The sequence below is a fragment of the Tinamus guttatus genome, unplaced genomic scaffold (assembly GCF_059628265.1).
Source record: "Tinamus guttatus ecotype Peru unplaced genomic scaffold, ASM5962826v1 Tinamus_guttatus_pri_ptg000208l, whole genome shotgun sequence".
In the NCBI taxonomy this organism is placed as follows: Eukaryota; Metazoa; Chordata; class Aves; order Tinamiformes; family Tinamidae; genus Tinamus; species Tinamus guttatus.
Genome location: NW_028288742.1, coordinates 5,660,324 through 5,917,380, shown reverse-complemented (window position 1 = coordinate 5,917,380; position 257,057 = coordinate 5,660,324). Strand labels below are relative to the sequence as shown.

Below are 257,057 nucleotides of genomic sequence, written 5' to 3'. Positions count from 1 at the left end.
AGCAGTGAGTGCTCAAATCCGATCAGACTACAGGGAAAGATCTCCTTTCCCAGCAGTGGAATGGGTTAGAATCATTACCGCCTTTATGGTAAACCCTGGAAAGGCCAACTGCATTAATAATCATGTGCATTATTTAAAGTCAAAAAAACAATTTGCTAAAGTAGTAATTATTGATAGAGGTATTGCTGCATTAAAACTCTGCTGAGAAAAATACTGCATCCAGTACTTGCCAGGTCAATAAGTACACTGCAATAAAGTTCTACTCCCACAACATTTCATCTCCTCTCAGAGGGAAAAAAATGTAGTAAAAAGAAGGTATAAACAAAGCATTTAACCAACTACATAATATGCTTTAAAAGCAATAAATGGATAAACAGTGAGGAAATCTGCAAGTAAGAAAAAGAAACAGGCAGAGGCTTTAGGAAAAGCTAAGGGATGGCCAGGTTCTCATGTACTTTAAGCTTGTGGACAGTAGGCACAGGCACACAACCTACACAAAACACTGGACAAAAACGAAAAACCTAAACAACACAGACTTACTGCGCACCCACAAAACACGTACGCGGGAAACCACCTGAAAATTGAGGACTATTTTATCTCACTTTCTATTCTTCTAATTCTGACTCATCTGTCACTTTTATACCTTCTCAGGAGTCTCTTCTGATCTTTTTTTTTTTTACTTATATGGGCTCCATAATGCACATAAAGTGAAAGTTCTTCACTTAGCAAGGAAATCAAGGCCTTCCCAGTAGTCATTTTCACACTTCAAACAAAACAAACTCTGTTTTATGTGATGCTACTTCTACCCCTGAACACACTCACAGAACAGGACAACCGTAAAACCTCAGCGGAGAAGAGAAAGCACCGGGGAACTCCCTCACCCCTCCTTCTTCATTTGCCAGAGCAGTAAAATGCCAGCTCTCCTTCAGACCACCTCCAGCTCCCTCCAGCCACTGTGCTCTCCCCTGGGCATATGCACTAGTTTCACTCCGACTGCACAGGGGATTTACAAGTGGAACACTTGATCCCAGGAGAATAAAGATAAAACCATGAAAGTGGTAGTCCTGAAAGCTGGACACTCATTTGTCTTTCGGCACCTTGTGAACTTTACCCTTACACTTGAAAAAAAAAAAAAATCAGGAAATCCTCTTAGAGAGTTCTGCTCACTTCCCTTTTTATTTCCCATTTGACAGTTGGGGGTATTTGCACAAAACCCACATCTTTTAGTGCTTCCTTTGTACTTGATGTTTATCCCTGACCGAAATTCCCATTGGCTGCTCTGGCACGTTATCCCACCTTTAACTTCCACGTTTCAGGTATAAAGAAAGCAATTTTATCTCCACAAAGTCATATTTTACTACTTCTGCCTGGTTATACCTGTTCTCCTACCAAACAATATCTACTAACATTTACACTTGTAACATACAAGAAATCTGTTCATTAACTACAGTTCTCTTCAATTTTGATATAGGAACCCTAAGAATTCTACTATTATCTTATTTTTATCATATATGATATGATGTCTGACTACATTTACTTCCCCTCTGCAGTGTTCACAAAGTCAAAGCAGTAAATTTTTTTCAAGCTACATGAGCACTTTCTTCTGGACTGTTCTGAAAAATCAAGAAAGCAGGTTATTCCTCAACAGATGAGAAAGTCGAAGCTGTAAGCTATCCATAAACAAGCTTCCTTCCTCAGGACCAGGTAGGTTCAAAAGAAACTGAAGAAGATGGCTTAAGCTCTGAAACTCCTTACTGCAAAATACTCTGGTCACTTGTATATGGATTCCATAAACTGCAGACAAATTCCCAGAAGGAATATCTGTCCAGGGTTACCAAGACCACAACAAGCAGCTTTTGCTCAGGAATTCCCTGAACAACAACTTGCTGGAGGCAGTGGGAGTAGCGCAGAGAAGCCTCACTACGTGCCTGTCCTATTACTCTCTTTCCCCAGGCATTCCCTGTTGGTCCCACCAGAGACAGGACGCTGGGCTAACTCGACATCAGGTCTCACGCGCTCCAGCCGTTCCCAAGCTCTTACTGTGTCACGCTCAAATCCCCACGTGCAGAGGACCGTACCTGTCACTCAGGTTATCAATTGGTGAGCCCAGTCTATCAGGCAGTCTCCTCCGCTCTGCCGTGCCAACGCAATACCGGTCATTCCCAACAGTAATCCGCAAACTCTGTTCCAGGGAAGACTCAGAGCGGAGACTCGGTGAACGTCTCTGTAAATTGAAGAAAGAGTGCAAGCCCATCAATCACAGAGTTTGATCTCAGCTACAGAAAGGCAAGTGATCCTGCTTTGCTTCATGTATGAGACTTGGAGTGGTCACATCAATTAAATTAAATTAAATGAACAGAATAACATTTGTTCTAAATATCCCAATTGCCTATAGCTGCTGAAAAAAGGTGAGGGTACCGAGCGCTATAGATTTCTTATTCCAGCTGCCAGTAAAAAGCTCCATATTTACTTTAGCTAGAACGGAAATCTTAAACTCCAAAATGCCTTCAATAAACTACTGTTTTGGAGGGTGCAAGAACAGAGTTCAAAAAGTCCAAGAGTTGCTGCTGTGCTCCTTTCTTGGTAGGAGGAAAAGCAGCTAAACAAACACAGCATGAAAGAAAAACAGTGCCAGGAATTTCTTAATAAAAGTGTCTGAATTTCTATGGCTTTCCATAGAAATTCCATTTCCATTGTTCTAATAACAACATGAACCAAAGGATAAACCAGTGCAAACACAGAGTTTCCTCACACTGATGCCTCCAACAGTTTTCTTGTTGTCTCATGCCACTTTCAGTAGATAAACATGACATAATAACAAAAACACCAGCACCTGAAGGAATACCTTCTACAGTGCAATTCCCACCAGCTGGTAGCACCAAATCAGACTTAAGTAAAGTAGGCTGCCTTTGAAAAAGTTACAGCAGAGAAGACCTGAGCTAACTGCCACCCTACAGACCTCCCTTTGGAAACATGCTCAATATAGAAAATGTCATTACTGTTCGCATAACTGGTTACACTTCCAATCTTTCCGAGGACAGCACCAGAATTCAGGAATGGTTCAAGTCAGGGGAGCTTGGTAAGAAACAGATGAGGCTGTCTGAAGACTGAGGTACATTTAAAAAAAAAAAAAAAAAAACAGCAAGGTTCATGTTCCACTTAGCAAGAAGCAATGAAGCAGCCTGAGCTGTGCCAAGACAGACACACACTGCATATTGCTCTCACAGCTGAAATGGGAGCAGCAAGCTGCAGGGACATGGCCTTGTCTGCATCCATGCTGTCCACCTTGAGAAGATGTAGGAGACTCAGCTCGACCCTCCAGGCCACCAAAAAGAAGGAGCTACACAATGTTCCATGAGAAAGCAAAAGAACTCCCTCACGAATATGCCTGAACAAAATTTACTTGCAGTACAAGAAGCCATTGTGCACATAACCTTGTTCTGAGCTAACATGTTACTCATTTCTGTTGTGCACCACTAATTTGAATCCAAGCATTTATCAGAACTCAACTTACTTTCTAAGAGCTACCACACTGAACAGCACCACGCTGCTCTGGAAGAGTCTGCCTGAGCTGTAACACAGAAGACACATCTCATACACCCACACTTTGAAAGTTCAAACACACCCAGGTCAACACCGAACTTTGAGGGCTGCTTGCAAAAGTGAGGATTTTGAGGGGCATCTTATTGCCAGCAAGACTGCCGGCAAGCCGGGCACATGCATGACAGCCATCTCCAGAGAGGTGATGATGATATCTCAGAAGAAACTTCACAGCAATGGAGAAAAAAACACTTAGAAAGTTTGGGATGTTAAACATGGAGCAAGTCCAACATGAGAAACTCAAGCCTGCCTAAATCTCAGGTTTGTGCGAATGAACAGAAGGCACCAGACTTCGGTTTAGATCCTTCCAACCTGAAACCTCTGTGAGGCAAAGCAGTAAGTACATGATTCACAAGCACATCTCCCAGGGACAGCAGTTCAGGGGATTCCTACTTGAACTCTGCATTTTGTTTAGTTTGAAAAAAAAAGTAAGTTTTAACAACTTTTCCATTTGGGAGGTCAATCAACACTAACCTTAACCTCCCTGTTGCACGGCCGCTTTTTCCTTTCCTACCTGTAACTCCAAAACAGTAGTCACCTCTGCTATGTAAACACACAGGCTTCAACTAGCTCTTCATTTTATCCTTCTTTGCTGACCCCAAAATACCCCAGTCCTCTCATTTCAGCCAACTTGCTCACAAAGAAAGCAAAGGACCTAAGAGAAACTATAAAAAGAAGCAAGCATGCAGGTCAGTAGGGACAAGTGCAAGGAGCAAGAATGCGGCAGCCTTGTGAGAATGAAGTTCCCCAAAATTTCTCCGTGCATAGCTCCGACCTCCATCTTTTCCATTTCAGCTTTTGATACCTCCTCCCAGACCTGCGCTGTCACTTCATGCTCTTACATCTCACAGTTTTCCTCAGCTCCCAAGAAATGGACACCGCCAATATTTCCAGTGTCCAATGCACATCTCTTCTGGCCTTCAGCATCCCAGTTACACAGGAAAAATGAGCAACAACCCGCAGACACCCTGGGAATGTGCGCTCCCTATCTCAGAAATAGAGCTCTCAGAATCAAGAATAGGAAATAAGAAACCTCAAAGAGGTTTCCCGTACCCCTTCCATATTCCAGTTCATATAAAGTGAATGGACAGTATCTCAGAGTTTGTCTTTAAATCTTTTTAACTTTTCAGCCCCATGCCCTTTTCCCATCAGTGTCTCCATTCCACATCCTACATCCTCCAATTACCTTTATGCATATATGCCCCCTTTTTGTTGAGACCCTTTTCATCTCAGCCCTCTACCTCAATTCACATCCGTTCAGCGATAGCTCCAAGAGTTCTCTTACAGGTTTATGTAACCCTCCTCCTTTACTCACTTTATATCCTCAAACTTCCAGAGAGGGAGTCTTAATCCATCTAAGTCTAAAACCTTTATGAAAACTTTCCCGGGCCCAACATCACTGCCATTTGCTTTATTTTGTACACATTTAGTTCCACAATTTGGGAAACATCAGCCTAAGTGCAGCTTTTACCTTTTTCTAATTAATACTGTTTTGCTAAACAATACTTTTCCAACGTAAAAGTAATCTGTCTATATACTTTATGCTGAATAAAATCGCTTCAAATTAAGCAGTGCTAAAAGGATGAATATTTTTTGGTGGACAAAACCCCCATGCCAAAAGCATGCACAATATGCGGTCTCTAAGCGTTACTTTCATTAGGCTTTAGCGTAGCCCTGAGAGAACACAGTTAAGTTCAAGAGCTATATTAGATCATATCTCATTATTGTGACAGCTGTTTTCCTAAAGAAAGCTTTTTCTTAAGTATAGTAATAGCCTTGCTGTAAATAAAAAAGGAAAGAAAAAAAGCATTTAGCAACACCGTTCAGCACAAGCTAACTTGCTAAAGCCTAATTTCAAAGAGGAGCAATTTTCTATCCTTTTTCCGTGAAATGACAGCAGGCAAGAAAAAATATCAAGAATCTGGGACGATTTGCTGCGATGACTACAGCAGCCTGGGGCAAAAGGGTGCAAAATAACTTTGGGAAAAGAGCATTTGGGAAGAATAATATTTGTGCAAAATGTTAGCAGTTTTTCTCCACGGGGGCTAGATGGCTGCAAGCCAAAGACTCCCTCAAGCACTGAGAGCTTCACTTGCAGCCCGCACAGGCACCAGGCGCAGGGACCATACAGCCCGTCACAGGCACAGTTAGACAACAGACTGACTGATGGTGAAAAGCCTCTTGTAAAGTTGTGCTCCCGCTTCCCAAACTGGCAGCCCTTCAGGTTGGGCCACCGTGACTGTTCGTGAAGCTACAACAGGAACTCACATGATCCTGATTAAGAACAACCTCCTTTAAGAAAATGCATTCTTTTCAACACGGATCTGATTAGTCCTGGAATTTCCTGAGCCACCCCACGACAGCTGGCACGAGTGGGACAGTGCTGTAGCAGCCCAGCAAGCGACAGCCAGAGGCAAACCTCTCAGCCCAACATAACTGTAAAATCCAACATTATCTTCCCATACCTTCAGGGTAGCTCACCTTTAAATAACAAACAGCTTCAACAGCTGAGTGTTAACTCCACTACAATCACGTGTAATCTCTGCTGTGGCAACATCTCCAAGAAAACCCAGCAAGAACCTGCGCTGCCACCACAAGGGACCATCCCACTCTTTATTTCGGCGCCAGCGCGCAGTGGATCACACAGCCAAGGCATTTTTTGCTGGATTCACTTTCAGCCGTATCGGTTCCCCAGAGCGGTTCATCCCGCTTCAGGAACGCAAGCGGGTGCCCAGCGCAGGAGAGCAGAACAGGCTGCAGAGTGAGGGGAGAACAGCGAACGGGCTGATCCTTTTAACCGCGCACACGCTGGATTGAGTGGCCGCAGCTCCACAGTCTAAGATGTCACAGGGCAAAAGCCTCTTCTTCCAGCACACCGCAAGTATACAGCGCATTGACTCCACGCTGCCAACAGCAGCTACTGGACACGGCAATTCTGGTGTCAAGGAGTAACCACAGAAAGTGAATGGATCCGTCTGCTCAAAAACCCCTACAGCTCTACACTTTCACTTGGCATGAGGGTGTTTGCCCCCACAGTGTTATCACCTCAGAGGCAAAACCAGAGCTTCGGGTGCCCTGATCGCTCCTGCCTGGGCTGAGTATGAAGGCGGGAGCACCTTTTGCACTGTTCACCCTGGAGAGCAACGGGAGGGTTAGTGGAGGGTAACGCTCACAACATGACTCTGTAACAGCCTCTCCGCTGGAGGCCCAAGACAGCTGGGAGCATCCTGTGTAAAAAGCCACCATCCCACAAACTAAACCGGATCCGTATAGGAGCATCAAACCCTGTCAAGTGAAGGAAAGCAGCCACCTAGCCACGCTCTGCATTGCTAAAAGATAGCATCACCTCTGAGCCTTATCTAAAATGGCTCAGGGCGACAGAACAGACAAGACGCAGCAATAAACAGGCAAACTACACATCCAACACAGAGCCCAGTCTTCCCCCGCCACCCTCCTTCGGCTCCCTAAGGCGCGGGGGGCACCGCTCCTCCCCGCGCGCTCAGGGCAGCCCGGGCCGGCGCCGCCCGCGGCCTGTCCCTTACCCGGCGCTCCTTACCCGGCTGCCGCTGCTGTCGCCGTGCTCGCTGCCGCGGCGGCCGCGGGCGGCGCCGGGCCCCGGGCGAGCGGTGGCGGCGCGGCGGCCAAGCGGGGCGAGGCGGCCGCAGCGGAGGCCGAGGCGCCGGAGCGGGAGAAGGCGCCGCTCTCCTTCAGGCGGTGCGAGGAGGGCGCGGGGCCGGAGCGGTACATGGCGCGATGGCGGCGGCGCGGGGTCTCAGGGGCCTCTCCAAAGCCGCCGGCTCCGCCAGAGCTGCTCCCTATCCCTGCTACCCCTGCTGATTTGGCTTGTTTGAAAGATCTCCCGGAGGTGTATGAGACGGTGGTAACGGTTGTCACGCCTCCAAGAGCGGTTGGGGAGGCGGGGACACCAGAACGAGCATCTCCCCCTGGTGAAACAATCCATACTGGATTGGCTACTCCTACCCTGGAAGCCGTGGGAGTAGCGACCGAGGTTTCTACCCCGGGCCGTGGAGATGCCCCAGGACCATCCTGCATGCCCATGCTGTGGTGCCAGAGTAGGCAAAATGTCGGCTTTGCATGACCACCTGAGGAGGGCTCACGGTCGGAAAAGTCATTTACCAGTGTTCCCGTTGTGGGAAGCCTGGCGATAAATATCATAGTATTGCCTGCCACTTCCCAAAGTGCAGGGGGAAACCCACGGAGGTAGCGGTAGAGGGTCCCTCTGATGCACCCGAGTGGCGATGTGGGGAATGTGAGCGAGTGTTCAACACCAAAAGCGGCCTCTCTCAGCATGAGATCTATGCATCCATCTACTAGGAATGTGGAAAGGATCGAGGAAGCTCGTCCTAAGGGAAAGGGATTGAGAAATATGCATAAGAGTGCTTGGACAGAGGAGGAGACCACACAACTGACCGAATTGGAGAGGAAATATAAGAATGCGCGCTTTATTAACAAGCTGATCGCAGAGAATTTGCCAACGAAAACGTCAAAACAGATCAGTGACAAACGAAGGCGGTTGGCGGCTGCGACCGAGACATCGTCGCCCATCAAAGCGACTGCAGCGCGCGAGAGGGACGCCTCCCCCGAGATGGAAGAGGTGAGAAATATTGAGAGGGAATATAGAAAGACAGTTGGAGAATGGATTCGCACTGGTTCTCTATCTGCTCCGGATAGGTTCTGTGGGATTCTGGAAGGTGTGGAAGACGTCTCTGAGTGTGTCAGCTGCCCACTGAAGGACCTGGAAACCCTGGTGCAGGGGAAGCTCACTGTTAAGAGAGTCAAATACCAGCAGAGACATCCTGCCGAGGCCGGACCTGCGAAGAAGGAGAGAAGGTGGATGAAACTGGAAAAGAAAGCTGGAAAAAAAAGAAGCTGGAAAAGCTGGAAACCTTACAAGGTTCATTAAATAGCACATATTTACAAGTTGTTCTAGAACACACGCATCCTTTCCCTACACAAAGTAATGTGATTTTACTACTACGCTGTGGATTGATCCCATAATGGCATCCGCCCTCTTTGGTATCAAAAGGAAACATTGCTCACCTTAGGGGCTTCATCTTCAGGGGCGCGGGTAGAGCACAGATAGACCTCCTCGACGGTGACATCCGCCAGGGTCAGTACGTAGGTGATAACTGCACTGAGGACCTGGTCATGGGTGAAGTTCGCAGGCCTCCATCACGCTCAAAGCTGTCGCTCTTTCTCTGTGGTGCGTCCCACAGGATTTTTTCAGATCTCGGTGGGGAGGACTCCATTGTCTCCATGTGCAGGGGGGACTAGATGACCTCTAGAGGTCCCTTCCAACCTTAAGCATTCTATGATTCTATGAGTTAAGTTGGCTACAAGCCCAGCCGAGCAGCTGGCTTCAACAGCTTTCTGGGGGGGCTGCCTGTGAACTGGGCTGAGCAACTGCATCCCTGCTCCTTATCGCTAGTTGTTAGAAAAAGAGATGCTGCCACTAATTGTTTTCCTTTTTCGAGAAAGACAAAAGCAACAACGTTCCTGAATGGCGTGACAAGAGTCCAGAAAGAAGTGTGCAGTCACAGTTGAAGTTTCAAGGATTATTCTCTCTCTCCAAAGTTTATCAAAAGAATGGTTTGAATATAATTATAAAATAATTCAACATCTGTTCATTCATTCATCTCCATTCATTTGAAAGGAAAGTGGAAGGGGGCAGAAATTTCATCTAGGGGTACTGAGGAGCTGATTATGAACATCTGCCAACATGCCATGACTTTGTCAACTAACTGTATTCCTGGAAAGAATACGTGTTTTGACCCAACTATCCGTACACCTCGGCCAGGCCTGGAGAAGGTTCTGTCGGCCTCCCCTTGAGGCAATAACTAGGGAATAAGAAGCAACTACAAGTAGGGCCCAGCAGGACAGGGAACCCAAAAAAAAAAAAAAAAAAAAAAAAAGAAAAAAGTTCTATTGGCACAGCACCATACAAAACAGCAGAAGGCAAAACCACCATCATTTGTTAACTCTGCTTAGTCTACGCTCACCTTGGGGAAGAGCATACACATACATGCACGAAGTAAAAAAGGAGTAACGAGGGAATTAGGACTTACCTTTTGTCTGTAACCTCCAATGAAGAACCTGTGCCTCTGAACAAACTTTTATGTTAGAAAACATCAAAAATATAAAATTAATAAAACTAGCATTTACAATATCAACATAGCAATAAGAAATATTTATATCATAAAACTATCCTCCTAAAAATAAAAGACACACGAGTGCAGAAGTGGTACTCACTACTCAGCTTTATCTTTACATTTTTTATTTTGTTGATGGCTAACAACAGCAAAACAACAAAACAAAACAAACGAACAAAAACTTAAGCACAACATATGCAAAGCTAGGGGAAGACTTTAAAGGTTCCCTATTGTAGGAACAAGGAAAAGAAAAAAAGGTTAGCCAGGAATGAAAGTCATAATGCTCATTGCTTGATGGATAAAAGGATTTTCTGAGGCCAACCATGAGAGGTTAACAAGGAACACTTGTTGAGATGTAAGCAGCACCTAGGAAGGTGGTGGTAAACGTAGAGAGGTGAGTATATAAGGATCACCTGGGAAGACTGCTGCAAAAGATGAAGAAGGGAAAGCCCTGGATGGAAAACTGTCTTGTCCTTGCCCGTCCGTGTTCAGGAAGAGGGGAAATATGCAAAGCAGGCAGCAATAGTTTCACATCGGTTATGGTAGACTGGTGTTCTGTGATTCCCTTTCTGATGCCTTTTGTGTTTCATTTTCCAAATGTGTGTAGACAACATGGTGCGGATCAAAAAGTGATCAGTGACATCAGAAAGCTGCCAGTATTTCAGTCTAAATGGAAAGAAATCACATTCAGGAGAGCTAAGGAATGGCAAGCAAGCAGAATGCAGTCCATTAAAAAGGAGAACGCTAGAACACTGTGCCCGAAATGAAAAATTTTCTAAGCGATTAGATTGGGGAAGGGAAAGCCATTTTTCATCTCAGGATCTGAGAGCTTCTTTGGTGTTTTGCAAAGCCAGGGGAAGCTTTTCTATTTCAAATGGAAATAAGTTACCAAACCCAGCAAATCTGAAGGGTTCATTTATGTGCAATTCCATCCTCACATATTCCCCATTTGCTGTCTTGAGAATCTGCTTATATTATAGCATTTTTTTGAGGGGAAGCTCCCTGGAGTGGAAAGGACATCAAACAATATTATGTCTTCTACAGGAAAACATATTCAAGAAACCTTTGGAAGAAAGAGCAGACTGGCAAAATGAACATAGCATCCAGTATCAGGAGGTAGCTTAGATATGAAAAGGGAGCCTTTCCCCTCCAGCACACAGGTGGGGATTACATTCAGGACTGCGAGAAGTCAGAATCCTCAAAAACAGCAGTTAAACATGTGTATTGGTTTAGAGAACAGCTCTATGCAGGAGATTGAGCTAGATCAGAATAGTTTTTTTTTTCATATTAATATTTTATATGACAAAAACACTTCTCAGCAGAGTAAATATTTCCTTTTTGCTCCTCTTCAGAGCACAGTCTTCAGGCTGCTTGGGTCTCTGCCTATCTGAGAGAAGGGCTGTATCTCAGTTTTGGTTTTGGTCTCCACCTAACAGCTATTTTTGGAGTACGATGGGTATAGCCCAGATGACGAGGCACCGGAAGACTCTTGTAGAGAGGACAGAGAATACACAAAACAATATCAATTCTTTTCAATAGAAAAAAAAATCTTGCATGGCAAAAACAAGATGACAGAATAGCCAAGTGCAACATGCAAAGAGCTCCCACAATCCGGATGAGGATTAACTCTTATGCGATCCTTGTAGGGAAGCCAACTGCCAAGATGGGGCTTCTCATACTTTCTGCTTCACAGACCTGCGTGGAAAACCTTTGGTGGTGCCAGCTGCTTGTGCTGGGCCTTTCCCTGCTCCCGCTGCCTTCAAGGAAACCCTAATTTCCTAATCGTAGTTAGAGGGCACTGCGGCTCCCAGGCTCTTGACTGCACTATCGCTGTGTAACAGCCCGGGTGGGATCCGGCTGGATACGCTGCCCTGGTTTTGGTGTCTCCTCTGCCCCATCTCTTCGTAGCGAGGACCCCGCCGGGGCTCTGCCCCTCGCTCCACCGGAGCCACCGGGACCGAGGCTGCCGCCGCCATCTTCCCCCACAGCCGCCCCCGCCCGCCAAGAAGAGCGCGCCGGCTCCGCCCCCGCCGCAGGCCCCGCCCCCCGGGAGTACGGCGGGGGGCAGCGGCCAAAATTCGCCGTGCGCGGACGCGGCGGGGCGGAAGCGGGAATGGCCGCACGGGCGCCGCGGTCTGCGCCGGCCTCCTCGGTGCTCCCGGACCCGGGAATCCGGATCCCATAGGGCAGGTGCGGAGATGTTCGGTGCTGCAGAGCTTGCTGAGGGGCCGCGCTGGGGGAATAGGGGCAGAGCCGGACCCGCGCTCGATAGGCGATGGTTTAAACAACTTGCACTGTTTTACAGAGGGATATGTAGAAAGGCAAACGCTGCCTTATGTTAATATCCAAGGAAAGTTGAGCATGGGCAAATTTTAGACAGGAAATAAGCAGAATGTTTCGTATTCACAGAGCAAGTGAGATCTGAAAGTGCCTCTAGGAGACAAATAAGGTAACTATGTTAAGCTGGAGCTTGGTCGGTTCGTAAAGTGGATGATCCGATATGGAGTGTGCAATAGTAGGGCCTGCACTGTGTCACCCAGGAAGTCCTTTCTAGTCCTATGTTCATTTCTTATCGCACCCCACCCCTGCCTGGGCTGTAATTTTTTGTCCTCTGCCTCATGCTTTTTTTTTTTTCCCCCACCCAGGAGCCCCTAGGAATGTGCTTGCATTCAGCATTCGGCAAAGAATGGAGAATATCCTAGCCGGTTTGTGTGGAACCAGCCCGGAAGATCCGGTCCCCGTGTGGATTCGTGGCAGCGTTGGGCACTGCTTTAACCAGCTGGCATTAAACGTGGCTCCTCATGTCATCCTTGCGGTGGTCAGTGCTTGCTTCCTCGGCACTCCAAGGTACAGCCAACTTGGCCAGCTCTTGATTACGAGACGAGGCTGGAGGTGGGGATGGGATGGCTGAAAATTAGATCCCCTTCAGTGCCCTAGATATCTCACTAGAGAAGGATACAGTATTATAATGCTATTACATTTGTCAGTATCTCTTCTTATGCAGAGCGACAGCTCTGGTCACTCTATTGCAGAAGAGTCCAGAAAGAACAGAGAGGTTTAGTGAGAATAAAAACACAGAGTCACAGAAAAAATAATCTCTGTAGAGTAAATGCCACAAAGACAGGAAAGCAAGGATGAAGGATGTTGCACAGGAAACTTAATCATCTAGAATTAAAATAATAAATATATATTTTTGTTAATCCTTAAACATTGAAGTCTGTTTTGACCAAAAGATATCGCAGGTTATAGAGAAATTTCTTTACAAAAAGGCTATATTTTGGTGTGATTTATTGCATCCTTGGCACTGATCTGATAGTGGGATGTATTGGCTTGATCTAGTTTAACAGCGTCTAAAAATGTTTCAAACCCAGGGAACTGAATCCAAGGAAGCTAAGTGAGAGCAAACGGATAATGGGGGGATGAGGGAAGAAAGAAAGGATATGTCAGTGGGAGGTGGTGGGTTTTCTACTCTAAAGCATTTCTTTTCTCTTTCCTCCTCTAGATACGGTGCCGGTGTTCCTCCCAAGCGAGACTGGAGGTGCAGAATTGCTGCCTCTTTCATCCTTGCTGGCCTTCTCCTCGCTGATATCGTGCCAGTGACCATCTCTCAGCAGGAGCTGGGCCCTGTGTACCTGGAGGTGCTGACAAGCAGCATTGCTGCAGTGACATGGCTCACTCACGGCTCAGCTCTTCTCATGCTCTGCAGGTCAATTCACGGCTCTACGCGGGGGCCCGCAGCCCTGGCTCTCCTCACTGTCCTACCTGTACCTTCCCTCGTCATCACGCTGCTGTGGTACTGCCAGGAGGGGGCAGCTTGGTCCCCCGGCCACCCTGCGGTGTCCTCCAGGTTCTCCATCCTCTGTCTGCAGCTGGCCTGTCTCCTCCTCTATGTGATTAACTACCTCTTCCCAGCTGCCAACAGACAAGAATTTCTCTCTGTCAATGCCTCCTGGCAGCAAGAGCCGCTCGTCTCGGAGGCGGCGATCCCCGCGCCGCCGTGCCAGGCAGTGGCGGAGGACGGGGAGAGTTGGCTCTCGCGCCTCTCCTACGCCTGGATGAGCCCGCTGATGAAACGCGGATACCGCCGGATGTTGAACCAGCCCCAGGATGTCTATGTGCTTCCTCACCGGCTCCGGGCTGCGCGCGTCTGTGAGCGCTTCTACTCCCGCTGGCAGGGGACGGCAGCTCCGCGCCAAGCGGAGGAGGAGACGGTGTCCCTGAGCAGCCCCCTCGTTGCTGGAGGGGATGGCGGCAGCGCTGCCCTGGGCAGCTCACGGCAGGCCGTGCGGCTCCTCCCAGCGCTTCATTCCGTCTTCGGGCTCCGCTTCTACTTGCTTGGACTCCTCAAGCTGGCTGGCAGCCTGCTGGGTTTCTCAGGCCCGCTGCTTCTGAACTTGCTGGTGAACTTCATGGAGTCCCGGCAGGAGCCCCTGAGCCACGGGGTCCTCTATGCCCTTGGGCTCTTCGCTGGCTCCTTCCTGGGCGCTCTCTTGAGGAACCAGTTCAGCTACGAGGTGTACAAGGTGATGCTGATGGTGCGGGCCGCCGTCATCTCTGCCATCTACCGCAAGGCTCTGCGTGTCAGCAGCACCAGCCTCGCTCGCTTCACGGTGGGGGAAATTGTCAACTTCATGAGCACAGACACTGATAGGTTGGTCAACTTCTGCCTCAGCTTCCACGAGGTGTGGAGCTTGCCCTTCCAGTTTGCCATTACCCTGTACCTCCTCTACCAGCAGGTGGGGGTAGCCTTTCTGGGAGGCCTGGCCTTGGCATTGCTGCTTGTGCCCATAAACAAGGTCATAGCCAACCGCATCATGAAGAGCAACAAGGAGATGCTGAAGCACAAGGACACACGGGTCAAGGTGAGGGGCAGCTGGTGGCTCTCTGGACTCACGGCTATTTGTTGTGCTTGTTTGTCTCTAGAACACTAGCTTTTTGGCCACTTGTGAATCTCAAGTGGATTGATTGAGTTGCACTTACTGAGAAAAGTGCCAGAGAGGGACACACACACAGATAAGTGCCTCAAGGTGATGCAGTTTCACTACCCACAAAGTAGTGAACTCTGATGTTTGCCTCACCTCATCTCTGGGGCAAATTCAGGCTCCTTTGGAGTACTTTTTGTTTGGAAAACAGTCAAAGTATGATCCCAATTTCTTTTTTCAGAGGTGCTTCTATCCTGTTACTCCAATAATGTTTTCAATCATGAGGTGCTTTGCAGTATGGACAAAGGCAGTGGTCATGGACCTAATGGTTTATATTGCTCCACTTTGACACCCTCAGTCATCTTTTCCACTCCTTTCAGCTCCGTGACAGAGCCATTTGGTGCTTTTAACAGAAGCTGCATCTAGTTGTCTGGGGTATCACTGGTTTGCTGTCACTGGCCTCAGCTTTCTTTCATGTCAGGCACAGACACATCTCAGCTGTCTCTGCATGTGTTAACCTGAGAACAGGAATGAGAGGGGACCATGCTGCAGGGCTACCTGCAGACCAGCTGCATCGTGGCAGCCCTGGGCCCGAGAGTTGGGGCTTATGGTCCCACAGAATGTCAGGCTAGCAGGGGTAAATAGCGTCCTGACTGGAGCTACGAAGTCCACAGGTCCCTGCACTTCTGTTGCGTATATTTCAGTTGGGAAGCAGTGTAAAATTTTGCCTCCTGTGCAGCACAGGTAGCTGAGCAAGCTGGTGCAATGAGGGAGAGCAAAGTTCCCAGCAGCTGCTGCTTGAATTGATATCCTTGTTACCAAGAAATGTTTCCTGGAATCTGTAGCTGGGCCCTTAGCAGGAGGGACCTGCAAGCATGACCCTAGCAGAGATGTTTAGGTGGTGTCTGGTGTGTTAGGGGGGTGGCAGCTGCGCTCTCTGATTTCCCTCTTCTCCTGCAGCTGATGACTGAGTTCCTGTGTGGCATTCGTGTGGTCAAGTTCTACGCTTGGGAGCAGCACTTTGGCACCCGGATAGATGCCTGCCGCGCTAAAGAGCTGCAGCAGTTGAGAATCATCAAGTACTTGGATGCCGTGTGCGTGTATCTGTGGGCAGCGCTGCCCGTTGTTGTCTCCATTGTCATCTTCATCACGTACGTCCTGCTGGGCCACCAGCTCACTGCCACCAAGGTGAGTGAACAGGGCGATCCCAGGTGACAGCAGTGCTCACTGTGGGCAGCAAAGAGGGCTCCAGAGCAGCATGAGCCTGCAGTGGGGCTGCAGGTTGAGGGGTGTTCTCTGGGAAACTAATTCAGTCTGCGTGTCCCGCAGCCCCTTCGAGGTGCTACTGGTGAAGCTGTTTGGAGGGTGCAGGGTGCAAGGGAGGTGCTGCTTGCAGTTCACTGTTGCTTCCATACCCACACAGGTATTCACAGCATTGGCCCTCGTAGGGATGCTCATTCTCCCCCTCAACAGCTTCCCATGGGTGCTGAATGGGACCTTGGATGCCAAAGTTTCCCTGGATCGAATCCAGCGCTTCCTTGAACTCGCAGACCAGGACCTGGAGGCTTATTATGCTCTAGGTAAAGCAGGAGGATGCTGCTGGGATTTGCAGCTTGGGCAGGGAGGATTCAGAGCCGGGAGCAGTGGTGTAGGGCACAGGGACAACACCAGCAGCTGTCTGTCACCTCATACTTCAGGACATCCAGTGTTGGAGCGAGAGTGAAGGCGCTCAGTTTCTATGGAAAGCAGGAGGAGAGACTAGAGCATTGCTGTTGCTTGTCCCCATTGAGCCCTGCCACCCGCGTCCCCTTAGAAGAGACCGTTCCGGCCTCTTTCCAAAGCTCCTCTGACAATGAAGCTATGGAGAACCTGAGTTTAGTCTGGCAGAAAGGCTCAGATGGGTGCCCCTCTCCTGGGCCATCACTGCTGCCTTTCTCTCTGCCTTTACCTGTTGCCATTCGTTCATGTTCAGCAGTAATAAAAGCAGGTTGTCCTCACAGTGCCTCCCCGAGAGCCAGCAGGTCACCGTGTGTGGCCAGTGGGTGTTGGAGATAGGTGAGTTAGGGAGGGAAGGAAAAGTTTAAGGACAAACCCATGGGTGGCTGCCTTAGCCTGTGGGTCCAGGGCATCGTGTCTGTGCACTGTGCATGTCTCCTCCATTCAGGAATGAAGCTGACAGCACTTGTGATGCCAGCCCCTTGTCACTCTCTGACCTTGCCAGGGTGGTACAATATGCTGCTTGTCCTTGCAGGCAGTCCTTCAGGTCCTGCTTCCGCTGTGGAAATGCAGGGAGCAGCCTTCTCCTGGGCACCAGTGAAGGAGGAAGGCACCAAGCAGTCCTCATCTGCAGGCTCACTGCAGCTGCATGTTGAGAACCTGGCAGTGAGAAAGGTGAGTCATGAGTGAGGGGAGTCATGAGGGAAGGTGGCCCCAGAGGAGCCAAATAATGGAGAGGGACAGCCTATTTCCCTTGTCTTTTGAGCCGTGTGCCCAAGTCTTCTCTTGGCCAAGATGAATGGGGCTTGTGTCACATCTCTCAGAGCTGCAGGGTGCTGGAGAAGATCCTGGCATGGATCCTCCCTCTGCTTCCCACCCCAGCTGCAGGAGAGGGACTGAGGACATAGCTGGGCTCCAGGGTGACTCAGTGGTTGTTATTACTCCTTGAAGGCTTGTGTCCTGCCGTATCAGGGATCTGGTTTACTCAGCAACCGTGCCTGGCTCTGCTGCTGCACCTTTGAGATGGTCCTAGTTCAGGACAGCAGTCAACTTCCTTAAAGGCTTTATGGGACTGAAGCAACCTGGGCAGGCTGCCCTGCTCAGAGCAACAGGTTGCTTCTTTTGACTTCCTTCTGCAGGGGATGCTCCTGGGGGTTGTTGGGAAGGTCGGCTCTGGCAAGAGCTCTCTTCTTGCTGCCATTACTGGGGAGCTCATTAAGTAAGTAGCCAAAAAACTCCTCCTGCCTGCTCCCTGCACCCCATGACAGGCAGGGACTGTCCAGTGCCACCCCATTTTGGTCTACCAGCAGTTCTCCACTGTTCCCTTTTCTCCTCACCTTTGGTGCAATTGCAGGCAAGGGGGACAAGTGTACGTCTGTGACCTGGAACAAGGATTTGGGCTGGCCACACAGGAGCCTTGGATCCAGTTTACCAGTGTGCGTGAGAACATCCTCTTTGGGAAGGAGTATGATGCCAGGCTGTATGAGAAGGTGGTGGAAGCCTGTGCCCTCTCTGAGGATCTGAATGTGAGTACCTGGATCCTGGCAGCTGGTGCTCTTTGGGGTGTCAGGATCTGGAGAGGCTAAGTCTGTGCTCCTCCCATCAGTCAGGCACATACTGCACGTTTCTCTGTGTTAGCCAGTGAACTTGCTATTACACCTAGTAGGAAGCCAGACCTCCTCTTCTAATGCATAACCCGGGGTCTGGTTTTCTGAAATGCCAAGCACAAGGAGCCCATGTTTGCTTCAGCAGGAGTTATGAGTATTCTGTAAAGACATTTATTTGAGAATTTGTAGACTGTATATCTACTAGTAAATTGAGAGGAAAATGTTTACAGATACTTGCATTCAGTTGTCTGTAATGTTAAACTGAATGGTCCCTGACATGGTTTTCATCCCACACAGCTATTGCTCTCCCCTCAAAACTTCCAGGCACAATTTAGTACTCAGACCAGAAGTTATTTCCAACAGGCAGTTCAAGTCTGGCCATCCTGTTCTGGAGGGTAAGAGAGTTGAGTGGCATAAATATGGCCCAGCTTTCCAGTCGTGCACAGAACCAGAGTATGGATCATTACAATTGAGTTTATTGGTAAGATATCACCCTGAAGAATTATTGCCAGAGGCAGGAGAGGGACCCAGAGTTTTGATTTTGAGTCTCCTGTAGCATCCTGTCCTGTTTTAAATGGATTTTTTTTTGATGTTTCAGATCTTACCAGCAGGTGACCAGACAGAGGTTGGCGAGAACGGTGTGACACTCAGTGGGGGCCAGAAGGCTCGAATAGCCCTTGCCAGAGCTGTTTACCAGGTAAAAAGGGCAATGGCTGGGCTGTGGCAGATAGCACCCAATGTCAAGTTGGATGTAAAGAAACTGGAAGCACCCAGCTGTGCACTGTGCTCCAGCAGCCTGTGTGGCCCCCCTCATGCTGGACCAAGATGCTGGTGATGTGCCATGCCGAGGTACTTGCCCCTTTCTCTCCAGCACTGTCTGGAAGTGTATCCTTGTCTCGTCTTTCCCCTCAGGAGAAAGAGCTTTACCTCCTTGACGATCCCCTGGCAGCTGTAGATGCCAATGTAGCCAACCATCTTATGGAGAAATGTGTTATGGGAGTCCTCAAGCACAAGACAAGAATTCTTTGCACCCACAGGACGGAGTTTTTGAAGAAGGCTGATGCCTTGTTGTTGGTGGACAACGGCAGGGTAGTCAGGACAGGTATAGTGGCCATCTCCCGAGACTTCTGCATATGCCTGTTTGCCAGTCCTGGAGTGGCATGAGCAGGGATGGCTATAAGGGAATGGGATTAACTGGGGGATCCAGGAAAGGAAAAAGAGTTTGAGGACACTACAAGTAGGTAGAGAAGACTGGGTGGATGCAGATGTACACATAAAGCAAGGCGGCCCTAGAGAGGGTGAGTTGATAAGGCATGATGCCATGGCAGGACATGTGAAGCAGAGCCTTTAAAGGGTGCAAGTGCCATGAGAGAAAATAGGAAAGGTAGTGAGAGAAAGTAGGTGATGTAAGGAGAGAAAAAAATGAACCATTTCATAGAAAAAGACTATTAGAAGCTGGCATCTGTTTCTCAGATCCTGAAGCATTTGCATTTTTCTCTTTGCAGGAACACCAGCTGAGATCCTGCCACTTGTGGAAGCTTTCCCCAAGTTCAAGGACATGGACAAGAGGCAGGATAAAGGTCAGTATCCGTCGAGCTTGGGGACAACGGGGCAGTGCAGCTCAAGTTAAATACCCAGAAAAAGTCTGTCACTCTTATTCAGTCTCTGAACAAAATTTGAGGGCAGTTGTGTTGAGAGGTGCTTAAGGAGGAGAGGAAGTAATGGCTGTGAGAGAAAGGATGGAGATGAGTAGGCTAAAGATGCTGGCCCTGAATCTGTGATAATCCAGCTGACTGCATGCCATTTTGCTTCATTCCCACTTGCACCCTCTTGCTGTCTGCTTCTTTTTGTTTTGTCTTTTTGTCAGAAACAGCCCGCAAGAAACAATTCCAGAGAGAGCATGAGTGCATCTCCCAGTCCTGTGGACTTTGCAGGAGTCACATAGAAAGATGGTATCTGGCCTCAGAACAGAGCTCCCACCACCCTGCTCTGCTGTGACAGTGCTGGTCCTTGGGTGGTGTGTGCACAGAGAGAGAGAAAGTCCAAGTATTGGGTCCTGGCCAGGATCAGTGTTTGATTCTTCTCTGCTAGCTCAGATCCAGTCCAGATCTGGATGAAAGTCTGCCAGGGCTGGCATGCCTGGCCTGAAGAGGAAGGGAGGAGGGAAGAAAAGCCTTCCCCATAGCCTGTGCTTGCTCTATTTGCAGTGAGGAGCATCTGCAGAAGGAATTCATGTTGCACTGACCTTGCTTTTTCCTCCATACCCACAGCCCCTGAAGAGCAGGGCCAAGAGGATGCCATAAAGACAGAGGCAGAAGAATTGACCCCAAACAATCCCCTTCTCCGCCAGGAGGAGGAGAAGAAAGAAGGAGCAGTAGCTTTTAAGGTGTACAAGGCATATTGGCTGGCAGTGGGCAGCTGCTTGGCATCGTCCATCCTCTTTTCCCTGCTCCTGATGCAAGGTGAGGCAGTGACCCAGTACTGCATCTCTGTGGACCTTCCTTTCTTGCTCCTTGGCTATGTGCAGAGCCTGTGGAAAAAAAAAAGCTGGGGTTTAGTTGCTCTCACTGCAGCAGGAAGACTCCTTCCTTCCTATTCCCTAGGCTGAATAGCGTAGGTGGGAAGGGGACAGGTGTTGGCCTCATTTTGCTGCTGCACTTTTACAACCATGTGGGTTCCTCCAGCAGTGCCCAGTCACTGCTGCAGCTCATGGCAGTTCCCTTGCGCTTGCTGCTGTGCCAATGGAGAGCAAGGGCAGACTGAGAATATTACAAAAATTCCATTCCTTCTTTTCAGCTTCCCATTTACTGATTCAAGGTTGAATTCCCCCATATGCATTCTGTCTCTCTCTGCAGCATCGAGAAATATCTCAGATTGGTGGCTGTCACACTGGATCTCCAGCATGCCTCAGACAGCAAAAACCTCTGTGATGCTCTCTTCAGCTCCTCTCCCTTCTCCACAGCTGCTGCTCTTCTTTGCTGGGCTTGTGTAAGTGATCGCTGGCCAGGGGATGCCAAAGGGAGTGAGAAACACTCCCCAGCTTTGTCCTTTGTTCTTTGACCGCCCTGCTGCATGGGGTCTGCCTAGAGAAAGAAAGATAAATGAAGTCCCTGGCCTGAGAGGGAACTGCTGAGGGGCCTGTGGGGCGCATGATCTGGGGCTGATGGAAAGCCCTTGGCTGCCTCCTGATGAAGGAATGTGTTTGTCCCAGCTTGTCAAGGAGATGGCCTCCCACAGGAGTGTCAGGCTGAGACTTGAGTCTGCTCCTGAATTCTGACACGCCATCTGTGAGCTTGCTGTCTCAGGGGCCCTGGCAGATCCGTGGTCTTCCTCCTTCTGTATTCCAGGTTCCCCGTTCAAGCTCTGGACGCAGCCACAGTCACTTCCAATGGTTCCCTAGATGTGACTTTCTACCTAACAGTTTATGGGAGCGTTGCAGGAGCCAACTCCCTCTTCACTGTTCTGCGGGCCTTCCTCTTCGCGTTTGGCACCATCCGTGCTGCCACCGTCGTCCACAGCCGGCTGCTGCAGCGGGTTGTAAAGGTAACGGCCAGAAAAGTCAGGACTGGCTGGGACCCTTGCAAGTCTCCTCCCTGACATTATTCTCCTAGTTGGAATTAAGAGTTTGAGATGGGAATTAGCGTTTCCCCTGGTGTTAGCTGATGAGTTTAAGGATATAGTGTTAAGGCTTAAAGTGTAATCCTTCCAGCACCCATTCTAGCGATGGGTTGCAAAATTCTGTTAGAGTTCTAAATTTTGTCTAGGAATTCCCAGCTCCGGACAGAAAACACCATGATACCAGTACCAAGTTCTGTGCTGAGACTCTGGCTCACTTCAGGCTGATAAACTGTGGTCCATTGTGAACTCAAGAAGTATCAAGGTTTGGGGTCAATGTGCCATGGACATTGGGCTGTAAGACTGATGTTGTGCAAAGTGTACTTTGCTCTGAGAGCCCTTTGCTCTAGGTTGTATGGAGAGTCTGGGCTGCCTGAAGCCAGTAAGTTAAGGTCCAGAAAATACCTCCCAGACTGGCACATAGTGAATTGGCTGTGTGAAGCGTGTAGGTTAGCAGAGTCCCTTGGGCTCTGGTTGTTATTGGGGTAAAGGATGAAGGAAGTTTTTGGAGCACAAGGGGCCAATAAACCAAGAGTCAGAATGGGCCCAGTAGAACTTGCTTCATTCCATGTCGAGCTGGTTTATATCTGTTCACTGTTAGGCTTAGAGATACAGCTCAGGTGAGGGCCTGTTTGATCTGTTGCAGGATCACAGACTCAGATCCCCATGAGATTGGAAGGAGTCATCAGGCAAGATTTAGGGCTAGTGCTGGCATATGCCAGACAACTTTCCTTAGGACTGGGACTTGTAAGGTGCTCAGGCTAGGGTTAGGATTAGAGAATCAAGATTATCAGATAATATTAGAGAATTAGAGGCTAGGATTAGAGGATCATCTCACTGGCTACCAGTGTGCCAATATGGGATCCAGATGCATCATCAGATTAGTTTTTGGGTCAGCATAGTAGTGTGACACTCCCTATATTAGCTCTAAGCCTGACCTAGAGAGGTACCTTTGGTCTTGGGGATGGGATTTAGGTTGAAATTTAAGGGTATGGACTAGATTGGCAGTATCACAACTTTGTGGCTGGCACCTTGGTACCCGTCAGCCATTCTGCACTGAAAGGCTCCTTCCTTTTACCACGAGAGCTGCCGGGGTTGTTTAGCCAGAGGGTGGTGGCTCCGGGGCTTTTTGTCCCAGCAGAGGCAGCAGTGGGGCTGAGGTGGCCTTGGCACTGTGGGCCTGCCTTGCTCTGCTCAGCTCTGCATCTCCAGGGCCCTGCTATGCGGCTGAGCACCGCTGCAGCCCCCCGTGACTCTTGTTTTCTTGCTCCCTTGCTGCCAGGGCACAGTGACCTTCTTTGACACCACGCCAGTAGGCCGGATCCTGAACCGCTTCTCTTCAGACCTTTACTGCGTGGATGACAGCTTGCCTTTTATCCTCAACATCTGCCTGGCCAACACGTATGGGCTCCTGGGCGTGCTGGTGATGATCACCTACGGCCTCCCTTGGATCGCTCTGGTCTTGCTCCCCCTGGCTGCCCTCTACTTCTCCATCCAGCGCTACTACCGGCGCACCTCCCGCGAGCTCAAGCGCCTTTACAGTCTCACCCTCTCACCCATCTACACTCACTTCTCCGAGACCCTCTCAGGGCTGAGCAGCATCAGAGCCATGCGGGCAACACACAGGTGAGGGCAGGGAACCAGCGCTCGGCCTGAGCTGCGTCTCTGTTGGTGGATCAGAGCCATGGGGCAGGTTGTAGCGTCGGGAGCATCCCCGGCCTGGGGCAGCGTGGGCAGTGCTGGGCTGTGCGGCCCAGCGTGGACCTCTGTTATGTCCCCGCCAGGTTTGAGGTGGAGAATCAGCTGCGCCTGGAGCTAAACCAGCGCTGCCTCTTGGCCAGCAACGCAGCGATGCAGTGGCTGGACATCCGCTTGCAGATGATCGGGGTTGCTGTGGTTACTGCTATTGCAGGAATTGCCATTATCCAGCACCAGAAGCAACTAGGAAATCCAGGTGGGCTGCCAGGTTGTGCTCTGGGCCCACCCCATGGCTGTGGCCCAAGGGCACCTTCCCTCCTGTTGGAGAGCTTCACCATCTCCCTATGCTGGGGGTAGGCAAAGTGTTTGCTCACTGTCTGCCTGCAACTCATCCCCAAAATTGTGCTTCAGCTCCTGCTCCTCCTCTTGCATGTCCCCATCCCAGAATGGGATCCCACGCTCCAGAATGGTGACACCTTCCTTGTCTCTTTGTCCTGCCACCAAGATCCCAGATCCTTCCCTCGCGGTAACATGCCTGTTTATGCTTTTGTCATCTCAGGACTTGTGGGCCTGGCACTCTCATATGCCTTGTCTGTCACAAACCTGCTCTCAGGCCTCATTTCCAGCTTCACTATGACAGAAACCATGATGGTGAGCATGGAGCGGACAGAGGAGTATACAACAGACATCCCCATAGAGCCCCAGGATAAGCTGATCCAGGTAAAGCCTAAAATACGTTCTCAGATGCTGGCCTGTTTCTCATCCTCTGGCTCTGTGCCCTGCACTTGCCTCCTGGCAGAGGTCACAGGGTTCCAGGGAATAGGTGGAGGGCCATCACCTACAGCACCTCCCTTGATAATTCATCTTTTGCCAGTACATCCCTCAGGGGGATGAATCTCAGGAAGGAGATGTGAAGCCTGAAACGAGGTGAAAGGGGTGCTGTGGCTGAGCTGTCAGAGAAAAGCAAGCCTAGAAAGGGCTGGGGATGGAGGTGGGCTGAGAGTGGGGTCTGCTCAAGGGCCAAGAAACCAGCCAGAGGGGTGGACGGGGCTTGGCTGGGGGCAGTGGGTCACAGTCACAGTCTCTCTTGCGCTGGTCCCCATCAGGTTGCTGCTGACTGGCCAAGCCAGGGGCATGTGGAGTTCCAAGAGGTGGTTCTGGCGTACCGAGCAGGCCTGCCCAACGCGCTCGATGGAGTGAGCTTCGCTCTGTATCCCGGGGAGAAGGTGGGGATTGTGGGTCGCACAGGATCCGGAAAATCTACCCTTTTCTTGGCGCTCTTCCGCATGCTGGAGCTGAAAGCAGGGCGGATTCTCCTGGATGGTGTCGACAGCCGGCTGGTGGGCTTGAAAGACCTGAGGTACAGAGGGCTGAGCAGACTGGGGGCACTGGGGGAGACATGGGGAAAAAGAGCTGCCAGATGCTGGATGCTGAGGGACAGAGTGAGGGGTAAATCAGTTTTCCTGCCTGGGCACCCTCTTGTCAGGTTGTGGCTGCTTCTTAGGAACTGCTCTGTTATTTCTGAACAATTATGCTGAGGATCCGAGACTGAATATATGACCTATGCTTTGTCTCTGTGCATCTAAGCCATGCAGCAAGCCAAGACACCTCACCCCAGAGAAACAGGCCTCTGTTTTCCTTTGCTTTCCACTGAACCCACCCCATGCCCTCGGTTCTCCCATGCTTGCAGGTCCAGGCTGGCCATCATCCCCCAGGATCCATTTCTGTTTAGCGGCTCAATTCGAGAGAACCTGGACCCGCAGGGCCAGCACACAGACTCTGAGCTGTACCAGGTGCTAGAGCAGTGCCACCTGCGGGACGTGGTCCTTCACATGGGTGAGTCTGAGCCCGCCACGGACACTCTTGTGTGCAGAAAGGGGAGGTGGCTTCAGCTTCTCCAGCAGCTAGGGAGAAGGGCCAGACAGATGCAGAAGGGAATTGGTAGGTGAGGCCCCACTAGGACCATGGCGAAACAGGTCAGTGAGACCCACAGGATGCTCCCTAAGATTTCACAGCAAGAGGTTGGCAAGCGATTGGTCAGATGGGCAGGGCCTGGCAAGATCTTGCTGATGAGACCAGACTCCAGCAAATGCTGGAGCAGAGCCTGAGGAACCAGCAGCACTCTGGTTCTAGCAGAGCGTTGCATCTCGGTGCCAGGCATTGCTTGCATCTCAGTGACTGGGGTTTTCAGTGTGACTGGAAAAACTTCAGACTAGAGGAGTTGCTTGGGGCCTGGCACACAGCGTAGCGGGTGACTGCCGAGTGTGTATTCCTGCAGGTGGATTGGACAGCGAGCTGGGAGAGAGAGGGAAGAGTCTGTCTGTGGGACAGAGGCAGCTGGTGTGTCTGGCCAGAGCCCTCCTGACACAGGCCAAGGTGAGTGCCCTGTCTTTGCCAGTGTAAGGGAGCGGGTGGCCACTGGTGGTGCTGCTGGCACAGTAGGGCCAAGTACTCCTGACTTTGGGAGCTTTGGGGATGAGTGACCAGTGTTACCTCGTCAGGTTGTCCCTAAGCTGGGACTGGGATCTTCCCTATCATGTTTGGAAGCTTCTTCTCCTTCTGTCCCTTGCAGGTGTTGTGCATTGATGAGGCCACAGCCAGCGTGGATCAGAAGACAGACCAGGTGTTGCAGCAGACCATCCGCCAGCGCTTCGCTGACAGAACGGTTTTGACAATTGCTCACAGGTACGGAGGGCTGAGCGTGCCGTGCTGGACCGTCCCCAGCGCAGCACTGCCGCCTCGCTGCGCTGCCCCTGCTGTGCCTGCACCTCGAGCTGAGCAGGGGATATCTGGGATGAGGCTTTCTTTTCAGGTGCAAGAGGGTGGAACTTGTCTGGTTTACATCTCTGGGGTTTACCTGCAGCTCCGGGCGCTGGAATGACTGTATGTGAAAATGTTGTACCCAGAAGCTGGGGGCAGCAAGGAGCTAAGTCAATATACCCCATCCTGTGGTAGATGGCTCGCAGGGCACTGCCTTCTGGGGCTAGTAGGTGCATCAGCTCTCATGGCTCTGCCAAAAGGGCAAGGAGCAGTGCAGAAATATCCTGCAGAAGGGAGCAGAGGATGCCCGAGTGGAGCAGGGTCTCTGCCTCAGTAGAGGGCACTGCAGGACAGCTCGAGAAGAGCTGCAGCCAGCTCCGAGCGGATGAATTAATAATGCTGTTTTCCAGCTCCCTGCGCTTCGTTTCTGGCTGGCACCCTGCGCTAGCAGGCTAAACATTGCCCAGACAGGACAGGCCGGCACTGCTGCCCCAGAGCTGATGGCTTAAATTTAGGAATAGGGGCACTAGATGGTTATAGACAGATGGTTATAGACAGGGAGGTTACAGACAGACATGGAGACTGTGGCTACTGGGAAGGGCTGCATTAGGCACTCTCCTGCCCCGAGTGCTCTCACTGTTGGCTGTTGAGTGAGAGTTCGGAGGGGTATGAGAGTTTGGAGGGGTAATGCAGTGGTATGGAGGGTGCTTCTGAGGGAGTTAGTTGCTTCCCAGCACAAAGGGCACCACAAAAAAAAAATTTCAAACAAGCAGATAGTGGGGGCTGGTGTCCTGCTGTGCAGAGGTGGGAGTGACAGATGATGAGCAGGGTGGACTGGGCCTTGCAAGTAAAATGAGTGGCTTTTCCTTGGTAGAATAGATAGCAGGTAACTAGGAGAGATGAGAAGGGACAGGAACGTGGCTCATGCACTAGAGAGATTAGAGTGCAAAAATGAGTGTAAAGGAAGGTAAGTGCTCTGTGGGAAGGGCTGTGGTAGGGAGGATGGGTCTTTGATGGAGGAGCTATTAGGAGAACCAGAAAAGGAAGGAATAGCAGGCAGCCAGGCAGCATGGTCCCAGACCCAAGAGAGACCAGGAAGGGAGGAAAGGTGGTGACAGGGTTGGTTTGTGCCTGAGCATCTCCCAGGCTGTTGGGCTTCACATGAGCCTGGATGCAGGCCTGCAAGTGACCCAGTACTGGTGCTGTGCCCCTCCAGGTCACTGTCCGTGCCGCAGGCTGGCACTGTTGAGGGGACAGAGTAACCAGAGAGCTGAGCCCCGGGGCTGTCACTTGCTCAAAGCCTGTGCCATGCGCTCCCCCTGATCTGCAGGTTCTTAGGGCTGTTTTTGCTCCCTGAACAGCACGCCACTGCCCAAAGATTTTACTGCTGCCATGGAAGAGGACAGGGAGGAAGGGGAGGGAAGGTGGAGGGGGTGGCAGAAGCGGGTGCCTCTGTGCATGCTGCGGGTGCTGCAGTTGTGCCTGGCGTTCTGCAGACCCGCTGGCGGGAGCAGCATGAGGGAAGTGGCCAGCAAAGAGGCTGGGCACATCACCGCGCGCCGGGCGTCTCGCTCCGCAGGCTCAACACCGTTCTGGACTCGGACCGCGTGCTGGTGATGCAGGCCGGGAGGGTGGCAGAGCTGGACTCCCCGGCCCGCCTGCGTAGGAAGGAGGGATCCTTGTTCCAGCAACTCCTGCGCAGCGGACAGCAGTGAGGCCCGGAGCTCAGCCTGACCCTGGCCCTGCTGCTGGCTTTCTTCTTGCCGCGACCCCCTCTTTGCAGGCCAGGAGCTGCTGAGATGAGAAGGGTTTGTTCCCATTAGTAGGGAAAATGGGGACTGGTGTTTAGGGACATGCTAGCTTGGCTGGTGGGGTGCTGCTCCACACCAAGGCTCCCTTTTGAGATTACTGAGGGTTTATCTTCTGCGCGGTAGGGAAGCAACAACTCCTAGTTTGAGACCTTGTCTCACAGGTGCAGTTTAAAATAAAGTGGCAATGCCCTAGCAATGTGCTATTCAGCTGTCATCTTTGGCTCCCAGACCTCAGCTTCCTCGTGAGTTCCAGCAGTGGTGCCCTCCCTGCGCAGGGATACCCCTTCCTGCATCCTGGTGCTTTCAGGGTGCACCAAGCACTCCTGGAAGGCTGCACCAAGGGACCCTGCTCCTCTCCCTCCACCTCCCCATGGACGCCTTCCTCTACTACAGGTCATTACATTACAGGTATCTAGGCTGATTTATGACAAGACCTCTCTTTTCAAGGATTCTTATTCCTCCTCCTTATCTTCCCTTCCTCCCAGCTTGTCAGTTTTAGGATCAGCTTGCTGTTCCTATGAGAGCCCACGGCTTCACTCTGAGCCTTTTTCTTTTCTCCCCGAGACGCCAAAGCTGTTCCAGGCAGGAACGCACCCTTGCTCTGTTCTCCTAGCACATGTCCCTTTTCTGCCCTCAGCCTGCAGGAGCCACCTCTCCTCCCTGAAGCCATGTCCTTCTTTGCTTAGTGACTAATAACTTGCTTCTCCATCCAAAGGGCCTTACCCTCCTTTCTCAGAGGCTCTAAAGGCCTCTGGCACTCTCCCAGTAGCACCGCTCCAGGGCAGGGAAACACAGGGCTTCCAAATAGCTAAAGGTTTGTGGTGGGCCAGAACATGGGGTGGAACAACCACTGCGTGGAAACACTCAAAACTCAACAAGCAGTTGAGGCACCTGATCTAATTGGATATGCTGAGAATGCCAGGTTGAACTAGATGACTTCCAGAGGTCCCTTCCAGCCTAAATTAATTTATAATTCTATGATGCACTTGCTCTGGACTTGTATTTGTTTTATTTGATAAAGGTACATCATCCATCCACATATTAAAAAAATAATCTTTCTGATGAAGCCCCAAGTCTTCCTCCTGGCTGGGTGCTAATTCCTCTGCTCAGTCTCTTTGCACACCATCTTGGACCCTGCACAGCAACCCTACAGGCCAGTAGCTGTTTTTGTGTTGGTTGGTTGGTTGGGGTTTTTTTGTTTGTTTTGAGATCTCCTGCTTAGCCCTCTGTGTCCATGAGAAGGCCCTGAAAATCCTGGGCCTGGCAGGACTCTGCTGCACACTGGACCAGAACAAGCAGCAGCTGACCCAGTGTAAAGGGTGACCTGGTCATCTACTGCTGTGGTAATAGCAGAGAAGTTGGTGCCACATCTGCTTCCCAGGCTCTGTAGCCCATCCTTGCATCCACTGCAGTGAGCTTAGCCTTTGCTACGCTGGCTGAATTGAAGTTGATCCAGGCAGCACACCTTGAGATGCCTGGGAAGGGAAATGAGGTCCCGTGTTGCTCCTGACCCAACCCCCGGCACATCTCCAGCCTTGTCCATCTCCAGTTTCACCTGCGAGGACATGTGAGGAGGACCAGCTCAAGCCCTGAGGACCCCAGGGAGAAGGGGCCCCACAGTCCCCCATCAGCAAACGGTGAAGTGGAAGCACGTGCTGGAGTGGAGAGGGAGCTTTTGTCATTTGGAGATGGACCAGACAGGACAGCTCAGTAGGTAGGGGAGAAGACATGTAGATCATCAGGAGGAAGGTACAGAATGTGTTTGTAAGCCCAAATCCAACAGCAAGAGGAGAGGGCATCACACAGGCAGAAAAAGGGCATGAGAGGGTCTCAAGTAGCCACCAGAGCTGCTTCCAATGGGCTCATGGAACTGCAAAGCCACGGAGCGAGGGCGTTCGCTCCCTGCCTGGGCGCGTGGCATCCAAAATGCACAAGCTGCAGCCTCCAGGAGCAGCTGGGAGATGCCCTGCCGAGGAGGCCCATGCAGGCATAAAGAGCTCAAAGGCCCCAGAAGAAACATCCCCAAGCAACAGGGCAAAGCTGCTTCCAGCATCACAGAGACAAATTCAGAGGGCCTGGCAGACTTTGGGTTGGTGAAGAGGCCACCCCTTCTCCATCGCTCCCAGCCCCACTTCTGAGCACGCCTGGGGCAGCACCAGCCGCCACGGGGCTGGCCTGGCCTTCGCATCCCCGTGGCGCTGGCCGTGCCAGCGCGGGGCAGGCGGCTCAGCCCCAGCAGGGCCAGGACACCACACTCAACGCTGCAGGGCCTCGTCCATGTGTTCGCTGGCCTGGAGCCCTTCCTCGCTGCCCCGTTTGCAGCAGAGCAGCTCCCCGGGGTGCAGTTCGAGGGGGCTGCCGGCACGATGGCCAGCCAGGGCCTGGCTCTGAGAGTCCTCACAGCTCAGTCGTTTTTCTGGGCTCGATCAGCACTGTGTTTAACATGCCCACCTGGCACTCCTGGTCTTGGAGCTTCCTCGCAGCCTGCGAAGGGCTTTGGCACCAGTTTGACCTCTGACGCCCCCTATGCCAGTTCCTCAAAATTAAGAGGACGGTGATGAGGACCAGCACTGCCGTGAGTATCCCAAACACCAGCACCGTCACCAGCTGGGCCTCGCTCAGCCCGGAGTCCCGCTGGGTCACCACCTCTTTCACAGAGATTTTCAACAGCCCTCCCCCTGGCACTTTCTCGCTGTGGTTGGCCACACGTCGCCCCGTGACCACAGTCCTGACAGGCTCCAGCTGAGTTACCCCTGGCATCTCGCTCGTGGTGCTTCTCATGACGATGATGACGCTCTCGTGGTTCGCTGGGTGGTAGGGGGGAGCCCAGGTGGGCTCGGGGATGGGGATCTCGCAGGTTTTGCCCGTAAAACGGTCAGGACACAAGCAGTCGTAGTCGTTGATGCGGTCATAACACTTTGCCCCATTTTTGCACGGCTGGCTGGCACAGTCGTTGATGTTGATGGTGCAGAAACGCCCTTCGAAGCCCACCTGGCACTGGCAAGAGAAGCGGTTGATCCCGTCATGGCAGGTGGCACCATTGGCACAGGGACGCATGAGGCAGTCGTCCACATCGGTCTCGCAGAGAGCGCCCACGAAGCCAGCGAGGCACCGGCAGGTGAAGTTGCTGGCGAAGCCGTTCTCGTCTTGACACTGCCCTCCGTTCTTGCACGGAGACCTGTGCAGAGAGAGCAAGGATGGGTTGCAGGCCTGGAGAGCACGCAGCATTCCCTGCCCTGCGGAGGCAAATACAGCTGCTCCGGCTGTGTGTGGGCAGGACAGCCCTTCCTACAGAGAAGCATGGGCAGGAGGTGGCATCTCCCCATGTGAGCTGGTCCCCCAAAGGACCTCGCCATGCACAGGCCTGCTGACCGCCAGGAAGAGGCTTAAGGCAAACAGTATGAAGAGGAAACGGGCCCTGCTGCTGATCCCTGAATGCGTGACTGATACCAAGTCACTACGTTAGCAGTGACAAGGGATGGGCATCTGTTCAGATCACAGCACGGTCCCTGCCCCAGTAGGACTGTACAGGGCAGCAGGCCGAGCCTTAACTCCATTAATGCAGGAAATCCACCGGTACTGAGCCAAGCTGGGGCACTGCTTGCTTGGCAGCACCTGGCCTGGCACTACGGCTGCCTTAATCTCGCTGCCTGCCCTGCCCTGCCCCTGCTGCTGTGTCTCACCCTGCCTTCTCACATGGCCCTGTCTTCATCTCGCAGTCCTTCCCATGGAAGCCTTCTGGACACAGGCAGGAATACTCCCCGTCTCGGTCATAAATGCACTGAGCCCCGTTCTGGCATGGGGACTGGTGCTCGCAGATGTGTATGTCTGAGGGGAAAGAAAAAGACAGGGTTAGTAAGAAAAAGAGGGCGATGTGGCCAATTCACTACTGACACAGCCCATCAAACTCAGGGGGATTGAGAAATGGCAGCAGTTTCTCTCCTTTCCCCTCTCCTCTAACACACACTGCAGCAGCAGAAATGCTGTGCGTACATGGCACTTCCCAGCTAGTTTGCAAATGTTTCAGCATTGCTGGGTACGGCACAGACTCGGGGTTGCATAGGGAGCGAGGCCTCCCCTGTCACCCTGCAAGCCTGCATGACGCGAGGAGCTGCAGGCTGCGCCACGCGCGCCGCGTGGGGCCGGCACAGAACCGCTGCGGGCACGCGCGGAAGCTACGCGGGGACATTGCCTCCCGGCCACGCAAGGGGACCTCGCTGGCCACCTGCTGAAGGCAGGAAGCCCCGGGGGAAGCGGGAGGTGCTGCCTGGAGCCCAAGCGTGGCGTGGGAAAAGCAATGAGTTCATTCGCTCCATTTCCTGAGGCTGGTCGGAGCTACGGCACCTCTTGCCACGGAGCCAGGGAGCAGGTCCTGGCAGCCTGGCCTCTTTTGCAGAAGGGAAAAGGGATGGTCCCAGCTGACTCGGGGGACACCTCGTCTCCCTGGCAGCCGGCATCACTGGTGTTGCTTCCGGCTGTGTCCGTCCCCACCATCCACGCGAGTGCAGTGGCTTCTGCCCTCAGCCCCGCAGAGAGGAAGGCAGCACCTCAGCGAATGGGCTCCGGTGAAACCCGCCCCTTGTCACCCCTCTGCCTCCTGCGCAGTGTCCCGGCCACCTGTGCCCCGTCCCAAGCCCGGCCCGGGACTCACCTTTGTCACAGAACTTGCCGGCCCAGCCGCTGTGACAGATGCACTGCCAGGGCTGGTGGCACGTGCCGTGGAGGCAGCCTGGCATGCGCACGCACTCCTCGCAGTACTCACCCTCCCAGCCTGGATCGCACCTGCAGGAGGACAGGACAGGGCAGCCTGACGCAGCCTCGCCACGGGCTGGCTCGCTGTGCCAGACGCTGGGAAATACTCCCAGGGAGCCCCACGAACCTGCTGGCCCCCTCCTCCCAAGGAGGTTCTTACTGACATCTCCCTAAGGGAAAGCAGGAACATGCCCCCAAGGACTGTATGTTTCATACTGGCTGCTTTCATTATAATTTGTCCACATGATTTTTCCTGTAAAGTGCGTGGTAATCCAGCTGCGGAGCCCTGCTTGATGTCACTGACATACTGATATCCTCATCTACAAACTCGCTGGGGAAGTGTGATGGGAAAAGCAATCCCGGCCGCACACGATGGTTGGACCCCGACCCAGGCGAGTGGTTCAGTGACAACGACTGGAAGTAAAGCAAAGCTGCTGCTCCACTGGTCTCCCTGCCCTTAGACCTGCCAGCTCCAACGGGGAAAGGAAGTGATAATGAGGTGAGAAAAAAAGGGCACCTCCATGGAAGCAGAGCTGAGTGGAGATGCATTTGGCACCACATGGAACAAAGGCTAGACTCCAAACAGGGAAAAATTAAACCTAACAAGGACAATGTGGTCCTCATAGTAAGCAACGGGCTGTATTTTCCTGGCTAGGGCTCATTTTAGCAAGATGCACAGGTGATTGCAGCGTTGCCAGGCTGCTCAGAGGCTGCACTTCAGCAGCTGGGACTGGCTATTGTAACAGTAGCTTGTTCTCAAGAGATGGGGAGAATGGTAAGAAGAAAAAAAAAAGAAAAACAAACAAACAAACAAAAAACAGACTCTTCTCAAGAGATGGGGAGAATGGTAAGAAGAAAAAAAAAGAAAAACAAACAAACAAACAAAAAACAGACTCTTTGACAGGAATGGAAGAGATACAGATAGAATCGGGCAAAATACATTGGTATTTCAGATCTGAGAGACAGCTCTACCTTAAGGTGCCCGTATACTGCAGCAGGGGAACAGGAGACCTGGGCTCCCCTTTTCGAGGGAGAAGAACCAACCCTACAAGCTGAAGGGAGGGGGCCAGGTTAGCAGAGAAGGCTCCTGTTGGGGGATGGTTTCAATGAGTTGCTGCTGAAAGACTCAGGACGTGCTCTGGAGGCCTGAAATCTGGAGCAGCAACTTGCACGCTCATCTCCACCAGAATAACCAGCAACCAGGCCACCCACCCCTTCAAACGGAGCAGCATCTTGCCTTGGGCTTTGCACCCCCTCCTGCAGCCACAGCTGGGACTGAGGAGGAGCCAGCCCCCAGCAGCTGCAGCCAGGAGGCCAGCAGGAACAGAGATGGGCTCTGAGGGGTGGCCGGTGCAGCCAGGGCCACGTGCTGTGCAGATGTCCTGGCCCGAGCTCCCCAGCTGGCACTGCAAAGCCACATCTGTTCCTTTGGGCGAGAACAAACGAGCCAGGAATGGTGCTGCCAGGCCCCGCTGTGAGAGGAGCTGAGCATGCCCCAGGGAGGAGAACAACGGCGTGTAAGCAAGCAGCCTGCCCAGCTCCTTGCTGCGGGGCAGAGGCACCCGGGCCAGGCTGCTGCTTTCAGGGCTGCCCTGCGGGATCAGGCTCTGGGCAGCAGCATCTAGCAGCCTGCACAGGACCAAGGGACAGAGGCCTCCTGGGCAGCACTGTTGTGTCACTGGCTGCAGCAAGGGACAGGCTCTGAGCTTGGTCTCATGGGATCTGGATCCCATGATCTGGTCCCCGCTGGAGCTGGGAGGCCAGGGATCACCCACACACTCTTGCTCAGGGACAGAGCTGGGTTGTGGGGGCACATGGGCTGCTCTTTGGCAGGCCAGCAAGGCCCGCCAACCTCCTGGCATAGCCTTCATAAAAATATCTGGAGATCCCCATCTGTTGTCTCTAAGAGTCACTCTTCAGGCTGCTGATGCCCTCAGACATTTCCTTGTATGCTGGCAGCTCTTCCGTCCCATGCTCCCAGGGAGAGCATCTCATCTCAAACAGTGAGGAGGCCAAAGGCCGGGTCTCGTCTAAACCTGCTCTGTTGTCTGATGTCCTTTCCCAACCCATGTGAGCCTCAAGTTTCCCTCCCATGACGGATGTGCAGCAGTGCTGTCTACACTCCTGCGCAGACTGCCAGGACTGAGTGGGTCTGGCAGAACGATGTCAATTGCTGTAGTGGTGAGGAGACCCTGGGAGCACTGAAGTCCATCACCAAGGGACGGAGGGACCAAAATTTCCTATCCCATTAGCCCCTGGCATAAGGCCAAAGACAGCAGAGCCAGTGGCTCTCTGAGGTGTGGGTGTGCAGAGCAGGAGGTACCTAAGCTGAGAGAGAAGGGGTGTAGGAACTGGGAAGGCAGTGTCTAAGGAGAACAGTTCCCGCCGGGAGCACCAAGAGTGGGGTCCAAGGACGAGCCATACCTGCACTTGCCATCTTGGTCACAGCAGCCGTGGGCAAGATTACAGCGCTCACTGCAGTCATCACCTGCAAGGCAGGGGATAGGGGAAGTCACGTTAATCAGGGGCAGTACATGATGCCAGCTCTGCTCGTGCCCCTGCTGGCCCATAGCCACCAGGACCTGAATGCTGTAATACCTTTTGTTTCCTAATTTAAGCAGTCAATCTGCCCTTCCACCAGTACTACTATGCCAAGGACCTCGTTTTTAATTGCTGTGTACCACATGAGAGAGGAAGATTTTGCAGTTACGTGAGCAGCAACAACAGGACAGCGTTCCAAACTGTCCGGTCTCTGATGATCCCCCATCACCTATTTGCTGCCTCCCTCAGCCTTCAGGCCCTCCTGGTCAGAGCTGCGGATTGTGCCCTGTGTAACAAGGCCTAACCCTGCCTGGGACGTTTGTCCCACTGTCCTTCAGCTGAGATCCTTCCAGAGATGAGAGGTGTTGGGGCAAGGACGGGTTAGTGGCCTCTTTCTCTCCCAGGATGTGCCCATTGCCAGCTATCTGAACAAGGCTGACAAGTAAGTGCTCCTATTTTCTGGCACGACCAAGCTGCAAGCGCTCGCTCTGCATCGCAGAGAGCAAAACAGGAACAGAACATAACAACAGGCCAGGTATCTAGTTCTGTTTATTTATTTAAAAGCCACAGAAGGTGTAACTGAGCCGTGGCCTGGCCCTGCCGCATCTCATCCGCTGCTCGGCTGGCCTGCTTTCTCCAGCCAGGTGTCTGCTTTCATCCCCACCGTCCCCTCTCCCCAGGCCCCTGCTCCTGTCTCAGCCCCGCACAGAGCTGTCTCCATCCAGCTGCCCTGGGGCTCACTCTGGGCCCCCAGAAGAAGGTGCAGGTGCCTCAGCCACCCTCCTGGGTCTTGTCATTCTGGCAAGAATACGAAGACGGGAGCATTCCTTGTGCTGGGAAGCCTTGCTGGGAAACCATCAGACAACGTGGGCAGTAGTGTTGGAGAAAACCAGGAAATAAGGGGTTTTCATTGGAGCCCAGCATGATCCCAGACCAGTCCCAGGAAACGAAAGGTCTTGCATGGTTTGGCTCCTCCATCCTCGACTGGAGCAGGTTGGAGTCACCACACCACGGGGAGCACTCAGGCCTTGCCCAAGCAATGCTGCACGCTGGATTGGCAGCAGGGCAGGAACACCCTAATGTGCCTGCTAGAGCCTTAGCAGGACCGAGGCGATGCGCTCTACCTGCTCAGGACAGGAGCCTGCTGAAACAGGTCACCACAAATCAGGAGCAGCATCTTGGGACTGCTCAACCCAAGCCTGCATATCACTCTCTTTCCTATTTGTAACTATTTTTCTCCTTGTGACAGCTTTGGGAAATCAACACTCATCTTTGGGAAGAGATTTTGCCTCACAAGATCCAGATTAGCTGATTAGTTTTGGGACCTTCTTACCCCTCTTCCCAGTCTCTCCAAACAAGCCCATCCATTCAGGGATGTTTGCTGTAGCTGAGGGAGAGAGCAGCAGAACTTCTCTCAGTACCGCTCTGCTCAGGTGCTGTGAGCCCTATGGGCACGAGAGCAGGGGCTCTCCAGTTGTCACCAGTTACTCCTTAGGTGCCAGATGACCAAGTAACATTTTCTGGTCTTGCAGATCTGCCAGCTCTGTTTTGCATGGTGATCTGAGGAGACTTCAGCAATGCCCAGGGCAGGCTTAGAACGGTGCACACAGGCCAGAGGGATGTGTTTCTATAGAGACGCACCTTGTGCAAGCTGGTGATGGGCCAAGAGAATCCAAACCAAGGACATGAGCTGGAGACAGAAGCTCCTGAGCATGGTCAGCGAGGCCCCACCGAGATGAACACCTGCAGGGTTAAAAACAGCAAGCTCAGAAAAATCTCCTGGCTCATGCAGCAGCTTCTCTTGACGTGTCCCCTTCCTTCGCACAACCTGGGAGTGATTTGAAACATCCAGTTTTGCAGGGACTTATCACTGTTCTCCTTTCTTTGTCTTTCCACGCTCCTTCCTCTAAGGCAACACTAGAGCATTAAGTACCAAAAAGCCTTTCAAAATTGTACACAGGAGAATTACAGTCCTGGGTGTACAGAAACCCTAGCTGTCACAGCACAGCTTGGAGAACCCACCCCTGCTAGCTTGTCCACAGAGCACAAGCCCTTGGAAACACCAGCCCAGCTGTGGGGACCTTTATTTCCCTTCCCAGATCAGTGGGACCTCAGCTTCATTCTAAGCAAAGCCCCCACCTCCTACTGCTCCTCCAGTGCATGTTCAAGTGCATATAGACAGCCCAGGCTACTTTCCAAGCAGCGCTGCAAGCTGCTCTCTGCTCCACCGCCGGTGACTTGAGTCATGTCCTGCTCACTTGACATTGGGCTGCAGCTGGCAACCCCAATGAGACGACAGCTAAGTAGGGAAGCTCCTTGGCTCTCACTTAGACTCAGGGAGGCATTGGGCAGAGTAGATCCAGCAGACTGGCAAGCAGCAAAAAGCAGTGCGCAAAGTGGCATTTCCAAAGGCAGGGAGTGAAGCAGGAGGCACTGGAGCCCACGGCAGCGGGGGCAAGCACGCACCTCTCGCCGGGTGCAGTCCTCTTCCCCAGCTGCCCTGCAGAGCATCCCATGAGCTCAGGCTTCCTGCAGCCGGTTATTTTCCGGCCATCTCCTGCTCCCCCGAAGTAACATCAAACACTCTCTAGAAACGCTTCACTCCCTCTCAGCCCCCTGGGCTTGTTAAGGGCAGGATCCTCTAGGGTGGTATCATAAGGATATTACTGTAATGAGATGGGAGGGGTTAAGCAGCTCTGCGAGGAGAGTGGTGAGGGTAGGGAGCAGACTCCATCCAGCTGCGTGGGTGTGATGGACAGGGGCCATTCCACTTTCGGCTTGACTCTTAAGCTACAGAAGGTTGTGTTGGGCCAACACCTACATGAAAGACTTCTAAGATTTTGGAAAGACGCCTCCCCACACACACACAGTTATTACTGGAAGGGGCGTAGGGATCCCTGCTACGGGCTTGACCTGCCTGGGCCAGCCCGAATCGCCCGCTGAATTTGAAGTGACGACGTTACTAGAAGCATCTTTCCACTGAGCAACCCATCACCTACAAAGGACGTGGCGTTTTCAGGGGGGGCTCCGGGATGTTATTGTCACCACCCTGGCCAGATGCCAGCACAGACCATCGCATCCTCCCTGCACACGATCCCTTTGTAACTGCACTGCTAGGATCGTCCTTCGCTTCCTGTCCTAAAGTGCTGGGCAGTGCCGAACAGCTGCTGCATTTCAGGGGCGGGCGAAGTGATTCCTACGAAACTTATAAAATAATTTAGGGCTTAGGCTGAACAGTTGGCATCCTGCTGGGGCCGTTAGCGGCTCACCCTTGGGCTGTGTGTCATTGGAAAGGTCGTTTCCCCTGAGGTTCCCTATAGCCCCCACCCCGTTTGCGGACTCCTATGGTTCCCAGAGCAGCCAGCACTGGTCCCTGGCAAGGTGCTGGGGCATCTCGGGGGCGCCCCGAACACAGGAGGCATCGCGGCCGCCTCGCAGGGCTGCAAATAGCGCCTGGATGCGGCGCTGGCAACGTGAGCAAGCTCCCGCCTTCCCCATCCTCTGCAGCCTGGCTGGGCTCTGGGATACCAGGGACACTGGAGCCTACTAGGGATATGCCTAGAGTAGCCCTCGTGAGGCCTGGGGCTACCAGGGACAGCACTCGGCTAGGGGGGTACTAAGGACATGGGGAGGGGCTCTCAGGGACCCTTCCACTTGGAGGCTGTTAAAGGACCCCTGCTTGGGGGCTATTAGGGACTCCCTAGCTGGGGGCTGTGAGGAAACATCCCAGCTATCGGCTCCTAAAGCCGCTCCCCGGCTCTGGCGGCTGTTCAAGGCCCTCCGCAGCCTGCGGGCTACCACGGGCCCCCGCGGGCTGGCCGCTAGCAGGGACCCCCGGCCGGCGGCTCCCGGGCGCGCGCAGGATGCGCCCGGGCGGCAGCGCGGGGGATGCCACGTGCCGAGGGAAGCCGCCCGGGGCCCCGCCGCGCCCGGGCCCCCCGCCCCGCGCAGCCCCGAGGCCGCCGCTCTTCCCCCCGCCCGGCGGAGCCGCAGCGCGGCGGCGGCGCAGGGGGCCGGTGCCGCCTCCCCCCCGCTCCCGGCGCGGCGCGGAGCCGCCGCGGGCGCTGCTCTCACCTCGGCGACGGCGGCGGGTCGGGCGGCTACCGCGGCGCGCGGCGGCGGCGGGGGGCGGCCATGGCCGGGGCTCGCCAGGCGCCGCGCTGCGCACGGAGCTGCCGCGTGTCCGCCCCGCGCCGCTCCGCCCGCCGCGGCCGCCCGCCAGCGGCGGCGTGTGCCGGCTCATCCCGGTGCCGCCCGGCCCGCCCCGCCGCCCCCCCGGCCCGCCCGCGGCCCCGGCCCCGGCCCCGCGGCGGCACCTGCGGCGCTGCCCCGCGGGCCTCCTCGCTGCGCTCGCGCGGAGGCAGCGCGGCCGCGGCGGGGCTGCCCCGCGCTCCCGAGGCGCCTCCCGCCGCTCCGGGCAGGCCGCGGGCGCCGGTGCCTGCGAGCGGCGCGGCAGGGCGGCCGGGGCAGGAACAGCTGCCGCCCGCCCGCCCGCCTCACCTTGCACGGCCTTTCTGCCGCTTCGCAGGACCCCGTCGCTCTGGCACCTTCAGCGGTCCGAGCAGCCCTGAACTGGCTTGCAAGTTCACCTCAAGCGGCCGTTTTCCCTCCCCTTTCCTGCGCCCCCTGCTCCCAAGTTTGCTGTTTTCGACATCCACCATTGCTCACCAACACAAACCTCCTGGGCTGTAGCATCAGCAGCTCTGGCTGGAGGAGCTGCCTCCTTCCTGTGTCTGTCCTGCTCTCCAGTCTGCTGGGAACGCTATTCCGTTCTTCACCTGTCACCTCCTGTCCAGGCCACCCCATCAGGTGCCACCTGAGACTAGATGGGCCCAAACCTGCTGCTGCTCGGGCTGTTTGGTCACCTCCTTGGCTATTTATGGGGCAGACATGCCCCAGGTCTATTCTGAGATGCTTTCCCTGCTTCCGCATCAACTCTTCTGCTCTGGTCCCTCAGATCCAGCTCAGCCTACTTCCAAACTCCCGTTTAGGATGATACCCGGGGCTTACAGCAAAAGGAGGAGGGGGAGGCTGAGGGAAAAGCACTGCTCCTCCAAATCTCTTAAAAAGCAAGAAGCCTCCCTCAGCTCCTGCTGCTGCAGAACATGCAAAAACGCACCCAATTTCTCCTCTGACCCCCGCGATATCCTGCCTTGCCCCCTTTGCTCTGCCAGTCACGACTGGAGGCCACGTTCCCACTACCAGCCCTGCAATAAGTGTGTAGGCTGTTCAGCCTCACCCTCACCTCCTCCTTAAAATGCTACTGCCAGCACCAACCACTTCACCAGACACGACACCACCTCCGCCAGCATCCTCAAGTGCTCTCACACTCCTCTGCCGGGATCCAACCAGGTACTGACAACTCTATGTTGCAGCCACTGCATGCGACTTATTAAAGCTTGCTCGGTTAAATGTGTGTAAGAAAACCCTTGGGACGCTGCACTTGCATTTAAATGAGCAGATAGGAGCGCGCCTGCAGAGATGCCCGCGTGTCAGTACCCACAGATAAGTGTATCCACAACACGAGCGCTGCAGCAGAGGGAGCGGGGACTAGATTGCGGTGAACGGAGCAGGACACGTGGCTTTCCCCATGGCTTTCCCCAGGCTGGTGTTCCTGGAGGGGAACCTCGGGCCATGGAGTGAGAGCTGGCTTGGATGAAGAGGTAAAATTGAGTGCCAGGGGTCCGAATGCCAAGGGAGGGGAGTGGGGAGTGGAAACGGTGGTGGGACTTCAGAGGGGGTGAAAGGGGTGAAATGGGGATATTGAGGAAATGGACTCTGGGCATGGTTTGTTCCTGGCAATGCTTTGCTTTTGAGATGTATGGACAGGGAGAGGTGGGAGGTAGGGAGAGGTCCCCAGGCTGCCCAGGCTGATTGCTGCAGAGCAGCTCTATTTACAGACCCAAGATATGGGCGTCGAGGAGGGGATTCCTGCGCCAGGCTTAGACCTTGCTCTACTATGCTCTGATCCCTGCCATGCCATCCCTAGAGGCGTCTCGGGTGGAACAGCTGCTGGGTCAGAATTAGGAAGGATTTTTTCCTAGCCATAAGAATCCCTGCAGAGCTTTTCCCTCTGCTGAAGGAAATCCCACAAAGTGGAAACCTGGAGCGGCAATGAGAATGACCTGTCACCGCCATGCACTCGTGCGGCTCCCCGCTGCCACCGCGTGCCAGCGGCAGCCTCCGTCCGGCGCCGTCTCCCAGCTCGCCATCCTCCCTGCTCACCGTCCTCCCTGCTCACCGTCCTCCCTGCTCACCGCCACCACTCCCGAGACAGAGGCTTTACCTGTCAAAACCAGCTGGAGCTGCTTCCCTTTCTTCCAGCGTCTGGGACCTGCACCTTGGAGACAGCTGGACATCAGGGGCAGGGGGCAGATGCCGGGCTGCGGCAACAGGTGATGTTGCCTCTCCTCCACCCAGGCACCTTCCCCGGAGCCAGGCGAGAGAGAAACCCTTTCCTGTGCGGAAGCCCATGGAAACTCACCCCTTCCTGCCCACTCTAATCCCTCGAGAGAGGCCGAGGAGCGGCACAAACCAGCTGGAGAGAGACTGCAAAGAGCTCCGAGCTGCCAGCTCGGATTATCGTCGCGTCGTGCGGCTCTTGCACCGGGTCGCCCGCTCTGCCTTGCCCCCGCAGGCGCTGCCCGGGGGCTCTGCAATAAAACAAATGTTCCTCCCCATGCCACCCCCGCCTTGCTTGTCCCATTCCACCCCAGCCCACAACAAACACGGGCAGCGCGCGGCCCTGCAGCCGTGTAACCCAACCCTGGCCATTGTCCCCCCTTCCCCAAGGTCTATATTTGACTCTGCGGCAGCACCATGCCCGTGTGCTCCTGTGTGTGTGTCCACCGCACGCGCACGCTCAATATTTGTTCAGAGCCTCATTCCCCAGATGCCCGGGATTGCTTAGGAATAGCTTCCATGGGCAGTAGGTGTTTGTGCCTGCGGTGGAGAAGTGGAGGGGGTAGGCGAAAGGGAGGCGGGGAGAGAGGGTGAAGGTCGAAGGTGGAAAAGCTCCTGGCTCTTCCCTGGCAATTTTCACCATTTCAAGGATCTGTCGCCCTGCAGAGAGTGACTGGGGTGAAATACATCTATGCACATGCTCAGTGGCAGAGCGGGACTGGGCAAGACATGGGGAAGGATGGGGAGAAGGTGAAACCTGAAAAAGTCTTGGTGAAACCATCCTGTTTCACCCAGTCCGGCCTTTGAAAGCCCTTTCAAACCTTCCTATGTGTGACGGCTGTGACCACCAGAAATGGCAAAGGGAAGAGAGACGCCAATTCCCTTAACCCTGGTGGCTTTGCAAGAGGTGCCTCCACATGCAGGAACGCCCCGGGATTCACCCTCCTCCATTTCAGTACTGCATTAAGGGTAGCCACCCTGGGCTACCCCGGGCTGTATTTTGTGTTTTCCCAAAGCCTCCAGGAATGTCGCCGAAGCCCAGTGTCACATTCCCTGTGACCCTGAAGTCCCTGGGAACACTGCCTGGACTCAGCGTGGGTCTATTTTATTTGCATCCTTTGCAGTCAGCCAGGCACTCAGCAAAATGGAAAATAAGTACAATCAAAACTAATGACAGGAAGGATCTCCTTTATTCTAAGCCCCAACGTCCTGGGGAGCTTATTGCCCCTGGATAACAGGGAAAGTTAGGCTTTCAGTAGGCTTTACAGAAATGACTGGACATTTATAAGGCAGCGAGCATAAGCAGTGATGGTTTTGAAGAGAGCTTCAGAGAGGTGTGAACACTCCCGCTCCAGGGCACTGAAGTTGAGCTCTAGGCTTGAGGGTAGGAGAAGGTTTTCACAAGAGCAGTTTCTTTGGTGATTTTGCATGGGGCAATTCTTGTACCTTCTCCCAGACTGGGATCCCAGCCTGCCTTTTCTCCACTTGCACTGGGAGGCTTTTTTTGTATGCTGGACCCCATGTAGTCGCTCTGTTGGCCTCGTGGGCTCCACAGGTAAAATCCGTCTATCTGCCGGGTCACTCCAGTAAAACAGATCCTACAAGTCTAGGAGAGAGCACATGCCAACTGTAATCAGCTTGAGCTCAATACTTGGCAGCCTTCAAACCTGTTGTGAGGGGCTGGAAAAACAAGCTTAAGTCACACATTATTTTGAGATACACATTACCCACACTCTGAGTACTTCTTTCCAAGATAGGACAGAGCTGCCAGAAGGGAAAAAAAAGAAAAACACCGACAACAAAAGATGAAATGCTGGAGGCAAAAGGAATTAGGCTCAAAGAGGAAAGCGGAGGGATGGACATTGGTGCATGGAGGGTGGCTGGAGAAAAGATGTGTTGCTATCAGTCCCTCCGTGGTTCAAAAAAATCGCATCACCGTCCTTCCAAATACCCAAATGAATTCTTTTAAAAGGCAGAGGCTCTTGGTTTGCCCTTGGTTTTTGGCTCCTCTTGGCCTGTGTGTGACAGTTAGACACCGCTCTGATGGTCTTAGACATCAGGCGGGCATCACTTCTCCCCCACCTGCCTCCCACTGCCGGGAGGAGGCCGGGCAGGATCTGGATGGGAAGGAGAAGCTGGCAGGGGAAGCTTGCCAGGCCTCTCCTTCACCGGCACCTTCGGGTGCCTCTAAGCCACCTCCAGCTATACCCTGTCCCTCTGCCTTTCCAGCTGGCAGCTCTAGCAACGCAACCTCCTGATTTCTCATTTACTGGGCGCCTCTTGATCCAAGTGTTTTGAGCGGCCTCAGGGCTCGTCTCTGAGCTCGCTCCTGGGTGTTTACGGAGCTCGGTGCGCCTTGCTCTTCGCAGTGAAACCTGGCACAAGAGTCTGTTGCAGTGGATTTCAAGGTCGTCTCAACTGCAGCCCATGCTTAGCAAGGCTTGAACCCCGGGTGCGAGGAGGGGAGGCCGTAATTGCCAGCCCCAGGCAATGGGGACGGGGCTGGGGGAGAGGAGGGAGGGTAACTGCAGACTGACTGTCTCCTTGGCCTTCAGCAGCTCCCGTGGAGCAGGGAAGCGGTGTGCTCAGCCAAGCACCAACCGTGTCCTAGGGAAAGGTAATTCCTCCCCGGCCTGCCTGGGCCCGTCCCTATAAACAAGGAGAGCGGCGCGGCGAAAGGCGCGCGGCAGGATTTCACAAGCGGGGTCCCTCCAAGCTGCGGGAGCAAGCTGGGCCTGCCGAGGGGCTCCACGGGGCTCAGCGCAGCCACATGCCCCCGTGCGACAGTGCCCTTGCGCTCCCGTTGCGCTCGCAGGGCCTGGGAGGGATGCGCCGCCCGTGCAGCGCCGCCGCCACCAGCCCGTGTGCCCTGGCCTGCCCTTCCCGCGTGTCCCCCAGCCGGGGGAGCCCCGGGTGTCCGTGCAAGCAAGACCCGGCCTCCTGCCCGACCCCTCCAACGCCTCCGCGCGCAGGCTCCAGCGAGACAGCTCCCTTCCTCCGCGCATACTTCTGATGCAGTTTGTTTCAAACGCCGCATTAGCATGACACGCTAAACAAGTTTTGACAAGGGGGAGTGGATCCGCAGCCCCTGGAGTCTTCCCTGCTCCCCCAGCCTTTGCGTCCGGCCTCGCGCTCGGTTTTGTCTCGTGCTCCCACAGCTGCTCTGCCCCTCAGGGACGCGTGCCCTTTCTCTCCTCTTCCTCACTGGGCCGCATTGCCAGCATGGGAGGATATCTTTTTTTTTTTTTTTTTTTTTTTTTTGTCTGTTGTGCTTCAGCGTGTGTTTTCAGTGTCTTGTGTCACTCGGGGGGTGGCACAGCCAATGTCCTGAAGCCACGAGGGCCCCTTTTCTGTGGCCTGCCCTGCTGGCAGAGATGCACGCCAGTGTCAAGCACGTGCAGAGCAGACAAACCGCAGCGGCCATCAGGGTTTTGGGGCTTCCCCGCCACAAAAGACAGCGTGACGCACAGGGAGAAAGGCCGAAGTGAGCAGTTGCCACATTTGATTTTATGGCTAGCTATAAATGACCAGTAGAGGTCACTGATATCTGTTTATTTTATTTTATTTTATTTTATTTTATTTTATTTTATTTTATTTTATTTTATTTTATTTTATTTTATTTTATTTTATTTTAATACAAATGTATATGTTTATAAATATATGCAATGTGAATAGGCAGCAATTGCAGCGGGGAATACTGATATGCAATCACCAGATATACAGGTTAGGACAAAGTGCCCTATGCACGTTTGAAATAGCAGTAAGCCATGCATCGCGCTCTGCCACAGCTCTGTAATGCTGTGAAACCGCTGAGCCAGGCCCAGAGACATGTCTCAGAGCACGGTGGCAGTGTTTTTCTCTCATTGCTCCCCAGTTGTGCCTTCATCCTCCATTCCATGTTCTCAAGGACACGTTGCTCACCCAGCCAGGGGCAGGATATAAGGCTTGTCCTGCTGTGCAGTGCTCAGCACCATCATACCCTGATGGTGCTGGGTGCCTGTAGGCAGTCCCCTAAGACAGCCACGTTTTGGGTTGGGATGGGTCAGCATAGAATCATAGAATCATGGAACCGCTAAGGTTGGAAGGGACCTCTAGAGGTCATCTAGTCCAACCCCCCTGTACACACAGGGTCCCCTAGAGCACGTGGCACAGGACTGCGTCAAGCTCTGTTCTCATAGCTGTGTTCTCCAGCTGCTGCTGCTGGGGATCCTGCCAGCAAAGCGACTGCCTGTAAGCAGGAGGCCAGGTCCTTCCTGAGGGCTTCACCCTCATGCTAGCGCTGGGCCCAGCCATGGCTCTCAGGCACGGGGAGGGACTGAGGTGTGTGCATGGGTGTTGCTAGCAGCTCTCCCTCCGCTGGGCTGTGCTTACCTGCCAGGCGCGCGCTCCGGGCACGCCAGCAGGATATGCTTGGCTGTCCAACTCTCCATCCACAGACATGTTTGGCTGTCCCAGGCTGGCTAGGCTGGGCTCTTATCATTCCTGAGGCACTATTGTGTTTGGGAGCTGGGCTCCTGTTGCAGGGACATATTCCAGAGTGCAGGCTCTGCTCACATACGTGTTGGGTTTTCTTTTGGTCTTGGTGAGCTTAACTGATCCATGTAGCCTCTTCTCCCTCTGAGAGCTTGCTAAGAGTCCCCTCATGACCGCAGCATCATCGCAGGAGGGAAGGGGACTTGGTGCAGCTCCCAGGCCTCTGAGCAGGTCTGGCAAGAGTGGCACGTCACTTCTCTCACCCCAGCTGTCTGGGAACGGAGAGGACCAAGCCTGCACTGCCTTCTTCTGGTGGGGAGACATTACTCCTGGTGTCTGCTCCATCGCCAGCCAAGGTTGTCGGCGCCTTACTAAATAGAGGGATTTGTCCCTCCATGGGGTGGCACCTGCCCCTCCAGGGGTTCCTTTTATACAGTTACAGGGGTCTATATAAAGTGCTGCCGGTTGGAAAGTATTTTGAAGAGATTCATTCCTCCCTGCTCTTCACTAAGGGTCATAAATTCAGCTGGTATTTGAGAGAATCTCAAATGTACTTCCAGGACTGTTTGCAGAGGGCTTTAGCATCCGCCAGAGGCCCCTTAAAATAAAGGGATTATTTGGGAGTCAAGTGTTAGATTACCTGGTGTTTGTTAATTGAACTTCAGAGGCTTCAGTGAGCAACTGGCTCTAGGAGAGCGCCGTGCTTTGGTATTAATGGTGTTGTATAAATGAACGTCGTGTAATGTAACGTCATGGCTCTGCACCATGTCACCTCTCTGGGCTCTAGGCAGTGGGGAGCACAGCTCGCAAGCACTGCAGGAACAGTAAAGAGCAGGATGGATGGGCATGAAGAGAGAGGGAAAGAGGAACCTGGAGTCGAGGCCTCCTGGGCCTGAGGACAGCTTTTCAATGCTCAGAGCAGGTGACTGGTGCTCAGGCAACTCGAGTTCAGTTTCTGCTGCTCTTTCCCTATTTGACCTTGGGATCTGGGAAGCGATGACTTTAATAGACGCTGTAAATGCTGAGACCATCTAAAAGTTGGGCTCTCTCCTTTTCACGGAGCTCAGTTCACCAAGACTAGGAAAATGCTTGAATATCCTGCCCAGACAGGTCACGAGAAGGAAGCAAGGGAGGACTCTAATCGTTGCTGCCACCAGTGCGTACCCACGGAAACCTGAACAGAGCACAACTGTGAAGACTTCAAGGCAGCAAGGCCCTGTGGAAACGAGAAACCTCATCAGCTATGAAAATTTCATCAGCTGGCGCTAGGGAAGCAAGAATCTGGAAGTGCCGAGCAGATGGGCAGCCTGGATTCTTGGAGCCATTGTCCTCCTGCTTGTCACCCGACTCCAGCACAGGGAGGATTTGGAGAATTTATGGGGGCACAAGTATCGAAGGCTTTCTTGAAATATCCCTGGCTGGTGCGTGGCATGGTGCAGAAAGGCACTTGCTGGGCGCCCGGCAGTCGTTTTTGCACAATATTCCCAAGGTCATGGAAGCAGGGTCCTGCTCAGCACCTGTCTTTCATTGTGTAAGAGAGGCAATTGTTTGGGCAGTCAGCAGCACTGTGAGCCTTCAGCTACCTGGGTGCAACTCTGAAGGCTTCATAAGTGTAGGAAGTTTGGAAATATCATCCAAATATTACCAGGGTTTTTTCCAGCTGTGGAAAATTTCCCCTTGACTTGACTCAATTACTTACCATGCAGATGAGATGCTAGTGAAAGAATAATAATAGGGAAGAGGGGCAGAGGGTGAGTAAGGCTATGGAATGCCTAGGAGAGGCAATGCACAAAGCACGTGTGTGAGCTTTGAGCAGAATAAATGTGGGGCAGCTTGGGTCAAAACTGAAAGGCACTGACTAGCCGAAATTCCAAGGCTGGAACAACAGGCTGATTTCCAGACAAGGACCAAAGGGCATTACCAGAAGCAGGATGCTGGGGGAGGTGGTGTTATATCCAGTAGAAATGTTGGTGTAGGCATTACCAAAGTCGTGTGGTGTCCAGGTGTGACTAGCTTTTGCTTACCTTTGGCCGGTATGCACCACCCTTGGCTCCGCTTCCTTCAGAAGCAGGCAGCTCTTTGTGGGCCTTTAAGGTGGATTTCTCCACTTATCCCCTCCCTCCTTCTTCACCTGGCCCCACACAAGTAGTTATATGTCCATGAAGACTTCCTGAGTGACAAACCGCGATGTGCCCAAGGACTGACTCTACTGCGCAACCTTCTCGAGGCGGCTGGCAGGCTGTTTCTGAGGGAATGAGCCATATAACAAGGAAAAGGAGCTGCGATCCAGGATGCTGCCTCCTGGTGAACTGTCCTGGCTGTTGTGGGTCTGACGAGAGCAGTTCACACACAGCTACCATGGGCCCGCTCCAGGGCCCTGGGCCCCGGCGCGCTCTAGTTGCCCCGAGCAGCTGACAGACGTTTTGCTCTGCCGTCCTCCTCTGCGGCCCCTTCTCTGCTCCTCACTAGGGCTTGGCTTACAGCCCGCTCCGGTACGGGACAACCTGGCCCGTATAGCCTGGGGTCCTACTGGGTACCCAGGGCTGCTCCCTCGGAGAACAAGCAACAGGAGAAGGGGAAGGAGCAAAAGTAGGCACTAAATCCCTGCCAGGCTGGGCTAGAATCTCCTTGGTGGAATCTCACAGTGAAAGGAGGTGCAACAGCCTGTCTGCCTGTCTCCCGTCCTTAAATACATGTGAAGGCATTTCTCCTTAAACATGTACAAAGGCATTTTGGCGCTGCCGGTTCCCTGCCTGAGGGCACGTGTGTTCCGGCTGGCTGGAATATCTCCGTGTCGTGTCTGCTGTGCTTCCCCTTGAGCCGCCTGCCTAGCCGGAGGGATGCAAAGGGGTAGCGGGAGGGATGCACAGGGGTAGCGGGAGTGACGCCTGCATGGGCAGCGCCGCGGGGCGGCTGCGAGGGGCTCGCTGTGACCCCAGCTGCCCAGGGCGTGAGGAGCGGGGCGCAGATGTCCCATATGGGCAGACCCCCGACCCAGCGGCCATGCCAGGGACCTCGCCGCTCCCAGGGACGCTGCGGTGGCGCCTCGGAGCCTTTTGGGGTCACCTGGCCCCATGCCCGGCCGGGCCTCGGGCATCCCCCCCCCCGCGGGGACACTTGGTTTCGCTCATCCCCCCCCTCCCCGCGCGGCCTCGTTGGTTCCGTCCCTGGCCCCTCTCCCCCCTCGCCCGCCTCGTTGCCGTGGCGACCGGCGCCGCCGCGCGCGGCCCCGCCCCCGCGATGACGCAGCGGCGCCGCGGCGTGGGGATTCCGCCGGATTACCCGGCGTGCCCCGCGGCAAAATGGCGGCCTGAGGCGAGCGCGCGGGGCCGGGCCGGGCCGAGCGGGGCTAAAGTTTGGGGCGGGCGCGCGGCGGCGCCGAGCGGGGCCGAAGCGGCCGCAAAGTCCCCGCGAGCCCTCGCCGAGCCGCGACCCGGCGGGTCAGAGCCGCGCCGGGGGCCACGGGCGGGCGGCGGGCAGCGCCGCCGGCTGGGGAGCGAGTCCGGGCCCGGGCGCGGCCCTGGCGGCGCTCCCGGGCGCAGCGGAGCGGGGCTGCCCCAGTCCCGCCTGCGGCCCGCGGTGCCGGAGCTCCCCGAGGCTGTCGGGCCGGGTGGCTGAAGGGGCCCGGGGCGGGAGGGTGGTAGAGCCCCGGCCGGCCCGGGGAGCCGTGGGGAGCTGCCCCCCGGGGTGTGTGTGTGTGGGGCGGGGTAGAGGCTGCGGGAGGGCCGCGCCGGGGGGCGGCCTCGCGGGGGCTGCGGGAGCCAGAGCTGCGGGAGGGAGGAGGGCCGGGCCCGTGTGTAGTGAGGAAGCAGAGTGCCGCTGGGCGGGTGGGAGCAGCCCTCCCTTGGTGCTGGGGGGAGATTCCCTGCAGCCTCTCTGCCCTCTCCAGGGTGATGGATGCTCCCTCCTGCACAGGTAGTGGGCAGCCCCTGGGAGCAAGGGGAGGCATTAAAGAAGAGCAGGTAAACTGCAGATACTGGGCTGCCTCTGGCTCTGGGCTGGAGTGCACAGCGTGGAGTGCAATAAAAGATGAAGTGCCAATAAATAGGTTTCTCCATGAGCAGAAGGTTGGCGTTGGTAGGCCAGGAGGTGTGCAAGTGATGCGCACATCTGGCAGCCCTGAGAGGTACCCTGTGGGCGCTGTCCACTGAGACGTGGACATCCGTTGTGGATAGCTCCATGCTAGAGAAGGTTTTTCAGAGGTGTGCATCTGTGTCTTACAGAATCAGAGGCAGAACTGAGGGGGAATGGGACTGCATAAGAGGAAGCAATGAATCCTTTTTGAAGCATCAGGCAGCAGGTAAGAAAGCCAGGAAGGAGCTGGTGCTGAGTTGCTTTTGTCCCAGTGCTTGAGTTTTTGAGAAAATGTCAAGCACATATGTGGCACACTGTCCCTCTCGGGGTGTTGTTGAGAACTCAGAGAAGCAAAAGAAGTAGAAGCAACTCCGAAAAAACTCAGTAAGAGTCACTGGGAAGAAAAGCTGAGCCAAAGAGCTGAGCTAGTGCTCTTCGTGCACTATTGTTATGCACCTACCAAAGAAACCACCTAAAGTCTGTTCTTTCAGTGCTGAACTAGCTATGTTCACTGTGTAATTTAAGCGGTCATGGTGAAGTCCTTGCTGAAGATCTGACTCTTGTGATTATTGCAAGTCAGGTAATTCTAGTGATTCTCTGTTCTGTTAGGTTATTTCTTCCACTGCATTGTTTTTTTTCCAGCCATGTTTTAATTGATGCCCTGAAGGATGTTTTGGGTGCAGCACCGCTCTTTCTGTGTTCTCCTGAACCCACTGTTGAGATCCAGTTTAGAGGAGCAATTATTTGATACTTAAGAATTGGTCCTTTGAAATCTGGTTGGCCCTTTGGCTTATTTGTCAAGTCGCTTTTAGTGCAACTCCTTTGTCTTCTCTTTGCTTGTTACTGTGCTGCTGCAGAAGCCTGTGCATCCCAGTGGTGTGGTGCAGGCACCATACTTCAGCCTCTGGATGTCAGCTCAGTGTTTAAGCTGGCAGACCCTAGCTGTGATGTCAGCGGTGTCTGGCTTTCAACTCCTTCCCAGGAATTGTGGGAATACGTTTCACAAGGGCGAGCAAAGTAGCAAAGTGCAGCCCTTGGGTCTCTTCATCTTTAATATTAACAAGGTACGTAGGTCAGGAGGAGTTGTTACATGTGAAGGCCTGTTGCCTCTTGAACCAAAGATGACCTTGCATTCTTTTCCAATCCTTTTCTGGTAGTTCTTGGCCACTGATAAGTCACTTGTTTGGAAGCTCTCAAACCTTGATTTCTTATCTTCTCCGTCTGCTTTTAGTGCAACCATGGGGCTTTATGTTTTGGGGAGGTAGTTTAGGAAAGACACACAGTTGCTTGCTTATCTGTCCCTTTTTGTTGCAGAGCAGGATACACAAAGCTGGATGGGACAGTGGGTGTGGTTTTTGGTGAACGTGCTGTTGTGGAGTGTGCCAAGTCATCCTGGAGAAAGGGCTTGTGGTATTTCTTGTGGCCTATAAAATGCTCTTAAAAAGGCAAAGAAAGGTAAACTTTTAAAAAAGTTATTAGAACTCTGTAAATTGTGACTATATTTCTCAATATTAGTTTGAAGTGGACTTTATGCTTCTGAGTCAGGGAGGCTGACAACCTTTAATTCCTGAAGAAGTGCTGCCTTAGTATCAAAAAGCGAGCTCCCTAACCTGCCAAAATGTCTGCTGTGCTTAAAGGGAGATGCACTGAAAACTGTCATGAGACTTCCATGTGCCACCACCTCTATCCAAGGAATATTTCTGGAAGGTAGGTTGTAATGTATTAACCATATTGTGTCCTTGTGAGCAAGACCTTGGACTTCACAGCGTAGAAGGGCAAAAATAATACAGTAAGGTCCCTTCCCCTCATCCTTTCATGTTTGTAGAAGTGCTATGTGAGAAAGTCTCAAAGGATTCCTCCACTCTGGAATGGAGGTCCTGTTTGATACCTTTCCAGCTCATCTGACTTGGTTGTTTTTTTGGAGGTATATTTAAGTCCTAAAGTTAGATGTTCATGTCCTTGCTTGAAAGCTTTGCTCAGCAAAATATTTTCCTTCTTGAATGACACCTTGGACAGAGTGTGTGTTTGTGGCAATTTTTAGCTAGCTGGTGCTAAGAATGTGTATTTTTGTCACTAATAGCTGAATAAATATGCTGCTTCTCTACAGTTCATTTTATACAGGACTGCAAAGGAGCTATGCAAAGGAGCAAACTAGGCCAACTCTTTAGGGATAAAATTGTCCATTCTGTTTCCATGGCAGTTCCTCTACCTAAGGGCTTCTCTCTTGTTCCATATTGGCTGTATCTATCTGTAACTGATATAGGGAGAATGTTACAATTATAAATTGAGCTGATTAGAGGGGAAGGGTGACCTCTGTGGTCAGAATTTTGATCTGGAATGTAAGATATGTAATTTCCGCCACAGGTTTATTGTGTGAACATGTTCAGATCATTGCTGTTTCTTGGTCTTCATTCTTTGGTTGCAAAATATGATGAACACACATGTTATTGAGGATTTCGGGAAGATTCCATAAGTGACTCTAAGTCCCTGGAAACTGTCGTGATAAATACTGCAGTCAAATTTGGTGGAGAAGAAGTGGAAAGAATATGCTAAGCTATGACTTCAAAATGAAGCAGATCCTTGTGTGGTCCACTGTCTCCCATATTCTGGAGCATGGTGAAATTGTTGAGGAGTGCAAGCTGGGCCCCGCCTTGTTTAAAGGAAGGAGCACTTGGAGACCCCTGCTTTTTGTCCCTTTCCAGGGTCTGTGCACTTGTTTCCATGACTCATAAGGCTTTGCCTGGCTGTATCTGTGTCTCAGATTCATCTTTTCACTTTTCTGCCTCCTGGCTTACTCTAGACTCAGAAATGATCTTCTCTCTTGCCAGCATGTTAATGCAGAATCTTATTGCTAATATGTGCAGGCATAGGTGCCCAGGAGCAGCGGCTCACGGGCTGTCTCGTGTTTGGAATGACAGGAGCCACCCTCTCTGGGGTGTCCTCCTGGGAGCTGTGCTTGGAAGGGAAGCTGTGTGGAGGGCTCTGCGATGGCTGGAATGCAGGGCGAGCATCGCTTGGGTGGGCTCAGTTTCCCTCTGCTTTCTTCAGCAATGCTGAATGCCAAGCTTGAGGAAGACTGCTGCAGAGAGGGGAAGGAGCTGGAATGTGCTCGCAGTTGAGGTGAATGTAGTTCAGTAAAACTGATAGGCATCAAACTGAATAATGATTTTGAACTATTTTCACATGATGTCTAATCTGTGGAAATTCACCACCACATAATAGCACTGAGGCTAAGCTGAGCAGGATTCAGAGAAGATCAAGCGCTTATATGAATGGAAATGTTCAGACTTGCTTCAGCTCAAGTACTTGGTCTAGAAGGCATATTTTTCAGACATAACCCCATCTCCTACATGTAAAGGTTAGGAGAAAGGGCAGTTCATTCCGTAATTGTCCACCGGGGCTTCTTGCTCCTGTTTCTAATGCATTGGCTTGTGTCAGAGAGAAAGTATTGAATTGCACTTATTTGCTATGTTACATTGCCTGCCAGTCTTCCCTTTTGTGATAGCTACATTTAAGAAAACAACAACAAACTGATCTGAGTAGCCTTAATAGTCGAGTATTATCAGCTGTGGAAAAGAGGGGTGCTTGTAAGGATAGCACAGCCCATAGGTAAGAGTTGTGTCTTATTCCTGAATGCCAAGGCATAACGAATTGTCTCTTTATTCCATATGGTCAGGTAAGGAGCTATTTATGCTTCTTGCCCCTGCTTCTGAGAGGGCAAAGATGTGTGGAGTTTGGCCTCTGCACATTGCGGTCTTGTAGTGGACTTTAGTCAGAAAGCAGCTGGAGGAGCGGGCTCTCTAAGGCTTCTCTAGTGAGATCCAGTATGTTCTGGCACGAACCTCATCTTCCCTGTATTTGAGAAGACACATTCTCTGTCCTGCATCTTGCTCCAGCTGTGTTGAAAATCAAGAGCATCATGAGTGCTGCTTGGTCACATAGACATTAAATGGATTTCATGGTAAAGGTAAGTGGCAGTGGAATGGAGATGTGTTCAAGAGGATGTTTGTTTGTAATGTCTCTCTTCGTGCCAAGGGAACTCCTGAAGTTCACAGCAGAGGGGAAGGATTTTCAGAGCTTGGAGCAGGTCATGCAGACCTTGAGATCTGTGTATGGCTGTCCTCCCTATGGGCTCTTCTGGCAACAACACGAGTGCTGTAGGGCAGCACTTACCCCGTTTGTGGTAAGCATAACTGCTGTAAATGGGTGAAGGGCTTCTGACTTTCACAAAAATTGTTTGTGTGATGCTGAGGGAATACAGGTAAAACATGAAATGGGTGAGGATTGGAATGTATGATTTCCTGTAGGGGGCTAGGCTATTATTTTAGGGACTTTTGCACAGGGCATCTGACTTCCTGCTAGAGGCAAGAGAGTACAGTTTTAAATTTCTAATTTTTAAGGGTCGGCAAATTAACAACTGAGTCCCACAGTGACTACTCTGTCTTGTCTGAATTCCACATTTGTATTTTGTGCTTGCAGTAAAGTTGACTTTGGCAATGTTGTAGAAATCCTAACTGAATTTTCTTGCTCTTGTGTTTAAAGTCTCAGCTGTCCATCTGCATTACTGTAACGCTTATGCATGGGTGGCTCGGAAATGCGAAGGACTAGATGAGATGGTTTCTCTTAGCTCTTGTGGGATTACACTTAGGCTCATAAAAAGCCTTAGGCAAGTTTTACTTTATAGTATTTGTTTCAAATGAATATAAGATATTTCCCCAAGATAATTAGATAATCGTTGTGGCAGTAAGGGTTTTTTTTGACCATTATTTTAGCACATGCTACACAGAGTAACTATGCTCAGACCTTGGTATGTGTTGCTGCCCATGCTCTATGCAGTTTCCAAAGATGCCTTGCTTTGTTGTCTCCTAAACCCAATTTCATTCTGCAACATTGCTGTTCCTTAGTGAGGGCTCTGTTGTTGCCCTGTGGGAAGGTTAAAAAATTCTAGGGAGGTGACTTGAAATCTAGCTGATCTCAAATGAGTAAAAAGTGATTGCGGTTTCTTTTGTTCTGGACGTTCTTGTGTGTTTTTATTTGTACATATATATATATATATATGTATATATATATATATATCCTTTTTAAGAACTCTTCCCCCTTCATTTTTACCCGTGTGTAGGGGAATTCATATTTTAATTTATGCACAGCCCTGTCAGACAAGGGAAAGGATGATTATAGAATTCAGCAGGATACTTCTTTAGATTTGTTTAAAGACCCCCTCCTTAAGAAGGGTCTTTTTCAGGTTCACTAGGTAGTTTTTTTTTCTTTTTTTTTCTTTTTTTTTTCCTTTTTTCCTTTTTTTTTTTTCTGAACAGAAAGCAGCTTCTCATGAAGTAGAGCTTGCAAAAAAATTTTTTTTTGAGTTTGAAAATTAACATTTCCCAGCATTGTTCATGCCCTGACTATGTAAGTGCTAGGAAATCCAACTGTGCTCAGAAGGCTTTTCTCAGCTAACTGTTTTGCTAGCAACGTGCTTTGCTAGCGGGAGATGTCTGAGCTGGGTAATCACTGCAGTTCCTTCTGGGGCTAGGAAGGAGTGTCAATTTTTGGGAAGCTTCTCATGCCAGGTGGGGTTCATTCCTGGAAGCAAATCTCTCTTGCTCAACTGCAGATTTTTTGCAGAGTCCACTCAGAAGTGTATCTGTTTTTCCTTGATTTGTTGATGGTCTTTTTTTTTTTTTTTTGTAACAGATTTGCAGGTGTGTTTGAAAGGGCTGCAACAGAGTTCAGTGTAGCGAAGGCTACAGCTGGGTGGGTAGAGTGAGCTCTAGTACTATGTAGCTCCAGAGATGATTTACTGCCCGACTGACAACTTGCAATATAAACATTAGTCCAAGCATGATCTTGTCCGAAAACCCCGCCTACGCAGGGAGCCAGGAGCCTTCCTGCCACGCGCCGTAAATCGTTTCGGGTTTGCTCATGCTCGTGCTTTTGCAGAGCAGCTGTGTCTCGGGGATTAGCAGTTTGCAGAAGGCCCGTGCGGGGCTAAATTTGGGTCCCTTGCCCTGGTGGCCAGTGCTGGTAACAGGAGAGCAGGGGTGCTTCTCTGCAGTGGAAAGCGCTTTGCTCTGGGGCGGGGATGGCTGCAGGGCTTACCTTACGGGTGGCAACCAGGGGAAAGGGGTAGGTTTGCCATGCTCAAGGATTGTAGAGGGTTTTATCTTTTTGTGTTGCTTTGTACAGGGTAGTTTTCCCTGGACTAGCCCATGATAGCAGAGTCGGAGTGCGTGCAAGGCCATCTGGGGATTCACAGCTTTTAGGAAAGACTTCACGTTGCTTCTTGGATTTATTATGGCATTGCAACTTCTGCTCCCAAAGTTAAACTATTTTTGTGCTGTCTGGGATAATTGAAGTCCCAGAGTTGTTTAAAGTAACTGTTCTTGAGAAGGATCATCTTCAGGTCCAGCGGGTGCCTTCAGGTCTTTCTACAATAAAGCAAATATGCAGATTTTTCTGTACAAATGAAACTGGAAAGTTTGGATACCTCATTTGTGCTGGATGCTTCATCCAGCTGCTGAGTAATGCAGATAGAAGCAGATCATTTTTAGCGGGGTTGGTGTCTCCAGCAGCAGATCCTTTCTTGGGTGGGTTGGGTAAGAATCTGGGTGGAATGTTTCAGCCAGGCCCTCCCATCACCAAGTGAGCACAGGGGCCTCCTGACTGCACTGTAGGCAGCCACGGGCCACAGGCAAAGCAAGTGGGCTCTGGGTGCAGCAGAGCACTTATGCCACGATTAGAAAAGTTCTGTTTTGCTGAAGCTGCTATGTGGGTGCCCCACTGTGAAGCAGGAAAGTTTTCCTGGAGCTTTCCATTTATTGTTGTCTGTAGCTGGTTTGGGGAGAGTAGCTGGAAGGGCTGATCCTGGGCTTGTGTGAGCCTCCATTTTTTCTTCTTTTGTTGAAAGCTCACTCTTTTTTTTTTTCCCATGTGTTGAGATGGAGGCCAGATAGAGCCAAATATGTTTGTAGCCATTTGAGTGGGCATTAGAGATTTGGAAGACACCTTATAATGGGCTGTGGGTCATTTCATGTCAGATTGGCTACGCTTCCATCGGGTTCCATATTGCTGCAATGTGCATGGGAGTGTGTGTGTTTGGGGATCCCAGTTGTCTGTACCAGAGGGAGCGGGTCGTCGTCCTGTTTGCTGTCTTCTTTATCCCCTAAAGAAAAAAACACCCGATTCTGGGGAGTTGTTAGCGTAGAGACCAAATTGGATGTTTTGTTCTCACACTCAGGTGTATGCTGAGTGTGAGATGGGGCGTGTGAGTATGTGATTAGAGTTTGATCCTTCTTTCCTCTTGCTGTTCTTGATGCTACTGTGGGAATTCAGCTTTCCCTTTTTCTGCAAGCTGCTGTCCAGGAGTTGCTGCCGCCCCGCGCAAAGCTCAGCGTGCTCTCCTTGAGGCCCCAGCCCGCCAGGTTGGGACTTTGCCCGCCTGCCATGGCAGCAGCTCCTTTATGAGCTCGCACTACGTGGGTCTTCTGGGCTAGGTCTGAAGGAACTAACTCAAGGCGGTGAAAATTGCAGCTCGGAGCCTCTGGAGCAGGGGAGGGAAGGAAGGAGCAGGGAGAGCGGTGAAGTTAACTCTTCCCCCCGCACATGCTTCTCCTCTCCCTCTGCTTCCTCGCCTGCCCAGCTGTGTAGCAGGTTAGCAGTACGTGTCTGTTCTTATTCTTATGAAAGTAGACTTTGTTCTCTGAAGACTGCTAATCATGCCCCATGGGGGTGTAATCAGTTATAAGGTATTTAATACGGTGCAGGCGGGAACAGGCTGCCTGGCCGGGCTGGCAGATTGCAACACTGCAATTATGAAGGGCCCCTTTCCCCCACTCACCCGCCCACCGGTGGCAGGATGAGGGTTGTACCTTGAAACAGTTTTAAGTGTGTGGAAAATAAAGGTGTAGTGGAGGAGGGGAGGGGAGAGGCAGAAGAGGCAGCTACTATTCCGGGAAGCAGCTCTGAGTGCTGCGAGAGCTGCAGCCGTTGCAGGCTGCCCTGTTGAGGCTTGTGGGGATTTGGGGGCAGCCACCGTCACAGTGGGTCATGCAGGGATGGCCTTTGGCAGCCTGTTGAGCAGCAGGGGCTTCCATCCTCTCTGAATTAGATTTCCTTGTGGTGGCTGGGGTTGGAGAGGTATGGTGTGGTTGGAACCAGAGAAGCCCTTTCTCCTGCTTGTGGTGATTTAGACACCTAATCTGTTTGGTTGCTTTTGTATGTCCTGCCAGGCTTCTATTTATATCTTTGGATATGAATGTATTGGTAAATGTGGCCTTTCATGCTCTTCCATCCAGGCGCTGGAACTAGTGGAGCAGCTTCCCTTATAGTCTTGGAAGGAACTAGGTAGCTGTAGACCTTGAATTTTAATGGACATGGGAAATCAGGTGCTGATCTGGTCTGCTCTTATTGCCTCACACCAGATCCTTCCCCTCCATGGGGCCTTGAACTGCACACATGGGGTGTGGGGCAGCCGGGCTGCAGGCTTGCGCGCGCCGTCCCCACACTGGCGGCTTGCTAGCGTGTCCCTGTGTCTGGGGGGCTCGTGGCCCTGCTGACCTCTGCCCTTCCAGGCTCCCCAGAGATGAGAGCGTTTCAGCCCTTCACTGGGGCTGCTGGAATTTGCTGAGGCTGTTTTGGGCAGTGACAGCATGGGGCTCTGTGTGTGTGTGAGCACAGCCCTCTGCGTCTTGGAGGGCAAAAGGGAATATCCCTTCTGCCATATCAGCTTGGCCTGTAGAGCTTCTCTGGCTTGTGCCTTAGGAAATCCTGCTCCTTCCTGACATCCCTTTGATGAAGTTTGGAACCTGCTGGTGCAGACTGCTCTTTGGAGACCTTGAGCTTCCCTGTCCTGCACTGAGGGAACACAGTTAAGTTTCACAACTGGCCCTCTGCACCGAGCAATGCTTTTTGAGTGGGTTGTTGGCTAACTGTATTACACAAAGTAAATGTAGATTCCCAAAAGAGGCTTCAGAACACAGCCTTTCTTTACGTTGGCTTGAACACATGAGTAACTTGCGCCTCCTCATCTCTGATGCATCCTCATCTCTCGTTTGGAGTAGCTTCCTGTTTGGGGAAAGTGGCTTCTTTGGAAAGCTTTGGAGTTTGAAGCAGTGCCATGTGGAAGTGGTGCAGTGTTTTTCTGGCTAGAGCATAGGGTCTGCTTGTAAATCTGAAACAGTGAAGTCCTGAGAGAAGAGGAATGTCATGAATTTCCATACACTGAGTTTTTCTTCTCAGATCATGTGAGAGACCAAGTGTTGGTGCTGGTGGGGGGAGAATCACGTACACGCAGGTCAAAGAGCGTCTGCAGGAGGATATTGTGATAAGGAGGAAGTGATTGTATCTCAGAGAAGCTGATTGACTTTAGGTGGAATGCTTTCTTAAGGGAGAAAAAGGGTCAGGATCCTTCCAAGCACTCCAGATGCCTGAAGTGACCCCCCCCCCCCCCATTCAGCTCTGTCCTCCAGCTCCGCAAGACTCGTGTTGTCTTTGCCCCTTGCCTCACAGGAAACCTCTGGGAAGTTCGCTTCCCAGGCTCCTGCGTGGAGCTCCGCTCGTGCCCAGGGATGTGCTTGCTCCCCAGCCCTGATGGCTGCTCTTCTCCCCCGCACAGCCTGGCAGCTCTCCTGCCATGCTGCCTTCCTCTTGCCCCGTCGACAAAGACCCGTCGTGCAGCCAAGCTGGGCTGGGCGGCCGGGCCGGCCTGCGTGGGGCACGGCGGGTGTGTGGGCCGCCCGCTTGTTTTCCTCCCTGCCTGGTGAGGAATGCAGCGTGTTTGCCTTCCCGGCCCGTGGCTGCCGCAGCATTCCTGTGCTGGGAGGCAGCGCGGCGGCCGCGTGCTGTTCGTGCCCCTGGGCTGCGTGCTTTCAGCTCCACATCAAAGGTGTGTTTGGTGTGGAGCTTGTGCCATTCCTGGCCACACCTGGTGGCCTGCAGGCACGCGGGAGGTGGAGTCTGGCAGTGCTCCACGATGGCATTCAGGGTTCAGACTGCTTCTTGCCTGTGGAAAGGCTGGAGCTGAGTCCATGCTAAACAACCCCAGGAATGCAGCGGGAGAGCCGAGCGGCACAGTCACTCCAGGGGCATGTCCTAGCAGCAATGTTTCCTTTATAACTGCAGCAAAATAACTCGTGCCTGCTCCTCCAAAGAAGCTGGCTGTTTGCTCGGGTGTGTTGTGGGGCTTAATTTACAGTGATGAGGCCAATTAAGGTTGGCTTGCCCCCTCCTGCAGCCGTGCGCGCAAAGCAGCAGTGAGTGGTGCCACCAAGCTGTTCCCAGGCAAACTGTGTTGCACGGCTGTGCACCCGGAGATGGAGCAGGCCCAGGATTTGACCCCAGGCGGGAGCAGTTCCCCCAGCTGATGGGGTAGAGGTACCTACATATCTGCCACAGCTGAACTCTTCCAGCTTGTTCTGGAAAAGTCTCCCTCTTCCGGCGGGCACACCGAGAGCTGGCAGTTGAGTCCTGGGAGTTTGGTGAGGAAGTTCTGGTGAGCTGGGTATCAGGAGCAGATGCTTTATTTTGAGATCCTTGCTTTAATATCTGGGCGAAACAGACGCTCATTTTGCAGTCCTATCATGCACGCCATCCCTGCTGTCTTTAATATGCTTGGCGCAGGGGAAGATCATCTCTTTTGGCAATGCCATGGTGAGTGTAGGGAGGCTCTGGGCAAGGCTTGTGGATGCAATGGCCAAGCATCCCCCGTGTCCTGCGTAAGCCCTAGCCTGTTCTGCTCATTAAACAGCTTATTCGATCTTTGGCACTTGCAGTTTTCCTTCTGGCAATTCTCAGCAACCTCAAATTCTGTGACCAACCAGTTGCTTCCATAGTGAGGTTTGTCTTCATGCTGCTGTCCTTGGCTTTGACTTTATAGCATAGTTGTTGCTTTCTGGTTATTGCTGCAGTTGCTGGGTCTACTGCTGCTGAACTGCTCGACCAGACCATGCCACTCTTTCTGGGCAAGGATGTGTCACTTCTTGAAGCAGGATCTCCACTATAAGTGGTTAGGGGAATGTTACTTGTTGCCAAAGACTCTTTTGATTGTGAAAAGATTGGAAATTTGGTTCTCTTCTCCCCTGACTTCATGTGAACTGTACATTTTGTTTCAAATTAGTTGCCTCTGATTACCCTCAACTTTCAAAACCTTCATGTATTGCAAAGCAAACTGTGTGTTGCCTGGATCTGCCTTCTCCTTCCTCTGTGGTACAGTGCCAAACTGAAAAACATGCCCTGTGGCAACACGAAGTGCAACAAAAATATGAGAGTGCTTAAAACTGGATTACGTGGAAAGTTATTCATTGAATCTTTAAGCGTATATAATCTTTGTGCATTTGTCATGGAGGCGTTTCAGCTTTGTCATGAGACACAGGCTGCTGCTGCTGTGAAATCTTGTTTAGGATTAAAGATTTGCTCCCACCACCACTTTCCGGTTGATGGGAAGGGAGCTGGAGCGAAATGGGTGGGATGTTGGCTGAGGAGGAGCTGGCCCCTGTCCCGTCCCTTGCTTCCCCATGAGTGAATGTTAACGCAGTTCCTCGGTGTGCTTTCCCTGCTGGCCCCGGGCAGGTGAAGGGATCGTGGTCTCTGTGCATGGGGGTCCCCGGACACTGAGCTGCCCCAGGCAGTGTGCCTCACGAGCAGCTAGGGCTCCTCCTGGAGGGACAGGGAGCAGAAAGCAGCCCCGCAGCCAGGAGCAGCGCGAGGAGAGGGGACTGCTTGTGGGGCAGGAGCAGATGGGGGGTGCTCCTGCGGCTAAGACATTCCTCAGGTTGTGGTCACGGCCGCTTTAGGCGCTGGCTCATGCAACTGCACGAAGCTGAAGGCATGAGCCACCAGCTCGCTCACGGTGCTGGACACGCACCTCTTTGCAGCTTCTGCCCGTGATGCGTGGCTTCCTCCTGCCACTCTGCCCTTACACGGGGGCAGCTGCAAGCTGCTGGCCTCCTGAGTGGTTTAATTCAATATATTCAACAAAGAAAGATACTCAGAACATGGTAGCTTGCCTTTTTTAGGATGTCTGGGGCTGGGCATCCTCTAGCCTCTGCCAGAGCCCCTTTGGCTTCAGAGGACAAGCTGGGAAAGAGAGATAGTGAAGCTGAGCATTGAGGTGTGTGCAGAGCTCCCTTGCAGGGGGGTCTGGAGGGAGAAATTGTGTGCAGGAGAAAAGCCTGTCTTTGCTGCTCAAAAGGAGATGGGTTTTCCTAAACCTCAAAATAATTGACAGGTTTGTGCTGTCCTAAAGGATCAGAGCAGCAAAGAGCAGGCACTGCAGCTCCACAGAGCAACACCAGGCAGGGGATGTAGCGCTGGCCTGGGCAAGGTGGCCTTGTGGTAACACTGCAGTGCCTGGCTTCACCGCAGCTATCCCCTGGGACAGTTATTATTATGCTGGTTATTAGCAGTTCGGAGCATCAGTGGCCGTGACAGCAAGCGTGGATGGGGACAGCTGCTGGAGGCTGTTGGCAGTAGGTGGAAGCAGCCCTGTCTGGTCTGCAGTGAGGGGGCTGTGGCCATGGTCCTGATGGAGAAAGCCGAGCACAGGGAGCACAGCACGGTGTATGGAGAAGGAGCGGGGTCACCTGTGACTGCTGGTGGTGGGTGGGCAGCCCCTTCTATTGGTCTGTAGGGCTGGGAGTGGAGGTGCTTTTGAGTAGGATCCTAACGTTAAAAGGACTAATGGGAGCCCAGATGGATGGGGAAGGAAGAGCCAGAGCCATCGCGTGCTCCATACAGGTCAGCAATGAAAGATGGGTTTGTGGATCTGTTTGTTTTTTGTATTTCAATGGCTGAACTCTCAGAATAAAATCTCTCAGCAGTTCAGTGGTGCTGGAGGCCAAGGGAATCATTTAAAAAAAAAAAAAAAAAAGGAATCCTGCAGACAGACTGAGGGCAGACGAGCTACAGGGCCATACCATGGAAAGGGGGCCGGTGCCACCACGTTGCGCTGTGCCTGGGGGACTGAACTGTGCTGCTGGTGACAACACTGGGACAAGCTCTGTGCCCGTCTGCCCTTGGCTCACACTCTGACTCTGCTAGGCCCGGAGCATGGTTTTGAGGCGGCCTCCTTTCCTTGTCCTTGCTTTGTGGCCTCTGCAGACTGCTGCTGGTGGTGGTGGGTAGGTGTGGGGGCTCTGGCACAAATGCTGGCTGGGTACAGAGGCTGCATGCAAGGCTGGGGAATGTTTGATGCAGTCTCCAGAGAAGAGATGGCTCGGGCTTGGATTAAGAGGGAGATGCGTGGGGGGAGGTGCTCTTTGCAAGGCAGTGAGGAGCAGTGTCACTTTTAGCTTGTGGGAAGATAAAGTGACAGGGCTTGGTCAACCTTGGGAGAAAGCTCTGAATACTTTCTGTTCCTTTCTTGCCTTGTGGATGAGTGTGTTAGCACCTCCTCTGTTTCAGCGCTAAGTGGCTCTTCACTGCTAGCTCATAAGGAGCTGTTGCATGTGAAGGAAGGATGAGGCTGGCTGGCTTCAGAACAACCCAGCTATCCTCACGCAACACCAGCGTGCCTAATTTTACTTCAGTATGCTGACTGTTGTCTGTATTCAGCGCTGCAGAGATCATAAAATATTTCTGTGCTGGAAGGTCCTCTCTGATGGGTAGCACAGGGGATGGCTTGAGTTTCCATGGCAATGCTTATGAATGTGCTTCTGTGTGAGCAAAGAAAAGAGGGACTCAGGGCTGACCGAGACTTGCGGGTCCCCTCTGACAAAGGGGCTGAGGGTGAGGCTGCGCCTTAGCTGTCTGCCTGCCTCCGGGTGACGTGCCCCACGGTGGCACGTAGTCTGGAGAAGGAGGAAGGGCACATTTGGCTAATGCCGGAGGTGGGCTGTGTCGTGCAGACTACAGCTGGACTCCTGGACATGCTTAACTGTTCAGCTACAGATGCAGCTGCACCATCACACAACAGTTAAGCCGATACCATTCTCTGCCTCTCCCATCCCACCATCTGCTAGGGAAAAGCTAATTAAACCACAACGATTCCTACTAGGATTAAGCCCTAGCAGCAGAGGGAATCGAGTATAGTGCAAATATTGTTCTCCTGCTAATGGGTCAGGGTAGCTGCTTTATTTGTATTTGTAAAGAATCCTCCAGCTATTCAGCTCCTTGTTGTCAGGTGAGTGCTTAGTTCGTACTCACACACTTTCCTTCTCTTTGTCCCTGTCATTTCTAGTTTAGGTGCAAAGAGTATGTCTGTGTCTTGCTGAATTTTCCTACAGTGCATTTTTCCAAACAGCTGAGACTGTTTCCCTCCTACACAAAGTTTCCTGCAAATACAGTGCACAAAGCTGTTTTCTTTCCTGGTGGCTCAGTTTCTTTGCTTATGTAATGGAAACTGTTCCTGCCCTCCTCAGTGCACAGTGAATCCTAGTGTTGGTGTGGGGCCATGTAACCTCGTAACTGTAGAGTGAATCCTAGGTGCAAGACCAAGCAGCTCTCTGCTAAATCGCCCCTGCAGCCCTTTACGAAAGGTGAATTTTGAATCTTGTAAAATAGCAAATGTGGAAGTATGGTTCCCCTAGCAACTGAACTCTTGTGTATACCTGCAGTCCCTGTTGCCATGTGATCCAGAACAGCTCTTCCAAAATAATAATAAATAAATAAAATGGATTTAAACCAGGGTTGGTTCCACAGTTGGCACTGTTCCTGGTGCTCAGCAGGGGTAGGTGTTCACCAGATTTTTCGGATTTCTAGAGGCCAGTGAGGAATTTGGTTATCTGTGAGGGACTCCAAAGAGAATCTTCCCCACTGTCTTTCTCTCTAGCAGCCGGAGTCAGTGATCCTGCCCCCGTGCTTTCCTGCTGGCATTTGCTGTGCTGGGAGCTGACCATGGAAATCTTGTTGCACTGGAGGGGAAAGTCGTTCTGCATGTGGTAGCTGAGAGATGGCCCTAGAAGAAGGCAGGGATGAGATGATGAAGGTTGGCATGAGCTGGACAAGACTGCTTTGGAGAACTGGGTAGAGATGAAAGAGAGAGCACAAAACAAGTAAAGATAAGAAATTAGGTTTCAATACTCAGGAGAAACAGTTCAGATGGTATTAAATGAGGAACTGTGGAGGGGGAAGAAAAAAAAAATCTAATGATTTGGGAATTCCTGAAATTTATTTTTGGCAGTATGTTTCAGCGGGAGATGCTGTAGGAACTGTGGAGTTGAGAAGTGCCTTTGGGGTAAGGATTTGCAGCACGTTAGGTCTGTGACCCCAGACAAGCTTTGCATATAGGGCTACCCCCCAGTTAGCAAGAGAACTGTATATTTTGGTGGAAGGGGGGCAATAGAGATACCCAGCCCAGGGAAGTTAGCGAGCGTGCTCCAACCCCACACGCTAGTTTGCTCGGATAAGCTCTCGGTGAGCCCTAGCCCTGGGGAGGAGTGTGCGGAACATCCCGTCCTGGGGTCTGGCGTGCTGCAGTGCACTGACGTGGGCAGGTAAAAGGTAGGGGTGTGTGTATATGTGTGTGCAGGAAGCAGGGCACAGCACATGTAGCATCCTTCGTTAGCATCCTTCTCTTGCTTGGGAAGGATAGAGAAAATGGAAAGCCGTGTGAGGTTTAGCATTGCGGTGAGGTCTAGTTGGCACAGGAGTAGTAATATTCTGAAGTCATATAAAGACCAATAGCTTTAATGCCTTAGTATATTTTGTGTGGCATAGTTGGCTTATATTGATTCTGCAAAAGAGATTCTACTCTGCATTTATTTTATTTTTTTTTGAGCAGAAAAGGGCAATAAAGTGGTTACGTTAAATATTGTTAAAGATCTTGCCTTTGCAGGAGAGTTGTACTGATTTACCTTAATCGGATTAGAAATGGTTCTGATTAAATTAGTGCAGCATTCTTGTATAGGCATCCTTAATTTAGTTTGTGCGTTGTGTCTATCTACTTAACTTAAGTTGATTCAACACAAAGTGCTCTTAAATTGAATTAAGAACATTTACCCAAGAGGGTTATACTGCTTTACGTTATTTCCTAAGTCAATTTAATTTTGTACAGCGTAGATATAGACAAGACCTTGGGGAAAGGGCTGATTCTTTTTATTATTTGCTGAGCTGTATGTCATGTTTGGCTGTAGCCATGTGATTGTGTAATGAAAGGGCCTGTTGTGGTGCATGTTGAGGGAGGATGGGCAAAATGACCGTTGCAAACCTTTATGCAATTTGGTCACTCTCAGCCATAATTTTAGATCAAAGCAGATTGTTTCTCCCCATAAATCTGGCTTTTGCTGTCTCCTACTGGTGTGAGATCCCTGGGATGTTGCCTTAGGGTTCCCCATCAGCCTGCAACTAAAATACCTACAGACCTTGCAGTATATGTAGCAAAATTAACATCTTAAAAGTTTTTCAGATGTTTAATATTTCTGAGGATTCGGATGTCTGAGCAGGTTTGTACTGGACTTTTCTGCAGAGCTAGAGATAAATTTCACCTAGTTTGATGCTATTTCCCAATCGTGTCTCCCCAGTATGCACCTCAGTACAAATGTACAAAACTCATGGCCAAGGAAGAAGGTGCCACCTAATTACTGCAGGTGCCACTTTTATTTCTTGTTGAATGCACTGAAACTAGTCAATACATCTTGCATGTTCTGCTTGTGGACGAATGCTCCACAGGAATAAAACTGGCCTATGAATTATTCTGCAAGATCAGCTGGAGTGGTAGCATTTCAGAATAAAGCTGGCAGCTGCAATCAGCCATTCCATTTCTTGCTATTTGCTCTTGCCAGCACCTACAAGCATCAGGACGAGATCTGAAGCATCCTCAACCCTGAAAATGCTCTGTGGGCTGGGTAGCTGCAACAAACCTGCTCACGTCTCCTCTTGGTGCTGGGGGAAGGAAGCTCCTCTGTCAGGCTTCAGAGATGTGCGGTCTCTTAGCTGTCTCTGCATTACTGCCACTCAACAGGAATTCCTGTGTGCTTATTTCCTTCAGAAATGTTCACCTACTCTTTCCTCCACTGCTTTCCAAATGTTTGCTTGCTACAGCTGCTCCCGAGCTTGTGGTTGTGAGGAAAAAAAATAGGGCCATAGTTCCTTGGTTTCACTCCTGTGAGCTACCAGCTTGTCACATGTATCTGTTGGAGCTTCAGGGTTTGCTTTTGTTAGCAGAGACTCTACAGTTGTTTTGAGAAACCTCTTGGAGTACTCCTTGATTCCACGGGCTCTTGTCTTGTCTGCACCTCTGAATATCTAAAAAACTTGTCCAAGAAGTCCTTTTCATTGCCTTGATAGTGTTGCTTCTTCTACACGTGGTCTATCAGTGATTACTTGGTTCTGTCTGTAGAGAAGATGTCTTAAAAGAGCAGAGGTAAGAAGGCATACAGAGTGGGGAAGGACAAGAAATCCAAGACATAAAGGTAAAGAGGCACTGGAATTTTAGAGCCTACACCGCCTTGTGAGAGCTGGAAGGATCACTGAGCAAACTAGGGAGATCAAACTGCAGGGATCACTAAGCAAACTCGATGGGCTTCCTGTGTGTCAGCATTTCTGGACAAGGAGCTATCATTAGCCCTCTCAGTAGCTGGCAGTGCTAAAGGTAACTTAGTAGGGGACCTTTTGCTGAGCTGGCTCTTGAGCAGTTTCAGGGGCAGCCATTAAAGGTGCTTCTATGCTTTTATATGTATTAGAAAGCTAGGGCTCGTTTCCTGGTCAAAATCTCTCTTGGGTATTTTTATTCTCCATTAACATTCCTCTGGGGAATTGGACTCGGCTTCCTGTGCCAGTGGCGTTGCGACGTCCGTCAGCTGTTGTGCTCTATTCCCGATCCCGTTCCATGCGAGCGCCGCTGGAGCGGGGCTGCCCGCGCAGTGCGGAGCTGCTCCCGCCCGCCCTTACGAGGGGCTGGGGGACGTGAAGCTGCTTGTCACGCACTGGAGATGGTAGATCATAAAACACAGGCTCAAGCACGTGGAGTGTGACTGAAATAAGGGGATCGCTGCACTGTGGAAAGAGGGACCGTGAGGAAAGTGATTCCCATAAATTTAAGGGACTTGCGCAGGGTGCATGGGTATAACAGACACATGATATGTCCGGTGGTATTTATATTCAACAAGAACTATGTAGGACTGCAGAGTCGACTGATTTCATTTACTTTGGAAATATATTAGGTGTTAAGCAGGGCTTATTACATGGCCTATTGTTCAACAGCTAGCCTGATCCCTTTTTCTTGATGTCTCTTGGAGTCATTCCCATGCAGGGAAAAGAGCTTTCTACCTAACGATTAAGGTTAATTGGGATGAAAAAGCAGGAATGAGCAATAATCCTCCTGAAACTCAATTTTAATCTGAGAGTCACTGTAATGCTATTACTCAAACGTGAATTTTAACATTCACATATCTGATGCAACAGAATGGGATGCAAGTTTCTTCCCTGAGAGTAGTCATCCTTTTTTTTTTTTTTTTTTTTTTTTTTTTTTTTTTTAAGTAGAGCCTCAAAGTAGCCAACAACAGAAAGGATCGAAACATATTTCTAACTGGGATTCCTACTTTGAATGAAAAGATGATCTCTCATTAAATGTTAAAGGGTCCTTTAATAGCTTTGCAGTCCTTTTCCATCATATTTGGCACCAGTAGGCTAGAGGGGCTGCTTTTCACTTCAGACAGACTCATTTCTCCTGAACAGGGCCTCTTGGTGCAGCACTTCCATCATCCATCTTGCTCATTAGTTGTCTTGAGCATCCTGCTGCAACAGCTTCCCAAGAAATCCGTCTGGAGACACGTGGAGGCTGCGGCTGGCAGTATTGCATAAGCAGCGGGAGGCAAGTGGAGCAGTCTCCCTTGCTTTTGCATTCAGGGGTGATAGTGTTACCTCCCAGAGCCATGTGTGCCAGTCTTCTCCACTCGGTATGCATTCAGAACACAGGTTCCCAAACAGTGGGAATTCTGGACGAACTATAGTGTTTAGATACGTCATACCGAACACTAGCAGCATTTTTTAAACACACAAGATTTGGGATCAGAGTCTTTTAGGGTACTTTTGACTTTGTGATGGCTAAGGAATGTTTCTGTAGTGTTGCACTAAAAAACATAGTTCAGATTGTGTTATGAAATGCGTTTTTCTCTTATTGAAGTTTATCTTATTGAATGAGAAGTAATTTTAAAGTGCTGTGTTCCAGTGAACGCTGGAAAGATGAAGCAAAGGCTGAAACAAGGAACATTCTCTGCGACCTAGTCGCAAGCAAGGAAGACTGCTGAGCCTGAACAGTGGTAGACAGGATTCTTTATAGGGGCATAAAAGGCAACACAAGAAAAAGTGGTGATGGGAAGTCCTTCTCTGCCTCCTGCGTTCTGCAGGGAATGGTCAACTGCTTGAACAGCAAGTTGGCCAAAACTGGGTATCTCCTACTCAGAGAACCAAAGCCTAAATATCGTAGAATCGTAGAATGCTTAAGGTTGGAAGGGACCTCTAGAGGTCATCTAGTCCAACCCCCCTGCACACGCAGGGTCACCTAGAGCACGTGGCACAGGACTGCGTCCAAGCGGGTTTTGAAGATCTCCAGAGAAGGAGACTCCACAACCTTTCTGGGCAGCCTGTTCCAGTGCTCTGTTGCCCTCACTGTTAAGAAATTTTTCCTTAAGTTCCTGTGGACTTACCCAGGGCCTTGAGGGACTTGCAAAGTGTGAGGAAGACACTAGGAGTCTGGAAATGTCACTCTTGTCAGTTCTCTCTGCTTTTGTCTAAAGGGACTTCTTTTTTTTCGGTCCCCCTTTGAATGTGTTGTGCAGAGCAGGAGGTCTATGGAGACTGAGTGAGCAGGTGGGTGGTGGTGTGCTTTTTGCATGAGTGTCAAGGGCCCTTAGTTCTGTGGATCCTGTACGGAATCGTCCAGGCAATTCTGTCATCCTGTGTCACGTGTTCCTGGTGTGTGATAAATATTTTGACTTTCCCGTAACCCTCAGATCGTGTAGCCATTCTGCAAGGGAAGAGGGTGAATTTTGCTGTGAAGGATGATGCTCTGTGATAGAAACAACTACAGGCAAGTTTGTGTGCTCAGAAGGCGAACTGCACTATGTCACTGTGAAGGGAAACGAGGTTTTAGGTTTTATGTTTTCCCTCTTTTAAGAGGATGTGGAGGATTCCTCGGCTTTTTGCATTAATGAAGCAAGGTGTTCATTTCTTCTGGAGTCTTCTGACATGCTGTATATCTGTCTGCTTGGAAGACACGACCACTGCTGGCTGATCAGTGTGAGCCCAAGTCCTGCACAAGCCATCCCAGAAAAGCTGCATCCTCCATAAGCTCAGAAGCAACACTGGAACTACTCTGGGCTATAAGTAGCTATAAGAAGATAGAATTGGAGGAGGCCAGGAGGAGGCCTGTGAATGTGCAGGAGCATTGCTTGCTGATGAGAGATGGAAAGTGCAGATAAAAGGCACCAAGAGGTTAAGTTTCCTATTGAATTACAGAGCTAATTAGAATGGTTAAAGACTTGATGGAGGAGCTGTCTCCTGTTGTAGCTTCAGGCTAAAGCTGAGCTGTTCTGGAGTAGTCAAAGTGTGGACTTGACTGCAAGCTCCTTCTGAGAGAGCTTGTGAATAGCTTGGTGATTGTAGAGCAGGATTCGTGCATGTTTTTATTACTAGGTATTATCTATATGCTTTTCTGCCTCGGAGCGAAAGGTGCATCCGCTCCGTGGAGAGTGTGTGCCCGTCTCTGAAAGGAGGGCTGGGGAACTGAGCCGCCTTTGGCTTCTCTCTCTCCCCCTGATCTGTGGTGGCAGAGAAAGCCAAGGTGTCGCAGACAGAAAGGGTTTAACTGTGCTGGCTGGTGGAGGGACTTCAGAGATGGAAATGAGCCGAGTGCAGCAGGGTGCTTGGGGCAGTGACAGATGCTGGATTCCTGATGCTGGATGAGAACACAAGTGGGGAAGCAATGACCCCTGGAGCCTTCTTGGAAAAACTGCTGCCTTTCTGAGGCCTGTTAGCAGCCTGGCTCCGGGTAGCCCTAGGCATCCTGCTCGCTGGAGGGCTAGTTAAAAGAGCTTTCCTTTCTGGGGCACAGTGGAGACTGGGAGCTCTTTTCACTGAGTCCTACCATCAGAGAGCAGACTGATGGTGCTGCATGTTGTTGCATTTTGCTGCTGACTCCTGCCCTGGCACCTGGCAGTAGGTAGCTCTGCGCATGGCTCTTTCTATGTGTTGTGCTCATAAGTGACTGACACCAAGTTTCCCTTCTCATGTTTCAGGAGCCGTTGGCCAGACACCTCTGAACACGGACAGCGGAAAGCTGACTTGGAGACGAGCAGCCCGAGATGTTTGAACACGTCGTCCCTTTGGATCTGTAAGTCCTTAGCTAAGGGGAAATACCTGGAGAGGACTGTGAGTATTTAAGTGTCTCTGGAAATTCTCTGATTATGGGGCCAGATTACAAATCTGGGCGTCTCGGGCAGGTAGGTGGAGATGAGATGGCAAGTAGAAGAGCCGCCAGGTACTGGGCAGGAAGCAGGACAGTCCTGCTGGAGCTTGAGGAGCTGCCTGCTGAGAGACAGCGAGGCCTTTGGTGTGTTTGTTCAGAGCATGTCTGTGATGGGAGCGTGCGTGGGCCTGTGAGGGCAGCTGTTCCTGGAAGCCTCTGCTCATCTGCCAACCTGTGGCTGGTGGTGCTGCCTTGATCATGAACCTGGGAGCTGGTGGAAAAGCAGATTCAAACTACACTGACCTGGTCCCTGCTGGAGTTGCACGTTCTCCCTCTCCCTGAATTTAGAGGTTAGCCCCGCGGAACAGCTGGGGGACTGTGGAGCTGTTTTCCCTGTGCTAGTGGAGACGCGAGTGTAGCGCCGTAGTGAGGAAAGGGAGCAGGCAGCTTGTTGGGGCACGGCCAGGGCTGGGACGCCCCTTCAGCTTGTGTTGGCAGGACCTGGGTGCGCGTGGTCCCGCTTGCCTGCCCGCTCTGGTCGCCTCCTGTGTGTGTCTCCCTGTGTGTGCAACTGCTCCGCACCTTGCCCACCGTCTCGCTCCCAGGGCTCCCTGCCACAGACTGGAAAAAAAGCAGCAGCAGCAGCAGTTGTGCTGGGGAAGGCAGGGCCCAGCTGCAGGTCTCTTGTGCCAGCAGCAGAGATATGGCCATGGCACGAGGCTCTTACAGCCAGCTCCCAGTTTTCTGGGAAGCAGTTTCCTTCTTGTAGGGATGGGGACCCTGGGCTTTGAACAGAGAGGAAATTTGTTTCTGAATTTGTGTCACTAGCTGCCTGGGCATCACTTTCCAGCAGCCTCATAGCAGCAAGGTAGAGCATGGCAAGCGGCTTGGTGTGGGCTATCAAAGCTGCAGGCACAAGGAGCGACCTTTTGGCTCAGGTGAGAGCCTGGTGAGTGCCAGTTCGTCTGTAGATACAATGTTAGCAGAAGCACTGGCTTACAAGGACAAGTGCGGTAACCATTAGTATTACCAAGCTCTGGATCTACAGCTCTGCACTTAGCATCCCTATGGAGCAACCGGAGTAGTTTAGCTGTAAGGACCTCATCTGGCAGGAGGTTTGTTTAGGCCTGCTTGTGGCAAGCAGGGTTTCCTTCGAGCTGTTGCTTCCTTGATTTTGGAGCAGGGTTCTGGTGTGCTTTGCACATGGCTACACCAAGAGTCTTTCCAGCTCTTGCTGGCTCCAACTTCCCAAAGCTGATTTCCTTTATGTTCAGGAGGTCTATGGTAAACTGGGAGTGGGATGAGCATTTGGTTGCTATAAATATTTCCTGTTCCTTACGTAATTATGAGATGAGCTTTCAAACCTGGCTTTTTGATGGGTGCTAAGCTTTTTGTATTTCCCTTCTTCAGGGCATCCGAGTGAGTGTCCTTGCTTCATGACGCTTCAGATTTGAACCCTGGCTGGTAAGTGCTTAGGTTCTTGTGGGCTATAAAAATTACAGTGTTTGAGCTTGGGATATCTGCATGGGCACATCCAGTCCTTAGTGTAGCAGGAGTTGACAGAATAATCCCTCAGACCACCTGGTGAGCAGTATGGTGCTGATAAACCTACTTCTAGACAGGATTTCAGCATTCCTTTTTTAATAAGAGAAATGCCTTCCTAAAAGGCAGACTTAGCTGCTTTCTTTGGGAATACAGTGGGAAGTATGGTATACTGGATGGGGTTAAAATATTAGAGATCCCTTCACCTGCCTCGGTGTTTTTAGCAGAAGAGCCCTTGAGGGAATGACTGTGGCAAAGGTGAGTTTTACAGAGTTTTCATGGAGAAGCTTTACAGGATAGTTCCAAGAAGTTGCATATGTCTGTGGAAAGGGAGTAAGAAGTTTTTGTGAAGCTGTGTTTTTCAGCAGAGTGGAAGACAGCTTGCGAGTGTTCCTGGGGCATGAAAGCCTCTTATGGCTTGGAGCCACTCTGTGCTATGTGCAGATTTGTAATATGTACCGGTTGTCTCAGAGGGCTCAGTCTAGGTTGAGAAGAGATAGGTAGGCAAGAATATATAAAACCTGGAGAGGGCTCTTGGAGCTCCCTGACTTCTAAAACTCCACTGCCAAAATACAAGCAGGTGAAACTGCCAGGTCAGTGACCTGGTGTTACCCACTGGTCCATAGAGAGGTTCACAACTGCGTGGAGGGTAAGTGAGAATCAAATGGCCCTGCCTGTAGACGAGGGCAGGGGGTGATGTGAGCTGAAGCAAGTCCTGCAGTTCAGGCATTGCAGACTCTAGAGGCACCAGCCTATGATCACTGTTAGGATCCACCAAGGCAAAGGGGTATAAAAAGTAGACACTTATCCAGTATATAGGGTGGGCCATGAATAAAGCATATGTTGTCATCAGGAGAGATCTATTATGAGGCTCTGCACAGAGTGTGTTGTGCCTACTGGGATGACTCAAATCTTGGCTGCCTGAGGAAGTTTCCATGCCTTTCACTACGGTCTTGAGGTGGTAGAAGGAAGATTTTTCCGTGTGTACAGATCCCTGCTTCCCTTCTACCCAGTCTGTGCTCCTTTAATACTAGTGCTCCTGCCTATAAGGAATCCTCCTGCCCCACACAGCTGGGATGAAGGAGCAGCAACTAATCTGGTCTTATAGTGGCACTGCTGCATATTGCAACAGCTGACCTTGGATCCCAACATTCATGGCATTGTTCCTTCATTTCATGCCATCTGTGCCCTTGGTATCTTCTCTGGGTTTCCTGACAGAACGAGCAAGGTGTAGTAGCTGCTTCTGACGAGCCTCCCGGGGCCTGCCCCAGTGCAAGGGTTCAAGTGCAACCACCAGCTTGTGGGTTTGGGCTGTTTAATGGCTGGAGTCTCCTCCCACGTAGTCGCTGCTGACAGTGACAGCACAGGATCAATAACTCCTGCCCCAGCCGTCACTGCTGCCCATGAGGCTTGCAGTTTCCATATTGGAAAAGGCCTTTCCTAAAGAGCCTGATCAATATGCTGCTCTGAGGCCTGTTCTCGTTTGCTATATATAATCTGGACACACACAAACTACGTGAGTGAGCGTGTGCGGAGGGGGGAGAGGATGTGCCAACCCTCTGCTCTTGCCGGCCGGGAGAAGGACACGGCTGCCTTGTACTCCTCTCCTTTCTCCTGCAGCCGCTCAAGGCCTGGGGCTGCCTCCTTCCCGTGCTCTGTTAGTAACCCGCATGGGGAGCTGCTCTGGGACTTCGAGGGAGCTCAGTTCCTGCTGGGTGGCTTCTAGGGTTCCATGGAGCGGCAGCGACCCTCTTCTCTGTGCCCTTCCCGCTGTTGGTAGGTAACGCGCTGCCGGAGCCGCGTCGGTGGGAGGATGTCGAGCACAGCTCCGTCCAAGAAGCCGTACCGCAAGGCGCCCCCGCAGCACCGTGAGATCCGCCACGACGTGCCCATCCTTCGTGACGACCATGATGGCGTGATCTTGGCAGAGCAGAGTCAGGTAACGGATTGCCGGGTGGCAAAGGGCTTAGCACCATTGCACCAGCAAGCGGGGGTTGGTTACGCCAAGGCAGGCCGGCTCCAGCAGTCAGAGGGGTTTGAGGTTTGCGACCTGAACTTCTCCTCATTGTGGTCCCTGGAGTCAAGCAATGAGAAGGAAGTGACAGGTTGCAGAGCAGAGCTGAATATCAAGAGCCGGACTTTCTCGCCAGCGCTGCTGCGCGCTGGAAAGATGGGGCAGCGAAGCGGGAAGCGGTGCCCGAACCGCAGCCGCGGGCACCTCAGCAAGTTTGTGAGCCGCAGCATGGAGACGGTGGTGATGTCTGGAGATGAAAGACACCCTGCCACTTGCTCCTTCAAGAGCAGAAGCCTGGAGCGCTCACTTATGTTCAAAGAGCCTCCTGAAGTCCTGACGCCGAGGAAGTCTCGTGCATGCTCGAGCCAGCTGCCTCTCAAGGGGATCCTGAAGCCGAGCGGCGCGCCGGGCCCGCGCGCCGAGAGCCTGCGCAAGGCGCGCTCCGTGGAGACGCTGGCGCGCGGCCGCGGCGCCCGCAAGTACAGCGACCCGCAGCTCTGCCTCGGCCGTGGCGAGCGCAGCAGCAACGCGGCCGCTCGCCCCGGCCGGCGCAGGGAGAGGATCGCGGAGGAGAAGCTGCAGTTCTCCAAATTCCTGGATGAGATTACCCACCGGGTGCTGAGTCCCCTTCGCTTGCGCTCACTGGGGGAGGCCAGAGGGGCAGAGCGAGGCCAGGACTCTTCCTCGTTTCCCAGAGGTCCTGTGCCAGAAGGCCAGGGGGAAGGTCACCTGGAAGAGGTCAAAACGAGTCATGCGATGGAAAGATCCCCCTGTCCGAGCAGAAGAAAAACAGAGATGAAGTGTGAGAGGCTGGGGATAACTTCCTCCCAAAGGAAACGTGCTGAAGAAGCTGAGGCAGTTTCCAGACTGAGAAAGAAACCTGTCCTGGGGAGAAAGGACAGTAAGGAGAAACTCCTTTCCCTGGAGAGGAGGGTAGTAGATCTGTGTCGGTATGATCTGCAGCAGCAAGCAGAGCTGAGGCTGGCAGGGACATCACCAAGGCAGCAGCAGCAGCACTCGCTGTCTTCATGGAAAAGCAGTGCAGAGGGCAGAAGAGACAAGACCAGCCCCAGTTCACGGCTGCTGCAGCCACAGAATCTGTATGCTAACCTTGGCCAGAAGCGTGTGGTGGAGTTGAACTACCCAGAGAAAAGATCCTGCTCCCCTCCAACGTGCTGCAGTCGGGGGGAGGGCCCTTCCCCATCTAGATCCTCCCCTTCCTTCAGCGTCACACTAAACAAGGTAGGTGCCAGGGCCACCGGCCCATGGAGAGAGGTTGTCCCAGCCTGGATATCAGCTTGGTCTTTAAAGTCAGCATGGGGAGCGAGAGCATGTCCCGAGACACTCGTGCTGTTCCCATCTTCAGGCGGCTGCCGGATTTTGGCATCTTGCTCGGGGGAAACGCAGCCAAAGCTTTCATGTGCCTGAGGATCAAGGTCTTGACCTGGGGTCCGCCAGATCACCTTGCTTCCTGTAGGAAACTTTCAAATGAGCTAGGGGTGAGGAGAGAATTTGCAAGAGCAGACTCCCCTCTCGTGTCCCTTGGTGGGTTTTGAGGCGGCATCAGGTGGCAGGGGGTGTGCGCGGAGGTGCGAATGCTGATGCCGCTGGGCAGTCTGGCTGGGTGCTCAGTCCACAGGAGCTTCTCCCTTGTGCTGGCGCTCACGGCCGTGCTTCAGGTTGGGTCTGTCTCCCAGGAGGCAGCAGCTTTCCCCTTGGCTCCAAGAGTCAGGAAAGCAGGGGCGGCTGCTGCTCTGCCCCTCTCCCCTGTACTATGCTTTTAAAATACAAATGAATGAGGGGAACAGCTCCATGATGTCTTAGGACCAAAACCAGGTTGATTTCTCCTCTCTTGCAGCTTAACCCCCATCCGTAGCTGTCTCTCTGTTGCAGCTTCTCAGCTTGGAGCTGGCTGTGACACTTAATGGAGGGATCCAAAGCACTTTGGGCTTGTGCAGAGCTGCTGTTACTCCAGGCTTCCGGAATATCCCATGGACAGCCTGACCTTTTACCTGTGGTTTTTAGTGTTAGTAAAATCTCTCCTGCCATGCTGGCAGGCAGCAGCCATCTCATGGGTTAGCACAGAGGGAGTGAGAGTAACTGTACGAGCCAAGTTTGAACCCCTCTTGTAGATTTTCCCCCAGAGCTTTAGCTATCGCTGTGCTGTGTCTCCTTGTTCTGGAGGTCCCTGCTCCGAGCATCCCTGGAGATCTCGCCCCAAGTATTAGTTTCTGTCATGGGCTTTTCTGGCCTTTGCTTCTTGGGTTACTCCAGACTAATTACAGTGGCTGGTCGCAAGTCTGCAGAAATAAACCCCTTTCACTGCACAGTCTGGCGGAACTAAATGGCAGGCTGTTTTTTTCAGCTCCCGAATGATTTTCACTAATATTGCTGTGTGCCCTCTCCAGTGTTGACTGTGGTGGTGACATTTTCATTCTGTGTATGCTGACCTGTGAGGACAGCACAGGGAAAGTGCAGGGGGCTGAAGCACCAGCTAAGCTAACAGTGTTGTAGGAGATGCTGAGATTTCATTGCTGAGAGAGAAAAGTTGCCCAGCTTGGGTGGTTTTTGCTCTAGCAGAGTTGTTCAGAACCAAAGCAGATTGTCCTTGCATCAGCCAGCTGAGCGGTGTGTGCAGCGCCCAGCTTCCCCAGCATGGCTAGTTTGTCTAGCATGGCTCCTCAGAGCAGATGAGGGAGAGTCCCAGGTGGAGCCCAGCAATCAAAATCTTGCCCTTTAGGATGGTATGTGCGACCCACTCTCCCTCAGTAAGAATCTTACAACTGTTTTCTTCCCTGTGCAGGATCCCTTGACGGATGCAGAAAGGATGAAGTAAGTGTCCTGTTGTCCCTTTATGCCTATTGTGCTGCAGCTCTGTGGTACTGATTCCTCACATGCTGCTTGTACCAACTGCACATCTAAGCTCCCTGGTCCTGTGGGTTCCCCTCAGAGCTTGAAGCCTCTAGGGGCCCTATGGGAAGAGCTTCAGTCTGCATCTCGCCAACATCTGCCTTGTATTTCTGCCTTCCCTGGAGGGAGTGCAGGTGCAGAGGAGTTGGTGGATGTGGAAGAAAATAGGAGGTGAAGCCTTAATAAAGATGTAAGCAGCAGAGCCTTTCTTAACTTTTCTTGTTGCCACTGCTCTGGTGTGAGGCACGAGGGGCAGCTCCTGGTGGCGTGGGGACAGACAGCTGCTCACATGGTGCTCCAGACCCTTGTGATGAGAGAGTTTGCACTGCTGAGAGAAGCTGTATTGCTGAGTTTCCCTGAGCACTGGGGAATGAAAAGCAGCAGGAAATGCTTCTGCCCACCAGGCAGGTCCTCGCTGGAGAGGAACAGAGCAGTTAATGTTGGAATGAGGTTGTCTGGCAGCTGTGATCACATCTCACTTTGCACCCCATCACCTCCGCACCTGGGCTCAGGCTGTGTGGGGGTGCTCTTTCTAGCATGTGTTGACAGCATAAAGGTTTCTCAAGAGCCCAGGGGGAGCAGAAAGGGCTTTCAGTCTTTTGCCTTCAGCTCCTGTGACCTGGGCTGGGATTAATTATTGAGTGGGTTTCATTCACCGTCGAGGGACACCGGAGCCGGCTGCTCTGGCTGGCTGGTGGGCTTTGTCCCGGCACTGTAACATGAGAGGGGGCTCCTAGCCCGGCTGCCTGCCCGGCCAGTGCTGCTCTGCCCCTGCTCCTCCAGGCCTGGAGAGACATGACCGCAGCTCCCAGCAGTGACTCACCTCTCCCTGTGTGGGCTGGAGCCTCCCACCAACTCAGTACCCAGCTTCCCTAAGATCCTGAGTGGCACCTGGGCCCTAGAGCAGGGCGGGAGGGGAGCTGTGGCTTAGAGACCCCTCGTGCCCTCAGTGGCAACCTGTTCCTCTGCGCCACAGGCTGCTGCAGCATGAGAACGAGGAGCTGCGCCGGCGGCTCACCTACGTGACCGGCAAAATGGAGGCAATGGAGCGGGAGCTGGAGTCGGGGCAGGACTACCTGGAGATGGAGCTGGGCCAGAACCGTGAGGAGCTGGAGAAATTCAAAGACAAATTCCGTAGGTATGGAAAAGAAAACAAGATAGGAATAGAACTAGAGATAACTCCCATCAAAGACTTGCTCAGATGGCTCGAGTAGGCTGTTCCCTGTTGTGTTGATCAAAGACATGCTGCATCCGTAGAGAAGTACTCCCTCACACTGTAAGGACTCTCCAGTCTTTTCTTCGTGCAGCTTCATCCAGGGTATGGGACAGGAGCTGGGTGCGACTTGAGGAGTTGACTGCGACAGAATTCTTCATCTGTTGGGTGTAAGGCAGGATCTGACTTGTACAGTTGACTGACATGCAGAGAGCCACTGATGCTGTGGCAAGTAATTCCATCATGACTTAGAAGAAATTGCTTTGTGACTTACCTAGAAGATAGTGTGTCAGCTAGGGATCGCTGTCCATCACGTGTTTATACACAGCACATCTCAGAGGAGTTCCCAAAGTCACTTACATCCTTCACTGGAAGTGTGTGGGAGGTCACTGGGCCAGACTTGCCTCTACCCTAGTCACTTGAGGCCTGAAGGCTATAACAAGGTAGAAGTGAGGCCTAATGTGCTTTGCTGTTTCAGTAGTGCAAGTGTCGGTGGTTTGGGAGCCATGGGACTGGTGGTTTGCATGGCAGCTGGGAAGGGGGCTTCACCAGCTGCCTGGGAACCGTTCCCATGTGGGCACTCCTATTTGTGTAGGTTGCAGAACAGCTACACTGCTTCCCAGAGAACCAACCAGGACCTGGAGGAGAAGCTGCATGCCCTGGTAAGTGCCTGTCAAGTCTCTTCAGAGAGGAGGTGGATGAGGCCTGGATGTTAGGAGCTAATGGGGGAAGGGACCTTGGCTTTACTGATCTGGCAGTGGGTGACACTAAGATTCTGCCCATGGCCATCTAGTTCCCCCCTCAAACAAACAAAAAACCCAAACCCAAATCCCAGCCTTGTGTCATGAAGTGGCTGCTCGATTTGCTCCTCCCCGCCATGGTCCCGCACGTGAGCTTGGTTCCCCATTACATAACTGCATGGTCCTTCGTCATGTTGCTTCGGTCCGGTCCCTGTGGCAGCACCGGGGATGTGTCAGCCCGTGCGGGGGGTGGTCCTGGGCGGGCAGCGGGGTGGTCGCAGCGAAGCCGATGTGCGTGTGTCTGTGCATTCATAACACTCATGGCTGTTTCTTTTCTCTCCCTCCCCTTCCCCTCCTCTCTCTTTCTCTCTCTCCCTCTCTCCCTCTCTCCCCCCTCCCCATGCTGCCGCTGGCACTCGCTGGGCGCACTCGCCTCTCAGGCCTCTCTCAGCCAAAGCTGGATTTTTGCAGTTGCGTCTTTTCGTTTGTGTGTTTTTTCTTTCTCCTCCCTTCGTGTCTCAGCCTCTTAGTCTCATTGTCGGTCCCGCACGCACCATCCAGACGGAGGGGCCCCGGCCCTGGTCCAGCCAAGGGCTCCACGGGTGCCCGGTGGCCGCAGCAGGTCCTGTCGTGCAGTGCTGCTCTCGGGAGCACTCGCTGCGGGCAGCTGTAGCCATGCGTGGCCCGTGCACCACAGGGAGGGCCTTGGGCCTCCTTTGCTCCCTTTCCTGCCCCTTCTGGGCTGCGAGCAGGCAAGTCGAACAGCTGAGATGCTGTTCGCCTCCGTGGGCCCCTGGTGCCTCTCTGGTTCTAGCACTTGAGCTTCCTGTGTTAATATTCCTTAACGCTGGTGCCCAAAGTGGGCATGCACATTTGGGAAGCATCCTCCTTCTCTTGCCCCCCCATCTGCCTTGTACCCAAGGTCATAGGGAGTTAGAGGAGACATTCCCTGCTGTGGGGAGGGCACTAACTGAGCTCTGGATGAAGCTCCACAGGTTTTCTTTCTTACCAGAGCAAATTTTGAGCTCTTCCAAGATGGTGCCCTCTCCCTGCCCAGCAATCCTATTCAGTATCGCCTGTACTGGGCAATATTCTCCTCTTTGGGTTTTTTTTTTCCCAGAGCAGAGGGGCAGTTATAACGAGCTCAGGCACCTTTGCTGCTGGAGGCAGTGTGGGATCAACCGCTCCAAACCCGCTATGCTTCTCTAGAGAAGCATCAGAGCCAGCTCTGCACGGGGCAGCGAGGAAGGGGCAGCGAGAAGAGGTGCCGCGTTCAAGGCTGAGATTCAATCGTTGCCTCTGGGACTAGCAGAGTGGCTGGCTCCACTTGCCCTGGGAGTCCGTATCTGGATGAAGAGGCAGGATGTTCCCCCTTGTCCGTCTGTCCAGAAACCTTTGTATCGCAGCCGAACTGTACGGCGCTCGGGGTGGGTGGGCTGTGAAGCCAGGCTCTTCTGTGCTGGTGAGACTCATGCACGGTCTTCTTGCATCCCAGATTAAGAAGGCGGAGATGGACCGCAAGACACTGGACTGGGAGATTGTGGAGCTCACTAATAAGCTGCTTGATGCCAAAACCACCATCAATAAGCTGGAGGAGCTCAATGTAAGTGTTAGTCTGCAAATGTGCTGGAGGTGCCTGAGGTGTGGGGTTCTCCTCTCATCCCAAGTCGTTAATGAGAGTGTAAAGAAGCATGTGAGCGACTTTGGCGTGTATGAGAGTGGAAGTTGCACGCAGCAGCAGGCACAAGCAAACACAAAAAGGGCCTTGGGGGGCAAGCAGGGAAGAGCTGATCTTCAAGTTTGATGTGTGTGTTCTATTGCTCTTTGAATGTTAGGTTTGACCTGAATTCCTGAATTCAGGCTGTACCACTTGAGATGTCAGAGTGGGAAGAGGGTTTTTTATCATTTTATCATATTTTTATCATTAGTGATATGGCTTTTCCATATAATTAATTTAGCAATTCTTGGATCTGGTGCTTGTTCGCTGCTCTCAACTCCTTCCAGCCTGGCTGCAAGGTGCTGGAAAACAGGCAGGGTCTACAGGGATGCCTGTGAGCTCTGGAATGGGATAGTAGATCTGCTTGGCCTTTGGAGGTTGTGAATTCCTCAGAGGTGGGTTTGGTGCACTGACAGTGTTTGTCTGTGCCTGGAGCCAAGGGATTGGAACTGAAAGGGGTGCCCTGGCCAAACTGTAAGGAAATGCACTGGAGTTTGAAGCACCTTGGGGTGAGGTATGGAGAGGAGTGAATGGTGGCTGCTGTTACTGGTGATTCACCAGCTGTCCCCTTAGGCTTCTGTTCAAGCAGCATCTGGCAGGTGATGCCTTTTAGTTGATGAGCCCAGGGCGGGCTGACAGTGTCTGCGTCCTGTGTGCCCTCTCTTGCAGGAGCGGTATCGGCAGGACTGTAACCTCGCAGTGCAGCTGCTCAAGTGTAACAAGTCCCACTTCAGGAACCACAAGTTTGCTGATGTGAGTAGCAGCCCCGCTGAGGCGGGGAGGAGGGCTCGCAGCCTCTGCTGGCCCTTCGGTTTGCTCCGGGTTTCTCTGTGGGGCAGTTGGCCTCTCCTCCCTCGGCGGAGGAGTGCGGGGGCTCCTGCTGCCCTGGAGAAGGCAGCTCAGAGCTCCTGTCAGCTCCTCTTTCACACCAGCTCCATTTCACGGCTTGGCCTGGGGCTGTTATAAAAAGCGCAATAACCTTGAATTTGATCGCCTGCCGGGTGCCTGATAGGAGCTGTCAGGAGAACAGACTTCTCTCTTCCCTTGTTCTGTCCTCTTTTCCTTCTCACCTGGCCACATGGCTTGGCCATGCTGCCTGCTTAAGAGTGGTGGCCTGCTTAGGCTGGCCCTGTGTGACTTGTTTTTCAGAGCAGCAATTAGGGGAGCAGCCTTTGGAGTGGGCTTTGGGCCTTCAGAATGGAAGAAGTTCGCACCGAGTCATTCTTTCCCCATGGCCTCTGTCCAGCCTTGTCCAAGCCTCATCATGAGCAAAGACAGGGGTCAGGCCTTTCGCATTAGTAACATCACTTCTTGGGCTGGGAACAGCCTCTCTCTTTGCCTGTACCCCCAGTCTCCAGCCTCCCAGCCAACTTCTGCACTTGTCTTTTGTGACTTAGCAGGTGACCAGTACGTCACCCTCCCCCTCTGCCAACGTGTCTCAAATTAGCACTCTTGAGGCCAGCGTATCGGTTACCGCTGGGGCAACCTTGGCCTCTGCCAGCTGTCTCCCCTCCGTGGGGCTCTGGTTCTGCCCGGAGGGGCCGGCGCCCCGCAGCAGCCGTGCGCGCAGCGTGCCCCGCGCCCTCCTGCCCCGAGCAGCGGGGCCTCGCGGCGCTGCCGAGCGGGCCGGGTCCCCCGTGCTGCCCTCCCACAACTGTGGTGACTGCGGGGAGGGCTGGATGAGGAGCGGTGCTTTCCCCTCGCTGAGACCCTGGTCCTGAGGGTGTGATCACAGATTTACGTGTTTGCCCATCTGAGAGAGAGGGTGAGAAAGTGAGATGAGATGGGGTGGCCAATGGGACTGAGGGAAGGCATTGATTCTGTCCTCAGGCAGGCTGCCAGGGTGGCAAGGCAGTAATTACTGCGTCCGGGGAGCACTGCACATCTCGCACTGGGGACTGTTCAGTCACTTCAGTGCAACTGCCGGTTGATTTTCCACAGATCAATAGACTCCTCCCTAGGAGGCCAGCTAGGCCTTGTCTCTGCCCACGGTGAGGGGGCCTGAGGCCTGTGTGCCACCTTGTCCTGTTCTCTTTCCAAAACAGGGTCTGTGAAGGCTGGCCTGGGCCCCTAACACTGTGTTACAGCTAGAATCTTAGCTAAAACTAAAGTTAGTTCATGCAGGACAGGTTTGCTTTGGAGAAAGATGCCTCCTTCAAGGCAAGGTTGGCAAAAGTGCCAGCATCAGGATAAGAGCATAGAGCAGAGCACCCATGAAGGCTGCCACATGAAGGCAGACTATTGCAACCTAATGGTTTGCCTGGCAGTCCCCTTTTAATGCCATTTTCCTTCTCCATAGCTTCCCTATGAGCTGCAGGACATGGTCAATAAGCATTTGCACAGCTCTCAGGAGTCTGCAGGCCCTGCACAAGAGGCCACCCACACCTTGGCCCCGTCTGACGTTGTGCCCACCTCAGTCATTGCCAGAGTCCTGGAGAAACCAGAATCTCTCATTCTGAACTCAGCCAAGTCGAGCAGCGGCAGCTGTCCCATGGCCGAGGACGTCTTTGTGCACGTCGACATGAGCGGGGCTGCTCCCGATGCCTGCAACAGCACAGGGCAGCTGGGGAAGGAGGGAGGAAGTGCGGGGAACCAGCAGAACGGTGGCTGCAAGCCCCAGAGCAGCGTGGAGAGCGCGTCGGAGGAGGCGCCAGCCTTTGAGAAGCTGAGTCCGTACCCTACGCCCTCCCCTCCCCATCCTATGTACCCGGGCCGCAAAGTGATTGAGTTCTCTGAGGACAAAGTCAGGATCCCGAAGAACAGCCCCCTGCCCAACTGCACGTACGCGACGCGCCAGGCCATCTCCCTGAGCCTGGTGCAGAGCGAGGACGAGGGCGGCGAGAGGCAGCGCGCGCTGCCCGGCAGCCCGGCCTCCGAGGGGCGCCGCTCGGCCTCCAGCTGCTCCTGCCAGCAGTCGCCCAGAGCGGCGCGCGCTCACGGCTCCTCGCAGAGCAGCCCGTTCAGCAGCCCGCCCCAAATCCCCAGCGCCTTTGCCAGCTCCGCCAGCTCTGAGGAGGACCTGCTGGCCAACTGGCAGCGCATGTTTGTGGACAAGGCGCCCCCCACCTCGGAGCAGGTGCTGCTGAACCGCACGGCCTTCGGCCGGGACACGGCCCCCGAGCTCCAGAAGAGGTTCAGCCGCTCCATGCAGGAGCTGGGCAGGGCAGCCTCGGCCTACTCGGATGGCGAGGAGTCGGCGCAGAGCTGCAGCTGGACCGTGAGCAGGGACTCGAGTGTGGACACGGACAGCACCGAGTCCAGGGCCCGCAGGAGCCATTTCTCCTCAGACTACGGCACTGATTTCTCCCAGGATGAAGCCCAGAAGTTGCTGCAGGGAAACGGTGGAGTCGCTGCCGAGCCTGGGAGCCCCCCGCCAGAGAAGCACAAGGACTACGTGGACCTCGGCCTGCCAGAGAGCCCTGCTGAGGAGAGGGAGATACTGCTGCAGGGAAGCAAGGAGAGCACTCCAGCGTGTATCCAAGAGGAGAGTGGAGAAGGCCGGGTCAAGCCTCCCTCCAGCCGGCCGCATCGCAGCCCCAAGAGGATGGGGGTCCATCACTTGCATCGCAAGGACAGTCTGACACAAGCGCAGGAGCAGGGGAACCTTCTCAGCTGAGGCAGGGGAAGAAGCAGCCGTGTTGTGCAGAGCTGTGGGTTGATGCCATCTGCCCACCTCCCGAAGGAGCAACCTCCCGCAACGCCCTCCAGCCGAGGGGAGCTCAGGGCTCTGCTCTGAAATTTTTATTTATACTTTTTCTGACGTGGAAGAGCTGGGACCCTCCTTGCCCAGCCCGCAGACCCGCAGTACTAGCACACGCGGCGTGCAAACGCACGCCCGCTGCCCTGGCACACTCACTGCTCTGCTCACAGCCTCACACTGGTGCCTGTACCCAACCTCGCTCTCGGTACCCCCTCGTCCTGGTGCCTCTGCCTCCTTATGCTCTGATCTTTCCTCCCTCCCTGCCCACTCAGGTACCTGAGGCCCTGGACTCTCTCTCTCGCTGCTGCCCGCAGCTGCTCTGCGCTCTCTCAACTCGTGCCAACAGAGCAGAGCGCTCATGTGGTGGTGTCTGATTCCCTGGGAGCCCCCAGGGCCGCGAGCGGGACACGAGGACCCTCCCACAGGATGGCTTGGGCGCTGGGGACAGGCTGCTCTTGATGGTGTCTTATTCTCCTGCTGGGCTTCGTTTTCCTGGCCGATGCTGAAGGGGGATTCTGCCCCAGGAGCTGCCTCTGCAGGTCCCTCTGCCCGGCTCTGTGCCAGGCTCCACAGCTGGCCCCACAGGAGCAGTGTCCGGATCCCCGTGCTGCAGTGCTGGGCGCCAGTGCCTCCCTCGCTGGGGCGGTTTGGGGAGGCCTGTGCCCTTCCTGGGGTCGCGGCGTCGCCTGTCGGGGGCTGAGGTTTGTGTTTGCGTGTCTCCTCCCTCGCGCCCCTTCCCCCACTCTCTGTGCTGTTGTTTTGTTTGAACGGTGCTGATCCTTTGCTCCTGGGTGGGCTTCTTTCTTCTTTCCGAGCCTTTGGTTTTGGGGTGTATTTTTGGTTTTGTTTTGTTTTCCCCCGCCCTGCATAAACAGGCGCAGCGGTTGGCAGCCCCGCTGCTGCCCGCGTTACGGGTACGCTGAGGAGGCTCTGCTCTGAGCTGCGCCCCTCTGATCCCGCCTCCCATCCTGCCGCAAATCCCCCCACGCTCAGGAACAAGATCTCGCCCCAGGTGAGCAAGGGGGGAAGGACACGGCTGGGTTTTTGGGCAGGGCTCCCTGCGGGGCCCGCGAAGGCAGCGTGCAGAGGAGCTGCTCCCTGCAGACGCGCTACCTCACGGCTCAGGAGCAGCCCTCTGCCTGCCTCCCTTTACGCGTCCCCGTCTACGGGGGGTCCCAGGCTGGCTCTGGCTCCTCTCCGGGGCCCCCTGTCTGTGTAGGGCCTCTCCGCATGTTTTTTTCCTAGTGTAGTGTGATTTTTTGCGTGACTTCTCTTCAGTCTCATGTGCTCAGTGTCTTAATGGCGGGGGGTGGGAAGGGGAAAGGTTTGTAGACGTAGGCATTTTCTGGGGGGCTTGCAAAGCCCAGTGTCCTGTTTATAACCTCCTCCCGTGCCCTTGTCCAGCTGGTGTCTCCTCCATCCCTCAGGGGCGTGAGGCAGGCGTTGGCCTCGCTCCCCGGCCGTGCGCCCCTTGCACCCTGCCATCCTGCTGTCTGTTGAGTAGGGCTCGATTTGTCTTCCCGCCGCTCGCTCGGCACAGCCCCCTGATCGGGAGGGAGCTCTCGCTGGGACGCGGCAGCAAGGAGGAGCTGCGAGCTACCCTGGGCCTGGCTCCCCTCCCGTGAATCCCGTCCCTCCGCAAGGCCTGAGGGCTGCAGCGAGGGCCTCACCTAGGGGCTGCAGGCGGCTCGCGCGGTGCTGTTGGCTGCTCTAGTACCTTGGTTGTAGCTGCTGCCTGCACGCTCGCCTTGTTCCCCACCTCGGGCAGCTGTGCGCGGGCTGCGTGCTCAGGAGCAGAGGTGGGCCTCGGTGTTTCACTACAGTATTTCACTACAGTGTTTGTTTCACTTGATTCCTGGGCTAACGGGCTGCTGCTGAGAGCAGAAGCCGCCTCTTACCTTGCAGGGTCCTGTCCAACACGTGGGATCCTCGTGCCTGCTCTCCCCATCCGCTCTCCTCCTACGTTCTTCTGCAGCATTAGAGGGGGCTTTAACATGTGGTGGCCACCAGCTTGTGGCTGCTGGGTGTCACCTTGGCTCGTGTGTTCCCTGCGCCCCTGGCTGCTGGCATGCCAGCTTGGGGGACTAAACCCACCAGCTGGTGCCCATGGCAGAGGTGGCCTCCTCTGCAGACTGAAACCGCCACGAGGCGCTGCAGGGCTGCAAGGAGCGCCCGCAGCCTGCGCAGGCCCCTCGGCCCTGCGGTGCCCGGCTGCCCGCGGGGCTCTGAGGGGAAGGCCGGAGCGGAGCAGCAGCCCTCGGCGCATGGCGGCGCCTCCGCGCCGTGAGCAGGCCCCACTGCCAGTGTCCCGACTCCAGACTGTTAATCTGTAACTAATGTGGGTTTTTGTTTTTTTGTTTTTCTGAAATTTTCAAACTGATGTATATTTTAAGACCAGAAATAAACTATTTTAAAAGTAAGTGCTGATGACTCTCGTGCTTTCTCAACTAGATAAGAGTCTACACCAGACAGATCCTGAGCACGTTGAGGAGGCAGAGCTTTTCCAGGTGCCCTCTCCCAGCTCTGCTGAAGTGTGTGCGCCACCCACCAGCTTTCTGGTGTGTTGGTAGCTGTCCCACTTAGGCCTGGCTCTGTTGGTATTTGTGCAAATCACGCCTGCTATGGTAGGAGTGAGGCAAGGAGCTCCTTGGATAAGGAGTCACGTGCGGGGAAGAGCAATGTTTTACTTGGGTGAACGCTGGGGCGTGATCACACTCGAAGCACCTTCTGGCCCTGCATGCATTGGACAGCTCACAAGTCAGAATCCTTCACTTCTAGCAGTGCTCAGGTCACTTTTGACTTGAAAGCTGCCGATGACTTTTATTTTTTTTAAATAGCCCTTTTTCTGTGTTTCACAGAGTTGTCTGGTGAAGTAACGTGGGCAGTTTTCACATTATTTAAAGGCTGTGCTGTAAGAGGCAGTCTCTGCGTCAGAATCTCTTTGCAGCAAGCCCTGCTCTGCTATAACTGGGCTCAGTGTTGCACCGGAAAATTCTGCCTGCCCTACTTCAAGTGTTGCTCTCTGTCCATCCGACGGGTGATTTCCTGCCTCCAGAATAGGATGAAGCGCGGCTAATTCTTTTGATATTTGCTGCTTTCCTTGCAGCCCCAGCTCTCGAAAATATGCGAGTACTCTTTTCTAAAAGTGAGTTATGTGGGCACAGGAGGCAGGCTAAGACACCCTTGAGTTTCTCAAAATTGAATAACTCACGTGGCAGTCCTTCGTGCAGTCCTTTTGCAGAGGGCGTGGGGTAGCACTTTTCTAACGTTCTGGGGGCTGCTGCTAGGGATGCTTGGCCAACTTCCTTTTGGTTACCTGTTGAACTGCACGGCAGGAGGAGGAGGGCTGTGATGAGTTCTCCTCCTCCCCAGGTGCTGGTGCAGCACTTCGTGCTCCTCTTCCCTCGAAAGCTGGGGAGACCCATGGCACCTTCTGGCACAGGAGGCAGGGGAGTGTTTCCTGCTCCTTGTCCTTAATGATTTTGTTCTGTGCTGCTTCCAGCAGCAGCTGCTGCCACTGCTTAATCCTCCAGCCTTGAAACACTAATGTCTCCCAGGTGCAAGGGGCACCAGGCTGAGCTCCTGAGCCTCGGCGCCAGCACGGGTGGCTGGTGTCAGGCGCCCTCCGTGGGCTCCAGCGTCCTGTGGCAGTAGGGAGACCTCATGCAGAGGAAACCAGGTACTGTCCAGCCTCATGCCTGGCCAAGCAAGGGGCAGGAGAGGCTGCCAGCATTGCCCCTGGAGAAAGCCCCTGCTCCCTGCGTGGGGCAGTCCATGGTGGAGGAATCCAGTGCTTGTTGGATGGAGCCAGCGTTGGGCTCTCTCAGAAGACAGACAGAGCCTGAACCTGGGTTCCTTTCACTTCCATCTAGGAGGAAAGCTCTGGCCTGCTACCACGAGCATTTTGCTTGCCAAGGATGAAGTGCATGGGTGGGAATCCAGCCACCCCACAGCTGCTCCCATGGGCGCTCATGGCTGCCAGGCTACTCACCACATGTAGCAGAGAGTGGCACACGGGTGCGCTGGGTTCTCCTCCCGCTCACCCCAACGTTCACACACAAGGGACCCTGAGGGCAGCCCATGCTCCACAGCGAGCCTATGCCCAGCGCAGCCCGTCTGGAGGGAACTGAGGCATCCCAGCTGCAGCTTCAGCAGCAGGGAGCGACTGCATGGTCCAGGGGTCTACAGGGGCACCTGGGTGCCTGCCCTGCCCTCCGTCGCAGCTGAGCACATGGGGCAGGTTTGGGTCCCGGCCTATTTGCACACCATTGCGCTGCACATCAGGGCATCTGCTTTGCAGAAGCCGAAACTGCTGCTCACCAACACCTTGGCACTGAGTACCCGGGCCCTGCGTGCGACCCACAGAGGCGGGGGATGCAGGCAGCCCCCTAGGGAGCACCTCTGGCAGAGGAGCCTGTCCCTGCCACCTCGCAGGGCCCCCTGCCTGGTGCCCTTAGTCCCCCACCTTGGCTGCACGGGAGGCCGTGCGTGTTTGCCCCCCATACCAACTCTGGACACCTCCCCGCCACGGCAGCGCCGCACGGAGCGGCCGCTGCACAGGGGCAATGAGCCAGTCTCCGGCAGCCACGAGCGGTGGTGCCACATCCGTGACCTTTATAAAACTCTCGCCGCGAGAGCAGGGCAAGCCCTAGGAGGAACATCTGCTATACACATCTGAATAAATAGCGGCTGCAGGCCGGCAGGGCACGGCCAGGCGCGGGGACGAGGCAGGGCGGCGCGATCGACGCATGCAGCGAGCGGACAAGCACAAGTGGCTCACGGGGCGTGCGACGACACAGGGAGGCGCATGGAGAGTCACTGCACTCCCAAGCTCCGGTGCATGGGGCCTGGGGAGGCGTCAACGGGACGTGAGGTGCGTGAGGAGACACTCGGGGCAGGCCCGCGGGAGCCCGTGGATGCGGCCATGTGTGCGCAGGGGCAAACGTGGTCCCTCCGTGTGGGTGACAAACAGGGGCCACCCCTGTGCTGATCTTCGGGGCAGAAGCAGGCAGGGCAGCCCAGCTACATTTCTGTTTCTGCTAAGAGGCTGTCACCAAGGCCCGATGTCATCAAGACCATCTGGGAGCTGGAGTCTGTGGCAAAAAAAGAAGAAAACAGTGAGCTGCAGGAGAGGCTGGAGCTGCACTCCAGCCCAAGGTGGGGATGAGGAGTTAGAACACCGGTGGCTTCCCCCCTTCCCTCCTTCTCTAGGGGCCTGCAAATCCTCACTTTCCATGCTGCATGAATGGAGGGTTTGTGTAGCCCTCCCTTTCCCGGTGTCAAGAAGGTGAGGGCAGCTCTCTGGCTCTGCGACTGCACGGCGAGCCAGCCAGAAGCGCTGCCTGCGCCAAGTGAATCAGCCGCGAGGAGGATGGGCACGCGCAGCAAGCACGGCACTCAACAGGGCACCCGATTCCCATGCAGGAGACTTCCAACAGCAGTGACTTTATTTTTTTTTTTTTTAACCCTGAACGTGAGGAGGGAGATCTTGGAGGCCCCTCCCCATACTTCTGGCTGAGACTCCTGAACACTCAAAATTGTCGTGTGCAATCTCTGTTTTGGGGATCAGGATCCAAAATTTTGCTGGAGCTGCAAGTGCAGCAGTTTTATGGCTTTGATAAATAGTTATCCAGATGTTTTGAGGCCCTAGGAGTGGCTGTGCTTGTCTGTTAAATCTGATATGAGAATTGGGAGGGAGAAAGGGCAATAAAGAAGCCAGGTTTAAAAGGAGATTTAAAAAGAAAAAAAAAAAAACAGCAGAATCACCATGTGGCTTTGGCAATATACAGTACTGCACAGAGCAGGTACCTATTGGTACCTCTGTTTCTGTTACAAGCCCCTGCCAGACGGGCTGTGGCACCTGGCTAACCCCTTGCAAGCTCAGGCCGCAGAGCAAGGAGCTGTTCCTCTGCAGACTGCAGGGGGATTCTGGAAGCAGTGAGGAATGACATGAGTTTTGGCTAGGATGTCTTGGCAAAGGCTCGGGAGATCTTTAACGCCTACCCTCGATGTTAAGACTTTGTACAAAGACGTTCAGTTCCTGCAGCATCAGCGAAAACACTTCTGAGGCAGCTTCCACTCTTTGCTGCAGCCGCATTGTCCTTGGAAACAATTTCCAAGGACTCCTTGGAAATCCCTTTCTAAGCACTGCTCAGCCCAGCAGTGTTTAACGTGAAGGTCATGTCTGGAGGTGGGCTGCACTGCAGCTCTCCAGGAGAAGGGACAGGCCCCATTTCCCAGTCCCATCACGAGACCAGCAGCATTAGGGAACACTCCAGCCCCAGGGCCCCAGAGCTCTCACTGTTCTGGCAGATCCAGGGGTTCTTCTCCCTGGCTGTGACTTCGCGAGCCTCGCTCTCCTCCTCTTCCTCGCCCTCGGAGAGCAGGTCGGAAATCTGCTGCTGCAGCTCAGGACTGATGTTGTTCTCTGCCAGGATGAGCGTCCGCAGGGCCGTGGGGTAATTCTCTACCATGTCCAGCAAGGTCTGAGCAGAAATGGAGGAAAGCAGCACAAATAGCAGCTAGGTCAAACAGGAAGGGTTTCCAAGCTCTGTTCTCCTGTCGGTTCCAGCCCTTCTCTCCCTTCCCTTGGTTTTGACCTCCCTTCTCCAGGCTTTTTGAGAGACTGAGGACTTCTCATCTGTCTCTGGGAAGGACTGAGACAGGATTTCCTACCTGCATCAAAGAAGAGGCCCTGTTTCTCCCATGCCCTCCCGAAGCATGTCCTACATTCTGAGTCAGGCAAGTCCCCTCTTACCACCAGGAGCTGGGGCTCCGAAGGGACAGCCTGCATTACCAAGCCTTGGCCACAAAGCTTTAGGCCTGATCCGCAACCATAAATCCAACCATTTATTTCTTAAACATACAAAAACCCTACAAACTACAAGTATCTCCCTGCATTTCTCCCTGCTGACGTGAGGCAAGGCTGGAGAGCACTCAGTCAGGAGCTGTGACCTACTAGCTCCTCCTGTTGCTGAATGTGATGGGCCAGGGAAAAGCAACAGCTCCTCTGGGAACTGAGAGGAAGGAGGATGGATATGGACTCTGGCAGAGCAAAAGCAACAGGCCCCTGGTCCAAAGGCCTCTACCGGTGCCCTTGGAGCTTTAGTGATGCACTATGAGCACCAGCGTCTCCTTACCTGGGCTGACTGGTTGGTAAGTCCGGTTCCCTCCAAGTCCAAAACTTCCAGAGTTCGACTGGAGGCCACAGCAACAGCGAGCATCCCTGCTACCTGGTCTCCTGCGGGAGAAGCAAACAACGGAGCTGTCAGCACTGCCTGCCTTCACTCCTGCAACACCACGTGCCTTCCTGGGGCTAGGGCTGGCATGGGTGCACTCGGGCTAGAGCTGGCATGGGCACGCTCTCTAGGAGCATCTGCACCCAACAGCCTTCAAGTCCCAGGTACCTTGCGGAAAGAAGAAAAAGCTGCTGTTACGATAATGAAAAAAAAAAAGAAAAAAAAAAAGAAAAAAAAAAAGAAGAGGCAAGGGGGCACCCTTTGCAGCTGATGGGAGTGCTCCCTGGGAGCGCTCGGGTACCGCACACGGCGACACCTCCCCACGGGGCTGCGCCGCACGTGACAGGACGCCCCGGCCCGGCCTGCTCTGCTCCTCACCACCTTGCAGCAGCGCTGAGAAGGAGAGTTGGTTTCTATGGCAACCTGTGCCAGGCTCTCCTCCTCCTCCTCCTGGCAGCTCCCTGCAGAAGATGAAGGGGGAGCGGGATTATTTCACCCGCCGAAGCAGCCTCGTCACCAGAGGTGGGGGAAGCGGAGGGGCAGGCATGGATGGAAGCACGAGGGCAGGCGCAGCCTCCTCTCTGCAGCCTTCTGGAATAGACAGCTGCACATCCCCTAGCAGGGCACACGCAAGGCTGAGAGGGCCTCAGGGAGGGAATCTGCTGCTGGGCACCAGGGGGGACCGTGGGACCTACCTGCCCCACTAGTGAAGAGCTGCTGCTCTTCTAGAGCTCGTCCTTGGCCTCCACCCTCGCAAACTCCTCAAGCCCTATGAGGGCAGGCGTGCAGCCCGCCCTGCACCTCTTCCCCAGCCCACTGCTCACCCAGGGGGTTGTAGTCCAGGTTCAGCACTCGGAGTTGGGAGCTGTGAGCCACTGCAATGGCCAGGCGTCCCCAGCCCTTGCTTGTGACACCCGGATTGGCGCTTAACGTCAGCTCTTTAAGACCTGGAGAAGAGAGAAGCCAAACTATAGTCTAAGGATCACCAAAGCTGTCAGAGGGGAAATACTTCAGCTAAACAGAAGAGCTTTCAGTCATGTCCCCTTTACTCTGGCTGGTTTAAGGGTTTGATTTGCATGGGCAGCCATCATCACTTATTTCACTGTTGCCTTCATTTACCCTGTGTCTGTCAGGGTTTCTCTGCTCTCTCTGCCCGAGTCTTGCTTACTCTAAATAGCACATACAGTGTAGACAAGTAAGGAGTGTGTGAGGTGACTGTCTGGAAGGAGGTGGCGAGACGAGAGAGGTGAGAAACAGGGTAGGAGGGACGGTAGCCTCTGAAGCTGCTACCTGTGAGGGGTGACCAGCTGAGATAACAGCATCCGTGTCCCTGCGTGGATGCCGAGGAGAAGGTGCTGGGAGAGGAGGTGGAAGCACTCTGAATGTCAGAGGGGAGGGACAACCTTACCTCCATCTTACCTCTGGTTTTAACCAGCGCCGTGGCCTCAGACCACTAGCGGTCATACCCTGCCAAGCTTTGGGCTGTGGTCCCCGGCTGTGACTGCCAAAGCGCACACCCAGAGCGCGCCCACAGCTGGGGCAGTTCCCAGCCACTGACGCTGAAGCCAAATGCTGAGGTGGGGGCACACTCTACATCTACCTACAGTCACTATCAAAGCACAAATGCAAAACAGCAAATTAAACATCCAAGCCACCCTCTCCTCCAAATTCAAGCGCTCCCATCATGAACCCAAACTCACCATCAGTTGGTCCCTGAGCTCAAACCATGATGGCAGGGCAGACCACAAGCTGAACGTCCCCCCCACTATAGAAGGGCTTTTCTGAGGTGAGTGGGGAAAACTCCTCAGGTGAAACAGAAACTACAGCAAGAGCCCCTCTCTGGCAGTGGAATCGCTGCTGGGTGCCAAGGGCTCTGCTCCATCCTGAGCCCCCCACGGTTTCTGCAGAGCCCCTGCTCGATGGCGCTTACCGGACTTGGCCCCATCGGGTGGCAGGAGGCCGCAGATGAGGTTGATGCCTTCGTCGCCCAGCATGCAGTCCCCCAGGTCCAGGGCCACCAGCGAGGGGTGGACGCCGAGCGCAGGGTTGAGGAGCGCCAAGCCCGCATCTGTCAGGGGGCTCCCGTGGAGGCTGCAGGGTGACAGGCACAGTCAGGACGGAGCCGTCACCCCGCGCCAGCCGGGACCGGCGCTGAGGGGCGCCGCAGGGCAACTCACAAGAGCGACTGGACGGAGCGGTTGGTCTTGAGCGCCTCGGCGAGCTGCTTGACGCGGTTGATGTTGGAGACGATGCCCAGGTTGAGGTTGAGCTGCGCCAGGGAGTGCGACTCGGCCACGCCGCGGCAGACGTGCCCGAAGTCGCGCTCGGAGAGGCGGCAGCCGCGCAGCGACAGCAGCCGCACCGAGTTCTCGCGCAGCCCTGCGCAGATGTCGCGCACCTCCGCGCTCGACAGCGTCTCCCCGGAGATCTGGATGGAGCCCGGCAGCATCTTCCGCGCGCGGCGGCGGCGGGGGGCTCGGCCGCGGCGCCCTGCGCGCCGCCTCAGCGCCCGCCGCGCATCGCGGGGCAGCCGCGCTCCGCTCTGCGGCCCGGGGCGGGCGCCGCCGCCGCCGCCGCCCCGGGGGCGTCACCGCGCAGCCCCGCCGGGCGCCGCCGGGCCGCCCCGCGCCGATCCGCGGCAGCCATGGGCGCCGCCGCGGAGCCTGCGCCGCTCCCGGCGCGGCGCCAGCGGGACCCGGCGCCGCCCGCCCGCACCTGCGGGGCCGGGCCCGGCCCGGGGCCGCCTCCGCGGCTCCTCCCGCCGGCAGGGCCGGGCGGGAAGGGTCTCGCCGCCATCTTGGCCCCGCTGCGCTGCTCGAGGCTCTTGGGGCGACGTATTGGCACCTGGGGCCGCGCGGCCGCTCCCGCTCTGAGGCAAGGCCGGGGGGAGAGCGAGCCTTGGGAGAAGCCTCTCCGCAGCTGGGTGTCTTGGTGCTGGCCCAGGGGTCTGTGCCACTGGGGGCCATGGTGCTTCCAGGGGCGTTTTGGGCTGAGAAACAGCAGCCCCTACAGCAACCTTGGCGGTGTTTTCATGTATAACTTGCTGAAACCTCCATGTTCAGTGGTTGTGTTGCCCCTCCTGGCCCTTGGCTGTCCGCAGCCGAGGCCGTGCTGCCTCAGGATGAGGCAGCCCAGAGGCACTGTGCCACCAATGTCCTGCTGTGTCCTCTGGTGAGCACAGCCACGAAGGGCGATGCCACGTTTGCTGCTGCTGCTATGACCCTGGCAGAGGGGCAGAGCGGGGCCGAGGAGCATGAGGAGCTCGAGGCAACGTGGCAGCTGCCCTTCTGGACCTGGCGCGGTGCAGCTGCAGCTCAACAGCAGCCGGCGGTGACAGCAACTCTTGGTGTGGGCAGCCTGGAACCTCCTTTGGTATCTTCTCCGAGAGACACCGGTGCTGGTCACAAGTCTGAGGTGGAGCTGGGAGAGCTGCAGACGGATGGCAGGTGCAGAGGGGGTCACCTGGAGCAGGTCTGGAGACCTGAGCACTGCAGTGTTATAGTCAAGGGTGCCATGTTCTCTTCCATAGCTCTGTAGATCTCTCACTGAGCAAGCAGAAGTACCTGAGCCAGCAAAGGATCAAGTAGTGTAGTTACAGTGTGAGAAGCTCCTTGTGGGTTAATCTGTTCTCTGAGAGGTATCTCTTAGCTGGAGGTATTTTGAGAGAAGTGGGGCAGCACGTGAAAGGGTTCTTGACCATGGTTGGGCATGCAAGAGAAGCAGAGGAAATAGGGTCATGTATTATCCTTCTGCTGTTTTTTTTTTTTTTTTTTTTTCCCTCACCAGGGAATAACACTGATGGGACCTGGCAGAACAAGGAAGCTGGGGACACAGACATTTCTTTGGGCAGCAGGGACATGCCTGATGCTCATGGTAAGGGAGAGAACTTGCCTGTGCTCACAACCCTTGCTCAGGGCAAGGAGGCAGCTCGTAGAAGATGGAAAGTGGTGCAGGCTTGCTTACCTCTGCAGCGCACAGCCTCTAACTCTCTACCTGCCTAGAAATGTCAGGGGTACAGCTGACCTCATTTTCATTCACAGAAACAGAGCAGGGGGGTTATCCTCCCCCCTTTGGTACTCCTGCACTTGGAGAGAAATGGGAAGCAGGGCCTCTGTGGTTTCAGCTCCACTGAGCTGAAAAAGGAAGCTAGCGATGTGGAAATTAGGTTAAACTACATAAGTAGGCAGCGTTCTGCACGTAACTAATCTGCTAAGGAGCAAGCTTGGCTGCTGTGTATAGCAACGCTCCAGTAAATTCCAGTCCAGTGGGTAACTAAGGCACAAACCCAGGCTCCTCTGCTTTGTTTGCGGGCCAGGGCAGGAGAGAAGAGATGGAAAGTGAGGTGGAAATAGGATCTGGAGGGGGAACGTTAATTCTTCTCCTTGGGAATGGAGGGAGCAGGTCACCTGAGCCAAGGGCTGTGCATTATGTCCTGATATGAGACCAAGGGGGAGCAGCTGATAGAAATATTGGCTTGGATGTCAACTTTAACCCTTTGGCTGCAGTGTCTGATTTACAACATAGATGTGACTGTGCTGTCTTAATAATCCACTGCTGCTCTCTAGAAACATCTACAGATCCCTCTTCCTCTGTCTTGCACAGGGATGCGCATGGGTTTCATATTGCACCTGCAAGCTAAACCATGAGTAGTCCCCAGGCCTGGCAACACATCTGTATCACGACATGGACAGCTTGTGCCTGTATCCAGCTGTGCACAGCTTGTACACGTGGTGGCTTTCAAGGAGCAGGCAAGTTGCATCAACTGGTCCAAGTGAGGGACAGGATCCTTTGTCCAGCGGAATAGGTTGAATGTTGGCGTGCCCGACAGGGGGATGACCAATAAATGCCAGCCACGGATCAGCACAGGTTGAGTGCAAAATTGCACTCAGTCTCACCTCATAATTACCTCCAGGCACTAAATGACCAATGCTTCATTAAACATGCTATTTTTGGCGAGGTGATTGCAGGAGAGACTGGGGAGATGTCTCCCTGCAGTTCCCTGCCCTGAAGCATTACTTGAGAGCATGGGGCTGCTTCTCAAGTTCATCTCTCCTGCCTGCTGCTTATAGCAGCAGTGCTCTGGGGAGACAAATCCCCTGCCTTGCTTTGTGCTCAGATACACGAGGGAAAAATGAGCAGGAGCTAAGGGGCCAAGGCTTTGGCTCACTAAACCTGCGCAGAGGAGGATGCAGGAGGAGCATTTTGTCAAGAGCTAGGCACTAGTGCCTTGTCATGTGTAGTTACCCAGCAGGTTTGAGGAAGGTAGTTTATTATTTACTCTGTGGGGCACCGGGAAGGAGAGTTGACTCTGCCCTGATGACATAAATCGTTAACACATAAATGGAGAATAAAAAGGTGGCCCATCAGCTAGAGCGAGACTAGGTACAGGAAGAAAAGCAAATGGGAGCTGCCTACTTGCAACCTGAAATGACGAGGTGACAGAGTATAACAAGCAAGGACTGTAAAAAGGGTTGCAATCCCACACTGTGCAGAGAGAGAGCAGCCACAGCATGCTTTTATATATTCACGTTTTATGACTTGTGTGTGTGTATATATATATATAACTTTTTAATCTAAACCTTATATATTTAGTTCATCTGAAAAATAAAAGGGGGCTCTCAATTCTCGTAGAGCTACCCCTCCTCAAAGGGAAAGGAGGGAGAATTTAGATTTGCTCCAACAACCATAGCAGGACTTAACAGCATTAAAGGCAGGGATGGAGTTGTAACTCTTGGGCTGGAGTCTGGCACGATGGAGTTATAACGCTCGGGCTGGTAGCTAGAAGACTGAAGTAGGCCCGAGCGGCACCGTCTTTCTCGCTTTCTTTGCACGTGCCTCCGGGCTGGATGCTGCTATGGCTGCGTCCTTTACCACCAACACAGGCACAGGGCCAAAGAGCGTGGTCCCGAGATGCCCTGTGCCACATGCTCATTTGTGGGAACACCAAAAGAGGGAAGGTCCTTGGCTTTCTTCAGTCTGCGTGTGAGGGAAAACTCTCAGGCTGGCTCCTCTCTCACAGTCATCCAGAACTACTGGAAGAGAGAAAAGCTGAAAACTCCGTATCAGCTAACAGCTTTCTACTTTTGGACCAGTACAAGTTAGACCAGTGAGGAAAAATTGCACCCAGATTGTGCAATGGTGAAGTTCAGGTAAGCCTAGCCTGGGTTGCTCCTTTTCCACATAGTTGTTGGTGTGTTCCTGCATCCGGATGCTGGAGCTGAATGTGCCAACTTCATTATTACCACTGTAGGCTCTCCTGCTTCTCACTTTATGGAAGCGCATTTAGTGGGGAGAATTTGTCAAGGACTCTCTCTTAAGGCTCAGGAATCCCTTCAAAAAATTAGGCCTAGGGCCTAGTGGAAGATCCAGAGCGTTCAACAGACCGTGTATGTGGAGGGTGCCTCTGTGTACCTGAGAGAGAAATGAGGTAAAACGTGCATCTGGGAGAGATGAGAGCAAGGTGCTTGAGGATGAACTAGCCTGGGCAACAGAAATAGCCACAGAAAGCGGTATGCACGCTGTGCTGCAGTCCCAGAGAGTGAAACAGGCAGAAGGGAGATGAGAACAAAAGGTGCTGTGGAAGCAGGACAGCGATGTAATTTTACATGTGCAAAGAAAAAAAGGCGACAGTGAAGTGAGGCACCAGCTTGGACCAAGTGAGTGGAGAGAGAAGGATCCAGCTGGAGCATGACAGGAAAGAGATGACAGGGTGCAGCATTGTGTTGTTTCAAAAAACCCCAGCAGGCTAAAAAGTTCATGTGCCTTTTGGCAGCTATTGAAAAGCTGTCCAAGAGAGGCCACGTAACATGGAATATTTGAAGTAGGACAGAAGTGCAAAGAAATCTGTTTTCAGTCTGGGAAGAGACAGACGAACAAGGACCCAGCACACTCTCCTGTTACACAACTCGGCTCAAAGGTAAGACATCATTCAGCACCAACAACAATTTAATTTTTCCCTCTCCAGTATGGGAACAGAGCGCATAGCCCTGGGTTTATAGGAGCAAGCACAAAAACGGGAGAAGGAACAAACTGAGCTGGGAATCCCAGCTAAGCGCGCAAGTAACAAGACTGCTCTACCCCAAACAGCCCAGACCTGGGCTGGAGAAGAGCCTGATTCTTCCAAGCCACTGAAGTGCTGTCCGTTCTGCTGCCCAAAACTGGCACCCAAAAGAGAAGTCCAGGAAAACAACATGAAATCAAGTCTCACTCCTGTTGTTCTGTCCTCTTTCTAGGAGACAGCAGGTAACACTGCCCTACACAGCCCCAAAAGTAGTGAAGGAAGCAAGTCCGGGTTTGTGAAACTACAGGGTCAATGCCGCAGCCTTGGCTGTTGTGTTCAGTAGAGCATTGGAAACAACTGGAATGTCTCTGGCAACTCTCTGAAAGGGTGGCACGTTGGGTCCTTCCAATGTGTCCAGGATACCTACAGGGAGTAGAAAAAAAGGTTAGAGTGGGAAGAATCAGATACAAACTTTATTTCTTGGTGGTCACTCTGGCCAGTGGCTGACCATGAAAGGGCCTAGAATGCAGGAAACATAGAAGGAAGCATCTAACCCAAAATGATGGACAGCCTTTGGCTTCAGATAAAGCAGTAAACACTTCCACCTAGACAGCGCTGTGTTCACATTGGAGCTTACCCCTGGGGCAGGGAAACTGTGTCCTCAGGAGAGCAGAGCTCAGGTCACCTTGAGAGTGCCAAATCCAACCCCTGCCTCCTGACCTGAATGCAGATGCTGCTGAGGGATGCTGCTTTGCCAAGGCAGCCTGGTAAAATCCTCTGCCCACCTCATCCCTCCCAGTACAGACCCTGGCCTCTCTTAGATCAACTGGATGCTTCCTTCCTGACATGCACGTGCAGACTTACATCAGGAGCAGCTGCAGCTGGGGATGCAATATGGAATTTGTGTTGCTGCAGTGTAAACATAGAACAGGTTTGGCAGCAAACACAGGTACTGATCCAAGTGCCATCCAGACTTTATCAGTTACCCTCTTGAGACTGATACTCAGTTCTGGAGATCATTTCAAAAAACTGCTTGGAATATATATTATCTCCTCAAGAGCCACGGAGTGGGGCTCCAAACCCTGGCCATGAGAATGTATCTGGGAAGGATCTGTTCTCAAAGAACTGTATTTACATTTAAAAGGATTTTAATGTCATGCTATAATCCCCAATTATTCAGTCTTCTGTGCAGTATCATGAACAGGACTGTTTGCCAAAACTCAAAAATGGACTAGAGAATGGCACATTTAGGAATCTGGAAACTCTCTAGTCATTAAAATCTAGTGCTGGCCACTCCTTGATAGGAGGTTGGCACAGATGGCCCCAAACCAGACATATTTTTTGAAGGAGAAAAGAGCTCTTCCCCCAGACCTAACAGGCACTGCCTTCCTCCTGCCCTTTCTTACCTTCTACCACCTTGTGATAAGCAAAGTGCAGGTAGAGGAGGAAGAGCATATGCAGAGCAGCAAGGGTCCCACACAGAATGAGCCTCTGAGTGTGTCCCACTGTGCGCGACACCAGCACAGCAACCTAGGAGAGAGGAGGAGATCAGGGACAGGGCACCTGCTGCCTTGGTGTTGCAGGCAGGAGCACGCAGGCAGATGGCTCAAGTGGGGAGAGCCAACAGAAACACTGCTCAGAGGCCCTTCAGCAGTTCACAGCACCACGTTCAAAGTAATCTGATTTTGTTTCATGTAGGGGAAGCTTGTCTAGCCCTGTCAGGAGTTCCAGATGCTCAGGCAGGCCTCTCCACTGCAGCAGGGGCCGTGAGGGAGCAAGGCTCCTGCAGCCAGTAGAGCTGGTGAGGATATTAGCCAGACACCAGCAGCCAAACAACCCTGGAGCACCAGGCTGTTCTTCATCGCAGCCCACCTGGCTGCCCAGCAGTAAGAACTACCTCCACAAGGAACAGAAAACAAGTGACATTTCCCTTTCCAATCCTCCCCAGAGCAGGAGGACAGCAGGCTCCCTGTCCCTTACCATTCGTAGTGTAGACAGTCCACCAACACCTAACCAGAATATGTAGAAGAGGGAGTGGAAGTGGATATTATAGGTGACAAAGAGGGTGATGCAATGCCCAAAGAGACCATAACCCTGAAAAAAAAAAACAAAAATATGCGTGTTATAAGTGGCAGTTGACATGAAGGGCCACTGGTCACAAGCATGAGTAACCTGCAGCATTGCAGTGAGGCAGAGCTTCACCTAACACTCATTCAAAGCCAGAGAGTCAACCAGCACACCAAATGTCTAAGCCAGCATGCCATGGGAGCAGCTCACTCCTGGCTTATCTGTCTGGAGGATTCACAGGGATGATGGAGATCATAGCGATCTGGGAAACAGAGAAAGTCAGCCTCTGTTTCCAGAGAAATTGGAACCTCCTGTTTTGAAGCCCCATGCTCTCAGTTGAGGAAGTGCAAAGCAGGAGATCTTCATGAAGCAACAGCCACTTTGCAGTTATCCTCGTGCCTGGGATGGGGCAGGTCACAAGAGCAACTTGGAATTTGAGGCTATCCCCACACAGTAGGACTCCAGTCATCTGGGACCACTGCTTTAAAAGATTTTCACACTTATGGGAAGATCCCACACACTGCCCTTCTGCTGAAGCACGGTGCCGCTAACCTGGGTCTTAGGGCAGCCCTATCCATACGTACCAAGAGTGACAGCATCTGCACCATCGTGATTTGGGCGTTGCACAGATATGCCAGGAAATAGATGAAGGAAGAGACGCCCAACCAGTAACCGAAGCAGGTGCCGATGGCTGTGCCCATGAGTGTGCCTTCCCGCTGCAGAGACAGTATCAGTGTGAGGAGAACGCCAAGAAGTGACCCGCTGGTACCCAAATTCCGCCTCCAGGAGTTCCCAGAGCCTCTGCTGAACAGCAGCATCCAGGATGCCACGTGACCCCTCCCAGCAACACAGCGTCGAGACTTCCCAGTGCTTTCTTCCTCCCACCCCTAAGCTAACAGGCTCTTCCTCCAGTCAGTCTGCTTCTCGGCAAGTCATGGAAGAGACTCCCTCTCCCTCTCTGGTGTCCTTAGGGCAATCCAGGTCTTGGCACAAACCCCAGCCTATCACCGGGACTCGCCGTACAATGATGGTGTCCGAAGTCTTCATCCCATGCAGGAGGATGGCCACCAGCGTGAAAACCAGCATGAGGGGCCCGTAGAGCTCGCCAGCAATTTTCTACAGAAGGAAACAGACCAGGGAAGGTTTGGTTAGTGCTCCTGAACACCAAGCTCCTCGTCTCAAGCCATGTAACAAATGCCTCGGGTAAAATTTATCACCTACCCACCAGCTACTGGTCTGAGAAGGACCATTCAGGCCACAGGAGATGGGGAAAATAATGTATACGAATAGGAGCCAAAGTGGTGTTAAACAGGTTGCGTAAATGCAGTAAGTGAAGTTTGGAGAAGTAGAGCTGTACCAGCACTGCAAGTTACAAAGGGACTTAAACTCTTCCCCAGGGTGCTTCTAACAGCAAACACTGAGGGAGATGAACACCTAACATACTCAGGACCCCATTAAGGTAACATGGGCTAATTAAAATCTCCAAGGGGCCAGTGGGACGTTTGCTTGAGCCACAGAGTCTGATTCAGCAAAAGGGAACTCACTTGCGGGAAATTCACCATCTTCACGGGGATCATGGACTCTAGCAGTCTGGTCACAGAAAAGCACATCGGAGCGACGTCAAAAGTGGGGAAAACAACAAGGTTAACAAAACCCCAAAGATACCATACACCAGTCACCAGTGTTTTCCTGTTGTGCTTCATGGGGCTTGCTGGACAGCAATCCCTTCTAGAGGGTCACAGAAGGGGACTGCAGAAAACAAACTTGCTGCCAACAGGTTAACTTTGCTGGGGGGATTAACGGAAACGTAGAGGGATCCACTGAGGGATGGGGAGCTCACTGCCAGGCCAGCAAGCCCTGCTAGTTTTTTGAGCGCCGCTGCTGCCCACCTGGCGCGCACTTGCGCAGGCTCCACGTCGAAGTACGGCCGGAGGATGTCGATGTTGGCGTAGAGGCTGAAGGCCTTGCTCGCCTGCCGCTTGCCCGCCTGCCACACCTGCCGAGGGAAGGCACGGGGAGCGGAGGGGAGCGAGGGGAACGTGCGGCTGCCGGGCCGAGCCCCGCGGCGGCCCTCGCACTCACCTGGTCGGCGACCTGCCGGCCCAGCTGCCCGCGCAGCCCCTTCATGCCCAGGAACTCGCTGTCCTCATCGTCTGCGGCACCAGCCTCGCCCTCCTCCTCCTCCTCCTCCTCCTTCATGCGCTGGTGCATCTCGCCCATGTCCTCGAAGCTCGAGCCCGACGTGTCGTCCATGTTCTCCATGTCGATCACGGCCGAGCCGCCGCCCTGCGCGGCGGGCAGCGGCGTCAGCGCCACCCGCGACCCTCCCGGCCCCGCTCCGAGCCCCGGCCCCGGCCGCACCTGCACGCTGTCCTCGAAGCCGCCCCACTCGGCTGCGCCGCTCCTGCCGCCGCCCGCCGCCGCGCCCGCCATGGCCGCCCGTTGCTGCCGCCGGCGCCGCGCCGGGCACCCGGATGTGACAGGCGGCCCCGCACCGGCGGACGTGGAGGTGCCGGCCGCGCTCTCGCGAGAGCGCGCGCTCGCGGGCGACCGGTACCGCCATCTTGGGAGTGGCAGAGGGAAGGGAGAAACGGGCGCAACGGGGAGGGGAGGCGCCGCGCCGCGCGTGGGCGGGGCCGGGCCCTGCACGTGACCGAGGGAGGTGTCGCGAGCCGCGCAGGCGCGGCGGTGGTGGTCATGGCGGCGCGGCGCGGCGTGGAGGAGATGCGCGAGCGCGTGGTGCTCGGCGAGTTCGGCGTCCGCAACGTGAGTCCGGGCGGCTGCCCCGCGCCCGGCCCGCGCCCGCCGCCCCGCTCACGGGCGCCCGCCCTTCTGCCTCCTCGCAGGTGCACACCACGGACTTCCCCGGCAACTACCCCGGCTACGACGACGCCTGGGACCAGCTGCGCTTCGAGGAGGTGAGCGCGGCCCGAGCGGCGGCCGTTGGGGCTGTCGGTTACCGGCCGCGGGCGGCCGTTGGCGGGGCTGAGGCGTTGGGGTGACGCGGCGCGTGTCCCGGGCAGGGCTTCCGCGTGGACGTGGTGCGTGAGGAGGAGGATACGCTGGAGTTCGACATGGTGGGCATCGACGCGGCCATCGCCAACGCCTTCCGCCGCATCCTGCTGGCCGAGGTACCGCTGTGGGGCCGTCCTGGGCTTGTCCTCCCCAGCCACCCCTCTCCTGACACTTGCTGCCTGCTGGGTTTCTGCAGCAGGGCCTGCGGACAAGGCCCTTGCCAGACAGCTAAGCTCTGCCTGCAAGACCCCACTTGTGTGTGTGTTCTGTGCTGTCTTAGTCCCACATTGTGTGTGTTTTAAAAGTGAAGTAAAAACTTTTTCTGTATGTGTGTCAGGGGCCCAGAGAGAGCTGGGGTCTGAGCTGCATGAGCTATAGCAGTTGTAGGTCTTCAAGAACACGTTACTCAACATCTTTGTAGTGACTGTAGGTTAGCCTGTCCATTACTCTTATTAATCTCTGGGAATAGAGGGAGATCTTGTTCGTATTTGTGCTAGGTAGGCTGATTTGACAGAAATACTAGTGAGAAGAGCCTATGGAGCAGCTATTTATGGGAGGGAAGGAGCAGTGAAAACAAGAGTGTTCTAGATGGATATTTTGGTCATTTATAGTTGGACTGTCATCTTGTACTGACTTGATCTGTTCTCCTGTCCTTGAGGTGCCAACGATGGCTGTAGAGAAAGTCTTTGTGTACAACAACACATCCATTGTGCAGGATGAGATTCTGGCTCATCGTTTGGGCCTTATTCCTATCCGAGCTGACCCTCGACTCTTTGAGTACAGAAACCAAGGTGAGAGCGTCCCTTCGATCAAATAGAAATATTGAAGATTGCCCCCAGAGTACGAATCTAGGGGTCAGATAAACCGAAGTGTGATTCTGCAGAGACTTGTGCAATTCTCCCTTTTCCAGGAGATGAAGAAGGGACAGAAATTGATACACTGCAGTTTCAGCTGAAAATAAAATGCAGCCGAAACCCTCAGGCAGCCAAGGAGTCATCTGACCCCAACGAGCTGTACATCAATCACAAAGGTAAGGTCTTTCCATGTCCTAAAAACACGTGCTGTTTTTCTCTTGGGAGACAGGAGTTGGTCTGTTCTCTGAATTCCATGAGCAGAGAGAGCCGATTCCCTTATTCTGCTAAACTTTTTGCCAGCTGCAGTCCTGCAGCAGCCAGCTTTCTGAGGCTGATGCTTGTGGCTCCCCTTCACAGTGTACAGCAAACACATGACATGGGTGCCCTTGGGGAACCAGCCAGACCTCTTCCCCGATGCCGACTTCCGACCGGTGCACGATGACATCCTCATCGCGCAGCTGCGGCCTGGCCAGGAGATAGATGTGCTCATGCACTGCGTCAAGGGCATTGGTGAGTCCTGGCTCCCAGGGCGAGGGGAGTGGGTGCCCGAGTGCTCGGGCTGGGACAGGGATGTGTGGAGGGAGTGGTGGCAGGCTGGCTCCCTCCTTGGTTGCGTTCTTGTTGTGCGGGGCCTCTCCTCACCCTTACCTCCCTGTGCAGGTAAAGATCATGCCAAGTTCTCTCCTGTGGCCACGGCGAGTTACCGGCTGCTTCCCGACATCACTCTCCTGCAGCCTATTGAGGATGAAGCAGCTGAGTTGTTGCAGAAGTGCTTCTCCCCTGGAGTCATTGAAGTCCAGAACATCAAGGGTACTTCATTAACTGCTTGAAAGTGCCTTGTTTCTTGCGAGTCTTAGCAGAGACTGATTGGAGACTAGAGCCAAGCCTTGTAGAAACAAAACCACATTGTGCTGTTATCTTGCTGGTCAGCAACTGAATCTGGTTTTGTGGATGAGGGGCTGTCATGTGCAAACGTGTTTGTGGGTGAGCTGGGGTTTCCCTCAAGTGCTGAGGTACCGTGTGTCTGGGTGCAGAGCCCTGTGGCTGCCTACTGCAGCTTCCAAGCAGTGTGTGTCAGGCTGGGCAGCGAGCAGCTGAGTGTGGGATGACCTGCACCCTGCCCAAGGCTACGTACAAGTTTTGGGTTTGTGCCAGAGTTGCCCATTTCTATCATGTCAGAGTTTTGTGTTGGGGATGTGCTCATTCTTTACATATGTGACTTCTCAGCCTTTGCTGGTGGGTGAGTCCGTGTTTGGGGTGCCGTTTGGTTGTGGGAAGCGAGTGTTCCTCTTTGCTGCTGGTGCCCAGCTGTTTTGTCTCCTTTGCTTTAGGAAAGAAAGTGGCAAGAGTAGCAAACGCCCGACTGGACACATTCAGCAGGGAGGTTTTCCGTCATGAGAGTCTGAAAAACCTTGTGCGCCTGGCAAGAGTGCGGAATCATTACATCTGTAAGTGAGCCCTTCTGCTCGGAGCAGGGAGCCTGGCTGCTGTGGCGCAGCTTGAGCAGAGGCCTGGCCAGCACGGCTCTCATCTGTTCTCCTTCCTCGATTATCAGCACTGGCGTATTTGATGCTAGTGGGTGGTTGCTGAGCCTGTGGTTTGGTGCTGTTTTGGAGATGTGTGTGCTGCTTGCTGGCTAATGCTGTAAGCTCTCTGGTTGTGGAGGTTTAGCCTGACAGGAGTGCTGTGTAAGGGAAGATGCGGGGGCAGAAAGGCTGCAGCTAGGTGTAGGCTGAAGCGTGTGGTGGTGCTGACTTGTGTCCCTGCAGTTTCAGTGGAATCCACGGGTATCCTGCCTCCTGACGTGCTGGTAAGCGAAGCCATCAAGATTCTGATGGGGAAGTGCCAGCGTTTCTTGAATGAGCTGGACTCTGTGCCTATGGAGTGAGCAGGCTGCGGCTGAGCAGAGCATCTCTCCACTGCTGCCTTGGGCTGCCTGCAGGGCTGGATCTTCCTCTGCAGGCAAGAGCTCTGGGAACTGTGTGTTAGATTCCCAGGACCATCTCTCTGTTTTCTGTTTGTAATGAGCCTCATTGAGGAGAAGCCCTTAAAGGCTTTATTTTTTAATAGTCATGTGCCTCTGTACTGTTAGCAGTTATAAACCCTAATATACAGAGAAGAAGGTGCCAGCAGGCCTAAAGAGGTGTGGGGCAGAAACAGCAGTGTCCTTGCAGGCAGCATTTGCTCCCAGTACCAGGCCTGTCCCCTGCTACTGTGCCGTGTTGCAGACTCGGGCTCTGCTTCCAGTTTTTTGTTCCTGGGGGACTGGTGGCTTCCCTGTCAAGGGAAGCGCAGCAGGTGCTTCACCCATGCTCTTGCACTGCCACATCTTTCTCTGCTGCAGAGCCTATCCTGCAGGACCTAATTTAATTCTTCTTACGCTTAAGAGCGTTGGAGTGAAACAGCCAGGCCCGCGTTGTGCAGCCCACACCTCCTGGCTTAAAGCTCCCGCCAGCCGCGGCGTCTCCCTCACGCTCTCGCTTGCTGGAGCCGAAGCCAGTCCCGTGCTGCAGAACACGGCTTGTGTGTGCGAGGAGCCACAGTGCCAGCACTGACCTCCAGAACTTCCTTCTGCTCAGGACTGAGGTTAGGTGTTCAGCGCCTTCATCCAGGTTTTACCATTCCTTTTCAAAAGGAGTAATTTGTAGCTGGATGGCTTCAGTTTAACCAAGCTGAAGCAGCTTCCCCCAGGGACTAATAGTGAAGGTGTTCAGGCCCAGCTCTTCGAGGACTTCTCCTTTATTTACTTGTAAGGGAGGATTTTCTTGCAAGAAACAAATCATCTTGGGTTATTGAAAGGGTAAGCTGAGAGAATTAAAGCTGAATAACTCAACTACAGCACTGCTGCCATCTGTTGTTCCTCACAGAAATAGCGAGGGTGGTGCCAATGCCTACAGCAGCAGCCTCGGCAGCTTTCTAGGGCTTTCTTTGGTTATTCCAGGGTATTTCCCATCCCCCAGCACTAAAGACCTTTAATTACGTAGAGTTTGATGTTTGGTACATATTGAATGGAATTTAGGGAAGAAGTGACCCTGAATGATCACTTACACATGTGGGAATGTCATTCATGCTGGAAGCGTTCAGAAAGCTTCCAACCACAGAGAACAAAAATTCACGTGAGAACATCAGGTTCTTCAAACAGACAACAAAATGTGGGATTGACCCAAGCCCTCCCTTCTTGGGACACAGTGAGGAAGCAAAGCAGCATCCTGGAGGCCAAGCTTGTCTCTCTGCCCTACTTCAGTCAACCTTATCCCAGTGGAAGAAAGAGAGGAGAAAGAACTCACTCCTTTACCGTGATGAGGGATGTTGCCACCTCCTACTGACTGATGCGCCTGCACTGACTGAGGTACTATAAACTCTTTATTAATGTGTCCTTACAAGCTCCTGCATTCAGTATAAGGCAAAAACCCTAGAACTTGCCCTTCCTTGGGGTTTCAAGGTGTGCTTTGTCTGCTGTAGCCATGTCCAAGGGTTCTTTGTAAACACGTACCTTTTCAGCTTTGACCTCACTAGCTGCAGTAGAAAAACCAGCTCTGACAGATCAATGAATATTTCTAAATATATCTTTTTCCTTGTCTTCTAATTTATTTAGCTAGGGTGGGAGGGTGCATCCCCATCCTGCTTATCAGCATGTGACAATTCCCCAATTACACTGACTCCTAGCAAAGGTGCCTCCGGTGTAGCAGATGGGACAAGGAATGAATGACCCTTAGAAAGGCTTCAGCTTTTATGGAAGCAAATTGAATAACACAAAATGACACCATGTGTATGAAACTGGAATAGCTTTACTGACATTCAGAGGTGTAACACAACCAGTTCAGAGACAGCTTCAGATTTAAACATTCCTACAAAAAAGGTTCTAAAAACCATTTAAAAAACCCCTTGTGTCTAGCATGAAGTCACAGAATGTTAAAAATGCCACAACACAATAAATACACCCAGCCTTTGCTAAAGCCAGGAGTTATGTTAGCTGAGGAGTTTAAAAAAGTGAGGCCAGGAGAAGTGTGGAAACTGCTGGAAGAGCAAGGTGAGTGGCGTTCCCAGGCCTGCTCTTCCTCTCAGCCCCCTCCATGCTTTTCAAAGCCCAGCTTTTCTGTCCAGTCCACCCTAGCAGAGACATGACCTTTGTCCCTCTCATAATTTTTCTTTCTCTGTCTCATGGAGGGCAGGACTGCCAGCTAGTGCTGGACAGAGCGTCGCAGCTCCTGTACCACTGTGCTAACGTTGTAGTAGATTGAGTGAATCAGTTATCGTGTAAGAATAGCCAGCTTTGGGGGCCTGGAGTGGTTTGTAGATTCCCACCTCCTCCAAAACCCAGTTTCTGGGCAGCCTTCCCCCTGTGAACTGTGTTATGAAACCTGCCTCCCTCCCTCCTGCCAGGCCCTGCACTCCTCCAGCAAGTACCATACCGGTTGAAAACAGAGGCTACTGTCACCTCCACAGCACCAGGGTGGCCTCAGCCCTTTGGGTGCAGGTGCGGCAGCTCCTGCTCCAGATTCTGTATACCTGCACACTTAGCACACCCAGCCACAAGGCATGGTAAAAAAATGCTCCTGTCCTGCTCCTGAGGGGTGCCTGAGAAAGGCTGGCATGAAGCAAGAGCCTTCCCTGTGGTGCAAGGCGGAGCAAGACCCATGGCACGTGAATGTACGTGAGGACAGTGCCCACCTCCCTGCAGAGAGGAGCTGCACCTTAACAAGACTGAACTCGGGGCGAGTCCAGAGCACGGTACGGCTGCCTGGTACCCAGCCCAGGCCCTCGGAGGCCACGGGTGGAACAGAGTCAGCAGCAGCCACGTCCACCAGGGACAAGTACCTACGGGCACAGCGGGAGTGTCTGACGTGTTCCCTGCCAAGCCTGGTTACCACTGCCCCAACTAGGACTAGGGTGGCCCCGCTGCAGACGGGCACTATTCTGCCTTTTGCATTACTCCTAAACGCCACAGGCTGAAGAGGAGTTAGAGACACCTGAGGTCAGAGCACGGCCAGGCTTTACCTAACAGAGTCTGTGGGCTCAGCTTCCCCCTTGCAGAGAAGCAGAGATCGAGAGTGACTAACACTCGGAGGGGAGGGGAAGGAATCAGAAAAGCTTAACGGACTGGATCCAATGGCACCCCAGCACCTTCCACATGTAGGGAGGGCAGGACCTGTAAGGGGTTTTATTCAGGTAAATGCTTCTGGAGATGACAGGTAGAATCTAATGTGCTTACTATGAGGAGAGACAGAAGGGGAAGAGATGGTGGCAGCGTCCCTGCATCAGGGCTCAAAGAGTGTAGTGAGGCCCTCTCCATCCTCATTTTCTAGCATGTCTGTCTCCAGTGATGGCTTCACCTTTTTGAAGAGAGAGGGCAGGTTCCGGATATGAACTTCCTTGCGGAACTGCTCCCCAAGGGACTTCTGCAGAGGATACAGAGGCGTTAGTCACTGCAGCCTTCACAGGCCCGCTCAGCCTCAGGGCCTCCCCCCTGCACTTGGGAGGCAGGCAGGCCCCAGAGTGTGAGCAAGCCCCAGCCCCACACTGCTGTGGGGCTTTTAGAAAACTCAGGTTTAGTCTTTCCAAAGCACCAGAGCATCTCAGTAAAGGCTACTGTGGACTGCTCTGCACTCCTGTGCTTCAACACCTCATACTCCAGCCTCACCAGAGGCCTGCAGCTCTCCAGCAGCTTTGCTCAAACATCCGAGCAGCTCCTTGGCCCCTGCAATCACTTTTGTGCCACGTACCCACTGCTTCTTGGAGAGAAGCTGCTGCTAGAGGTCTTTTCCATCTGGGTTACCATCCCCAACCCTCACTGCTGCTTGAAGAGACCCAGTAAGATATTCTCAGTATTCCTGAGACTGCACTGCGGCAACCTCCTGCTTGGAAAGGGACGTGCTGCCTACTGTCAGGCTGCCTTCCCAGGCATGGCTGAGGGCTATAAAAGGAAATGGGTTCATTTTGCTCTAGGATATCACCTACCCCAATGCAGCCTGCGATGAGGCGCTTGAAATGATCCTTCCGGCGCTTATCTGCCACTTTCTGCAACGTTGGGTTGAGAAGTTTTGACTCAAACTGCTCCAAAGATTCCCTCTGGATGTCTGGGATCTGCTCCATCACTACCTTGAGCTCAGTGTAGCGAGGACGCTGCAGGGAGAAGGCTGGTCAGGATGGCTCTGCCAAAGGAGCTGTCCGGTCCTCCCGAGGGACCGTCAGCTCCTCGGCTTCCCTGAGCTGAGCTGCTCCACTGGCCCCCGGCACCGCGAGGGAGAGCACAGCTCCTCACCAAGGCCTCGTAGATCTGGAAGGCCAAGTGGACCAGAGCGGCCATGCAGCCATCGTGCTGCCCATGCATCTGCAGTCCCCTGAGCACACTTGTGAAGAACCAGGACACGGCATCAGGTAGCAGGTTTCCTGCGAGCACCTGGGGAAGAGGCACTGTCAGCAGCGAAGCAGGATACTGACTCACGACTGCCTTTGCCCAGCAATTTACTCATCCCAAAGGAGAAAGTGCCGTGGGATGAAGCAGCCTCGTCTCTCCCTCACTCAGAGCTTCTTCTCTCAGCTGTGCAGAACTAGCCCTGCTCTCTCCCCGAGGTACCTGTTTGAGCAGCGGCCAGCAGAGCTGCGTGGTGGTTCTTTGGCACGACAGGGTGTCCTTCCAGGAGAGGGACGTGAAGGCAGTGATTAACATAGCAGTGCAAACATCCTGAAAAGGAGTCAGGAGGTGAAACAGGCACAAGAATGATTTCCCACCTTGAGGATTTGTGTCTGAAGGAAGCCAGGAGGCAGCCTGGGACTGAGGATGGGGACAGGATCAGGGAACACCCAGTGGGGCTGGATGCCCAGTGCCTGCCCACATAGGAGGCCACAGAGGGCAGGAAACACTGTAGTTGCATGTTATACTGAACCCCAAGCCTTGAATACTTTGTTGCTTCTGCAGCAACTGACAGGGCCCTTAAAAATAAGGATGCTCCTGCCAGAATGATTCTCCCACTGACTAGGTCCTTGTAGCAGTGTCTGGCTGCACTGCAGACAAGCGTGGCAAGGAGCACAGCAAAAGGATGGTAAAGTGAAGGGACAAGCCCTTACCTCCTGCTTCATCAGACACTTGCCCAGCTCGGTGAGCTCTGCGCTGGCTGGAGGAGTCACATCTGTAGCCATCACCTCGTCATCTGCAGAGCGGAGCAGAGGCAGCGAGTGTGGCACCCCCAGGGAACAGGCAAAACCAAAGTGTCCCCGCCAGGGATGGGACACACACAGGTACCCTGGTACCTCCCGCCAGAGCATCTGCCCCCCGGCAGGCAGCACCCAGCCACTACGAGGCAGGAAGAAATGACTCCAGCTAAGAAACGACCGTGCACGTGCCCTGTCTGCTCCAGGAGCAGGCTGGGCTCTCCCTGTTTAAGGGATGGGAAAAGTGTTGGCACGCACCAAGAGGGGAAGCGCAAAGGTGACCGTTTACTCACCATCTCCGTCTAGAGTGGCAGCTGTGTTTTGCTCGACGCCTTTCTTAGAAACACAGCAAACGGCTGCAAAAAACAACTGCAGGTCAGAGGGGCCAAAAGGGAAAGATGCTACTTCAGGACACGCAGAGATCATCCTGCACAATCTGCTGGGCTGACAACTCCTTCAAGCTCCCCCCAGCTCTCCCTACACCTTGTTCTTTACATAGTATCTGAAGAACCCAAAAGCACAGTCTAAAAGCCAAAAATTACCCTAACTGGACGTGTGAAACACTCTGCTCACATGATCCTTTCTGGTGGAACCTGCTGCAAGGTGGCTGCTTTGAACTACTAAGAACCAGGAATGTGCAAAAACCATTTGAAGCCTAGAACCTGAGGAAAGGAGCGTGTACAGCAACAGGGCTAACAGGAAGGCAGAAGCAAGGCTGTAAAGCTATGTGGAATTGATTTTTCCAGTCTCTGCTCAAAACCACACTGCAAAAACATGAGGCTAGAGAAAAGGAACACAAAAGAGATCTGCTTGTGGCGAGAAAGTCTTTCCTTGTGATTGCCTGGAGATGTGACAGATGCTGACAACAAAACTGCCCTTTGCTCAGATTGTCCACAAATCAGTGTCATGTTATCAGCCTCCAGGCCGCAGGAAGGAAGAACTCGGATCTCAAAGGAGGACTGGACTCCTATCGGGACAGTGCCAAAACCACGGAGCCCTAGAGGCCAACGACACAAAAGGAAGGCAATGCTTGCTCTCTCACAGGTTGTAAACTGAGCTCTTACTAGGTTTTAGTTAAGATTATCACAGGGTTAACTATCTCATATCTGGCTTCTGAGGATTATGTTAATCTCTTCCAGCTGTAAATTTAACTGCAAACTGAATATTCCTGTAGTCCTCTCCAGGGCAAACTTCCCAAACATCCCAGTGGGCCTAGCTTAGGTTCACTTACTGATGAGATCCATGACTTCGCGGGTCAGCAACCTGACCAGCTGCTCCTCAAGCATCTCCTGAGACTCAGGATTGTCGTCTGCAGCATCATCCTCACTGAGGAGAACAGGTTTTAGTGTGAGGGGAGCCAGAGCCTTAACGTATCACTTCTGCCCAAGCACAGGAGTGAGTCACCAGCAGGATAAACAGAGAGTGAGGCTGAGAACTGGCTCAGACCACCACTCCCCTGGCGAAGCAAGGCGGGGAATACTGAGGTGCAACTGCGGCCAGGAATAGGATGGGCTGAGCAAACTCCTCACCAGCAGTATCTGGCATTAGTAAGTCCAAAAGCAAAACCAGGGAGCTGCAGGCTAAGTCAACGTGCCAGAGGAATCAGTGTTTTTCAGTGCTCTGCTGGTGGGCCTGTTCCCACCCCCAGGGCAGGAGGGCCCCCGAAAGCCAAGAGCTCCAGCCCCCTCCCTGTTCCCCCCTGCAGCACTCACCAAGGGATGGCGCTTACCAAAACATGCCTCGCTGGTTGATCACTTGCCATTTCTGAGACAACCTCTGTTTAAGACCAAGACAAAAGGGAAGATTCAGTAACTTCCTCAGGAGCTATCCTGAATCCAGTGTAAAAAAGACCCAAGCACTACTCGCTAGGAAGCAGTAACAACTGCTGATAGAAACGCTTGCAGGAATTGCTAGCACTGCTCTCAGCCCGACTTTGAACAGGACAGAAATTGCTCGTTAGCTGCAGTGAAGAGCCAGAAAGCCGTTGTGGCTGTGCTGGCTCCAAGCTGTCAGGAAAATGAGGGGCCACAAGCACGATGACTCCTACAGAAATGCTCGTGCCCGAAGAGCTGACATCCTCCAGTTTGAATTGAGCACAAGGCGTGCAGCAGGACAGCCTCACGAGCGCCCTGAACAGTATCAGGGCCTCAGGCAGCAGGGCTGTGCCCTCGCCACGGCTGGCTCTGGAGCGGGAAGCACCTCCTAGCATTCCCACCGGGACAGGCAACAAACCAGCTCTCTTACCACATGCAGATATGTGAAGAGTGGTCCCAGCATGGGGCAGACAAGGGCTTCATAGTATTCTGGGGGACAGGAGAGTACCAAGGGCTTAACAAACACACCTGCACAGAGCAGTTAAGGAAAAGACCCAGCACATGTGGCTGGCCACAGCCCTGAATTAAGAGGGGACACATCTACCCAGGCGTGAGGTGCTCAACCTCCTCCCCTGACAATTCAGCTGAGGAAGCAGCTGTGGAGTGAATGTCCAAGTACTGGGAAGCGGACTGGGACGCCCAGGTCTCGCACGCAAGCACCGGCTCTAGTCAGACACCCCACTGCCAAACACCTCCTCTCTCCCAGCCCACTGGCCACCCAAAAGGCAATTTCCATCTCTGAGGGTGTATCAGGACAGCACAAACCCTTCGCTCGTATCCCAGAGCCAGGGCACTGCTGTTCCTGCTCATGCCCTGCTAGGCTGACACCTCTGCCATTCCATGTGTACCCCTGTTTGCCTGCCTTCCCAAACATCCTTCTTTAGCTCAGCTATACTGAAGCTGATGACAGAAAGCCTGAAGGTTTTAGCTTTACATGCTCAAAGCTCCCCTTGCTGCCCTGAATCAGTGACGTAAGGATACGGAGCATAGGACGCAGTCTGTAGTCAGGAATGTTGTTGAGGTTGACAAAAGCCGAGCTGAGGAGCTGCGTGGCGAGACCCTCCACGGTATAGAAATCCTGCTGCATGGAGGGGCCTGCATTTCCCAGGATGTGGAAACTACAATGCAAAAGCAAGTTACGCACAGCTGTGCTGGACAGCTGGGACACACCTGGCAAAGGCTGAAGGTGCTACCCTTTTGAGATTAGATGGTTCCCACATTCTTATACAAACATTAAAGAGAAATCTTGGCATAGGATCTCCCTTTTAGGGAGATACCTGCAGAAAGATAACGCTTTAAAACATACACTTAAAAGCATGTGTTTAAGATAAACAGTAACATACATTTCCAAGTGCTGATACTATATCCTAACACAGGATTAAAAGCAAGGAAACAAACTAGGTCAGGATACAGAAAGAGCATTCCAGCCCTGCTAGACACTGTTACAGTGTTACAGGCAGATCCACACTTTGAGGCACTTCTTCAGCAACCCTGGTCCACGTGTGTGTGGTGGAGTTAAGGAAAAGACCCAGCACATGTGGCTGGCCACAGCCCTGAATTAAGAGGGGACACATCTACCTGGGTGTGAGGTGCTCAACCTCCTCCCCTGAGGTTGAGCTAGGTTGAGGTAGGTTGCAGCTGTGAAGTGTAGTTCACCACTGCTCCTAGCACTTCAGAGATTATAGAATACAGCACACTTGAAAAGTGTAAGTCTAAAACAGGGCTGCACCCAGCGATGTCTTTCTGCACCAGCTGTGCAAAGCGAGATGGTACGTGGAAGCTGCATTGCTCTTACCAGTTGTCGTAGAGGGTACAGAAGAAGCCCTGCATCCTTTCCAAGACCGTTTTGTAAACGGGAGCATCATAAAGCTCCAGCAGAGGCTGAGGGAGACCTGTGGGAAAGAATAACCCCAGCGCTGTAGGCAAGAACAGCGCGCGGGAGCGGCTGCAGCCAGGCGGGCCGGGCGGCAGGGAGGGAAGGCAGACGGAGCCAGCAGTTGCACAGCTCCTGCAGCAGCCCAGCCCTGCATGCCTGTGCTCACCTCTGCTGGGCAGCACTGCTGCCCCACGCTGCTAGTACGTCTAGCAGAGATCAGGACTTTGCTGCTTTACGTGCAGTAGCTCACAAAGTCAGAGCTCACAGGCGACAGAAGAGGTAGAGGAAGTTAGTCTGCTTATTTTACTGATAGGGAACAGAGCTAAAGCAACTTCAGCATCTTTAACTCTCTGTTAGAGTCTGAAATGAAACCTTACAGCCCATACTTGGGCCACCTGGACCCATTTTTGCTCTTCTTGGGAGACCTCCTGGGCTCACAAACTCAAGTTTCTTTTTACAAAGGCTCCAAAAGCCTCATTTTAGTATCATGCCTAGAAAGAGAGAGCAGGGCTGAAGTGGAGGTCTCCATGACCTCTATGACAGGTCTCTGCATGAGCTCTCCAGGATGCCACACATTCCTCCTGAAGAGAAGCTCCTTACCTAGTATGGCATTCTTCTCCACTTCCAGCATGTCTAAGGCCTTTGCAAATGTTTCTCCCAGCTTAGCCACCATCTCTGGTGTGTAGAGATCATTGTGAGTCCTGTAACAGAAGAGCACTTGGTTTATACTGGTGTGGGTCAACCCCTTTTGCCCTTGAGAGTGGGATCCTTTCCTTCAGCTTGTGAACAGCTCCTCTGTGGCAGACGATGAGGAAGGTGAGACCAAGCACGTATGCATGGGATCCCCCTTCCCCACCTGCGAAAATATGGGGGAAGTTCACCCGACAGAGACGTGGAGTGACTCCACCTCATGTCCTGAAGCTCCTGACTGCCCCTTGCACTTCCTTCAGTTTCCCCCACCCACTGTGAGTGCTGGCAATAAACTCCCAGCAATTCTCCACGGATGCTGGCAATAGCATATGAGCTTGGCCAAAGGGATCAGAGGACGTATCTTAAGAACTGACAGACACAGATTGTGTAATCTCAAAAGATTTCCTGCACCTAAGGCCCCTGCAGAGGGAGAGGCTTTTCCAGCTCCAAAATACACACGCTGCCCCCAGGGATGGGTCACAGCCCCCAGAACGGCAGGCAGTACTGGAGGGACTCTAGGGAGAACGTTAGTCCAAGAGAGGTTACTCGTGGCAGACACACGTGCCCCCTGGAAAACGCATCTGACTGGGAATAGCTCCACGGAATCAGGAGGCAGCCATGGTCAGCCCTCCTTGGGGAGCACCAGTTCAGCCTCGGGTGGCTGGTTCTTGCCATCCGGGCCAAAACGGGTCCCCTCTTAGCCAGGGTACTGACTTGCTTTCATAGCTGGACTCAGCAGGGGGAGTCTCTCTCACCTACCTCTCTCCTTTGAGACCTCAGACCTCCACTGTGGGTGTCGCAGCTGCACACAGCACAAATCCTGCAGCCTCCTCCAAAACTGCATTGCCACTGTACCTGCTGCTAGAGGTGATCAAGGCCAACTCAGTATCTGCCCCTAGAGCAGCGGTTCCCAAAGCAGGGGGATGCGTGGGAATGGCTGCAGGGAGGGAGCGTGGACGGACCTCAGTGCCTTCTCCAGAGTCTCAGCTTGCACACACGGCTTAAGGATTTGGGGATTTTTTTTTTTTTTGGAAGGTCTCGGTTCACAATCCTGGCACCCCGATGCAGTGACATCTGCCTGGGTTTGCAGAGAGCCTGCGTTAGCTCCCAAAAGGCAACGATCCCATTTCTGTCAGCAAGTGCTAAATACTTCCCTGCTCACAGCACGTGAGGAAGACAAATATGTAAGTTTTGCTTAAAATAACTAGACAAATGACTTCTTAACCACTCATATCTCACTCTGGGCTGGATCTAACACCATGCAACAGCCCTCAAAGGGACAGAAGCTGGTTTTAATTTCTCAGCAGGAGCCAGGGAAAAGCCCAGGTTCCAGAAGTTTGGATAATGCTCATCCACTGAGTCTGAAAACTTGGTGTTTCTGCTTGATGCTCTCCTACAACCTAGCTCCAAAAATCATTTCCTCTTTCATGTCTCCTGCCTGCTCCCAGCCAAAGTTGGCTTCACCTTATACTGGTTAGAAAGATAATGTGGGAAAACCCAAGGACTGCAGAACTGTGGGGCAAACCTTGAAATCTGATTGCTCTAACCCCAGCAAAGGGGTCAGACAGTCACATCCTGATGCTGTACTCATGGTCCTTGGTGGATTCAGAATCCTTGAAGCATTTGCTCAAGTGTGACAGTTGGGAGAGCAGATGTTTGCTCACAGGCCAGTCTCCCTCATTCTGAACTACAGGAAGGTCCCAGTGGTGACAGAGAACATGGCTAATCAGTTGCTCCCCATAAGAGTCGAAAATCCCAAATCCCCTGTGCATGGAGAAGTTGTGGCCCCTAGGCATGGTCCAGCTGAGATTCTCAGCAGCGAGCAGCACTCCTGGGCATCCCTTACACAGGAGAACATGGAAAAACAAAATTCAAGAGACATTTATAATTCAGGTAAGACAAGAAAGGATATGACAGGGTGTCGGGAATGTATTCTCAGAGATGGGCACAGCTCTGCTGCAAAGGGTGTCTCTGCTGTCTAGAGACGTGGACTCATAGGCCTTAAGGCAGTCCAAGCCCACGCTTGAAGTCATCACCCATAGCTGGAGCCCTCTATGCTGGCTGAAGCCCTCACGGCACCCCCTGTGCACACAACCATTCTGCTCCAGTATTAAAGCCACCCCCACATCAGCATCTCCTCGAGAAAGGTTCCAAAGAAGCCTTTCTTTGTGCAAAGCATTCGTTGAGCCTGACTAGCCGGTCCACTTGCAACAAAACACAAGCACACCCCAGCACCACAAAGATTTGTTGCACAAACCAGTCTGTGCATCTGCTGACTGCAGAGAAAGGCAGAAACGGTATGGGTGGCTGGAGATGGATGTGATTCAGGAAAGAAAAAATTTTAAGCAAAATTAACGCAGAAGCTAGAAAACAGCTAGATAAAGAGGCACAACAAAGGACAGAAAAACTATCACTCAGAAAGCTGTAAGCAATGAGCAAAGCAGCCCCATGACCACTCAGCAAATTTGGCTGCCAGAGACACAAGCATGAACAGACACAGAAAGACACGCTGGCAAGGACAGCACCTCTCCGTCTCTGCCACTCAAAACTGCCCTGCTTCCCTCACTATTTGGACTCCCTCTCCTTCCCGTTGATGTCAGGCACGAGCAAACCCCTACCTCGGAGCAGCCCCTCTCTCCCTGCAGATGCAGCACAAGCACCACACGGCGCCCGGGGAGCGGTGCCCAGCGGGGCGGGCGCAGAGAGACCCCTTCTCTGTACGCTGGGGTCCGGCTTGGGGCGCTCGGGGCAGCTGCCGCCGCAGAGCCGCTGCCCCTGCCGCCACCAGCCCCTGCCAGGGGCTTCTCAGAGAAGCCGACCTCTCCAGCAGCAGCAGGGCCGCGCTCTGGGAAGCGGTTTGGTCCCGGCAGCATCCCGCCCAGCGCCGCGCTTCCTGACTCGGCACCGCTGCAGGCTGGCTCAGAATGGGCTCCTCAGAAGCAGTACGTGAAAAACGTCCTATGGAGCCTCCGGGGTGATTTTTGCTGTCCGAGTACAGGCACCAGCTTCTCCGGAAAGACATAAACGTCGTGAAGATTTTAAGCTGAAAAACTGTGAGCCTGTAGGTGTCACAGAGACCTCTGCAGCCAGCAGTAGCCCAGCAAAGTATCAAGTGGAGGATCCATTGCTCTCAATCCATCAGCTGTTTTGTCCTTCTTGGAGCATCCAGCCTTACGCACTTCCTTTGGGAAGGCCTGGATGCCTCCGAGCAAAGCGTAAGCTGCTCTTGTATGTTACCAATCATTCTGAAGCATCCCAAAGTGGAGATGTTGGCCTGCAGCAGAGAAGCTGGAACAACCCAGGCGCGCTAGCTCAAAGCACAGCAAGGGAGCCTCTTCCTTTGTGCTGATGGGGAAGCACTGGCAACAGATCACAGCTGGGGCTCGGTCCTGGAGGCGATACAAAGGCAGGCGCAGCACTTCTGCTTCTTTACAGGTAGTGCAGTAGGAGTTCGGCAGAGGAAGGTGTAATTTAGTTTCCTCAGCTTGTCATAACAAGGACCCCAAGCGTTTTTAACAATGGATGAGTTCTGGCAAGAACAGCAACTGCACTGGCACAAAGCCGCTCCGTTGCAACCCGCTCAAAACTTGGGCTCTCCCTACTCCACACAGTCTGCCTGAAGAGCTCATCCATCGGATCTCTGGCCTTCAGGAAAAAGGCAAACCACTTCCAAGCAGAGCTTCTCCGCACTACAGCCAGAAACAAGATGGTTCAGCCCTGTCCACAGGTCACGGTGCCACCCCCTGTGCAGCACAGGGCTCTGCAAGGAGGAACGACCGCCTCACCAGCGCTGGGGCCAGACCACACGCGCTTGTGCTACCAGCCCAGCACGCTGCTTCCCACCAGGAGGTGCAGCCCTGAACTCACCATGACACAAAGCACACCTGACTAGGCAGCGCTGGCAGTGGCAGAGCGCCCTGCTCACCAGCCTGGCAACTGAAAAACCTAAGTGGATCTGAAATGCTCCTTCCCAGCGGGCTCCTGCCAAGCACAGACAGATCCCCCACGTTCACAACACGCAGCGTTACCTCACAAACAGGCCCGTATTCTGGCAAAATCCCAGTGTCAGCTGTTCTACTGAGCTAGATTCCTCACTTATAAATACGTAGGAAACACGTTACTCAAGGTTGGCCTTCTCTGCTTCCTCTCAGCCCTTCCTCTGGCTGGCCTAGAGGTGCCCGACCTGAGGGACGTGCAAGGCACCGCGGGCAGCGGCAGCCCCAGAGGCCACAGCGCTGGCTGCGGGAGCTGGCAGCGCTTCGGGACGCCACCTTTGGTACCCAGCAAAGCCAGCTTAACTCAACACTGATGGGAGAACAAGGCAAACTGGATGCGATGAGAGCTGGGGCTGCCCTGGTAGTGACTGCAGAGGTGGCCTGGTGGGGGCTGAGGGCAGAGCAGAGATGTTAGTTGAGAAAAGAGTAAATGGACGGCAGATTTACAGCAGTGGAGGCGGGGGAGGCAACCCCATCCCCAGCCCCCATTGTCTTTGATGGACTCGTGTAGGCCAAGCCAAGGACGGCTCCAGCTGCCCAGTTCCATCCCCCACTGTGAACAGTGGGGAACAGGACCTGGGCACCTGCACCAGCCTGTGTTCCCGCTGGCTCCCCTGGGAGAACATGCTGTGAGCACTGCCATATTTATCACTGCTTGACTTTCAGCGGCTCTTAAATCAGCATAAATGATTTCAAGTCAACTAGACCCACCTTATGAGAGCAAGGAGGTTGTCGAGGAGTTTCAGGACCTGCTCAGTGCAGGGGTTGCGGTAGATGGGGCTGCCGCTGGGCATGTAGCCGACCAGGAATCCTCCGGCCTTGGCCTCCTCCATAGCCGCGGGCCAGCGGGCTCGTTTCACCACTCCCAGGATGGTGTACACGCAGAAGCTGATCTGCAACATGGGCAAGAGACACGCGGCAAGCGCCACGTCACCAGAGCGCAGCCCAAGTGAACGGGGCCCCAAAGAAACCTGCCACCCTTCCGTCCCGAGGGGAACGTGCCACAGAGAACCTAACACGGTGACAGGGACAAACACCGGTGGGTTTGTTGCCAAGAAAATGAAGCAATCTGCTATGACAAATTCCATCATTTTTAGGGAGGCTGGGCTATGGCAGGAGAGCCTAGGAACATATTACCAGACAAAGCATCAATGTGTAAGTCTGAGGAGTACGCAGACAACTTGTTCAGAGGGCAGGGCTGCCCTCTAAAAGGAAGTGCCAATGTCATTACTCCCTCATCTCCTCCTTGTGCTGGGAGGGATACAAACATCTGTCACCTCACAGCAATCAAACTGCACTGGCATCAGAGCAGAGCTCTATTGAATTATTGCAGTGTCTTCCACAGCCCTAAAGACAGCAACCCACCCACAGCCAGGCCATGAAGTAAAGGCAGTGGACTGCTGAACATCAATCAGAACATCAAACTCCTAGGAGGTATTTTAATTATATTCAATGCTGTAGTCTCAGCAGCACGTTTTCCACACTGCCTGGCTCAGGAAGCACAGCTCGCATCACCTGTTTCCAAAAATTGGGCTAACCAATTCCTTCCCACAAACCTAACTCTGCCACACCAACAGAAGGGAACAGAGCGCTTCACCCTGATGAATCAGCTGCTCTGGCATGACCTACATGCTCACAAAGGCTCAGAGAGGCAAATGTTGACCTGTCATTCTGCAGTGGGAAAAACTGATCTGCATCCTTAAAAGGTGAATGATCTGGAAAGATCTCGTGTGTGTAGCCACAACACAAATGAAGGCTCTAAGGATATGAGTTACCTCGCTCTAAGGATTAAGTCTCTCCCAGTAATGATACTCACTCGAGAACGGTTCAGGCCACTAGCATCTTCCAAGAGTGGATCAGTAATTTTGTTATCTGCACCCACATAGGCAATAAAGGCTTCAGGATCTGAGAGGATTCTGGCAAGAGAAAAAAGGCAGTGCTAGAGATTACTGTTTGTACCAGGGAGCTTTGCGCAGAGCCTTACACTGGCAATAAACTTCTTAACAGAACAAGCTAGAGTCACTGGCTAGCACTCACCACTGTTCATGGAAAATTGAGGAAAAGCAGCAGGGATCTGAGACTCTCCAAACACCCCCAGATCTCTTGGGCTGTGAGGACCCAAAGCCTCAGAAGCCCTTACAAAGCTGATACTTCTAAGAAAACTCTTGTACGTGCCCAGCAGTCCAGGGCTGCTGCCTGGAGCTGTGGGCCACCAACATCTGCTTTTAGGAAAGACAGCTCAGCTCCCTGGCACCGTGCAAAAATGTCTCTTTTCCCATTTTCAGCAACTGCTTTGAACATGCTGGGAAGTGCCCCTCTACCACCTCAAACAATTTGTAGGGAGCCATTTTCAACAGGCAGCTCAGACTCAGTTGGCAGCTTCTCAAGGAGAGCTATTAACACAAGCAACCAGCAAGTGCCCAGCACAGAGGTCACCAGGCACCCTACCACCTACCACCCAGTATTCCCCATCGAGGCGGTGCCACCTCTGCAACACATCCAGCTCAAGCTCTGCAGTGCCCCATACCTCTGCATCTCTGCGGAGAGCCATAAGTTGGCAACAGGAGCCATGAGCTCCTCCAGGAAAGCTTTCTGCCGCTCATAGTCCTTAAACTGGTTGCTGATGAGGACCAGGGCCTCCATAAGGGCACATTTCTCCATCTGTGTCAGAAGCAGCTCATTGGAGAGCAGCTGCTTCACGTGGTTGTACAACATATCGAAGTTTGGCTGGAAAAAACAACCCAAGCAAGACAGTGTCACATATTCGGTGTGGATGGGTGTCACTGCAGGAGGTAGGGGTACCCATCTCTAGGTAATCATTATCTGCCACAGCAGGGTCACATCTCAGAATAGTTCTGGTCCTTTTATTTGCTGTCCCAAAGTACCTTGCTCTCGTGTCTCTGAGGTGCCAGACCTCTTCACTCACTGCTAGTCTATTAAGTGCTCACATGGTTATCACCATGTCCACAGGAGTGGCCTAGCTTCCTCCCTACCCGCTCTAGTCACAACCATGTCTTCCTGGATCTCTGTACAAGCCTCGGGAATCATCTCCTTCAGCAAAGTCATCTAAAGATACTGTGGGGCAGCCCTGGGCCCTCAGCTCTTCCAGTGAGAATGGCTGGCTGCCTGGGAGGAAGGGGGAGTTCAGGGAGCAGTAGAATGGGACAAAGATAAAGCCACTAGTTCTTGGCAGGTGTTGCAAAAATGCAGACTGGAATCCCCAAATGACCTTAATTAGCATTCTCAAAAGATCTTCTGTTTTATTACAGCCTGCAGATTAACCTGTAGCCACAAATTGAGAGCCTCACAGAACTTCTTTGTTTAAACTAGCAGTGTGCTCCAGTGCTCCCCTACCTCTAGCGCTACGCAAACACAAACACAAAAAAAGAAAAGGCACTTCAGAGCCACTTGGTTCAGCAAAAATCAAACAAAACATTACTTGGTGGATTTTAAAAGTAAATAGTTTATGTCTGTATTTTCTAACTTCCTCAAGCTAAGCCAGAAGACAAACACTCTCTTTCTTCTCCTTCATTCTTTTAAGTAAGAAAAGAAGGTCTGCAGATCAGCCATTGCTAACATCTTTACCTAAGATGTTTCCTTTACCTAAGGAATCAGTTGCTATATATGACAAAACCAAAACTCAGCAAATGTATCCCTAAAACTGTCCCAGTGCTGCCTGTCTCCTCCCTTTCTCCTTTGGATTTAACTCATTTCAACACTTCCAGCAGGAAACCACTCAAACATGGGGGGTTGTCAGTGGGGGAAATAAATCATTTTGTTGCTGTTTATGCAGCAAAAGTATTTCCTTGAAGAAAAACAGGAATGTAGCCAAGAAATTAAAAATCTCACAAAATACAGCTGGAATTGAAGAAAGGCTCCTGAGGACCGACTTGGATTTACCTACCAGGACAAGCTGGGGGTAATCCCGGCACATCTTGATGATGGAGGAGCACGCGTGCCTCCTCACGTTCTTCACTGCTCGGGTTCGAGGAGCCTGGACAGACATAACACACTTCAGTGCAACAAAACAAAAGAGTTCAGACAAATGCAGAGCATCTTCAAGAGTCAAACCCATTACATGCCGGATTTTTTTTGCACTGCTGAGTGCAGATCAAAGCACCACCTCCACCCGCCTTGCTCTGCCCACAAGCCAGGACACGGCGGTGGCCAGTTCCCCGGGCAGCACGAGGCCCTCGTTTGGACAGGCTGTGCTCCAGCAGCGCGGGGCCGGGCGCCTCCCCGACTGCAGCAAGACTCTGAGCAGTCCCCAGGCAGCTGGCCCTTCACAGCAAACCAAGCACCGAGGAGCACGGCAGCTAACAACGAATTTCACTCTCAAGAGGGCCAGCACAGGGCTGGGTACTGAGCGCACTGGCCTCGGACACATGCGTGGGACTTTCTAAACTTGTCAGCCAAGCTCATGAGGCCATGCCCACGGAGAAGGGATCAGCTGTCTGTACTCCCCTGCCCCTTCCAGGAGCAGGACTAAAGACGAGAAGCTTGCGACAGTGGAGTCTGCAGACTATGAGCTTTAGAACACAATAAATTTGATCTAACCATTACAGCATATTAAGAGAGAATAATTCAGACCTACCTTACTTTCTTCTATAACTTCAAAGGTAACTGAAGCAAACAGCTGTGAGAAAAGGGAGGAAAAATCCAAAACCCCACGTCACTTGTTAACATCTAGTACTCACTTATATTTTGAGTTCAAGGAACAGATCAGAAGATACTGGTGCAATTTCTTTAAGTCAGTGAAAAACCCTTGACTAAGTTGAAAGGTGAATCATCAGCACAAAGAGGCCTTGAAATAAAACATGGTATTTATTGGCCATAGCTTAGCGTTATGACTTAGGACTGGGAATCATAATGTTTATGTTGACTGACTCTTGTTCAAGGAGAAACAATATCTCAATTTTCCTGTTTCTGATGCAAGGAACAGTCTTTGCTTCATAGGAAGCTCAAGAGCATTCACTAATATGTCTAGTACAAGGGTCTTACTCCACTCAAAGCCCACCTGATTTAGCAGGGCCTGCGGGTGCCTACCTTGGAAAGGACTTGCTGTAGGTATTCTGGGCGGTACGTGACGAACGGGAAGAGGGCAGAGATGTTGGTGAGCACACAGGAGAGGATGAGAGGATCCTTTGTTTCGTAACTGAGGACTAGCTGCAGGAGATCTATGCCGTCATTCACTGGGATTTCCTACAGGAGGTAGCAGAAAAAGAGAGAGAAGGAGGGAAAAAAAAAAAAAAAAAAGCAGGCAACGCTCAGCACTTCAGCCTGTAACACACATCTAGGTCTGCTAAAGCCAGGCCAAGAAGTTGTCACCATGATATTAGACCCCCTCAGTTGCAGTAGATTTTCTTAAAGCAGAAAGAAAAGCGGTGGAGACCTCAGTTTACCTATGTGCTGTATGTACTTGCTAGAGATAAAGGGTAGCAGCATTGCCATGATTGCTCAAGCAGTCTTAAAAGATGCCAGTCTGAAGTCCCTACTACTGTCTGCATCCTCAGGAAAGACAACTTTCCTCTCTCATTTTGTGTCCTGATTCTCCTTTTCACTCCAACAGATTTCACAATCAGCTAAATCAACCCTTAAAATTATTTTACAGTTATCCGAACAATGAACTAAAGTGCATGAGCAGCTTTATTCAATAAACACCAGTTTACAGGAGTTTAAGAAAAAATTTGCCTGCTGTTAACAAACAGAAGAGAGAAAATCTGTCTCATCTTCTGATCTCCTGCTCCTTCAGCATGAGTTTCACTCAATTAAGAATCCAAAAAAAAAAAAAAGTGAAATCAGGGTACAACTGACAAAATAACCTCAGTAAATTCCACCTAAGCTGCCCTCTTCTTGTCTAGCAAGGCCCTACGTAGAAGTGCCACCTCTGTGCCCTCCTGTGTTACAGGGAGTAACACCTAGAATCAGGATGTATCTGACAGAAAGCCAACATGGGGTTAGTCTCATCTACAGCATCACTGCTCCTCGGGATAATCATTCACCAAACAATCCAGGGTTTTGCATGGAGGTAAATGCTTACTACAAGATTTTCAAAGACAACACAGCTGAAAATCACCCATGTCAATGCAGAACAAGCCAGGAAAGCAGGCAAGAGCATTTGGTGCACGTACGTCTTTATCCAGCGTTCGAAACATCTGGCTGATGACGCTCTCCGAGAAGAAGGTCATGGCATCCCACTGAACAAAGGAGGGAGAGAAGATGGAGCAGACCCCTTCGCCCGTCTTGGCTGCAAGGAAAAGAACATGGGAGCTTTCATCGTGCTCCTCCCATCGCGCGCGGCACCAGCCCTGTCAGCTCTCACGATGCGACGTTTTAGCGCTCAGGAATTTCTGCCACGCTTTTCTCCCCGCACATCTGGCGGGGAAGCACTGGAAGCAATTAAGGCACTCCAGTATCATCTGCCTTACTTAGGCGAAGGGTCCTGAGCCAGAAGGCTGATCCTAAAGAGGGTGTAGCACCGACAAACCACAGAAGCAAAAAGAAAAGGAGGCACCACAAGCCCAGGTTCAGCACTGCAGGCAGGACAGCACTCACTGAGGCTTCTTGGGGAACCAAGTGGCCTTCAGGGGAGGAAAGCAAGGTGACTGATGGAAAGATTTGCCAGTCAGGCTGAACTCCCCTTGGCAAGAAATAATCAATTTGCTACAGTGATGATAAGGTTCAAATAATAATAATGCATCTGCTCTACAAGGAGAGTTTGGAGAGAGAAAGAAAGAGTTTCCCCGCCAGCCTGAGGCTCCACAGTAGTTTCCACTCTCAGCAGCGGAAGTAGGCTACAAATGGTTAACTCTTGGGTTTAGGGTTTTTTTTTTCGTTCTCTCTCTCTCTCTCACTTGCAAAGATCTTGAAGCCTTAAAAACGCAATCAAGATGTCTGTTTCCCCATCAAAAAGTGTGCTGTAGGAAAAAGGCAAAGAAGATTTTACTTGGCTTAAAAAGAAAGCTAAATTCCATGTGAGTGTGTGCATTTCTCTCCCCTCAGGTAACTTACAGTTCATGGATCCTGCATCAAAAGGAAGCGAGAGCTGGTACTTCAGCCACTCCCCAGCCATTTGGAAGCCGGTCCGGGGGTCCAGGCGACAGGCCATCCTCATCACCTCTCCTTGCTGGGCTCGAAAAGCTGCAGTGAAAATTGGACACATGTAACAACCCCAATAACAAATGCTCCCTCCCCAAAACTCACCCTGCAGCTTTCCAGACCTGGGAACATTGTGAATATAGATGGTAAACAGGGTGGACATTTTTTTTTTGAAGAGATATAAATGGATTTTAAAATGAGGAATTAACATAAACACAATTAAAATGTAAGCAGAACTATGAAAAAAACTATCCTTAGACTAGATTTGCTATAACTGGGCATCTATTTTTCATTTTGTATTTCTTCAAAATGTATGTATTTGCTGCTTTCAAAGCACCATGAAATGCTGAGATGCTAAATCAGCATTAGATAACCATGACTGCCTTTAGCTAAACAATTTCACCCCCCCCACAGAATATTTAACTTAATACCGATCACTGGCAGGTTCTAGAATACAAAGCTAATGACACCCTGGGTCAAAACAACAACCAACCAACCACCAACCAAAACCAAGAAATCTTGTTTTCATGTTCAAAGCTATGAACAAAAGTAAAGGACAAGAACAGGAATTTATTTGCTTGAAAATCTTCCAGCACAGCAGCACACACAAAAAAAAATCAGCTCAACTGGCTACAGATGAAACTTGCATTGCTTAAAAAAGATACTTATCCAATAAGTTAGTTTTGTATTTCCAAACAGTTTTATCTTTTTATGTACAAAACACCTTCAGCATCATTTAGCTCCCAAAAACCAATTCTGACTTTGTGCATTTAGCTGTCTTTTGAGTTCCACCCAAGTAGATTTAATACCACATATAAAATCCAACTAACTTAACAATACAAAAATGCCACACTCATTTTCAAACATAAATGTAAAATTTATGTTTAAACATTTTACATTAAATGTAAAAATTAAGAATTTAGTTTATTATACTGTGAGGCTATGGAACCTCCTCCTTTGGAGACGTTCAAAACCCCCCTGGATGCAACTGGGTGCCACGTGCTCCAGGTGTCCCTGCTGGAGCAGGGGGATTGGATCCCTAGAGGTCCCTTCCAACCTCAACCATTCTGTGATTCTGTGTGATTACAGCTCAACATATAATTCAATGAAGTATACAGTATATCCTCTCAGCTACCAAGTAAACACCGGACTATAGCAGCCAATGAGAACTAATCTCATTTTCCAGAAGTAAAACACAAAACAAAAATAAAATTAGAAAAGGGCTCCCTGTCTGCTGATTTAAGATAATGATTAAGACCACCTATTTTCAACTGATCAACCCCAACTACTGGGACTGAAGCAGAAGCTACTCAGCAGGGCAGAAACATCTACCTTTCAGCGATGACACTTAACAACTTGTGTAAGCTGCCTCCTTCCTAGTCACAGGACAGGACTCCAGGCTAATGCCTCCGGGCAGCCCAGAAACTCCTTTTTTTTTTTTTTGATACTAGGTAGTGATGGCTACTTGGCCATCCACCTAGACAACAAAGTAATAGCAAAGTGATACCAAAGAAGAACGTGAGTTGACCCAGGAAAAATCTCAAAATCCCCCAACTCCAAGATGCAGGCTGAAAGAGTCACAAGAGTATTGGCAGCTGCCAAGTCAACCTAGCAGGCTCCAAACTCAAGTCAGCAGATGAAAAGAAAAGGCACAAAAAACAGCATCCATACAGGGGCAAGGGCAACTTACAGTTGAAGAAGGCGTTGAAGTCCTCATCACTGTCAAAATCGAAACGAGAGTACTCACAACTGGGGCTATCCGATTTGGAGGGAAAGCCCACCTGGGGATAGAGAGGAGAAGGTCAAGGAGGAAGAGGAGCACCCATCACAGCTAATTCCAGCTTCAAGGAGACCAAGACTAAAGGCAGGCAGCAGACAGCGAAAGGCTGACATTAGCGCTGTTGCTCAGCAGCCTGGGGATTGTGACTCTGACAGCCACAGAATTAAAATTTCAGTTTCTCCCCTGTGCTCTGCAGGCCATGTTCATCTTGGCTCCTATTGACACTGACCTGGCCACAGTTCCCACCTACCTTCACCAAGTTGGTCATGGATGCACGAAGGTACTTGGGAATCGTAGCCAGCAACAAGGGGTCCCGAGACAGAACGTCGTGCCGGAAAAGGGCTCCCCAGGTGATCTGGGTGGAAGAGCGCAGGAACTGTGGGGGAGAGGGAGGAAAGGAAGGAGTCAGAGAAGGTTTGCAGTGCTATCTACTGCTGACATCCAAGTGTTGCAATCAGAAAGCAACAGTAAATCATTCTGTTGAGGGCAAGGCATGCTGCAGGCTCAACCCAAACATTCATGAAGACAAAAATCTCTCTAAAAAAGCGCTCACACTACTTCAAATCCTGCAAATCCTGCTCAGCACCTCTGCGCTAGCCACCATGCCTAATGGGACGGCAGAGCAGGAGAAAACACTTTGTGCTTCCTATCTTCAGCTGAAAGGGAAGAGCCATATCCAGCTGTCAAATATGCAGCACTTTAAGTTCTGCAGTCTTCTTATACATACATATACACACATACATGCGTGTATATACCTAAACTGCATTCATACATTCATATACAGATGCAGACACTACACTAAAAACCTTCGGTCCTTCACATACCTGGCTGGGATGGGTTGTGAAGGCTAAAAATGAGTCAAGGTATTTTCCAAAGTTGGTTGGTGTTTCCACCTCAGAATCTGAGCCCTGTTAGGAAGACAAACAATTTCAGACTAACCTCACGTCAGGCCAGGTCACAAGCGTATGTCTTCAAGTAAAGCAGGTGTGCTGTATCCAGTGACAGAGATCGCAAGGAAGGGGAAAAGAAACCACGACAGAAGAAATCCCCAGATCCCAACACATTGCTTCACTACAGACTAACAGCAAAGTCACCACTGCTGGAACTAACTAGGCATCCTTTGTTTGCCGTCCATTCTTGCTAGGATTATTGTGATACCCCTGTCCCTTCCCTCCCCCCAAACCCTAACGGGTCTTCTTTGTTTCTGTGAGGGTTGCTCTGCCCTACCACTTCTCATAGTCTGGCTGCCTCGGGCCCCCACACACAGCCCCTCTCCATGAGCCTCGCTCCCTTCCTGTGCCGATGCGGGCAGCACAGCACCCAAACCACTAGTGTAGATCTGCCTCTCAGCACTGACACAAAGGGCATCAGGAGGACAAACAGCAGGAAGACAAGATTTTTTCTTAGCTTGACAGAAGAACAAACAGACACACTCTTTTGAGGATATCTAGTGTGGAATTTTAAAAGGCTTCCCACACAGGAACAATTCTGTTAAGTAGCTCTCCTGCAGCAGTAGAGACAGCAACAAACCTAAACCATTCTCAATAATGCTTCATCGTTTCACAAAGGTAACACAAGATAACTCTTGGTGACAGCACAGGCCTGGAATCAGGGCACAACCCCTCCATTCCACATTCCTAAGACCTGGCAGGATTCAGTCACCCCACCATTAAGCAAACCAATTTTTGCCTCTTCCAACCACGTGGAGAGAGCCCTAGGGCTCTAGGGCCAACCACACTTAGAAGAGGGCTGCCTCGTTCCCAGCCCTGAAGAGCAGCCTTGCCAGGAATGCTGCTGGCATTAGTACTTACTGCTAGAACAGCAGACACTTACCAGCAGCGCACACAGCTGGCTGCCCAGCGCACACAACACTTGGCACAGTCGCTTCAAGAAAACATAGTGCTTCTCCACCAGGCCCTCCCCATCTGCTGTCCTGGGAACGAGGAGAATGGGAAATACAGGGTAGCAGTTACACAGGCTGCAAGAGACGGGCATGCTGCTATCTTGTAAAGAAAAAGAGCTCTGCAATGATTTAATTTTATCTCAGTGGAATTTCCTACTAATGACACAATACTTTAATTAATGTCTAAACCCTTTAGATTTGGCTCTCTCTCAAAATCCATCCTGATCAGCTGTAGGCCAAAAGAGAGAGCTGGGGAAACTTAGATGCTCACACCACTTTGTTCTTCAATTAGAGAATCTAGCAAAAATGCAGTTTTTCCAGTTTTACAAAAAGAGGGCTTTTGTTCTTTCCTAATCCAACCCCAGCTTGCTGTAGTTGAGCAGCAAGGTCTTTTGCAAATGGAAGGCCATTTGTAGACAATTTCGTGAGAAATTACAGCAGCAGGATGGTACTCACTGGGCAGCGGAGAGAATGTAGTGCATGGCAACGTCTCCAAACAGGACCATCAGGGGCTTCCGATCCTCCAGCTTCCCCTAGGCAGAAAGTAAGACAAACACCTCAGAACATGACTGTTTCTTCCCATCTGTAAGTGGAGATGAAGACTTCAGGTGTTCTTCCACCTGGGGACAGGGTGGTTTTCCATAGGTGATCTCAGTAAAAAGCACTACTAAAAAGTATCTAAGGCATTCCTGATTTCAAGCATTTTCCCCAGCTCCTAGCACCACAGGGGCTTCAGGCTGAAAAACTCATCCTCACACATGAGGTCCTCACTGCATCACTTTTATTCACTGCAGACTGGCTGGTTACTTAAAGGTAGCAGATGAACAATCAGCCTAGACATTAAAACTCTTGTAAACACAGAGGATCACAGCACCTTTTAAGTCCTGTTATCATTGCTTGAGGCACTAAGCTGCTAGGTGACACAGTTAGGTGACGATATTTTGCACCTCTCCCCAGTCATAGAAAGCACCACAGAAAAGAAGAAAAAAAAATCAGTGGGGATCCCCAAATTTCAAAGCTGTGAGGAGAGGCACGGACAGACATTGAAGAGGGTTCCAGCAGTTACTCTATGTATTGTACCGGTATGACATGCACTCTAAAAGCCATTAACATGAGCAGCCAAAAATAAGTAGAACTTTATTTCCTTAAACAAATAGGCAAAGACATCCTTGCTTAATCTGAATAAATACATGAGTGAAGGAGGAAAAAAAGTGTGTGAGGGGGTGTGGGGATAGCGTCAAAGAGGCAAGCAGAAAACTCACTTTTCTGCTGACAGCAATCAGGAGACACTCAGCTGCTCCTACTTGGAGCTCAGGTTCATTTAGGAGCAGACACAACATCTCGAGGAGCTTGCAGTTGTCTGCTGTGATGTGGCTCAGGGCCACCCAGTCAATGTAGCCCGCCAAGGTGTTGAGGGCTGCAATCCCCACACGGCAATTTGCCTGGGCCTGCAAACAGAGAGGAGCCAAGAGGTCAGAGCCAAAGAGAACATCCACTTCCCAGGAGAGCAACATCAAGAACTCCCCTGAGTCAGTAAAAAGGTCCACGTCCTCACGCTAAGGAAGCCGGGCAAGGCCTGGGCATTCCTCCCCTTGTGCACCTCTCACTTCACCACCAGAGTTTGTACTGCAGGTGGGTGGACAAGCCAGTAGCAGACTCCACAGTCTGGCAGAAGAGCATTTTGGAACAACCGTGTGAATGGCTACGGCACTGATCCTTACACAGCTGCACTCACCTTCGGCTCCTGACCCAGATCGGCCTTCTGGAAAAGAAAACAAGAGACGGTAGGTGAGCAGCTACGGCAGACACTGCCACCAGCCACTGCTGCACGGACTCATGCTTGAGAAAGCAGCTTCATGGAGCAGCTCCCTCGTGAAAGGGCTCCAATGCTGCCTGCAGCTCAGGACATCAACGCAGCCCGCACAACCACTTCCACAGCCCCATGGCACATAAGAAAACCAAACTTTCAATTGCAAGCTTGGCCACAATTTCCTTCTCATCCAAAAGATGACAATGCAGTCAGCAGTCACCAGGGGGGCACAGGGGACAAGAAGGAAAGGCACTTCAGTGTTTCCTGAAAACGTCCAGGGAAGACGCTTTTATCCTTTATTGATGTAAGAGCATCTTACATTGAGGAACCAGTCTCTGAAAGATGCAGGTGGCTTCTACCTCATGAGACTGATGCATGAAATGGAAATGATTTGGTCGGCAGTCAGGAAAGCAGCAGGTGAAAGCTGGGGCAAGAACTTAGGGCCTGACTTGCAGCTCCATACACCTAGCAGCAGCAATGCACTGCTTGAACCAGCTTTTTGCCTAACTGGTGCAAAGGCAGTTTGGCTGCCACGGACATTCAGGTTTGATCAGCTCCTCACAGTCAAAGACACCACAAGTGTATCTTCCTGCTGCAAGGGCTTGGTTTGGAAACTCTGTCCACCAACACATTCTGGGCAGTGATTTTAAGTCACTCTGTGCCTGAACCATTTAACACTGAGCCACAGGGGCAGAATTGCATTCTCAACCACAGATAAGGGTCTTGGAGAGCTGCACATGGCCTCCAGTAGCGTCAGTGTACAAACCTGCAATTGAACACCCAACCCTCATGATTTACCCTGTGCACAAACATCCCAAAGATCTGCTAACCTGTGGAGTGGTGAGAGCTTCTTGTTCCTGGGGTGCTCCAACCTTGCCAATCAGAAAGATTCCACCGTTAGCAGAAGCAGCCACACTTCAGAGCCTCAAGCACTGCAATTCAAACCTTACCTGGAAATGCATTTCAGCCAGACTACAAAACGCACCAGGGTTTCCCATCCACCACCATGAACTGCCTGCTCTACAGCAGGATTTGTTCAGTCTGTTAGTGCAGCAGGAAAGCAGACACAAATCAGCCAGGACTGTCAGCTAGGACAGACTCTTCCATTGCCTCCCAGCTTCACATTTAGTGTAGCTCCAGAATCCAATTCACAAAGAATGAGCAGTACACATAAGCAACTATTTCTAGCCTGCTTTTTGCTATATGCTTCACCTTCTCCGATCTAACTCCACATGAGAACAGTCTGGACCTTCTGCCTTCACCTTCCATCTCGACCAACTAGAATGCCTCTGACACCAGGTAAGAATTCAGGAAAGAAGAGGCCTCTTTAGGAAACCCTCTTCTGTCAATACATGCTGAGGAAGGCTCTTGCCTTTTGCCTAATCTGAGTTCTAGGACACAAGGACCAGACAGTCCCAGATACAATGCCGAGACATGAGACACCAGAAACACACACATTTTGGAGCATCTACGTGAGTATGTACCTGCAGCAAAGGACAGTGCAAATATTTGCCCAGGATGACATCTCTTTACCAACATTGTTACCAAAGCTACCTTAAATCTACCCGTTTCTGCCACAACCACACCTTCACATTGCTCAGATGTACACCCCAAGTGTCAGCCAGATGAATTGCCCAGCAAGCACGATGCACACATTCACTCAAGAGCTTTACACAAGTCAGACTATCAGTGCCAATCCTGTCACCTTGTGCACTCACACTTTTAGATCAGCACAGGCTTCCTTGGTCACAGCAGATTTCAGAGAGTTTCTAGCACTTGCTTCCCAGATGATTCTCAAACTCCTAAAAGCCTCTAGCACTGACTGAACCCAAGGAAAGGAGACTCTTACCATGCGCCTATATTTGTTGACATTCTGCTGCAAGGCAGTAAGCAGGAAGTTGAAGATCTTCTCCATGTTCTGGGTGAGCGTTTGCTGGATATCTCGTCGCCGCTGGGTAGGCAGCGTTTGAAAAGTCACAACGTCCTCTGCCAAGCGTAGGAGGATGAACATCACCAGTTCTGTCTGTGTTTCCTGATGTCACAAAATGAAACACACGCCATGAGTCCAGCTGAAACATTAAAACCTTAAGAGACCAGCTGAGAGGTGACGACAGAGGGAGAACTTGAATGAAAATACAAGCTGTTGCTTGTGGACACAGACAGGAGGTTTGCCTCTGCTGAAACCATCTCCTAGAATCTCCTAGACTCATACAGGGATATTTGAGTCTACCTTGCTCAACCACAAGCTTGGCTTTCTTCAGGATGGTGGAAGACCAAAACCTACCCTACAGCCAGTGGAAGAGAACAGGTGTGTTTCCTACCCCTTGCTTGGAGAGGGTATCCAGCTCCATTAGCATATCAGGCCAGTGCTGCGGCCACTCCCGCTTGATCATCTCCACCACAATGCGAGACAGAACATCCTTAATGTGACTTTCCTCCTCTAGGATGCTTTGAGTTCCCTGCAAGAGACAGGGGGCAGAGTTATACAAGCAGCAAAACCCACGACGTTCATCATTCTGAGACAAGAGGCAGAGTGCCTGAAAATATTCTGGATGGCTTCAAAAGGAATGAAAACAAGCAAAGCATCAAAAACCATGCAAACCCCAACTCTCATCACAAACAGCTCTTGATCCCAGCTACCTTGAAGAGCACTCCCATCCTCCCATATGTCCACAGCTAGCGAATTGTGGGCACCAAAAGGATTTTCCTGAAAGGGAGGTCACTTGGTCCTGAGAGCAATTGCATCTATATCGTAAAAACAATTTTAGCATTCTTGCAAAGGACAAGAGTGTTCACATTTACTGAACATCCTTCTAAGAAAAACAGAAGCAGCTTAAACGTCTCATGAAAGCCTCGCAGTTTCCAGCCATTTGAGGTGGCAAGGCTATCCTGTACACAAGCTAAGGTGATAAACGTGGTGGAACAGTCAGGGCCATACAGCAAGAAGGTAATGAAACACAGAACTGAACTCAGGCCCCTCTTTGGTAATTTCTTGGAAGGGATTTTTTTTCTCTCTCTCTCTCTCTTTTTTCCCCCACCCTTCCATTTTCACTCCCACTATCCGTCTCTGAGAGAGAGAATCATTCTTTAGAGGATAGTACAGGGGAAGAAGGTACTTACACTGGAGATGAGGCTCATGACATTATTCTTTAAGTAAACCTTCTCCAGGCGAGGCATATTGTTCCAGCGGAACCTGTCCAGTAGAAGAATAATAAATAAATAAAAAGACACAACACCAAATCAAAGCACTTACAAAGATTTCTGACTTGATTCTCAATGAACTTTCATTTCTTTGCCTAAATTATAGAGAATACAGTTCTACAACTCAGTGTTCTGCTAGCGCCCGACCTATTAATGAAAACATTGAGTTAAAGTTACTTCTAGTAAACAGGTGGGCGTTGCTGAGGTCAACAGGCATGAAAAGTGGCAGCAAAACCACAAAGTATCAGGTCTGCAGTAGTCAAAGAGGAATCTCAGAACTTAACTAACACAAGCACTATGGGTTAGCATGAGACTAACGACAGGGATCCCTGCAAAGACAGTCCTTTGCACCTGCTTACATTTTGCAAGGTTAGCGTGTCTTAGAGCTCTGACTTAACCTATGTGAACCACCTGAAATCATTTTTTTCCACTCCTTGTTTCACAGAGGAGAAAATAAACAGAGACCAGGGCAACAACTGGCACCTGCTGCAGAGCGGGCTCTCTGCCTCCCGAAACCCTCTCCCTGTGCCAGGTGGCAGCGGCCGGGCACGGAGCTCCCTTACTTGACCACGTGCTCCAGGATCTGCAGGCCGAAGTGCCGGACGATGGCTGTCTGCGTCTTCTCGGCCAGCTTGAGCCCGCAGGGCACGCAGATGGGGCACTTCTCCTTGAACTCCTCGCAGAACTAGCGAAGGAGTCGGCAGGAAAAACGTGAGAGCAGGAGCGCATGGCTGGGGGGATAACGGGAAGGCGGGGGGAGCTCCAAAGCAAACGGGGAGATAGAGAGGAAAGGACCCTGCAGGGATGAGGTGAGGGGAGAAACGGGGAAGGAACCCCGAGGAAATGGGGAGGAGAGGGGAGGGAGCCCTCCAGAAGCGAGAGGGGTGCGGGAAGGGGTGGGGAACCCAGGGGAAAGGGGGGGAGGGAGAAGCTGCCCCCCGCCAAGGAAGGCGGGAGAAAAGGAACCCTGGGGAAATGGGGGCGGGGGGGAAGGGGAAATGGGGCTGGGGGGGAAGGGGAAGCCCCTCCGCCCGCTCTCCGCCCCCACAGCGCCCCGGAGGAGCGGGCGGACGGGGCACCCGCGTGGCCGGAGGCCGGCGCCCGCGCTCGCGCGCCGGTACCTTGAGCGCTTCCAGGCGGTAGCGCTGCGTGGAGGCCGGGTCCATGATCACCGTCACCGCCTTCACGAGCTGCTCGCACAGGCTGCTCACCTGCTCCGCGGACATGGCGGCCACCGGCGGGCAGCGCGAGGCGGCGGCGGCGACGGGGCAGGGGGCGCGGCGCAGGCGCCGGGCCGCGGCGGCTCTGCGCAGGCGTCGGAGGCGCGGCCTGGCAACGCGCATGCGTCACGCTGCCCGCTCCCCGGCGAACTACAGCTCCCGGCGTGCCCCGCGCCCCCGCCCGGGGGCGGGCTGGAGGGGGCGGGGCTGCGGGCGCCGTTAACGGGCACAGGGCGCGAGGCGGGGGAGCCGCTGGCATGGGGCGCGGGCAGGAGCGCGTGGTGGCCCTGGTGGACATGGACTGCTTCTTCATGCAGGTTGAGCAGCGCCTCGACCCGCAGCTGCGCGGCCGCCCCTGCGCCGTGGTGCAGTACAAGAAGTGGCAGGGAGGCGGGTAGGTGGCGGCGGTCCCGGTGTCCCCGGTGGCGGCGGCGGCGGCTCCTTCACTCCTCCCGCTGTGTTGCAGGATCATCGCGGTGAGCTACGAGGCGCGCGCCTTCGGCGTGGCCCGCGGCATGTGGGCGGCGGAGGCGCGCGCGCTGTGCCCGGAGCTGGCGCTGGCGCGCGTGCCCGAGGCGCGGGGCAAAGCCGACCTCACCCGGTGAGCAGGGCCGGGCCGGGGCGCCGGGCCGGGCGGCGCCCGCGGCCGCGCCTGACCCGCGCCCGTCACGGCAGGTACCGCGAGGCCAGCGCCGAGGTGATGGCGGTGCTGGCGCGCTTCGCCCCCATCGAGCGGGCCAGCATCGACGAGGCCTACCTGGACCTGACGGGCTGCGCGCGGGAGCGGCTGCGCGCGCTGCGGGGCTGCCCGCTGGGCGCTGCGCTGCTGCCCACCACCTTCGTGCAGGGGCTGCCGGCTGCCCCCGGCGCCCGCGGCAAGGGTAGGGCGCCCACGGGCCTGCGCCTCCCTCCAGATGCTCCACCGCGTCCCCAGCCGGTTCCCCGTGCTGCTCCCTCACTAATGCTCACTAATAGCTGCGTAGACAGGAGGGGGTTGCTCTGTCTCTTCCCCTTCAATAAATACGGTAATGGGGTTTTTATTTTCTGAAAGGTCAGGGTTTTAAGGTGCCGGCTCCTTTTGTTGCCTTGGGTTGGAATTATGGAAGCGCGCTGCTGGTCCCTGGGGCTTGCTAATGCTGCCAGTCCCTCTGCCCTCACTAAGAAAGGCCCATGCAGATCCTCTCTGTGTCCCTCCGCCAGAGGAGCTGCGGGAGTGCAGCGTGCAGGAGTGGCTGGCAGCGCTGTCTTTCACGGACCCTGACTGCCCGGACCTGCAGCTGACCATGGGAGCAGTGATTGTGGAGGAAATGAGGGCAGCCGTAGAAGCAGCCACTGGGTTCAGGTGCTCGGCCGGGATTTCACACAACAAGGTAGGGTTTTAACACATCCCTCTCCCTGGGGTTTGGGAGACAGTGGCTATGGCGTGGTTGTTGCTGACACAAACACCCCATTACTTGGGGGAAGAGGTGCAGCTCAGTGCACTGAGGTGCATCAGTTTGTTTTTGCTCTCTCTGGTCAACCAGTTGGCAGCACCTGGCAGCCGCAATGGGTGACGCTCGGCCAGCTGCCGAGGCAGCCGCTATGGCTCTCGGTGCGTGACAGCAGCTGCACAAACAAACTGGCTTTGATGCTGCAGCTACAGAGGCTTCCTGCCTGCCGATATGCAGGGTGGTTTACTGAGAGCACCCAACGCTTGCTTCAGCATTGCCAAAAAAGGGCTTGTACGGTTAAGTTTTAAACGATGCAAGTTGTGGCCGAAATAAGAAAAAAGTGAAATAGGTGCTTCGTAACCTCAGAGAGATGAGAGAACTTCAGACTTGTGCTTCGTCCGAGGATGTAGCAGAGCCAGTATGAAGTATTACCAGTATTTGTCCATACTAGAGCTGGTTTGCATTGACCCACCCTAAAACTAGGGAGGACTGTGCCGCAGAGATGTGCGGGCTTAGGAAGAGTGCTCATGTAGAAACTCCTATTGGAAGGGATGTTCAGCTTGCCCCCTTGCTCTAAAGGGAACTCTGAGGAACAGAAGACTGTCCCTGCTAGGAAGGCCACTGTCTTCACTGGATAAGTAGTTCCTGAGTAGCATGTGACAGGGCCAGGAGCTGGAAGCGGCAGAATGTTGTGAGAGGCAGTAAGCTGCAATTCCCAGACATTACCGTGCTTTAAAGTTGGTGGAAAAGGCTGCATCTGAGAGGCAAAGTTACAATAAGCAGCGTACAATAAGGTGACCGGCAGCATCTCCCTGGTTCTGGCAAGTGTTTCCACCAGCATTCTTGCCTTTTCCTAAGTGGGTATAAGGAGATTCTGGTGTGCTGTGCTACCCCTGAATGGCTGTGTAGCTGTACCACGGAGCATGGGGCAGGCATCTCCAAGTCAGAAGCTGGCACGGGGCTGTGCAGAACACGCTACGCTGCTTCCGCAGCCTGCTTTTCTCTGTACGTGTGAACCTTTTTAGCAGAAAGTGGAGCAAGCGAGTGTGTGCTCCCTGCATGTCATTCTGTTGTTTCTAAAGGAAAATTCTCCTGGGATTTGAAAGCTATTTTTTTATAGTGAGCTAATTGGTTAGGGTAGAGTGGAGACCAAGCTGCTATGCTGGACTGAATCAGTGAATGAGCTATTTTGGACCTCAAGGATAACAATGTGGTTTTGTCAAGAACACTTGTCCCGAACTCGTTTGTTTGACAGCTTCCATGGTCCGTTGTACAGAGGTAACTACAAGTGTGAAATGTTGACTTCAGGTTTCTGATCCATGAGAGAAGGAGCAGTGGCAGGAGTTGCAGATGATGCTCAGTACAGATGAGGCTGAGGGCCTGGCTGTAAGAGTTTTAGGAGAGTTTTAGAGCTGCAAATGTAGCTGAAAGTATCAAGTAGCACTTCCTGTGGTTCTCACGGATGCTCTGAGTGGCCCAAATGAGGAAAGAAACAAGCGCATAAACTAGGAGGCCTTTGGCTAAATCGCAGTCAAGTCAGGAAGTAGCCTGGAGTTATTATGGATAATCAGCAGGATGAGACAGTTACAGGAATAACTGTGGAAATGGCAGATTCTGTTTCAGCTTCTTCTGCTTTAGAGAAGTGTCAGAAAAAGTAAATTATTCCACCCCATGAAGTCTTGGTGATTGTTTCAGTTTGAGGCGCCTTAATCGGGAATAATGTGGGTAAGCGTAGAAGAGTCTCCGGTGAAACAAGAGGAATAATCAGACATCAGGAAAAATGACTAGATATGAAAAGCTGAAGGAAATGGATCTTTGTCTGGAGAAGAGTGAGAATGCATGTAAGCCTGTGAAAGGGGCTGTTAATGCAGATTTTAGCTTAATATACTGAAAAGGAATTTTGCTTAGTTATAAGATGGGTAATAAAGTTATGAAAGAGGAAATTATTAGAATTACTTAAAAACAGCTGTATCTACTTCAAGCTGGTCTGTGTATTCTTAATTCTGTGTTAGACTACGATGGGAAGGGGAGGTGGGTAGTAAATCGGCTAGAGAACATTCCTTCCAGGCCAGCATTTTTGTATTTTGCAGACTTCCTTCTGTAGCACTGTGCTGTTGTGGACCTTGCAGAGAGAAAGCTTAGTCGCATTGTGAAAAAGCAAGACAGAAATGGAAGGTGAAGGAAAAAAAGGGATCAGAGAGAAATAGGCTGAGGAGGACTGGGGATGCTCTGCAAGCCCTAGCATGCTCACCTGGTGCAAACTAAGGCAGCCAGACCCTGTGACAGACCCAAGCATGCGGAGCAGGAGGCTGCCCTTTTGCAGAGCCACCCGTGTGGCAGCATCAGCACTGGTCCCTGGGCGCTACAGCCTGCGTGTCCTCCCAAACAGCTCTTCCAAAGGCAGCTCTTAGCTAGAGGTGATGCAGCACGAGCCGTTAGGCAGTGTCTTGCACAACAAAGTCAGTGCAGATTTGTACTAATGGGCCTTCCTGCCTCTCTTGTGTTGCAGACACTGGCAAAGCTGGCGTGTGGGTTGAACAAGCCCAACCGCCAGACACTGGTGCCCTGGCGATCTGTCCCGCAGCTCTTCAGCGAGATGCCCGTTGGCAACATGTAAGTGCTGCGAAGCCACTGGCTTTTGGAAATGCAGCCTGGGGCTCAGGCTCCACGGCTGGAGCGTGTGGTGGGAGGAAAGCCCTGCTTCTCTTCGTTGCTTCAGTCGGTTTCGTCATCACTGCTTTTGTGAGCAGAACCAAAGTGACTAGGAGGTGCAAAACTGTTCCTGACTACCTCAGCATACAGTAATTTGATGAAACAGGCAGAAGAGGGTTTTCAACATTGACTATAATAGCTCGTCAGTGTTTGTAAGAAACAGAAAGGGAGTCCTGCTAGAGCAGGAATGGTTTTGTTTTGAACATCTGCAGTCTGCACAAGAGCTGCTCCTTGATGGAGGAGAGTTACGAGCCCTGCGGCTGCAGGGGGAACCCTGTTTGAGCCCCCAGTACTGCAGGCTGCTCTGCGCTGGTGGGGCAGGGTCCTGCCCACATTGGAAGGGAGCAGGGAGTTTGGGAGCACTTCTTGGAGATGGAGCTGAGCTCTGAGCTCGTTCTGCTTCAGCTCTTGTACATCCTTCTACCCAAGTGGAAGAGCTCTTTTGTTGGGCTCTTTTGCCCTAGAGCCTTGACTACTTCCTTGCTCGCCCTGCTTTCAGCTGCTCCGGGTCAGTGCTTGCAGACCCGTGACTGCGTGAGTTTTCCTGTGATGTCTCATTTGCGATCCCTGTTTCTCCTGTAGCCGAAACCTGGGGGGGAAGCTGGGTGCTGCCATCACGGACATCCTCGGTGTGGAGCACATTGGGCAGCTGACTCGGTTCAGTGAGGCGGAGCTCCAGGCCCCCTTTGGAGACAAGGCCGGGTAATGAAGCACCACTTGCTGCAGTCTGGCTCCGGCAGGACCCGGGTCTTCCCTTTGGTGGCAGGTCGTTCTGCACAGGTAGAAGGGTGGGAGGTTTTGCGGGCTCCCCTGCCTTGTTCTGCACTGTGCCTGTCACAGGCAGGGAAAGAGGGAGCTCTGCCCTCCAGGCCATCCCCGTGCAGGGGATGAATCCCAGCGCGCCTCTTGCGCCAGCCCTAGCGCTGTCCCGTCGGAGGACAGAGTATCCCCTGGCACATGCAGTGGGTGTCCCTGGGCCCCAGGTTCACTGGTGGCAATAGGGGCTGTCTAGCTGCCTTCACTTCCCGTTTCCTCTGTGGCTTCCAGGTCCTGGCTGTACGACCTGTGCAGAGGAATTGAAGATGAGCCTGTCAAAAACCGGCACCTAGCCCAGTCCATTGGCTGCAGCAAAAACTTCCCTGGGAAGACAGCCCTGGCCACGCAGAAAGAGGTAGGAGACGAGGGTCTGGCCTTTGGACTGGAGGAGACCAAGACGCTCAAAGCTGGGAGTGGCTGGCAAAAGCTGCTGCTTTTCCATGTCCTGAAACTGCGCCTGGGGGCTGGGTGGGAGGGGGTGGCTTAGGCCCCAGGAGCCAGGGACATCCTCTGTAGACAGAAGTGCAGTGACCAAGTGCTGCACAGAGAGGTCCAACCTTGTCCTATTCTGCATGAGCAAAAGCGGCCCATGCCCTTCAAAGGGTGTTCAAGACTTCACAGGCTGGTGGCTAGAAGGGAGGTAAGTAGCCTGAGGAGGGAGCAAGGCCACTCCTTCCTGTTAGCTGCAGAGGGATCCACTCTGTACTCTTTGTAAGAGATACAAAGATGCTAGGGCTGAACCCTCACTGGGACGGATTTCTCTGGGAGCGCTCCTGCTCCCGGCCCTGGTGGCAGTCCGTGTGTCATGGCCTGGCTGCCTTGATGTTCCTCAGTGGCTGCCGCGCTGCTCGTGTGCCAGCAGTGCCCCCAGCATAGCCCCAAGACTGTTCTTACCCCTCTGTGTGTTGTGCAGGTGCAGCACTGGATCCTGCAGCTCTCCTTGGAGCTGGAGTGCAGACTGATCAAGGACAGGAGCCAGGTAGGGAGAGGGGCATGAGGGCCTTGTTTTCCTCACAGTGGCCGAGGGGGCCAGGCCTCCAGGAGCCCCACAGCACATCTGCACTTTGAGCTGGTTGCAGGGGCAGGAACTCTGCCTGCCTTAGACATGTGGCTCTGCAGTGAGCCCTGAGCCAAGAGGTGAGCAGGAGCCCAGCAGGAGGAATGGTTTGTCCCTGAATACTGCAGCGAAGGATGCTCCTGGGCCCGTGCTTTAGGACACTGGGATCTGCAAGCTGCTGTGCGCCTGTCCTGCCGTGGTGCCCGTGCGTTGCAGCTGCAGCACTCTGCTGAGGCAGCCTTGCCCACACTGCAGGCTCGCAGAGGAGTGAGCCGTGTTTAAACGCACAGCTATGAGTGTACAGGCGACAGTGAGGTTATTCTGCTAGCTTTGATGTTGCAGGGAGACCCAGAAAAGCTGCGGAGCTGACTGAAGAACAAGGACTAAATGTTTCCTGTGTTGTGGTGCTGCAGCTGTATGAATGTTTGCTGTCCCGCATCTTGTCCCTGCGAGATTAGGCCTGGCAGGACAAGCTGCCATCTGCCATTCAGCATCGAGAGGCAGCAGCTGATAACGCATGGGCGCAGCAGCGCGAGCGTCTCCTCGGCCCTCCCTGCTCTACCCTGCAGGCGTCGCTTGTAACGTGGCCGCTTCTCTCTCCGCAGAACAACCGCGTGGCCAAGCAGCTGATGGTGGTAATCTGCGCGCAGGGAGACGTGCGGGTCTCGCGCTGCTGCGCTCTGTCCCGCTACGATGCCCAGAAGATGAGCAGCGACGCCTTTGCCATCATCCAGAACTGCAACGTGGCTGGCGCTCACCAGGCCGCCTGGTGAGAGCGGGGCAGCAGTTTGTGTCCCTGTGAGGGCTTGCTCCGCTGCTGGGGTGCAGGATGAGGCAGACCTGACGGGTGGGAATGAGAATTGTGCTGAGGGGCTGGGATGGGAATGGCCAGCACAGGCACAGCAGAGCACAGCGCTTGTTTGTGGAAGGGCAGCTGCGAGAGCCTGGCTTCTTCCTAGCCCCACATCTGGCTGGACTCTGCTAACTTCTGTGCTTGAAACTGCAGCTGCTGTGGTGGGATCCTGCCTGTGAGCTTTGGTCATGCTGCTCGAAGCCCCACCGTAGATGACCCTGCTTCCCAGGCTAGTGTCTGAGCTGATGTTGACTTGTCCGTTGCAGGTCTCCGCCGCTCATATCGGTGCTTCTCTCTGCCAGCAAGTTCTCGAAGGCTCCCACGCTCCTCTCTGCAGACATTGCCACCTTCCTGACCAGTGATGCCCAGTCTGACAGCACTGCCACGGCCAGCAAAAACACCGTGTCCCCTCGGAGCCCCAGGGTGAAGTTCTTCAGGAGCCCAAGCAAAGAGTCCAGGCAGAAGGCACCTGGTGCTATCGAGGCGTTCTTCCGGAGGGCAGCAGAACGGCAGCAAGCGCAGCCGCCCGTGCCCAGCTCCCCGGAGCGTCAAGCGGGAAGTGGTGCTGGCCTCGCCTCTGTGCAGTGCGACCTGGGGTCCCCCGTGATGTGCAGCCCTGGGGAGGGGAGCTCTGCCTCTCCTCGCAAGAGGCTTCTCCAGGAAGAACCACAGCCTGATGTTACACAAGCGCCCTCCACCCCGCCAGGCTCCACCATCCCTTTGAAATTAGAGCATGCTACAGTGGGGAACGAGCAGAATTTGCCCCCATCTCCCGAGCTCCAGCCCTTCCCTCACGCCTCGCCCGGGGACTGGCAGCAGTGCGAGAAGTGTGGCCAGCGTGTGCTGGCCTGGGAGCTCCCAGAGCACCTGGACTACCACTTTGCTGTGGAGCTGCAGCGCTCTCTCCTGGAGCCCAGCTCCCCGACGGCCCCAGGAGCAGCTCGTAACCCCAGGGCTGCAGCATCCAGCTCTCCTGCCAAGAGCAAGCCCAAGCCTCAAGCTGCCTCTAGCGCAAAACGGCCCAGGGAAGGTGTGACACGAACTCTAGATTTTTTCTTTAAACGGTTATCTCCTTGACTCCCAGCCACTCTGGGAATTTTATATAATCAGTGTTTTTTTTAACTACATCTGAAAGGGTTTTTTATATATATACTGACAGGTTTTAATGCATTAAGTCCAATAAATTATCTTTACCCCCCACTCTGAGATGAACTGGAAGTCAGGGCTGGTGGGGGTACCTGGCCTTGCTACCAGCCTCTGCCCAGGCACCTGCATCTAGCTTGGCCTGCATTGTGCTTTCACCTACCCCTCCTGCTGGGAGCTGTGCCCAGAGCTGCACCTCGCTCTTAGTAAGTCTGTTCCTCCAGCACTTTCCTGGGGAGGCAATAGCATCTCCCCACACTGTGAAAGTGTGAAAACTGAAGTACAGAGAGAGCAGCTTATCCCAGGCTGGCTCTGTCCAAGTCTTTTCTCAAACCCCTATGTATGTGAGCATGCTGAAGCCTCCACCTTATGAGAGTTCTCTCCCAGGGGTGCCCTTACTGTGTGTTTTACAGCTGGGAGCTTACCCGAAGGTTGCTTCTGCCCCTCCTGTGCTGAGGGCAGATTGATTTTTCTCCCATAACCCCCAGCAGGGTTTCTCTGGTAGACTTTGGCAAGTCCCTGGATGCAGCGGTCTGGCCTGTGATGCTCCTGGGGGTATTACAGGCAACCTGATTACAGCGTTCTAGTTTGATTCTGTTCTGGGGAACATCTTGTCCAGCTCTTGGGGCCATGGGAGAGAGTGCACATGAGAGGGGTGGCCTCAGCCCGCTGCAGCACAGCAGCAGGGGAGCAAGGGGGCACTATGGGAGCGAGGCCCTCCAGCACAAAGGAGGCTTTTGCCCTCTACCTCCCAGTAGGGCTCAGCTCCAGCTGCACTGTTGGCTGCCTAGAGCCCTTGGGTCTGTTCCAAAGGCAAAATTGCTGCTGCCAGTAATTCAAAGGCAGCTGAGGGCAGAGAAGGGAGCTGGCCACGTCAAAGCGGCGCTGGGTGGGGTGTGGAAACGCATTGCACAGAGTTTCATCAACTGCAGCTTCCCCTCCCAGGAAGGGGAAAGAGCGAGCGCCTCGGCCAAGCCTTCTGCAGGCAGCAGATAGAGCCGGCACTGCTACCCGTGGCAGCGCGGCCTCCCTCCCGCGCGGAGCCGCGGAGCCTCCTGCCCGCTGGGACGGAGCCTCCCATCTGCGGAGTCGCTGTCCCGCACCGGGATGCTGCTGCACGCCCGCCCGTGCGGCTCCCGTGCTGGCACCACACTGCTGCAAAGCTGCCATCAGCAGGGGCAGAGGGGATGCACTGAGTGGCGGTGACAGCCAGGGGAAGGAATGCGGGAGTCTCTCATTAAGGCCAGGCCTCACGTTCCGAAGGGACGAGTCTCCCGGTGTGGTCACGCAAGGAAGGGCAGCCTGGCAAGCAGGGCTGCCTTGTGCTGCCGTGACAGCACCTGTCTCATCTCCTACGCGTCCGGCAGGACCGGCCTCAGCAGGTGGCACTGCCCCACACAAAAATAAGCCCAGGGCAGACACGGCCCTCCGGCCCTTTGGTGACACAAGTCACCTCCAAGGGGAAGCTTCTCTGTCCCTACTTGGAACCAGGGGAGTAACCTGTTTTCACAGACAGGAGGCACTTGCAAACTGATAAGCTCAAAATATTTTTAAAACAAACCCTGGGTTAGATTTGTGCCCAAGGAAGCAGCCCTTAAAGGAGGCTCTGGGGTGAATCAGTGGCTGGGGAATCAGTGGCTGGGAGGAAGCACGAGCCATGGTCCCCCCCTGCCTGTACGGGCACAAGAACTGCGCTCAGGGTGCCACGCAGAGCAGCAGGGCTGGGAGCAGGGCACTTACAGCTCCTACATTGCATCCCTCCTACAGGGAGGGCTGGAAGGCAGCCCTCTCCCACCACGACCCAGCTCCAAGGGCAGCAGGGTGAGAGCCCCACTCTGCACTCACTCACTGTTCGACTCATCTCGATAAAATGTCTTTATTCTGTACATTTATATAGAGATGCCTGGGGAAGGGGGTCCACCCCCAGCATTAGAAAAGCTAAAGACAACAGGAGAGCAATGATGAAGAGCAGGGCACCAGGAACGGACGCGCCACAGCCGGCGGGAGGGCTGCCCTTTTGGAGATGGTCGCTGCACCTCACGCCTGCCTGAGTGCCGAGGATGCCACGGCAGCTGCAAGCAGCTGCTTCCGCACCCCAACCCAGGGCTGTTCTCAGCCAGCCACTAGTACCACAGGGAAGAGCCTGCTGGCAGCTGGGGCCAATCCAGGTCCCAGAGCAGTTGCTGTAACACCCAGAGCACAGCTAGGGCGGAAGGGAAAAGGGACCATGCTGGAGCAGCTCCCCTGAGCCCATGGGTGCTGGGCTGCCAAGGAGGAGGCAGGTTTTCAGCTGGGTCTGTTCTCCCGGGGGGCAGGTCGTGCCTGTCACTCCCGCTCCTGACGCTGCTGAGCTGCCTCCCAGTCTCTCCCAGGCAGGATGGCCTTTCGTCATCCCCGCGTACCCACCACAGTCACCGACTGCACATCTCCTTGCAGGGGCAGCCCCGCAGGGTGCTCTGAGGCAGCCGCCGACGGGCACAGGCTGCTCCCCCCAGCACGGGGGGAACCTGCTCGCAGGCAGGCGGGTGCCTTTAGGGGCCTCTCGCCCAGAGCCACTACCTTTGCCCTGGCAGCCAGCAGTGAAACCAGCAGCGCCCGTGCAGTTGCGCAGCTCCTACTGCTCCCTCCGGGCTGAGTGTGGCCTGCAGTAACCGCCACGCAGGGCGCAAACGGGGAGTCGCAGAGTAGCACGTGAGGGACAGCAGTGCCCCACTTCTTGTGCACAGAGTCCTTGCTGGCGACGCCAGCCTTCTTCCAACGGTAACCCCGGTGGCCAGGGAAACAAAACAAGTCTTCCTTTAGGAGAAAGGGAACTAAAACCACGCCACTGTCAAACCACATCTCTACAATAGTCACCTGTTTTTTTGTCAATAATACAGCCTGCCCTGCTCAGACGTTAAGGCAAGCATCTGAAGAGCAAGCTGGGCTGGGCCAGGGAGCTCACTGTGAAATGCTGCTGCCCACTCGAAGATGAAATCTGGAGCTGAACCTCCGTGGAAACAACTAGCACGCACCAGCATCGGCCCAGGGACCCCTCCGCTCCACAGAACTGCCTCTTGATTCGGACGGCAGCTGCTCGGTGGCCGCAAGGAGCAGAGGTAAGTGCAAATTCCACCTTCACGCCGCCGTGCGAGGAGACCATGCCGCTCAGAGCAGCCCCAGCCTCCCGGGAGGCACAGGCAGGAGGCTGCAGGTGCGCACACGTGTGTGTGTGTGCGGGGAACAGGACGCTCAGCCAACAGCAAGACACCCAGGTTACAGTAATGCAAAACCAACACACAAATGGACACTGCAGATTAAAGCCAACCAAGAATATAACGGTTAAAAAAGTGTCCTGAATGCATTCTGAAAGGTCCAGCCAAGCCCCCATGGTGGGAAGCAGGGCCTCTTCCATCCCCCCCCAGAGGGATGTGCTGCAGGACTATTCTGGATCAAGCTGGAACGAGACCAGATCTTGTATCACAGATGGAAAAAAAATCCCTTCACTGCTAGTCTTCAAGGACTCTGCTCCTCCCAACCACTAATTTTCAAACAGTAAACACAGCCAGAACTTGCCTGCCCAGGTCTGCAGGTACCTCTGATCTCTTCCGGAGGGCAGGGTAATCAAAGCAGAAGGCAACATGGAGAACATGCTTAACTTGCCTCTTGTACGGCACTGAACGCAAGGAACTCTCCAAGACTCCACCTCGCAGCACAGAGGAGGGACGCCCACGCTGGAGCTGGATAGCAGCAGCTCCAGGCACCACTCAGAGAGCCAGGGGAGCTTCCGTCCTTCTCCCCGCTTGTTGGCGAGCGATCTCTCTGACCCAGCCGTAGTCAGAAGCTCCGTTGTCCAGGCCCCAGGGACTCCTCCAGGCCGTTTTCTTTGGTGGTGATGGCTTGGAGGTCAGTGACATGCCCAATGCCTTTGGTGACTCCTTCACGGAAGAGCAGCTTGGCTCCGATCTTCAAGTATTCAGGATGCTTGATGAATCTGAAGCGGACGACTGCCTTCTCTCCCGTCCGCAGCTTGTCCTAGGGAGACAAGGGGGATGCCTGAGCCCACACCTCTGCTGAAGGAGACTTGGGTGTGGATGCTAAAAGGATGAGACAACTGGTTGTCTCTCTCAGGCTTGCAGAGCTTGAACCCTTCCCGTCACTGTCTGCATGGTGCGAGACAGGAACACAAAGCACCGCAGAACGGAGAGTTTGCCTCCCTTCCCAGTCCTGCTGGGATCCAGTAGGCTTATTTTGTGATATGGAAATTCTTTAACATTGTTAGAGGCAAATCAACTACACAGGCAGGATAAAGGGACCAGCGTGTTCTCTGAAGGGACACAGATGTCCAAGATACCAACGAACTGGACTTGACAGTCCCATGGCCCCTAGCCTTACTGACAGGCACAGTGGAATCTCAACAAGGCCCACACGGAAGTCCACATCCCCCCTTCCTCCCAGGCCTACCTTTCCGTGGATCTTCTCTACAATAGCAGTCTGCCGCACGTTGCCTACGTGCACCGTCACCTGAAAGCCCTTCCGGAAAGTCGTGGCATGGAACAGCAGCACGATCTCAGCTTCAAACACTGAGCAGATGGTGGGGTTCATTTCTGGGCTCACCATCACCATGCCCTGCACAACAGCCCAAAACTCAGACCACTCAGGGCCAGCCCCTTTGCCAGCCCCATATCAAACACACACACTTTCCCACTCTAAGACTTGGCCTTGTTTCCCTTTCTCAGCCCTGCTCTCCTCCTACCTCACAGCCTGGCCATTTCCTCCCTTTCCAGCAACTTTTCTGCACACCCCTCTACTTCCTTCCCCCATTCCCAGCGCAGGTTCTCCTGGGAAGCCTCCAGCCCTGCTCACCGAGCACCTTGGCAGCTGATCTTACAGCTTCTGGAGCAGTGAGGAGCCTGGTGGCAGCTGGACTCACCTTGCGCAGGAGGGAGCGGTCAAAGGGCCCGAGGGCCAGCGTGGCTGCCTGCCCTGCGCGCAGCACCCGGCAGGCCGAGCGGTTGCGCTGGATGCTGCACACCTTCAGCCGCAGGAACTTCCCGTCGTCAGTGGGACCGACCACCAGGTTCTCCCCTTCTCGGCAGATCCCGCTGGCAGGACACCAAAGCAGGAGAGATCAGCAGGGGACAAGGAAGAAGCCACATGCTGCAAGGTTAACCTGCACCAACTCCTCTGGGCCAAGGATATGAACGTCTCGGGCATGTGATGAGCTAACAGGGATAGAAAGCTGGCAGGAACAGGGAATTCCTACAGCAGCAGCAAAAGCTGCACTATTACTCCTTAGAAAACGAACCGTTTTCCCCTCCCTGCCTTCTTGGGACAGGTGCAATTCTGGATCCGGTGCTCTGACACACTGCCCCCTTTCTCCCGGACAGACTGCAGTTGGCACCCACTCTGCACGGACACCCTGAGAACCAAACTGCTCTGACCGCGGCTGGGACACTGAGGGACAGTAGCCTTCTCATGGGAGTGACATGTGACAACTCCTGCTGGGATCAGCAGATTTGCTTTGCACATTTACTTCTCCCCCTGCTTGAGGAAGGAGGAATGCAGCACCTCAGGATGCTGGCTGTCCTCTGCTGACTCCGGCTCCTACTAGGCCTTCTTTCAGCATGCTACAGGTCACACTGCTAATCTAGCAACTTGAGAGTAGGGTCCTCGCTTGCCACCATGCGAGCAAGGGCTTTTCACGGCACCTCCCAATGTCCTGTAGGGCTTTGCCCTCAATCAGCTCTGTTATAGGGCAAGAGCCAGACTGATGTTGCCTTGTGCTGCTTCCATCTGATACAGGTGGTGAGGACTGGACAGCTTCCACTCTGCTGCTCTCTGAGCAGTGGGCGACTCCAGCCTTGCTGAACTCTGGCAACCACCCACACTCACACTCATCTATCTGCCTGGTACCACTTACCTTGAGAGAGTCCCTCCCACAACAGTCCCCACCTCTGGCACAGTATAGATTTCATCGACCTGCAGGAAGGCAACCAGAGGAAGCTGCTCAGAGAGCTGGCAAAGAGCACTCCAGAAGAACAAGCTACCCTCGCCATGGGTAGAGGAAGGGGAGCGCTCTGATGGGCATCAGAGGCCATCTCAGAGCTTTCACCAGCTCCCACTATCTTCCCACTAGAGGAACCCCAGCTTGAGAAGTGTAAGTCAGGGTAAGGGTCTTTTCTGTGAGATGGGCATCCCTTGGCCACAACAGGACTGAGGCTAACAAGCCTTTAGAAGGAGCAAGCCCGCTCTTTAATGTTTACCCATAGTCTGGGGGTTTGTCACATGTTCCCCCATGGTGTTCTCAGCTGGCTGGCACACATCATAGTAACGGACACAGGAGCGGACGTAGAGCTCAACTACCTTCACATACCTGAAACTCCGTGAGTTGTTGCATTAGTTCCTCCTGCTCTTTACTGTTGGTCAGTGGAGGAAGGATGTTGAGGAAGACTTTCAAGAGATCTAGGTTCTCCCCAGAAACGCTGGACAGTGTGAAGATTGGGGTGATGCTGCCAAACACACACACACAGGGATGAGTGGAAGGCCAGAGTGTAGGTGCAGAAAGTGACTGTGATTCTGAATCTACAGAGGCCAGCGGGAAGACAGAGACCACAGTAAAAAACTGGACCACTGTGGAAAGGTGTGTGGACTACACATAACTCTGCAGAGACCCTGCCTCAATGCTTGGTTGAGACACCCACCACCTGCCAGCCCACGCTTCTGTCCTAGAGATGTGACCCCAACTCAGCCTCTAGCACCTTCTGCTCTGAGAGCCCCAGAAAAGCCTAGCAGGGAAAAATGTCCTCGGAGAATGTAAAGGCAGGCAACCTGCAGATAAGGAGCCAGTATGTTCAAGATGCCACCTGCTTCCCTGAGGGAGGCTTGCCCAGCTCCATACAGCAGCTCGGGCTGACTTATATGTTTCTAGCAGACAGAAAAAAGGGTCCCTTACTTGGGAGACTGTGCAAACTGCTGTGCTGCTGTGACCGCATCGTCATCGGAATTCACGAGCAGGGGGAGCTTATTGCAGCCTGGCTGCTTCAGGATTCGCTCCAGCTGCTTCACTGTCCGTTCCACAGTGGCTTTTGAACACAAGTCGACTTTGCTGATGACAATGAAGAAAGGGACCTTGAGGGCCATTGCCAAGCCCAAGTGCTCTCGCGTTGTGCCTGCTGCAGGAGGAAAGTGAGAGCAGTAGTACTCATCAAGTATTCATCTGCCCAGATCAGGCAATGGAAAAAGAACATTATTCTTTTAATCAAAACAAACATTCAACTAAAAAATACTAAGGTGACCAAGATTTCTTGAGCCTGATCTCTTTGCTCTCAGAAAGATGTAGTAGTTTTTCTTCATGGACCAGAGTTTTCCAGAAAACAGCCATTAAAAAATGTGGGAGAACTCCAGTTGCCTTTTTACAAAGCTCAGGCTACTCTTATGCATATGTCCAACCATATGTCCAAGAGATTTTTTTCCAACAAATGCACCCTCAACTGCCAACAAAAGCCTCTCTCTCCTGAGCATCATTTCCAGTAACCTGGTATACAGATGACAAAAGGATTCCACTCTACCACCTCCCAGACATTTTTAGGCGCTGGTCTACAAGAAAACAGTTTTTTTTTTTTTCTTTTTTCTGACAATAATCTCCAGCTAACCAGGATCCTCCCAGCCACCCTCCATTCATCTCACACTGCTGTCAGTCTCTGTGTGTTCCTCAGCGCAGGCAGCACAACACTCACCAATGCCGGTGTTGGCGCTAACCACCAGCATAGCAAAGTCTGGGCAGTAGCTGGTGAGGCCAAAGATGGTTGTTTTCAGGTACTTGTGGTGGCCAGCCAGATCAATGAAAGTGATCATCTTGGAGGAGCTCTCACAGATCTCTTCTGCTGTCCGGGAGTCGCTGTAATTCACCACCTGAGGAACAAGAGGACTAAGCAAGAAAAAGCACCACCAGGCAAGCAAAGGAAGAGCCTGGCCTTATTAGACTACACCAATCTCAAAAGTTACTGAATACAAATCATTCCCCACAGATGCAAAAAGCTACATTTGTTGCAAATGGACAAGCAGCACTGGGAACACAGAGCTGGGCAACCTCTCTCCCACCATGTTTCCCTCACTGTTGTTAATAGTGACAAGTCATACTCTCCTTCCCCATCTCATCCTGTCCAAGCTCCGAGTTCAGCAGGCCTCTCTCTCTCACCTCTCCTTTGCTGTTGAAGCCAAGGATCTCAAAGCTGATACTCGACGTTCTTCCAGACTGGATTTCGTGGAGATGCCGGAAGAGGTTGAGGCGCGCTCTCCCCCGCCCGTTGTCCAGCTCTCCTTGCGTCAGGACGCCCAGAAGCGTTGACTTCCCTGAGTCCACATTCCCCAGCACAGCCACTCGCAGGTCTAAGAACTAAGGAAGAAGGATAAAAATAATCAGGAAACTTAGCCACTGCAGTGCTGGCTGTCGCACCCAAGCTGCACGGTAGCAGATGGGTCCCAGGGCCTTTCCCTCTACGATGGGCACTGTACAACATAATCATCTTCATCAAATCCTGCTCCTTCCCTCAGCAAATCACAGCCCAGGAGTTGCAAAACAAGGTCATTTGTTGCAGCAGGAGGAACTGCAAATCCTTCCTTGCTTCTGTGCTTGGCTGCATCACAGCCAGTGCTTCAGAAGTGAGATAATTTCTCAGCTCTGGTGCAGGCAACCTCCCCTACTGGAATCTGCTGCAACCGCAATCCCGGAGATGAAAAGCGTTGTTCTCAGGCCTCCCTGTGGCTGCTCTTTAGAGAGCATGTAATGGGTCAATCTAGGGCAAAGCACCTCTAGGGTTTGGGCTCTTGTCCCAAAAGGAAGCTGCTTGAATGAAGCCTCAAGCCTGAAAGTCACCAAAAGGAGAGGACGGCCAAGTTGCAGGTTCCTACCTGCTGGTTGTCAGGCACCTTTCGGACAAGGACTTCTGTTATCTTCCTGGGAACGTCGCTGTCGTAGTCAACCTCCCTCTCCCGGAGTACCGTGATGTCTGCCCCAACTCTGCCATGGACCCAAAAGAAAGAGTGAGAAACACGTCTGTGCTCAGCTGCCCCAGCACCTCTAGAGTCAGACCTGGCAAAGAGAAGGGCCCAAACACTGGGAGCAGCAGGACAGAAGCCTCGAGCTTCCAGCGAAGCTGCTCTCCTATTCCCAGAGCCTTGTGCTATGGGAACTTGAGGCACAGAGAGGCTTTGTGCAATGGAGCTGTGAGCCCAGGCCCGTTTTGGGGCAGAGCCTCGGGGGTTGCGCTCACTGCCTGCGGGGACACCTACTTCTCGGCCATGCGGCGCAGCGTCTTGAGCGAGGCGCGCATCTCCTCCTCCGAGAGGCCCACGAGCAGCCCGTTGTCCTCCACGCCGATCTGATAGACGGCCTCACCGCGGCCCTCCTGCAGTCGCCACTTCATCTGCGTCACGAGGTGCTCGAAGCGGTACTGCGAGGGATTCACGAGCTTCAGCTGCCCAACAGAGCGGGGAGTTGAGAGTCACAGCGCAGGTGCCCATGGAATCCCGCTGCCCAAGGCAGCACCCCCCGGCCCACCCCGCGAGGCAGCATCTCCACCCTGGCCTACCTATGGGAAACACCCCACGACAGCAGGGTGGCAGATCTGTACCCTGCCTGCTCTGGGGGCACAGAGCGAGCACTACACCACCTTTTCGTGATGCAGGAACCAGGTAACTGTGAATGGCAGGAGAGCCACAAGCAAGTGGCTAAGGAATGGCAGGTATCTCCATCAAAGGAGGAAGGTCTCAGGAAAAAGCATAGTGGATCTCATCTCCTAAACCAGACTCTTAAAACTAGTGCCAATATCCAGCTGTTGCAGCTGAGCACACTAGGTGCTGCTACACACAGAGATCCAGAAGTGGACTGGGTCCAACTCCCTAGTCCAGCGTTTGTTTCTCTGTCCCTTTCTTGAACGTGCTCCCCACATGCTGTCTTTCTTGAAGTTCTTCACTGCAAAATAGTCCTCTGGAGGGAAGAGGTCCCCTCTGCAGTGCTCAACAGGCTCACCTTGTACTCGATGTTCCCATCTTCTGCCTGGTTGGGGAATGAAATAAGATAGAAAGGTCAGACACCGTGTCAGCAGGGACTTCCATAGGCACCAGCCACCCAGGCGCTCTGTAGCTCCTACCACCATCTTCAAAGAGAGGGAAAATTGCAGAAACCTACTGTGTTAGTCACAGCCTCGCCTGCCCTTCATTCATTAATTCCTACGCTGCACTGGAATTTACTCGGGGTCTGTTTCTGCTGTTTGCATCACACAAGTTGAAAACCAGAAGCTAAAATTAGAGTCATGCAGGAGGGAATGCCAAATGCCACGTTTTGTTGTTGTTGCTATTTTTTTTTCTTCCACCGACAGCAAAGGATGGGGCCAGTCTGAAAGTCAGAGAAACTTCCAGTTTAAAAAAAAAAAAAAAAAAGAAAAGAAAGCACACAGGCCAACAGATGATCAAAAATCTCCACACATCCCACTCCATTCACATCCCACACTGCCACCACACACTATCCAGCACCTTCTGTCCACCCAGCATGCATGGAAACAGCTGACGGGCGGCAAAAATCGCTGCCCCTTCTCCCACACACTGCTATGCTGCTCATCCATTTCTTTCATTGACTCCTTCCTATATCCACGCACATCTACCTTGCAGATAGAGAAAAAACTTCAGCCGTAAGGAAGCAAACTGCTGGCTTGTTTGTAGTGCAGCAACCTCATCACTGTCCTGACACTCCTGGAGGTGCAGAACTGATCGGGAAAGGCTGTGGGCAACGTCTGGGAGGGCTGTAGCCAGCCCAGACTCACAGCCCCAAACAGAAAGACCCATTAACTCACCAAGCTCGCTCCTTCTGCCCTGGACACACATCTGCATGTCGAGAGCGGCAGCAGCCTTCTCCCTGCCTTCTAGCTCCGCGCTCAACCGCAGTGGAGCTTCTGGTGGCAAAACGCCATGGGAGGGAGGCTCTGTATTAACAGCTCTGCTCCCGGCCAGCGGCACGGCGCTTGCAGCAGGTTTTCCTCAGTTATCACCTCCGTGCCGGGGAGCAAAACGGCATTCACCTGCCACGCTGCAGGCGATAAGGGGACAGTGGGTCTCTCTCAAGGCAGCTGGGACTAGCAAAGCAGAGAGTCAGGGCTCGCCGGGCCACACAGCGAGGAGCGGCCGAGGGCAGGAAGGCACCGGGACCGCCCGGCCTCCGGCTGACAGGAGCAGGACCCCGGCTGCAAGGGACAGCCCGGGCCCCAGCAAAGGGTGCGCAGGGCAGCTCAGCCCTGTGCGCCAGCTGCGGGGCAGCGGGGGTGCCCCCAGCACCGGCCCCTGCGCCTTTTGCAGGAGTCCCGCTGTGCTTTACACAAGTGTCGCTGTGCGGGGCGGGCAGCCGGGCGCGGGGCTCGCCGCGCTGCTGCTCCTATCGCCTCCGTGCCCGGCACCTGCGCTCGCCGAGACGCCGCTTACTCGCAGTTCCCTGTTCCCCGGGCAGGAGCCAGCGGCGCCTCCCGGGCACCCACGGGGCTCGGGCTGAGCCGGGCTTCGGCCACGGCACCGGCCAGGCCCCGGGCGCTGTCGCGGCAGGGACCCCCGGCCCCAAAACGGCGCCGGCCGCGGCGCTGCCCGCCCGGCGCGGCGCTCACCTCGGGCGGCAGGTACGGCGGGTTGTTGGCCTTGGCCCCGCGGCTCCGCCCGCTCTTCTTCTTCGCCTTGCAGCCGCCGCCGCCGGGCGCGGCCCCCCCGCGCCCGCGCAGCGCCCCGCCGGCGCCACCGCCCGCCGGCCGGCAGCAGCCACCGAACAGCTCCGACACCCGCGCGTCCATGGCGGCCCCGCCGCGGCGCCCGCTCCGCTCCGCTCCCCGCCCGGCCCCGCCGCCCCGGCCCCGCCGCGCGGCGCCCCGGGAAAGCGAGTCCCGCCCTCCCGCCGCCGGACTACGGCTCCCGGCACGCCCCGCGCCGCCCGCGCTCGGGACTACGGCTCCCGGCACGCCCCGCGCCGCGCTGCGCCCGCGCCGTTAAGGAAGGGCGCGCGGGGCCGGACGGGAGCTGCAGTCCGGGGGCGGCGGAGGGCGCCGCCGCGCGGCCGCAGCCCCCGGCGCTTCACCTGCCCCGCGGCGCTGCGGAGAGCGGCCTGGGGAGCAGCGAGAGCGCAAAGCGCGGGGTCCGCCCGACCGTTGCTCGCGTTGCGGGGCACGGCCGGGTGCCCCTCGGCCGCAGAGCCGGCCATGGGCACTGGCTCTGTCTGCCGCCAGGGACGGGCGACCCCTCCAGTGCGCACCAGGGACCGCTCAGCGGCAGCTGCTGCCTGCGAAACTCGCTCCTACGGCCCGCGCGTCCCAGCGCGGCGATTCGAAATTGTCACCGCCCGCAGCTTTGCACGTTCGCCACCGACACAGGCAGCGGCGCGACTAACGGGCACACAGAACCGCTCTGCCGCACGCGCGCGGCGCTACCGGCTCCGCAGCGCCCGGCCCCCGCCGGCACCTCCCGTCACGGGGGCCGGCCCGCCTGCTCCGCCCCGGCCAACATGGCGGCGGTACCGCCCCCGGCGCCGCCCCGGGCCGCAGCTCCCATGGTGCCCCGCGGCGGCGGCCATTCAAATCCGCGCTGGGCCGCGGGCCGCCCCTCAGCAAATGGCGGCGCCGGGCGGCGCGGAGCGGCCCTGTGTCCCTGCCACCCACTTCGTGGCCCCCGACCGGGCGCCCGCGGCCCCGTCCTCGCCCCTCGCGGTCGAGGCGCTGCCGGTGGCGTCCCCGGAGCGTGGCGGCGGGAGATCACGGCGAAGCGGGGCGGCGGCAGGCAGCCCGTCGGTGTCGGTGGTGCTCCCGGGCACCGTGAGCCGCGAGAGCTGCTGCCGCTTGGCCTGCGAGCTGCTCAAGCACGTCCTGCACCAGCGGCACCAGCTGCCGCTGCCCTACGAGCAGCTCGCCTACTTCTGCCGGCGGGCGGCGCAGGTGGGCGGCGGGGCCGGGCCGGGTGGGCAGCGGCGGCCCATGGCCGGGGTGGCTGCTCCAGCTCCGCAGCTTGGCCCCTACAGCTTCGCTGCGGGTCTGAACTGAGAGGGCTCCGTTCGCTGTTCTGAAGTAGGGCTGGTAGCTGAAGATACCAAACGTTGCTGTTTGACCCTTGCATCGCGCCTTCCGCTTGAAGTAGTTTCTGCTACTCGCTGTTCTACGTCTGTTGCTCACACGAGCCCTCTGGGTGTTGAGTTCCTCTTGATGTGGCTCCAGAGTGGTTTCCCTCATTTGAAAGATAGGGTTTCTAAGCCTGTTGGGTTTTTGTTCTTGTTTGTTTTTTAAAGTAGCCTGGTGCAGATTCAAGCTCAGCAGCTTGAATCAGAGTGTCCTTTTGTGTTCTTCTCAGACTTCCTGATTTTACGTGGGTCTACCCATATTAAACTAACTTGCCTGACCTTCTTGGAGTAATATGAAAAGGATGTGCCCTCTTTTGAGAAGAACGTATTAAGACCTTCTCCTTATTTTTCTCTCTACTTTTCTTCCCACCCCACAGGATGGAGATGTGATTAAGAAGCCGCCCTCCGTGGACATGGCAAGCAAGAGATGCCAGCAGGTGCTGATGGAGCTGGAGGGGGTGCTCCAGCACTTGGAAGCGATGTTCCGTCTGACCCTGGTTCCGCGTGTTCTCATCCTGCTTGGTGGCAATGCCATGAGCCCCAAGGAGCTTTATGAGCTCAACTTGGAGGGCGTCTGTGTGGGCAGCGCTGAGGAGAGCCTGCAAACCCCCTTCTGCGTGCGTAAGCTCTTCCACTCGCTCTTCGTTGCGGATGTCTTCAGCGAACTGAAGGTTCTCCCTGTCGTGGGCGCTGTTGTGATGCTTCAGGGTCACCGCGACTGTGGTGCTGACTGGTTCCGGCCCAAGCTCAACTACAAAGTGCCCACCCGAGGAAGGAAACTCACTGTCAACTTGTCCTCCGATGGAGACGTGGGAATAGGTGCCTCGTCTCCTCAGGCTGTGGCTCCTGCCTGGGAGGATTACATATGGTTTCAAGCACCAGTGACACTCAAGGGGTTTCATGAATGACTTGGGCTTTCTAGAATTTTAATGAATTATTGAGTAACCTTTTGGTGCTGCTTTGGGTGGTGACCATTTCATCGCATGTAATTGCATATTCTTGTCTTTCTGGATCTCTTCTCCAGGGCATCTACTATCTTCCTGTAGCGAACAGCATTCATCTTGCTGTGAAACAGCTGTAAAATTTTTCCTTCATTGAACTGATAGTGAAAGCAACTATCTTTTAGGGCACACTTACATGTTCTTTGGGGACCTGTGCCAGAGGAGATGAAATGTTGTGCTGGGAGCAGAACTTTATTGCAGTGTAGTTATTGACCTGGCAAGTACTGGATACAGTATTTTTCTCAGGAGAGTTTTAATGCAGCAATTCCTCTATCAATAATTACTACTTTAGCAAATTGGTTTTTTGACTTTAATTAATGCACATGATTATTAATGCAGTTGGCCTTTCCAGGGTTTACCATAAAGGCTGTAACAATTCTAACCCATTCCACTGCTGGGAAAGGAGATCTTTCCCTGTAGTCTGATCGGATTTGAGCACTCACTGCTTGGCCACTCACTTGATAAAATGAGACTTCCCATTATTCAGCATTGGCTACTTTATCATCCAAAGAGCAAGCCTTCTCAGCAACGGGGAGATTTCATACGTAGGCTTGTGAAAAAGAGGTTAAACTGTCCCGTGGAGGCAGGAAAGCACATTTGATGTCTCTCCTAAGAGACAGCCTTGGTAATCAGTTTGTAAGACAGCTCAAACAAGAGGAACCATTTTTTATTCTAGTGCTCTGCAGAGGAACATAGGGCTCCTGCCCCATTGTGCGGGTTTATTCTCACTTTTTGAAAGTTCTGTTCTTGCTTGATTTGCCTCTTACAGTCCTAGACTCTAACATTTGTAAACCTTGCTGAAATGTGGGCGAGACAAGGTGGATGTGATCTTGCTTGATTTGCCTCTTACAGTCCTAGACTCTAACATTTGTAAACCTTGCTGAAATGTGGGCGAGACAAGGTGGATGTGATCAAGTTCAATGCTACCTTTAACTGTGAAATTCTTGTTCCAAATCAGAATGCCCTGTGTTACCTGCAAATGGAACTTGAGCCCTTTCTTCTGTGCCATGTCTGCTGTCTTGTGCAGAATGGGACAAAGAGAGAAACCTTAGAGCACAGCGTTGAACTAATATCCACTGCAGTAGCCTCAAAACAGCTGCTGCGTACCTGCAATGCAATGAGTTTAATAGCTCTGGATGTCTTTCCTGTTTGAAACTGCAGGCTACTAGTAGTGAGGTTGCTTGTAGTTTCTTACCAGCACTAAATGTACCCTGGGATAGTAGAAAATCTGTTGAAAGGAGGGTAAAGAAAGAAACAACCCTCTGCACTTTTTGTTATTTCTTTTAACTTTCTGACCTTTTGGACTAGAATAAGATGATAGGCCTGGAAAGAAGGTAGATAAGCTGATCTTTTGGAGCTCGGAGACCACCTGGAGTGCCCTCCCTGCCGTATTATCCACTGTCAGCTCTTGACAAAGATGTAGTGACTGCTAAAGCTAGCAGTGCAATTGCTAAGAGGCTGCCTTGCGTGTGGCTGCCCTCGTGAGAGTGTCATCACAGGTCCCCCAAAGGAAATGCAGCTTGGGCATTTCCAAGGTGCAGTGTTTGTTGTGCTCAGGAAAGCAAAGCCCTCTACTTCCCCCAAAATGCATCTTGAAGAATGCTGGTGCTCAAACATTCAAAGAAACTTTTGAACAGAAGCCTGGGTTCTGAGGAACGAGCGGCTAGACCCGCTCTCCTCCCTCTCTTAAAAAGTGTGCAATGTTATTGCATTAAACTGTTTACATATTCTGTTATACTTGAACACAGTGCTGAACTTGAATAGGGTGCTAGGAATGAGAGAAGACAAGAGGCTTTTTTTTCTTATGAAGACCTTTAATCATCAAGTTTAGTAGTTATAATCCTTACCATCAGAATAAAATGCTGGCTTCTGTACGTGACTACAGTGGCTTTATTTAATCCTTCCAAGCAGCGCTTCGGGTGGCGGCAGAGCAGCCCGCTCTGGTTCTCTGCACGGCTGGACCGCGTGGTCACAGTTGCTCCACCTTCCTGACAAACTGCCTGATGTCTTGGGCCAGAAGCCTTGGTTCTTCAAAGGCAGCAAAATGCCCCCCACGTGGCATGTAAGTGTAACTAACAATGTTTTTTAAGGTCTTCTTTGCCCAGATGCGTGGTGTATGTGTGAGCTCCTCAGGAAAGGCTGCAATCCCAGTGGGGACGTGTACACCGTACCTGAAAAACATTCATTAACTGCATTTTTTTAAAAGGCAGTTCCTGGGGAAAGCCTATGAAATTCTACTGGTGTCTGTAATGGCCACAGTGAGTGGGGGAAGTTTCACTACAGCAACTCATTTTGTGGCCTGTGCACAGCTGAGGTGCTTCACTTGTGTTTGGGCCTCTCTTTGAGCTTCAATATTTGTTGTATCTAAATATATGTAAAATAGAGCTGATCTTGTAGCCCTTCAATTGTAAGGTTTTAAGCTTTTAAAGTCATCTTGCTTGGTACCTCTCTTTTGAACAAAAATGTGTATGAATCTTTTAAAGTATGTTCTCTGCATTGCATTGGCTGCAAGACGGCTTATGTGCATTACAGGTTCAAAAGAAAAGTGATCTTTGGCAAATGATTACCTGGATCCCAGTTTGTATTCAGTCAGCATTGAGATCCTTCTATTGCTCAACTGAACACCTTACATATTAACACACTATCTGCTAGAGCAAATCAGCTTTGGCTTCATGGCCTTGCAGATGCCAGTAATCAGCTGGCCCTGTGCCGCATCCAACTCGTCTCTAAAGGAAGTTTTGCATGGGAACAGCACGGGGAGGACCAGTATGCGCTGGTCCAGGTCATGGCAGAGCGCTGTTCTGTCTCAAGCTATGCAGTATCCCACATCTCCCCCCTTTTTGTTTAGCCAGGCCATTGACATAAGGATGTGCCACGATTTGGGCTTCAGCCTTTTGCAATCTTCTCATTGAGGCCTATATTTTTTTATTTATATGAGTAATTATATTTATATATACATAACAGATATTTTATGCTTATATAAGTAATTATATATATGCATATATACTTATATTGTTATATATATTCATTATATTTATTTTATATATATGCATATGCTTATTCATATATACATATTTCCCCCCCTTTTTGTTTACCACTTACTTGTTACACAAAACAAAACATTACAATTCGTGATATTCCGATTAGATGCTAATAAAAAGACTATGCATGTGAAGTACATACCATTACCTGCTGGGTGTGAAGAAGGGTCAGATTAGCCTGAGAATGGTTGCGATTAGTCAATAATTGAGAAACATTTATTTCAATGAATAAATAAATAAAATAAAGCCATATGCCATTATTGCCAATTGGTGGGGATGCATCCCAGTATGTGAGGGGTTGAAATAATGGCAGATCCATGATATGAATCCAGTAGATTTGTGCTAGGGTTATAGGTATACTCATGGCCCATACAAATGTCCATAATATTCCACATTGGGTATCCATATTAATCATATAGGTTAAGATCAATGCACATAAAAGCATAAATCTGCAAACATCACCACATCTATTCCCTACTGCATTGCATGTTTAGAAATGATTCACGATTCACTCTGACGACTCACTGGTTTTCGACTCCTGCACTGGGCCGGAGTTCTCCTGGGGCTGTGACTCCCCTGTCGTCAATGAAGGCTTTACATTTTTCACTTGTAACCAACCATGACCTGTATAATATGTTGGCAGTCAGGGCATGCACAAGCAATTTCCATGGCTTGCTCTCAGGACAGAGCAAATTGTTTACGCAAGGAAGAGGCATTTTGATGAAAGAAGGTGTAAGATAATCGGGCCTTGCTCAAAACTGCGTGGCAGGACTGCTGCCATTGTCAATTTGTCTGCAATAGCATTTCCTTCAGTTACTAGTCCTGGTAGAGTAGTATGTGACCGTATATGCATTACGATGATGCCTGGTCCCCCCTACTCCTTGGCAGCAAAAAAAAATAGATTTAAATCTGGAATAATTTAATACATCTCTATAATCAAATATATATTTGTGTCCTGTTCAAAAAACAGTCTTTGCTGCATGTGAGGGGAAAAAAACCCCAAAAAACTCAGGATCTTGTCATCCAGCAAGTGTGAAAATCAGGGTGTGTGGTGGGGGAAGTGAGGTGCAGAGGCAGCTTTTCCCCCCGCCGTCCTGCCGGGTTTACCTATTGCACGTGGTAATAACCTACACTCCGTGCGTGGCTGAGGAAAGGGGTGCGCATCTGGGTGGTGAGCGCGGCTCGGGAAGGCGGTGCGCTGGGTGCGGAGCACGCGGTACCGGGCCTGGGAGGGTTCTTGCGGCCGCCGCTGGGCTGGGTCTCCGCTCTCCTTATTTACGATCCCGTGTGGGCACGTCCTTCACGCGAGTCCTGGCGGGGCGCGGGGCTGGCGGCAGCAGCTCTGTGGCAGGTCCTTCCCATGCTGAGCTTCCTTTGGGCTCCGGGTGAGCGGCCGGGCCCTTCAGGAACACGGTGAAAGCATTTAAGTGCAGCCGGTGCCACTACCATCTGCTGAGCTAAAGCAGTGGCGAGCATTTCTGATTTATGCTGTTCCGATCCAACGTTCTGACAAAACTTTTTGAGATCAGCAATCGTTTTTGCCGAATTACATGTAGGATCAACTGCTCCCTTACAGTCTGCATCTGCATTTGCAATTGCAAGCTGAAATAGCAAAATCTCAGCGACTTCCTCTTGTTCAATTTGTCTCGTAATAGCAGTTTGTAACCAGTCTAGGAATTGAGCATAAGGTTCCTGAGAGCCCTGTCGAATTGATGCCAAAGACTCTTCTCGCTGGCCCGAATCTGGCACCTTTTGCAAGGCCGTGATATTTAACTCTGCGGCTTTCGTAAATACTGCTCTTGGCAGTGCACCTTGCACTCCTACCATGGCCGAATTGCCTCAGCCCAGCAACTTGTTTTCTCCAACACCTTGTCCAGCAGCAATATTATCCATAACCTGGGCAGTCACAAGCTCCTTATATTCTGACGCCGGACGGCAGTGTGCAGGCGATAGAACCATTCTGAATATTGATCGCCCATCAGAAGGAGTCAGGACATAAGATTCTACTATTGCTTGTATAAAGTTTATAGTAAACGAAGCCTGGTGACCATGTTCTCATATCGATTTCCGGACTTTCTTCATAACCTCGTATGGTAAGTGAGCATATTGTGGAGTTCGGTTAGGTTTATATATTACAGGCATAGCTTGGAGGACAGAAACATCTCCTTTGCAGAGCACTTCAATCCTACATTTATCTAACAATCCATTTGACTGTCCAACAACATTCAACGGTCCTGTACATGTCAGAGGCAGTGTAGGAGCAATAGGAGGGCGCCTAATTAGCGACATGCATGATATTGACTTCTTTTGCTGCGCCTGCAAAATTTCATCTGCCGTAGGGATGGTGGTTGCCATAACCTTTACTGGAGTTAGTGGTGCGGTGGGTACAAATCACGTTCATTGTTGGGGTCTATTTCCCCGGGATCAAAAGAACCGTCAGCTTCTGGCGGATCCACTGCCTGCACTCCCTTTTTTGTATTAGGGATTATTTCAAAAGACTGTGGCTCAGCCTGTTCCTGCTTTTGAGAGAAAGCAGCAGGGGCCACAGACGCTTGTAAGATATCTTCTGCAGGTCTTAGAGCATTTAAGGCTGTATACACTGTTTTCCAAGCGATAATGATTTCCTCAGGAACTTGGAGCTGCAAGTCCTTTTTCATCTGCAATTCTTCCCCCACCTTTGCCCACAAAGAGCTATCATATGAACCAGAGGAAGGGAACCACGGGCAATAGTCTCTTATCTATACCAGCAATTTAATCAACTTTACGGCCGATACCGCAAAGCTTTGTTCTTTCAAAATTCTCCGTAAAGTCTCTTAACGGAGCTTTTGCTCCTTCGTAGCTGACTGGCCCATCTTATAATTGCCACAGCTGCTCACCTCAATTGTCCAGCGAAAGGTGAAGATGCCTCTTGAGAGCGCACGCATGCCTATGTCTCCTCTGTTTCAGCTGCGGGTTCACCACAGGTAATGAGTTTCAACTCCAAACGTCGTCGAGTAATCCCACGTTGGGCGCCATTTGTGGCGAATGATTACACGGACTCCAATTTGCATTTAACCAGCATTGGAATTGGGTAAGTTTCTCATGGGAACAGCAAGAGGAGGACCAGTATGCACTGGTCCTTGAAGGTCATGGGAGAACGTCGTTCTGTCTCAAGCTTCACCGTATCCCACAGTGAACTTCGACTATAATAACCAAGATAAAATAAGAACCTGATTTTTTTAATGAGGATTAGCTTTGTTGCAAGTGATTTAAATGCTTAAATAAGCAAATCTCCAAACTCAATTTCTCTTGCAAATCTATCCTGACTCTGCCACATAGTTACCTCTGAAAAACAGTTAAATTCCTGGTGAAGAACTCCTTGTAGAAACGCATTGATGATACGATGGATGATGTCACCCAGTAAATCATCACGTTGGTCAAGAGGTCGTCTAGAGAGTATTTGCTGTTGAGAGGAAAAAGAAACACGTGTTGTTGAAAGCTATTTCTCAGTACACAATAGTGGGTTCATGCACAGAAGTTCTCTTGTTTTCCACTCTTTTCAAGCAGCAAGATAATTGGCATCTGTGTGGCTGGAGCAAAACTGCTTGGTGCAGAAGCAGTACTTGCAGACAGTCTATTATATTTTAGAACCGCTCCTTGTCATGTGTAATATTTTTGTCTTTAAGAGCCAACTTAAGCAGACAAATCTGTTCTTCCATCTCCTCATTAGTTACCATCACCTTTTCTTTTAAAGAGTCTTCTCATGAAAGAACATCTGTTTTCTTACCTTTCCAAGCCTCCATCATCCTTTTGAACAAAAGATCTATTAGTCCAGGTAGAGAATTTCTCCAGAATGTATGCAGCAAGCCCCACAGGGGAGTCATTCAATCCGCAACCTAATTCCAGAGATAAACAGGACAATCAGTTAAAGCAAAGCTGGACTTTTATAAGAGTCCTTCAAAGTTTTTCATTGATTGCCTAGCAAAGAGTTTGTTTTATTAGTTCTGCTGTAACTACATTTCTTCACAAATTTGCCCCAAATGAGCTGAGGCTGTAACTGACAGCACTCCCAACTTGGGTAGTTTCTGTTCCAAAGAGCTTAGGAGTTAAGCAAGTCCTGTCAGGTTCCTGGTGATGCATGGAAGAAGCACCACGTATAAGTGTTAAACACTAAAATGATTTCAAATAAACTCTTTGAGAGCACCGTTCTGGCTAGGATGGATAACCAGGCCCTTGAGTGCTGTTTCCCCATCTTCTGTTTTTGAAGGTGAAAAGGGCTGTGCGGCAGATACCTCTGCATGCTGTCGAGGAGCATTAGAGCAGACATAAACCTAGCATGTATGTAGGGTATCACCCATGTGTTCTTAACTAAAAACCAGATAGTAATTGGCTCGATAGTGATAGAGACTTGTCTTGGGAAAAGTGCAATACCCTGTGTGCTGTAGTTTTTGGTACAGCATATTATCTCAAGTGTATTTTCATGCAACTTTAGCACTGAGTGGCCTCGTGGAAGACCATGTACAAAAAAAGTTTTGGTTAATAGTGAACGTGGCTAACCCTTTCCTTCCACTGGCAAGTCCCAAGTGATTTATTATAGGTTATAAGTTATGTGAAGGCTTTGCCTGGCCGTAGGTCAAGCTAAAACACGTTATCTAGTGCATGACCCACCAGCAATAAACCTTTTCATATCATCTGAGGCCCTTGTGTTTTATTTTTTTTTCTAATGAGCTTTTCCTCCTCTGTTTAAATTGCTTTGCACTTTTTTGGCATCACTTTTTTATTGACCGTTCTAATCAGCAAGTCACTTCTAATCAACTAGATTTTGCAACTCTCCAGTTAGCTTTAGATTAAATCATATCCTGCAAACCTGACAATTTTTTCCATTAATAGTTAACTTTTTCTCTAGAGAAATCCAGATTATGTTGAAATGTCCAGATCCCAGCAGAGATTTTTGTGATACTCTCCCTGCACTGAAGTCTGAACACTTATTCCTATGCTTAGATTCTTATGATAAGTATTCATAGATCCATGATATTAATCCTTTTCTTAAGGCAGTTTAATTCTTTAAGAACTTCTGGAGAGATCTTGATAAAAAAATTGCTTGAAAATCCAGATATGCTACTGCTCTTTGATTCTGCCAGAACTTTGGCTTGTGAAATATGATTTCTTTCTACAAAACCATGTTGACTCTTCCCTGCGACATTACTATTACCTGTGAATCAAGTCTTCGTTCTTTAGAACAGTTCTGCTAGTTTGCCTTTCATGGAGACTAGACAAACTGTTCTGCACCTGCCTCCCCTCCACTCTCAGCTCTTAAACGGGTATCTCATTTACCTCCTACTATTCCTTTGCTATTGAGATCAGGTCAAGCAATGATCTGATCATCAGTTTCCGAGTTATTTTTGAACTTCTCAGGGACTTCCCAGGATGAGGTGCTATTTTTCCTAAGGACTCCACTAGTGCTGCTTCAGTCTGAGACAGCTCCCCTGTCTTTCCTGATGAGGAGTTACTATCCCTACATTTGGTAACTCTTCTGAGATGGTCATATCTTTCTTGAGACCCCTTCTGTATTGACCTCTGCAACTCCGGCAGGCCTCCTACTTTCCAAGTACTAAGGCTGAATCTGTCTTTCTGCAATTTCACATTGTATTTATTTATGATCTCTTTTTCTTTTTTTTCACCCCTCTTTTACTTTTAGACGCTTCGCTTCCAAGGTACATGCTTCGATTAGGTGGCTTTTTGATGAGCTGTTCTTTTGGCTGAGAAAAGTCATACACCATTTTAAGAGTCTGAAAAGTATAATCTGCAGAATATCTATCATGGGTTCATTACCTGCAGTGTCTGGTTTGGTGGCTTGAAGGTGGAAGTATCCAGATTCTCGCAAAATGTAATAGAAGTTCTTCTCGAGAAAAGGGTACATACGTCGAGCATCTTCTCTGGTGAGGCCCACAAGCCATGGTACGTAAGCCCCAATCATCACAGAGATAAACGTCCCCAAACCATGTGCAATGTTGAAGACAAAATTCAGATGAAGCCCTTTCACAGACCTAAAATCAAGTTCATAGAAAGATTTTTTTTTTAAGATATTATTTTCTAGAGAAGCTGAAAATAGAAATTATCTGACTGGTGTTGTGGTAGAAGTATTTCACTGAACCAAATACGTTAAAAATGCTTCTGTTTTTATTATTTAAAAAAAATAGAAGGAACTAGAAATAGTACAGTTTGTGGCATCTCCATCTAGCCATGCCATTCATATGAAAATACAAATACTAGAAATACTAGATCACACATGGGAGTGCTGCAAAGCACCACTACAGTCCAGAGCTCTGCTTGCAGTCTAACAACATTAGGAGCTTTCCCCCTTGATTTGTTTTCTGACTTAAGCATGGTTGTGGTGCTCTCTATCCTTCCTGACTTTGAATAAGGATCGGCCTCCTCTAGTTTTCAAGTCAAAATCCAAGAGAGATTTCTTTCCAGCTAGTGCAGAAGCCAAATAACAGGGAAATGCAGGAAGCCTGTAATGTGAGCCAATATCAATATAAAGAATCTGAGCACAATTGAATGCACAGGGTTGGGGATGTCCCTGGAGGACACAAAGGGGAAGGGATGAGAGGGAGAACGGGGGCTCTGCAGACAGAAGACAGGATAAGAGCTGAAGGCAGCTCCTCTGGGCCGACTGCAGTTGCTACTCACTGTGGCAGCATCTGGGCCATGTTTGTAGTAATCGGAGCCCCTGCGTCTCCTCCCTGTAGGTAGTACTCCTTGAAGCCCAGCCTTTTCATCAGCTTGTGAAATATCCGAGCAGCTGCTATGGTGTTAAAGCCTGCAGGTAAAGAGAAAAAATGGGGGCACAAGTCTTTCATTTTCACAGAGTTTAGCAATTTGTGCAAGATAAGCTCGGATTCTTAGTCCCACACCAAGGGCACATCCTGATAATATAAGCTTCTCCATCTCCAGTGTTGAGAGGAGCCAGCCATTTCCCATCTCACAACTACAGAGAAGACACCTGTCTTGTATGTATTAGTGAAGAGTTGAGTTCACAGAACTTGAGAAAACCCAGAATCTGCCCTCCTGCGTTCTCAAACTGCTGTGCTCAAGGGTCCACTGGTGGCAGGGGTGTTACTTCAAAACCCTTGTGATTCCTGGAGAGCCTTTTCATCACTTACCTTTCTGGTGAGGTGCCTCTGAGAAGCCATAGCCCGGGATGGACGGGCAGATGACCTCAAACACGACGTCGTCCTCACCTAGGCCGTGCTGGGCCGGCTCCGTGAGCAGAGGGATGATCTTGTAGAACTCATAGAAGGAGCCGGGCCAGCCGTGCACCATCAACAGGGGATAAACAGTCTGGCCGGGAGGGACGTGGGGAGGCTTCACGTGGATAAAATGGATATCGATCCCTGACAGGAATTCAAAACAGATAAATGAAAGCTCTGACTTCATCTCAGTTTCTTTTCTGGTCCCTGAAGAAGGAGGGTGGAAAAATTCTAACTCTTTTTTTACAGCATAAATGTCACCAACCACTGAGAAACAGCTGCCTATCTGAAAGGGGATACCGTGCCTCCTACTGTACCCATGTCTGCTCTTTCATATATGAGCAGGGATATGTATCTGAGTCCCAGACATATGGGTCACAAGAGATCACGAATGCCTCTCCTAAGGAAGTGGTTTTATAGAAATAGGTAGAGCTGCTCTTAAATACATAGCATAACCCAGGTACGACACATGCAAAACCACACACATGATAAAATCATATGGTTGACTAAAGGCAAAATATGTAGAATATACAAGTTTTACCTGAAAATCATTTATCTAAAGACTGGCTAATCTTACCTGGCTAAACTACTGAAGGAGAGGGGAAAGCACCTGGTCTAAGAGTTTGGGTAAATTTGGCAAATTTCAAGGGAGGTTTCAAGGTGGTGACAGAAGAAAATATCACGAGGACAGATTCAATGCCAAAGGTACTGTGTTCTGAAGCAGACTCAGTATTATTGCTTATTTCAAGTAGTGTTAATCTATAGAACATTATGAATAATACAACCTACACTAATGAGATCTCACTCAGCTCTATTATGCATAGTGTTATCTTAAATATTCTAACGTGTGAAATCACCTTGGCTTGCCTCAGGCTTGCATTTCTGAGCCAAGTGTTTCAGGGCACTCTATTCAGTTCGGTGCTCAGTCTGAACCCCTTGTCCCACATATACCATTCGTAGGGGTAAAGCGAGCAGGGACTTTGAAGGTGCACAGCGAAACAGCAGTTGTGAGCACAAGGTGACTTGCCACCAATGGGACAGGCCACAGAGGTAATATGGCCAGGCATATCATAAAATCATAGAATTGTTATGGACGGAAATGACTTTCAAGATCATCAAGTCCTACTGTAAACCCATCACATCTTGCCTGCTAAACTACATCTCTAAGTGCCTCATCTACAGGACCCACGTGAACTGCAGAGACGCCCTCACCTTCGATGGTGGTTTGGAAATGAGGGTATTTGTTCAGGATCTCCACTTGCTTGCGCCAGTCAAACTGGTTCCTCCAGTAGGCGACCACCTTCTGCAGGTAGTCCGAGTTGAAGCCATAGTGGAAGGCAGCCCCTTCGAGCGGCGGCGTGTAGCGGGCCTGGTCCAGGCGGCGGTGCAGGTCCTGCAGAGAGGAGCACACGCTGCTCTGCGCGGCTGGCCAGGTGCCTGCATGCTCCGAGCACAGGGACACGAGTGCTGGTGGGCAGAGCCTTGCACCTCTGCCGGCTTTTGCTCCATTACCTGATACACTGAGAACCTTGCTAAAGAAGTTGCACGCTCTGCACAGGATCCTCGGTCATTTATGTCATCACTATACTTTTCTATAGGTTACCAGTTTATACAGGGCAGATGGGAGTACTGGGGTCCTACTCTTGCCCTTCTGATAACTTGCTAACTAGGCTTGTTGTTGCAAGGGAGCTCTCTGGCACTGCTGGATGGGAAGAGAGTAAGAAGTGGTTATCAAAGAGTGGGTATTTCTGCAGCTCAGTCCCAGCTGGCTGAGCTGCCTAATGCTAGTTGGCTGGAGACAGAGATGCTGCGACTCAGTAAGGCTGTATATCTCCACCCTTCCAGGCCTTGCCTCTACTAAAGACCTCTGTGTGCCCCACTGCTCTCCCTAAACCTTCCCACCCTGCTTCACCATCCTCAGACCCTCTATAAAAGTCTGCTGGTTAAAGTGTGGCCTTCTGTCAGGAGCAGCTAGAGGTTGCACATACGATCTGTGATCTTGGAAACAAGATCTCCAGGACAATATGTAGGATCTGAACCCACAGCTGCTTCATAAATGATGGTTGGGAGTGCATCGTCTAATGGTGATAGGTAACTATATTACAGTACGAGTACGGTGGTGATAGCCCCAAGACATCAAGACCTTCAAGAAGTGAGATGGAGGTGGACTGGCTCCACCTTGCAGCTTTCTGCCCCTCTCCACATCCCGGCCATGGGTACCTGGATTTCTTTGTCAGATGTTTCAATCTGGAAGGGCCGTATTCTTTCATCTTCTTTTAGTTTTTTTTCGCCTGCACCCCACCATCCATCACCCATTTCAAGAGTCTTGATCTTGCGTCTAGACATCAGCCAACAAACCAGCATCCCTCCAACCCCCAGGGCAGCTGCAGGGACCAGGACTCCGTTCTCCTGAGAATATTCAAAAGACCTGTGGAGGTGTAAAATTGTAAAATTCAACTATGAAAGTGTCGGGGTATTGGGACTATGTGCAGACCTGTATTCACCCTGGTTGGACCTGAGCAGGAAGGAATGGCCAGAAATCCCAAGGATCAACAAGGTCTGGGAATTCAAACATCTTCTGGGGTACATTAAGAAGAGCGTCTCCAGCAGATCAAGGGAGGTGATCCTGCCCCTCTACTCAGCCCTGGTGAGGCCACATTTGGACTATTGTGTCCAGTTCTGGGCTCCACAGTACAAAAGGGATGTGGAGCTGCTGGAGAGAGTCCAGCTCAGGGCCACAAGGATGATCAGGGGCCTGGAACATCTGTCCTATGAGGAGAGGCTGAGGGAGCTGGGCCTGTTCAGCCTGGAGAAGAGAAGGCTGAGAGGGGATCTAATCAGTGTATATAAGTACCTCAAGGGAGGGAGTGCAGAGGATGGTGCTGGTCTCTTTTTAGTGGTGGCCACTGATAGGACTAGAGGAAATGGCCGGAAACTGAAGCACCAAAAATTCCACAGGAACTTGAGGAAAAATTTCTAAACAGTGAGGGTGACAGAGCACTGGAACAGGCTGCCCAGAGAGGTTGTAGAGTCTCCTTCTCTGGAGATCTTCAAAACCAGCTTGGATGCAGTCCTGTGCCACATGCTTTCGGTGACCCTGTGTGTGCAAGGGGGTTGGACTAGATGATCTCTAGAGGTCCCTTCCAACCCTAAGCATTCTATGATTCTATGATTCTAGGGTAAAACCTGCCCTTTAGCAAGGTGGCCCACAGGTGTCAGGTTGTGTCTTTGATGCTCCTGTTTCTTTTCTAGACAGTCAAGTTTCAGATGATCTTCAGGGAAAGAAGCTGATTTAAACATGAAGGACATTTCAAAGCTTTTTAGATGCTCGATCGATCAGTGCCAAATGCACCTTCCCCTCCCTCTGAGCTGTGTGTCAAGCTCTCCAGCTTCCCCCGAGGACGAGACTGTTGCAGGAGACCGTGAGAGGTCTATAAATGAAGACTTTGTTGTTGTCGTTATGCATCGTAGGGAAAGGACTATGCTGTGCCTCATTGAGGGGTCTGAAGAAAAGTGGAGGCCTCAGCACAGAGCAGCTGCTTCACTCACCTGATCCAGGACAAGACGTTTTCCCTACAAAAACAAAGAAAAAAGACGATCCTTTCAGCCTAGCAGTGTTGAGTGGTACCGATCCCTGGGGACACTGCAAACACTGTTGTCTGCCAGCACCATGTACCGCACAGCCATGGAATCACTGGCAGTTTAGCCACCAGGACGCATCTGAAAGTTTGCTTCTACTTTTGGATGAGACAGAATGAGAGGTCCCGGGAGCACCAATCCTGCACAAAAGGAGTATTTCTTCGCTACATTTTAGGTAGGTAGATTGTTTCCATAACATTCAGAAATCTAGACTCATAAGGAGCAATAAGGAAATGTCTTGGTATCTCATGCCATGGAAGGCAGCTAATGCTAGGCGCTATTTGGTGTCATAATTAAGATATCTTGAGACAAAACAAAAAGACAGAAAAATCAACAACCAAAAAAAAAACACCTCCCAAAGGACATAAAGCTCCATGATGAAAACCTGAGTCTGCTGGTTGGTTTTTCTCATCTAGAGTCATTTTCCCACTCTGCCCCAGGCAGAGCTTGCACTGCATCTGGAGCCCCGGGCAGGAGCCGAGGCCGTTTGGTAACTCACTGTGGAACAGCTCTGGTGTGGAATGTGAGGATCTGTTTCTTTAAAGCGCTCCCAGCCAGGGGAGAACAGGGCTCCCAAGAGCAAACAGTGTCGACCTCCACCTCTTTGGAGGCTGGGCAGCTTATGCAAGAGGTACTAACACCTCCCTGCACTTGCATCCTAGAGCTTAACTAAGCAGAGGCACAAAACCTGGCACCACGGCCATCACCCCAGCCTGGAACTGCCGACAAAACAAGCATGACGGAGAACCAGCTCTCCGAGTGACACCGTCCAGGATAATCTCTTCCACAGTTACGACTATGAAAAACCAGTCGGATATTCCCAGCACTTTTCGGTGGCCTGTCTCAGCCTGGGTTACCCTGCAGGGCTCTGTCCCACCCCAGCCCTAGAGGTGCCCCGTGCCCCGTCCCCGGCTCCCGGTGCCGTGGGGCTCTCACCAGGCGTTAGGAAGGACCTCCTGCCACATGTCTGCTCCTTCTCCACTCGTGCAGCTCCGAGCAAAGCAGCCTGCTGTCTCCTCTGCCGACTTCCTCTTTGGCTACGCGCTCAGTGACCACCCACTCCATACCACTTATTAGTGCCACCTTACGCGGGTGGTTGCAAATGCAGTTCAGTGAAGTTCAGCAGAGGCAGATGCAAAGTCCTGCGCGGGCAGGGAATCCTGCGCTCCGTCCTCTCCCCGCCCAGCCCGGGGAAAGAGCTGCTGCCGCTTGGCCTGCGAGCTGCTCAAGCATGTCCTGCAGCAGCGGCACCAGCTGCCGCTGCCCTACGAGCAGCTCGCCTACTTCTGCCGGCGGGCGGCGCAGGTGGGCGGCGGGGCCGGGCCGGGTGGGCAGCGGCGGCCCATGGCCGGGGTGGCTGCTCCAGCTCCGCAGCTTGGCCCCTACAGCTTCGCTGCGGGTCTGAACTGAGAGGGCTCCGTTCGCTGTTCTGGAGTAGGGCTGGTAGCTGAAGATACCAAACGTTGCTGTTTGACCCTTGCATCCTGCTTTCTGCTTGAAGTAGTTTCTGCTACTTGCTGTTCTACATCTGTTGCTCACACGAGCCCTCTGGGTGTTGTGTTCCTCTTGATGTGGCTCCAGAGTGGCTTCCCTCATTTGAAAGATAGGGTTTCTAAGCCTGTTGGGTTTTAGTTCTTGTTTGTTTGTTTTTTAAAGTAGCCTGGTGCAGATTGAAGCTCAGCAGCTTGAATCAGAGTGTCCTTTTGTGTTCTTCTTAGACTTCCTGATTTTACTTGGGCCTACCCATATTAAACTAACTTGCCTGACCTTCTTGGAGTAGTATGAAAAGGATGTGCCCTCTTTTGAGAAGAACGTATTAAGACCTTCTCCTTATTTTTCTCTCTACTTTTCTTCCCACCCTACAGGATGGAGATGTGATTAAGAAGCCGCCCTCCGTGGACATGGCAAGCAAGAGATGCCAGCAGGTACTGACGGAGCTGGAGGGGGTGCTCCAGCACTTGGAAGCGATGTTCCGTCTGACCCTGGTTCCGCGTGTTCTCATCCTGCTTGGTGGCAATGCCATGAGCCCCAAGGAGCTTTATGAGCTCAACTTGGAGGGCGTCTGCGTGGGCAGCGCTGAGGAGAGCCTGCCAACCCCCTTCTGCGTGCGTAAGCTCTTCCACTCGCTCTTCGTTGCGGATGTCTTCAGCGAACTGAAGGTTCTCCCTGTCGTGGGCGCTGTTGTGATGCTTCAGGGTCACCGCGACTGTGGTGCTGACTGGTTCCAGCCCAAGCTCAACTACAAAGTGCCCACCCGAGGAAGGAAACTCACTGTCAACTTGTCCTCTGATGGAGACGTGGGAATAGGTGCCTCGTCTCCTCAGGCTGTGGCTCCTGCCTGGGAGGATTACATATGGTTTCAAGCACCAGTGACACTCAAGGGGTTTCATGAATGACTTGGGCTTTCTAGAATTTTAATGAATTATTGAGTAACCTTTTGGTGCTGCTTTGGGTGGTGACCATTTCATCGCATGTAATCGCATATTCTTGTCTTTCTGGATCTCTACTCCAGGGCATCTACTATCTTCCTGTAGCTGGACAGTGTTCATCTTGCTATGTAACAGATGCCCAAGTTTTCCTTGCATGAAACTGTTATTGAAAGCAACTGTCTCTAAAGGCACACTTACATGTTCTTTAGGGACCTGTGACAGAGGAGATGAAATGTTGTGCTGGGAGCAGAACTTTATTGCAGTGTACTTATTGAGCTGGCAAGTACTGGATACAGTATTTTTCTCAGGAGAGTTTTAATGCAGCAATTCCTCTATCAATAATTACTACTTTAGCAAATTGTTTTTTGACTTTAAATAATGCACGTGATTATTAATGCAGTTGTTCTTTCCAGGGTTTACCATAAAGGCTGTAACAATTCTAATCCATTCCACTGCTGGGAAAGGAGATCTTTCCCTGTAGTCTGATCGGATTTGAGCACTCACTGCTTGGCCACTCACTTGATAAAATGAGACTTCCCATTATTCAGCATTGGCTAGTTTATCATCCAAAGAGCAAGCCTTCTCAGCAACGGGGAGATTTCATACGTAGGCTTGTGAAAAAGAGGTTAAACTGTCCCGTGGAGGCAGGAAAGCACTTTTGGTGTCTCTCCTAAGAGACAGCCTTGAGAATCGGTTTGTAAGACAGTTCAAACAAGAGGAAGCCATTTTTTATTCTAGTGCTCTGCAGAGGAACATAGGAGTCCTGTGCCATCGTGAGGTTTTATTCTCACTTTTTGAAAGTTCTGTTCTTGCTTGCTTTTACCTCTTACAAATGTTAGAGTCTTGGACTGCAAACCTTGCTGAAACAGGACAGAGACGAGGTGGATGTGATCAAGTTCAACACTACCTTTAACTGTGAAATTCTTGTTCCAAATCAGAATGCCCTGTGTTACCTGCAAATGGAACTTGAGCCCTTTCTTCTGTGCCATGTCTGCTGTCTTGTGCAGAATGGGACAAAGAGAGAAACCTTAGAGCACAGCGTTGAACTAATATCCACTGCAGTAGCCTCAAAACAGCTGCTGCATACCTGCAATGCAATGAGTTTAATAGCTCTGGATGTCTTTCCTGTTTGAAACTGCAGGCTACTAGTAGTGAGGTTGCTTGTAGTTTCTTACCAGCACTAAATGCACCCTGGGATAGTAGAAAATCTGTTGAAAGGAGGGTAAAGAAAGAAACAACCCTCTGCACTTTTTGTTATTTCTTTTAACTTTCTGACCTTTTGGACTAGAATAAGATGATAGGCCTGGAAAGAAGGTAGATAAGCTGATCTTTTGGAGCTCGGAGACCACCAGGAGTGCCCTCCCTGCCGTATTATCCACTGTCAGCTCTTGACAAAGATGTAGTGACTGCTAAAGCTAGCAGAGCAATTGCTAAGAGGCTGCCTTGCATGTGGCTGCCCTCGTGAGAGTGTCATCACAGGTCCCCCGAAGGAAATGCAGCTTGGGCCTTTCCAAGGTGCAGTGTTTGTTGTGCTCAGGAAAGCCAAGCCCTCTACTTCCCCCAAAATGCATCTTGGAGAATGCTGGTGCTCAAACATTCAAAGAAACTTTTGAACAGAAGCCTGGGTTCTGAGGAACAAGGGGCTAGACCCGCTCTCCTCCCTCTCTTAAAGAGTGCAATGTTATTGCATTAAACTGTTTACATATTCTGTTATACTTGAACACAGTGCTGAACTTGAATAGGGTGCTAGGAAAGAGAGAAGAGGCTTTTTTTTTTTTTTTCTTATGAAGACCTTTAATCATCAAGTTTAGTAGTTATAATCATTACCATCAGAATAAAATGCTGGCTTCTGTACGTGACTACAGTGGCTTTATTTAATCCTTCCAAGCAGCGCTTCGGGTGGCGGCAGAACAGCCCGCTCTGGTTCTCTGCACGGCTGGACCGCGTGGTCACAGTTGCTCCACCTTCCTGACGAACTGCCTGATGTCTTGGGCCAGAAGCCTTGGTTCCTCAAAGGCAGCAAAATGCCCCCCACGTGGCATGTAAGTGTAACTAACAATGTTCTTTATGATCTTCTTTGCCCAGGTGCGTGGTGCATGTGCGAGCTCCTCAGGAAAGGCTGCAATCCCAGTGGGGACGTGTACACCGTACCTGAAAAACATTCATTAACTGCATTTTTTAAAAGGCAGTTTCTGGGGAAAGCCTATGAAATTCTACCAGTGCCTGTAATGGCCACAGTGAGTGGGGGAAGTTTCACTACAGCAACTTGTTTTGTGGCCTGTGCACAGCTGAGGTGCTTCACTTGTGTTTGGGCCTCTCTCTGAGCTTCAGAATCTGTTGTATCTAAATATATGTAAAATAGAGCTGACCTTGTACCCTTTCAACTGTAATGTTTCAAGCTTTTAAACTCACTTGGTACCTCTCTTTTGAACAAAAATGTGTATGAATCTTTTAAAGTATGTTCTCTGTATTGCATTGGCTACAATCCAGCTTATGTGCATTACAGGTTCAAAAGAAAAGTGACCTTTGACTAGAGTTACCAAGATAAGAACCTGATTTTTTTAATGAAGATTAACTTTGTTGCAAGTGATTAAAATGCTTAAACAGGCAAATGTCCAAACTCAGTTTCTCTTGCAAATCTATCCTGAATCTGCCACTTACTTACCTCTCAAGAATATTTAAATTCTTGACCAAGTTCTCCTTGTAGAAACGCATTGAGGATACGATGGATGATGTCACCCAGTAAATCATCACGTTGGTCAAGAGGTCGTCTAGAGAGTATTTGCTGTTGAGAGGAAAAAGAAACAAGTGTTGTTGAAAGCTATTTCTCAGTACCCAACAGTGGGTTCATGCTCAGAAGTTCTCTTGTTTTCCACTCATTTCAAGCAGCAAGACAATTGGCATCCGTGTGGCTGGAGCAAAACTGCTTGGTGCAGAAGCAGTACTTGCAGACAGTCTATTATAATTTAGAACTGTTCCTTGTCATGTGTAATATTTTTGTCTTTGAGAACCAGCTTAAGCTGGCAAAAGTGTCTTTCCATCTCCTCCTTAGTTACATTCACCTTTTCTTTTAAAGAGTCTTCTCATGAAAGAACATCTGTTTTCTTACCTTTCCAAGCCTCCATCATCCTTTTGAACAAAAGATCTATTAGTCCAGGTAGAGAATTTCTCCAGAATGTATGCAGCAAGCCCCACAGGGGAGTCATTCAATCCGCAACCTAATTCCAGAGATAAACAGGACAATCAGTTAAAGCAAAGCTGGACTTTTATAAGAGTCCTTCAATGTTTTTCATTGATTGTCAAGCAAAGAGTTTGTTTTATTAGTTCTGCTGTAACTACTTTTCTTCACAAATTTGTCCCAAATGAGCTGAGGCTGTAACTGACAGCACTCCCAACTTGGGTAGTTTCTGTCCCAAAGAGCTTAGGAGTTAAGCAAGTCCTGTCAGGTTCCTGGTGATGCACGGAAGAAGCACCACGTATAAGTGTTAAACACTAAAATGATTTCAAATAAACTCTTTGAGAGCACCATTCTGGTTAGGATGGATAACCAGGCCCTTGAGTGCTGTTTCATTACCTTCTGTTTTTGAAGGTGAAAGGGGCTGTGTGGCAGATACCTCTGCATGCTGTTGAGGAGCATTAAAGCAGACATAAACCTAGCATATATGTAGGGCATCACCCATGTGTTCTTAACTAAAAACCAGATGGTAATTGGCTCGATAGTGATAGAGACTTGTCTAGGGAAAAGTGCAATACCCTGTGTGCTGTAGTTTTTGTTACAGCACATTATCTCAAGTGTATTTTCATGCAACTTTAGCACTGAGTGGCCTCGTGGAAGACCATGCACAAAAAACTTTTGGTTAATAGTGAACGTGGCTAACCCTTTCTCTGCTCTGGCAAGCCCAGAGTGATTTATTATAGGTTATAAGTTATGTGAAGGCTCTGCCTGGCTGTAGGTCAAGCTAAAACACGTTATCTAGTGCATGACCCACCAGCAATAAATGTTTTCAGATCTTCTGAGGCCCTTGTGTTTTTTTTTTTTTAATGAGCTTTTCTTCCTCTGCTTAAATTGCTTTGCACTTTGTTGGCATCACTTTTTTATTGACCATTCTAATCAACAAGTTACTTCTAATCAACTAGATTTTGCAACTCTCTCCAGTTAGCTTTAGATTAAACCATATCCTGCAAACCTGACAAAATTTTCCATTAATAGTTAACTTTTTCTCTAGAGAAATCCAGATTATGTTGAAATGTCCAGGTCCCAGCAGAGATTTTTGTGATACTCTCCCTGCACTGAAGTCTGAACACTTATTCCCATGCTTAGATTCTTATGATAAGTATTCATAGATCCATGATATTAATCCTTTTCTTAAGGCAGTTTGATTCTTTAAGAATTTCTGGAGAGATCTTGATAAAAAAATTGCTTGAAAATCCAGATATGCTACTGCTCTTTGATTCTGCCAGAACTTTGGCTTGTGAAACATGATTTCTTTCTACAAAACCATGTTGACTCTTCCCTGCGACATTACTATTACCTGTGAATCAAGTCTTCGTTCTTTAGAACAGTTCTGCTAGTTTGCCTGTCATGGAGACTAGACAAACTGGTCTATATTTTTTCTGCACCTGCCTCCCCTCCACTCTCAGCTCTTGAACTGGTATTTCATTTACCTCCTACTATTCCTTTGCTATTGAGATCAGCTCAAGCAACGATTTGATCATCAGTTTCCGAGTTATTTTTGAACTTCTCAGGGACTTCCCAGGATGAGGTGCTATTTTTCCTAAGGACTCCACTAGTGCTGCTTCAGGCTGAGACAGCTCCCCTGTCTTTCCTGATGAGGAGTTACTACCCCTACATTTGGTAACTGTTCTGAGATGGTCATATTTTTCTTGAGACCCCTTCTGTATTGACCTCTGCAGCTCCGGCAGGCCTCCTACTTTCCAAGAACTAAGGCTGAATCTGTCTTTCTGCAATTTCACATTCTATTTGTTTATGATCTCTTTTCTTTTTTTCACCCTCTATTACTTTTAGAAGCTTCGCTTCCAAGGTACATGCTTTGCTTAAGTGACTTTTTCATGAGCTGTTCTTTTGGCTGAGAAAAGTCATACACCATTTTAAGAGTCTGAAAAGTAATATCTGCAGAAGATCTATCATGGGTTCATTACCTGCAGTGTCTGGTTTGGTAGCTTGAATGTGTGAGTATCCAGATTCTCGCAAAAAGTAATAGACGTTCTTCTCGAGAAAAGGGTACATACGTCGAGCATCTTCTCTGGTGAAGCCCACAAGCCATGGTACGTAAGCCCCAATCATCACAGAGATAATCTTCCCCAAATCGCGTGCGGTGATGAAGAGGAGATTCAGATGAAGCCCTTTCACAGACCTAAAATAAAGTTAATAGAAAGTTAAAAAAAGAGAATTTTTGTTTTCAGATTCTCTAGAATATTATCTGACTGGTGTTGTTTTAGAAGTATTTCACTGAACCAAATACGCTAAAAATGCTTCTGTTTCTATTATTAAAAAAAATAGAAGGAGCTAGAAATAGTACAGTTGGCGCCACCTCCATCCAGCCATGCCATTCATATGAAAATACAAATACTAGAAATACTAGATCACACATGGGAGTGCTGCAAAGCACCACTACAGTCCAGAGCTCTGCTTGCAATTTAACAACATTAGGAGCTTTCCCCCTTGATTTGTTTTCTGACTTAAGCATGGTTGTGGTGCACACTTTTCATTAAATGCTAAGCAGTGAGCTATGATGTGATCTTCCAGGACAGGTATTATGTTTCTTTTTGGGTCAGCCACTTTCAGCTCAACGTTTCAGACAGGGAAGTGCTGTGATGCTACTGTTCAGGTGCTGAGAAAGTGAGCTCCCTCCCTTCCTATCTCCTAGCAAGTTTTAAATTTCTTAGTCTCTCTCCTTCCTGACTTGGATTAAGGATTGGCCTTTTCCACTTTTCAAGTCAAAATGCAAGAGATATTGCTTTCCAGCTAGTGCAGAAGCCAAATGACAGTGAAATGTAGGGAGCCTGGAATGTGAGCCAATATCAATATAAAGAATCTGAGCACAATTGAATGCACAGGGTTGGGGATGTCCCTGGAGGACACAAAGGGGAAGGGATGAGAGGGAGGACGGGGGCTCTGCAGACAGAAGACAGGATAAGAGCTGAAGGCAGCTCCTCTGGGCCGACTACAGTTGCTACTCACTGTGGCAGCATCTGGGCCATGTTTATAGTAATTAGAGATCCCCAGTCTCCTCCCTGTAGGTAGTACTCCTTGAAGCCCAGCCTTTTCATCAGCTTGTGAAATATCCGAGCAGCTGCTATGGTGTCAAAGCCTGCAGGTAAAGAGAAAAACTGTACAGGAAACCTTCTGTCCTAATGTGTGTTTGCTGACCAGAGACTGTGGTCTTTACAGGGGCACGTCAGCGTGCTGCGGAATAATGCCGAGGGCACGGAGCACCCGGCTGTCCTCCCTGCCTCCCTGACTACAGGGAACAAGAGACTGTTTAAATTCAGTGGGAAGTGGAGAAAGCAGAAGGTAGACCTGGCTTTTAGCTACTCCTGCTGACCAAATGTCCAGAGCAAACCCCAGAGCGAAGGACACCATGACCTTGCCTGTGTCAGTGCAGGGAGCTAGAGACTGTGTGCTGGAGCTTTTACCTTTTGTGGCTTTTCTGGCTGTAGGAAAGCGCCCCGGGGAAAGGATAACTGCTGTAGAGACTGGCTGGGAGGATGACGGAGTAGGTTGAACCCATCTGTGTGAGGGGCACAAGTCTTCCATTTTCAGAGAGTTTAGGAATTTGTGTAAGGTGAGATGGGAGTCTTAGTCCCACACCAAGGGCACATCCTGATAATATAAGCTTCTCATCTCCAGTGTTGAGGGGAGCCAGCCATTTCCCATCTCACAGCTACAGAGAAGACACCTGTCTTGTATGTATTAGTGAAGAGTTGAGTTCACAGAACCTGAGAAAACCCAGAATCTGCCCTCCTGCGTTCTCAAACTGCTGTGCTCAAGGGTCCACTGGTGGCAGGGGTGTTACTTCAAAACCCTTGTGATTCCTGGAGAGCCTTTTCATCACTTACCTTTCTGGTGAGGTGCCTCTGAGAAGCCATAGCCCGGGATGGACGGGCAGATGACCTCAAACACGACGTCGTCCTCACCTAGGCCGTGCTGGGCCGGCTCCGTGAGCAGAGGGATGATCTTGTAGAACTCATAGAAGGAGCCGGGCCAGCCGTGCACCATCAACAGGGGATAAACAGTCTGGCCGGGAGGGACGTGGGGAGGCTTCACGTGGATAAAATGGATATCGATCCCTGACAGGAATTCAAAACAGATAAATGAAAGCTCTGACTTCATCTCAGTTCCTTTTCTGGTCCCTGAAGAAGGAGGGTGGAAATATTCTAACTGTTTTTTATAGAAGAAATTATGCCACCAACCACTGAGAAACAGCTGCCTATCTGAAAGGGGATACCGTGCCTCCTACTGTACCCATATCTGCTCTTTCATATATGAGCAGGGATATGTATCTGAGTCCCAGACATGTGGGTCACAGATATCATGAATGCCTCTCCTAAGGAAGTGTTTTAATAGAAATAGGTAGAGCTGCTCTTAAATACATAGCATAACCCAGGTACGACACATGTAAAACCACGCACATGATAAAATCAAATGGTTGATAAAAAGAGAAACATGGAAAAGAAACTAGAATATACAAGTTCTACCTGAAAATCACTTATCTAAACGCTGGCCAACCTTTCCTGGCTAACCTAGTATGGGAGAGGGGGAAAGAACCTGGTCTAAGAGTTTGGGTAAATTTGGCAATTTTCAAGGGAGGTTTCAAGGTGGTGGCAGAAGAAAATATCACGAGGATGGGTTCAATGCCAAAGGTACTGTGTTCTGAAGCAGACTCAGTATTATTGCCATTTTCATATGGTCTTACTCTATACAAAGTTATCAATAATACAACCTACGCTAATGATATTTCATTCATATCATTCAGCTCTATTATGCATAGTGTTATCTTACATATTCTGCTATCTGAAATCACCCTGGCTTTCCTCAGTGCATTTCAGAGCCAAGGCTTCCAGAGCACAGGGCCATCTGTCCAGGTTGGTGTTCAGCCTGAACCCCTTGTCCTAAACGTGCCATTCGTAGGGGCAGAGCAAGCAGGGATCTCAGGCCGCTGAGGTGCTACGGGGAAGCGTATCAGAGACTCATAGAATTGTTATGGATGGAAAAGGCCTTCAAGATCATCAAGTCCTACTGCAAACCCATCACATCTTGCCTGCTAAACTACGTCTCTAAGTGCCTCATCTACAGGACCCACGTGAACTGCAGAGACGCCCTCACCTTCGATGGTGGTTTGGAAATGAGGGTATTTGTTCAGGATCTCCACTTGCTTGCGCCAGTCAAACTGGTTCCTCCAGTAGGCGACCACCTTCTGCAGGTAGTCCGAGTTGAAGCCATAGTGGAAGGCAGCCCCTTCGAGCGGCGGCGTGTAGCGGGCCTGGTCCAGGCGGCGGTGCAGGTCCTGCAGAGAGGAGCACACGCTGCTCTGCGCGGCTGGCCAGGTGCCTGCATGCTCCGAGCACAGGGACACGAGTGCTGGTGGGCAGAGCCTTGCACCTCTGCCGGCTTTTGCTCCATTACCTGATACACTGAGAACCTTGCTAAAGAAGTTGCACGCTCTGCACAGGATCCTCGGTCATTTATGTCATCACTATACTTTTCTATAGGTTACCAGTTTATACAGGGCAGATGGGAGTAGTGGGGTCCTACTCTTGCCCTTCTGATAACTTGCTAACTAGGCTTGTTGTTGCAAGGGAGCTCTCTGGCACTGCTGGATGGGAAGAGAGTAAAAAGTGAGATGGAGGTGGACTGGCTCCACCTTGCAGCTTTCTGCCCCTCTCCACATCCCGGCCATGGATACCTGGATTTCTTTGTCAGATGTTTCAATCTGGAAGGGCCGTACTCTTTCATCATCTTTAAGGTTTTTTTCGCCTGCGCCCCACCATCCATCACCCATTTCAAGAGTCTTGATCTTGCGTCTAGACATCAGCCAACAAACCAGCATCCCTCCAACCCCCAGGGCAGCTGCAGGGACCAGGACTCCGTTCTTCTTAGAATATTCAAAAGACCTGTGGAGGTGTAAAATTGTAAAATTCAACTATTAGATTGTCAGGGTATTGGGACTATGTGGAGACCTGTATTCATCCTGGTTGGACCTGAGCACTAAGGAACGGCCAGAAATCCCAAGGATCAACAAGGCCTGGGAATTCAAACATCTTCTAGGTAAAACTTGCCCTTTAGCATGGTGGCCTACAGGTGTCAGGTTGTGTCTTTGATGCTCCCATTTCTTTTCTAGACAGTCAAGTTTCAGACTTTCTTCAGGGAAAGAAGCTTTAATTTTAACATGAAGGACATTTCAAAGCTTTTTAGATGCTCGATCGATCAGTGCCAAATGCACCTTCCCCTCCCTCTGAGCTGTGCGTCAAGCTCTCCAGCTTCCCCCAAGACAAGCCTGTTGCAGGAGGCTGTGAGAGGTCTATAAGTGAAGACTTTGTTGTTGTCGTCATGCAGCGTAGGGAAAGGACTATGCTGTGCCTCATTGAGGGGTCTGAAGAAAAGTGGAGGCCTCAGCACAGAGCAGCTGCTTCACTCACCTGATCCAGGACAAGACGCTCTCCCTACAAACAAAAAAGAAAAAAGACGATCCTTTCAGCCTGGCAATGTTGAGTGGTACCGATCCCTGGGGACACTGCAAACACTGTTGTCTGCCAGCACCATGTACCGCACAGCCATGGGATCACAGGCAGTTTAGCCACCTGGGTGCATCTGAAAGTTTGCTTCTACTTTTGGATGAGACAGAATGAGAGGTCCTGGGAGCACCAATCCTGCACAAAAGCCGCATTTCTTCGCCACATTTTAGGTAGATTGTTTCCATAACATTCAGAAATCTAGACTGATTAGGAGCAATGAGGAAACGTCTTGGTATCTCATGCCATGGAAGGCAGCTAATGCTAGGAGCTATTTGGTGTCATAATTAAGATATCTTGAGACAAAAAAAAAAAAAACACCTCCCAAAGGACATGAAGCTCCATGATGAAAACCTGAGTCTGCTGGTTGGTTTTTCTCATCTAGTGTCATTTTCCCACTCTGCCCCAGGCAGAGCTTGCAGTGCATCTGGAGCCCCGGGCAGGAGCCGAGGCCGTTTGGTAACTCACTGTGGAACAGCTCTGGTGTGGAATGTGAGGATCTGTTTCTTTAAAGCGCTCCCAGCCAGGGGAGAACAGGGCTCCCAAGAGCAAACAGTGTCGGCCTCCACTTCTTTGGAGGCTGGGCAGCTTATGCAAGACGTACTAACACCTCCCTGCACTTGCATCCTAGAGCTTAGCTAAGCAGAGGCACGAAACCTGGCACTATGGCCATCACCCCAGCCTGGAACTGCCGACAAAACAAGCATGTCGGAGAACCAGCTCTCCGAGTGACACCGTCCAGGATAATCTCTTCCACAGTTACGACTGTGAAAAACCAGTCGGATATTCCCAGCACTTTTCGGTGGCCTGTCTCAGCCTGGGTTACCCTGCAGGGCTCTGTCCCACCCCAGCCCTAGAGCTGCCCCGTGCCCCGTCCCCGGCTCCCGGTGCCGTGGGGCTCTCACCAGGCGTTAGGAAGGACCTCCTGCCACATGTCTGCTCCTTCTCCACTCGTGCAGCTCCGAGCAAAGCAGCCTGCTGTCTCCTCTGCCGACTTCCTCTTTGGCTACGCGCTCAGTGACCACCCACTCCATACCACTTATTAGTGCCACCTATTGCTCACGCGGGTGGTTGCAAATGCAGTTCAGCGAAGTTCAGCAGAGGCAGATGCAAAGTCCTGCGCGGGCAGGGAATCCTGCGCTCCGTCCTCTCCCCGCCCAGCCCGGGGAAAGAGCTGCTGCCGCTTGGCCTGCGAGCTGCTCAAGCACGTCCTGCAGCAGCGGCACCAGCTGCCGCTGCCCTACGAGCAGCTCGCCTACTTCTGCCGGCGGGCGGCGCAGGTGGGCGGCGGGGCCGGGCCGGGTGGGCAGCGGCGGCCCATGGCCGGGGTGGCTGCTCCAGCTCCGCAGCTTGGCCCCTACAGCTTCGCTGCGGGTCTGAACTGAGAGGGCTCCGTTCGCTGTTCTGGAGTAGGGCTGGTAGCTGAAGATACCAAACGTTGCTGTTTGACCCTTGCATCGCGCTCTCTGCTTGAAGTAGTTTCTGCTACTTGCTGTTCTACATCTGTTGCTCACACGAGCCCTCTGGGTGTTGTGTTCCTCTTGATGTGGCTCCAGAGTGGTTTCTCTCATTTGAAAGATGGGGTTTCTAAGCCTGTTGGGTTTTTGTTATTGTTTCTTTTTTAAAGCAGCCTGGTGCAGATTCAAGCTCAGCAGCTTGAATCAGAGTGTCCTTTTGTGTTCTTCTCAGACTTCCTGATTTTACATGGGCCTACCCATATTAAGCTAACTTGCCTGACCTTCTTGGAGTAGTATGAAAAGGATGTGCCCTCTTTTGAGAAGAACGTATTGAGACCTTCTCCTTATTTTTCTCTCTACTTTTCTTCCCACCCCACAGGATGGAGATGTGATTAAGAAGCCGCCCTCCGTGGACATGGCAAGCAAGAGATGCCAGCAGGTGCTGACGGAGCTGGAGGGGGTGCTCCAGCACTTGGAAGCGATGTTCCGTCTGACCCTGGTTCCGCGTGTTCTCATCCTGCTTGGTGGCAATGCCATGAGCCCCACGGAGCTTTATGAGCTCAACTTGGAGGGCGTCTGCGTGGGCAGCGCTGAGGAGAGCCTGCAAACCCCCTTCTGCGTGCGTAAGCTCTTCCACTCACTCTTCGTTGCGGATGTCTTCAGCGAACTGAAGGTTCTCCCTGTCGTGGGTGCTGTTGTGATGCTTCAGGGTCACCGCGACTGTGGTGCTGACTGGTTCCGGCCCAAGCTCAACTACAAAGTGCCCACCCGAGGAAGGAAACTCACTGTCAACTTGTCCTCCGATGGAGACGTGGGAGTAGGTGCCTCGTCTCCTCAGGCTGTGGCTCCTGCCTGGGAGGATTACATATGGTTTCAAGCACCAGTGACACTCAAGGGGTTTCATGAATGACTTGGGCTTTCTAGAATTTTAATGAATTATTGAGTAACCTTTTGGTGCTGCTTTGGGTGGTGACCATTTCATCGCATGTAATTGCATATTCTTGTCTTTCTGGATCTCTTCTCCAGGGCATCTACTATCTTCCTGTAGCGAACAGCATTCATCTTGCTGTGAAACAGCTGTAAAATTTTTCCTTGCATGGAATTGATATTGAAAGCAACTGTCTCTAAAAGCACACTTATATGTTCTTTGGGGACCTGTGACAGTTGTCCTGCAACTGAGCAATCCACTGAACATGAATCTCTGCGCTTTAAAGGTAGACATTGCTTTGAATCATATTGGTTTTGATATTAGGCAGATAATCTTTCTTATTTAAAAAAAAAAAAAGCAGGGTGTTTTCTGAGGATATGTCTTCAGATACTGAAGTAATTGGAGCAAACATTTCTGAATTTAGTTATTCTCAGATTTTTTTGCCAGTTATTCAAGAGACTTTAGAAGTTATTCTCTATACCTGGCCAGGCCTTAGGATGGTAGAGGAGTTCATTAGCATAGAAAGTAAATAAAATATCAAAGGAGAGAATTCAGGGATGCTTTTGGATTCAGGAACGCTTTTGTATTCTCCTTCAGCAGTGGATTCCAGGATGCCCCTGGTGAATTTCCCTGTTTGTCCACTTGCAGGTCAATCCTAAAATATCTATAAGATTTTGCCCCTAGTTTCTATGGCAGGTGGCCTCTTGCACGTATCTAAATAAGCAACCTGAACACCACTGGCTGGTGACTTCCACATCCCCTACGTAGCTTCAATCTCACTCCATCGAGCGCGTTGGGCAGGCCTGCTCGGTACGCCAGAACCACCTCTTGGAACTCCACACGCCCCTGGCTTGGCCAGTCAGCAGCAACCTGATGGGGACCAGCGCAAGAGAGACCGTGACTGTGACCCACTGCCCCCAGCCAAGCCCCGTCCACCCCTCTGGCTGGTTTCTTGGCCCTTGAGCAGACCCCACTCTCAGCCCACCTCCATCCCCAGCCCTTTCTAGGCTTGCTTTTCTCTGACAGCTCGGCCACAGCACCCCTTTCACCTTGTTCCAGGCTTCACATCTCCTTCCTGAGATTCATCCCCCTGAGGGATGTACTGGCAAAAGATGAATTATCAAGGGAGGTGCTGTGGGTGATGGCCCTCCACCCCTTCACTGGAACCCTGTGACCTCTGCCAGGAGGCAAGTGCAGGGCACAGAGCCAGAGGATGAGAAACAGGCCAGCATCTGAGAACGTATTTTAGGCTTTACCTGGACCAGCTTATCCTGGGGCTCTATGGGGATGTCTGTTGTGTACTCCTCTGTCCGCTCCATGCTCACCATCATGGTTTCTGTCATAGTGAAGCTGGAAATGAGGCCTGAGAGCAGGTTTGTGACAGACAAGGCATATGAGAGTGCCAGGCCCACAAGTCCTGAGATGACAAAAGCATAAACAAGCATGTTACCACGAGGGAAGGATCCGGGATCTTGGTGGCAGGACAAAGAGACAAGGAAGGTGTCACCATTCTGGAGTGTGGGATCCCATTCTGGGATGGGGACATGCAAGAGGAGGAGCAGGAGCTGAAGCACAATTTTGGGGATGAGTTGCAGGCAGACAGTGAGCAAACACTTTGCCTACCCCCAGCATAGGGAGATGGTGCAGCTCTCCAACAGGAGGGAAGGTGCCCTTGGGCCACAGCCATGGGGTGGGCCCAGAGCACAACCTGGCAGCCCACCTGGATTTCCTAGTTGCTTCTGGTGCTGGATAATGGCAATTCCTGCAATAGCAGTAACCACAGCAACCCCGATCATCTGCAAGCGGATGTCCAGCCACTGCATCGCTGCGTTGCTGGCCAAGAGGCAGCGCTGGTTTTGCTCCAGGCGCAGCTGATTCTCCACCTCAAACCTGGCGGGGACATAACAGAGGTCCACGCTGGGCCGCGCAGCCCAGCACTGCCCACGCTGCCCCAGGCCGGGGATGCTCCCGACGCTACAACCTGTCCCATGGCTCTGATCCACCAACAGAGACGCAGCTCAGGCCGAGCGCTGGTTCCCTGCCCTCACCTGCGTGTTGCCCGCATGGCTCTGATGCTGCTCAGCCCTGAGAGGGTCTCGGAGAAGTGAGTGTAGATGGGCGAGAGGGTGAGACTGTAAAGGCGCTTGAGCTCGCGGGAGGTGCGCCGGTAGTAGCGCTGGATGGAGAAGTAGAGGGCAGCCAGGGGGAGCAAGACCAGAGCGATCCAAGGGAGGCCGTAGGTGATCATCACCAGCACGCCCAGGAGCCCATACGTGTTGGCCAGGCAGATGTTGAGGATAAAAGGCAAGCTGTCATCCACGCAGTAAAGGTCTGAAGAGAAGCGGTTCAGGATCCGGCCTACTGGCGTGGTGTCAAAGAAGGTCACTGTGGCCTGGCAGCAAGGGAGCAAGAAAACAAGAGTCACGGGGGGCTGCAGCGGGGCTCAGCCGCACAGCAGGGCCCTGGAGATGCAGAGCTGAGCAGAGCAAGGCAGGCGCACAGTGCCAAGGCCACCTCAGCCCCACTACTGCCTCTGCTGGGACAAAAAGCCCCAGAGCCACCACCCTCTGGCTAAACAACCCCGGCAGCTCTCGTGGTAAAAGGAAGGAGCCTTTCAGTGCAGAATGGCTGACAGGTACCAAGGTGCCAGCCACAAAGTTGTGATACTGCCAATCTAGTCCATACCCTTAAATTTCAACCTAAATCCCATCCCCAAGCCCAAAGGTACCTCTCTAGGTCAGGCTTGGAGCTAATATAGGGAGTGTCACACTACTATGCTGACCCAAAAACTAATCTGATGATGCATCTGGATCCCATACTGGCACACTGGTAGCCAGTGAGATGATCCTCTAATCCTAGCCTCTAATTCTCTAATATTATCTGATAATCTTGATTCTCTAATCCTAACCCTAGCCTGAGGACTTACAAGTCCCAGTCCTAAGGAAAGTTGTCTGGCATATGCCAGCACTAGCCCTAAATCTTGCCTGATGACTCCTTCCAATCTCATGTGGATCTGAGTCTGTGATCCTGCAACAGATCAAACAGGCCCTCACCTGAGCTGTATCTCTAAGCCTAACAGTGAACAGATATAAACCAGCCCGACATGGAATGAAGCAAGTTCTACTGGGCCCATTCTGACTCCTGGTTTATTGGCCCCTTGTACTCCAAAAACTTCCTTCATCCTTTACCCCAATAACAACCAGAGCCCAAGGGACTCTGGTAACCTACAGGCTTCACACAGCCAATTCACTATGTGCCAGCCTGGGAGGTATTTTCTGGACCTTAACTTCCTGGCTTCAGGCAGCCCAGACTCTCCACACAACCTAGAACAAAGGGCTCTCAGAGCAAAGGACACTTTGCACAACATCAGTCTTACAGCCAATATCCATGGCACATAGACCCCAAACCTTGATACTTCTTGAGTTCACAATGGACCACAGTTTATCAGCCTCAAGTGAGCCAGAGTCTCAGCACAGAACTTGGTACTGGTATCATGGTGTTTTCTGTCCAGAGCTGGGAATTCCTAGACGAAATTTAGAGCTCTAACAGAATTTTGCAACCCATCTGTAGAATGGGTGCTGGAAGGATTACACTTTAAGCCTTAACACTATATCCTTAAACTCATCAGCCAACACCAGGGGAAACGCTAATTCGCATCTCAAACTCTTAATTCCAACTAGAAGAATAATGTCAGGGAGGAGACTTGCAAGGGTCCCAGCCAGTCCTGACTTTTTTGGCCGTTACCTTTATAACCCGCTGCAGCAGCCGGCTGTGGACGACGGTGGCAGCACGGATGGTGCCAAACGCGAAGAGGAAGGCCCGCAGAACAGTGAAGAGGGAGTTGGCTCCTGCAATGCTCCCATAAACTGTTAGGTAGAAAGTCACATCTAGGGAACCATTGGAAGTGACTGTGGCTGCGTCCAGAGCTTGAACGGGGAACCTGGAATACAGAAGGAGGAAGACCACGGATCTGCCACGGCCCCTGAGACAGCAAGCTCACAGATGGCGTGTCAGAATTCAGGAGCAGACTCAAGTCTCAGCCTGACACTCCTGTGGGAGGCCATCTCCTTGACAAGCTGGGACAAACACATTCCTTCATCAGGAGGCAGCCAAGGGCTTTCCATCAGCCCCAGATCATCCGCCCCACAGGCCCCTCATCAGTTCCCTCTCAGGCCAGGGACTTCATTTATCTTCCTTTCTCTAGGCAGACCCCGTGCAGCAGGGCGGACAAAGGACAAAGGACAAAGCTGGGGAGTGTTTCTCACTCCCTTTGGCATTCCCTGGCCAGCGATCACTTACACAAGCCCAGCAAAGAAGAGCAGCAGCTGTGGAGAAGGGAGAGGAGCTGAAGAGAGCATCACAGAGGTTTTTGCTGTCTGAGGCATGCTGGAGATCCAGTGTGACAGCCACCAATCTGAGATATTTCTCGATGCTGCAGAGAGAGACAGAATGCATATGGGGGAATTCAACCTTGCATCAGTAAGTAGGAAGCTGAAAAGAAGGAATGGAATTTTTGTAATATTCTCAGTCTGCCCTTGCTCTCCATTGGCACAGCAGCAAACGCAAGGGAACCGCCACGAGCTGCAGCAGTGACTGGGCACTGCTGGAGGAACCCACATGGTTGTAAAAGTGCAGCAGCAAAATGAGGCCACCACCTGTCCCCTTCCGACCTACGCTATTCAGCCTAGGGAATAGGAAGGAAGGAGTCTTCCTGCTGCAGTGAGAGCAACTAAACCCCAGCTTTTTTTTTTCCACAGGCTCTGCACATAGCCAAGGAGCAAGAAAGGAAGGTCCACAGAGATGCAGTACTGGGCCACTGCCTCACCTTGCATCAGGAGCAGGGAAAAGAGGATGGACGATGCCAAGCAGCTGCCCACTGCCAGCCAATATGCCTTGTACACCTTAAAAGCTACTGCTCCTTCTTTCTTCTCCTCCTCCTGGCGGAGAAGGGGATTGTTTGGGGTCAATCCTTCTGCCTCTGTCTTTATGGCATCCTCTTGGCCCTGCTCTTCAGGGGCTGTGGGTATGGAGGAAAAAGCAAGGTCAGTGCAACATGAATTCCTTCTGCAGATGCTCCTCACTGCAAATAGAGCAAGCACAGGCTATGGGGAAGGCTTTCCTTCCCTCCTCCCTTCCTCTTCAGGCCAGGCATGCCAGCCCTGGCAAACTTTCATCCAGATCTGGACTGGATCTGAGCTAGCAGACAAGAATCAAACACTGATCCTGGCCAGGACCCAATACTTGGACTTTCTCTCCTGCTGTGCACGCACCACCCATGGACCAGCACTGTCACAGCAGAGCAGGGTGGTGGGAGCTCTGTTCTGAGGCCAGATACCATCTTTCTATGTGACTCCTGCAAAGTCCACAGGACTGGGAGATGCACTCATGCTCTCTCTGGAATTGTTTCTTGCGGGCTGTTTCTGACAAAAAGACAAAACAAAAAGAAGCAGACAGCAAGAGGGTGCAAGTGGGAATGAAGCAAAATGGCACGCAGTCAGCTGGATTATCACAGATTCAGGGCCAGCATCTTTAGCCTACTCATCTCCATCCTTTCTCTCACAGCCATTACTCCCTCTCCTCCTTAAGCACCTCTCAACACAACTGCCCTCAAATTTTGTTCAGAGACTCAATAAGAGTGACAGACTTTTTCTGGGTATTTAACTTGAGCTGCACTGCCCCGTCGTCCCCAAGCTCGACGGATACTGACCTTTATCCTGCCTCTTGTCCATGTCCTTGAACTTGGGGAAAGCTTCCACAAGTGGCAGGATCTCAGCTGGTGTTCCTGCAAAGAGAGAAATGCAAATGCTTCAGGATCTGAGAAACAGACGCCAGCTTCTAATAGTCTTTTTCTATGAAATGGTTCATTTTTTTCTCTCCTTACATCACCTACTTTCTCTCACTACCTTTCCTATTTTCTCTCATGGCACTTGCACCCTTTAAAGGCTCTGCTTCACATGTCCTGCCATGGCATCATGCCTTATCAACTCACCCTCTCTAGGGCCGCCTTGCTTTATGTGTACATCTCTATCCACCCAGTCTTCTCTACCTACTTGTAGTGTCCTCAAACTCTTTTTCCTTTCCTGGATCCCCCAGTTAATCCCATTCCCTTATAGCCATCCCTGCTCATGCCACTCCAGGACTGGCAAACAGGCATATGCAGAAGTCTCGGGAGATGGCCACTATACCTGTCCTGACTACCCTGCCGTTGTCCACCAACAACAAGGCATCAGCCTTCTTCAAAAACTCCGTCCTGTGGGTGCAAAGGATCCTTGTCTTGTGCTTGAGGACTCCCATAACACATTTCTCCATAAGATGGTTGGCTACATTGGCATCTACAGCTGCCAGGGGATCGTCAAGGAGGTAAAACTCTTTCTCCTGAGGGGAAAGACGAGACAAGGATACACTTCCAGGCAGTGCTGGAGAGAAAGGGGCAAGTACCTCGGCATGGCACATCACCAGCATCTTGGTCCAGCATGAGGGGGGCCAGGACAGGCTGCTGGAGCACAGTGCACAGCTGGGTGCTTCCAGTTTCTTCACATCCAACTTGACATTGGGTGCTATCTGCCACAGCCCAGCCATTGCCCTTTTTACCTGGTAAACAGCTCTGGCAAGGGCTATTCGAGCCTTCTGGCCCCCACTGAGTGTCACACCGTTCTTGCCAACCTCTGTCTGGTCACCTGCTGGTAAGATCTGAAACATCAAAAAAAAATCAATTTAAAACAGGACAGGATGCTACAGGAGACTCAAAATCAAAACTCTGTGTCTCTCTCCTGCCTCTGGCAATAATTCTTCAGGGCGATATCTTTCCAATAAACTCAATTGTAATGATCCGTACTCTGGTTCTGTGCACGACTGGAAAGCTGGGCCATATTTATGCCACTCAACTCTCTTACCCTCCAGAACAGGATGGCCAGACTTGAACTGCCTGTTGGAAATAACTTCTGGTCTGAGTACTAAATTGTGCCTGGAAGTTTTGAGGGGAGAGCAATAGCTGTGTGGGATGAAAACCATGTCAGGGACCATTCAGTTTAATATTACAGACAACTGAATGCAAGTATCTGTAAACATTTTCCTCTCAATTTACTAGTAGATATACAGTCTACAAATTCTCAAATAAATGTCTTTACAGAATACTCATAACTCCTGCTGCAGCAAACATGGGCTCCTTGTGCTTGGCATTTCAGAAAACCAGACCCCGGGTTATGCATTAGAAGAGGAGGTCTGGCTTCCGACCAGGTGTAATAGCAAGTTCACTGGCTAACACAGAGAAACGTGCAGTATGTGCCTGACTGATGGGAGGAGCACAGACTTAGCCTCTCCAGATCCTGACACCCCAAAGAGCACTAGCTGCCAGGATCCAGGTACTCACATTTAGATCCTCAGAGAGGGCACAGGCTTCCACCACCTTCTCATACAGCCTGGCATCATACTCCTTCCCAAAGAGGATGTTCTCACGCACACTGGTAAACTGGATCCAAGGCTCCTGTGTGGCCAGCCCAAATCCTTGTTCCAGGTCACAGACGTACACTTGTCCCCCTTGCCTGCAATTGCACCAAAGGTGAGGAGAAAAGGGAGCAGTGGAGAACTGCTGGTAGACCAAAATGGGGTGGCACTGGACAGTCCCTGCCTGTCATGGGGTGCAGGGAGCAGGCAGGGAGGAGTTTTTTTGGCTACTTACTTAATGAGCTCCCCAGTAATGGCAGCAAGAAGAGAGCTCTTGCCAGAGCCGACCTTCCCAACAACCCCCAGGAGCATCCCCTGCAGAAGGAAGTCAAAAGAAGCAACCTGTTGCTCTGAGCAGGGCAGCCTGCCCAGGTTGCTTCAGTCCCATAGAGCCTTTAAGGAAGTTGACTGCTGTCCTGAACTAGGACCATCTCAAAGGTGCAGCAGCAGAGCCAGGCACAGTTGCTGAGTAAACCAGATCCCTGATACGGCAGGACACAAGCCTTCAAGGAGTAATAACAACCACTGAGTCACCCTGGAGCCCAGCTATGTCCTCAGTTCCTCTCCTGCAGCAGGGGTGGGAAGCAGAGGGAGCCATGCCAGGATCTTCTCCAGCACCCTGCAGCTCTGAGAGATGTGACACAAGCCCCATTCATCTTGGCCAAGAGAAGACTTGGGCACACGGCTCAAAAGACAAGGGAAACAGGCTGTCCCTCTCCATTATTTGGCTCCTCTGGGGCCACCTTCCCTCATGACTCCCCTCACTCATGACTCACCTTTCTCACTGCCGGTTCTCAATATGCAGCTGCAGTGAGCCTGCAGATGAGGACTGCTCGGTGCCTTCCTCCTTCACTGGTGCCCAGGAGAAGGCTGCTCCCCGCATTTCCACAGCGGAAGCAGGACCTGAATGACTGCCTGCAAGGACAAGCAGCATATTGTACCACCCTGGCAAGGGCAGAGAGTGACAAGGGGCTGGCATCACAAGTGCTGTCAGCTTCATTCCTGAATGGAGGAGACGTGCACAGACACAATGCCCTGGACCCACAGGCTAAGGCAGCCACCCATGGGTTTGTCCTTAAACTTTTCCTTCCCTCCCCAACTCACCTATCTCCAACACCCACTGGCCACACACAGTGACCTGCTGGCTCTCGGGGAGGCACTGTGAGGACAACCTGCTTTTATTACTGCTGAACATGAACGAATGGCAACAGGCAAAGGCAGAGAGAAAGGCAGCAGTGATGGCCCAGGAGAGGGGCACCCATCTGAGCCTTTCTGCCAGACTAAACTCAGGTTCTCAATAGCTTCATTGTCAGAGGAGCTTTGGAAAGAGGCCGGAACAGTCTCTTCTAAGGGGACGCGGGTGGCAGGGTTCAATGGGGACAAGCAACAGCAATGCTCTAGTCTCTCCTCCTGCTTTCCATAGAAACTGAGCGCCTTCACTCTGGCTCCAACACTGGATGTCCTGAAGTATGAGGTGACAGACAGCTGCTGGTGTTGTCCCTGTGCCCTACACCACTGCTCCCGGCTCTGAATCCTCCCTGCCCAAGCTGCAAATCCCAGCAGCATCCTCCTGCTTTACCTAGAGCATAATAAGCCTCCAGGTCCTGGTCTGCGAGTTCAAGGAAGCGCTGGATTCGATCCAGGGAAACTTTGGCATCCAAGGTCCCATTCAGCACCCATGGGAAGCTGTTGAGGGGGAGAATGAGCATCCCTACGAGGGCCAATGCTGTGAATACCTGTGTGGGTATGAAAGCAACAGTGAACTGCAAGCAGCACCTCCCTTGCACCCTGCACCCTCCAAACAGCTTCACCAGTAGCACCCTGAAGGGGTTGCGGGACACGCAGACTGAATTAGTTTCCCAGAGAACACCCCTCAACCTGCAGCCCCACTGCAGGCTCATGCTGCTCTGGAGCCCTCTTTGCTGCCCACAGTGAGCACTGCTGTCACCTGGGATCGCCCTGTTCACTCACCTTGGTGGCAGTGAGCTGGTGGCCCAGCAGGACATACGTGATGAAGATGACAATGGAGACAACAACGGGCAGCGCTGCCCACAGATACACGCACACGGCATCCAAGTACTTGATGATTCTCAACTTCTGCAGCTCTTTAGTGCGGCAGGCATCTATCCGGGTGCCAAAGTGCTGCTCCCAAGCGTAGAACTTGACCACACGAATGCCACACAGGAACTCAGTCATCAGCTGCAGGAGAAGACGGAAATCAGAGAGCGCAGCTGCCACCCCCCCAACACACCAGACACCACCTAAACATCTCTGCTAGGGTCATGCTTGCAGGTCCCTCCTGCTAAGGGCCCAGCTACAGATTCCAGGAAACATTCCTTGGTAACAAGGATATCAATACAAGCAGCAGCTGCTGGGAACTTTGCTCTCCCTCATTGCACCAGCTTGCTCAGCTACCTGTGTTGCACAGGAGGCAAAATTTTACACTGCTTCCCAACTGAAATATACGCAACAGAAGTGCAGGGACCTGTGGACTTCGTAGCTCCAGTCAGGACGCTATTTACCCCTGCTGGTCTGACATTCTGTGGGACCATAAGCCCCAACTCTCGGGCCCAGGGCTGCCACGATGCAGCTGGTCTGCAGGTAGCCCTGCAGCATGGTCCCCTCTCATTCCTGCTCTCAGGTTAACACATGCAGAGACAGCTGAGATGTGTCTGTGCCTGACATGAAAGAAAGCCGAGGCCAGTGATAGCAAACCAGTGATACCCCACACAACTAGATGCAGCTTCTGTTAAAAGCACCAAATGGCTCTGTCACGGAGCTGAAAGCAGTGAAAAAGATGACTGAGGGTGTCAAAGTGGAGCAATATAAACCATTAGGTCCATGACCACTGCCTTTGTCCATACTGCAAAGCACCTCATGATTGAAAACATTACTGGAGTAACAGGATAGAAGCACCTCTGAAAAAACAAATTGGGATCATACTTTGACTGTTTTCCAAAAAAAAAAGTACTCCAAAGGAGCCTGAATTTGCCCCAGAGATGAGGTGAGGCAAACATCAGAGTTCACTACTTTGTGGGTAGTGAAACTGCATCACCCTGAGGCACTTATCTGTGTGTGTCCCTCTCTGGCACTTTTCTCAGTAAGTGCAACTCAATCAATCCACTTGAGATTCACAAGTGGCCAAAAAGCCAGTGTTCTAGAGACAAACAAGCACAACAAATAGCCGTGAGTCCAGAGAGCCACCAGCTGCCCCTCACCTTGACCCGTGTGTCCTTGTGCTTCAGCATCTCCTTGTTGCTCTTCATGATGCGGTTGGCTATGACCTTGTTTATGGGCACAAGCAGCAATGCCAAGGCCAGGCCTCCCAGAAAGGCTACCCCCACCTGCTGGTAGAGGAGGTACAGGGTAATGGCAAACTGGAAGGGCAAGCTCCACACCTCGTGGAAGCTGAGGCAGAAGTTGACCAACCTATCAGTGTCTGTGCTCATGAAGTTGACAATTTCCCCCACCGTGAAGCGAGCAAGGCTGGTGCTGCTGACACGCAGAGCCTTGCGGTAGATGGCAGAGATGACGGCGGCCCGCACCATCAGCATCACCTTGTACACCTCGTAGCTGAACTGGTTCCTCAAGAGAGCGCCCAGGAAGGAGCCAGCGAAGAGCCCGAGGGCATAGAGGACCCCGTGGCTCAGGGGCTCCTTCTGGGACTCCATGAAGTTCACCAGCAAGTTCAGAAGCAGCGGGCCTGAGAAACCCAGCAGGCTGCCAGCCAGCTTGAGGAGTCCAAGCAAGTAGAAGCGCAGCCCGAAGACGGAATGAAGCGCTGGGAGGAGCCGCACGGCCTGCCGTGAGCTGCCCAGGGCAGCGCTGCCGCCATCCCCTCCAGCAACGAGGGGGCTGCTCAGGGACACCGTCTCCTCCTCCGCTTGGCGCGGAGCTGCCGTCCCCTGCCAGCGGGAGTAGAAGCGCTCACAGACGCGCGCAGCCCGGAGCCGGTGAGGAAGCACATAGACATCCTGGGGCTGGTTCAACATCCGGCGGTATCCGCGTTTCATCAGCGGGCTCATCCAGGCGTAGGAGAGGCGCGAGAGCCAACTCTCCCCGTCCTCCGCCACTGCCCGGCGCGGCGGCGCGGGGATCGCCGCCTCCGAGACGAGCGGCTCTTGCTGCCAGGAGGCATTGACAGAGAGAAATTCTTGTCTGTTGGCAGCTGGGAAGAGGTAGTTAATCACATAGAGGAGGAGACAGGCCAGCTGCAGACAGAGGATGGAGAACCTGGAGGACACCGCAGGGTGGCCGGGGGACCAAGCTGTCCCCTCCTGGCAGTACCACAGCAGCGTGATGATGAAGGAAGGTACAGGTAGGACAGTGAGGAGAGCCAGGGCTGCGGGCCCCCGCGTAGAGCCGTGAATTGACCTGCAGAGCATGAGAAGAGCTGAGCCGTGAGTGAGCCATGTCACTGCAGCAATGCTGCTTGTCAGCACCTCCAGGTACACAGGGCCCAGCTCCTGCTGAGAGATGGTCACTTCCCGCTCCCGCCCCGCCGCGTCCGCGCACGGCGAATTTTGGCTGCTGCCCCCCGCCGTACTCTCGGGGGGGCGGGGCCTGCGGCGGGGGCGGGGCCGGCGCGCTCTTCCTGGCGGGCGAGGGAAGATGGTGGCGGCAGCGCCGGTCCCGGTGGCTCCGGTGGAGCGAGGGGCAGAGCCCCGGCGGGGTCCTCGCTACGAAGAGATGGGGCAGAGGAGACACCAAAACCAGGGCAGCGTCTCCAGCCGGATCCCACCCGGGCTGTTACACAGCGATAGTGCAGTCAAGAGCCTGGGAGCCGCAGTGCCCTCTAACTACGATTAGGAAATTAGGGTTTCCTTGAAGGCAGCGGGAGCAGGGAAAGGCCCAGCACAAGCAGCTGGCACCACCAAAGGTTTTCCACGCAGGTCTGTGAAGCAGAAAGTATGAGAAGCCCCATCTTGGCAGTTGGCTTCCCTGCAAGGATCGCATAAGAGTTAATCCTCATCCGGATTGTGGGAGCTCTTTGCATGTTGCACTTGGCTATTCTGTGATCTTGTTTTTGCCATGCAAGATTTTTTTTCTATTGAAAAGAATTGATATTGCTTTATGTATTCTCTGTCCTCTCTACAAGAGTATTCCGGTGCCTCGTCATCTGGGCTATACCCATTGTACCCCAAAAATAGCTGTTAGGTGGAGACCAAAAACAAAACTGAGATACAGCCCTTCTCTCAGATAGGCAGAGACCCAAGCAGCCTGAAGGCTGTGCTCTGAAGAGGAACAAAAAGGAAATATCTACTCTGCTGAGAAGTGTTTTTGTCATATAAAATATTAATATAAAAAAAAAAAACTTCTGGTCTAGTTCAATCTCCTGCATAGAGCTGTTTTCTAAACCAATACACATGTTTTAACTGCTGTTTTTGAGGATTCTGACTTCTCGCAGTCCTGAATGTAATCCCAACCTCTGTGCTGGAGGGGAAAGGCTCCCTTTCCATATCTAAGCTACCTCCTGATACTGGATGCTGTGTTCATTTTGCCAGTCTGCTCTTTCTTCCAAAGGTTTCTCCAAGGAAGGGCAAGGAGTCGTTCCCTGCCCTGTCACAGCCCCGCGGTCTTCCCTCAACCGCGCTGTCCCGGCGGGGCTACGTGACGGCGGCGCCGCCATTTTGTGCTGCCGGCGTCCCCAGGCCCCGCCTCTCGTCACCTTCCCCCGCCCCGGCCGGGGCTCCTGAGCGTGCGCGGGGGGCGGCTCTGGCGCAGCCGGCGCCTTTGGGGAGGCCCCCGCGACCCCCGCGCCGCCGCCATCGCCGCCATGTACCGCTCCGGCAGCGGCCGCTCCGGCCCCGCGCCCTCCTCGCACCGCCTGAAGGAGAGCGGCGCCTCGTCGGCCCCGCGCGCCTCCTCCCGCTCCGGCGCCTCAGCGCCTGGGCCAGGCCGCGGGCGGCCTCCGCTGCCGCCGCCGCCGCCCGCCCCCGCTTCGCCGCCGCGCCCCGCTTCGCCGCCGCGCCGCCACCGCTCGCCCTCCGGCCACCGCGCCGCCTGCCGCCGCTCGCCTTCGCCGCACCGCGGCAGGAGGCCGCCCTCGCCGCCCGCCGCGCCGGGGCCCGGCGCTGCCCGCGGCCGCCGCGGCAGCGAGCACGGCGACAGCAGCGGCAGCCGGGTAAGGAGCGCCGGGTAAGGGACAGGCCGCGGGCGGCGCCGGCCCGGGCTGCCCTAAGCGCGCGGGGAGGAGCGGTGCCCCCCGCGCCTTAGGGAGCCGAAGGAGGGGTGGCGGGGGGAAGACTGGGCTCTGCGTTGGATGTGTAGTTTGCCTGTTTATTGCTGCGTCTTGTCTGTTCTGTCGCCCTGAGCCATTTTAGATAAGGCTCAGAGGTGATGCTATCTTTTAGCAATGCAGAGGGTGGCTAGGTGGCTGCTTTCCTTCACTTGACAGGGTTTAATGCTCCTATACGGATCTGGTTTAGTTTGTGGGATGGTGGCTTTTTACACAGGATACTCCCAGCTGTCATGGGCCTCCAGCGAAGAGGCTGTTACAGAGTCATGTTGTGAGCGTTACCCTCCAATAACCCTCCCGTTGCTCTCCAGGGTGAACAGTGCAAAAGGTGCTCCCGTCTTCATACTCAGCCCAGGCAGGAGCGATCAGGGCACCCGAAGCTCTGGTTTTGCCTCTGAGGTGATACCACTGTGGGGGCAAACACCCTCATGCCAAGTGAAAGTGTAGAGCTGTAGGGGTTTTTGAGCAGACGGATCCATTCACTTCCTGTGGTTACTCCTTGACACCAGGATTGCCGTGTCCCGTAGCTGCTGTTGGCAGCGTGGAGTCAATGCGCTGTATACTTGCAGTGTGCTGGAAGAAGAGGCTTTTGCCCTGTGACATCTTAGACTGTGGCGTGTGCGCGGTTAAAAGGATCAGCCCGTTCGCTGTTCTCCCCTCACTCTGCTGCCTGTTCTGCTCTCCTGCGCTGGGCACCCGCTTGCGTTCCTGAAGCAGGATGAACCGCTCTGGGGAACCGATACGGCTGAAAGTGAATCCAGCAAAAAATGCCTTGGCTGTGTGATCCACTGCGCGCTGGCGCCGAAATAAAGAGTGGGATGGTCCCTTGTGGTGGCAGCGCAGGTTCTTGCTGGGTTTTCTTGGAGATGTTGCCACAGCAGAGATTACACGTGATTGTAGTGGAGTTAACACTCAGCTGTTGAAGCTGTTTGTTATTTAAAGGTGAGCTACCCTGAAGGTATGGGAAGATAATGTTGGATTTTACAGTTATGTTGGGCTGAGAGGTTTGCCTCTGGTTGTCGCTTGCTGGGCTGCTACAGCACTGTCCCACTCGTGCCAGCTGTCGTGGGGTGGCTCAGGAAATTCCAGGACTGATCAGATCCGGGTTGAAAAGAATGCATTTTCTTAAAGGAGGTTGTTCTTAATCAGGATCATGTGAGTTCATGCTGTAGCTTCACGAACAGTCACGGTGGCCCAACCTGAAGGGCTGCCAGTTTGGGAAGCGGGAGCACAACTTTACAAGAGGCTTTTCACCATCAGTCGGTCTGTTGTCTAACTGTGCCTGTGACGGGCTGTATGGTCCCTGCGCCTGGTGCCTGTGCGGGCTGCAAGTGAAGCTCTCAGTGCTTGAGGGAGTCTTTGGCTTGCAGCCATCTAGCCCCCGTGGAGAAAAACTGCTAACATTTTGCACAAATATTATTCTTCACAAATGCTCTTTTCCCAAAGTTATTTTGCACCCTTTTGCCCCAGGCTGCTGTAGCCATCCCAGCAAATTGTCCCAGATTCTTGATGTTTTTTCTTGCCTGCTGTCATTTCACGGAAAAAGGATAGAAAATTGCTCATCTTTGAAATTAGGCTTTAGCAAGTTAGCTTGTGCTGAACGGTGTTGCTAAATGCTTTTTTTCTTTCCTTTTTTATTTACAGCAAGGCTATTACTCTACTTAAGAAAAAGCTTTCTTTAGGAAAACAGCTGTCACAATAATGAGATATGATTTAATATAGCTCTTGAACTTAACTGTGCTCTCTCAGGGCTACGCTAAAGCCTAATGAAAGTAACGCTTAGAGACTGCGTATTGTGCATGCTTCTGGCGTGGGGGTTTTGTCCACTAAAAAATATTCATCCTTTTAGCACTGCTTAATTTGAAGTGATTTTATTAAGCATAAAGTATATAGACAGATTACTTTTACGTTGGAAAAGTATTGTTTAGCAAACAGTATTAATTAGAAAAAGGTAAAAGCTGCACTTAGGCTGATGTTTCCCAAATTGTGGAACTAAATGTGTACAAAATAAAGCAAATGGCAGTGATGTTGGGCCCGGGAAAGTTTTCATAAAGGTTTTAGACTTAGATGGATTAAGACTCCCTCTCTGGAAGTTTGAGGATATAAAGTGAGTAAAGGAGGAGGGTTACATAAACCTGTAAGAGAACTCTTGGAGCTATCGCTGAACGGATGTGAATTGAGGTAGAGGGCTGAGATGAAAAGGGTCTCAACAAAGAGGGGACATATATGCATAAAGGTAATTGGAGGATGTAGGATGTGGAATGGAGACACTGATGGGAAAAGGGCATGAGGCTGAAAAGTTAAAAAGATTTAAAGACAAATTCTGAGATACTGTCCATTCACTTTATATGAACTGGAATATGGAAGGGGTACGGGAAACCTCTTTGAGGTTTCTTATTTCCTATTCTTGATTCTGAGAGCTCTATTTCTGAGATAGGGAGCGCACATTCCCAGGGTGTCTGCAGGTTGTTGCTCATTTTTCCTGTGTAACTGGGATGCTGAAGGCCAGAAGAGATGTGCATTGGACACTGGAAATATTGGTGGTGTCCATTTCTTGGGAGCTGAGGAAAACTGTGAGATGTAAGAGCATGAAGTGACAGTGCAGGTCTGGGAGGAGGTATCAAAAGCTGAAATGGAAAAGATGGAGGTCAGAGCTATGCACGGAGAAATTTTGGGGAACTTCATTCTCACAAGGCTGCCGCATTCTTGCTCCTTGCACTTGTCCCTACTGACCTGCATGCTTGCTTCTTTTTATAGTTTCTTTTAGGTCCTTTGCTTTCTTTGTGAGCAAGTTGGCTGAAATGAGAGGACTGGGGTATTTTGGGGTCAGCAAAGAAGGATAAAATGAAGAGCTAGTTGAAGCCTGTGTGTTTACATAGCAGAGGTGACTACTGTTTTGGAGTTACAGGTAGGAAAGGAAAAAGTGGCCGTACAACGGGGAGGTTAAGGTTAGTGTTGATTGACCTCCCAAATGGAAAAGCTGTTAAAACTTACTTTTTTTTTTTTTCAAACTAAATAAAATGCAGAGTTCAAGTAGGAATCCCCTGAACTGCTGTCCCTGGGAGATGTGCTTGTGAATCATGTACTTACTGCTTTGCCTCACAGAGCTTTCAGGTTGGAACGATCTAAACCAAAGTCTGGTGCCTTCTGTTCACTCGCGCAAACCTCAGATTTAGGCAGGCTTGAGTTTCTCATGTTGGACTTGCTCCATGTTTAACATCCCAAACTTTCTAAGTGTTTTCTCCATTGCTGTGAAGTTTCTTCTGAGATATCATCATCACCTCTCTGGAGATGGCTGTCATGCATGTGCCCGGCTTGCCGGCAGTCTTGCTGGCAATAAGATGCCCCTCAAAATCCTCACTTTTGCGAGCAGCCCTCAAAGTTCGGTGTTGACCTGGGTGTGTTTGAACTTTCAAAGTGTGGGTGTATGAGATGTGTCTTCTGTGTTACAGCTCAGGCAGACTCTTCCAGAGCAGCGTGGTGCTGTTCAGTGTGGTAGCTCTTAGAAAGTAAATTGAGTTCTGATAAATGCTTGGATTCAAATTAGTGGTGCACAACAGAAATGAGTAACATGTTAGCTCAGAACAAGGTTATGTGCACAATGGCTTCTTGTACTGCAAGTAAATTTTGTTCAGGCATATTCGTGAGGGAGTTCTTTTGCTTTCTCATGGAACATTGTGTAGCTCCTTCTTTTTGGTGGCCTGGAGGGTCGAGCTGAGTCTCCTACATCTTCTCAAGGTGGGCAGCATGGATGCAGACAAGGCCATGTCCCTGCAGCTTGCTGCTCCTGTTTCAGCTGTGAGAGCAATATGCGGTGTGTGTCTGTCTTGGCACAGCTCAGGCTGCTTCATTGCTTCTTGCTAAGTGGAACATGAACCTTGCTGTTTAAAAAAAAAAAATGTATCTCAGTCTTCAGACAGCCTCATCTGTTTCTTACCAAGCTCCCCTGACTTGAACCATTCCTGAATTCTGGTGCTGTCCTCGGAAAGATTGGAAGTGTAACTAGTTATGCGAACAGTAATGACATTTTCTATATTGAGCATGTTTCCAAAGGGAGGTCTGTAGGGTGGCAGTTAGCTCAGGTCTTCTCTGCTGTAACTTTTTCAAAGGCAGCCTACTTTACTTAAGTCTGATTTGGCGCTACCAGCTGGTGGGAATTGCACTGTAGAAGGTATTCCTTCAGGTGCTGGTGTTTTTGTTATTATGTCATGTTTATCTACTGAAAGTGGCATGAGACAACAAGAAAACTGTTGGAGGCATCAGTGTGGGGAAACTCTGTGTTTGCACTGGTTTATCCTTTGGTTCATGTTGTTATTAGAACAATGGAAATGGAATTTCTATGGAAAGCCATAGAAATTCAGACACTTTTATTAAGAAATTCCTGGCACTGTTTTTCTTTCATGCTATGTTTGTTTAGCTGCTTTTCCTCCTACCAAGAAAGGAGCACAGCAGCAACTCTTGGACTTTTTGAACTCTGTTCTTGCACCTTCCAAAACAGTAGTTTATTGAAGGCATTTTGGAGTTTAAGATTTCCATTCTAGCTAAAGTAAATATGGAGCTTGTTACTGGCAGCTGGAATAAGAAATCTATAGCGCTCGGTACCCTCACCTTTTTTCAGCAGCTATAGGCAATTGGGATATTTAGAACAAATGTTATTCTGTTCATTTAATTTAATTTAATTGATTTGACCACTCCAAGTCTCATACATGAAGCAAAGCAGGATCACTTGCCTTTCTGTAGCTGAGATCAAACTCTGTGATTGATGGGCTTGCACTCTTTCTTCAATTTACAGAGACGTTCACCGAGTCTCCGCTCTGAGTCTTCCCTGGAACAGAGTTTGCGGATTACTGTTGGGAATGACCGGTATTGCGTTGGCACGGCAGAGCGGAGGAGACTGCCTGATAGACTGGGCTCACCAATTGATAACCTGAGTGACAGGTACGGTCCTCTGCACGTGGGGATTCGAGCGTGACACAGTAAGAGCTTGGGAATGGCTGGAGCGCGTGAGACCTGATGTCGAGTTAGCCCAGCGTCCTGTCTCTGGTGGGACCAACAGGGAATGCCTGGGGAAAGAGAGTAATAGGACAGGCACGTAGTGAGGCTTCTCTGCGCTACTCCCACTGCCTCCAGCAAGTTGTTGTTCAGGGAATTCCTGAGCAAAAGCTGCTTGTTGTGGTCCTAGTAACCCTGGACAGATATTCCTTCTAGGAATTTGTCTGCAGTTTATGGAATCCATATACATTACAAGTGACCAGAGTATTTTGCAGTAAGGAGTTTCATAGCTTAAGCCATCTTCTTCAGTTTCTTTTGAACCTACCTGGTCCTGAGGAAGGAAGCTTGTTTATGGATAGCTTACAGCTTCGACTTTCTCATCTATTGAGGAATAACCTGCTTTCTTGATTTTTCAGAACAGTCCAGAAGAAAGTGCTCATGTAGCTTGAAGAAAATTTACTGCTTTGACTTTGTGAACACTGCAGAGGGGAAGTAAATGTAGTCAGACATCATAGGGACAGTGGCTGGAGGGAGCTGGAGGCGGTCTGAAGGAGAGCTGGCATTTTACTGCTCTGGCAAATGAAGAAGGAGGGGTGAGGGAGTTCCCTGGTGCTTTCTCTTCTCCACTGAGGTTTTACGGTTGTCCTGTTCTGTGAGTGTGTTCAGGGCTAGAAGTAGCATCATGTAAAACAGAGTTTGTTTTGTTCGAAGTGTGAAAATGACTACTGGGAAGGCCTTGATTTACTTGCTAAGTGAAGAACTTTCACTTTATGTGCATTATGGAGCCCATATAAGTAAAAAAAAAAAAAAAAAAAAAAGATCAGAAGAGACTCCTGAGAAGGTATAAAAGTGACAGATGAGTCAGAATTAGAAGAATAGAAAGTGAGATAAAATAGTCCTCAATTTTCAGGTGGTTTCCCGCATACGTGTTTTGTGGGTGCGCAGTAAGTCTGTGTTGTTTAGGTTTTTCTTTTTTGTCCAGTGTTTTGTGTAGGTTGTGTGACTGTGCCCACTGTCCACAAGCTTAAAGTACATGAGAACCTGGCCATCCCTTAGCTTTTCCTAAAGCCTCTGCCTATTTCTTCTTCTTACTTGCAGATTTCCTCACTGTTTATCCATTTATTGCTTTTAAAGCATATTATGTAGTTGGTTAAATGCTTTGTTTATACCTTCTTTTTACTAAAATTTTTTCTTCTCTGAGAGGTTGTCCTGCTACTGAGCAATCAACTGAACATGAATCTCTGCGCTTTAAAGGTAGAGGTTGCTTTGAATTGTCTTGTTTTTGATATTAGGCAGATGATCTTTCTTATTTAAAAAAAAGTAGGGTGTTTTCTGAGGATATGTCTTCAGATATTGAAGTAATTGGAGCAAACATTAATGAATTTAGTTATTCTCAGGTATTTTTGCCAGCTACTCGAGAGACTTTACAAGTTATTCTCTATAACTGGCAAGGCCTTAGGATGGTAGAGGAGTTCATTAGCATATAAAGTAAATAAAATATCAAAGGAGAGAATTCAGGGATGCTTTTGGATTCAGGAATGCTTTTGTATTCTCCTTCAGCAGTGGATTCCAGGATGCCCCTGGTGAATTTCCCTGTTTGTCCACTTGCAGGTCAATCCTAAAATATCTATAAGATTTTGCCCCTAGTTTCTATGGCAGGTGGCCTCTTGCACATATCTAAATAAGCATCCTGAACACCACTGGCTGGTGACTTCCACATCCCCTAAGTAGCTTCAATCTTCTATTTCAGCAGAATAATGTATCAGTCTTTTTACTTGTGTCCCAGAATCTATCAAAGTGAAGTCTTAGCATACTTGAAGAATATATCTTATCCCCCAAATTGTCTTCCCCCCGCTCAGTATTTTTAGGATATTCTATAAACTCTCTGAGTAGATGTAAGCTACTCAGAGCACCCCACCATTTCTTTCACCTGAAGTTGTCTCAAAAGCTTAGACCACATCACTGCAGAGACTTGGCCTTTATGAAACTATGTGCTGAAATAGGTGATTTGACATAATGTCAAGAATGACCGTTGGCTGAGTTTGAACAGCTCCTCTGGCCTCCCCTAAGATTTAGGTGGAGTCCAGTAGGATACTTAGAGCAGAATAGTAGTACTTATTTCTATTTCTGTGTGCAGACAAATGAATAAATAAATTACCAGAAAGCAAGTTATGGTCCTTTGAGGTGTTATCTGCGTATTGCTTGTGATCTGTTTTTCTTTTCTGCTATTGCAAGGTCAAGTAACTCATAAATTAGTTGGACTAAGAGATGGTTGGGCTGGTACCACCCTGTATCCTCTCTGAAGATTGTGTGTCCTTCAGTGGGCGTTGCTGTCCCAAAAGACACCCAAACTGACCAAGATAGACATATCTCAGTTGGACTGTATTTACAGGAGAAAGGAAAAAAAAGAAAAAAAAAAAAAGGAACCTCAGTTTCTGTAAGGCAAATAACCCTTATGAGGCAAATAAAGCTGTATGTAGCCTTTGGGTCTGATATACCTGTCTTAAATTTGCTTCTTTTCTATTCAGTGTTTTGGAACCTCTTTCTGGTTCTAAACATGTTAGATTTGCTGTTCCTTTCTTTCCTTTGTTTTGCCAGTGCAGTCAGAACATTTGTTTTGCAGGTGACACCTGGCAATCATGCAAGTAAATTACGTGCACAAAGTCAACTGAGTGTGTATGGTGAAATACATCTCTTAGGTTACCGGGGTGTTCATGCGCTTTGTCCGAGTATAGCAGGAGCTCAGGAAGACTAATGGTGAAAGTGGAAAGAGACATTTGCACTCAGAATTAGAGAAGTTCTTTTAAATAGGCTGCAAACAACAGCATTTATATCTGAACCTTAATCCAACGACTTTTTAGATGTTTTGAAGTTTTTGGAGTGGGTGGAAGTGTCTCGTTTGCTGCAGAGGTATCATCTAGTACTCGTGTACTCACCATAGCTACAGTGAAGTCTTGTTGCTGCTGCCTTTACTGTGACCCACAGGGCAGTGCTAAGGAACATCTCAGTATGTGAAGGTGTGTGTATCTCGGACTGGATAAAGCATCCAGTAATGTGTGGAATTATTTGAAATGAGGCAGATCAGAGTAGATACTGGAAAATACAAAGTGAAATTTTGCATTGTTTTTGTTCTCAGATATGTGTATATAAACTATGAGGATAACTGTACTCGATAAAAATACTTCATTTGGTCACATTAACTAGTTTTTAGTCTGGTGGTTTTATCTGTATGTTTTCTTTTTTTGTTTGTTTGGATAGAGGCTATTTTGTTTTCTTTCTTTCTGAGGTGTCACTGCCCCTCTACAAAGCAGATTTTGTGAGTAGGAGGTGGTGATGTTTGGCAGCCATGTACTGTGTAGTTTATTGAAAATTTGATGCATTTGGCACTTGGTGAGACTTTTCTCTAGGGTTTCTGTCCCATTGATTGCTCCTAAGGAACACTCCTGTTTCCCATTCTTGGCGTACCTAGCCAAATTTGATGTATCTGAAAATGAAAACAACAAAAGTAGCAGCTGGCAATTTTCAAGTGGTTTGGTTCGTTTCTGTCTGATTTAAAGGCAAATTCCAGAAAATTTTCCGGAGATGGGGAAAAAGGGCTTAATTAGAACTGCTACTTGGTGATGCTTGTAGGCAGCAGTCCAAAAGAAGGTACTGCAGGTGATACAGCTATTTTGGTGATATGCCATATGGAAATCCACTGCGTAAATAATGCAGAGGCTGGCACAGAGGAATGATGCTCGTCAATTTACTGTCTCTTTTCTTTATATATCTTCTTGAAGATTTTTGATTCGTTTTGGGTATAGTGGTTTGTGTGGCTAGTGACAGTCCTGTTTACAGATCTGTCACTGACAGAAAAGATTGCTTGAATTTATGGTTCTTATCTGCAGCTAAAGGCATGATAAGGATCTTGTTTTATGTGCCAGCATGAAATTGAATTATGCCTTGAATAATTCACATGAAATGTGACCTTGGCACCTCCTGGGTGAGGTGAGGAAAGGGATCATGGTCTGAAACATGATAGTATTTTATTATTATTATTATTGTTTTCTTTAAAGAAAAGTGTAGTTTTTATCCTTCACAGAAATAAATCCATCCCATCATTTTTTTAAGGCTCTCCTGCAATATAAGGTGAATTATTTACACTGCTTTATGTGCAGGTTACTTCCTGCAGGAAGGAAGTAGAGTGCCATTAAAACCCACTTATTCTCCCCCACTGCCTCCCCCTCTTTAAGTATATAAAATACTGCTTTCTGTTGGAACTGATTTGGAAACTTATTACTCTTGAGCGGGAGTAAGACTTTGTTTTCTCTGACTCAAGCACCTACTTCTATATCTCATTTATGCAGGGATGACATGGCGGATGGTCCGATATTCACCAGAGGTCTCCCATGTTCTCGGGGCCTTGAGAGGTACCCATCACATGAAGATCAACCATCAAGTCCTTACACCATGAGACATGATGAAGACTATCGCAACCGAGATGTTTTCCTCCACCGGTCTGATTATAGTCCACACTATGGTCGTCGAGAAGAGCTGCCTCGTGGATCTGACAGAGACAGTGACAAACTCAGGAAATCCTCCTACCCACCAAGGCCAGAAGAGAGAGGACGAGAAATAAAGCGGCCACGGTATGAAAAGGATGAGAAGATGCACGGTGTGAGTGGAGATCATCAAGGTTTCTCATCAGGAACACGAAACTACCGCAGGCGAAGCCGCAGTAGGAGTCCAAGCCCATCCTATCTGAATGAAGAATTTCGAGAGCTTGACCGTGCCAGGAGGAAACGAGAAGAGGAGGAGCGCAGTAGAAACTTGAATCATGATTCTCCAGGGAGTGGTTATGTGATCCCTGGTCTGACTAGCACGCTACAGGCTTCTGAGCCTCGGTATACATACAGGCCCGAGGAAACACCTTCCATGCCCAAAAAATCAATCCTGAAGAAAAGAGTGGAGATGGAAGTAGAATCTCCCGCTCAGGTTTGATCTCTCTGCCTGGCTTTTTAGGCTTCTGGTTTCTAAAACAATGACTTTGTGATACTATACCTCAGATTGTTTTTTAAAGAGGAAAAGTCCAATCGTTACATTTTTGTGTCTTTGAGAGTACAGGTGTTATTTTTTTTGCATGCCTATACAAGCTAACACTGCATTAGAATGTTTCAACTATTAACCAAGTTAACCAAGAATCGTGTGTGTATAGAATCTGAGACATAATGAATTGTCCTTGCTGAAAATTAGTCCAAGATGCTGGGTTCAGGCTCAGCTTTATAGGAAGTGCCATGAGCCTCTTATCAGCCCATACAGCCAGAACTTCGGTTGAACATCTCTGCCTGTTGCAATGCCTCTGTTTTTGTGTAGTTTTAGAAAACAGTAGTGCATCTTGGTATGCCTAGTGTATTCTTGGTACCACCAACTGAAAACATCTTTGAGTTTCCTTTATTCTTTTCATTTGGCTATAGGTTGGGATAATCCCAACTTAGTTTATATCCAAACTGTACCACTTCAGTCTAAAAATTAGGGCAATTGGAGTGGTATCCAACTGTGATAAATGGAATACTTTCTTGTCTCACATTTCAGCACATGACTGTTTATTAGACTTTTGTACTCATCTGTCTTGTTTTGCAAGTGGCATGTTTATCTCAGGAGATGTTCCAACATATATTATTGGTAATCGTGTTTAGCGTGACGTTAGTGATGCGTATCTGCTACAGACAGAAGTGAGTGGAAATAAGATCAGTGCAGTTGCTTTTACCTGTCTTAAGGCGTAATAACCTATTTGTATGTGATTAAACTCAAAGCAGCTGAGTTTATCCTGCAGAATTTAAATCTGAAAGTTCCAGCTCTTAAACTTGCTAGAAAATCTAGTGAAATGGGACTGTGATTTTATGTATTCTCTTGGATGAGCATTCAGTTCCAGACGTAACATTCCAGAGTCTCTAGATGACTCATTTTGTGTTCTCCATTCTCTTTCAACTGTATATTGTCTTTTTAAACTCTTTTTAAAATTGTAAACTTGAAGAGAAATTACCACCTTCCTTTGTTCTCTGAGGTAAGTACCTCTTCACCATGTACTGTATTAAATGATAACTTCTCTTTCTTTCAGTCTGAGGGCTTTTCAAGCAGCCCTGCTCCCAGCAAGGGTCTTCCTCCTCTTTCTAGCCATTCGTCTTTGCCCCAGAGCACTGATGCTTCTCCTTTTGCCTCTGAAGTGGAGAACTTTCTCAAACGGTTTAACAAAGACTCTGTTGTGGAGTCTGCAAACAAGGAGTTGCGGGACGGTTTGTATGGGTGGACTCCACTTTCTGGGGCTACCAAGGACACTTTCACATTTGAAGAGAAGTTCGGAAGCTTTTTAAGTCACAAGGAGAAAGTAGAGCCCAAGTCAGAGGCTGCTGATCGCCATACCGACTTCCTGCTGCCCCACGAGAGGGCCAGTCAGGATGGCAGTGGTTTCTCCCGCATCCTGGGCATGATGGCTGATTCCGTGAGTGCTCAGGAGAAGAGGAGGCGCAGTTTTCCTGACATTGAAGATGAAGAGAAATTTCTTTATGGTGATGAGGATGAAGATCCCAAAACTGAATCTCTCCCTCTTCAGAAGCCACCAGTGAGCTATGGTAATGAACTAATAGGCCAGAAAGTGAGTCCACCTCCTGCTGCTGCTCCAGCTGCCAAGTTGGATACTTTAGAGGAGCCTAATGCCGAGTACGCGAAGATCCATGACTTGCTCAAAACTATTGGACTGGACATTGGTGTAGCTGAAATCGGGAAACTGGCAGTTCGTACCCAGGAACGCCTTCATGGCAAGAAGCTGACGTCCCGCTCGCCTGACCGCCGCTCTTCAGACGCTCGCAGACTGGACTCCTGGGACTTGCGTCGCAGTCGGAGCGATACCCGATCCCCAGAATCAGGGCAGCAGCGCTCAGCGTCCCCTCCTGTCTCCTTCCCGCAGTCTAAAGATTCATCCTCTTTTCAGAAAACAGACTATAATAAGAGCAAGCCAGTGGGACAGGAGATACCTCCATGTATGCCAGAACAGACTCTTCCTTCTGTATCTCTCATTCCCTCAGTTCCACCTGCTCCTCCTAGTTTACCACCTCCACCCACTTCTGTTTCCCAGTACCAAATACCCAACTATTCTCAATTTTCAGCCACTCAAATGCCCCCAAACTATCCCCCTCCCACAATGGCCCCCCCAGCATACGATGCCTATGGGCATTATATGGCATATGCAGCCCCCGGTTGGCCCATGTACCCGCCTGCCCAGCAGCCCAATCCTACCCTGCCAGAGACCCATGGGCTTCTTAGCATGGCCATGTCTGCAAACCCCACACGTCCCAATCTCCGGGTGATTGAGACAGTCTCCATAGAAAAAGATGGCCCTGATTTAAAAAGAGATGGCTCCGTGCTTGTTCACGTCCCCACCACTCCGGCTCAGTCCAAAGCCCCTCTTCGGCTCTCTTCACATCCTCTCAAAAACACCACAGAAAAGATGTCGGATGAAAAAAATCGGGCAGCTCAGAAGCAGAAGGTGAGTAAATTGTCTGTAGATACTTGGATAGGTCACTTGAATTTAATCTGTGTTATTTTTTGGTGTTTTATCCTTCAGCTCTTTCTAATATATGAAAATATGTTGGACTGCTTGCTTGCTAGGATAAAGGCCTTTTCCTCCTCAGATACACTTCCCCCCCCACCGAATGGTTCTCATTTAAAAACATTTGGATTGAATTTGCTTTTGTTAAAAATTCGAGGCATTGGCCTCTATTACTCCATAGCAGTTTTTAAAAATTATATTTAAAGCCCACAGTGCTGCATGCTCCTAGGTTACAGCTGAACAGCTCAAAAGCAAGCACAAAGCTAAAGTTTTTAGGACCAGGCAGCAGCTTATTGGAAAAAAAAAAAGAAAAGAAAAAAGCACATGGTGACCACAGCCTGTCTTTACTCCAGTGAGTTAGATATTGAAATGAAATGTCTAAGTAAAGAGGATGTGTCTGTGGAGATACCTGTTTCTTTCAAAAACTGAGTAACTGTTCTAACTTGGGTGCCAAATGCTTGATGGATGTAGACCGTATTGAGGAGATATATTTTCTTGGATATGGTTTGTGCTATATAATAATACCACAGCGGTAACTGTATTTGGTACTTGTAAATACATACTAAACTGTATACTTATTTAGTTGCATACAGTTTTCCCTCTGCATTTATTTTAGTTACCTCTTACAAGAATTACAAAATTAAATTAAGGGATTTTTTTTTTGTTACTTTGTGCATCTGGTATCATTTTAGGTAATAGATTTTGTATTTCCCTTAAATAGTTACATTTTGGATTGTATGATCTTTCAAGAGGAGGGGGGAATAACGTGTTTTAAAATAGGACTCTGTAGTTAATAAACTGTCAAAAGACTGGAAAATTCCTACAAGTTTTTTGGGTTTTCAGAGTGATGTCGTATTGATCTTTGATGCTAAATAAGGGTGTATCTACATCGGAGAGACTCTTTCAGTACAGCTGGGCTAATGATAAATTGTGTTGGTAGATCCTGCTAGTAGAAGAGCAGCATATGGCAGAGACTGGAGGCTTTTTACCTACTCAGTTATATCGCCCTCCTCAGAACAAATCAGACCATGGAAAGCTGGACCACTGGATCCAAGGGGCTCAAGAGAAGAGGTCACATCCAATTTTTGGTCTATAAGTGAGCATTAACTGCTTATAGGAGTAGTAATTTCTTCTGTTGACACAGTTGAATTTTGGTGTTAATGGAGCTGGGGCACTTTTGGGAGAACTATGTTGGCTGAAGGTGTGTGGTTTCCTGCTGCCCCCCGGCATCCTCAGGAGCTCACGTACCTGGTCCAAACTCCCAGGGCTTTACGTGCACTGCAGACTTCTTTGGCTTGGGTCTGCTCCCTAGTTTTGCTGCTGTACATGGGATAACTGGGAGTATAAAAGCTGCATCCTTCAGTTGATGTCTCTGTGCTGGCAATTGAAAAACAAAAACCAGAACCGTCATAGCTGTATTAATGTATTCTTTTTCCTATTTGTTTTGCTGTTTTTTAATCGTGAGGCATTCAAGAGGTGGCCTAACTGTGTTGGTAGAATCCCTTCCGTTGGTTTATGCTGTGTCTGCTCTAGAGACCAACATTTGGCCTAGCAGAGTGGTAGTGAAGACAAGGCCTTGGATCGGTTCTTGTTTGTTTGAGGAAGGAGCCGTTAGTAAGCCTTAGGAGCATTGTGAAGGTAACAAATTGTGGTTTGTGTCTTGAAAATTGAAGTTTGAGAGCATGGTGAAAGAACTATTCGGGTTTCTTTTTCATTTTTCCTGTTTTTCTCTGTGAGAATCAGGGAAAAATTATGAAAACTCTTCTGTATCAACTCCTCATAGCAGTGTTTACTTTATTGAACAAGAAGGTAACTTCATCAAGGGGTTTCATTTCAGATACAGTTGAGATCAAGTTGAAATAAAAACATGAAGTAAAATAGGGCAGAGTCAAAGCAAGAGGCAAGGTGAAGGGCTTTGGGGTCTCTTGTCACTGGTGAAATGTGCCCCCTGTAAAGATGCTGCATGAGGTTTGAAGAGCTGGTCAGCATTGATCTTACCTCTCTAAAAAGGCAGACAGTTGAGTCCGAGTGCCTTGGGAAATGATCTGATAAGCAGAGCACTTTTGGAAAATGCAAAATACTGCATTGAAAAATGGCTGCGTAGGCTGCTAACAGGTTAGTGTGAGCCATATTCTCTGTCTTGTCATATCAATGGCTGGCTTATAAAACTTGAACTAAAATTTCTATAATGGTACATGTTAGTGGCAGTAACAGCACTAATAAATTGGCCTACTTAAGACAAGAGGAAAAATCACCCTCTTGGAGCTAAAGCACGAATAGAGATATAGTACCAGCAAATGCAGAGAAAGAGGTGTATTTATCATATTAAATATTCCAGAACATTGTAAGAATAATGGTTAATGCTTTGGGAGTGGCAAACTGAGGCCTTGCTGTCATTCTCACAAGACTGATTAACCTGTGTTGGGAAAAGAGGAAAATCCAGTCCTCTTCCAATCTGTTTAGGTGATAGAAGAGAGAGAGAAACTGAAGAATGAACGAGAAGCACGGCAGAAGAAGCTTTATTATTTAAAGACTGAGTTGGACAGGCTTCGTAAACAACAAGGTACAGTCCCTCCACAGCCCCGTTTTTCTTTTTCACTGGAACATGTCACAAATCCCAGTACCTCCTAGGAGATGTGAAGTCCAAAGTAATAATAGTCTGTATTTTAAAACTAGTGTTTAGAAGCTCTGGATAGTGCAGAACTCTTGAGAAAGCAATGGCCTAATTAGTATGCTAAAATTAATTATGTCAAAATATAACTGTTAAATTGAAGCAAGCAGTTGCTCAACTTATAGCTTCTTTGACAGCTCGATGAGTTAAATGAACTGTACTTTAAGTGCTTCTTTAAAAAAAGTGAAAAATGCTAACTGAAGACTCATCAGTGTGCCTTTCAAATTTTCACGAATCGCATCTGGAGAAGGAAAAGGCCTCTCTGGGCATTGTTGACATCTTTTTTGTATCGTTTTCAAATTTCTGTTTGACCCGAGTAAATATTAATTTCTTTCCTTCCTGGAAAATAAACATTTAAGGATTTAATTTAAGGTTGACTTACAAAACAAGTTTGCTTTTGGTCACACAAGAAAACAGTGATTATTAAATTGACTCTTTCTCTTGAGGATTACAGTGCTTCTGTTAGGGGTGTATATTAAAGCAATCATTATAGAGGTGGATCTTGCAGATCTAGTGATATTCTACCTCAGAATCACTTCTATTTTCACTGCTTACTCAAAATTGAACCATAACATTTAATATAACTATTTTACTTGTTGATGGAATAGTTGTACAGATTTTACAACTTTTTTTCTGTTGCATTTCCGCCTCTTCTACTTCCTTGATTGGCTCAGGAGAGATGTTGAGGAAAAAACGTCGCGAGAAGGATGGACACAAAGACCCCTTGTTAGTTGAGGTGAACAGGCTGCAAGAGAATATTATGAAAGAGATTTCCGAGCTGCATAAAGAATCCGATGCAGCAGAGAAGAAACAATCTGAGCTTGATAAAGTAGCCCAGATCCTGGGAATTAACATATTTGAAAAACCCCGGAAACCGTCTGTGGAAACCAAAGATTCCTCAGAAAAGAACAGCAAGTCAGACAGTACAAAAGGTCTGGAGAAAACATCTTCCTCCAACAAGGTAAAATCTTCTGGCTTGTATGCTAACAATCTTCCCACAAAGAGAAGAGTTATTGCCAAATGTTACTAGAAAATCATTTGATGTCATTTGTTATCATATCTCACGTGCTGATTTTGATCATTTGTGCAGGTGAGAGTAAATGTGTTGCTGTTTGTAATTTCCCTCAAGGTTGGGGTACTCCAGTACCACTCACTAGTTTTAATCTTGGTTTTGTTGAGCTGTTGGTTGGCTTGAATAGTAACATGCATGTGTGTAATTTGGCATCAGCTCCATGACAAGAGGACAAGTGTTTAAACACTCTGAGTTTGAAGCATGTTAATCTTCTGAGCAAGTGAATATGTTAATAAAGTGGGGCCAAAGTTACATGTGATTATTAGGTTAAAGTCATTATTATGTACATGCTACATGTTCTCTGTTAAGAAACGTCAGTATGCATCACTGTGGTCTCTGGTATAGTCTGTACTGATGGAGTGATGGAACGCAGTATAGGCTTACCCATCCCAGAAAATTTTTACTCTAGAAGCTGTATATGCTACTGGTAGTTGCTAACAGTAGCATCTGAAAGGTTGTGTATATGTTCAGAAGATTTGTTATCCTCTTCTTCTAGTGTAAATGCAACAGGTACAGATGGTGGGAGGTGATAGATGCTTTTTGTGTAGGCCTGACCTCACTGTGCATTTTTTCAGAGAAGAGAGGGTTAGAAAGGGAAAGAGGTTTGTCCTACAAGGTCACTGGCAGCTGTATCCCGTAAGGTTTCCCCTATGCTTTGTTTTAGTCTGGTTCAGAGAACTCATCCAGTCTTTCATTTTAAGGCTTGTTTTTGTGTTTTGTTTTTGTTGTCTCTTGAAACATCCGAGTCTGGTATTCTCTTATTTTCACAAATCATTTGCATCAGGTACGGAATTATAAAATTAAAGTGGGAAGAGTGTTTATTCAGTCTCGCAGCATATGAAGTTATGTTGCTTTCTTTGCTTGAGATACAGCATATGTTAATGTATTTTTTATTATGTTAAGTCCTGTTGTTTTATTCTCTAAACCTGTAATGAATTGTTTCCTCTTTCATAGTTTCTTATTTCAGCATGGAAAAATCTGAGTTTTGGCCAGGAATATATAATGTTTTCAGATATCTGTAGGCACTGAGCTGAGTCTTTAAGATTCATGAAAAGAAAGATAGTGCAGTTCTTTTGGCACTGACATCAATTGACTTGGCCAGGCTAAGGACAAGAGCGTTTGTTTGTCTTTCTCTTCATTTGCAAGCTGTTTTGCACCTGCTCCCTTGCTGCTGAACCTGTATTTTTATGTTATAATTATGCAGTTATTGCAAGGGTGGGCCTAGCCTTGTACCAAACAGGTGGTCTGTCCTGGGATCTAAAAACCTGCAAATTGCAAGAGGCTCTTGGAGATATTTCTCATGTTTCTGTTGATACTGAGCTGAAATATTGTCATCTGCATGCCATTGAATATCTGCTGAATGTAGAAGAAGCACAAACAGGAGGTAGAGGTAGCTGCCATCTGTTTATCCAAGAAGCCCTGTCTTTTTAGAAGTTGTGAATGAAGCAGCATTTATAGGCTATACTGGGTGGATGTATGTCTGTAAGTGTTAAATAACACTTCTCAGACATCGTGAACATCTGTTCTTGTGCTTCTTGTAGCGCATAGTTGGATCTTTTCCTTGTCTGAGAAAATGTGTGAGCATGGGGCTGGGTGGTGCAGAGGGGCCTGGGTGTCTTGTCATTGTTTGATTTACAGTGTGTGTTGCATGTGGGGCTGCTAATGGGAGAGAACACATCCCTGTTTATCAGAAGGCATTTCATGTAAGGCAAGTGTGGTGGTTTTCTTTTGTTTTTAAAATTTTTTAAACTGCTGAGGTTTTTTTTTTTTTTTTTTTTGAGTCCAATATTGAATAACTTGGAAATTGTGCAACCAACCCGGGGTTGCTAAGTTGAGATGTTATTTTTTTCCAGACTGTCATGCAAATTAGCAATGATAATATGATGGGCTTTCAGCCATTCAAAATGTAAATCAAAACTCAAAATTCACAGGTACTGTCTAGCGCTGATAATCCACATCAGCAGGGCTCATTCACTACCTATTTCCAGGATTATTTGTTTTGCTGCTCTGAAATGTTAAGTGTTTACATCAAGATTCTGAGCTAAACACATAATTTTTGGCTAGAGTCCTGAAACGTCTGTGTTTCACTTTAAGGCGTCTTTCTGTAAAAATCAATGTAAATGTAAATATCACATGTTTAAAACGCGAGATGCTTCACCATATTTACCTAGGTAAATAACACCACCGTTCCCTAATTGTTGAGCAATGAGTCCTCTGGAGAATTCAACTGCTTTCAAATAATCTGATTAAGCTGACTGAGTTAAATACTTTCAGGCACACAACTCACTTTTTCATTCTGCTTTCATCTAAACTACGTTTACAGTAACTTTTGAATGCTTCCAGGGAAACCCTTTTAGGTCATCCTGGCATTGCTTGGCTAGCGTTGTAAACTGGCACTGTGCAGATCTCTGTGTGGATCCCGTAAAGTGGGAATGGGTGCATGCCATAGGGGATTTGTGCCTTTGGTTCTTTGGTTCCCTGCCAACCATCCAGCCGTTACATCTGGGAGCCCTATTGGAAGCGCTTCACTGTGGCCACGCGGCGTCTTAGTCGGCAATACCAGCTCTCTGAAACGGTGGAATTAGCCTGGGCGCTCAAAAGCAGGTGATATATATTTTTTTTGTGTATGTGCGTGGCTTCTGCTGGAGGCAAGTTCTGAGTTCCAGAACATTATGTGTGTTCTACTGTGTCTCAGAGAAATATTTCTTTTTATTTAATATAGGAGTCGAAACCAGCTAATGAAAAACCCAGAGGTAGAAGCCCGAAGCCAGCAGAATCCTCTTCGCAGCCACCCAAACATCCTTTCCAGCTGGCCAATATTTATGAATATTATGATGCAGGGAACCATTGGTGCAAGGACTGCAATACCATCTGTGGGACCATGTTTGACTTTTTCACACACATGCACAATAAGAAACATAGACAGGTATGTGCCAGGCTTCATTCACTAAGTGTGTTCCATATTCTAATAAAGATTAACACTAAAACATACATCACAGAAGTACATTTTACAAGAGAGACTGAAGTAGTAATGAACTCAAGAAGCTGCTTTTCAGAAAATTCTTGTTCCCTAATGTAGGACTTCAGCAATTTGTACAGCTACCAGAGTGTGTTGACTAGTGTAAATGGGGCTTTTGTGTTCAGTGTTCAGTTCACTTTGGACCTGGTATTTGAGATTTTTCTTTCATATAGTACCTGGACTTTGATCTCATTCATATTTTATCTTTTTCACAGGTTATTTTCTTATTATAAATTTCAAAACGGGGGGGGGAAGGAGAGTAAAACATAGTTCTTGTAAATATTCGCACTTTTTTTTTAATGCTCAATGTCCTGAAAGGGTGTTAAAAAGAAAAACAAGTGCATTTGCCTTGTTAGTGTAATGTATGAGCCTGTATACCTCTGTCACTGTGCAAATAGACCCTGGATCCTTACAACAGACCTTGGGCTTTGAAGACCCAGAGTGAGACCAAGCAAGACTCCATAAAACGCATTGATAAGATAACTGTTCCTGCCAAAGGTAGGTTACTTTTTTTTTTTTTTTCTTTCCTCCGCCTGAGTATCTTCTCCCTTTGCCCTCCAGCAGGTTCCAGTTGCTCAGAGAATGAAACTACTTTGTACCTTATTAGGTACCTTATTATTAAGCGAATGGCCAGTGATTTAATTTCCTGGCTGTTCTTATGAAAAGGTCATGGATTGAGAGAGTAGGGAAAACAGTTTGTCATCTTTTCCTTCTAGTTTTGGGTTTTGCTTTGACTGCTAGGCATTTTTTTTTTCTTCAGTGTGATTCTGAAGCAATTTTGTCTAACATAGTAGGATTCAGGATAAGACCATAAAGGTTTAGCATGGTCAGGCAGGTATTATGCAGTACTTCATATAGTCTGCAACAGACTCTTCCTTTCAATGCATTTTCCATAGAAGTATCCCTTCAGTGCTGTGTACTGGGTAGCCTCTGTGAGTAAAGAGAATCTAAGAAAGCCATGAGAAAGGAGCTGTGAGTGATTAGGGAATTCATATAAGATTACAAATCTGACTGAGCATAATCAGGCCTGCCAGTGATCAGTCTTTGGTCATTAATCACTATAAATTCAGATCGCTAATCTAGGTTTCTGTAGACAAATGGATGCAATCTGCTAAACTTCAATGAGATTGCAGGTGCATTGCTTTTTTTTATAACCAGGTGTTTAATATTTGAGCAGACTGCACCACAAAACAGAAAATACATAGAGATGGTAGGAACTATTAACCTGCTTGAATAGAGGATAGTCTTAAGAAGATGGAAGCACTAAGAATATGTTTTTGGGCCGTAATAACTAGGCTTCTTCATTTTATGTATTTTGTCCTGTACTGGTGATTGTCATCCTGGAAACAAAGGAGAGCAGTATTACCCATTCCAAAAGCATGAACAGGAACATTGCTGGAGGTTTTGCTGTTGTTATTTGATATGTTTATTTGGCTTTATTAAAAGCTTCTCTTTTATTACATTCTGTTTCTCTGATTGTTTTTATTTGGCCATTTCAGGCTCTGAGTTTCTGATTCCTATCACTGGATATTATTGTCAGCTGTGTCATGAGTTTTTTGGAGATCAGATCTCAGCAGAACAGCATGTGAAAAGTCATCCTCACAATGAGAAATACAAGGTTGGTACCTGGGGTATCAGGAGTGAGATGATGTTCTTGTTGGCTTATACTTCTGTCTGTCTTCCTTTCCCTCTTAAGAATTACGTTTGACTGCTCAGCATATGAATATTTGACTGTCTTCTCTGTCTTGGAGTGAACTAGCTAAGCAGAGCTTACACTACACAGAGACTTATCTTTAATCCGTACAAAGTTCAAACTGGGTTTAAGTCCCACTGTTGATTTTTCCAACTCTTTGGTAGAGTGACAGCACTGTTCCAAGCCACCACTTGACATTGGATCACAAAATGTGGGGTTTTCAGCACGTCTCTTTCTTGGTTGGAAGAAGTTCCTTGTTCTCTTAATGTTGAAAAGGAATTTCTGTAATAAGTCAAAATTGTTCTAGAGCTGTGTTTTGTTTTGTTTTCCTTTTCCTTTTGAGAAACAGTGGCTCAGACTGTGCCATTTATTTCCACAGAAATACATAGATGAAAACCCACTCTATGAAGAGAGGAGAAATCTAGACCGTCAAGCTGGATTGGCTGTAGTCCTGGAAACAGAGCGCAGGCGGCAGAGCGAGCTAAAGCGGAAGCTGGTTGAGAAGCAGAAGGAAGAGAAGGATGAGAAGAAAGCAAAAATAATAAAGAAAGAGGAAACAAAGAACATCCCAGAACTTGGAGAAGGCACTAGTGAAACTCAAGGAAAAATAGATTCTTCTGGGAAAAAAATGGGTATCAAGCTTAAACTGAAGAAGGAAGAGAAGGAGGAGAAAAAAGAAGAAAAGAAAGAGGAACCAAAAAAGGAAACACCAATTCAGTCTCCCTTTGGAAAATTCAGCTGGAAAAAGACAGAGGATAAAACCTCAGGAGCAGCTATATCAAAGGAGGAAAGTATAGAAGGGAACAAAGAAAAGGAGGAGAACAAGTGTCTGCCTGCAAAACTGCATGCCAAGCCTATTGAAATCAAGCTGTCTGGGAAAACTGTTATTCCACACACTAGTTCATGGACGCCAGTTGTTCCCACACCAATACAGGCAAAATTTTTACCCAATCTACCAGTCCCCACCATGATTTTCAGGAAATCTGCTATTGCGTCAGTAAGCAAACCAGCACCTTTGAACACCTTCTTATCTATAAAATCCTCTGGAGCTACCACCAAACCACTGCCAGTGGTAAAAGAAAACAGTGCAGATCCTCTGCTGCCTCCCGATATCATCTCAAAAGCTTTTGGTGGAGAAGAGGTGATTTTAAAAGGGACAGAGGAGAATTTGAAAGCAGCAGAGAAAAATGAGTCTCCTCAGACTTCTGACATCCCACCTCCACCCCCTCCTCCCCCAGCAGTCCAGCAGGCAGCTGTTATCCCTGCAGATGAGGTAGCTCCAGGTGTGTCCGAGAGTGAACAGACGATGCTGGCGATGCCCGTGAGACCCCCTCCTCCCCCACCACCTACTGTCTTTAACGAGCAGGCAAAAAAAGTAGAGAAACGAAACTCTTGCTTGGCCACAGCCAATGCAAAAGATCTCTATGACATTTTCTACAGTAGTGGTGGAAAGGGGTCAGCTGAGAGCAAGCTTGGGAATTCAGCACTTCCAAACGGAGAAAACTCTAACCTAGCAAAACCTGCAGACTCACTTGCAATTTCTAGAACAAGTAATAGCTCGTACTCCCTGAAAGAGGATTCCCAGAATGCAGCTACTGAGTTTAGCCAAGTTCACTCAGCCGAGAGAAGCTTGGAATTGGAGAAAATTGAAATCCAGGAGACTTCAGTACTTAATAGTGAGATGAGCCCTGATGCTGAAAATGGTATTCAGGAGACCCTAGGTCAGAAATCACAGTCTCCTCTTTCAACAGATGTTCGGACTAAATTGAAAGAGGAGAGTTCCTCACAGTGCAGTAATCAGGTAAAAGGGAGTTGGGTTCCTGATGAGAATCAAGCAGAAGTGAGCAAGAAGCCACTCCAGCTACAAAGACCAGAAATGTCAGTCACAGAATGGCCAGAAAAAAAACCTGATTCTGGTATTCAGATGTCTGCAGAAACGGTACTTGTGGATAAAGCAGGTGGAGAGAAAGTTGTCAGTCAGGAGTTCTGTGATACGTGTATGACAGAGGTCCAAGGGGAAGGTGGACAGGAAGATGCAAATAATACTGTAGTTACTGAAACAAATATTCCTGGTACCTTGAAGAAAGATGCAGAGATGAAGGACCGGCAAGCTAAAAAAGTAAAATCTGAGCTTAGCTTAGAGCACCCAAAGACTGTGTTGCCTGAAACACAGAACAAAATTAAAAGTCTGGCAGATTTGCATTTGGCAAAGGAAAAGTTAAGAGAAAGTTGTAGAACCAATTCAGAAACTGACAGTCCAGGCTCTCTCAGTGGTTCTCAAAACTCATCAGAAAAAAAAGCTTTAGTAGCATCAATGGCAGAGCAGAATTCTGTTGATGCCTCCTTAAAAGATGTAAAAGTGCAGAGTGTCGCTTTGGAAGTATCTCAGTCCAAAGCCCTTGGTGAAGGTCCCCAGATTTCAGAAATCCCAAATAAGGTTTTAGAATTGACAACAAGCCCAGGTGAACTGGACACTAGAACTAGTAATAGTGAACAGGTCATCATGGCCACTTCTTGTGAAAGTAGTTGGGAGCTATCACATACTCCAAATGTAGAAATAAAGACTAATTCTAATGAACTCAGTGCTTCAGAATTGACAGTGATACAACCAGACATACATCTGACCACAAGAGAAACGACTCGTAATAAATTAGACGTACAAGGAAAGGTTAGATGTGAACCTTCAGGCCATGCAGTATTAGGTAGCCAAACTCAAAAGGAGGAAGTCTCATGGTTACTCAAGTCATGCACAGCAAACATTGTTGAACTCAGATCCAGTGTGGAGTTAGTAGTTGAAGTTGGAAAAAAGTCATTGGGACACACTGGATCTGATACAGTGTTAGGTGATGTTCTTGTCAAAAAAGATGCAAAAAAAGTAGGGGCTTTAGGCTTTTCTAAAGCTCGCTCTGATGTCAATCAAGAGTCAGTAGTTGCTCTGTCAGCGGATTCCTGTACAGGGCATCTTTCTGAAGGAGCTATCCACCCCACAGAAATAAAGCATGAGGTTGTAAGAACCTCAGCAGGCAACAGCTTTCATCTGAATACCACTCACTCAGGATTTAACACTGAGCAATCTGAAAGCATCTCACTAAATATCAGCGTGGGTGATGTGAAAGATTCCTTGAAATCAGAAGATGTGAAACATAATGAGGCTCCCTCACAGAAAGCAGAACTGGAGTTCAAAAGCGCTGATTTCTGTTTGGAAGATACTAAGGTAAAACTGGGCACTGAAAAAACAGTGGATGAAACGGACATTACTGATTTTGTTACATTAACCTCTGTTAATCAAAAAGATAAATCTTGCACCCTGGTTTCTAAAACAGCTGTGTCGCAGCTTGGCTTGCAGTCCTCAAATAGAGCTACTACAGCAGAGGTCGTGCCAGTTCTAGAAACGCAGGGCACTTCTCCCATGTCTGAGATTCTTCCATGTGTGGAGGAGAGCAAAGGTGGCACTGTTGAAATGTCTTCACTGAGCTGCGGTGGAGACCGTACGGAAAGTCAGGCTTCTGGGCATACGGAAACCTGCCTTCCTGGGCTTGAAGAAACACCGGGAAAAGAGGGTGGCTCAGGAGGCAAGGGAGGAGGCACCGTCCAGGGCAAGAAGACCAAGCAAACAGAAACTGCCGACAGTAGTTTGGAAGTTGCAACAAATTCAGGAATTGCTGAAAGCTTAGCAAAAAGCCCAGTGGGCTGAAATGAACCCAGCCAGCCCCAATATTTGAGGAGCCGGAGCTGGGATTATGTATATGGTTTTTGTTTTGTTCTTTTTTGTTTTGTTTCAGTTGATGGCTTCAGGTGTATATGGCATCCTGCAAGAGGACTCGACTAAAGCGAAACATTTGTCATCAGAAACCAGACACACTTTATTCTGTACATAATTAATTGTGTAAAATGTTTTTTCATGTGAATTTTTTTTTGCCAATTTCTTTTCTACACTCTGCTATTAAAATGGAATCTCTCATTTATAATGCGTGCGTCTTTGTTGTTTATTTTGGGGGCTTTTATTTTTTGTCAATTCTCGGACGATTTCCAGCTCACCCCGTTTCTGTCAGTATCATCACGACTAGCCTGGTCTCTGGAACAAGCTCAAGAACAGCAGCTCAGAACTTAAGGGAATGGAGACTCTTGCAGAAGAACTAAAACTGAAAATTTCTTTAAAATGTAATGCTTCCTTAAATATATATATATATTTAATTTTATTGTTTGAAATGCAAAAAGTATGATTAGAGGTTTGTTTTGTTTTTGTTTGGGTTGCTTTTATCTGTCTCTGTGATTTGTAATTACTGTTGTATTGCATCTGTGCTTAAGCTGTTTCATTGTACTGTATAAGCACATGTATGGATGCCACATCACTAAGCAAGGGGAGAAAAACTATCCTGCCTGGCTTTTGGAGAAGAAGACTAATCGGTAAGGCTCTGTGGCCTGACACCTGGACCAGACACATTGAGGTCACTTACATGATTTGATATGGGCTTTATTTCATTGTACTGTGATCCAGTAACTGTTTGTGTTAAATCATTTAGCAGCTGACCAGCTCTGGAGAAGCAGAAGATCAGAACCGTGGTGTCAGGACTTGGACTCGCTTCATGTGACACAGCACATGCATGCCTGCCCTGAACGGTCCTTGAGCTACTAAAAGCTCTGGTGTGATGGTTCTCATTTGTATAGCTTGTTAAAGACTAACGTATTAAATGTGTTTGCCTGGATAAATATAACATTTGTATTTGTAAATTGTTTAAAAAATAAACAATGGTGGTCAAAAAGGCTTTCCTTTGGATTTTCTTTCCCTTTTTTTTTTTTTTTTTTTTTTTAACTCTAGGAAGGTGTTTTACTCCAATCAGCTTCTAAATCCTCTAGTAGCTGTTAAAATTGAGAAATGGTAGACAGTGAAGATCTTCAGGTGTTAGCCTGCTCAGTAAAAACCTGATTTATTCCAGGTTGAAGTCAGTGGAAGAACTTCAGTCAACATCATCACTGGAAGTTCGTTTGAAGTCCTGAGTATTATGTAAGGGTAGAAGTGAGGCAGGGTGGAAAAACAAACGCGCACAAAAAGGAGAGTGCGTAATACCAGCCTGTGGATCTCCACAGGGGCGAAAATGACCTTGTTTCTTTTATTTCCTATGTGAAGAAGGTATGGAATATTTTTCAGAGTCATTATGATGGCTTTTGTATTGGAAATTCAAGAACCGAATTTGGAAAGCTGGTGTAAATGATCAAATTGCAAAAATAAAATAATTTAAAAGAGAAGAGAGTTTTTGCGACAGGTTTTTTGAAGTCGTTCTCATAATTTTAAGCAGTTACAAGAAGTCTTTTATCATTGCCCTTCTTTCTTCAAATAACCGTTTGATGTCAAAAACAAAGAAAACAAGATTTGACATGCTTGATAATTTGAAGTTAAAATGGAAGCTGGGTAATGAATAGAGACTGCCTAAATAAACCCTATATTAAGAAAAAAAGTATTTTGTAATTTGCTTCTTCCACAAATGTTTTTCTGATGATCTGTCTGAGCTCACTGGATCATAAATGCCTGCTCACTTCTCACACACCTTTTTTTTGTTTTCTATTTTCACTGCAATTTCTTTGAAGTGCCTAGTCCCTTCAAAAACCACAGAGGAAGAGGGGAACTCATTTTATTACCTGCTTTGTATTGAGCGATGGCAGTGCAGGGAATAGAGATACGAAGGAAAGGTTAAATTTTCCACACTTCTGCATGTTAGGTGGTGCTGTTTTAGAGTGCGAACATGCTTTTTTGGCTAGCTTCCATTTTCAGATTTTATTTTTCCTCAAGGTCTTGGTGTATACAACATTAAACAGAATTCTTTGGACATTAAATAGAATCTTCTTGGGGCATCCTTGTTCAATATTATATTACCCATGTGGGATATACTCTTATCGATTAACTGTATTTTGCGGGGGGAAAGGAAATAGGTATAAATCCAATATCCTTTTAATTTGCTCTCCCATGCTGCTTCTACAGGTCCTGTTGTTTTGCACAGAACTTGGCTGGCTGCAAATGAAGAGCTGGGGCAAAGCAAGGGCTTTACAAGCAAGAAACTAAGAATTGCTATCCCACATTTGCTTTCAGCTTGCCAGAAGCTGAAACTTTGTGTGATACAAGTCAAATAGTACTTTTTTATTACGTCCTTTCATCAAGTAATGGTTTGTTTGTCCCTGAGTGGAGTTGGGCAACCCGTTCGACTCTGGAGCGAAGATTGATGTCGTCTGTTTTTGTGTAGGAGTGAAAGGTGCTTTGGGCAGGAACAAAACGGTGGATGCGGCAGACAATTATATCTGGGCAGATTGGTCGATAGAAGCTTTAATACTGTCTTGCAATTTCATGAAATGGCATATATTTTTATTTATGTTTTTGTTTGTTTGTTTGTTGCTGTGGTTTGCAGAGGCATGCAGTAAATGATTTATGTGCTGTACTGATCCCCGGTGCTGGCAGAGCTGTAGCATAGAGCACTGACTGGGAAGCCCTAAGTTCTAGGCTGGCCTTGGATTCTTGACTGCAGATCCTCAGGAGGAGGGGTGAGTTACTGGAGGGGGCTGGTATGTATGTCGGTTGCCTCTCCTTCCTCATCTAGTTTGCTGGAAGCTGCACAAGGTCTAAGACGTTGCTTTTCGCCTTATTTTTCGAAAGTTGCTGATAAAAAGTAAATAAACCTAGTTAGAGCTTTTCTTTCTTTACACTGCTTCAAACCAGGCACAAATAGGTAGTATATTCAAAGGGCAATGGATTATATGTAAGCATTGATTTGATGCTGCAATCTTTGTTAGCAGAAAGGCCTGGTCTCCAGACTAAATCTGTTGTAAAACAAGACTTTATTAAGCTGCAGTGGAAGAAGAGCTGTAGAAAAGCTGCTGCTATTCTGTCAGTGAGTATCTTAAGTCCAGGTTTAAGGTTTTTGATAATTCTTCAGGTCCCTTTTGACTTGTATAGTTCTATTTGGAAAGAAGCAATCATCAAATATTGAGAAAACTTTAAAAATAAAACCATGTTTTGGACAAAATACAGTAAAATAATGCAATGTGATAGTCTCTTAGGAACATAAATCTTGCCTTTAGCTTTTCTTGTCTTTGAGATTTAATGAGGCATCAGAAAGGTTGGGGTTTTTGTTTGTTTGCTTGTTTAGTTTTGTTCTTATTCTTTAGATGTTTAAAAAGCTATGTGAGAATGGAAGAAATGTATCAGCCAGTTACTAATTCTGTTATTAATGTTTGTATATTAGTGATAAAACTTAGAAGTAGTAAGCAAAGATGTAAGGCCAATTTTTAATCTTTGTCAAGAGGAGAACTGTTAGTTACAAGAAGCTGCACAAATATCTTGAATTTTGCCCATGGAAGTAAATAATGAAAAAGTGGACAATGACAAATTATTATAATGAATATGTATTTTTTTTTTTAGGCTGGTAAAGCCCAGGGAATATCTTCAGGAAGTTCAGAATTGCAGAGTGAAAGTAGCTAAATAAACCCACGATTAACCACCAAAGCAGTACATCCCAAAATATGATAAAATACTATTTTTGTGCTTTGACAGAGTTGATGTCTTTTCCCCTACAAAGTCTGCACCATTAGTATCTGCCTTGCACGTTGCAGAATGCGCATATTTTTCATCCTGAAGAAGGGCAAAAGAGATCACATGAGACAGAAATTAATTTGTGTGTTAGTGTGCTGGTTTCTCTCAGATTATTACTTTCTCCAACTATTACAGAGACACAAAAGGAGCAAAATCTATCCCTTGGACAGAAATCAGTCCTCTTTTGCCCTCTGCACAGAGGAGTTCAGACAACCCACATGTTGCTGCCGTGGGAGTGCAGAGCAGCCATGGAGCTGATTTACTTGTCTCTGCTGCCTCTACCCAACATGAAGACACAGAGATGCCGGCCACAGACATCCTTTTTGTCAGCTATTTGCAGCCAGTATGGGCATATTCTTGGCTGTAAGCAACTTGAACAAATAATTCAGCTCTACACTTACGTTCTGCCTTAGAGTTGGAGCAGAAAACAGGATCCCTATTTAGGGTTAGTTTTCTCAGTTTTGTTGTGATCCTGCGTCCAGCTCTTCATGGGCTTCTCGTTGCCTGTAGTGAGCAGACACGTTACCACGTGCCAGCAGTTCCCCTAGGCCCTGGTAAAGGCCCTGGTAAAAGTAGCCAAGCGACTAATATTTCCATGAAGCTCCTACAGCAATCGGGGAGGCAGAGAGTGGAGCTGTCAGAACCACTTACTCTACTTGACAAGGCAGGTGGTGGAGAACAGTGGAATGGCTATTGTGAATAAAACATGTATCGAGAGCTGCGGCGTGGGAAACAGTATTCCCTTTTACCAGTAGGCTCAATGACAAATCTTCAGTTTGTGGACAGCAAAGCACAGTTTCAAGGTAATGTTTTTGATTCTTAATAAATATAATTTTTCTTCAATAAATTGCTTTTTGTGAAGCTCTAGCCAGAACCTAAAGAACACTTAAATGTTACAAGTCATTTGGGATGCTGCCCTGGTTGGTTTAGTTACAAACTTCAGCTGAATGTAGAAACGCTTTAGGAGCTATGAACAATAGGGAAAGCCCTGTAACAACTATGTGATAAAGTAATGTTACAGATGGTCGTCACATCAGCACGCGTGTTAGCTTGTGTTCATCTCCTGTCAAATATGAAAGGCAGGAAATTTAGAGAAAATTGTCAAATAATTAAAAGAGAGAGCGTGTCCTTTAGCTGCGTACCTGAGAGATATTTACAAATGCTTAGTTAGAAGAAACAAAAAAGGAAAACAAGAAGGTTAATCAGTAAAAGAGGGTCAAGCACTTCTTTCCTCCTAGGAACTGGAGGCTTAATGCAATTAAACCCATTTTTCCAAGGAGCTTTTAGTTTTTATCCTACAGTTTTTTATAATTCACATTTGACACAGCTGGCACTTGGTATAATAGGAGTGGACAGGCAGCCTGCTTCAAGGTGGCTACATGTCTACAAGAGAGAGATCATTCAAGATACTAAACAGTTTCTACTATTTCTGTGACAATTAAATTTATGTTTCAGATGCCAAAGAAGTTTTATAGGTTGAGGGTCTCCTTCAGGCTTAAGATGAAAGCCTCTGCCTTGTAAGCTTAGCATCCTAGAACAGAGCACCAAATGCAGAACTTGTATTTATCCCAGGTCTTACAAGTCTCTTCTGCTACTGAACTAAAGGCATACATTTTATGTTCAGCTGTTTCCTTCTGCATGAAGCTTCCCAGGCTTCTTCCACACTGCATCAAAAGCTTTTGTTACTGAAAACTGGTGATGCAGAGGGGGAGGCAATTAAAGGGACCTCACATTTGGGAACAGGATGGCCAAGCCCCTCAGGTGCTAGCAAGCAAGATGTTTAGGTGACTACTGAGTTTGATGTAAGAAGCCCATTCCCTTTGCTTGTTTTTGGTTAATCTCCACAGGAGGCATGGAAACATTACCTGGGACTGGTGGAAGCCTGTTCTGCAAAGGTAGGTGTAGATGTGCATGCCTGGAATGGGATCTCTTTCCTTTCTCTTTGGTAGGTGGACATATTCTAAGATCTTGAAGATTTAAAATTATTATTAAAATGGTTAATCACTGTGGCTTTTTTTCTGTATCGTTCATGGTTAAACATATTGTTTGTTGGTTTGTAAAGCAAGTTCTTTCGCGAGCCTCCAAGACGACTCTCTGTACGTGGATGCTTCCCTTCTCTTGATTAAATGGTATTATTTTAAAACAAACATTAAACAGTCAGTATGAAATAATACTGGACCCTGAGTGCTGTTTAAAAATCATTATATAAGGATTTAAAAAATGCAGGCAGCTTTAAGATATTAATAATGTCAAAAGAGAACCTGGATTCTGAAGCTCCTTTACTCATAGGGCTGGTGTTTTATCAGGCAGAACTGGGTAATAAAGTTTATGTACCTCTTAGAAGGTGTTTTTCATATGAAAAATAAAAAGATATTTAAAACTCCTGTCTCTGTAGTTTACCTGGAGTCTTTTACCTGTCTTGCAACCCAGCCACCTCTTAATTATTCTTGCTTTTTTTTCCCTCATATGTTCACAGAGGCCCTTTGTTAACTGTGTTGATGGTTATTCCACGTAAGGAAGAGGTGCCTGTTTTTCAGCAAGAAAAATGTCCTGACATCAGCTAGGAAGTATATGAAAGAATAAAAACCAGACAGGCCACTCTTTTGCATAGTTTTATCACAGCTATTGATTATTCTAGAAAAGTGTGTAAGAGGTTGCTTTAATGTGTATAGATAGGTTCATCTTGCATATGCGCATGATGAGAAAATGCAGATTAGTTTGGTGGTGCTGCTGCTTGGTGAAGAAGCACCTAAAAAGGATAATTTTCCCCGCACAAGCCCCACCACGATGCTCGCCAGTTTCCTACGCAGCAGTGCCTGTGCAGCCCTCTCACCCATCTGTGCAATCTTAAAAACTGAGCTGTCAGCCCTCTGTCTGATGTTATGTCATAGATTTTGAATTTCCCACTCTCCTTCCTTAATTAGCTGTTGCAGAGGCCGACTGGTAAACTGATTACCCCAGCACCAAAGGCATTTACCTGACTAAAGGGGAGCAATAAGAGAGTAATCCAGGAATGGGTTCCTATCTGTGAGAGACTGATGGTGTTTTCTTCCCTAATGAGACATGGCAGTATATTATTCAGTGAAAACAAAACAAACAAGCCCCTGGAATTTAGAGAATTTACAGCTTTTCAAAGTGTCCAACTTCTAACTTGCTCAATGTCTGCTTCTGTCTTAAGCACCAGCAGGTGCAAGCTCCTTAATGCAAAGGAAACAAAGCATAGTCTGGTGCAGACACTTCCCTGAGCCTGTTTGCAGACTTGGGTAAGTGCAGTAGTGGTAAAGCATGAGCTTTTCTGCTTGCTCATGCATTACTGCTGGTGTTGATGTCAAGCCTAACTTTACCTTCTTCCGCTCCTGAGCAAGTAATGAGATAAAGCGTGAGAGCATGAGAGTGGAGAACTGCTCCAGGGAGAGAAGGGGGAGCAGGGTAAGGAGAAGGGAGGGCAGAAACAAAAGCTGCAGAGCAGCAGAGATCCGGCCGCTCTGGAAAATAAGCTAAACATATATTCCTGCTGATAAGGCATTCAGGAATAAGGTGCAGCAGAGCTAATGAAAAAAAAAAAATCACCAAACTGCATTTTAGCCTGATTCTGCAAAACCACCTAGTGTCTGCACTAGGAAGGAAGTATTAACAGATGCAGAATTGGAAGCCGGTAGAGGAGAAGTTGCTGCAGCTCCATGTCCTCAGACTGAGCTGATCACAAGACCAGGCCTATCCCCAATGGCCACATACACAAGCATATGCAACACGCAGAGCCAGCCGTGCCGCTCAGCACGGCGCTCGTGCAGCGCCAGCAGCCTCACCCTGGTCCCTTACCTGCACGAGGGCTCCTTAGTGGGAAATGCAGACACTCACAGTATGGATCCCTCCCACGTCAGGCCTTAGGAACTCAGTCTGCCCAGTAGCTCACTGGGATCCTTGGTCTCTGTGAGTGCTGGAAGCTGGACAGATGAACGAGCCCTGGAGTCGTAGCCCACTTCCAGTTGCTGGTACTCAGCCCCGCTCACACGCACTCCCAGACAGATGTGCTGTGGATCCCCCAGTGTCCACATATACGGAGATATATGCTGTGCCCCCAGTGTGCTGGGCCCCATGTCTGCAGCAATGCTGGCACCAGGGCAGCAGCCCCTGAAGCCTACGGGCCCATAGAGGCTGCTGCTGCGCAGCCCCCTGCACATACCGACCACCAGAGGCTTCATCTGCCTCGCAGAAGGCCCCAGCATCCTCTCACCTCAAGCTGCCTCACGTGCAAGCAGCCAGGGTTTCACTTGACACTCTTCTCCCCGTAAGGCCTGGGCTGTACGTTCCTTTCAGTTTCTGGCCCAGACTTTGTGGCCGCTTTGGCGACTGGATCGCAGGCCAGGCTCGGTGCTTGCTAGTAATGGTGCACTGAGGGCTCCGGCCTGGCACCAGCTGCTGGGACTTGGATTTTTCACTCACTCCAGTCTCTCCAGGATACACGTGGTCCACCTGCTCCCGGTTCAGGCCCTCGGACCCTCACTCGCTCCCCTCTCTGCGGCTGTGGGCACCACCGATGGCTCAGGCCCTTGTGACCTGGACCTGACTGTTGGCACTTAACACCTCTGCACACACGCAGAGTCACGAGATAGCACTTGTGCTCACCCAAGAAAATCGTTAGAAATGGAGTTTAACGAGAAGACAAACTGTCACGATCTGTTAGGCAAGGGTCCTGACCTGTAACCTGTTTATACGTGACCGGCTGTTTTTATTTCCTTCTCTCTCTATAACCCCATGCTTGTTCCTCATAAAATCGTTTGATCCCTCCCTTCCCCTGAACATCCTGTAGGATTTCCACAGCCCCCAAGTGCTCTTTCTTGCACTGGATGGTAAATCCTACACCCGAGTAGGCAGTAAACCCCTTCCGGCTCCGTGTGATAAATGACCCAGAGCGCCTCTCCGGCCACCTTGCCACAGTGGCTTCCAGCCCTGGACTGCAGGGCTGCTCGCTGTGCTGTGACAGCGCTGGGACATCAAGGGGCTCCTCTCTCTGAGCAGCTACTGGGGTATGTGTGGGGACAAGCCTTTCATCGCGTAACCCAACAAAGCCTGGATCGAGATCCACCACCTCAGAAATCATCAGATGCTACAGAATCCTGGCAGGGCCAAGTCCCGCATCTCCAGTCAGAGCTCTCGTCATCCAAGACACCAAAACCAACCAGCCACAACAGGAAACCTGCAGGAGACCAGCTGTCTCTGTAAACAAATGACAGCGGGGTAAGATCAGGGGCATTTCACACCTCTCCGACCAAGTCTTCTCAGCTGCAGCACAGCCTCAGGCCATGCAGAGGCTGCCACCTCCCCTGCCCCGTGTGTCATATCCTTGGAGCAGCTGTGCAGCAGCCACTGCACCCGTGGCACAGCCCTTGGCACCGAGGGCAAGAGGGGGGCTCACAAGGGGACAGTCACAGTGGGAAGGGACAAGCGCAAGGCACGCTGAGCGCAGCCCTGCAGCCTGGGAGTCTCCTGAAGAGCCCAGGAGAGCCCCCCAGCCCTGCTGCCGACAGCTCTTGCGCGAGCGGGTGACCCGAGCCCGCGCGACGCTCTGAACTTCTGCAGAGCTTTGGATCTCGCTGCCTCACAGTGAACTGCTGGGACAAGATGCACAGCTGTCTGAGAAGCACTGCGTGCCTTGATACTGCAGAGCATGGGCGATCTTGGCGTGTTTCACACCAGCTCTCCAGACACGGGACACAAACACACGTGACAAACACTGCTGTCGAGATGGTTCAGCAAATCAGTTTATTCAACCTTTAGTCAAAGTCTTGCCATCAGTTCAGTAACAGCAGATACTGTAGGTTTTTTTGTTTTTGTTTTTAATGTGGTACTTGTATTATTCAGGCGCTTTAAATGAACAAAGGAAATATGACATTCTGAAAAAATCTCTAAGAACACATGTAATAGATGCTGATCTGAAGATATTCGCTTGCTGATTGTATTTTTTTTTCTCTCTTGGAATTGCAGGTACAAATAAACAGGTCATTACCTCTGGCTTGTTTCTATTATAGATTTAAATGGCCCTCCTAAGTCAATGGAAGTGTTTCTCTTGAGTTAGAAGGATTCAGTGCTTCAGTAGATGAAAGGTGATTAGTGCAAAACTGGTTTTAGTGTAACTAAAGTGGTTTGTTAAATAAACTTCTTGTAACATATTTGCAAAGTGTGCTTTCCAATTCTGTTTTCCCTAAAGAGTTTGGCAAAAACACCTTATACTGGTAGAGTCACTTCACAGGGAGCTTTGCTGATAGGACAGGAACATCACATCTTCGCAAGATGTAAAAATAGGGGCAGCTGAATTCACTGAACTATACAGTTAAGCTATTAAGACCACAACGTACTCAATGAGTAACATTGTTTGCACTGCTCTCAGACTGAGCCCTATCTAACTCCTTGGCCAGTCAGATCATAGCATAGCGATGCACACACAACCCAATATTGGGTTTCCAACACTGGCTCTAAGCAGATGGTTTGAGAAGAGTAAAAACAGGAAAAAGAGATGAAAAAAATACACTCACCTCTTTTCCCTAAGCATATATTTTCCCAGATATTTTCAACTCATGGGGCTCCTTGACCTAATGTAATTTTTCAGTTTAGTAACTGCAAGAGATTTCTTTTCCGCATACTTGTTCCAGAGACCAGCGCCAGATTCCTTGCCAAGCAGCAGTCACACCAGGATTAAAGAGCATTTGCCTTGTGAAAGACTGAGCGGAATGCTCAAGTTTCTGTATTCATCAATAAGGGGGTTTCTCCACAGTTTGGCTGAAGAGCAGGACAAAGGGAGGGGAGACTGAGTGGAGCCATGAGCTGAGCGGGACAAAAAGAGCCATCTGCAATGAGATGGGGGCCTTTACAAAGGAGGGAAATAGGGCAATTCCCCCACATTCTTCAGCAAGGGGGACAAAGGAGTTGGTGAGCTCAGGTGAGAACAGATGGCGGGAGGCCGGAGTTCAGTGTAGGCGGGCTGGGAAGGCTGTAACTTCTGAGTACCTTGGCCAAGGGGGAAAACGAGAGGGCGTCCCTCGGTCGGGAAATTAGGATAAAAGGGGGGCTGCGTCCCCCAGCAATTTGAGAGACCCCACAGGGATATGCCCGGTGGACTCTCCCTTTATTCGAATAAAGTTTTAGGACTCCTCTGTCTCCTTTTGGACATTCAGTTCTTGACAGCGAGATTTTCCGCACAAGACCAAAATCTTGGGAAATCCACTCTGGCTGCTCTTTATCAACCATGATACAACTAGAAGGAAAAAAGAACAGGAACGCGCACACTGTTCCTTTCATGTGTCTTTAGTCTTTGGCAGGTATTTTTCCACTGACTTAACGGGCTGACCTGCCTTTATCAGCAAGGCCACAGCGGAGCCCCCCGTTCGTGAAGCTTCACTTCCCGTTAGCCCTTAGGGGCACTGTGCTTCTTCCCGCCGCCCCTGCGGAGGCTGCAGGCCCTGCTGCGGCAGCAGCGCTCTGAACGTCTCGCGGGGCTCTGCGCGGTGCCCGACACGGCCCAGCCTCGGCAGCACAAGCTCCACACGGCGCCAAGGAGCTCCCCAGGGCAACGCTGAGCACGACGGCTGGAAAGCGCCGCCAAACCTGCACCCCTGCGCCCTGTAATTAACTACCTTAGTCATTAGTGGTTTTAATCACCTTACCACGACGCCCCATCCCATAATTAATTACAAACTCTACACCGTTACCCCTTTGCACGGCTTTCCCGCCAGAGGAAGCTGGCGACTGAGCAACCGAGGGAGCTGCACACTGCTCTGCAACTCCCTCATATAAATAAAACAAGATTCTCTTTTATTTATTTTATTTTATTTTATTTTATTTTATTTTATTTTATTTATTTTATTTATTTTTGGCTCCTAGGCCACCACCTCCGGGTTCCAACCTCGTCAGCCCGAGGCCGGACGCCCCGCCCCCACCCACCAGCCGCCTCGCACGGCGCAGGGGGCAGTGGCCCGGCCGCCGCGGGGCGTGCTGGGAGTTGCAGTCCTCGTGGCGCGCCCAGGCCTCACGTCGAGGAATTCTGACCCTTCTCGCGCGCCGTCGCCCGCTCCTTTTCCAGCCGCGTGCGCGCTGCGGCTCCCCCCAGCGCATTCCAAGGTGGGTGAGGCGGGGTCCTTCCCCTGGGGCTGCCCGCGGCGCCGCCTGAGCGCAAACATGGCCTCCTCGGCCTGCCTTTCGCCCCCCGCCCCCGTACACCCACGCGCCCGCCGGGGCGGCCTCGTGTCGCTCGGCCGCAGGCGGCGCGGCGGGGCGGGAGGGCGGCAGCCAGGGCCGCGCCGCGCAGGCAGCGCGCGGGGAGCCGGGTGGCGCCGGGGGCCTGCGCGCGGCCGCCCTCCCCCGCCCGGACATGCCAGCCGGGCAGTGGGCGGCGTAGCGGCGTGCGTGGAGCGCGCGCGGGGCCGGGGCGCGCGGCGTGCGTGGGGCGCGCGCGCGGGGCCGGGGCGCGCGGCTTGCGTGGGGCGGGGGCGCGCGCGGGGCCGGCCCCCCCTTCCCCCTCTTTGCGGCGGGTGGGGGCGGGGTGCAGCGGTGGCGCCTCCATGTTGGGGGGCGGCGGGGCGCTGAGTGCGGCCTCTCACGCAGGTTCCCCCGGGCCCCGGCGCGCGATGGAGCTGGAGCTGCTGGAGAGCGACGTGCTGGAGGCGCTGGAGGACCTGGGGTAGGTGCTGCCGTGGCCAGGGGGTGCCGGGGCCGCGCCGGGCGGGGTGGGGGGGGACGGGCCCTGGCCCTGGCCCTGGCCCTGGCCCGGAGCGAGGCCGTCGGTGGCGGCCGAGGCAGCGGGGCGAAACCTTCTCACGGAGGTGAGGGGAGGGCTTCAGTTTCCTGAACGACTGAACGATAGAAATAACAAATCCTGTGACACTCCCCTCCCTGCCCCCCTCCCCGTTTTTTTTTTTTTTTTTTTTTTTTTTTAAAAAAAAAAACGTAGCGGAGGAGCTTTGATTCTGTTACTCTGTCATGCAGTTAAGGCCCTATAAATACGAGAGTAAGGGGAGCGTGTCTTGGTGTGTCCGTGTATAAACTGCTGGGGGCTCAGTGACGATTTTTACTGCTGCTGGTCCTGTGCAAACAGCTGTATTTACTCCCACTGGCTGCGTTCCCATAAATCACTTTAGAGCATAATGACTTCAGCCATAAAGATGGTGTTTCCAAGCTAGGTTGGTGACGATAGCCCCAAAGGTTGACAAATGTGTCTGTTTTAGCAGATGTTTGTCTGAAATGTGAAAAGGTCTCCGTCATGATGCAAATACTGCAAACTGCTGCCTTTTTTTTTTCTTGCTTTATGTTCAAAAGGCTATTACTCACTTGAAGGAGCTGTGCTTTGCTTAGTAATCGTGGAACTGATTAGAAACTCTGGTTGTTGATTCTTGGTGTTTTCAAATACAGTGAACAAGGAAAACAGACTAAAATTAGTCATTTTTATTAACAAAGATGTTGGCAGCGTTGATTTTAAAGAAAATCTGGGAGGCCAAAGACAGGGCTTTGGCAGTAACAGTATCAACTCAGCAGACTGCTGTATGCAACTAAATGATTTTTGTTTGTTTCCTTATGTTTGCACAGGCTTTAGGGGTTGGAGTTTTTATGCTTAGACTGTAATTGCATTATCCTTTGAAATTCCACATAGTTTTCTAACTAAATACCAAAGACTTTATTTCTTTCTTTTTTTTTTTTTAATTTGTTGTTTAATGGTATTGCACATCATAGAGTTGTTTGTTGCTTTTGGTAAGAGAAGTGATCAAGCTGGCCTCTTCCCTTGTGAATCACTTCTCTTGAGCTACTGAAAAGCAAACAAATCAGATAAAATACTGCTGGAGGGGAGTGCAGCTCTAGAACAAGCACTGCTGGGGGGAGCCAGAAATGGAAACCTTTAAAGTGCTTCAGAAGGCAAAGGCTGACGAGGAACCTACAAGTTGAATTACTGAGTGAATTGTTGTGTAGTTAGATCATGGTCGAGATGTCATATCTAAGCAAAATTTTAGAGAACAGGCCTCTGACGTGACGCGCCTTAAATCCAGACCCTGCCAAGCAAAAGGCTTGTCGTCACTTCAGCTCTGTGCAGAGCTATAACTTGCTGCTTCTATTTTGAGTCCTGTGTGTTCCCAAGCAAGTGCAAGGCTGAGTCTGTGGGGTGGGACTTGGGCTCGCTCTGTGCAGCCTGTTGGAATCGTGTCCTGCCCAGTGTGACGATGCAGGCATCGAGTCAGAGCTTCTCATCAGCTGCGCGGAGCAGGTCAGCTCTGTATCACTAACCCAGCTCCCCTTCGGAGTCAAGAGTTATTGGAGACTGGTTTCTTCATTTTGGCTGAAGCTGTTGCAGTGAGGATAAGCCTTTTGTATGGGATGTTAAACCCAAGAGTAAAATGGGAAAGGTAATACCATAATTTGCCCTTTGAGAGATTTATTTGGAGTTGACGTGTATCCCCGGGTCACTATGACACGGTGGGCGATTTTAGCCTGGAAACTTGAAATAGCAATTCCAGATGATGGTGCTTACTCTTGGGGTGCAGTACGCTGAGGTGATATTGTGGATTTTGTACTCTGCTAAGCTCTAACTTTGTTCCTTTGCCTGCTTAATAAGGTTATTTCTCCCTACTCTCTCCCTCTTCTCCCCCACAATAAGGTGTCGGTACACAGATGTCCTGAAAACTAAATTTTCCAAAATCAGTCCTGTAGAATCATGCATTCTCATAATAGGCCTGAATTTGGTTTAGGATGTCTGTGTGAATAGCCAGCTCCTGTTTGTTTTTCTAATGCCAAATTAAGAAGGATGTTGTCTTCACCCTTTGAAAGAGGTGGTTGTTTTACTGATCATCTTTGTAACATTTGTATCTTCTTCGTTTGTTTTGCATGGTGACCCTTTAATACATGATAGCAAAAGGCAGGAAAAATACACTAGTCAAGCAGTAACTATTCAAAATATGGTAAAGCAGTGTTCAAGAGCGAGACTTTGGAACTGCAGTAGCTCTAAATAAATACGTAATAATGTCTTAATGAGAGGAAGAGAGAAGCTTCAGCTGTATGTAGTAGTATATTCCAGGATGAAGCATTTGATCTGTAATATTTTATGACAATCTCTTTGTCAGTAGGTTAATGTGCACATAAGGGCTGGATTTATTCTGACATTTTCAGTGTGCTTTTTTTCCTCATAGTTGAAGGCAGTTTAGATTTTAAGCATTCTAGGTGTGATGAGGATGTAGCTTTCTGTATGCAGTATAGTGAAATCTGCACAGCTCATCAGTCATATAAGAGTGCAATAAATTGTGCTTTTCTTTTACTTTTCAGTTACAAAGGTCCCCTGTTAGACGACGGAGCGCTAACCCAGGCGGTCTCTCGTGGAGCCAGTTCCCCTGAATTCACCAAACTCTGTGCTTGGTTGGTATCTGAGTTACGGCTTTTCTGTAAACTAGAGGAAAATGTGCAGGCAACTAACAGTAAGTATCCATAGCTGTAGCATAAATCTGCAGTTAATATGTGTTCTTGCATGCCATAAAGATTCAGGCTGGCAGAACTGTTAAATCTGTTGTGCCGAGCATGTTGTCTGCACACTGTCAGGTCTCGAATATTTTCCACCTTAGTGTTCACTTGCTTAAGAAGCACCCAGTCAAGGCTGAATTAACAATGAGAATCAAACAGTCTTTCTCCTGAATTAGCTTTTTCTTTTAACTGTTCAACCACAGAGTTTATTTAAAGTTCTCAGGTGGATTTTAGGAAACATTCTTTTTATTAGATCATGAGAATACTTTTTTTTTAATGATCTGCATGAAATCTTGTTGTAAGGAATATTTACCATTCAAAGAAATAGTGACTATTGTCTTTTTATTATTAGCTGCTTTATCTCTTTCTTTAAGAAATGCTCTGTGGGAAAGAGCTTAACAATGTCTGTTTTCTACTTTGATGGCGGAAGCAAGCCCTAAATTCTCAAAAATGTTATTTTCAGTCAACTGCTTGGGCCATTTTAGAGATTAAATTGTCAAATTGATTTGATAAATTCTGAATTTCTAGCATAGTAATGCTTAATGCATTGAGTTTAACTTTCTGTTTATTTAGTGCCCAACTTTCTGTTTATTTAGTTCCATTTCCCCTCAACATCTGTTTGGCCACTCGTCCTGAGTAATGGTTAGAGAAAGGAATTCAAAAACATCTTAAATAAACCCGATAATGGGAACAGTTAGATGACATAAATTTAATTCCTGTAGAATTAGTGATGTCTTGAATACTACTTTTTGTTGCAGAAGTTGCCAGTTGTTGGGGAAGGCCATCAAAGTGAAAAACAACATGGCCCCAAGCAGGTTGTGCTGTGTTTCTGAGAAAACCAAAGAATACATTTGGCTTTCATTAAAAGCTGAACCTTAATGTTAAATAGTAACTGGAGTGAAGAATTATTTACTGTTAAACAAAACAAAATCATTCTAAGCACAGCCAAACAGATGCACATTAGCACTTTTTTTTTTTAAGGTCCAAATGAAGCAGAAGAGTTTCAACTCGAAATGAGTGGCTTACTGGCTGAAATGAACTGTCCATATGCATCACTAACATCAGGAGATGTGACCAAACGCCTTCATAATCAAAAGAACTGTCTCTTGCTGCTCAGTAAGTGAAAAGGCTTCTTGAAAGCAAACTTGCTGTGGTGCAGAGTCGTGCTACTGTTTCTTGCACTCAATACTGCAGAATATAATATGAGGTGTTTCATATCACACTGTATAAAAAGTGGTTATGGGGAATTCTTAATAATTTTTGTTTTCTGTAACACAGTGTCAGAATATTATACTTTTGGGTCTCAAACTCACCAGTTGTTCTTTAGTCAGTATATGATGGAATATATTCTGAGAATTAACCTTTTCACTAGGAAAAAAGCCTGTCCTATTTCTTCTCAAAAGGAACTTCAAAGGGGAAATGATTCAAAGATTTCTAACATGATTTAGCCCCATACTTTATTCAAAGAGGTCATAAAAATGACCAGTAATATCAGGTGCATCATTGTTTTGAAACTCCAAGCATGGTTTTGTTTTACAAGGTAAAATTACAAGATTTATGGTTTCTTACACTCTAAAGTAACTGGAGTCATTAAAAAAAATAGAATGTGTTTTATTCCAACTCTCGTTCTTTTGATCACCTAATGAATACTTCCATTATTGCTTTCTGCACCTTAAAAAGACATGAGTAGTAGCATTTTCCATCCAGCAGCTCTGAATATTTTTATTTATTTTAGTCTATTTAGGAAATGTAAGGGTAGAAGAAATTATGCTTAATTTAGAGAAGTGTGCAATGTTGACTTATGTAAAAAAAAAAAAAAAAAAAAAAGTGTCAATTTAGAAATTGGAATGATTGTCTGATCTTGAAATCAGCATAAATTCATGTTTTATTTGCTTCCTCACCATGTAATGCTCAGTTGCTGCTGGTTCCCTAATTCTTCAAAGCAGAAGTGTGTATTTCTGCTCTCAACTGAGAGAGCGGAACTTAATCTGAATTTGATTTGATAGTGTGTTCTCTGGTATAGTGAGGTAATAATGATCACAAAGTATTTTCTAGCTCAAACAAAATAACAGGCTTTTGTGACAGTTTGTATGATATAAGTTTTATAAATATAAGGCTGTCTTTCAGAACTCAAATTCTGGTGTCCCCTGTGACAGGAATATTGTGTTTAGTGTCAAGTGTGGAATTGAAATTGATGCCAAACTCCTTAGTGTATAGCACTATAGCAATATCCGAAATTTTTGCGTAGCTTCCATTAATTGCATTAGCTGATTGGATATCCTGCCATAGGAGAGCCCTTGGAAAAACAGAGAATAACATTCTGTAAGTGAATGCCAGGATATTTTGTATTTTCTAAAACAGTGCAGATACTGCTACAACTTCCAGTTGACGTTGCTGGGAGAAGTAAAGCATCAAGTGAGCATAAATAGGTAGGACTGCCTTGGATCAGTAGACTCCAGTGTTAAGTACTGGCATCTGCAGAAAGGAAAAGTACAGTAAAGGAAAGTTTCAGACTGCTTCGGAAAAGGTTTGCAAAATAACAACTATCTGGAAAATGTTTGTCTGTTATGGTAGTAGACTTAAAATTTCAAGTGTTGGTCAGAGGAGAGCTGACGGGATTCTTGAAACAGGAGTTTCTGCTACTGGTTTCTTTTCAAGGAGATTGCAATATGATATAACTAATTGAAAGCTGAAGATGAGACAAGTCTGTATAAAACACGCAAACTTAACTACTGAAATAAGTTACAAAGTACATTTATGCCTCTTAAAAAAATTTTGTAAATTAAGTATGTTCTGTGGCATTAGTAGCAGACACCGGATGAAATTCTGGAGGTGGTTACAATGCTTTATTCAGGTCTTAATCTTTTGCTCTATCCTAGTTTTAGGTGCAATAAGGTTTCACCAAGGCTTTTGACACCATCCCTCACAACATCCTCCTGGGCAAGCTGCAGAAGTAAGGGATAGATGAGTGCACAGTGAGGTGGATTAGGAACTGGCTGGATGGCAGGGCCCAGAGAGTGGTGATCAGCGGTGCAGAGTCTAGTTGGAGGCCTGTAGCTAGCGGGGTCCCCCAGGGGTCAGTCCTTGGTCCAGTCCTGTTCAATTTATTCATCAATGACCTGGATGAAGGCACAGAGTGCTCCCTCAGCAAGTTTGCTGATGATACCAAACTGGGAGGAGTAGCCGATACCCCAGAGAGCTGCGCTGCCATCCAGAGGGACCTGGACAGACTGGACAACTGGGTGGTGAAAAACCTCATGCAATTCAACGAGGCCAACTGCAAGGTCCTGCACCTGGGGAGGAATAATCCCAGACACCAGTACAGGCTGGGGACCGACCTTCTGGAAAGCAGCTCTGTGGAGAAAGACCTGGGCGTCATGGTGGATGACAAGTTGACCATGAGGCAGCAGTGTGCCCTCGTGGCCAAGAAGGCCAATGGGATCCTGGGGTGCATTAACAAGAGCGTCTCCAGCAGGTTGAGGGAGGTGATCCTGCCCCTCTACTCAGCCCTGATGAGGCCACATCTGGAGTATTGTGTGCAGTTCTGGGCTCCACAGTACAAGAGGGATGTGGAGCTGCTGGAGAGAGTCCAGCGCAGGGCCACGAGGATGATCAGGGGCCTGGAACATCTGCCCTATGAGGAGAGGCTGAGGGAGCTGGGCCTGTTCAGCCTGGAGAAGAGAAGGCTGAGAGGGGATCTCATCAGTGTCTATAAGTACCTCCAGGAAGGCAGTGAGGAGGATGGTGCAGGCCTCTTTTCACTGGTGGCCACCGACAGAACTATAGGAAATGGCCACAAACTGAAGCACCAAAAGTTCCACAGGAACTTGAGGAAAATTTTTTTTAACAGTGAAGGTGACAGAGCACTGGAACAGGCTGCCCAGAGAGGTTGTGGAGTCTCCTTCTCTGGAGATCTTCAAAACCCGCTTGGACGCAGTCCTGTGCCACGTGCTCTAGGTGACCCTGCGTGTGCAGGGGGGTTGGACTAGATGACCTCTAGAGGTCCCTTCCAACCTTAAGCATTCTATGATTCTATGACTGGAACAGTGCCACATGCTGCTATATCATTCTGTGTACAGCCCTCCTCACAGGTATCTGTCAGAGAGGTGTTACGGTCACTCAGTATGAGTAAAATGAAGTGTGTTCTTAAACATGTTTATTTTTTCAGCTGAAACTTCAAGTAGTGAAAACTGTAAGCAATGGCTGTGCACTAAATCTGTATCAGTATAACCTACACCGTAATGCTGGAACTGTGGATATAGATCCCTAGGGAACTAGTAAAAGGGATTTATCCAGCATTTCAGTTTTCTTTGTTTCCTTGCTTCTTTCACCAGAACATCAAGGAGTCCTTGAGTGTCTAGCTTTAAAGTGCATGTGCCTCATCCTGCTTACTTTCACGTTCCTCGTCTCCTGTCTTTGCTGGGCAAAGCCTGAAGGAAAAGAGTTTGGCTCTGAACTCTGTAATGCCCATTGAAATCATGGGGTTATTATCCAGGTTTTAACTGGTCGTACTAAACTTTTCCCCTGACTGTTGTGTTTCTAGCTTTGGGCTCAATAATTACTGGAAACATGACTGGTCTTTGGATACCAAAATTATCAAAATTATATTCCTAACTCTTTCTAAAATATTCTGTTTGCACATTTGTTGGTTTTAAGCACTTGAATTCTCTCACTGGTTCTAAAATATTTAATTTTGTTGTATCTGATGCTGAAATCTGATTTTTCTTACCCCAGCATACCTCATCTCAGAACTGGAAGCTGCCAGAATGCTGTGTGTGAATGCCCCTCCTAAAAAAGCACAGGAAGGAGGTGGCAGTGAAGTCTTTCAGGAGCTAAAAGGCATATGTATTGCTTTAGGCATGTCCAAGCCTCCAGCCAACATAACGATGTTCCAGTTCTTCAGTGGAATTGAAAAAAAAGTAAGATCCAAAGGAGCAAAAGTAGAGTATTTGCAATACGACTGTTTTAATGAAAAATAGCTTTGCTGCCGGGGGTGAGATTTGCCTCTTGTGAAACTCCAGTGTTTGAAATGTGAAGGAGACTTAACAGGGTTCACTGAGTGTACTTGAGAGTCTGAATTTTGAAAATGATTTTAAAGGCTTTTTCCACGCCAAGGCATGAGGTCAGGGACTGCTGCTGTCATTGCCTTAAAGGGTGATGTATTCCTTACACTGCCCTAAGTTTTAATGTCATCACCTGTTGCAGGAGGCTGGGAAAATACTGGACTTAAGTCTCAGGAACAGCATTGAGGAGAAATGTATTCTAAGCAATACTTGCACTATAACAAGCTTTTTCTTTCTTTCTTTCTTTTTTTTTTTTTTTAAAAAGACTGCTTTAAAAATCTTTAGGTTAAAAGATGTTCTAAAAAATATAGTTTGTGCTTTTATATAAGACTTGTCAGTTCTTGAGGGTCCAGGTATTTTCATGTTTCTTTATGTGTATGCATTCTCCAGATTGTGTTGTGGGTTTTTGTTTTGTTTTGTATACTTGGTTTTATTTTCCCAAAGGTTTTTTTTTGTGTGTAGTTTTTATAAAACAAAAAAAAAAATTGAGTGGATTATACAGTGCACAGATCAAAGTGGGGGATTAAAGTGTTTGTGTTTAGTAACTGTAGGGTTTTTTTGGAGGGAAGAAGGAAGTAATGCTGCAGAAATAATCTTTGCAAACTATAAAGGAGAGATAGCTCTCCTTTAGCTCTCAAAAATGCTTTCAGAGAAGCTTTTTGACAACCTTTTAGTCACATTGTCTTTAACCAAATTTAAGTGACTGAAAATACCACTGTTTCTTTGCAAAATATCAATTTGAATGGGCCTATTTAGGAGGAGAAGCATGGCCTTCTAGTGGAATAGAAGCAGATTTTTTTTCTGATCTTGACATGGGCATAAAAACTAGCTACAGAAGAACTCTATGCTTCCATTTTCTACAAAATGGAGAAAATATTCATGAAAATAAAGTAAACAGTAGTGAGCTTTACTGTTGGAAGAGGCTCCATAAAAATACAGAAGATAAAATAGATTGGAATCTTTTTAGTGTGGGAATTCTGTTGTGCTATTCTTTAATTGACTTTCCTCTTATATATTCTTGCTTTAAAGACAAAGTTGCAATATTTTTAACATTAATTTAACCTTACAGATTTTGAGATCCCATTGATTTATATCCATAGGTTGTGTCATTGAAAAAATAAATTGTTGTTGCCTAATTAGCTATGTTAGAAATTTCTAACATGCAGAGTTTTTAGAAGTCGTGTATCTGTGATGCTTACAGTCCAAGCACTTCAGATATTGGTAGTATTTGAGAAAGATTTTTCTTTTTAATGAAATATGTTAGTCAGATGTTAAATAAAACACATCAGAAACAGCATTTAGCTAAATGTAAAATTTTTATACCTTACGCTTAGTTTTCACACTTGACTTGTAAGATATTATTAAAAAATCACCTTAAAGCTTCCTTTGTTTTAAAAGAGAATTTTTATATTACAATATTCTTTTGGTCTAACAGATGATAATCAAGCTACTATTTCCTTCTGTTGTATGTACTGGAGGTTGAAGTAGGATCTTTGTATAATTGACTCCTTTAATGATCCACAAAATTTATATTAAATATATATTTATATATACCCACACATACAAGTGCGCTTACTGATTTTTTTGAATGAACTGCTACCTCTGCTATTCCAAGAATATCCATTTTTAAAACTGAGGGTTGAATAAATTGACTGGGTTAAGCACTTTTTGGAAAATGATCACTGCATGAGCTAAATTAGTTATTAGAATGAAATGCTCCAAGTTGAAGGATGTGGGGAAGTGCTGTTCTGTAGCTAGAAATGATTTTGCTTTGATTCGAGTCCTAATCCATGCTATGCCATTACTTCCCAATGAAGCCATTAGTGATTCCATGATGGGAAAGATAACCAAGCAGTTGTGCCCAAACTCTTCAAATCCAAATGAAATTTAAATTCCCTTCCTGAAGACTTCTGTTTTTAATTGTAAAGAGGGGTCCTTTTATGGGCCTGTCATGTTTTAAGTAGTCTTAATATAGCCCTTTTGATAGGAGTTTTTTCTGAATTAGAAAGATGAAGTATAGTGGACTCTCTTTGTCCTCAAGGGAAGTTTTCCATAAGGTACATCTCCAATTTTAATTTTATATCTCACCTATAATTTTAAAATATTTTTAGCCAACCTTACTAGAAATATAAAAGTAGTTGCTTTGCAAAAGATAGGTGATTGATTCCCTTTCCCAAAGGGAACATGCTGATACTGGAGTCTGCTCTCTTATGCCATCCAGTCTTCTCCTGTAAATTTAACCTTTAAAAGCCAATTTTTAGACAATGCTTATATTTTATATGCATCTCCTAACAGCTGAAGGAAACCCTAGCAAAGGTCCCACCTAATCATGTTGGAAAACCGTTATTGAAGAAACAGCTGGGACCAGCTCACTGGGTAAGTAAGTGCAGGTGTTAGAGCCTGTTTTCCTTATTTGAGCAAATAAAATGTTAATCTTGATTGTGGGGAATATTACAAAATGATTTTTGTCTTATCCTTTTTTTAAAAGTGGAAAGACCATTTCTCCCAGTATTTCTACATATATGATGCAGTAAATGTTCAGTGACTTAGATAGGATCTTAGGTTTCCTTTGACAAACATTAGATTTCCATAAATTCATACACAGAGGCCGGAACAAGTTTTTCCAAAGTAAAGGAGAAAGTTAATTTTACAGTGGTGGCAGAGCTGCCCTGCTGCCCTGAGTCTTTATGCAGTGATTTAAGGCTTCTGCTCCTGCCCCTCACTATAATGGGATGTATGACCTAGCTACACTGAGATAGGGCAATATCCCCTCCTGTGCCGTCTTTCCAAAGAACTCGGATTCCTCCCATCACTTCCTCCTCTCTTCTTAAAAGTACTTGAGGTACTTTTACTGGTTTATCTCTTTGTCCTTAGCTTGCTTGCTTTTAGGAAAGCAAGGACTCTCAACTCCCTAGGACTTGGATGCGTGACCTTCTGTCTCCTTTAGCTTGTGCTTTCTGGTACTGCTTCACTTTTGCCTCTGCCTTGGTGAGTGTTGAGAAATGCATCTGCAGTGTGTGCAGCCTTTATATTCTTCACAGGCAATGGGCAGCTGTGCCTGCTAGAGACAGGACGAGGGTGGATGTAAAGATAAAACTCTTTGAAGCCTTCAGGAAAAGTGTTAGCAGGCGTATTGCTGGGGGCCCCGTTAACAAGGTGGATCACTTAAGTGTGGTCTTAGCCCTGCATAGTATCTGTGTGTCTGATCTTCTTCTACCCACACAACTTGCTGTCTTAAGTAGAAACATTTTACTGTAATCTATATTTATGTTTGCCAATTTTTGTTTCAGGAAAAAATCGAAGCAATTAATCAAGCCATAGTCAATGAATATGAAGTCCGAAGAAAACTATTAGTTAAACGTTTGGATGTAACGGTGCAGTCCTTTGGCTGGTCAGATAGAGCTAAGGTAAAAACAACTTTCTGTGAAGTGCTGTGCTGGCTTATGGCTGTGCCTTATGATAAGTGCCTCTGGAAACCTGCTTCATTTTCTATTCTATTCATTTCTATTAGTAAGAAATCAGAGGAGTTACCTGGGTTTTGGTTTGACTACATAAGATGATTACTAATTTGATTTTAAACTGATTTGTGGGGACTGAAAAACAGCGTGTAAAATGGGGAGATGAACTGTCTGTTACTATAGACTGAAACCAAAATCTACATTTAGTAGTCAGCAAATGATAAGAGGTTGCTAATCTAACCTTTAGCCTTCAGAGTGCCATAATGTGCATCTTTCAAGTGCTGTGTTTGTGTGATGGTAGGAAAACACCTTCCTGTTGACCATCCTTGATCTTACTTTGTGCTGTCCACAGTGCTCAGATTTCTTAACACAAAACTGTATGTGCAAGCACAGCTCTACAGACGCACATGAGAAAAGCTGCTTGGGCACTACGTGTTCCCTTACCTCATAGGCAGGGTAGTATTTCGTATGTGCTTCTTTTGTCCTTGAACCGTGCAAGGTGCTGTGACATGGTTTTGTTCTCTCTGAATATAAATTACATGATTATTCTGCTTTTTAAAATAATTACATGATTTCCCTAGTTACATTTTACAGCGAAAAGGGAATGAACATTTTAAACGTAGTATTAGGATATCTGGTAACCTGATACATAACATTAACTCCTAGGACTAAACCAGATCTTCCACAGTGCTAGTTAGATGCTGCTGGCAGTGTTTGAGGAATTTAGTCATGAACAGTGACACACGGATTTTTCAAGTGTTTTTCTTTAACTGATTAATTCAAAAAGCAAGTATATTTTAATAAAATGTCCCCCCCTCCCCTTTCTTAGATTATCAGCTAAAAAGTGATGGTGTCACTGATCTGCTGGTGTCTTTTCTCTTGAACATGGCATTCTTCAGATTTTTTTCTGTAAAAAATGATACAAGAACTGTCTGATTCTTAAAGTGTTTTAGTAGTGATTGGAAATAGGAAAATGTATTTAGACTTATGGTAAAAAAGGCTTGTGTGTCAAATGCAAAGGAAAAATATACTTCTTTTGTGGATACTGTTGCTTTTCATGTCTTTAGTTGGAGTCACCTAGTGAAGTACATGTTTTCCTTCATTCTGAATCTACTCTGCTTTGCCTCTAATATTGAGTATAAATTTTTTGGTTCTAAACATTTATCCCTGGATCATATTGGAAGTGCATACTCTCAGCTCTTAACAGTTCCAGCTTTCTGCCTGGAGGTGAAAAATGGGGTTCTAAGATTTTAAATTTGCTCCAGAGTTTTTGCAGTGTCAAGACACTTCTTGGCAAACCTAGTTTGCCTGTTCTCAGTGTTCCCACTTTTGCCCTCTAGCTGTGCCCACAAGCCTGCTGCCTTTCTGTATGTCCTAGTCTTTTTTGCCTAACTGCATGCCATGTTCTACTTTGACTAAAATAACCTATAACTTGTATTAGCTCAGGGCTGGTAGTCCTGGTTTCTGCTGGTTGGACAGCTGCTATCTTCCTGCTGAGGAGTTTGGAAAAGCAAGTATGGTAAATGCCAAGAGGCATCAGAGGAGGAGAGATTGCTTGCCAGGCAAAGTTGCCTTGTGGGCGAAGAGGATCTCATTTCTAGCTTTGGCTTTGAAGGATAGACAGGGACAGAATTAGAATAAGTACTTGAGAGCCTTGGTTCTACCTGTGCCCCTGGATGGTTTGCCTATGTGACAAAGCTGCCGAAGCAAAGAGCGTGAGAGTAACTGTGTGTTTTCTGCTGCTACAGAGCTGATGGTGATGCCAATGTACCTGAAATGAGTATGGCTCCATGATTGATTTGTGTGTGCACAGAGGCCTGCCAGAGCTTGTATACAAACATGTGTGTTTTCCTGTCTTTCAGATATTAGTGGTAGTTCATGTAGTTATGCGACAAACTCACATTCTGTGTTACCCTGCGAAATAATAGTCCATGTGTAGTTTGTTAATCTTGAAACTGTCAGAAGATTGATGTCAGTTCAGTCTGAATAGCCTTTCCTATCTTAAGAAATTAGTGTGGCTAATGCTAGCCTTGCTACAGTGATTCTCATCATTCTCATCATTCTTTTTTTGTTCTGTTTGGAGTGATGCCTGGTTCTTCCACATCCCGTTGCTTTTCTGTTATTCTAGGTAACTGGATTATGTTTTTCTTTTTGCCAACAGAGTCAAACGGAGAAACTGGCTAAAGTCTACCAGCCAAAACGTGCCCTCTTATCTACTAAGTGCACTATTTCCATTGCAAATCTCCTGGCAGCTCGGCAGGATCTGTCAAAGATTATGAGAACAAGCAGTGGGTCCATCCGAGAGAAGACTGCCTGTGCCATTAATAAGGTAACTTTGGTGAAAGATAATTAAAATTTCTTGTTCTATTGTGAATATTTAAGTAATTTACTTTAAACTTTTAAAACACATTTTCCATGGAGAACAATAGCGTTTTGAGTGAAATAGTGAATAATACTTTAAAAAATGCAGATTTAAAGGAATAATAGGCCCTCAAAAATGCATGCATTGGACCTGAAGCTCGGTAGCTGTGTACTAAAGTCTGTGTTTGTGCTTTTCTGCCTCTCTAGTGCTGTTTGTATAAGGGCTGTTCTCCCTTTGCAGGTGCTAATGGGCAGAGTGCCTGACAGAGGAGGAAGGCCCAATGAGATAGAACCTCCACCTCCTGAGATGCCACCGTGGCAGAAGAGACCGGAGGCTGGTCCACAACAAGGTGGCGGTGGCAGGGGAGGAAGAGGAGGCTACGAATCCTCGTATGGCGGGCGAGGGGGTTACGACCACGGCGGTCACGACCGAGGAGGGAGAGGAGGCTACGACTCGTATGGAGGACGAGGAGGTCACGACCAAGGAAGCCACGATCGAGGCGGGCGAGGAGGACGCGGCGGTTACGATCACGGGGGCAGGGGAAGAGGAAACAAGCTCCAAGGAGGCTGGACAGATGGTGGAGGTGGTGGCTACCAGGATGGTGGCTACAGGGAGAGCAACTACAGAGATGCAGGTTTCCAAGCAGGTGGCTACCACGGTGGTGGTGGTGGTGGTGGTGGAGGCGGCGGTGGCTACCAGGGAGGAGGCTATGGTGGCTACCAGTCTTCGTACACGGGAGGCGGCTACCAAGGGGGTGGTGGCTACCAGCAGGACAACAGATACCAAGATGGAGGGTCCCACGGCGACCGAGGGGGCGGGCGCGGGGGCGGGAGAGGCGGCCGTGGGGGCCGCGGGGGCCGTGGAGGCCAAGGAGGCGGCTGGGGAGGCCGAGGCGGGCAGAGCTACAACCAAGGGGGACAGTTTGAGCAGCACTTCCAGCATGGGGGTTACCAATATAATCAGTCTGGCTTCGGACAAGGAAGACACTTCACAAGCTGAGGCTGCTTAAAAATGTTGCTTCAGCAGAGCTCAAATAATAGAAACCTGTTTTCAGAGGCTGGCTTAATGCTTCGTGAATCAGTACGGGTTTGTATGTGGCAGGCAGGATCTGTTTGGGTGGGATGTTTTGCTTTGAGCAGGCATACAGAAACCTGCAGTTTCTTCTTTTTATTATCTGACTGAATTAAATGCATCATCCTCCTCCCGCACACTTCACCTAAACATAAGCTAATAGCCCTGCTTTTTAGATGTTGGACTGATTTTCCTGTGCTCAGAACGCTCCTGTTCTGAAACTACCTGCTGTGCTTGCCTTCCCCCTTAGTTAGGGAAATAACAAGATCCGTCTGGTCAAATTTAAATACTGTAATAGACAGCGGAATTTCTGCATTCTCCCCCCTAAACACTATTCGGTTATATTCTGAAAGCACTTCTGAATATTGCTTTGGGCTTGCTGGCCTGTCATTTTAGTCAAGAAAATGTAACACACACGTGCACAGTGAATTCCCTCTAGCAAACAGGTTTGCTGCCTATTATATGAGCTCTACTGTAGACACCATGTTCAGTAGCCTTATCTTCCACTAGACAAAATTCTACCACCTGCTCAACTCTGGAGACCGACCGCTGCCAAAACCTGCAAAGATCACTTAAAACTAAGCTAAATTGTGAACTGATAGTGTATGTAGGCCTGTAGTTAGCCTGTAGCAATTCAAACTGACCTGCATCCATCCAAAACAAGTTGCTCCTCCTCCAAACCTAATTTTTACTTGAAGTCAGCTAGAAGAAATGACAAACTGAAACTTATTTTATTTGCAAGTTAATACCACTGGCTCAGCAAATCCAGGGCAATTTGTTTTGGGGGTTGTCTTTTTTTAAAAAAATGCACTACGGCCTGGGAAGATTAATTCCTGCCTGGAGGAAGCCCTTTTATTATTGCTGCAGAAAACAAAGCCTGGCTGAGTTTGATGTTCTAATGTTTTTGGGGTTTTTTCTTTACTGAAAGCCACGTAATGCTTCTTGCTGGGTTTTTGTGTACATAAACATTGTCAAGCTGTGAAAGAAAATGGCTGAAGGTGTGCTGTTGTATAAAAGGTGAGCAATAAAAGTATCTGTATGTTCCCTTTGCCTTGGCTTCTCTTCCTTCTTGAAAAGCAGTAGAAGCTGGGAACCTGTAGGGGTTTCCAGCCACTTAATCTACCTTAGTTTTAAAATATTTTATAAGCTGTAATTATTGCAGATGGGCTGTGAGTTCTTCCCTTCTAGAAGCTGTCAGAACAGGTCTGGAAGATACATTTTGATTTATTAGGAGCTGTTTGGACTTCATACTGGTGTATGTGGGTGTGTGACCGCTTCTGCAGGAGCTCGGACTGGACTAGGGCGTCTTTGTCAAGAGAGATGGGGCTGCACAGCCTCCTTGAGAGACACCGGAGGCTGGTCATGGACCTGCTTCTGCAGGACATGGACAGCAGGTCTGCTGTGTGGTAGTTGTTCCGTGGTACAGGGAACTGCTCAAAATTAAGCTGGTTGAGTGGAGCATCTCGGGAAAGGTGGTGGCAGGGAATGGGCCAGAGGAGATGGAACGGCCTAGGCTTGGCCTGTGGAGTAAGCTGCTTATAGCAGGCTTGCTGTAAGCTTGAAATGTTTCAATTTTGAAAAAACGAAATGGGAGCTTTTTTTGCTTAGAGCATTTCTCACGGTTGAGGCAAGAAAGGGCCAACAGACAAATGGGAAGATACTTTGTGTGGCCGCCTTGGTTAGCGGTTCCGAGGGGGCTGGTGTGGAAAGCTCTGCTTCCCGGGCCCGGCTCTCCTGGCTCTCTGTGAGCCGCAGGGGCCGCGCGCGGGCTGGGACCGTGGGCCATGCCCCGCGTTGGGCCGTGGCTCTCGGTGTGTGTCCGGCCATCACTTCTTTTTCCCCAAGGCTTCCCTACTGCTTGCTCCTCGGTGACATTCCTGATTCTCTCGTGTTTCCCATCAAGCCAAAGGCAGGAGCGCATGGGAGGAACTGCCCTTGGTCTCCTCAACTCTCCTCCTCTGCTCTGGGTCAGCACCACAGTCTCCGTGGGCTCTCCGTGTTCAGTTCTCCCCTGGGCTGTGTGAACACAGGGGCTTTAGGGGCCTCTCCTGGTGCAGTTTGAGCCTCTGGAAAGTGGAGGTGTCTGGTGCTGCGCTCGGAGCCGCTGCGGAGGCCGAGCTGGCCGCAGACCTTGCTGCTCGGCACCTCCTGGCCGCCGAGTGTGGATGGATGTGGGCAGGAGTCATTCCCGGGCTCACGGAAAGAGCCTGAGCGTCTGGAGAAGCTGCGTCACGCCGTTCTTGTTGGGATTCAAGCTAAGCATGTAAATATAATGGATCAATGTCGCTGAGAATTTATCTTTTATTTTGTAACACGATCAAATTGGAAAATCTTTGGTTAATTTCTTCTGGCCACTAGGTGCTGCTGGTGATTCACCGACTGGAAGCGAAGGTAACGCGTATGAGGTGCCTGTGAAGCCAAGTCAAATTATGAACTTTCATCTGGAAAAGGATGTCCTTGCTTCACAAAAGATGGATGGTTTCTAGTGTTAGGCAGTGAGATGCTCCAGAGAAGACATCCCTCCTTACGAGGGAGTAACGTGCTGAGCATTTGCAGGTGACTGGTTTGAGTTGTTTTGTAAAAATAACTAGATTTTTTTTTTAATTAAAAGATTTTTTTTTTT

General features: G+C 50.3%; 17 protein-coding genes and 1 non-coding gene across 23 annotated transcripts; 9 read left to right on the top strand and 9 right to left on the bottom strand.

The window, feature by feature from the left end:
- Positions 1-12,438: 12,438 nt before the first annotated feature.
- On the top strand, positions 12,439-27,887 carry ABCC10 (ATP binding cassette subfamily C member 10). The gene is made up of 21 exons (XM_088524208.1): positions 12,439-12,617; positions 13,273-14,632; positions 15,653-15,880; positions 16,116-16,272; positions 16,944-17,083; positions 17,548-17,627; positions 17,763-17,934; positions 18,614-18,712; positions 18,928-19,117; positions 19,521-19,595; positions 20,286-20,477; positions 20,871-21,003; positions 21,363-21,558; positions 22,913-23,256; positions 23,415-23,584; positions 23,888-24,048; positions 24,435-24,688; positions 25,019-25,164; positions 25,607-25,704; positions 25,901-26,013; positions 27,668-27,887. The coding sequence occupies exons 1-21, from the start codon at positions 12,457-12,459 to the stop codon at positions 27,801-27,803; spliced, it is 4,605 nt and encodes a 1,534-aa protein (XP_088380334.1). The 5' UTR covers positions 12,439-12,456; the 3' UTR covers positions 27,804-27,887.
- A 2,378-nt stretch (positions 27,888-30,265) lies between these two features.
- DLK2 (delta like non-canonical Notch ligand 2) lies at positions 30,266-39,335 on the bottom strand. Its single transcript, XM_088524206.1, has 6 exons — positions 39,267-39,335; positions 36,834-36,935; positions 35,076-35,139; positions 32,551-32,681; positions 31,583-31,727; positions 30,266-31,077 (listed from the first exon to the last, which is right to left on the bottom strand). The coding sequence occupies exons 2-6, from the start codon at positions 36,904-36,906 to the stop codon at positions 30,297-30,299; spliced, it is 1,194 nt and encodes a 397-aa protein (XP_088380332.1). The 5' UTR covers positions 36,907-36,935; positions 39,267-39,335; the 3' UTR covers positions 30,266-30,296.
- A 31,976-nt stretch (positions 39,336-71,311) lies between these two features.
- On the top strand, positions 71,312-85,244 carry TJAP1 (tight junction associated protein 1). Of its 2 annotated transcripts, XM_088524205.1 has the most exons (10): positions 71,312-71,403; positions 72,889-72,942; positions 74,801-74,959; positions 77,838-77,866; positions 78,921-79,082; positions 79,753-79,819; positions 80,338-80,367; positions 81,393-81,500; positions 82,284-82,367; positions 83,914-85,244. In XM_088524205.1, the coding sequence occupies exons 3-10, from the start codon at positions 74,834-74,836 to the stop codon at positions 85,228-85,230; spliced, it is 1,923 nt and encodes a 640-aa protein (XP_088380331.1). In that variant the 5' UTR covers positions 71,312-71,403; positions 72,889-72,942; positions 74,801-74,833; the 3' UTR covers positions 85,231-85,244. The 2 variants fall into 2 exon arrangements, with proteins under 2 accessions (XP_088380331.1, XP_088380330.1); XM_088524204.1 differs by lacking the exons at positions 71,312-71,403; positions 72,889-72,942; positions 74,801-74,959; positions 80,338-80,367 and adding an exon at positions 76,144-76,276.
- Positions 85,245-90,301: 5,057 nt separating this feature from the next.
- On the bottom strand, positions 90,302-95,036 carry LRRC73 (leucine rich repeat containing 73). Its single transcript, XM_010223587.2, has 6 exons — positions 94,730-95,036; positions 94,483-94,643; positions 93,377-93,499; positions 92,454-92,554; positions 91,616-91,799; positions 90,302-90,407 (listed from the first exon to the last, which is right to left on the bottom strand). Exons 1-6 carry the CDS (start codon positions 94,999-95,001, stop codon positions 90,337-90,339), a joined length of 912 nt encoding a protein of 303 aa, XP_010221889.2. The 5' UTR covers positions 95,002-95,036; the 3' UTR covers positions 90,302-90,336.
- A 4,443-nt stretch (positions 95,037-99,479) lies between these two features.
- Positions 99,480-104,078, bottom strand: YIPF3 (Yip1 domain family member 3). The gene is made up of 9 exons (XM_088524203.1): positions 103,981-104,078; positions 103,702-103,905; positions 103,509-103,615; positions 103,164-103,209; positions 102,643-102,735; positions 102,204-102,335; positions 101,533-101,646; positions 100,959-101,082; positions 99,480-99,975 (listed from the first exon to the last, which is right to left on the bottom strand). Exons 1-9 carry the CDS (start codon positions 104,050-104,052, stop codon positions 99,854-99,856), a joined length of 1,014 nt encoding a protein of 337 aa, XP_088380329.1. The 5' UTR covers positions 104,053-104,078; the 3' UTR covers positions 99,480-99,853.
- Positions 104,079-104,315: 237 nt separating this feature from the next.
- Positions 104,316-107,617, top strand: POLR1C (RNA polymerase I and III subunit C). The gene is made up of 9 exons (XM_088524202.1): positions 104,316-104,385; positions 104,466-104,537; positions 104,643-104,750; positions 105,293-105,425; positions 105,545-105,664; positions 105,846-105,998; positions 106,149-106,298; positions 106,820-106,936; positions 107,258-107,617. Exons 1-9 carry the CDS (start codon positions 104,317-104,319, stop codon positions 107,374-107,376), a joined length of 1,041 nt encoding a protein of 346 aa, XP_088380328.1. The 5' UTR covers position 104,316; the 3' UTR covers positions 107,377-107,617.
- Positions 107,618-110,526: 2,909 nt separating this feature from the next.
- XPO5 (exportin 5) lies at positions 110,527-138,124 on the bottom strand. 3 transcript variants are annotated; one of them, XM_088524209.1, is made up of 33 exons: positions 137,989-138,124; positions 137,431-137,552; positions 136,787-136,859; positions 135,988-136,125; positions 135,516-135,698; positions 134,497-134,538; positions 133,592-133,618; positions 133,119-133,304; positions 132,313-132,389; positions 131,787-131,886; positions 130,778-130,861; positions 130,204-130,329; positions 129,864-129,954; positions 128,087-128,215; positions 127,207-127,322; positions 126,122-126,277; positions 125,670-125,711; positions 124,980-125,087; positions 123,603-123,802; positions 122,892-122,991; positions 121,787-121,968; positions 116,991-117,091; positions 116,310-116,406; positions 115,496-115,632; positions 114,885-114,982; positions 114,370-114,416; positions 113,872-113,966; positions 112,934-112,996; positions 112,557-112,639; positions 112,066-112,173; positions 111,751-111,888; positions 111,447-111,611; positions 110,527-110,887 (listed from the first exon to the last, which is right to left on the bottom strand). In XM_088524209.1, the coding sequence occupies exons 1-33, from the start codon at positions 138,091-138,093 to the stop codon at positions 110,747-110,749; spliced, it is 3,660 nt and encodes a 1,219-aa protein (XP_088380335.1). In that variant the 5' UTR covers positions 138,094-138,124; the 3' UTR covers positions 110,527-110,746. The 3 variants fall into 3 exon arrangements, with proteins under 3 accessions (XP_088380335.1, XP_088380336.1, XP_088380337.1); XM_088524210.1 differs by lacking the exon at positions 134,497-134,538; XM_088524211.1 differs by lacking the exon at positions 134,497-134,538 and having other exon boundaries at positions 124,980-125,069.
- A 203-nt stretch (positions 138,125-138,327) lies between these two features.
- POLH (DNA polymerase eta) lies at positions 138,328-146,040 on the top strand. 3 transcript variants are annotated; one of them, XM_088524200.1, is made up of 10 exons: positions 138,328-138,481; positions 138,554-138,688; positions 138,763-138,968; positions 139,288-139,457; positions 142,027-142,130; positions 142,812-142,931; positions 143,277-143,400; positions 143,959-144,024; positions 144,753-144,871; positions 145,222-146,040. In XM_088524200.1, the coding sequence occupies exons 1-10, from the start codon at positions 138,345-138,347 to the stop codon at positions 146,030-146,032; spliced, it is 1,992 nt and encodes a 663-aa protein (XP_088380326.1). In that variant the 5' UTR covers positions 138,328-138,344; the 3' UTR covers positions 146,033-146,040. The 3 variants fall into 3 exon arrangements, with proteins under 3 accessions (XP_088380326.1, XP_088380325.1, XP_088380327.1); XM_088524199.1 differs by having other exon boundaries at positions 144,708-144,871; XM_088524201.1 differs by having other exon boundaries at positions 138,763-138,973; positions 139,254-139,457; positions 144,708-144,871.
- A 3,313-nt stretch (positions 146,041-149,353) lies between these two features.
- Positions 149,354-157,938, bottom strand: GTPBP2 (GTP binding protein 2). The gene is made up of 12 exons (XM_088524198.1): positions 157,729-157,938; positions 156,111-156,137; positions 155,372-155,556; positions 154,991-155,099; positions 154,278-154,475; positions 153,817-153,991; positions 153,033-153,252; positions 152,454-152,589; positions 152,001-152,059; positions 151,011-151,182; positions 150,542-150,706; positions 149,354-150,112 (listed from the first exon to the last, which is right to left on the bottom strand). The coding sequence occupies exons 1-12, from the start codon at positions 157,906-157,908 to the stop codon at positions 149,915-149,917; spliced, it is 1,824 nt and encodes a 607-aa protein (XP_088380324.1). The 5' UTR covers positions 157,909-157,938; the 3' UTR covers positions 149,354-149,914.
- A 372-nt stretch (positions 157,939-158,310) lies between these two features.
- LOC148594755 (MAD2L1-binding protein-like) lies at positions 158,311-160,135 on the top strand. The gene is made up of 2 exons (XM_088524300.1): positions 158,311-159,039; positions 159,596-160,135. The coding sequence occupies exons 1-2, from the start codon at positions 158,311-158,313 to the stop codon at positions 160,124-160,126; spliced, it is 1,260 nt and encodes a 419-aa protein (XP_088380426.1). The 3' UTR covers positions 160,127-160,135.
- Positions 160,136-162,095: 1,960 nt separating this feature from the next.
- Positions 162,096-175,096, bottom strand: LOC104573837 (epoxide hydrolase 1-like). Its single transcript, XM_088524299.1, has 10 exons — positions 175,068-175,096; positions 174,042-174,065; positions 172,713-172,920; positions 171,705-171,885; positions 170,406-170,636; positions 169,933-170,062; positions 169,072-169,286; positions 167,027-167,135; positions 166,583-166,702; positions 162,096-162,390 (listed from the first exon to the last, which is right to left on the bottom strand). Exons 1-10 carry the CDS (start codon positions 175,094-175,096, stop codon positions 162,189-162,191), a joined length of 1,449 nt encoding a protein of 482 aa, XP_088380425.1. The 3' UTR covers positions 162,096-162,188.
- Positions 175,095-176,536, top strand: LOC148594754 (MAD2L1-binding protein-like). The gene is made up of 3 exons (XM_088524298.1): positions 175,095-175,179; positions 175,318-175,436; positions 175,997-176,536. Exons 1-3 carry the CDS (start codon positions 175,095-175,097, stop codon positions 176,525-176,527), a joined length of 735 nt encoding a protein of 244 aa, XP_088380424.1. The 3' UTR covers positions 176,528-176,536.
- A 1,818-nt stretch (positions 176,537-178,354) lies between these two features.
- LOC148594753 (epoxide hydrolase 1-like) lies at positions 178,355-186,344 on the bottom strand. Its single transcript, XM_088524297.1, has 9 exons — positions 186,301-186,344; positions 185,488-185,695; positions 184,908-185,088; positions 183,641-183,871; positions 182,763-182,892; positions 181,721-181,935; positions 179,670-179,778; positions 179,226-179,345; positions 178,355-178,711 (listed from the first exon to the last, which is right to left on the bottom strand). Exons 1-9 carry the CDS (start codon positions 186,342-186,344, stop codon positions 178,510-178,512), a joined length of 1,440 nt encoding a protein of 479 aa, XP_088380423.1. The 3' UTR covers positions 178,355-178,509.
- Positions 186,345-186,978: 634 nt separating this feature from the next.
- On the top strand, positions 186,979-188,689 carry LOC148594752 (MAD2L1-binding protein-like). Its single transcript, XM_088524296.1, has 3 exons — positions 186,979-187,134; positions 187,360-187,593; positions 188,150-188,689. Exons 1-3 carry the CDS (start codon positions 186,979-186,981, stop codon positions 188,678-188,680), a joined length of 921 nt encoding a protein of 306 aa, XP_088380422.1. The 3' UTR covers positions 188,681-188,689.
- Positions 188,690-189,412: 723 nt separating this feature from the next.
- On the bottom strand, positions 189,413-201,770 carry LOC104579615 (ATP-binding cassette sub-family C member 10-like). Its single transcript, XM_088524295.1, is given in 17 exon segments — positions 189,413-189,568; positions 189,955-190,115; positions 190,419-190,588; positions 190,747-191,090; positions 192,443-192,638; positions 192,998-193,130; positions 193,524-193,715; positions 194,406-194,480; positions 194,884-195,073; positions 195,290-195,388; positions 196,068-196,239; positions 196,377-196,456; positions 196,914-197,056; positions 197,721-197,877; positions 198,113-198,340; positions 199,360-200,820; positions 201,612-201,770. Coding segments are annotated over 17 exon segments (4,116 nt in total).
- Positions 201,771-201,917: 147 nt separating this feature from the next.
- Positions 201,918-227,379, top strand: ZNF318 (zinc finger protein 318). Its single transcript, XM_088524190.1, has 10 exons — positions 201,918-202,265; positions 207,172-207,317; positions 211,718-212,345; positions 213,469-214,893; positions 217,420-217,519; positions 218,302-218,588; positions 221,422-221,625; positions 222,117-222,216; positions 223,218-223,336; positions 223,791-227,379. The coding sequence occupies exons 1-10, from the start codon at positions 201,918-201,920 to the stop codon at positions 227,103-227,105; spliced, it is 6,672 nt and encodes a 2,223-aa protein (XP_088380316.1). The 3' UTR covers positions 227,106-227,379.
- Positions 227,380-228,318: 939 nt separating this feature from the next.
- Positions 228,319-228,388, bottom strand: LOC148594751 (small nucleolar RNA SNORD36). The gene has a single exon (XR_015913334.1). It is a non-coding gene; the product is annotated as a small nucleolar RNA SNORD36 (small nucleolar RNA).
- Positions 228,389-239,557: 11,169 nt separating this feature from the next.
- TSLIG3A (tRNA splicing ligase complex subunit 3A) lies at positions 239,558-255,478 on the top strand. Its single transcript, XM_088524197.1, has 8 exons — positions 239,558-239,664; positions 242,289-242,437; positions 243,462-243,596; positions 247,215-247,399; positions 249,839-249,919; positions 250,834-250,950; positions 253,163-253,330; positions 253,604-255,478. Exons 1-8 carry the CDS (start codon positions 239,612-239,614, stop codon positions 254,360-254,362), a joined length of 1,647 nt encoding a protein of 548 aa, XP_088380323.1. The 5' UTR covers positions 239,558-239,611; the 3' UTR covers positions 254,363-255,478.
- The last annotated feature ends 1,579 nt before the right edge of the window (positions 255,479-257,057 follow it).

Excerpts from the sequence above, each read along its gene's own strand:
- ABCC10 (XM_088524208.1), top strand. The coding sequence starts at position 12,457 with ATGGAGAATATCCTAGCCGGTTTGTGTGGAACCAGCCCGGAAGATCCG. Across the intron at positions 12,618-13,272 it reads TGCTTCCTCGGCACTCCAAG|ATACGGTGCCGGTGTTCCTC; the intron begins GTACAGCCAACT and ends TTCCTCCTCTAG. Across the intron at positions 21,559-22,912 it reads TGCTGCAGCGGGTTGTAAAG|GGCACAGTGACCTTCTTTGA; the intron begins GTAACGGCCAGA and ends CCTTGCTGCCAG.
- DLK2 (XM_088524206.1), bottom strand. The coding sequence starts at position 36,906 with ATGCTCAGGAGCTTCTGTCTCCAGCTCATGTCCTTGGTTTGGATTCTC. Across the intron at positions 35,140-36,833 it reads CCATCACCAGCTTGCACAAG|GTGATGACTGCAGTGAGCGC; the intron begins GTGCGTCTCTAT and ends CCTGCCTTGCAG. Across the intron at positions 32,682-35,075 it reads GACCAAGATGGCAAGTGCAG|GTGCGATCCAGGCTGGGAGG; the intron begins GTATGGCTCGTC and ends GTCCTCCTGCAG.
- TJAP1 (XM_088524205.1), top strand. The coding sequence starts at position 74,834 with ATGTCGAGCACAGCTCCGTCCAAGAAGCCGTACCGCAAGGCGCCCCCG. Across the intron at positions 74,960-77,837 it reads TCTTGGCAGAGCAGAGTCAG|GATCCCTTGACGGATGCAGA; the intron begins GTAACGGATTGC and ends TTCCCTGTGCAG. Across the intron at positions 79,083-79,752 it reads TTCAAAGACAAATTCCGTAG|GTTGCAGAACAGCTACACTG; the intron begins GTATGGAAAAGA and ends CTATTTGTGTAG.
- LRRC73 (XM_010223587.2), bottom strand. The coding sequence starts at position 95,001 with ATGCTGCCGGGCTCCATCCAGATCTCCGGGGAGACGCTGTCGAGCGCG. Across the intron at positions 94,644-94,729 it reads CGCTCCGTCCAGTCGCTCTT|CCTCCACGGGAGCCCCCTGA; the intron begins GTGAGTTGCCCT and ends GTCACCCTGCAG. Across the intron at positions 93,500-94,482 it reads ACCCGATGGGGCCAAGTCCG|GTCTTAAAGAGCTGACGTTA; the intron begins GTAAGCGCCATC and ends TCTCTTCTCCAG.
- YIPF3 (XM_088524203.1), bottom strand. The coding sequence starts at position 104,052 with ATGGCGGGCGCGGCGGCGGGCGGCGGCAGGAGCGGCGCAGCCGAGTGG. Across the intron at positions 103,616-103,701 it reads GCCGGCAGGTCGCCGACCAG|GTGTGGCAGGCGGGCAAGCG; the intron begins GTGAGTGCGAGG and ends TTCCCTCGGCAG. Across the intron at positions 99,976-100,958 it reads TTATCACAAGGTGGTAGAAG|GTATCCTGGACACATTGGAA; the intron begins GTAAGAAAGGGC and ends TACTCCCTGTAG.
- POLR1C (XM_088524202.1), top strand. The coding sequence starts at position 104,317 with ATGGCGGCGCGGCGCGGCGTGGAGGAGATGCGCGAGCGCGTGGTGCTC. Across the intron at positions 104,538-104,642 it reads ACCAGCTGCGCTTCGAGGAG|GGCTTCCGCGTGGACGTGGT; the intron begins GTGAGCGCGGCC and ends TGTCCCGGGCAG. Across the intron at positions 105,999-106,148 it reads GCACTGCGTCAAGGGCATTG|GTAAAGATCATGCCAAGTTC; the intron begins GTGAGTCCTGGC and ends CTCCCTGTGCAG.
- XPO5 (XM_088524209.1), bottom strand. The coding sequence starts at position 138,093 with ATGTCCGCGGAGCAGGTGAGCAGCCTGTGCGAGCAGCTCGTGAAGGCG. Across the intron at positions 128,216-129,863 it reads CTTCAACGCCTTCTTCAACT|CTTTTCGAGCCCAGCAAGGA; the intron begins GTAAGTTGCCCT and ends TTTTCACTGCAG. Across the intron at positions 123,803-124,979 it reads ATTACCCCCAGCTTGTCCTG|CCAAACTTCGATATGTTGTA; the intron begins GTAGGTAAATCC and ends TGTTTTTTCCAG.
- POLH (XM_088524201.1), top strand. The coding sequence starts at position 138,345 with ATGGGGCGCGGGCAGGAGCGCGTGGTGGCCCTGGTGGACATGGACTGC. Across the intron at positions 142,131-142,811 it reads GAGATGCCCGTTGGCAACAT|CCGAAACCTGGGGGGGAAGC; the intron begins GTAAGTGCTGCG and ends TTTCTCCTGTAG. Across the intron at positions 144,025-144,707 it reads TGATCAAGGACAGGAGCCAG|AACAACCGCGTGGCCAAGCA; the intron begins GTAGGGAGAGGG and ends CTCTCTCCGCAG.
- GTPBP2 (XM_088524198.1), bottom strand. The coding sequence starts at position 157,908 with ATGGACGCGCGGGTGTCGGAGCTGTTCGGTGGCTGCTGCCGGCCGGCG. Across the intron at positions 152,060-152,453 it reads AACAACTCACGGAGTTTCAG|GTCGATGAAATCTATACTGT; the intron begins GTATGTGAAGGT and ends GCCTTCCTGCAG. Across the intron at positions 151,183-152,000 it reads GTGGGAGGGACTCTCTCAAG|CGGGATCTGCCGAGAAGGGG; the intron begins GTAAGTGGTACC and ends GTGTCCTGCCAG.
- LOC148594755 (XM_088524300.1), top strand. The coding sequence starts at position 158,311 with ATGGGCACTGGCTCTGTCTGCCGCCAGGGACGGGCGACCCCTCCAGTG. Across the intron at positions 159,040-159,595 it reads TCTGCCGGCGGGCGGCGCAG|GATGGAGATGTGATTAAGAA; the intron begins GTGGGCGGCGGG and ends CCCACCCCACAG.
- LOC148594754 (XM_088524298.1), top strand. The coding sequence starts at position 175,095 with ATGTCTGCTCCTTCTCCACTCGTGCAGCTCCGAGCAAAGCAGCCTGCT. Across the intron at positions 175,180-175,317 it reads CCTCTTTGGCTACGCGCTCA|CCCGGGGAAAGAGCTGCTGC; the intron begins GTGACCACCCAC and ends CTCCCCGCCCAG. Across the intron at positions 175,437-175,996 it reads TCTGCCGGCGGGCGGCGCAG|GATGGAGATGTGATTAAGAA; the intron begins GTGGGCGGCGGG and ends CCCACCCTACAG.
- LOC104573837 (XM_088524299.1), bottom strand. The coding sequence starts at position 175,096 with ATGTGGCAGGAGGTCCTTCCTAACGCCTG. Across the intron at positions 167,136-169,071 it reads CACCAAACCAGACACTGCAG|GTTGCGGATTGAATGACTCC; the intron begins GTAATGAACCCA and ends CTCTGGAATTAG. Across the intron at positions 162,391-166,582 it reads AATTTAACTGTTTTTCAGAG|GTACGGTGTACACGTCCCCA; the intron begins GTAACTATGTGG and ends AATGTTTTTCAG.
- LOC148594753 (XM_088524297.1), bottom strand. The coding sequence starts at position 186,344 with ATGGTGCTGGCAGACAACAGTGTTTGCAGTGTCCCCAGGGATCG. Across the intron at positions 185,089-185,487 it reads CATCTGACAAAGAAATCCAG|GACCTGCACCGCCGCCTGGA; the intron begins GTATCCATGGCC and ends TCCTCTCTGCAG. Across the intron at positions 179,346-179,669 it reads GATGATGGAGGCTTGGAAAG|CAAATACTCTCTAGACGACC; the intron begins GTAAGAAAACAG and ends TCCTCTCAACAG.
- LOC148594752 (XM_088524296.1), top strand. The coding sequence starts at position 186,979 with ATGGCCATCACCCCAGCCTGGAACTGCCGACAAAACAAGCATGTCGGA. Across the intron at positions 187,135-187,359 it reads GGTGGCCTGTCTCAGCCTGG|TGCCACCTATTGCTCACGCG; the intron begins GTTACCCTGCAG and ends ACCACTTATTAG. Across the intron at positions 187,594-188,149 it reads TCTGCCGGCGGGCGGCGCAG|GATGGAGATGTGATTAAGAA; the intron begins GTGGGCGGCGGG and ends CCCACCCCACAG.
- ZNF318 (XM_088524190.1), top strand. The coding sequence starts at position 201,918 with ATGTACCGCTCCGGCAGCGGCCGCTCCGGCCCCGCGCCCTCCTCGCAC. Across the intron at positions 212,346-213,468 it reads AAGTAGAATCTCCCGCTCAG|TCTGAGGGCTTTTCAAGCAG; the intron begins GTTTGATCTCTC and ends TCTTTCTTTCAG. Across the intron at positions 221,626-222,116 it reads ACAATAAGAAACATAGACAG|ACCCTGGATCCTTACAACAG; the intron begins GTATGTGCCAGG and ends CTGTGCAAATAG.
- TSLIG3A (XM_088524197.1), top strand. The coding sequence starts at position 239,612 with ATGGAGCTGGAGCTGCTGGAGAGCGACGTGCTGGAGGCGCTGGAGGAC. Across the intron at positions 239,665-242,288 it reads GAGGCGCTGGAGGACCTGGG|TTACAAAGGTCCCCTGTTAG; the intron begins GTAGGTGCTGCC and ends TTTACTTTTCAG. Across the intron at positions 243,597-247,214 it reads GAACTGTCTCTTGCTGCTCA|CATACCTCATCTCAGAACTG; the intron begins GTAAGTGAAAAG and ends TTCTTACCCCAG.